Source organism: Rattus norvegicus, chromosome 2 (assembly GCF_021556685.1).
Source record: "Rattus norvegicus strain SHRSP/BbbUtx chromosome 2, alternate assembly SHRSP_T2T, whole genome shotgun sequence".
NCBI classification, from domain to species: domain Eukaryota; kingdom Metazoa; phylum Chordata; class Mammalia; order Rodentia; family Muridae; genus Rattus; species Rattus norvegicus.
Genome location: NC_141535.1, coordinates 60,251,583 through 60,539,940, shown reverse-complemented (window position 1 = coordinate 60,539,940; position 288,358 = coordinate 60,251,583). Strand labels below are relative to the sequence as shown.

Here is a 288,358-nt window from a genome sequence, read left to right as displayed (position 1 = left end):
ATGTATATCCATATATACTCACATACATAGCTTTTGAATGTATATAATGTGTAACATAAATTATATTCTTAAATTAATTTTGAATTTTTTTAAAAAATACATTTCTCTTTCTATCTCTGTCTCTGTTCTTGTCTGTCTCTTTGTCTCTGTCTGTTTGTCTGTCTGTATGTATGTATGTATGTACATTTTTTTGCATTTTGACTTACCATATACCATATGGTATTTCTTTTTGCACAAAGGGAACAGTTTGCTATTCTTATACTCCATTAAGAACAAAGTTAACCCTATAAATTTCCTGCCTTTATGTTCTTGCTGAGGACTATTATGTATGGCATTAGATTATACAATTCAACTAACTAACACATAGTCAGATATTTTAGGAAGAAATTGAGGAAACAAGGTACACAGACTATCCATTAGCACTTGGGGAAAGGAAGGAACTCATCAAGAAAGGAGACAAAATAAACTGTCCTCAATTTGTGGAGCTTCTTATCTTTAAAGACAAATATTTTAATCTGAGAGCAAAGGCTTATGGGACAGTATAGCTTGCCCTAAACCTTCCTAGTTGCTACTCAGAATGCTGCAAGTACAGAAATTTCATGCCCTGAGCAGTGGTAAAATGGGGAAAGTTATGACTATATAAAACCTGCTCAAAGGAATCAAATTTCTGCCATGCTTTTAAAGGATGTTTTGAAACCTGAATGCATTGAGGCATTGAATTATTTTATTATCATTCTGTCAGTTTTTTTATGACTTTGCTTACTTTTTGAGATTAAATTTATTATTACATAATCCTTTCCTGTCTACAAACCAACTCTTTTCTTTCTCCCAAATTCATAGCCTTCTTTTTCACTAATCGTTGATACATGCACACATGCGTGCACACACACACACACACACACACGCACACACACACGTTCCCAAGTACAACCTAACAGACAAAAGTCTGTTTAACTTTTCTTGTATATATGTTTTCAGGGATTTTTTTCTTTAACTTTCTATTGATTCTTTATGAATTTCACATCGTGTACTCCAATTCCACTCATCTCCCTGTCCCTTTATATATGCTCCTCATTCTTGCAACCTCCTCCCCAAATACACACATACATACACACATGCACCCATGCACACTCACATGCATTCATGGATCCATGCACGCAGGCATACATACCATACTCATGTATGTAATGCAAGGCAATGATAATGATGTGTAGGCTGTAAGCTGAGAGAGTGAACTTGAGCAGATGTCATCACTCAGTATTCTGCTTCAAATGAAAAGTGTGATGTTGCTTGAAGAAGAGACCAATGAATAAAATGACTGGAATTAATGGTCCTGAAAATGCTAGTGCATTCATGGGAACTTATAAAAACTCCGTTGAAAATCAGCAGGAGAGGATAAAAAATAGATCATAAATGTATGCATTGAAAATTGCTTTTTTATGAGGAAAAAAGTAAAATCGAACATAAATGACAGCACAGGGGAGAGATTCCCAGGGCTCATTTCTCCACAGAAATACAAATCTGCCAACACATAGTCACACTGTCATGAGAGCTGGATGCTAGCTGGAGCATGCAGTAGCCCAGTAAGCTGTGAGCAGGAAAGAACTCCAATGCTAAAAGGAAAGGAAGGTGGACATAAAAGGATGCTGTTCCACTTGTACCTCACCATTTCTTCCTCCAGGTCAGACTCAGTGAAATGAGTGTACTTAGTACATTCTTCCCCAGGAGGGCAGAAACTGAAACTTATATTGAATGTTGTGGCTTTTCAGAATGCAGCCTGAAGGACTGGTTTCTGTCTCACCTGACTCGGAATACCAATGGGAAGTGGCATATTTTAGATGCCCGCAGGTCCCAGAACAACCAGCCTCAGAGAAGTTGTAGGACCCTAAGGAGATACCAAATAGAGCAAGATGTCTCGAGTTCCTACAAAGAAATTGAGAAACCACAAAATAGAAAACTGTATGCACAAAAACATCCACACAAATGGTTTGTGATGTTTCCAGACTTCAAATGAGGTTAGCTGGAGGAAGTTACTGGAAGAAATAGATGCCTTATTTTTCAAATTCAAACTTTATACCAAAACTTGTAAGACATGCATACATGCAACGAAGAAAAATGGCCCACTATAAAAAACAAATGAACCCAGGTAAGCCATTGATAAATGAAAATTTGTTAATTGTTGACCAAACATTTAACTCGTCATTTCAATAAGGATATGAAGCAGTTTAATCTTAAGCTAAATGTGAATAGTCATGGTCGTGTAACAGGCATTCAGCCTGCTCCCAATGGCATATTCTAATGTGGAGTGGTTACAGGAGATTTTTTTGGTTATAAGACAAAGGAAGTCATAAATCAAGGCAGGTAGCAGGTTGCAGTGAAGCCAGAAAACTGCTGTAGATTTTTCAGATTCCATTCCTAGCTCTCAGGTGTGAGTAAAATAGTGATCCAATAAGAGTACAATAGGAAGATTAGGTCAGAGGAGGAGTGAGCAAAGGATAGCATTTGAAGCAGCTAAAACTAGCCCAAGGTAGTTGGTCTCAGTTCTGTAAAACTATGGTTCTCCATAATCATCAAATTCAGTCATTTGGCCTTGGAACTTAAAGCTCAGGTGCGGCCTTTTTGTTTCTTTATGAGGCCACTTTGGTTCACCAGATTAATTACATTGCAAATCATTCAGAATAAATACTCTAAAGAGGCTTAACACACCATGAGAAAACAAAGATACAACCAAATGGGTTAAAAAAATCTATACATAACCAAATACAGCATTAACAAAGAGAAATTATAACAAAAAAAGAGGTGAGCAGAAATTGTACAGCTGAAAGTATAATACAAGGGCTCAACAAATGTCCTCAGGCAGAAGAAGGGTTAAAATCCTGGGGCATGGAAGGTATTTATCAACAGAAGACATACAAAAGCACCAGGTATGTGTAACAATGCTCAATATCACTAGTTGTCAGTAAAAGCCAGAAAGTTACAATTTACAGCTTTGAGTTGATTGTTACCAAATGCAGAGTTCAGTGTGACAAGTTCTGAACAAATAAAAGATAAATCTCCAATATGCCCAGCCTTTAGGAGAGTACATAGCTGAAGAAAATGAGATTAGTACCTCCCAGAGACAAGTAAGCTCACTGTTCATGGAACCGTTATTCATAACCAAGTCATGGGGAAAACGAGTGGTTAAAGAAGCTACAGCTATATGCACAAATACAAATCATGTATGCATTTATAAGTACAATGTATCAAGACATTATGTTTTATGACTTTAAAAGAAAACAGGAAATGTAACTACATAACACTAAAAATGTGAAGAACCAATAACACATGAATAATAAAGGAATTATACATGTTTGCATATATATGTACATACATATATATGTATATATAAATACATCTATGTATATATACATGCATACATATATGAATAATTTGGCCCAAAATTATCATATCATATATGACAAGATACATGAATCTTAAGAATAATGTAACTTCATTTTAAATTCACATATAATATATATATATATATGAAGCTTCTACAGTAGTAGGTTTCCATATGCTTTTTCAAAAGCCCTTTAGTGTTAGCTGTCTCACCTCATACTCCCTCTTTTACCATCCTTCTTTTTCTCATCCTTCATCCTCTTTAATACTCCTATTCCAGTTTCTCTTTTATCTTTTCACAATATAATGATACATTTCTTCTTGCTTGAGAAATCCCATTCTTCATCACAGTACCTTACCAGGTCCATATCCTCCCCTTTTTACACTATTATAGCCACAGATCAGAGCATTGTCCAGCCCTCAGCAGAGAAGCTTCTTCTTGTAGTAGATGAGAATTAACACAGAGGTCCACGACTGGACAGTGTGGAGAGAGTGAAGACTTTGGAGCACCCAGTTCTAGATGGGATGTCTTCATCAACGCCCTCCCTACAAGGCTCAGGGATGTGTGGGAAAGAGAGCAGAAAGATTTGAAGAGCTAGAAGAGATGGATGAGTCCAAGAAAATAGTGCCTTTCCAACACAACAGGATCGATATCTATGTGAATTCACAGAGGTTGTGGTAGCATGCATAAGGCAAACTCAAATACAAGGCAGACAGCATCCCAGCAATAAAAAGGAAAGAGAGTGTGGTGGTTTGAATATGTTTGGCCCACAAGAACTGGCACAATTAGGAGGTGTGTACTTGTTGGAGTAGGTATGGCATTGTTAAAGGAAGTACGTCACTGTAGAGATGGGCTTTGAGGTCCTATGATGAAGTTCTACCCAGGGTGGAAGAGGTCCTCCTCCCACACTTAGATCAAGATATAGGACTCTTGGGTCTTTCAATACCGTGTCTGCTAGCATGATGCCATGCTTCCCACCATGATAATAACAGACTAAACCTCCAAAACTATGTCAGCCCCAATTAACTCTTGTCTTTTATAAGGTTGCCTTTATCATGGTGTCTTTTCACAGCAATAAAACCCTAAGACAGAGGGCACAAACTCCCACTATTAGCCAATAAGCTATTTGCAAGTGATACCTGCTGGGAAAGGGAAAATCATTTTTCAGCAAAGAGAGGATCACAGGTATAACAACCACATTCCAGGACAGGCTCCATCCACAGCAGCGGTTGCCAACACAAAATAAACTCCCTATTGCTTTGTCTTCCTTTGTTTTGTTTTGGTGTGTGTGTTATTTTTGTTTTGTTTAGGAGGGGTTTTTTTTGTCTTATGAAACCTTGTTTTAATTTTAATATTTTGTTCTTCGTTTTTGTTTTTCTTGACAGTAAGAACATAAATTGTATGGGTATCAACTTGGAAACAGTCTGAGAAGAGTTGGGGAAGGGAAAACAACACATCATTCAATATATCATATGAAAAACATTTTTAAATAAAAAATCATGTATTTCTACATAATGTGGAAGTAATAAAAAGATGGATTTGAATTTTTGTTACTTTAATTGTTCATTAATGATTTTAAAGAAGAACATTACAAGTGAGTAAGCCAGTTCCAAATCCCAAATATCACTGCAATCATGGACCCTCAAGAACCATTCCTGTATTGGGCCCACGCAAAACTGGACCTGTCCAGTAATAAGCCATAGAAGGGACAGAAGCTTGTGCCCCTCCCTCTCCCTGTACAATTATTGGTTTAAAGAATTCTTGAAGTGGGTATCTGATTGTCGTTGATTGCGTCACTTCTGCTGAGATATCCAACTCCAATGGCTGTGGTTAAACTCAGTGTGGTCATGGGTGAGAAGAGAATGAACAGGCTTAGCAGGGAGGTTAAAGACGGTGGGACAAGAATGGGTATTACGCATAGGTACATGTCTACAATTTTGGAAGGGAGCATTGTAATAATAAAAAGCCATGCTGTTCATCAAACCGCACAATTACATTTACATGAGATATTTGAGAATTAAAAATATTACAAAGTGGAATGTTGTTGCCTGATATGTTATAAGAAGACGGGGCAGGGAAAACTTTATGAGACATATAGAATTTCTGTTTTGTAAGATAGAAAGTTTCCAGAGACCATCAAAAGGTATTTAGTTGGCCCTACTATATAATATGTTTCAATCACTATGGTAATATTTTTCTATTGTTTGAATTTCTTGTATGCATATAATGTTTCCATATTCTTATCTGCATATAATTGATTCTATTCAATCACTCCCATACTCCCTCTCCTCCCATGCTTCCTATATTCTCATATCATCTTCCCTCCCAGTTCTATATGCGCTTTGTAAAACTCACTGGGTCTGTTTATTATGTCTTCCATATTCTTTCTCATTATGCATAAAGTGAAGTTTGTCTCATAAGTGGCATGAGTAAAAGTTCCTCATAATATAAATATTTATTTGAATAATGCAATGAGCCTATCACTAAATATACAGCAGGCATGTATATATATTCTTTGTCTCTGTCACTGTCATCCTCCATCCTCCCTCCTTGTGTGTATGCGCCTGCACCTTTCAGTATGCACACCTATGTGTATGAGTGAAGCAAAAATGATAATTTACCACAGGAACGGATATGTGAATTTTGAATACAGTGAGTCTGTCTGCTTCTCTGTGTCAGAGAAACCTGTTAACAGACTATTTTACCATTAGCAGGATTGGAGCACTTAGCCGTCAATAATTTAGCCATTTATGCTTTCAACATCGCTTGTTGAAAAATTGATTTGACCTTTGTCCAGGCCGCTGAGTCAGACCTGTGAATGATTTCTCAATTTGTGTGGTTCCCGTGTAACTCCTGACCATGTAACAACTTCAGCATCTTGAGAGAAGAATTAGTAAGCCAATAATTACTTCATATATATTTTTCCAAACCGCTACATGACAAAGATTCAAATTGGGTCACAGAACAGTAAGAGAAAGCTTTTGTACAGCATGAATAGTCCTCGCTATGATTTGATCCTAAATGGCCTCATGTCTGTTTGCACTAAGGACCACAAATTTTTAGCACTGTTCCCATTTCAAGATGGCATCCATGTTTTCCTTCCTTGGATTTTAATGGACATGTGTCTGTCTTATCTGACAAATGACGGTAAAGGAATACCAGGTGATTTCTGAGGCCAGGTAGCCAAACAGGCATTGGCAGGCCTAGAGACAACTGAAGATGAATCCCTCCCCCTCCACAATCAGCTTTTGCCCCTTTTAATACTTCAAGGGGATTCGGTTGGAATTAACCGGAATTTTATTTAAGATCTTTAAAGGACAGGTACATCCTCCTGACTAGAGGAAAGAACACCAGGTGGTAGATCTCAAAAGTTAAAGAAGCTATTGTCTCTACCCATAGACATAATCCAGGGTCTGGAGAGATGGTTCAGGGTTAGGAGGGGGTGACACTTTTACAGGAGCTGCATTCTGATCCCTGGATGCTATTCCTGTAGCTCACAACTGCCTGAGAACCCCACTCAATGCCCCTTTCTGGCCTTTGAGGACATGTTCACTTATTCCCACATATCCATACACTGGCACACACACACATAATTAAAAACAAAATAAATCTTACAAGATGGTAATCTAATTAAGCATGCCAATCTCCCTGTGGAATCATCTTCCAGGTAACCAGACTGAACTAAGAAACTGAGGACTAATCATTGAGACAACATACTCATACCACCCCCAACCAAAGTCGAGCTAAAGTGTAGTTCATTGTAGATCATGACTGTTAAGCTTGATCACTTTTCTGCATTCTAATGCAAATACATTATTTTTCATTTTCTGCTCCTATCTTTATTTTTTATTATTAAAAATTCAGAAACCAGTACATAATATTCTATTTAAGCTAGTGAAATGATGTTCTGAAGGTAACAATGTACTTAGAAATATGGTAGAAGGATGAAGAAAAAAAGCATTCATGCACAGAAACACACACAAAGATGCACACACAGAGATGCACACACAGAGAAACACCAACATACACCAGAGACACACATAGAGACATACATATAGGCACACACACAAATACACACAGAGATACCCAACAGAGGCACACAGATACACAGACACACATAGACAGACATACACACAGACACAGAACTCTTTGCCAGGGCTAGTGACAAATTACTAAATAAATAGACAAAACTGTTCAAGTGAAGTAAAACATTCTTATTATGACACATATGTAAATAATTGATAATTAATATTAACAATGTGCATTGCAATTATAAGTGAAAAATTCAAGATCTAACGCTACAGAAAATATAAATATAATTATAAAGCTAAATAATAATAATTTCACCACACATTCTCTAGAACTGCTAACAAGAAACTAAACAATAAATTTAAAACAATTTTGAAAGAATTTGATGTTTTACAGGCTTCTGATATATTTTATTGTTATTGATTTATTTTTTGAGGTGTCTCAGCACAATAAGTAGCATATCAGTCTCATAATTTATACTTAAACAAGTTCTTTTATAGCTTTATTTCAAGGAACTTGTAAAACAATGTTTACAAAAATATCTTGAGAAAATTTTTAAACATTTTTATTGGATATTATCTTTACCTACATTTTAAATGTTATCCCCTTTCCCAATTTCCTCTCTGGCGTCTCCCTACCCCTTCCCCCATCCCCTACCTCTAAGAGAGTGTTCCCCAAAACACCCACCCATTCCCTCCCATCTCCCCACCCTGGAATTCCCCTACACTGGGGCAATGAGCCTTCACAGGACCAAGGGCCTCTGCTTTCATTGATGCCCAATAAGGCCATCCTCTGTGACATATGTGGCTGGAGCCATGGGTCCCTCCACGTGTACTCTTCGGTTGGTGGTTTAGTTCCTGGGAGCTCTGGGGAATTTGGTTGGTTCTTCCTATGGGATTGAACTTTGTCATTGCCTCCTCTCTACCTTTCTCTCTACAACACTTCCCACGTCTTCCACTAATCCCTATCAAATCCATATCCTCTTCTGTAGTTATGATTGTTACAAACACACACACCGACATTATATACTCATATATTGTCACATATAAGGCTACACACATGCACATGAATGTATGTATTTACCACCTGCTGTGTTTAGAGTTGACCGTTTGGGACTGGATAACCTATCAGGGAGCTCATTCCTGGTGAAGTTCAATCCTCCGTCTTTCATCTTAGGGTGATTGCTTGTGAGATCCGGATGTCGGTTGGTGGTGTCATTATGCAGGTCTTGGTTAGGTGAGCTTATTGCTGAAATTACATACATGGAGCGTCCATTTAAAGTATAGAAGACACTGTCTTGCAGCAGATGGACTGGTCCTGAAGCTCTTAGTCTTGTTCTGCCCCCTCGTCAGTTGTGTCTTCTGATCCTTAGGTCTGAAGCTCGTGCTAGAGATGCACCGCTTTGGTTGTAAATCCCATCCATGATCAGTTCCTTGTATTTCAGTCAGTTGTGGATTTCTGTAATGGTCGCTTTTTCCTGCCATGCAACTGCATGCTAATGTCCACACCCAAACGTGCCTGCTAGCTTGTACCCTAACTCAAAAGACATGGCAATCTTTCTTGCTTTTACCTATTTCTTCCTCACAGTAGCTTCCAGGGTTTATATCTTGCCTTTCCCATGATTTCTCTCCTAAACTCTAATAAAATGGTCCCTGGGCTTCTTTTAGTATTCTATAAGGTCTGGAGGTCATCTACAATAGCCATGTTGGGATTCAAATTAATGAGTTTATTTTATTATAAATTATTGTATTTATTCACATTCCAAATGTTGATCCCCCTTCCTGGTTTCCACTCCATGAATTCTTCACCCCAACTCCCTTCCCCTTTGCTCCCCCACCCACACACCCACTCCCACGTCACCCCACTAACTTTACCCTGCCCTGGATCATCAATTATCTACAGGACTAAGTGATCCTTTCCTACTGAGGCCAGACAAGGAAGTCCTCTGCTACGTATCTACTGGGAGCCATGGACCAGCCCATGTATGCTCATTGGTTGGTGGCTTAGTCTCTAAGAGCTCTGAGGGGTCTTGATTAGTTGATACGGTTGTTCTTCCTGTGGGGTTGCCATTCTCTTCAGCTCCTTCAATACTTCCCCTAACTCTTCCAGAGGAGTCCCTGATTTCAGGCCAATGGTTGACTATAAGTATTTGCATTTGTCTCAGTCAGCTGCTGGTAGAGCCTCTCAGATGACAGCCAGGCTAGGCTCCTGTCTGCAAGCACAGAATGGCATCAGTAATAATGTCAGGGTTTGGTGCCTACCCATGAGATAGATCCCAAGTTGAGTCAGTCACTGGTTGGTCACTCCTTCAGTCTCTGCTCCATTTTTGTTCCTTCGTGTCTTTTAGACAGGAACAATTCTGGGTCAAGAAATTTGAAGATGAGTGGGTGAAGCATTGTCTGAAATGGGGGCCATGTCTATCTGCTGGAGGTGGTCTCTTTAGATTCCATCTCCCCACTGTTAAGCATTTAGGCTAATGTCATCCACACTGAGTCCTGGGAGCCTCTCACATCACTGGTGTCTGTGACTTTCTAGAGGTTCCCCATTCCTTACCTATACCTCTACATTTTTCTATTCATTCTCCTGGCCATCTGGGCTTCTCTCCCCTCCCCCCATACCTGATCCTGCCCCCTTTTTCCTTCCTCTTCCACTCCCAGGTAATATAATTTTCCTCAAGGACTTGGCACTGAATCTTGTGTCTTCAGTCAATGCCTCCTCTTAGCTGGATAGGTGTAGCACAAGCAGTTTAAGCTTATCCTCGATTAGCATATAAATAAATGAGACTCAGACTATGGTTATTTTATTTGGCTTTGCAATTACTGGGAGATAACCCCTAATCTTCATTTCTAACTGCTAACCTGGCTACCTCCCTAGTGGCGTACCCAGGATACTTGCTGTTTCTCCTGGCCATGTGCTCATGGTCCATCCCCCCTCCCTCTCTCCTTCTTCCTCTCTCTCCTCTTCCAACCAGATTACTCCAAAACCACCTACTTCTAATACCTCCAGTAATTGGCTGTATCTATTTTATATTATTTAACCAATAGTTTTAAATCAAGGAAAAAGGTTTGCACAACAAAAGCTTGTAAACATGAGAAGTCACTTGTAGGCCTAGAACTTCAGCTATAGAATTTAGCATTGCAATACATAATAATAGCTCAAACATAAACAGATAGGGATGTTAAAAAAGGGTCTGCTTGAGACCCTCCATGAGATGCACACTCAGAGAAGTGGGATGTATGGCATTATCCTAGAAGATTCAGTGACCCTCAGAAGAAGGAGATGTCCATAGTGGTCAAGGGTTTACACTTCTTATTATTAGTTGACAGTTTAGTGTGGGAAATCTATAAGGCACAAAAATAAACAAAAGCAAAGGGAAAAAAACTAAAACAATAAGATTTAAGGTAGGGTACTTTGTCTCTGGATAAACTGGGAGAGACAAACCAGGAGCTTGGATTCTGATCCCTAGACCTTATTCCTGTAACTCACAACTGCCTGTGATCCCACTTTAAGGCACCCAATGCCTTTGAAGACATGTTCACTCATTTCCACATATGTAAACACTGATACACATACACACATAATTAAAAACACAATAAATCTTACAAGATGGTAATCCAACTAAACATTCCAATTGCCCTGTGGAACCATCTTCCAGAAAAGCTGACTGAACTAAAAATATGAGGACTAATTATCCTGTTATTGAGAATACTAGTCAAGGCTCTGTAGAGGAGCATAATTGATAGAAAATTATTCATATACACATACATATATGTGTAATATATATTGAAATTATTTTATATACAAAAGTATACATATTTGTGTTATAAATATATAATAGATTTAACATGTGTATAGTATGTGAATATTAATAAATTAATTACAAATATGTAATTTGTGTGTATGTGTGTGTGTTTTATTAGACTGGCTTACAGAATGTGGTCTAGCTAGTCCAACAATGGCTGTCTCATACTGGAGAGTCTTGAGAATCTGGTAGTTTTCAGTACATGAGCCTGGATATTTTAAATACCTCATACTAGTTCAGAGTGCCTGGGAAGTTCTCAGAAAGTTGCTGGTTTCCAGTATATGTTGGCATCCCAGAGGTGCTGGTTCTAATGTCACAGCTGTATAACAGCAGCATAGATGGACTCTCTGGACACATATTATTAAACTATTATGGATTTTCATAGCCCATCTTTAGTCTTATCATGGCGTAGAGCTAGAGAAAGTTTGAATTCCAGCAAGATCTTGTTGAGTTAACAATGACCTTGTGCAGTGCACACTATTTGTAAGAAAGATAAAGCAGAAAATTCACAGACTAAAAATTTGTCTTTACATGTGAGCGCTGTACTTCCAGTTTTAAATACAGAGAAAATTGATCCCCTTCCCCTTGTTAACTGCAACCTGGGAAGCCAGGATTCTGTGGAATTTGACTTACTAACATCATTACTTCCTGTAACACAGGTCTTACCCCATTCCATACACCCTCTTTCATGTGCTATAACCATTGCTCCTCAAAACACAAACCACATCTGTCGGAACCTGCCTGCCTTACCAGCTGTGTTCTCCAGGGTCCTGACACTGACAGCTGTGTTCTCAGTTTCAAAGGAGTTGGTTTATTAGGTCCATGGCAAACAAAAGCAAAATCGAGTAGCAGATAGGGAGAAATAACATATAGATAATAAAAGATCATGAAATTAGATGCTCAAAACCTCAGGCAGAAAGCATCCTAGCTGAGAGGGCAAACAAAAGTAACATTGAATCAGAGACTGACAAGTACCAGCCAAAATCAGTTAGAAGACACCTTGGAGGTATACAGCTGCTCCTCAAGTGGGGAGTCTGAGGCAGAGCAGTGTCCTCTTAGGTGAGGTCTCCAAGTAAAAGGACAAAAGCAGCAGACAGATCACATCATCAACTCAGAAGCTTGTGATCCTCCGGCAACAAAGATCTGGAGTGCCTTCCTCGGTAGCCACACTAGAGGGCAGTCACACTGGAGTCCCAATGGAGAGTTCTCAAGATCTTGAGGGCGGCCCCCTGCAGCAGCCACACTAGAGTCCTCAAAAAGAGTCCTGGGAGGACCCAAGTAAAGACCAAGCTGCACGAAGGGGACAGGGAGGTTCTCCTACTCGGAGGTTAAGGGGAAGGGATTTGTAAGGGTGGGGATAGGAGGAGAGGAGGAAGGGGAGGGGTCACAATCTGGATATAAGGTAAATAAATAAACAAATAAAAAGTTGTGGGCAGAGCAGAACATTTTCCCTGTGGTTGTACTTTTCACATTTTCTTTTCCACTGTAGGAATGTTTTATATTATGAGAGAAATAATAGTAAGGACGAGTGTAAATACTTTATCTGTTAGCTGACCTCAAGGCTGTCCTGTTTTTAATATTTAGCTGTTTCCTGTTTTCCTTTCTTCCAGTTGCAGAGGGACCAGCCTGCCCTGGGACAAGGACTTTTGAAGGACATTTGGATAGACATGCTTAGATTAGAATTCTGAGCATGCAGGGAGGCAGCAACCCTGCTTCCAGAGCCTACTATCTAAGAGAGCTCTCACAGCATTTAACAACTTGACAGGGATATTTATTAGGAACCCACAAAAGGAACCCCAATTCCAATTAGCAATAGAAGACTTTGTGGTTTCTGCTTTGTTTTCTGGATGTTCATTCAAGAAAACTGAGCATTATGGGAGGGTGGACCTTCCCAGTACACAAGCATCAGAGGAGCCCACTGAATAAAGAGGCTCTGTTCTCCCCAAGAGAGTCATACTAGCCCAGTGCCCAGACAGGATCAGGGGTCAATTGGGTCAGTTGCCAGTCAGCACACAGCAGTCAGCAGTGTGTTTCTACAAACAAGTGGTCACATTTTTGTAACATTGGGAAAAATAAAATAGCTCAGATTGGTTGTGGGGAGAAACCCAAAGCTATTTTTTTATTACAGAAAGGCCTCTCAAGTGATCAAATTTTAATATCATTCAGATGCGATCTACCCTACATACAATACGTAAATATACCTGTGTGGCTGAGAACGTGTAATAAATATGATCAGGCATCAAAGGGTTCAAAGACAGGTGGGAAAGAATCACAATCTCTCATTACAAGACAAACAAACAAACAAAAAAAAAAACAAAATGAGGAAACAGATTCTTTGATCGTAGATCCTATAATCTCTCTGAACTGAGTTTATTCATTCACTTATCATTTATTTCTTCATGCATTACTTATTCTCACAAGGCTGCCACTCTCAATCTTGGCTGGTGTTTTAGCTTGAATTAGGCCCCCTCTTCCTCCTTCTAATTGGCTTCTTTTCTTGATTTGTAGGGCAGAGGAAGATGTTCATAGATAACAGAGCAGTTAACACTTCAGCAGTGCAGCATCTGAAAGGCAATGAGCTCTCCAATAAGGAAGCACTTAACCTTCTCCAGCCCCACTGTTAGGCCCACTCCAATCCACGGCATCCTGGTGATAGATGATCTCTAATTTTGAGGCCTGTTTGTTCCCCACTCATTTCTCACACATTTATTTTTCACAGTGTTTCTGTCTTCTACAATCTCTGCCCTAAAATAAGGCATGAAAAATGGAAATGTCTCAGAACTACTAGGACAACCATCAAGGGAAATGGAGGTCAAATCTAAGGTATTCCGTGTAGAGAAATGAATTTAAATTCAGACAGCAAGTTGCATGCCGTGGAGAAGACTCGCAAGAAGAATAAAATAGGGATGCTCATTTTTATCCACATGCCTCACTACACATGTTATCCAACGAAGCTCGCAGTATCTGAATGCATTTCTGTCAGTTGCACACACGAAAGCTACCAAAGCACTCCTGGGGTTCTTACTTCACCCTGCTCATTAGCTTTGAACTAATGAGTTGATCTAGATGGGAAACCTACAGTCAATTCGAGAAACAAAGGAATCATGCCCATTTTATTATGCTTGTCATATGCTGCCATAATTATTTTTGAATACTTGATTATTTGAATTTAAAGTAAGTGCTATGTCTGCCATCATTCAACCTTTCTCTTCTGTTCCTTCCAGTCAAAAACTGGAGAGAAAAATCAGGACCAATTTCCTTAAATTCTATTTATGCGTTGTTGTTATTGCTGGTAAACGGCAGTTAGGGCAACAATTGATTGCTGTAAGGAAAGCAACTGCAGGGCATCTGTGAGGAAGTACATCAATAACTCTTGCTTTTAGGTGCTTATTAGTTAATTTAGTGTACAAAGTAATGCATTTCCTGATGGCAGTCCCTGCACACAGTCCTTATTGATCTCCCTCCCTCACTCCCCTTCTCATGCTAACCTGTCTTTCTTTTATGAAAACTCTCTGTTTTCACATTGTATGTATTCCGTTACCCTGATTTTGATTTCTTTACCAACTCCACCATCTCCTCTTCCCCTCTCACGGTCTCCCTTCTAGTCTTATAACCTGCAACTTCCCACATATACCAATAGAAGTATAGACGGATTACCATACATTATCTACAAATAAAAGACCATGTGATATTTCTGAGTTTGATTTATTTTATTAAACATAATTATTTCCAGATCAAACTCTGTTCCTGCAAAAGTTATGGTTTCATTTTTATGACTTAATACAATTTCTATTGTGTATCTACACATATAAATATTTCTTTTATCCATTCCACTGTTAATCAGCTTCTGGCTGTTTTGAATAGTGTTAGCAATAAACACGGATGTGCTACTATCTCTGTGGTTGGAGTTAGAGTGTGCGAGGTGTATATGCAAAATTCGTAGACCTGGATCACATAGTAGTTCTACATACCTGGATGACACAGCAGTTCTACAATTGTATTGGCTGCACGATTTGTAATTTTACCAGAATTCCCTCTGTTCTATGCTGCAAGTATGATTTGCATCTCTCTGATAACTAAGAATAGTGATCAACTTTTAAAAGTCTTATTGATCATTTGTGTTCCTCCTTTAGAGAGCTCTCTGTTCAGTTTATGAGCCCATCATAGAAACCTTCGATCTGATATGTAGTGGGCAAAGAACTTTTTCCCGTTCTGCAAGCTGTCTCTTCCCTTTGTGATTCTCTCTGTTATTACACAGAAGCTTTATGATCTTATATAACTCCATTCACTGATTCCTACCATCATTTCCTAGGTGCTCTTTTTAATCTTATATAAAATAAGCAGAGCAAAATGATCTGGTGAGCTTCATCACATTTGAGAATTAAGTTTGGTTGTATCAACTTATAATAGATAGAGAAGATGATAATAGAAATTGCTTGGGCAATCAGGCATAATCATAGTCATTCATTACCTATTTATCCCATTTAGGAACTGATACCACCAACAAAAAAATTTATGAACAGAATAGAATTAATATTTATTGAGTACCTACTACATGACTGGTATGTTATAGCCCCTATTTTATTTGGTCCACAATTAAAATCTTTAAGGTAAGTATTACAACTTGATTTTTGCTCGAAGTTTACTGAGCAGAACTGAGTAGGGGGAAGAGTACAGAGCAAAATCAAGTTTTTGTTATATAAATCTTATCATCTTTACAGAATGAAGTTGTTTAAAAATAGAAAAAATATAGATGTAAAAGAGTATCCACGATATGTGTGTGTAAACACATATGATGCATGTTTTTTGTTGAGTTCCATTAAATAATTAGTGTCCTTGAGTATTAAATCCTCAGTTTCATTCTCTCTAATTCGGGACTTGTGGTAATCCAGTGAAAATTTCAAGGAACTGCATGAAGAATGGTAGTTGAAACTTGAGGTGGTTGGTGTGAAGTAGGAGCTGGACAGAGTAAATTTAAGGAGTAATTTCACATAACCTCATTTTGGCAGGGTTAACAATAGGAAGTGCATCACTAGAAAGCCAAGTGACATCTGCCTGAAGTAAAATGTGGAGGAAGGAAGAGCCGAAAATAACACAGAGTATTTATAAATCTTAGAGGCTGGGTCCACAGCAGCCTGCAGATCAGGTAATCAGAAAGGGAAGGCTGTGATCAAAGTGGTAGATCTCTCCCTTCCTGCCCGTCTCATGACTATTAACTACCTTTCTTAGGCCCCATCAGTGCCCAATGCCCTACTTCAGTGGAGAAAGTGGGAGTTTCAGGAACAGAATAGATGTGACAACAGGGCCAGTATCACGGGAGCATCTCAGGGCTTCTTAGTACAATTTCTGAGCCATGACACTCAAGTGTGAAGAGAGTTTCTGACATTGTACATGAAAATCAAAGAAGTACATGTTGGAACACCTATTTCCCCAAATCCACAATGTATTTAAAACAAATAGAAGACAAGACATGAAAGTGCTCATTTTCCCCCAACTGCTTGGTTTATAGAACTAAAATCTATTTTCTGAATCTTTATCTTAAAGATTTTCCTTGATTCAGGAATCCCCAGTAGAAATACATGCCCCCTAGTTGAGTGATGGGACCACCCATCTCAAAATTTTTAACCCAGAAATATTCCTGTCCAAAGGAAAGACAGGGACAAAAAAATTAGAACACAGGCTGAATGAAAGACCACCCAGAGACCCCTCCACCCCATCTACAGACATCAAACCCCCACCCTATTACTGACCAAGAAGCACTTGCTGACAGGAGACTGATATGGTGGTTCCCTGAGAGATTCTGTCAGCAACTGACCAGTACATATATGGATGTAACAGCCACCCACTGGACAGAGCCTGGGGACCTCAGAGTTAGGGAAAGGACTAAAGGAGTTGAAGAAAACTGCAACCCCATAGGAAGAAAAACAATATCAACCAGCCAGAATGCCCAAAGCACCCAGAGGCTAAACCACTAACCAAAGAGTACAAATGGGGGGTCCTTGACCCCAGATACATATGTAGCAGAGGATGGCCTTATCTGATATCAATGGGAGGGGAGGCCCTTGGTCCTGTGAAGGCTTGCTGTCCCAGCATAGGGGGATGATAGAGCAGTGAGTTAGGATTGGGTGAATGGGTGGAGAAGCACCCTCAGAGAGGCAAAGGGAGGGAGGAGAGCTAACCAGAGGGGATCGGATTGGGGTGGGGGTAACCAGGAAAGGAGATATCATTTGAAATGTAAAGGAATAAAGTGGCTAATTTAAAAAAAAAGTCATGGAAAAAAAAAGAGATATGAGGTGGTAAGGGTTAATGGTTTACGTCTAAATTTTCATAACTCTGAGTCATCTGCTGTTCTTAATGAGAAATCCACAAGGTTTCTGAGCTTTTGACTGTATCTTCCAGCTACATATTCCAGTGGACGTGAGCTCTGTGTTAGACTCTCCACAGACTAACTGCACGGAAGAGAAGCAGGCGGAAGCTACCTCTACCTGCAGGGTAGGTATGCATTATTTAGACCTTGGAGAATAAAGATTTTCTCTGAGACTCAATCATGGATGGCTGACAGAGTAAAATGAAAAATTTAAACTCCTACGGAGAGCTTAATAAAAATACATTCATTATTGATTTACCTTAAAGGAGAAATGTGTAACATACATTAAGTCTCTAGTGACAGCACAGAGGTCAAAAATAAAATTCAGTCCTACAGAAAACAAATTAACAGTACTGAAACAAGAAAGAATATTTCTAGATCTTTCCACGGTTTTACCATATTAAGTAACTAAAAGTCCTAGACTCTAGAATTGTCATAACTCCTGATGAGCTTAATTTGCTTGTGTAAAGCAAAATAGGCACAGATGGCTTTTATTTCAAAATACATTCCAACAGCCAATTAAAAGGACATGATCCCCATCTTTATAAAATAGTGGTCCAATTCAACTACACAAATAATCCACATAGTAGTTGTGTAGAAATTTTAAATTGTTGTCCCCTTAGGGTGCAAATGGCTCTAGCACTTATCTGGTGGCAGAGAATGAATGCTGTTCAGGGTACCACCACCTTCCCTCCCTTTCTCCTCAGAGAATAGGAAGCCCCTTAGGGAAAAATTTTGATCCCTCTGAAATAGTGAAGACCCATAAAACATTAAAGTAATAAAAATATATAGATTTACAAAAATAAAAATTCTCTTCACTCTTCCCCAAAATCCATTCCTTTCAGTAGTGGAAACTTTCAGTAAGAGGAAATCCATTTTTATTTTTTTTCGAAAAATTATACATATATAAATCTATATACACTTTAAATATCATTTATATAAACTTCACTTAAAATATGACATATACTTGATGGATACTACTAAAATATTGTGTGTTAAGTTTTAAGCTCCAATATTTTCATTTATTTCACCCAAATAGAAACTGTTGTTTCAGTAAAAAAAAATTGCTACCTAATAAATGCAAGATTTCAATGTTTTGTATAGACCCTTAAAACAAGACTATGGCCAATACTCTTGGTTACCCTCTAGAACTTGGTGATAAGACTCTATTGCAGAAGATACCACATACTTAATCTAGAGTGTATGAAGAAGAAATCAAGCTGATACTCACCTGGAAGTTTCATCCCTACTTGCTAGCTTTCATAGCACTAAAATGCACAATGCATGCTACCAGAAGAGAAAAACTAATCATCATTATCACCCAGCTGTGAATCTCTTGAGCTACAATAACAGCTGGATTGGCAGTAGAGGCACACATGTCAAGGGACTAAACAACCATTTTCTCATTGGACTTAAGTCTTGCTCCATAAAATGAAGCCCATATCTGGCATAGCTATGGGGACCAAGAACCTGTGGCTAGACTGGGCATTAGGTCCTAGGAGAGAATCTACCATCATTTTTCTACTAAATGGACATAGTATTTATTAAACAAACTCCTAATGACTTATTATATTTATAAGTCACTTTATAAGTAGAGACACTCAGTAACTCATGGTACTGCTCACAGTACTCATGAGTAGTGCTCAGCCACAAATAACACATTGACGTGACAATTCCCCTGTCAAGGCTCAGGGATCATGGGGTAAGAAGGGGTGGGATATGAGTCAGAGAAGGTGGACGATTATAAGGAAATAAAATTTCAAGCAGAGCAGAGCAGTTGTACATATAAGTGCATAGTACTTGTGATAGCACGTAAAAGAACTGTGTAAGCACAAGCCAGGCAGACACCAGTCCGGAGATGGGAGGTAGACATGAAGCTCCACCCCTTGCTGAAGAGCTATTGACTATGATAGCTGATGGAAATTTGAAGGTTGATTTTCTTGAAAAAAAATGTAGCTCCTGGTAAGTCAACTGTGATCCAGTGGATGACCACACCCAGGCATATGCATACAGCACAAATTGGATGAAATTCTTGGGTTTTTTTTTTTTGTTTTGCTTTGCTTTTTTTTTTTTAAAGAGACACAAAGTTGGATGGATGGTAAAGGGCAATTGGATCTGGTAAGAGATGAATATTAACCAGAATATAATGAATACAATCCTCAAAGAACTCATTAAAATTCTAAAAGAGTTTATGTCACAGGTCAGAAGATGCTATCAAGGTTCAGTCTACTTTTTTCCTCTTGGTCAGTCTTTGTTCCTGACAGAGGAGAGCAGGTTGGGTTCTTTCTTACTCCCCAGCATAAAGATAGCACCAGCAGGTGTAGCCGTTTGCATCCTTGACTCAGTGTTATAGGGGGAATGGGAACTCTGATTTATAGCATTTGTCAGTGTCTGAGACTGACTTCAAGTGACCAACCTGATCACTGAACCTAGAACAGAGGACAGATGAAAACATTTAGTTCCTTTCAATAGCTGCAATGTCTCAAACACGTCATCTTCTGGTGCCCTCACCTAAGAGGAGGTCACTCACCAATAAGAACACAAATCAAATGACAAGTGAAAGAGTGATAGCTTAAAATTTAATACAAGCAAATAAAAGAACAGTAAACATGGATATCTAAAAATATTTTTCAAGATAGAAAAAAATTAAGAAATCTTATGGGAAGTGTTTCAAGCAGAACGGTTGTGTCCCCAAATGCCTTTTTGTTAATCAAACACTTGACATAGCTTATGAGTTACTAAACTGTATGTTCAACTGGTAAATATATTTAAGCCTTCCATCCAGTTATGGTGGAAACATAGACACAATGAAACTATCCTCCTTCATGTCTTTCTTCATTGGTCAGTACTGAAAATAACTATCCACCTTCCCCACACAGAATAGCAGAAATTAAGGCAGAATAATTGGATAAAACGTCTCCCAAAACTAATTTCATTTGACATGTTTATTGACGTCTAGAGAAACTGGAAACCAGAAAGATTGATGGAAGAATACACTGGAAGCTCAGTGTGAACGTTTGTCTTAGGGATTTATACAAAGAAGCTTAAACAGACAAAAGAGCATCCTCCCACGTTGGTGAGGTAGTCTGAATTGAGTCCATCCAGCTGGTTTCTTTGTTCTACCTTTTGCAATGGTAAATTCATGCTATTTTATTGCCAGAATCTTGTTGAGAGGCACTGGTGAGATTGCATTTTCCCAGTCAAACAGGCTGCCACGGGACTGTTGTTCTCAGCTGCAGTTTTGTTTCCTTGATGGCTTTCAAATTAGGGGACACTCAGCTTCTGAAGAATTCTATTCCTTGTATGAGGGAGTCTACATCATGGCATCAACATTGTGTTTTTAAATATGCAATGTGAGCCCACATCTGAAAACCAGACAAGGCTTCCTCAGTTACATATGTAGGTTCCCTTGCACTCTCGTTACTTAAAAAGATGAGCATTTTGATGACTCAGTACACAGTTATCAGTGATGGCATCTATAGGAGCATCCAGAATTGTTCCATTATTAAACAATAATGGTAATAAACGATACTCATTGGGTTTAGTTTAGGAGAATCGTTCTCACATCATGACGTGATGTGCCGCTGACACTATTTCATGAGCATATGTGTTCTTCTGTATGTAGGCATATCTGATATCCTTCTAAATAGTTGTTTTTTTTACCTTTCCTATATGTATGCTGGACCTAGTAGTGTCACCTATAATCCCAGCACTCTGGAGGTGGGGTAGGAGGTCATGCTTTCAAGGACATCCTGGATTATGTAAGTGATGCCTTGCTCCAAAAGTATTACAAAAATTGAATACTTCTTGTTTTACATTTTTATAGTTATCAATGAACATTTAACATTATCTAATGCCTCTTGGAATCTATGATAATGCTTATTTCTTTGGTCTATCTATAAGCATGATGTATTTCTTTGTTGTTTATATTAATAGCTTTTATTCTTTAATTTTCCTTGCATCCTGAGGTTGTGTGTAAATCCACATAATTGAAAGTTTCTATACGTATACTTGTACAGATTCTTACTTCCTCATTTTAATTAAATTATCTAATTTGTTATGGTCTCATAAGGTTTGATATTCCTTTTTTATGTGCTATAGAATTATCTAAATATGACATTAGTAACTTTTCTTTAAGGGCTTAAAATAACACTTATGTAAAACCACTAGTTAGACCATTTGAAGAACAACTAAAAATAAATTTAATTTTTCATCTTTTAAAACATCCTTAAATGAATGCCATACTCAAAACTAGAAAAATCTGCATATGAGTATTGAAGTCTTTGGGTCTGTGGATTATAGGATTGTTATCTTGCAGTTTATAGCTAATGTAGACTTACAAGTGAGGACATACTATATATATCTTTCTGGCTGTGGGTTACCTCACTCAGGTGATATTCTCAAGCTCCATCCATTTGCCAAAATGTATGATGTCTTTGTTTTTAATAGCTGAGTACTATTCTATTGTGTAGATGTAACACATTTTCTTTATCCGTTCTTCAGTTGAGGGACATCTAGGTTGTTTCCAGTTTCTGGCTATTATGGATAAAGCAGCAGTGAACATAGTTGAGCAAGTGACCCTGTGGTATAATAGGGCATTTTTTGGTTATATGCCCAGGAATGGTTTAGCTGGGTCTTGAGGCAAAACTATACCCGATGTTCTGAAAAAAACCTAAATTGATTTCCAAAGTGGTTGGACAAGTTTGCACTCCCACCAGCAATGGAGGAGTGGTACCCTTGCTCCCCAGCCTCACCAGCATGTGATGTTGCTTGAGTTTCTGATCTTAGCCACTCTGACAGGCGTAAGGTGAAATCTCACAGAGTTGTTTTGATGTCCATTTCCAGATAACTAAGGATAATGAATATTTTTAAGTGCTTTCTGTCAATTCAAGTTTCCTCTGTTGAGAAATCTCTGTATAGCTCTGTAATCCCATTTCTTTTTTTTAAAGGCTTCAAATGTATTTTAATAAGGTGATGCTGTATTACTGCTCCATTTCTCAGAAAAATTTTTAAATTGAAAGTATCAGGAACAAATCATAGCACACCAATAAAAATGCACAGCACAACTACCTAAGATAGGCAAGACTAAGAGCTACTGTCAGACCTTCAACACACAGCAGCCCTGTTCCCAAGATTGTACTCGGCCATCAAGAAGAGCTGTGGACAGCAACAGCAGACAAACGAAAGTGTAGTCCTTACCCAAGAAGAAGATGGAGGCAAGTTAACACAAGATTTCTTTTAAGATATACTAAAATGAAAGCCTCTAAGAGAACACGTCTTCCTTAGGACATGAAGGGGTCATATCTGAGATATAACAGAACTGTATGTATGCTGTAACCTCTGTGGACATTGTCTGAATTCTCACCTGGGAGTGAGTGGAGGAACTGGGCTGGGTCACTGGAGGATGTTTAGGTTCTGTGGTTTACATGGCAGTGTCCCTGGGATTGAGGGGAATAAAGATGAAAAATTAAAGGATGAGAGAGGGGGAGAGGGGAGGGGTGGGGGAGGGGTGGGGGAGGGGAGGGGAGAGGAGAGGAGAGGAGAGGAGAGGAGAGGAGAGGAGAGGAGAGGAGAGGAGAGGAGAGGAGAGGAGAGGAATGATCAAGATTAATGGAACCGAGTCCATTTTCCTATGGTTCTCCAGGCCCTCAACAATCAATCAACTTCAGGAATGCACAAGACAGATTTGATAACGCCCTCTACCACAGACTTTGATTTGTTAAATACCACCCCTCCCTTGCCTCTCTGCCTTCAAGCATATTCCCTAGAGTAGTACAAGCAGGGAAGACCTGTCTATTGGGAAGAACCCCTAACAGTTTTTCTTCTGGTTAGTCCAAAAAGGGCCCTTCTTTTAAGGGCTGCAGGAAACGAGACAATGCAACTTTATCTAATATCGGCGGCGTTTGTTTGGAGCAAATTCAGCTCCAGGAGCTGGATGGTTGAATGCAGGAGGAGTTCCACCAATTGCTCCAATTCCTTCCATTGTAGCAGCTTGGCCAAAACGTTCAGTTGTTGTTGGGGTCAATCCCAGGGTTCCATCTGGCATCATGGTGGCAGGTCCAGGAGTTGGAGTACCTGGTGGCACAGGAGCAGGGGGCATGGCGCCTCTACTGTTTATGTCCACAGCACCTCCCATAGCCATTTGCTCATCCCCATCTCTTGTTCTCTCGCATCAGGGAAGGTTCCCTTGAGTCCTTCCCACTGCCCTCGCATCATTTCTTCCTGCTGTCGCCGCATCTCTTCCTCACGGCGCCTGCGTTCCTCTTCCTGCCTGAGTTCTAACCGCTATCGCTTCTGAACCTCTTGGTTATGCAGCTCCTCCGTTCTTCGAAGCTCTTCTTGACGTCTCATCAAATCCTGCCTCATTAGCATAACCTGGTGCTCACGCGTGCTGCCTCCATCTCCATCTTCTCACGAGCCTGCTCGATGTTTCGATCCACTTGATCCTGCTGTTGCTTCTCTATCTCAATGAGAGCCTTCCAGCGCATGGTATACTCCTTCTCAAAGGACCCAGGCTGTGCAAATCTGGGTGGCTGTTCTCTCTCCTCGTGAAATTGCTGGTTTTTTAGAACCAGCTCCTCCGGGAGTCCCTCTTCATCATCTAACTGGTCCATAGGCTCCACAGTCGCAGGCCGAGGAAACGTGGTTAGCAAGAAGGAGCCTTCACTGCATCTGTCCAGAGCTTTCCGAGCAGCTGGCTTCCCTGAGAACTCAGCAGTGCCTTTCCCTGAGGGCCTTTCTCTGAGGGCCTTTCTCTGAGGGCCTTTCTCTGAGGGCCTTTCTCTGAGGGCCTTTCTCTGTCATCCACAGTGACTACAGCCCTCTCCAACTGGCCAAACACAGAAAAGGCTTCTTCCAACAGTTCGTTGGACAAGCAAAGCACACTCGCAGCTGCTTTCCACAGAGTGGCATGTTGTCCAGCTCCACTTTGGCAATTTCTGCTAGGGTTCGTGTTTCCAAGCGAATAAAGCCAAAGCCTTTATCCTTATGAATGAAAACTTTGCCTGCTTTGCCATATTTCTCAAAAAGTTTCCTCATTTCCTCCTCAGTGATGTCAGGGGGAAGATTGCCCACCAAAAGTCGGCTATGTTGGGTAAAAGTCTTCTCTCCTGGTTTCCTAAAATTCTTCAGGTCAATAGTCAAGCCTTCATTCTGGCTGCTGGCCTGCTGTCCATTTGCAGGTATTGGTGGGGGTGGCTGCTGCTGCTGTTGCTGCTGTTGCTGCTGTTGCTGCTGCTGCTGCTGCTGTTGCTGATGGTGCTGCTGCTGCTGATGGTGCTGCTGGTGGTGATGCTTATGGTGCTTCCTTGGAGTATGATTCTGCTTCTTCAAGTTAAAGGTTTTATTGCTCTGCATTTTTGCACCCTTGACTTCGATTTGAACACAGCCAAGTGTCTGCCTCCCAGTCCTAACTCCGACTGCCTCTGCCCACAGTTCTTTGCTCAGACTAAGGGCGGCGCTGCTCGGCCTCCACCGTCCGGAGAAAAGAGCGCGCGACCACTGGAAACTGTAACCCCATTTCTTAAATGGATTGTTCGCTTTGTTGGTGTGTAACTTCTTTATATATTTTGGATATTAGCCTCCTGTCAGATGTAGGGTTGGTGAAGATCTTTTCCCAATCTCTAGACTGCCATGTCATCCTATAGACAATGTCCTTTGTCTTACAGAAGCTTTTCAGTTTCATGAGGTTCTGTTTGCCAATTGTGTGTGATTTCATTTCATGGTCTTCTACAGGATTCCATTGATGAATCAGACTTTTTCTATGCCATTATCTATCTATACCATTATCTATACCATTTTTACTCCTAGTGCTCCGTAGAACACCTTGAAATCAGGGATGATGATACCGCCAGAGGTTATCTTATTGTGCAGGATTGTTTTAGCTCTTCTGGTTTTTGTTGTTATTGTTGTTTGTGGTGGTGGTTTTGTTGTTGTTTTGGTTTGGTTTTCCATATGAGCTTGAGAATGTTCTTTCAAGGTCTGAAAAGAATTTTATTGGGATTTTGATGGGATTTGCATTGAATCTATCGATTACTACAAATGTCAAGGTAAAGTGTAGAGCAAAGGGAGCCATGTGAAGCTCAGGGAATTTCATGGACCTACACAACATGGATTTATAGCAGTAGATCTTTTCTTTGCTTAGGTGAATCTGTGTTTATTCCCCAGTTTCTCGCTTTGTGTGTGTGTGTGTGTGTGTGTGTGTGTGTGTGTGTGTGTGTGTGTGTGTTATTTTATAGGTTAAAGATACTTTAGGCTTTTCTAGAGACCTTATAAAATGTTGGGATTTTTGCAAACTAAGTGATTTTAAGTTAGATAGCATTTTATATAAATATATTGACAAAAGACGAATTGAGAACAAGTACAGAAAGGTGATGGTTAAAAGTCATGTGTTTGTGGGAGTGGGCAAGGACTTTCTAATTGGATTTAAGGCCCCGTCAATGAGATGGAACCAATGGCTGACGTTGTTAAAGTGGTCAAAAACCCAAGATGAAAAAGAAAGAAAAAAACCCCGAAAACCCAAAAGTATTATCCTGCTAAGGGAACATAGATAAGTAGCTCATAATAACATAAGAAATTGAATAAGGGTAGTGATTCTATAATAAATTGCTGTGTGATTTCCATATTCTACCACTTAGATCAGGAAATTAAGTCAACTGAGTCTTCATAGCAGAGATTCTTGAATGAGGTAGTATGCTAACATTCTAGAACAGATTTTTATTATGAATAACTATATATTACTATAACTATACAATGCTCATTCTATTTAATATCTAAATTATACAAGAAAGACTTTCACAGCCAAATCCTTTTATATCAAAGTCCACTTACAAAACCATTCTTTAAAGGTAAAAAAATTACCTTTGTAACTATACACAGTAGCACATCCAAAATAACAATGAATCAGACCTTAGTTTTAGTGCTATTGACACTGTAAGTGTGATTATTTGGGTTGTGGGTCAAGGAGAGCGCTGTCATGTGTCATAGACTATAGAGTGTCATCCATTCTTTGTAGCAACAAGAAATAGTCACACTGTCCACCCTATGTAAGACAGAAAAATAAATAGAAATTAATAATGAAGGGCAGGATGTCTCTGGAGGAATAGAATCTACTACAGTGCTACTTTGATATTAGTTTTGAATTGTTATATGAGAGGACTTTCTTGGAAACCAGTTAAGGATTGTAATTTTATCTATTAAATATCCATAGAGATAAAAGCCTACAAAAACTTAAAATTACTAGTCATTATTTCCAAGTAGAATCGTCTTAGAAATTTTTTCAAATGGTAATGTATCTTTTTAATGTTTTACTAGATTCATTTTTTTCTGAATGGATTATGTGAGATTTGTGTGTGTATATGCATGTGTTATGTATATGTACATGTTCAGGGGTGTACACCTGAGTATGCTTGTGTCTGGAGGTCCATGCCATCTGTCTTACTTTATTGATCTGATCCTAACTTTTTGAAGCAAGGTCTATGTTAAGACTGAGCTCATTGATTTGGTTAGGGCTGGCTAATTAATAATTTCCATGAATCTGCCTTTGTCCATCTTCCACACCGAGGGAGTTGCAGACGCATGCTACTACGCTGGGCTTTCTATAAGGGTGCTGGGGATCTGAGCTTTGTTCTTTGTGCTCTCGTATTAGACATTATTGACTAAACACTCTTTCCATCCATTGATGGAGCATATGTATATTTATAATATAATATTACTTTTTAAAATATTGCTAAACAAACATAATTTGCTGGATGATGCATAATCATAATTATGCTAAAAGTTAGATCATTAAATATTGAACAGCATGCATAAAATGTCAGTAACATAATTGTCTTTTAGTTATATTCTATTCTAATAACTGTGTTATGTAATTTTTTTACCTTTGAAGGATGATTTTGTAAATGGACTTTGATATAAAAGGATTTGGCTGTGAAAGTCTTTCTTGTATAAATTAGATATTAAATAGAATGAGTATTTTATGAAGCTTTGTACATTGAAAAAAAAACTCTGATTATGTCCTGAATTGCCTTGTGGTCAAGCTTAATAGAAACAACAGATAATGATTATCTATTTTGAATTCAGATTAGTACCAAGGCTAACTACAAAATTTTCAGAGCTTAAGATAAAGTGACAATTTCCAGCTATTTGTTCAAAGGTTACTAAAGACTTCAGCAGGACTGAAGCAAAACATTTTTAATGTAGATAAGTGGGGGCCTTGGAGCAAGTGCATAACCCATGAAGTTGTTCTTGCCCATATGGAATATGTGCTGATAAAGAATAGATGGGAGTCTTGGAGGATACATTAATCTCACAGTGAATGATAATGAATAAGAGGCTTAAAATCAATGTTAAAAGTCAGAGAGAAACTATTATTTCCCGAGATGAGCGTGAGGTGCAGAGAGACAATTTCAGACAGTTGGAAAGCTTTATGACTTAAATTCTATTCACAATTGCAAGCAAGAAAATGGAAGACCAGTGTTTTTTTTTTTTTACTGTGTTGATTGCACATGCGTCATCAAATGAGTTGGAATTTTAGAGTACTTTTCATTTGTACTAGATAAAACAGGACATAGTGCCCAAGGCAAGTGTCCAGACTGGGGTGTTCAAATATCAACTTGGATGGACAGTATCTTCATAAAAATACACATGGACATGCACAGAGGGAGAGATAGGTGGATAGATAGATAGATAGATAGATAGATAGATAGATAATATATGTGTGTGTATGTATATATATGCATATAGTTGCCAAAAGTTAATGAGTTAGTTGAATAAAGAGAACCTTTAACATGGTAACATAGTTGGGAACTTTAGCTGTTGACTGATTAGCAAATCTATGACATTGGATAGGTCTTGGCCCTAGGAAATAGTCTGATACACTTCTCAAAACTCTTTTGTAGTTGGTTCTTCTCCACACACTGATAATTAACATCAAAGTAGATCAACAAATTAGGAGAAACTAAAAGATTTTAATTACTGAAATTATATACTAAACTGTATAAAAAGAGCAAATTAACAGCAAATATATGAGAGATTTGGCATATCAACAAAAAATGTAAAGTTTTATGTAGGTACACTACTTTTTGATTAGATTATCCATAAGGATATATTATTTAATAGTAATTATGAATACAGGGCCCAGGTCAGATCACACATGCAGTGTCGGGTATAATCTTTAGTGCTGCTTTGGGGACTCTTATGGAAGAGGTGGAGGAAGAATTGAGGGCTCCGAAGGGGATAAGAACTCCACAAGAAGACGGAGAGAGAGTCCACTAACCTGGATACTTGGAGTTTCTCGGGAACTGAACCGCCAACCAAATTGTATGCACATGCTGGACCTTGGCCTCCAGCGCATAGGTAGCATATATGCAGCTTGGTCTTCATGTGGGTCTGGGACAACTGAAGCTGTTGTGTGTCTCTGGAAACACTCCCCTAATTCAGCTTTCTTGTCTGGCCTCAGCTGGAATAGCAGCACCTAGCTATGGAGTGATGTGCCAAGGTGGGAGGGATAGAGTGAGCTCTACTCTTTCAGCGGAAAGGGGGGGGAGGGAAGGATGGAGGGAGGGGGACCAGGGGGGTGACAGAGATCAGAGTGTAAAGTGAATAAAAAAATTTAAGTCAGTTGTATATAGAACAAATACAAAAAATTTAGGACATTTGTCATGGGAAAGGAAATTATGTGTATTAGAAATTTGAGGTCTTAGAGACTACTTTGTGCAAATCCTCCATTTTTAGTTCTCTCCTTACTTCATTTACATGGTTGACAGCAACATTTTCAACATCATATGAGTTCCATCCCATTTCATCCCATTTATCACCTTCTGCATAGTAGATTAACAGAGAATGTTAGACTCACATTGCAAGGACTCATTTTTCTAGAAATTTATATTTAGGACTCAGTAGGGCAACTGGAACTTACTGGTTAAAGTTCTGGGGTGAAATATTTTAATGAATAAAATAGCTTAATATTAAAATAAAAATAATATGTTATCAACCCAATTTCACACATGGTAAGTCTTATAGCCTGGAGTCTGGAGAAGTTAAACGTGTACTAAATGTTTAACTGAGGAAGAGAAATAATTGAAAACACAAAAGACTAAAATAAACACAAATCCTTGCAAAAATCTTCAAAATCAAAACGTAAACCCAGGGTTAGTTTCCCATGTAACCTGTTGTAAAGTTTGAAGATCTGTCTCAAAACTATTTTCTTTAAATATGAACCCTCCCATTCTAAGGAACACCACTAAATGCATTTTGCTCATATGTATACACGGAACTCCTATGGTGCTTTATTGGTTATCTTGTGTTCTCCTTTCGAATCCCCAAAATCTGTTTCTTTTCTTTTCTATTATTTATTTGTTTATTTATTTATCTACATCCCAAATGCTGCCCACCTCTTGGTCCTCCCTTGCTGAGTTCTTCTCCCCATTCTCTCCCCTTCATCTCTGAGAGGGCAGCGTCCCCCCCCAACCCCCAGATATCTCCACCTTGGCGAATCAAGTCTCTGCAGGATGAGGCATCTCCTCTCCCACTGAGACCAGACATGACAGCCCTCTGCTTCATACATGCCAGGGGCCTCGGACCAGCCTGTATATGCTCTTAAGTTGGTACCTCCATCTCTGCAAGCTCCCAGGGGTCCAGGTTAGTTGACATGCTAGTCAACTAACAGTTGGTCCCTGTGGGGTTGTTATCTCCTTGAGGACCTTCAGTTCTTACCCTAATGCTTCCATGGGGGTTCTCGCCCTCCATCTAATGTTTGTTTGTGGGTATCTGGATCTGTCTCAGTCAGCGCTGGATCAAGCCTCTCACAGGGCTGCTCTTGGTCTCAGAGGGTCCTGTGGTCTCTTCAGGTTCCATATTCCCACTGTTGGACATTTTGTCTAAGGTCACCTGCAATGACTCCTGTGAGCCTCCCTCATCCCACGTCTGTGGGACTTCCTAGAGAATGCCACAATCATGCCCACCCTAGGCAGCTGCATATTTCCATCCATCCTCCTGGCCCTCTGTGTTTGTCTTCTATCTTTCCCAACACCTTATCTTGCCCCCTATCCCCCTTCCACTTCCCTCTCTCACCCGGGTTCTTAACTCTGCCTCCCATGACTATTTTGTTCCCCTTTCTAAATGCAATTCGAGCTTCCTCACTTTGGGCTTTCTTCTTTGACTTCTTTCGGTCTGTGTGGTGCATCATGGGTATTCTTACATCCATTATGTTGTGGCAATCGGAATAAACATGCTTTCTAATGTACTGACCTTAAATGTTAAGACTGTATTTTGCAGGATGAGATAACAGGACTCCAGCTGAATAAATAGCACTAATTATGAGATTTTTGATGGTGCATGGGAACAGCAATTCTTAGATCCGGACTCTCAGTAGTTCATTGTGTAGAAGACTGCTCAAATTTAAAGTGTTGCTATAATGATAAAAATTATTCCCATAGTTGCTGGAGAAGGACCGGGAACGAATAATGAAATGGAAGAAATATGCATCAAATTCATTCATTATTCAAAAATAATTTAGCAGCTCATTCAACTGAAGGGCAGAAATTAGAGGAGACTTCTTTTTGTAGTTGTTTAGGGTGGAAGATTTCTTTTTCTTCCTATTTGATTTTTACTCATTCATTACATGAACATATCCTCCAGAGTATTTAGTGTGGAGTAGTACTTTTAAACCTAGCATTTTGTGCTTGTTCAAATTTTATTATCATATATAATTTTCACAAACTTTGCTAAAATGTACGATTATATTTGTTTTTTTACACATGATTTACATATGTGCAGCATTCTGGAGTTGTTATTTAATATTTGAAACTGGAAAGTTAAAAGTTAGAGGTAGAAAACTTTGTGCTCTTTGGATGTTAGAATGAAATTACGTTGGTGGAAAAGTCATAAGATAGTAAGTAAAAGAAATACAAGCTAACATGAAAAGAAAATCTTAATATTTAAATTTTTGTGCCCTCATCAATTTGAGCTACGTCACTAGAAGTGGAAAGAGAAAGGCATAAGAAAACAGACTATAAAAGGGGGGAAATTTTAAGATTACAGTTAAACATAACGAAGCAAAAGCATAATACAAAATTAATTCATGTTGCAAGAAATTAAGACTAGCTTGTAAGAAAATCTGTAAGGGGGAAATAGCTTCACCTTTGTAGCCACTCACACGAATGTCCCCGAGGACATTTGCATGTAAGAAAAGAAAGGCTATCCACTGAGGCCATGCTAATATGATGTGTATTTATCATGGTGCCTGGTGTGGGTAAAAGTCGTTACTACATTTAATTATTTTTATTAATTTTATTTTTCTTCAACATTTTATATATTTACTTTTCAACTGTTATCCCCTTTCCTCCTTCTCCCATACCCCTCCCCCTGCTTCTATGAGGATGTTCCTACTTCCACCCACCCACTCCAACCTCAACTCCCTGGCATTACCCTACACTGGGGAAATGAGCTTTCACAGGACCAAGGGCTTTCCTCCTATTGATGCTGGACAGTGCCATCCTCTGCCACATATGTGGCTAGAGTCATGGGACCCTCCGTGTGTACTCTTTGGTTGGTGGTCTAGTCCCTAGGCGCTCTGGGGGCTCTGGTTGGTTGATATTGCTGTTTTTCCTATAGTGTTGCAAACCCCTGGGGTGAGCATATATAAACCATCACATATGACTTTGCTTTAATCTCAGTGCTGGTGAAATACACACAATAATGAGGCCACCATTAGACTGTATTTCAGAGAAACCTTCAAAATGATGGCTAAGACTCAAGTTTCTAAATGTCTGAAGCCATGATTTTCAACGTGAGAACCTGCCCAAGAGCATCCCCAGGGACTTGTTAAAAATGCCAGAATTTGGGCTTGGCTTCTACTAGCCCCCATCAGGGCAAGATATTCTGTCTTAAATCAGAAATCCCTTCCAACTCTGCCATACTCATCCTCTAGAAAATGGTCTGTGTAGTCTCTCCCAAAGATGGATGTGAAACTCTCTCTTTAAATCATTTCCAAGGAAAAATTATGCAAGACTGATTTAGGGATGCCTAGTGTGAGAATTAAAATGACTTCTTTATATTTTTATTTTCTTTTTACATTTTCTACAATATCCTCAGTCTTTGCACAATCTCCTAGAAACCACAGAGTTCCTGACAAGGAGCAACTAGAAAGGCTGGAAAAATTTTCTAAGGAAGTGACATAAAACTCCTCTTCCTATCTTCAGCAAATGAGTGCTGATCTTCAGTGATGATCCTGTTCGTTAATTAGTTGTCACAGCTTTCTTTTGAATCCCATTGTCTTTTTTCACGTAGACCTTCTGAGGTCTAGCATAACAATACAACCTGGTTCCTCGGGCTCCATGGATGTTTCTCCAACTGCTGTCTGTTCGTGTTACTGATAGTTTGGGAAAATTTCACCAAGACAAGTCATATTGCCTTTGGCCAGCGTTGATAAAAACTTAATGTACTCTTTCCTTCTAAGACTTCTTAGTCTCGATGGTTTAAATTCTGTGCTTGAGGGATCACTCAGTGGCATTCTCTAGTATGTGTGAGTCTCTGGATATTATCTCCAGCATCACAGGGAAGAAAGAAGTTTGGTTTAATCAGAGTATAAGAATCAGGATCATTGAGCCTGTCTTATGATTGGCTATGTACCATCCTACACGCATTACATGTATATGCATAATTACATGCAAAAATGTACTAAGCTGTACATTTTCATAATTTCAGAATTATCAAAAATTCATGCAAGCAGAGCTGTTGATGGCATTTTGAGATGTGCAGATTCCAAGCACTCTGTGAAACCAGCGGCACTTGGGGATACCGACCTGGAAAGTTATTAAGTTTGCTCAGAAGCTAGCATCCTCCCTTATAGTGAATAATGCTGGCTGTAATAAAAGGGTAGATCGGTAGCTTCTACAGGAAGCTTTTCTACAATTCAATCACAGAGGCAGTAAGAAGAATCTCAATAGGATTTAGTACCAGAGAAGTGATTTGAGTAGACTCAAAATACCAAGGAAATTGATAAGAAGTGCTTGAGGTAAGACCTGAAAGGGAATAACATTCATTACTGAATGAGCAAGGGAAACATAAAGCTCCACATGAATATGTTGTTGTCTAATAAAATATCGCAACTCCCATTCACCTTTAAGGAAGACGAAATGGGGGTGCATATTTGAAAGTGACCATTTTGTATAGGAAAGCGTTCAAGAGAAACTTTAGCAGACTTCCTCATTTTGAGTATCGATTTTATGTCACTCTGGGCTGTTCTTCCTATAAAATGAATTTGTTTTATTCTCTCTCACCCTCTCACCCTTTGCCTGCATCCCCCTCCTCCTAAGTCAAGCTTCCAGTTGTTGCGGCGCAGATCGGAATTCATAAATATCTTCCCCTCAGGATTTTCTTCAACTCTCAATTAATAAGAAGAAGTGGATAAGAAATTGTCTTCAGGAAAACAAACCCCTGCATTGTGCCTGCCTGAGAGGATGCATTTGCTGCAAGTGGATTCAACTGCTTCCCTTAGGTGCAGCTGAATTCCTCAGGATCCTTTGCTTACCTTACAGCATTATCACAGAACAACCCAACTGTGGGCAATGAACAGGATTACTTAGATTAGCAATTACAGCCTTTGACTCTAAAATCAGACCTTTTCCTTTAGTCACTCTTTAAGCCATTAATTTCCATCAATTTAAAAGTACTTTTACTATTTGCTTTTGTGCTATTTCCTGGAAATCAATTCTATATTTTTATGGTTGCAAGAGAAACTATTTAGGTTGAAGTTCCCCTTGTTCCTATTCAGAATCTATGCCGCTGACACCTCCAGCCCTTCGTGTATTGATTCCAATAGTTTATGGGGGTTATTTTGGTGTCTTCGTCATAATACAAATTCTCTGTACTTGATGGTGTATTAATTTTGAGTATAACATAAAAGAGGATAATATCAGATGTGTCAGAGTTCTGCTCTGCCCCCAGTATCTATCTCTCTTTACAACTTTTATCAGCAGGTAATAAGAAGAAATAGCTAAGTACAAATTATTTGCTAAATGACTTTATGTTTTGACTCATTTATTCCCTAGCAGCTGTGTGTAGAGGTCTTGTTCAAGTGCACTTTGCTGATTAGGACATAAGGATGAAGCTATTAAATCATCTTCTCAAAATCATGTATGAGCCTACAATGACTTACTATTGACCACATTAAATAAGGTTGATGAGTAGTATCATTGTACAGTGGATTTTAATTTCGACAGTCTTATAATTAGAGTAGGCTGAAAGTTCCAAAGATATCAGGTACTAATTCTTGGCCTATAAAGAGTGTATGTCCTTACATAGGAAAAAAATAAAATAATAATATAGATGTGATTTTCAACATCATCAGTATGGGTCCTAAAAGTACCATGACAGCTAATCCTTAGGGAACAGACTTTCAACTCAATTCCAGTTGAATTTTTCCACATCCTCTGCCCAGAGTAGATCATGTCTTCAGTAATAGAATCTCACCAGTTCTGGGACACTAACAAGGGCAATAGTTATACCCATTTGGTACCTAACACATTCTGAAAACAACCTCTACCAACAATAGTAAGAAAGGTTTCCCTTACCTAATATTGGTTGCTTGCTAGATAATGTGTGATTATTAGGGGAGGCTTGTCATTCCATGTAGTATCACTCCATTTAAAGTGTGTGTGTGTGTGTGTGTGTGTGTGTGTGTGTGTGTGTGTGTGACATGTATATATTGGTAAGCTTCTAAAATAATGTTTTCCTATCACTTTTTCAAAAATTCTTCCTTTTTGTCTTCCTGTCTTTTCTCAGTCTTCTCCATTACTCATGTTTTTCCATCCCTAGGTGAGTATCACTTACTGAGATGGGGATGTTAGTCTAGATTATTCATGTGAGAAGAATGAAATTACTCAGGCACTATCAAAAGGTGATAGGAGAATCAGAGTCCAGGAAGAACCTCTAACAGCAAATGTGAGGAGGATGAGAGGAAGATGTTGAAGGAGGCTATATTGCTTGGTCTGAAAAAGACAGAATAGCAAACAATACAAGACATACAAGTGTCTTTAGATGTTCAGTAAAGCCAGGAAACAAATTCTCCCACAAAACCTGCATATCCTATGAGACTGCTTTTTAAAAATTGTTTCTTAACTTTGGAACTGTAAATTTTGTGTTGATTTAAGACACGAAACTTGAAGTATTTTGTTCCAGCAATGCCAGCTGGAATAGGAAATTGGTAATGACCGTGTAAGAGTAAAGAGTCTAGATTGTCCTGTCTTTCCAAAATTATGTGCTGGATACATATTGTGTCACATTACATGTTAATATGTAGATTTTTAGAAAAGAGAATGCTGGTAGAAGAAAGAAATGATTGTATATGCATTAGAGGGGCTGAAGTGAAGGTTATATAAGGAGTGCCTAGGGAGTCATAGGGACAGGAAAAGATGGAGGGAGGTATCTCGAAAGGTAAGAGACAGCAGTGGAGAATTCATCACCAAAATGATAAGTCTTGACAGAGTGCCTTAGATTGTCTCTGAGATTTATTCAATGATAGCACATTGAAGCCAGGAGTACCTTCTCAAGGCAGGCGATTAATCACAAGGCATCTTGGGAAAGTAGCTGCCCTTCTGGATTGAAACCTCTGATTTTCTAATTGCTCTATAGAGCTTCTCTTGATATGAGTCATGCTTTGCTCTTCCAGATTATCCATTTAGAGGGTCACACTTGGAAGAGCTTGTCATTTTAAACCGTGTACATAATTATAATTAATTACTATTATCTTAATAAGCTACAAAATGTTACTTTTTGTTGTTGATGTATGTTAGCTTTCCAACATGGGATGTAAAAAGTGCCTACGTATGAAATTTATTTCAATTAAAATATCTTAGTAGCTCCCAAAACAAAACAAAACAAAAGGTTTTAAAGGGAGAGTAGTTAGGGTTTCCAGAGGGGGATGAGAAAATAAATGGACAATGGAGCAATGTTAATAAGAAATGGGTAGTAAGAAAGAGTAGGAAGTGGGATAGTAATCAGAATGTGTTATATGTTCATATATTAAAATTTTCAAAGAAAAATTAAATAAAAATCATTTAAAAATTGTTTTTGAATACCTCATGGTGGTTTGAATAGAACAGCCCCTAATGTCTCATTGAGTTTGAACACTTGGTTCCTAATTGGTGGAATTCTTTAGGAAGAATTAGGATACATGATCTTATTGGAAGAAGTGGGCAACTGCTTGTGGGTGAGCTTTGAGGTTTCCAAAGAAGCCACTTCCAGTGAGCCTCTCTGCCTCCTGTTTGTATTTGGAGATGAGAGTTTTCAGTTGTTACTGCCACTGCTCCTTTTTATCACCATCATGGCCTTTCACTGTAAGAAATATAAACCTAATTAAACACTTCTTTAGAATCACAATAAAGAAAAGCAACTAAAACCTTTCTGGCATCAGGCACTTAATATTTTGCCATCATCTAGAAGTCAAAAGTCAGCATTTGACATGCTAATGTAAATGGGGGAATCTCAAGAGACCACACCTCTAAACAAAGAGCTACAGTGAATTAATATCTGTAAAGAAAGGGAGAATTAGTCTTCTACAGGGCGAGCCCCCTAAAAATTTCCCAATACCAACTGGTCAGTCCTAAAAGCTTATCAATACAAGCACACACACGCAAACACACACACACAAACACACACACACAAACACACACACACAAACACAAACACACACACACACTTGTCTTATAATAATAATTAAAGTAAAAGATGCCATTAATTTGACTGAGGATCATGAAAGCAGTTAGAGTAATGGTGAAGGTGAAATGATATTTTAATTAAATTTGATTAAATTAAAATGATATTTTAATGATATCTTATTATTTTAATAAGGTAATTTATTGCTAACAACAATATAATAATCATGTCATTATTTCATATATAATATTTCAATATTATAAATAATATTTTTAATCCTGGTAGTTTCAACAATTTACCTCAAAATATAAGTAGACTAGATTGGGTGGCAGAGCTCAAACTGTATTCTTATATAATTAGTTTGACTTTTTAGTTATGTCTGGACAATGTCCTTACATTTATGGAAAGCATACAGACAATCTCAGGGACGTATTTTACTATTGATGCTATTACTTGTTCCTTTCACTGGAACAAAATGCATGTTTCCAAGATGCTATAAGAATTCTGATTGTCCAAATTGGAGCCTTCTTGTGTGAAAGACAATACCCTTTGTTCTCTGGGTAAGGAAAGGAGAGATATCCAATGGTTAATGAATAACAAGGTTGCCAAACATCTGCCATTTGCCGCAGAATGGGAGCAACTCCAAGATATAGTTTTCCTATGGGACCAAGCAGAAGCCATTGGCTAACTGAAAGCACATTCCTCATTGTTTTTCTCCTCATGCCATTCTTCTCTTTCTTCTTTGCCAAAGAGTATACACTCTATAAACCCTTTCCACTAAAATCTATGTCTTGTTCTTCTTTAATAAACTCATCCTAGGATACTATACCTAAGTCTCATTCATCTCAGAACACCCTTTACTCATTCCTGCCTTGTTTGCTCGTACTGTATCACATACATAATTCTGCCTAGATTTCACACATTGCATCTAGAACAGAGCAGATTTGAAGGAAGCAATCAGTAACGGATGGCCTCTCCTCATCTGACCATTATTATTTCTATAATTTTGGCATGGAATACCAGTACATCTTGTATTAGTGCTATCACCATGAATCAGAAAGTATAGGGAAGTGGAATAAAGTCACATTGAATTATTTTAATAACTATATAAGGTTTTTATAACTCCAGAGAACTAGTGTTTTTCCCAGAGTTTCAAGTCTCAGGCAGTCCTAATACCCAAAGTCTCCAAAGTAATTTTTAAAACTTTAATGGGAAAGCACAACTTCTTTGAGAGAGATGACTACAAAAAATAATGCTACAATTCATGACTTTTACTGCACAATGGAACAGAGTTAAAGTTGACAGGCTGCTACATTTTTTTAAGTACAGGGCTAGGAAATTGTACTGAGACTTAAAATCTTGTCATGAAGCCAAAAGGTCACGACAAAACCTGAAAATCTATTATAAACACTCTTGGGTGAAATAAATTTTGCTGGGCATCTATGACATCACAAGGAGCAAAGAAATTATGAGCTGTTTTGATTTGTGAAACTGTTAAAAACATGAAGTAGTTTCTTCTCTAATTTTCTTTGAGTTATTCCACCACATATTCCAACTCTATTCCAGATCCTCACTTTTTGTTTCTCATTGTAAGAAAAGTAAAGTGAAAATTTAAGTGGACAGCCATGAAGATAAAACATAGTATTTGTTGAAGATAAAGCATAGAGTTTGGTGAGTAACAAAATAAGCATGTGTTACTTCTGCATTTAGTCTTCCTGACTTTAAACTGGGGTCCTCTGATCTTTGGTTAGCTTACCGCTTCTGTGGGAGACAACAGCATGGTGACTGCACAGTAGAGAAAGCTTTCTAACAGGGAAGGTTAACTAAAACCCACTCTTTTTCTTTCTTATTTTATGCAGAGTTATGAGATAGGGTGTTGTCACTGTAGGCTGCATACAAATCAGAAGAGGGATTCAGAAGTTTGGAGCTATGATTTGATTGAGAATATCTATCTCCCCCCTGTAGGGCCCCTTGGCCCCTGTTTAGGAAAATGCTGAACAGTTTAGGAAGGAGATATGGCCTTGTTGGAGGAGTCATTGATAAGGAATTTTGAGGTTTCAAAGCCCATGCTCAAATGACCCAGTCTCTCTCTGTGCCTCTGTCTCTATCTCTCTCTGTCTTCTTCTCTTTCTCTGTGTCTCTATGTCTCTGTCTCTCTGTCTCTCTTTCATAGCAATGGAACATTTGAATACAGGAGCTATATTCAAAATAGATTTCTCAAGAAACAAAAAGTATTATTATATCAAATAAGCAATTTAATTCCCAAAGCAGAATGGGTACTTTGGGTGATCCTAGTTGGTATATATATTTGTTTCAAAAAGAAGTAGAAATAAGATACATCTTTCCTATTTTTTAAAACATGGGTTATTAGATTCTTTCCCATCAATGACTTTTAGACTAGACCACTGTACCACACACTAAAATTTCAGTTGTAAATGCAGGGCTCATACCTAGGACATTGAAAGACTAGTTTTCTTTTAATTAGGAAGTAAAATACATACTTTGAAAAGATGTATCAGACATTTTTATTTTCTCCTTTCTATTTGGATCCCAAATCTTGGAAATGAAGAAAATATGGGGCATATTTGAGTTAATATTTTTTTTATCTTTTCCTCAGGCATTAGTGAGTATATTACATTTGTGCTATTTGGTTTTCTTCTGTATGGCTTAACTCCCAATAGCAAAACACTTTGCCCTAAGAGCTGAGCCTTCAGCATGCAGCTTAAATATTTATTCCTCAGGCTACTCATGGGAAGGAATGTAGCAGGAAGTGTTTCCTAGGCAACTGAGACACCTTTCAGGAGAAAATCAAGTACTGAGTAAGAGTAGTGATATACCAGACGGTGGGGTTGTCATCAGCTCTTTCGATTCCATATAAGCCTATTGTTGTGGGGAAAGTAAGACTTGGTGCTGGAGAGATGGCTTAGAAGTTGAGAGCACCAGCTGCTCTTCATAAGGACCTGGGTTTCATTCCCAACACACATGTGGTGGCTCATTTTCAACATTCATATCATAGTTCACAACAATCTGTAACTCCAGTTCCAGGGCATTTGATGCCCTCTTCCTGCTTCCCAACATACTGTATGCATGTGGTGCAGACTAGACCAGGCAGTCACACACATAAAATAAAGATGGCGGTGGTGATGGTTGATGATGATGGTATTAATGGTGGTGACAATGAAGAATAAGACTTACCCACAAATCAGAGATGCTTTAATCCTCTTAAATCATGATGAGAATGCACGAACACTCAAAACCACTACCTGTCTTCCTCAATAAAGAACTGTGCCAGGCTGGAGAGATGGCTCAGCCGTTAAAGGCTAGGCTCACAACCAAAGAACTGTGCCTTGTGGCTGATGATACAATATGTACACTGATTTGAAACTACAACCCTTCTAGAAATGACTTGCTTTCTTTTAAGGTTATATACACCAGATGGACTTCTTCACTAACAGGACCTATGATCGTGTTTCAGCTATTGAGTGTCTCAGCTAACACTGATAGGTGAACAAACAAAGCAGCAGTTTGTCATCCATGTCAGAGGTATACACAATGGCAGAGGGCTCAGAACTCCTGATCAGAATGTATAGCAAAGTGTGTGTCTTTTGCGTCAACGAGTTGGCTGCTCTTGAGCAATCTTGGTGGGATAAACCTTTATATGCTCATGTTAAACTTAAATATAAATATAATAATTTTATTAAAGTATGGTCGGATAAGCTACTAGACAATAAACTTTAGTATGGTCAGTTTTCAGTATGCTACTCTTAGGGAATCCACTTTCTGCTAGTTTGAAGTCACTTTGCATACAAATTTAGTTTATTCAATATCCAAATTTCTTTCAAGACTTGCTTTGCTGTGTGTATAGAAATTGCCACTTTCTTTCTCCCCAGGGTGTTATCTGCCTGAAAGCCTTAGTTGGACTTGAGAACTCAGGATAAGTGAATGCACTGAGTCATTAGCACAACCACTTTCCTTCCCAACTGTTTTGTCTTCCTGTGGTAGATTTCTTCTAGAACAAAAATGTGACGTCCTTTCTCTCCTCATGCCTTTCAAAGAAGAAAGAAGGAACTAGTCAGTAATGAAGTGTGGAGAGACCTGAGAGGGTGGGAACAGTAGCTCAGCTGCTGCCTCATCCCTGTGCATAAGTTGCCTTGCATAGTGCAGTCTACTGGACCGTTTACTTGTGGCAAAGGGGATGTTCTCCTGACAAAGTATGTGTGCCTCCTGTTGTATCTGTAGCTGGAGTCATCATCCCACCAGCAAGACTGCTGACTTGCTGTTTGCCTGCAAAATGCTTGCATGATATTGGGGATGTACATAAGGAAAATTGGCATATACATCAAACATTCGCTAGTGATAAATCATAAAGTTTCGGCATATGCGTAATTTAAGCATTTACTATGAAATAAATTTTAGTCATGGTGTTTCATCACAAAAAAAGAAACCCTAACTAAGATAGCATCTCAACCCTAATAGGAAAGTAGGCTTTGGTTACTAGTCAGCTCAGATCTCAACGTAGCATTCTGGGTGGCACTTTCAATAAATTTTGCTTTAACAGATAGAAAGTCAGTGAGCGGATTCAGAATGGGTTAGAAGGTCAAAACAACGATTTGTGTGCACACGCATGGTATGTGTAAGTGCATGTGTATGTGTATGTGCATGTGCATGTGCATGTGTATGTGTATGTGCATGTGCATGTGTATGTGTATGTGCTTGTGTATGTGCATGTGCATGTGCATGTGTATATGCATGTGTATGTGTATGTGCATGTGCATGTGTATATGCATGTGTATGTGTATGTGCATGTGCATGTGTATGTGTATGTGCATGTGTATGTGCATGTGCATGTGTATGTGTATGTGTATGTGCATGTGTATGTGTATGTGTATATGTATGTGCATGTGCATGTGTACTGCTTTCGCATTTTGCCTTTTAATGAAATGGTTGCAGCACATTTGTGGGATTAAAATAATCCAGTAATATGAGACGTACTCAAGCCACTAGATGAAAGTATTGCATAGAATTCTGGGCATAAATGGAATAATTGGCCTTAAATGACAAAGGCAAGGAGGAGTCAACCTCTGCAATTCAGAAGAAAACAGTGTATAGGTGGACACAATAACCATGAGGGAACAGGGGAAACTTTGATTCCATTAACTCAGTGAAATGAAAAATCAAGGTTATTTTTCACAAAAACCTGCACCAGAGTCTAAAAGTTTCCATTGAGATTAGTTGACTCTAATAAGTTGGTTACCTCAAGCATCCACGGTGACTTACCTGTGTCAACTCTGTTCCGTCTTTCTGACTTTTATCTTTAATGTCATTGTTAATCTTGTTTCCAAAATTAAAAACAGTCTAAAATTCTATCATCCAGTATACTTTCCTGATGGGAAAGATTAGAAAGATGCTTACTCCTGCTTGAATGTTGTTGATACCAAGGTAGAGTCAAAGATAACTCCTTACTCAACACTAGACCAGCCTCAGAGTGCCCACATAAAGCATCACAAAACTATTTGCTGATGGCTATCTTTTAATTTTCACTTTGATAAAAGATACAAGTTGGAAATTTCCGAGAAGCTCTCTCCAAATATATCATGCCTGAGACAGGAACAATAATTTTAAAGATCACCAATGATCTCTCTTAGAGTTAAACTAAAATTTAATTAATAAAATTTCTTTGTAGCTTACCCTTTCTTTGATCTTATATATAAGTATAAAGGATATAAAAGAAATTGATGAAAGATAAGAACAACTGTAGCTACAAAATTAAAGATGTTAGGCGAAGAACATGGCTGAAGCAGAGACACATGGTATGCCCTTGGGAACAGCAGCCATCTGATCAATATATATCAAAATGATTGTTCATCTCCAAGATTGCCTGTTTCCTTAAAAATATGCTTCTGTAAACTTTCTTTTTAAAGGTATAATACCCCATACTAATATTTTAATACCAAAATTTTTTCTCTGTAACTTATATAGTCACAGACACTCCCAACTGTAATAAAACCACCACTGGGTAGATACCCAAAGAGTTTAGTAGCTGAGGACACTTTGACTATTGCATCAAAATATGAATTATTTTATGATCCCAGAGAAAAACTCTTTTGCTCTGAAAGAAATTGTGGAGCAATGTCAAATTCAGAAATGACTTCTGCAGAAACAGCCAGCAGTGCTCTGACTCCCTCATTTCATCAATTTTGTTTGACTCCGATAATCCTTTCTGGTCAGCTTGTACCTAAGCTTCTCATGGGTTCAGGCACCTGAAGCCATTGTCTTCAATTCCACATGTGCGAGCCTGCCAACAGCAACAATCTTACCTAAATTCATCTTCACTGCCACTCACCTCAATTGTGCTATTCAACTTTGAAAACAAAGTACAATCAGGCAGAGGGCACTTTAGAAAGTCCAGATCATTATGTTATTCATGACTGGACAAGTGTGGTTTACAATATGAAATAAAAAGTCAGTACAATGGGAGGCACAGAGCAAGAGCTGGACAACCTGAATCCTATGAGCAAACACTACACTGAGTATTATAAAAACAACCACAAAATTAAGCTTCTTAAATCATCCAAAAATTTAATTTTACCTACCATGTTGTAGTCAGTAATTCAACAGAAATTCAGTTGGGAGTTCTCACTTGCCATCTCTAAAAGCCTTGTAAGCAGATGTTGGGTGGGGCTCTGGTCCACTGACGACTGACAAAGCTATGGCTGTCAGCCAGAGTTATAGCACCTAGTGTCTTTTTTGTGGCTAGAGGGTCACACTGTGCTGCTCAACTCTCAGAGGGCATTCCAATGAAGAATCCAAATACTGCAGGCTCCCACAAGCAAGGTGCCATCTGCTTGGTACTTCTTCCTTACTTCTGAAAGTTAAACAGCAGTAGTGAACTTGCATTCATTTGACTACAAAGACACCGGCCAGTTGTTTCAGTTGTAACAATTGTTGTACCTGCATCCACAGTTTAAGCAACATTCCAGTAATCACTGAAAAGAATGCTACATTGTATATTATCATCGCTCTGGATTCGAACACCATGGAGGGTAGGCAGATGCCCAGATATTGTGCTACCTACCCTTTCCTCCCCAATCTCTGTAATCACTTTGCCCCCTCAGAGGCCCATAGTATCACAAATAAATGGTTCCTCAAATCACTGAAACCCTAGAAACTGTGGGCCAAACCAATGTTCCCTATTTATAAGTTGTTATTCTTATGGTAGTGAGTTCAGATTTCATTCTTGCTGAGAGGTGATTGTGTTTTGTGTCATTAGCTACACAGAGGGTAAAGGGACAGAAAGAACTGTAGGAGTCTCTACTTGTCACCTGCAAGAAGAAAGAACTAGAGATGAACTTTTCGTAGCATCATCCTTGTACTGGCTGGTTTTATGTGTCAACTTGACACAAGCTGGAATTAATCACAGAGAAAGGAGCCTCAGTTGAGGAAATGCCTCCATGAAACCCAGCTGTAAGGCATTTTCCCAATTAGTGATCAAGGCGAGAGGGCTTAGCCTATTGTGGATGGTGCCATCCCTGGGTTGGTAGTCTTGGGTTCTATAAGAAAGCAGGCTGAGCAAGGTAGGGGAAGCAAGCCAGTAAGTAACATCCCTCCATGGCCTCTACATCAGCTCCTGCTTCCTGCCCTGCTTGAGTTCCAGTCCTGACTTCCTTTGGTGATGAACAGTAATGTGGAAATGTAAGCTGAATAAACCCTTTCCTCCCCAACTTGCTTCTTGGTCTTGGTCATGATGTTCTGTGCAGGAATAGAAACCCTGACTAAGACAATCCTGCAGTTATTGTAATTATTATGCTGCACATAATCTTTAATAAAGAAAAAAAACATTAGAGATAAAGAAAAGTATGCCAGCAAGCAACAACAGATTGAAGATCTACAGACAAAAGAGAAGACATAAAAGCAAGTTTGTTTGGTCTGTGAAGAGACCTTGCACGCCATTGCTGGTATTCCAGAGAAAAATTCAAAAGTACTTAGCAAAGGTCTCTTTGTGATAGAGAATGTGGGTTCTCTTTCTCCTGATATTAAATGATAGCATGTATTGCTTACAAGCAGGTTTTATGCGTGATGTCTACTAACTTTTCATTGATAGCATGTTTTTTTCTTTATAAGCTTTGAAGAAGTAAATTTCCATGTTATAAGCTGTGTAACAGAGAGTGCTGGACATGTGTATAACGGCATCCACCAGCAAGGAACTGAATGCTGACAACATGAGATTAGAAAGATTCCTTTGGAGCCAAGAGGTCAGATGAAAATTTAATGCCTTGTAGACAACCCACTTAAGCCGTGCCTGAATTCTAGTCCCGTGTGCTTTCTGAGATAATAAATAAACACTTCTTGAGCCACAAAGTTTGTGGGAGCTCTGCTCTTTGCTATTTAATAAACTATTCACAGTAGTGGAGTTGGGTCATTGGATGGCCATTCCCTCAGTCTCTGCTTTATTTTTATCCCTGCGCATCTTGTAGGCACAACACATTTTGGGTCAAAGGTTTTGTGGGTGGGTTGATGATTCCCCTTTCCTCCACTGTAAGTCCTGCCTAGCTACAGGAAGTGACCACTTCAGTCTCCATATCTTGTGCTGTTAGGAGTCGTAGCAAGGGTCATCTCAATAGCATCTCAGGAGCCTCCTCTATCCCAGGTGTCTGGCTAGCCCAACCTGAGTCCTATCTCATGGGAGAGCACCAACCCCTGACACTATTAGTGATACTCTGCTATGCTTCCAGATGAGAGTCTAGCATAACTGACTCTTGCCAGGCTTCATAGAAGCAGATGCAGAGCCCCACAGCCAAGCATCAGGTGCAGCTCAGGGAGAAGAGTGTCAGAGAGGATTGAGTGTGCCCATAGAGGTCAAGGTCACTACGGCCTTCTCATTTTTACATTACTTTAAATTTAAAAGATGCTATTATTAATATGCATCAGTCTTGGTACAACCACTCTGGAAATCAGTCTGGAGGTTCCTCAGAAAATTGGACATTCCACTACCTGAGGACCCAGCTATACCTCTCCTGGGCATATACCCAATAGATGCTCCAACATACAACAAAGACACATGCTCCACTATGTTCATAGCAGTCTTATTTATAAGAGCCAGTAGCTGGAAACAACTCAGATGCCCTTCAACAGAGGAATAGATACAGAAAATGTGGTACATCTACACAATGGAGTACTACTCAGCTATCAAAAACATACAACTTCATGAAATTCATAGGCAAATGGATTGAACTAGGAAATATCATCCTGAGTGAGGTTACACAATCATAGAAAAACACACATGATATGTACTCACTGATAAGTGGATATTAGCTCAAAATTCGAATTACCGAAGATACAATTCACAGACAACATGAAGCTCAAGAAGAAGGATGACCAAAGTGCAAATGCTTTACTCCTTGAAAGGGGGAACAAAAATATTCATAGGAGGTTATATGGAGGCAAAGTTTGGAGTAGAGCCTGAAGGAGGTCATTCAGAGCCTGCCTCACATGTGACCCATACATATATACAGTCACCAAAATTAACCACTACCCAAAGACTATACATGGACTGACCCATGGCTACAACTGCATATGTAACAAAGGATGGCCTTGTTGGGCACCAATGGAAGGAGAAGCCCTTTGGTCCTGCCAAGGTTGGAACCCCAGTGCAGGGGAATATCAGGGGGCAGGAAGGGGAGGTGGATGGGGAGGGGAACACCTTTAAAGAAGAAGGGGATGGGGAAGGAGCTTATGGATACAAAACCAGAAAAGGGAATAGCATCTGAATTGGAAATAAAAAATATAGCCAATAAATTTTTAAAAAAACGAAAAAATATGCATCAGTCATAATAAACTAATACAGTTCTTTCAGACAGGAACAGTTTGGCATCAGAGTTTTTGACTGTGGGATGGCGACCCCATCCCTCCTCTTGATGCCCTGTCTTTCTACTGGAGGTGGGCTCTACAAGTTCCCTCTCCCCACTGTAGAGATGTAGAGCATTTCATGTAGGGCCCCACCCTTTCAGTCCTGAGAGTATCTCACCTCCCTGGTCTCTAGGACAGTCTAAACGGTCCTCCTACCTTATGAGGTTGCCTATTTTCATTCTTTCTGCTGGTCCTCGGGGTTTCAATCCTGTTCCCCATACCCAATACCTGATTATGTTCCCCCTCTTCCCCTTCCTTTCCCCTTTCCCACCTAGGTCCTTCCCCCTCTTGCCATCCTGTGATTATTTTCTTCTCCCTCCCAAGTGGGATTCAACTTGTTAGACCTTTTGATTTCTGTGGAAAGTATCCTGGATATTCTGTAGGTTTTTGGCTAATAGCAACTTACTAGTGAGAACATACCATGCGTGTCATTTTGGGTCTGAGTTACCTCACTTAGGATGATATTTTCTAGTTCCATCCATTTACCTGCAAAACTCATAATGTCCTCATTCTTAATAGCTGAGTAGTGTCCCATTGTGTAAATGAACCACATTTTCTATACCCATTCTTCTGTTGTGGGACATTGTTGTCTCCCACTTCTGGCTATCACAATAAGGCCACTATGAACATAGTAGAACATAGAGGGCTAATATCCAAAGTATATAAAGAATTCAAGAAGCTAGCCACCAAGAAACTAAACAACCCAATAAAAATGGGGTATAGAACCAAATAGAGAATTCACAACAGAGGAATCTTGAATGGCTGAGAAGCACTTAAAGAAATGTTCAAAGTCCTTAGTGATCAGAGAAATGCAAATCAAAATGACCCTGAGATTCTACTTTACACCAATCAGAATGGCTAAGATCAAAGCCTCTGGTGACAGCACATATTGGCAAGCATGTGGAGAAAGAGGAACCGCCATTGCTGGTGAGATTGTAAATTGGTACGACCACTCTAGAATCAATTTGGAGATTCCTCAGAAAATTTGAAATAGATCTACATGAAGACCCAGCTTTACCACTCTTGGGAACCTACCCGAAAGATGCCCCTGCCATATTGATTTTTAAAAAAAGTTTCTGGATAAATAACTATGGAGCTCATTTCAGGGTTTTATTGTTTGTTCTTTTGAAATAATAAGTTTATATCATAATAATATAAATCATAATTTTATATATTATTCAAGTAATTTTACAGATAATGTAATAATAATTATTATATGAATGAAATGGAAGAATCTCATGATATGTAGTTTGGCATATTTCTTGTGATTCAAGAACCATAGAACTGAAATGACCGCCACTGAGCACTGCAGGAGCACTGGCTAATGTCCCTGAACATGTGCTGTAGACAATGTCATCAGATAAGAAAGAGAAACACAGAGTACAGACCAGATACAAACAAAACCTAGCCTACAACTCCTGTTCCTAAGAAACTCTAAAATTATTACAAACTGAAATAACAAATGGAAATATGACAAGGTAACATATGGAAGGAGGAGATAAAGACTACACTGTAATTCTGAAACAATAAGTAGCATAAATATAAGTGGCTAATGTGAGGAGATATGTGAGGACTGCCTGGAGTCATGAAAAAATATCGATAAATATGAATGCGAGATGTTTCCCCAGAAAGTAAGCGCCAACTCTGTAAAAATGTAAATGACTAAGTTTATTCAAAATTTGTTTTCATACAAATGAAAAACTGAAATATATACAAACATTTTTAAGAATAGCAACAAAGCAACACATGAATAAGATTAGTCAAATAATCAGATACAAAATAAAATCTGGTTGAAACATTTAATAAAGTAATTATTAAAAAATATAATATATAGTATAATATTAAGTACAGTAATATATTAATTTTTAAATATAGGAACATAACAAATGAAACAAAAATGCCTCCACAGGTAATGGGAATGTTTTGAAATATCTTTCTACACATTAAGAAAAAGTTGAAGATATAGTTTAATAATAATTTTTAAAATTTATTGATATCATAGTGTCTTTACTTAACATCATACTAATATTCATGCTAGAATCATTTTATGACTATTAGCAGTTTTGTAATAAGCATTAAGCTATTTCTCAGACATTCCTAGACGTCTAAGTTGTTTATAATTTTCACTGTTTGAAGATGATTGAAGCAAAGAAGTGCAGGCCGACAGGAGCCGGATGTAGATCTCTCCCGAGAGACACAGCCAGAATACAGCAAACACAGAGGCGAATGCCAGCAGCAAACCACTGAATTGAGAATAGGACCCCCGTTGAAGGAATCAGAGAAAGAACTGGAAGAGCTTGAAGGGGCTCGAGACCCCATATGTACAACAATGCCAAGCAACCAGAGCTTCCAGGTTTAAGCCACTACCTAAAGACTAAACATGGACTGACCCTGGACTCTGAACTCATAGGTAGCAATAAATATCCTAGTAAGAGCACCAGTGGAAGGGGAAGCCCTAGGTCCTGCTAAGACTGAACCCCCAGTGAACTAGATTGTTGGGGGGAGGGCGGCAAGGGGGGGAGGATGGGGAGAGGAACGCACATAAAGAAGGGGAGGGGGGAGGGGGATGTTTGCCCGGAAACCGGGAAAGGGAATAACACTCGAAATGTATATAAGAAATACTCAAGTTAATAAAAAAAATTTTTTTTCACTGTTTGTAGTATCAAAACTTTCTTCGATGCTCATTTTTTGCGCATGCAGTTCATTTATTACTGTGGACATTTTTAACTGAAATTTCAGCTCAAATATTGTGCACGTTTCTAGTGTTGCTACAGAAAGTCAAATGACAAATTGTTCCTTCTAAAATGTATAAAATGTCACTTCCTGTAGCTCGATCACTATCTTTGTCTCCTTCAATTTGCCATTTCATAAAAGAGGGTTCTCAATACTGGCAATACTGCAGGAAAAAAGCCACTCTTATGCAGCTAATGAGAATGTGAATCACAGCAATATTCTTGGAAAACAATTTTTAGCTGAGAATGAAGAGCCCCAAGAACGATCATACCCTTTGACCTGTTCCTGGGAACGTGTCCTACGGCAACAACTCCTCAACATGTGATGAAGTCATTATACTCGCAAATGTTCACCCCATTACATTTTTAATAACAAAACTGTGTAAACACACTGTCTGAAGCCACAGATAAAAGTTGCATAAATTATGCCTTATCAACTAAATTATCTAGTTCAAGATTAAAGAAACATTTATGAATATAAAACAAGTGTACAAAAATAATGGAAGGAGCTAAATGCAGATTGTTAAAGAGTGGATGCTTGTCAGAAGAGAATCTCACGTCACGCTGAAGAAAGCATCACTTGCAATGACTCTTACGAGACCATTATCACCTGAGGTTGTTCAGCATGACAGCCCTCAGGAAATGATTGATGCTTTGTTGATTTGGACTGAAGGATATATGGTCCCACTGTGTAATGGGAAAGAATGTCCAAGGGAGATTCTCACTAGGAAGTCAAGAATAGAAAACCAATTGCTTACTGAGCAGACAAAGTTACAAGGCCAAACACTAGGATTAAAGGGCTTCTCCCAGAAACGGAGAAACAAAATACAAAAAGAGACACAAACAGAACCACAGACTGGGCTTGCTTCACGACTTGACAACATAATTAGAATGAAATAGTAGAACATTAGGTCCTTCAGACCACATGCTCAGGAGGGAAATCTTGAAGCTGATACTTTACCTCTCAATAGAGAACAGATGGCAAACAGAATTTGTCTCATTTGTCTCTAGTGTGGACTCCGTGAATTAAGGATGTCTGCTGACCCTGTTGGCATTTCTCTCCAAGGACACCTTTACCTGTAGACGTGGAGGCCTTTGATGCATGGTCTCTGTCACCATCTCTGCTTTCTCTGTCCACTGACTCTCAATATGCATGTATATCTCTACCTTCTCGGCTCTTCACTCAAGCCTATCACTATCTACATCCTACTGAAGCCACCAGAGAAGACGCTCAAACTGTGGCCCACTCAGCTACCTCTCAGCTGCAGCTGCAGCTACTTCCTTATTCTGCTGTATTTCTAACTGTATATTATGTTACGGTGGCAAGTCACAGCCCTCTCTGAACGTATGATGCTATCATTTCTGTTTCACCTCAGGAGGAAAAGAAAAAAGATAGGGTTGGAACTGGCTTCAAATTCCCCCCAAAAAAGATGAAGATTTCATCAACACCATTCATTCAGAGATTCGGTCTAGGCAAGAAATAAAAGCAAAGGATACAACAGCTTTTTTGTGCTGCCTTTTCCTTTCTCCATTCATCCCTGAGCTGGAAAGACATGTATTTAGTCTACTATTTGTAGCTAACTCATTGTACCAGAGCCTTGCAAATGGAAGGCCACATCATTTGAAGTCTGCTAAAGCTTATATGAAGAATTTTACTACCCTGTTACTATTGAATTTAAAGATTAATTAATAAAAGATTCAATTAATTGTCTTCAGTAGAGACAAGGGAGACTATAGAATAACACTCTCTTCAAGTGGATGCTACTTAACAGGGTATTAAGAGGTGCCATTTGGCCTCAAGCGAAGCTCACTTTCCTGAAGGATCCCATGCCTCTATCCAAAGGAATCTATCAAGAGCCCCAGAAGCCTTCTTATTCTTGCCTGATTACCACCTCCATTATTCCTTCCTGAGTTCTGCAATGATCTTTCTCAGATGTCTGGTTCTTCATTTCCCTCACACTTCTCAAAAGCCACTTCCATAAGTCTTTGCCATACCAACTCTATGCTATGAATAGAGAAACTGCATAGACTTTCAACCACCCATGTGCTGTGATTTAATTGTATAAGTTCCAAAATTCATGTTAAAACTTTCTTCTTATTGTGGTCAAATTAAGAAGGGAAGAATCTAAGAAACTGAATTGGAAAGCAATACGTGCTTCTTTACAAATCAGTAAAACAGAACAAAATGAGTTTCCTATCTGCTTTCCAGCATGTTACTTTGTGTTTTCCTCTGCAGATAAGTCTACTTACAAGGCACCATGCTGGGCGCGGAGATGGCAGACCTCACCATACACTGGCCCTTCAAGCATGTTGATCTTAAAAGTCTTAATCTGTGAGAAATAGATTTCTTCTCTTTATAAATTATTGAATCTCAGTAGAAACATGCTAACACACTGTACATATCAAATAATTCCTATCTTTTATTATTTTTCTCCTAAGAAATTACCAAAGAATGAATGTGGTTTCAGGTTTTTTGTTTCCTTTTTTTTCCTAATCATCTGCTTAACTTTCCGTTGACTGTTAGGGTTAAAGAGGCAGGGATTTTTAAATTTTAAAATTTTACATTTTTCCCCATATTAGATAATGAGGGTAAGCGGTTCATACAGTTTGTTATCATCAGAAGGCAAACAACAGGATTTTGGAGGGTCTATTTCTGGCCTTTATGTAGGTAGACAGAAATGTCATCTTCAATATTTGTGCTAGGATAGTTCTTTGTAAAAATATCTCCCTGGAAATCATAAGGTATAATTATTTTATTTTATTTTCTCTTTTTTTTTCAGGATCATGGTCTCAAGTAAAATTCAATATTATTGTCTAGATCGTGGGACAGTGTGTGCAGAAGAAAGGGTTTACAACGAATATGTTTTGTATAATAAAATAATATTACATGAGCATAAAAAGAACGGTGAAAATACATTTGGCAAAGCAAGAAGCCCTGAGGCACACCTCCACTTCTTTGTGGTTACCGTGTGCAATGCACCTGTTCTGTATGTCCATACAGATTCTGTTTGCACTGCTGGAAGCTGTGACCACTGTTCTATATCCTTTCTGTCTTTACTTTTGTCTATTGACAGGCCGGAAACTTTCTAGAGTCTCGTCTGAAATTTTAACAAGTCAGAATAACTTTAACTTTCCACTCAAGTCGTATGAATCCATTATTATTTTCTCTGCAAAATGTTTTTCTTTAAAAGAGCCAAGGGGCACATCAATGCTTTCAGTAATTCTTATTTCCGAGATTCAGAATAGAGTCTGCCTAAACACATACATATATACAAGAGGGTTCACAAGCTCTCAGTAGAGGCACCACATTAAAAATGTAAGTGTTCAATTCAAGTCAGGCTCTCAACAAAAGCCAATATATGTAGTCTTTCCCATTGTTCTTAAATGGAAGGAAAGGAAGAAAAGCTACCCTGGATAGTGAACTTCAAAGCTCTCACTTATCTGGCCTCTTGAGGGAGAGAATTCATTTGATACATTTTAGCCTGCTTCACTTTCCTAACAAGAAAGGCTCCACGGTGGTCATTATCTGTGTATGTATTGAATTCTTAGTGTGTGAGCTTCACAATACTAAACAATTAACCTTTCTCCAATCATTCCTAAGTTGCATAATGAAATTCTAAAAATGACGATTCAGACTTCCATTTAGGCGGAACAAACAAGGAGGTGTTCTGCACCCAGGAAATAATTTTGCCCAGCTGAATAATCTAGAGCCACATAGAAACAAAGCTATTTCTATTGCAACTATGACGCTTAGCTATTGTGAGATAATTGTAACAAATTAGATTATCTCTTTAAAATGTTAAACCCATTATTTATTCCTGAATACATTATTGACAAAAATCCTTATTGTTTAAGAAAAGTATACAATAATATACTCTAAACTATGAGTATAAATTGAACATGTGTTAACAGGCCCTAGTTTTGAAAAAGATTGGTAAATAAATAGAACATTTAATTAGAATTTAAATATTATAAAGTACTTAGCATGGTGTTTTCAAAAGCATTTTTGAGTTGCTTAATGTGATTATAACAGATTAATATAAATGCCAAAGGAAATAAAATTCTTTTATTTAAATATTAATTGAATTTTCTCTAGGAAAATATGGCATCACATGTTTTAAATTTCTTCCCCTTTTCCCATTTCAAACTCTTTTTTTTTCAATGTGCATTATTAAGATGGCCTTTGGGAAGAACCTGGCTGTGTAAAATGGTTACGAGTTATTTGTTCTATTAGAACATCCTGCAGCCAAGAAGTTGCAGTCCTTTTTCAAAGCTGGATGTAGGAGCAGATGCTGGGTTCAGAGGGCTCTGTTTTTCAATCTGGTACAAGTTGGCTTTTCAGGAAAAACTTTCTATAAAGTTTGAAAGACAGAAACATGAAGTAGAAGTTTCTGGTTATATCATATGACACAGACTCACATGATGTTTTGCTGAGGTAAGGCTCATGGGAGAACTCCTGATATTTGGAGAGTATAAATAGGACTCAAAGAACAGTGATGTGGTTCTTGCATAGCTAGTCTTCACTGATCTTCACTTCATTGAGAGAGGCATGGCAGAGAACTTCTCCTGGAGTCCCTGCTGGTCCTGGCCATTGCTGTTGACTTGTATCAACTTGGCAGGGGCCTGGCTGTTTCTGCTGGATCATGCCACCACTGCTGATTTGAGTTTGGTAACATGACACTACTGAACTGTACTGCTGGTATCCTGACAAATGGAGATTGGAATTGTTCCAAAGAACTACTTCTAAACAGGTCCAGATTTCCTTGTCCTATTTACTATCCCTACCCCTCAACCCCCACCTTTGGACAGTGGGCTAGAAGGGGGTCGAAGTGTTTGAGAATCCTTGTTAAAAGTAGATTTTGAAATGTCTAAGCCTACAGAAGCATTTCTTTTGAGAGGTTGTTTGAAGTCTGTTTTCCTTAGTTCTGAGCTTCCCATTTGCTGACTCTTGAGGATAGTGTTCAGCTTCTTTGTGGACACAGTCTCAAGAGTCTTGAGTCCTGTATCTATTCTTATTTTGTCTACTCAGCAACTGACTCTGATATAATTTCAATAAAATGTATGTCTACCAGCTGAAATCTTTCTTGTTTTGGTGCATCTAAGCAGCTGGCTGCTCTGAGGATACATACTATCAATCTAGGCGTGGAGAGCCATGGAGTTGTAAGTTGCCCTTAAAATAAACCCCACTCTACTGATAGGAGTGTAAAAATGAAGGATCCATCCTATATACAGCCACTAAAACCAGTCACTATTGTTGATGCCAAGAAGTGCTTGCTGACAGGAGCCTGATAAAGATGTCTCCTGAGAGGCTCTGCCAGAGCCTTACTAATACAGATGAGGATGCTTGCAGCTAACAATTGGACTGAGCTTGGGGACCCCAATGAAGGAGTTAGAGAAAGGACTGAAGGAGCTGGAGGGGTTTGCAACCCAATCGGAAGAATAACAATATCAACCAACCAGACACCCCCTCCTCAAGCTCCCAGGGACTAAACCACCAACCAATGAGTACACATGGAGGGACATGTTGCTCCAGCTGTATATGTAGCAGAGGATGGCATTGTCTGACATCAATTGGAGGAGAAGCCCTTGGTCCTGTGAAGACTCAATTCCCCAGTATAGGGGAATGCCAGGGTGTTGAGTTGGTTGTGGATGGGTGGGAGTGGGAGCATCTTCATAGAGGCAGGGGGAGGAGGAGAAGGATGGGAAAGGGGGGAAAGGGGATAACATTTGAAAAATAAATTTATAAAATATCCAATAAAAATAAAATTAAAAAAAGAAAAGAAATGAAGAGACCAGGTCAATTGAGAAGCTGACGCTGAATTGGGCAACCTGACTCTGCCCAATTTATGTTGTAAACCATCCTATTCCACCCTGTCATCTCAGTGCAGAATGACAGGACATGGTTTGAATAATGAAACATGTGCCATAGTCAGAGACTCCATATGTCTGCCATGCGTGTTTAATGTTTAATTGATGTTTAATACCTATAAGCATTGAATTTTAAGTAAATGACAAGAGTACATTATAAAACACCTTCTTTGTGTTAATTAGCTTTTCGTCACTGTGGAAAAATACCCCAAATGAACAATTTATAAGGAGGAATGTTTTAGGTTGCCTCACAATTTCAAAGTTGTCAGGCTAGTGTGTGCTGGATCCCTTGCTTTGAGACTGTCAAGAGGCAGAATAGCACAGGTTCAGTAGCTAGAGTTTACTCAGCTCATGGTGTTCAGGAAGGAGAAAAGGAAAGCAGAGGGGACAGGCATCCAATAGACTCTGAAATGTCTCATCTCCATTGATCTGTTCCCTCCAATGGGCCTCACCTTCTAATTTCAATCATCCTCTAAGCAACGAGGCCAAAAATTATGAGTCAACCAGTGGATTAGCTATTGATGAAGTCAGAGGCTCGTTATCCAATCACATCATCAAATCTCCTTTTCAGAACATTGCTGCACTGGGGACTAAGCTTTCTATGCATGGATCTTTAGAGTGCTTCATATCCAAATGATAACCCTCCTTTGTCTTAATTCTTACACGTCTAACACATGATTTTCAGTTAAACTGTTATTTGCTACACAAGAGGCTAGCCCACAGAACTCAGATTTTCTAAGTGTGCTGTCTTCCTTTTGGCTAGGTGGGCATTTGGATTATCTACTGGTCTTCTCTGCATTTCAATCACTCCCATTTTCCTATTTTATCCTGTAACTGTAGGAAGGGCTACTGAAACGAATTGCTCTAAGGTGTCTGGTCCCACAGACGCATTAGATCCACAAACTTTACAAAGAACTTTTTAGAATTGCTATCTATATCAGTTAGCATATTAGAAGTTAAAATTGAAGGTTTGAAAATATCTCACTTGGTTTGAACATGTGCAGGTTTTGTGCTGCCACAGGGTGAGTGTAGCTGGGTGATACTGAAGAGGACTGTGAAGCTTTCTATTTGGCCATCATCAGAGAGGCTTCATTCCTGCATCAGTTGGGAACATATAAAATACAGAGACCCACAGCCAGATATTAGAGGGGTTGGGGGGAATCTCGGAGCACACTGCTATAAATGAGCTGTCGCCATCAAATCCCTCCCTTCAGAGCTTAGGAAACCCTGCAGAAGAGGAGGCAGAAAGAATGGAGGATACAGGACAGAGGACAGGAGGAGAACAAAGCCCAACCAACATGACCTGGAATGAGGCCTCCAGTACATATGTAGCAGGCATGCAGCTCCGTCTCCATGTGGATTCCCGAACCACTGAAGCAGAAGTTCTTCCTAAAGCCTGACTGTGGTATCCGTTCCTCAACTGGGATGCCTTGGCTGGCCTCAGTGGAGAGGATTCACCTAGTCCTGCAGAGTCTTGATGTGCCACGATAGGGGAATACCAAGGCAGGGGCACCCTCTCAGGGGAGAAAAGGAGGGGAAATGGGGGGATGGTCTCTGGAAGAAAGACTGGGAGGGGCAGCATTTGGAATGTCAAAATAAATAAATGAACAAATATAAATAATAAAACTGAGCAACGCTAATGAGAACTCACAAAGACTGAAGTATCATGAAGACTGAGGTATCAGTGGGTCTGCACAGGTCTGTACCAGCTCCCCTGCATACATACTGTAGCTGTCAGTTAGTACCTTTATGGGTCTCTTGAATGTATGAAGGCGTGTGTCTCTGATTCTTGTGCCTTTTCTTGGGCTCTTTTATTTTTCTGTTGGCTTCTCTTGTCTAACATCAATGTGACTTTTTTGTTCTATCTGATTATATTTTATTTTATCATGTTTGTTGTTATCTCTTAGAAGCTTGTTTTTTTCCAATGAGAGACAAAAGAGGATGGGTCTAGATGGGAGAGAAGGTGGGGAGGAATTTGAAGGAGGAGAAGAAGAGGAAACTGTATGTAGATTATATTACATGAGGAAAGAATCCATGGTTCATAGAGAAGGGAGGCATAAGCAAATTTAGCCAATCCAGGGTATAGGGGAAAATATTTTGTTTCCACATATAAATTAATTGATTTTACAAGTGATCATTTGCATACCTTAAAAATTTAACAAATATTCATGCCCATTAAGACAATTTTCTAATATACAAAATCTGTGGGGATAATGGATTTTTCATATTGTACTTTTTACCATAAAAAAGAACATGTAGATTTGTAGACAGGAAGGTAGAGAGAATATTGGAGGAATTTGGGGAAAGTAAAGAATATAATCAAAATATACTATATGAAAAAAAATAAAAATGTTAATTATGTATCATACATTAATTTCAAAAACAACTCATTACATATTAACCTAAAATGTATATTTTGTAAAAATGAATCTTCTTGAAGAAATGTATTTTGTAAGAAGATTGGCCTTTTCCTGATTCTCAAAGGCCTTTAAGATTTGGCTTAATAGAAAATAGCTAGGTTCTCCTCTTTGTTTACTGTGTGTGGTAATACTCCCTGCCTTGTAGAATCAGGGCAACGCCAGCACACACTCACGAAGAAAGGAGTGTAAAAAAAAAAACACCTTAGTTCTGTTAGAAAGACATTTTTTTATTATATCCATTCTTAGAAAAGGTGCCTGTGACTTTGAGAAGCACTGGTCTAAGATGAGCTAATGGAGAAAAGGCTGAAGGAGTGGCTGGTCCCTTTGTTCTGCTTCAACCACACTTCATCTTCCTCCCAACTTAATAAGGAGACACAAAAGATGGTTAAAGTAAAACTTTTCTAAGTAAAGATACACTTGGATCTTCTTAATCTGCCCATGAAACATAAAATGGGTTTTCTCTCCCAATCTCCTCCTTATAAGAGAAAGGAAGGTGTACTCTACTATTCTTGAGACTACAATAAGCTTGCAATGTTTCCTTTCTTCTCTCTAAACCCTGCCATGTACCCATCCCATCCTTGCCCTCTTTCAAATCCATGGCCTCTTTGTTTCATCAATTTTTATTGCATGCATACACACATGTATCCATATACCTATACACATATATATTATGTATATACAAACATAGCCTGCTCAGTCTGTGTAATGTTGCTTGCATGAAGGTGTTGGAAAGCCAATAGGTATACTCTTTCTCTAAGTTCAGAGTCTGCTTGAAGAAGATATTGATTTGACAAGTATCCCACTAACTACTTTGCTGTAAGACATTAAACAGCAAATTGGCACTTCTATAAAATACCTTGAAAGAGGGCTACAAAATTCCCAGAAGAACAACAAAAACATTAAACTTTTGGTTTTTAATGCTGAAAATTTATTAACAAATTAATTGTCATCACACTGAAAGTTATAGTAGTGAAAAAAGTCACTCTGTTATAAATTGAGCTTTTCTCAAAGTAGCAGAAACAATAACAACAATTTTATGCACTGTGTCATTGTAAATCATCAAGATTCATAGTTCGGAGGTTTCAAAGTGGTCAGTGGTGAGCAGGAATCCAAAGGTCACAGGCAAATAGTTGCCACGTGCAGAAAACTAAAAGAAAATAGCTCATAATAAAAGACTTGAGCACAACTTTTTATCCAAATTCTAAATGTTAACATAAGTAAATCAAGGTCTAGAAAAAGTGCAGCATGTCTGATTTGCTGTAGTGAAATTGCCCCCTTTCTTCCAGAGCAGCAATTCTCAACCTGTGGATCCTGACATTTTTTAGGAATCAAACAACCCTTTCACAGAGGTCATCTAAGAGCATCAGGAAATATAGATATCTACATTATAATTCCTAACAGAGGCAAAGTACAGCAATGATATTTTATGCTTTTCTATGAATATTGAGATGTGAGGCTTTTTTTCTTCCTTCGCCTCTTAATGTGATAGACTACATTAAATGATTTTTATTTATTTTTTTTTCAGATTTATTTTTTTAATATTTAGATAAACTTGAACATACATGATGATATATTGTAGGAGGGGAGCTGAATCTACGTACATTTTCTTTTTTTTTTAATATAAACTATTTTTTTTTATTAACTTGAGTATTTCTTATATACATTTCAAGTGTTATTCCCTTTCCCGGTTTCCGGGCAAAATCCCCCTCCCCCCTCCCCTTCCTTATGGGTGTTCCCCTCCCAACCCTCCCCCCATTGCCGCCCTCCCCCCATAGTCTAGTTCACTGGGGGTTCAGTCTTAGCAGGACCCAGGGCTTCCCCTTCCACTGGTGCTCTTACTAGGATATTCATTGCTACCTATGGGGTCAGAGTCCAGGGTCAGTCCATATATAGTCTTTAGGTAGTGGCTTAGTCCCTGGAAGCTCTGGTTGCTTGACATTGTTGTACTTTTGGGGTCTCGAGCCCCATCAAGCTCTTCCAGTTCTTTCTCTGATTCCTTCAACGGGGGACCTATTCTCAGCTCAGTGGTTTGCTGCTGGCATTCGCCTCTGTATTTGCTGTATTCTGGCTGTGTCTCTCAGGAGCGATCTACATCCGGCTCCTGTCGGTCTGCACTTCTTTGCTTCATCCATCTTGTCCAATTGGGTGGCTGTATATGTATGGGCCACCTGTGGGGCAGGCTCTGAATGGGTGTTCCTTCAGTCTCTGTTTTAATCTTTGCCTCTCCCTTCCCAGCCAAGGGTATTCTTTTTCCTCATTTAAAGAAGGAGTGAAGCATTCACATTTTGATCATCCGTCTTGAGTTTCGTTTGTTCTAGGGATCTAGGGTAATTCAAGCATTTGGGCTAATAGCCACTTATCAATGAGTGCATACCATGTATGTCGTTCTGTGATTGGGTTAGCTCACTCAGGATGATATTTTCCAGTTCCAACCATTTGCCTACGAATTTCATAGACTCGTTGTTTTTGATAGCTGAGTAATATTCCATTGTGTAGATGTACCACATTTTCTGTATCCATTCCTCTGTTGACGGGCATCTCGGTTCTTTCCATTTTCTGGCTATTATAAATAAGGCTGCCATGAACATAGTGGAGCACGTGTCTCTTTTATATGTTGAGGCATCTTTTGGGTATATGCCCAAGAGAGGTATAGCTGGATCCTCAGGCAGTTCAATGTCCAATTTTCTGAGGAACCTCCAGACTGATTTCCAGAATGGTTGTACCAGTCTGCAATCCCACCAACAATGGAGGAGTGTTCCTCTTTCTCCACATCCTCGCCAGCATCTGCTGTCACCTGAGTTTTTGATCTTAGAGATTCTCACTGGTGTGAGGTGAAATCTCAGAGTTGTTTTGATTTGCATTTCCCTTATGACTAAAGATGTTGAACATTTCTTTAGGTGTTTCTCAGCCATTCGGCATTCCTCAGCTGTGAATTCTTTGTTTAGCTCTGAACCCCATTTTTTAATAGGGTTATTTGTTTCCCTGCGGTCTAACTTCTTGAGTTCTTTGTATATTTTGGATATAAGGCCTCTATCTGTTGTAGGATTGGTAAAGATCTTTTCCCAATCTGTTGGTTGCCGTTTTGTCCTAACCACAGTGTCCTTTGCCTTACAGAAGCTTTGCAGTTTTATGAGATCCCATTTGTCGATTCTTGATCTTAGAGCATAAGCCATTGGTGTTTTGTTCAGGAAGTTTTTTCCAGTGCCCATGTGTTCCAGATGCTTCCCTAGTTTTTCTTCTATTAGTTTGAGTGTGTCTGGTTTGATGTGGAGGTCCTTGATCCACTTGGACTTAAGCTTTGTACAGGGTGATAAGCATGGATCGATCTGCATTCTTCTACATGTTGCCCTCCAGTTGAACCAGCACCATTTGCTGAAAATGCTATCTTTTTTCCATTGGATGGTTTTGGCTCCTTTGTCAAAAATCAAGTGACCATAGGTGTGTGGGTTCATTTCTGGGTCTTCAATTCTATTCCATTGGTCTATCTGTCTGTCTCTGTACCAATACCATGCAGTTTTTATCACTATTGCTCTGTAATACTGCTTGAGTTCAGGGATAGTGATTCCCCCTGAAGTCCTTTTATTGTTGAGGATAGCTTTAGCTATCCTGGGTTTTTTGTTATTCCAGATGAATTTGCAAATTGTTCTGTCTAACTCTTTGAAGAATTGGATTGGTATTTTGATGGGGATTGCATTGAATCTGTAGATTGCTTTTGGTAAAATGGCCATTTTTACTATATTAATCCTGCCAATCCATGAGCATGGGAGATCTTTCCATCTTCTGAGGTCTTCTTCAATTTCTTTCCTCAGTGTCTTGAAGTTCTTATTGTACAGATCTTTTACTTGCTTGGTTAAAGTCACACCGAGGTACTTTATATTATTTGGGTCTATTATGAAGGGTGTCGTTTCCCTAATTTCTTTCTCGGCTTGTTTCTCTTTTGTATAGAGGAAGGCAACTGATTTATTTGAGTTAATTTTATACCCAGCCACTTTGCTGAAGTTGTTTATCAGCTTTAGTAGTTCTCTGGTGGAACTTTTGGGATCACTTAAATATACTATCATGTCATCTGCAAATAGTGATATTTTGACTTCTTCTTTTCCGATCTGTATCCCGTTGATCTCCTTTTGTTGTCTGATTGCTCTGGCTAGAACTTCAAGAACTATATTGAATAAGTAGGGAGAGAGTGGGCAGCCTTGTCTAGTCCCTGATTTTAGTGGGATTGCTTCGAGTTTCTCTCCATTTAGTTTAATGTTAGCAACTGGTTTGCTGTATATGGCTTTTACTATGTTTAGGTATGGGCCTTGAATTCCTATTCTTTCCAGGACTTTTATCATGAAGGGGTGTTGAATTTTGTCAAATGCTTTCTCAGCATCTAATGAAATGATCATGTGGTTTTGTTCTTTCAGTTTGTTTATATAATGGATCACGTTGATGGTTTTCCGTATATTAAACCATCCCTGCATGCCTGGGATGAAGCCTACTTGATCATGGTGGATGATTGTTTTGATGTGCTCTTTAATTCGGTTTGCCAGAATTTTATTGAGTATTTTTGCGTCGATATTCATAAGGGAAATTGGTCTGAAGTTCTCTTTCTTTGTTGTGTCTTTGTGTGGTTTAGGTATAAGAGTAATTGTGGCTTCGTAGAAGGAATTCGGTAGTGCTCCATCTGTTTCAATTTTGTGGAATAGTTTGGATAATATTGGTATGAGGTCTTCTATGAAGGTTTGATAGAATTCTGCACTAAACCCATCTGGACCTGGGCTCTTTTTGGTTGGAAGACCTTTAATGACTGCTTCTATTTCCTTAGGAGTTATGGGGTTGTTTAACTGGTTTATCTGTTCCTGATTTAACTTCGATACCTGGTATCTGTCTAGGAAATTGTCCATTTCCTGAAGATTTTCAAATTTTGTTGAATATAGGTTTTTATAGTAAGATCTGATGATTTTTTGAATTTCCTCTGAATCTGTAGTTGTGTCTCCCTTTTCATTTCTAATTTTGTTAATTTGGACGCACTCTCTGTGTCCTCTCGTTAGTCTGGCTAAGGGTTTATCTATCTTGTTGATTTTCTCAAAGAACCAACTTTTGGTTCTGTTGATTCTTTCTATGGTCCTTTTTGTTTCTACTTGGTTGATTTCAGCTCTGAGTTTGATTATTTCCTGCCTTCTACTCCTCCTGGGTGTATTTGCTTCTTTTTGTTCTAGAGCTTTTAGGTGTGCTGTCAAGCTGCTGACATATGCTCTTTCCTGTTTCTTTCTGCAGGCACTCAGAGCTATGAGTTTTCCTCTTAGCACAGCTTTCATTGTGTCCCATAAGTTTGGGTATGTTGTATCTTCATTTTCATTAAATTCTAAAAAGTTTTTAATTTCTTTCTTTATTTCTTCCTTGACCAGGTTATCATTGAGTAGAGCATTGTTCAATTTCCACGTATATGTGGGCATTCTTCCCTTATTGTTATTGAAGACCAGTTTTAGGCCATGGTGGTCCGATAGCATGCATGGGATTATCTCTATCTTTCTGTACCTGTTGAGGCCCGTTTTTTGACCAATTATATGGTCAATTTTGGAGAAAGTACCATGAGGAGCTGAGAAGAAGGTATATCCTTTTGCTTTAGGATAGAATGTTCTATAAATATCCGTTAAGTCCATTTGCTCATGACTTCTCTTAGTCTGTCGACATCACTGTTTAATTTCTGTTTCCATGATCTGTCCATTGATGAGAGTGGGGTGTTGAAGTCTCCCACTATTATTGTGTGAGGTGCAATGTGTGTTTTGAGCTTTAGTAAGGTTTCTTTTACGTATGTAGGTGCCCTTGTATTTGGGGCATAGATATTTAGGATTGAGAGTTCATCTTGGTGGATTTTTCCTTTGATGAATATGAAGTGTCCTTCCTTATCTTTTTTGATGACTTTTAGTTGGAAATTGATTTTATTTGATATTAGAATGGCTACTCCAGCTTGCTTCTTCTGACCATTTGCTTGGAAAGTTGTTTTCCAGCCTTTCACTCTGAGGTAGTGTCTGTCTTTGTCTCTGAGGTGTGTTTCCTGTAGGCAGCAGAATGCAGGGTCTTCATTGCATATCCAGTTTGTTAATCTATGTCTTTTTATTGGGGAGTTGAGGCCATTGATATTGAGAGATATTAAGGAATAGTGATTATTGCTTCCCTTTATATTCATATTTGGATGTGAGGTTATGTTTGTGTGCTTTCATTCTCTTTGTTTTGTTGCCAAGACGATTAGTTTCTTGCTTCTTCTAGGGTATAGCTTGCCTCCTTATGTTGGGCTTTACCATTTATTATCCTTTGTAGTGCTGGATTTGTAGAAAGATATTGTGTAAATTTGGTTTTGTCATGGAATATCTTGGTTTCTCCATCAATGTTAATTGAGAGTTTTGCTGGATACAGTAACCTGGGCTGGCATTTGTGTTCTCTTAGGGTCTGTATGACATCAGTCCAGGATCTTCTGGCCTTCATAGTTTCTGGCGAGAAGTCTGGTGTGATTCTGATAGGTCTCCCTTTATATGTTACTTGACCTTTTTCCCTTACTGCTTTTAATATTCTTTCTTTATTTTGTGCGTTTGGTGTTTTGACAATTATGTGACGGGAGGTGTTTCTTTTCTGGTCCAATCTATTTGGAGTTCTGTAGGCTTATTGTATGTCTATGGGTATCTCTTTTTTTAGATTAGGGAAGTTTTCTTCTATGATTTTGTTGAAGATATTTACTGGTCCTTTGAGCTGGGAGTCTTCACTCTCTTCTATACCTATTATCCTTAGGTTTGATCTTCTCATTGAGTCCTGGATTTCCTGTATGTTTTGGACCAGTAGCTTTTTCCGCTTTACATTATCTTTGACAGTTGAGTCAATGATTTCTATGGAATCTTCTGCTCCTGAGATTCTCTCTTCCATCTCTTGAATTCTGTTGGTGAGGCTTGTATCTACAGCTCCTTGTCTCTTCTTTTGGTTTTCTATATCCAGGGTTGTTTCCATGTGTTCTTTCTTGATTGCTTCTATTTCCATTTTTAATTCCTTCAACTGTTTGATTGTGTTTTCCTGGAATTCTTTCAGGGATTTTTGCGATTCCTCTCTGTAGGCTTTTACTTGTTTATTAATGTTTTCCTGTGCTTCCCTAAGTGTGTTCATGTCTTTCTTGAAGTCCTCCAGCATCATGATCAAATATGATTTTGTAACTAGATCTTGCTTTTCTGGTGTGTTTGGATATTCCATGTTTGTTTTGGTGGGAGAATTGGGCTCCGATGATGGCATGTAGTCTTGGTTTCTGTTGCTTGGGTTCCTGCGCTTGCCTCTCGCCATCAGATTATCTCCAGTGTTACTTTGTTCTGCTATTTCTGACAGTGGCTAGACTGTCCTATAAGCCTGTGTGACAGGAGTGCTGTAGACCTGTTTTCCTCTCTTTCAGTCAGTTATGGGGACAGAGTGTTCTGCTTTCTGGCGTGTAGTTTTTCCTCTCTACAGGTCTTCAGCTGTTCCTGTGGGCCTGTGTCTTGAGTTCACCAGGCAGCTTTCTTGCAGCAGAAAATTTGGTCTTACCTGTGGTCCCGAGGCTCAGGTTCGCTCGTGGGGTGCTGCCCATGGGCTCTCTGCAGCGGCAGCAACCAGGAAGACCTGTGCCGCCCCTTCCGGGAGCTTCAGTGCACCAGGGTTCCAGATGGTCTTTGGCTTTTTCCTCTGGCGTCCGAGATGTGTGTGCAGGGAGCAGTATCTTCTGGTTTCCCAGGCTTGTCTGCCTCTCTGAAGGTTTAGCTCTCCCTCCCACGGGATTTGGGTGCAGAGAACTGTTTATCTGGTCTGTTTCTTTCAGGTTCCGGCGGTGTCTCAGGGACAGGGGTCCTGCCACTCCTGGGCCCTCCCCCACGGGAGCCCAGAGGCCTTATACAGTTTCCTCTTGGGCCAGGGATGTGGGCAGGGGTGAGCAGAGTTGGTGGTCTCTTCCGCTCTGCAGCCTCAGGAGTGCCCACCTGACCAGGCAGTTGGGTCTCTCTCTCACCGGGTCTGGGAGCAGAGAGCTGCTGTGGGCCGGGATCCGCGGGTGCGGGACTTCCGGTAAACACAGAACGTGCCCGGTCCTAGAGAAATTCTGCTTTCCTGTGTCCCAAGCTCCCCAGGCAGCTTTCTTGCAGCAGAAAATTTGGTCTTACCTGTGGTCCCGAGGCTCAGGTTCGCTCGTGGGGTGCTCCCCACGGGCTCTCTGCAGCGGCAGCAACCAGGAACCATTAAATGATTTTTAAATGTTAAATAAGACTTACAAACTTGTGACTAATTATGGGTGTGGGTGTAACTATTTTAACACATTGTAACATCCAATTTGCTATTATTCCATTGAGGATGTGCTGCTGTGTTCATGACTAATATCATTTGGCGTGCTTATGCTCTTTTGCTAATTTATTCTACTGCTAATGTGATTTCATTAATGGACAAAAATATCTACTTGAGTAGAAACGCTTTTGACCTACACAGTGACCTTCAATAGACTTGATTCAACTTGAAACTTTTCTTCAAAGTGTCTTTCAGAAGGAACAGTTACATGGCATTTTGTGATATGTTGCAGTATATTTTTTCAAGAATTCAGAATCCTGTGAGAAGGAGAACACATTGAATAAGAGGGGTAGGTTCATCTTTATCATCTTTTCCCTTTCTGAATTGTTTCCTTTTCGACACACTAATTGTGTGACTTTTATTTTTTTTTATTAACTTGAGTATTTCTTATTTACATTTCAAGTGTTATTCCCTTTCCCGGTTTCCGGGCAAACGTCCCCCTAATCCCTTCCCCTCCCCTTCTTGATGGGTGTTCCCCTCCCCATCCTCCCCCCATTGCCGCCCTCCCCCCAACCATCTAGTTCACTGGGGGTTGAGTCTTAGCAGGACCCAGGGCTTACCCTTCCACTGGTGCTCTTACAAGGATATTCATTGCTACCTATGAGGTCAGAGTCCAGGATCAGTCCATGTATAGTCTTTGGGTAGTGGCTTAGTCCCTGGAAGCTCTGGTTGCTTGGCATTGTTGTTCATAAGGGGTCTCGAGCCCCTTCGAGCTCTTCCAGTTCTTTCTCTGATTCCTTCAATGGGGTCCTATTCTCAGTACACTGGTTTGCTGCTGACATTCGCCTCTATATTTGCTGTATTCTGGCTGTGTCTCTCAGGAGAGATCTACATCCAGTTCCTGTCAGCCTGCCCTTCTTTGCTTCATCCATCTTGTCTAATTGGATGGCTGTATATGTATGGGCCACATGTGGGGCAGGCTCTGAATGGGTGTTCCTTCTGTGTCTGTTTTAATCTTTTCCTCTCCATTCCCTGCCAAGGGTATTCTTTTTCCCCTTTTAAAGAAGGAGTGAAGCATTCACATTTTGGTCATCCATCTTGAGTTTCATTTGTTCTAGGCATCTAGGGTAATTCAAGCATTTGGGCTAATAGCCACTTATCAATGCGTGCATACCATGTATGTTTTTCTGTGATTGGGTTACCTTACTCAGGATGATATTTTCCAGTTCCAACCATTTGCCTACGAATTTCATAAAGTCATTGTTTTTGATAGCTGAGTAATATTCCATTGTGTCCAATGTCCATTGTTTCTGTATCCATTCCTCTGTTGAAGGGCATCTGGGTTCTTTGCAGCTTCTGGCTATTATAAATAAGGCTGCTATGAACATAGTAGAGCACGTGTCTTTTTTATATGTTGGGGCATCTTTTGGGTATATGCCCAAGAGAGGTATAGCTGGATCCTCAGGCAGTTCAATGTCCAATTTTCTGAGGAACCTCCAGACTGATTTCCGGAATGGTTGTACCAGTCTGCAATCCCACCAACAATGGAGGACTGTTCCTCTTTCGCCGCATCCTCGCCAGCATTTGCTGTCACCCGAGTTTTTGATCTTAGCCATTCTCACTGGTGTGAGGTGAAATCTCAGGGTTGTTTTGATTTGCATTTCCCTTATGACTAAAGATATTGAACATTTCTTTAGGTGTTTCTCGGCTATTTGGCATTCCTCAGCTGTGAATTCTTTATTTAGCTCTGAACCTCATTTTTTAATAGGGTTATTTGTCTCCCTGCGGTCTAACTTCTTGAGTTCTTTGTATATTTTGGATATAAGGCCTCTATCTGTTGTAGGATTGGTAAAGATCTTTTCCCAATCTGTTGGTTGCCGTTTTGTCCTAACCACAGTGTCCTTTGCCTTACAGAAGCTTTGCAGTTTTATGAGATCCCATTTGTCGACTCTTGATCTTAGAGCATAAGCCATTGGTGTTTTGTTCAGGAAATTTTTTCCAGTGCCCATGTGTTCCAGATGCTTCCCTAGTTTTTCTTCTATTAGTTTGAGTGTATCTGGTTTGATGTGGAGGTCCTTGATCCACTTGGACTTAAGCTTTGTACCGGGTGATAAGCATGGATCGATCTGCATTCTTCTACATGTTGACCTCCAGTTGAACCAGCATCATTTGCTGAAAATGCTATCTTTTTTTCCATTTGATGGTTTTGGCTCCTTTGTCAAAAATCAAGTGCCCATAGGTGTGTGCGTTCATTTCTGGGTCTTCAATTCTGTTCCACTGGTCTATCTGTCTGTCTCTGTACCAATACCATGCAGTTTTTATCACTATTGCTCTGTAATACTGCTTGAGTTCAGGGATAGTAATTCCCCCTGAAGTCCTTTTATTGTTGAGGATAGTTTTAGCTATCCTGGGTTTTTTGTTATTCCAGATGAATTTGTAAATTGTTCTGTCTAACTCTTTGAAGAATTGGATTGGTATTTTGATGGGGATTGCATTGAATCTGTAGATTGCTTTTGGTAAAATGGCCATTTTTACTAAATTAATCCTGCCAATCCATGAGCATGGGAGATCTTTCCATCTTCTGAGGACTTCATCAATTTTTTTCTTCAGAGTCTTGAAGTTATTATTGTACAAATCTTTTACTTGCTTGGTTAAAGTCACACCTAGGTATTTTATATTATTTGGGTCTATTATGAAGGGTGTCGTTTCCCTAATTTCTTTCTCGGCTTGTTTCTCTTTTGTGTAGAGGAAGGCTACTGATTTATTTGAGTTAATTTTATACCCAGCCACTTTGCTGAAGTTGTTTATCAGCTTTAGTAGTTCTCTGGTGGAACTTTTGGAATCACTTAAATATACTATCATATCATCTGCAAATAGTGATATTTTGACTTCTTCTTTTCCAATCTGTATCCCCTTGACCTCCTTTTGTTGTCTGATTGCTCTGGCTAGAACTTCAAGAACTATATTGAATAAGTAGTGATAGAGTGGGCAGTCTTGTCTAGTCCCTGATTTTAGTGGGATTGCTTCAAGTTTCTCTCCATTTAGTTTAATGTTAGCAACTGGTTGGCTGTATATGGCTTTTACTATGTTTAGGTATGGGCCTTGAATTCCTATCCTTTCCAGGACTTTTATCATGAAGGGGTGTTGACTTTTGTCAAATGCTTTCTCAGCATCTAATGAAATGACCATGTGGTTTTGTTCTTTCAGTTTGTTTATATAATGGATCACGTTGATGGTTTTCCGTATATTAAACCATCCCTGCATGCCTGGGATGAAGCCTACTTGATCATGGTGGATGATTGTTTTCATGTGCTCTTGGATTCAGTTTGCCAGAATTTTATTGAGTATTTTTGTGTCAATATTCATAAGGGAAATTGGTCTGAAGTTCTCTTTCTTTGTTGGGTCTTTGTGTGGTTTACGTATAAGAGTAATTGTGGCTTCATAGAAGGAATCGGTAGTGCTCCATCTGTTTCAATTTTGTGGAATAGTTTGGATAATATTGGTATGAGGTCTTCTATGAAGGTCTGATAGAATTCTGCACTAAACCCGTCTGGACCTGGGCTCTTTTTGGTTGGGAGACCTTTAATGACTGCTTCTATTTCCTTAGGAGTTATGGGGTTGTTTAACTGGTTTATCTGTTCCTGATTTAACTTCGATACCTGGTATCTGTCTAGGAAATTGTCCATTTCCTGAAGATTTTCAAATTTTTTTGAATATAGGTTTTTATAGTAAGATCTGATGATTTTTTGAATTTCCTCTGAATCTGTAGTTGTGTCTCCCTTTTCATTTCTAATTTTGTTAATTTGGACGCACTCTCTGTGTCCTCTCGTTAGTCTGGCTAAGGGTTTATCTATCTTGTTGATTTTCTCAAAGAACCAACTTTTGGTTCTGTTGATTCTTTCTATGGTCCTTTTTGTTTCTACTTGGTTGATTTCAGCTCTGAGTTTGATTATTTCCTGCCTTCTACTCCTCCTGGGTGTATTTGCTTCTTTTTGTTCTAGAGCTTTTAGGTGTGCTGTCAAGCTGCTGACATATGCTCTTTCCTGTTTCTTTCTGCAGGCACTCAGAGCTATGAGTTTTCCTCTTAGCACAGCTTTCATTGTGTCCCATAAGTTTGGGTATGTTGTATCTTCATTTTCATTAAATTCTAAAAAGTTTTTAATTTCTTTCTTTATTTCTTCCTTGACCAGGTTATCATTGAGTAGAGCATTGTTCAATTTCCACGTATATGTGGGCATTCTTCCCTTATTGTTATTGAAGACCAGTTTTAGGCCGTGGTGGTCCGATAGCATGCATGGGATTATCTCTATCTTTCTGTACCTGTTGAGGCCCGTTTTTTGACCAATTATATGGTCAATTTTGGAGAAAGTACCATGAGGAGCTGAGAAGAAGGTATATCCTTTTGCTTTAGGATAGAATGTTCTATAAATATCCGTTAAGTCCATTTGCTCATGACTTCTCTTAGTCTGTCTACGTCTGTTTAATTTCTGTTTCCATGATCTGTCCATTGATGAGAGTGGGGTGTTGAAGTCTCCCACTATTATTGTGTGAGGTGCAATGTGTGTTTTGAGCTTTAGTAAGGTTTCTTTTACGTATGTAGGTGCCCTTGTATTTGGGGCATAGATATTTAGGATTGAGAGTTCATCTTGGTGGATTTTTCCTTTGATGAATATGAAGTGTCCTTCCTTCCTGAGTGAGGTATCATCCTGATTGAGGTAACCCAATCACAGAAAAACACACATGGTATGCACTCATTGATAAGTGGTTATTAACCCAAATGCTTGAATTACCCTAGATTTCTAGAACCAACGAAACTCAAGATGGATGATCAAAATGTGAATGCTTCACTTCTTCTTTAAAAGGGGAAAAAGAATACCCTTGGCAGGGAATAGCGAGGAAAAGATTAAAACAGACACAGAAGGAACACCCATTCAGAGCCTGCCCCACACATATACAGCCATCCAATTAGACAAGATGGATGAAGCAAAGAAGGGCAGGCTGACAGGAACTGCATGTAGATCTCTCCTGAGAGACACAGCCAGAATACAGCAAATACAGAGGCGAATGCCAGCAGCAAACCACTGAACTGAGAACGGGACCCCCATTGAAGGAATCAGAGAAAGAACTGGAAGAGCTCGAAGGGGCTCAAGACCCCTTATGAACAACAATGCCAAGCAACCAGAGCTTCCAGGGACTAAGCCACTACCCAAAGACTATACATGGACTGACCCTGGACTCTGGACTCTGACCTCATAGGTAGCAATGAATATTCTAGTAAGATCACCAGTGGAAGGGGAAGCCCTTGGTCCTGCTAAGACTGAACCCCCAGTGAAAGTGATTGTTGAGGGGAGGGCAGCAATGGGGGGAGGATGGGGAGGGGAACACCCATCAAGAAGGGGAGGGGGAGGGATTAGGGGGATGTTTGCCCGGGAAACCGGGAAAGGGAATAACACTCGAAATGTAAATAAGAAATACTCAAGTTAATAAAGATGAAAAAAATAAAAAATAAACTGTGGTCGATGTAAAACTTGTTTTATCCATTCAGGACTGTTCAATTAAGTATAGAAAATTTTAAAATATTATGCATTTAAAAACTATTGATATAAGTGGATATTAGGCCAAAAGCTCAGAATACCCAAGATACAATCCACAGACCACATGAAACTCAAGAAGGATGACCAAAGTGCAAATGTTTCAGTCTTTGTCAAAGGAGGAAACAAAAATATTCATAGGAGAAGATATGGAGACAAAGTTTGGAGCAGAGACTAAAGGAATGGCCATTCGGAGACTACCAAACCTGGGGAACCAGTCCATATACATGCAGCCACCAAACCGAGAAAATATTACTGAGGGCAAGAAGTGCATGCTGACAGGAGCCTGATATAGCTGTCTCCTGAGAGTCTCTGCCAGAGCCTGACAAATACAGAGGTGAATGCTTCCAACCAACCATTGTAAGCGGAAAGGATTCCCCATTAAAGGAGTTAGAGAAAGGATTGAAGGAGCTGAAGGTGTTTAAAAATCACATAAGAACAAAAATACCAACCAACCAGAGCTCCTAGGGACTAAACCACCATCCCAAGAGCACAATGGACAGACCCATGGATCCAGCTGCATATGTAGCAGAGGATGGCCTTGTTGGTCACCAGTGGGAGGACAAGCCCTTGGTCCTGCCAAGGCTGGACCCGCTAGTGTAAGGGAATATCAGGGCAGGGAGGCCAGAAGGTGTGGGGGGAACACCCTCATAGAAGAAGTGGGAGGGGGATGGGACAGGAAGTTTATGGAAACTGGGAAGGGGGATAACATTTGAAATGTAAATTTAAAAAATCCAACTAAAAAAAAAACAGTTAATGCAATTGAACAAAACTTTAAAAAATGATAGTTATGCTAATGATTTTTTCTGTGTCTCTTATCTCTCTAACCTACATCTTGGTTATAACTTAAGAACAATATTTAAATTAATTATTCATTGTATTTACAGGATCTTAGACTGTAATGACTTGAAATCTGCTTGTGTTTGTTCTGTGACTCTATTTACCCCTCCTCATTTTTCTATTTTGTTATGTGGTTAATAAAACTTTTCGAAAACTTTTTACGATGTTACTGAATCCTATTCAAGAATGTTATTATTATTTCTTTGAGAGTTTCAAAAAACGTATTTTGATCACATTCACCCACCATCCTCTCCTTAACTTTTCCCAGATTCCTCCTACTTCCCTACTCCAACTTCAAGTCCTCCCTTTAAAATAATTAAGTCATCATTGATTCCAACTTTTTTGTATGGGTGTGGCAACATCCACTCCAGCTTGATTAACCCACCAGGAGCCACAAGTTTAAGGAATACTGACTCTCTTTCCCTCAGAATCTCTTAGCTGTCCCTAGCTCTTCTATTAGGAGTTGGAGCTCATGAACTCATTGAAGAGCGTTGACTGGCTTGGTTTGTGTAGAACTGTTGTGTGCTCAAGGGTACAGCATCCTGTCACATACAGAAGACAGAATTTTCTCTAATCCTCCTCCAATCTCTACATTTTAGAAAATTTCCTCTTCTTTAATGGCCCCTGAGCCTTGGGAAGGAAGTCTGATACAGATGTCCTAATTATAGCAGGGTCGTCTGCAATCATGTCGTCTCTGCATTTTGACCAGTTTTGAATTTCTCTGTTAACCACCATCCACAGTGAAACTTCTCTGAAGGTGTCTGAGGGCTGCACCAATCTATTGGTAGAGAGATGTGGATTCAGAGAATCCACCGATATTGTTTTCATTTAGCAAAATAATAGTAGTAAATTCATCCCTGGAGGAAATGAGTTCCTCAACCCTGGGTTCTTAGATTTTAAGTGTCAGAGCCAACAAACCTGGGGTGACCTTGATCCACCAACCAAAGAGCATGAATGAACTGGACTTACACACCCTACACATATGTAGCAGATGTGCAGTTTGGTCTTCATGTGGGTCCCCCAATGATTAGAATGGGGGCTGTTTCTGACTCAGACTCTGTCTCCTGCTTCTGAGTCCCTTTTCCCTAGCTTGGCTGCCTTGTCTGGCCTCAGTGGGAAAGGATGTGGGTAGTCTTTATGAGATCTGATGTGCAAGGGTGGGTTGGTACTGGGGGAGTCTACTTCTTTAAGGAGAAGGGAAAGGGGGAATGGGAGTCCGGGTGTGGAAAGCTGGGGCTGGGAAGAGAGGAGGAAAGAGGGCTCAGATCAGGATGTAAAGTGAATGATGAATAAATACATAAATAAGTAAAAAAGTGAAAAATATGTTTTCTCCTGTGGAGTGAGCCTTAATTAAAGCCAATCAGGAAACAGCTTCTTTTTCTTTTCTTTTCTTTACATTTTTTTTTTTGTCTCGGAGCTGGGGACCAAACCCAGGGCCTTGCGCTCGCTAGGCAAGCGCTCTACCACTGAGCTAAATCCTCAACCTGGAAACAGCCTCTTACACGCACAGCTTTCATATCAGCACTCTGCCCATGTGCGATTCTTGCCATACCTGTTATGGCAGTTCATATGGTTCACAACCGTGTAAGATTGTGGACGACTTTTTCCTAACAGCCTTTCTGCTATGCTAGTCTCTGTTTTAACTCTAGCACTACTTAGACTGTACACATCCAAATATAATACTTAGTATCATCTAAAGCTTGAGCGTGCTTATGAATGAATTTGTCTTTTCTTCAGGGTCAAAATGCGTGAGGGTTCAGAGTATGCTCCTGAGATGGCATACAGACCTGTTTGGCAGATGAATGGGTTTTAGGCTTACAGCCGTATGCCATGTGAGCAGTTCTGGTCTACTTTTCCGAAACTTGTAAGACCATTCTCTGGGGACCTTTGTGTGTATGTGATCCAAATGGGCTGCAGCTGGACCACAGCCATTCTGGTTGATGTCTGTGACTTTACTTAGCTGTCTCTCTGTTCTATTGTAATTGTCTTTGTGTAATCTGGAAGTGTGTGTGTGTGTGTGTGTGTGTGTGTGTGTGTGTGTGTTTGTGTGTGCGCATGCATGTGCATGTGTGTGTGTCTGCACAAGTGACTAGGGGAGCCTGCAGGGAGAACAGAAGAGGTTTTCAATTCCTCAAAGCTAGAGTTAAATGAGGTTGTGAGTCATCTGGTATAGGTGCTACGAACTGAATTCTAGTCCTCTGTAAAGGGAACAGGCACTTCTAACTGCGAAGACATCTCTCCAGGCCTAGACCTATATTTATGTTAGTATTGGTGTCCATGTCCATGTCCGTGTCCATGTCTGTGTCTATGTCTGTGTATGTGTCTGTGCCTATGTCTATGTCTGCTGCCTCTGTATAGCTATACCTTCCTTATAATTTCAAATCTAAACCTAGATATTTTTGCCTAAAAAATAAGAACTACTCTATTGACAAATCCTGCATTTTAATTGAAAGTAAATTATATATTTCTTAAGGAATATAAAACAGAAAATAAATCCATTTATGAATCATCTGTATCAATCATCAATATATTTATGGGGCTTGTAATGAAACCTTTCATTGGACTGGAGGTTCAATGTGTGTCCCCATGTATACTAGACAAATGCTCGCCTGCCATGGAGTTCTATCTGCATCCTATCTACTTTATTGTGTGACAGAATCTCACAATTTTTTCCCATGCATGCCTTCGGCTTGCCATGATCCTGCCTCAGCCTCCCACGCAGCCAGACTTGCAGAGGTGTGATATAATGCCTGGTTTAAGTAATCCATAATAATAAGTCGCCATATGCTTTTGAAAGTCATAAACCACGTGTATAATCTTAAACTGTAGCATTGATAGATTTTCCAAGGCTACCACAAAAAAAAAGATAAATTAAGGGCCAAAGGACTTGAAAAATGATGAATTAGGAAAATGTTGTAAACAAGAAATTTGGAAGTAGATTAGAAGTTGAGAAAGTAAAAATTTACTGTGAACAAGTTGTTCAGTTCTCTGCTGCTGGATCATGAGTGGCTGCATCATCCCAAGGAAGTCGACAGCTGGAAGACACCAGGTCATCAGGGACAGACTCTGGGTCTCATCACATCATAAAACAATGTGGAGCACATTGCTCAATGGTGTCTACGCCCTACTCTTCTTAAATGTCACTTTAGTAGACATTTTTTCTGGATTTCTGTTTGTAACCTTCACTTGAGCTGACCATATCAGTGTATGGATATCAATCATCGGATAATCGATAAACAGGAACTGCTGGACACATCCGTTAGATACGATTCTGTACTCAGGTGGGTCAATAAAGCACTTCCATGAGTGATGACAACCCCTCCCACTGAGAGCACTCAGAAGACACATTGATTGCATCCTGTGTGGCTCTGACCCAAGTTGTAGAGGGTTGACCGTCCACCTTCCATGTTCATTCCACGGATGCCACTTGATATCTATTCTATTGGAAAACACACACATCTCACATAAGCAGCAGAATGGTGTCCAGGAGTGCCACAGACCTTCTCGTAAGCATGTGCCAATCGTAAATAACATTTAGTGGGGATCTAACCTATCACCCTGGTGCTTTTGGTTATGGTAGGGAGCTGCTAATAGAGTTTCTGGTGAACACAGAAACCTGCAGTACACACTTTTAGTCTTCCTGTTTTCACAAGTTTGAGCCTGTAATTAGTGTGCATGAATTACTGTTCAAATAGCATTTTATAAATCAGAATAGAAGGTGATGTTTCTTTCTCTCTTTTAAACTTAATATGCAGTTTTCTGGCTTATTTCCAAGAGCTTATCCTGGTAGCAGTAAACTGAGGGTGAGCTCAGTCACTTGCAAGCTGAGATGCTAATCTGGTGGTCTCGTAGAGGAGCTGGATTTGGCCAATAGCCCTATCAGTAAGCTTGAAAATGGACGTTTCCCCAGGCAGGTTCTGAAATGAGATCACAATCTGCTCATGCTTTCATTGTGGATTCATGAGAGACCCTGAGGCAGACAAGCCAATAACTCTTATTTGGCTCCTCATACAGGAGCTGTGAGATAATGAATGCTTAAAGCTATTAATCTTGGCGGTAATTTGTAATAAGCTTGTTTATATTACTGTCTTAAACTTTAACTGAAGTACACAATTTAAAACATTAGGAATTATATTATAGTTCAAAAGACCTCAGTTATTGCATGCTGTGTCTTCACACAAAACAAAACCATAAATTAAAAGCAACAACTTGTGGGGCTGGGGAGATGGCTCAGAGTTAAAAGCACGGACTGCTCTTCCAGAGGACCCAGGTTTACATCCCAGCACCTACATAGAAGCTTACAACCGTCTGTACCTCTAGTTCCATGGGATCTGACACCATCTTTTGGCCTCTACAAACACCAAGCATACACATGGTACATTAATATGCATGCATGTAAATACTTACTCACATAAAAGCAATAAAATAAAATTAAAAATTACCAACTTGAATGCTTTTTATACATCTTGTGAAACTTCAGTTTCACAATGGATGTGGGTATCGAGGAACATTTATAAATATCTGTTCCTCCTCTTCCAGCCAATGCCTTCTGCTGTGGCAAGACTGCCAGCTAGTCTGCTCCACTGAAGACGTCACAGCCTGAAGGCATCCCAGGAGGTCCCCTGCACAGGACAACTGGGAAGAACCCTCCTGAAGACCAACAGCTGCTGCTGGGAGCCCAGTGGACTTGGGACCCATCACCCCCTCCCGGCCCCTCTTCCCCAAATTCCACTCCCCTTCTGGCACCTTCTGCCAGGGCAGACTGCCAGCTAGTCTGTTCCCATGAAGATACCACAGCCTGAAAACATCCCAGGAGGTCTGCCCTGAGGGCCAGAATAAAGAATGGAAATAGGAGACATCAGGAGGTAAGAGGTAGGGGGAGTCCCTCCACAATGTAAGAGAGGCCTGGACGGTGAGAGTCTCTTGGGACTCAAAGGGAGAGACCTTAGGAAAAAATGCCCTACGGTGGGGAGAGGGAACTTGTTCACCTCCCGCAGAAAGACTAGGGAATCAAGCAAGGACTGGGGTTGCCATCCGACAGTCAAAAAACCCATACTGTTCCTAACTGCAGCAACAAAAATGGTCCAGTGGCAGTCCCTAATTGGGATCCAACTCAAGGGAAGGCCCCAAGGCCTGACACTATTACTGATAATATGGAGTGATCACAAAAAGGAGCCTTTTATAACTGCCCTCTGATATTCCCAACAAGCAGCTGATAGAGTCAGATGCAGATATTTGCACCCAACTAATAGACAGAAGCTGCTGATCCCTGTAGTTGAAATAGGGAAAAGCTGGAAGAAGCTGAGGAGGAGGGCAGCAACCCTCCAGCAGTCTCAATTAACCTGTACCCCCGAGACCAACCAGGCAGCATACACACCAGCTGATATGAGGCCCCCAACCCATATACAGCAGAGGACTGTCAGGTCTGGGATCAGTCAGAGAAGTTGCACCCGACCCTCAAGAGACTGGAGGCCCCAGGGAGTGGGGAGGTCTGGTGGTGTGGGAGATGGGGGGCTGGGGACATCCTCATGGAGACTGGGATGGGGTATGGGATGTAGAATAGTCAGAAGATATACCAAGAAAAGGATAAAAAATCTAGATTGTAAGAAGATTAAATAAATTTAAAAAAAAACAAAAAAATTAAATGAAGGTTAAAAAAATAATCTGTTCCTCAAAGAACTCAAAGAATTTATTTTTGCTTTACTTCTAGGAGTTATGTACAAAGCCCTTCTCAGCTGGATTTTTATGACTTTTATATTATTAGTAGCAATTAGCACTACTTGGCATATTTATTTTCGACCATAACTGAAGCACCTGATAAGTGCAAATCAAAAATGGAGGAAGCTGAAACAGTTGATTGAATAAGCAACTTGAAAGCACTCTGGAGTTAGAGAGAGAAGAGAGCAAGAAAAGCAAGCAGGAAACTGGGTGGAGACAAAGGCAATTCAGTGACTTTTTACAGTATTCTGTTCTTTCATACCTTAGATGATTCTCTGCTTTCCAGAGATAACTTATTTTCTTTTATTTCAGTAATTTGCATTCCTTTACATTGGAGGTGGAAACACATAACTTTAAGCCTTCAAGCACGTATATTACTAATCTTCTAGCATAATTAGCCTCCTCTTGACACTGAAAGCAGTAGCAGTTGTGTAATTCCCCCAAACAATATTGAATTAGTTGACCTGCCCATGCACAGTCATAAATAGAGAAAATGCCCTGCTTACTTTCTGTCTGTGACTTAACAGTCATTTGTAAGCAAAGTGCTCTTAGAACAACTTCACCTGAAAATACCAGGACAAAAGAAGGTCAGACATTGGTTTAAGGTCTGCTTTCAGACCACTCATATGTACCTCAGAATCTAAATAATATTTATTTTACTTCTTCTAAATACTCAGGTACTAGTTAATTGCTACAAATACAGTTGCATGCTTTAATATTAACAAGCCACATGTTTGATTTAAAAAAATTAACCTCGTTTCAAAAAAGTATGGTGGTGGTGGTGGTGGTGGTGGTGTGTGTGTGTGTGTGTGTGTGTGTGTGTGTGTGTGTGTTGGGAATAACTTATGCCTTGTAAGAGTATCTTGTTTACCAGTACCGTAGTTTACAAAGGGTAGTATTAGAATATATCATCTGACAAACCATGTTGACAATAAATTGACGAATCAATCATATCTCTGTAATAGAATCTCAGGACAACTGGGAACTTCAGGGTTCGGTGATCTTCACCATTGCCAGTACGTGGGACATATCCCACACATATACAAAGAAAACAACATTATCTTGAGTACAATGCAGAGAAGAAAGTAAAATCTCTCAGTCCTAGTTCTTCCCAAGACTCTGCTGTCCATGCAGATGACCTTGGCTGACTTTAATCTACATTTATTTCCTGCCATTAATCAGATCACCAGCAAAATAGCTCGCAGTGGGCTCTGTATTGCTAGTGAATTGTGAAAACTAAGGGTATTTGAAGCGACAGCTGCTGCCTTCTCTTATATAATGCTACGGTGCAATGATAAATTGAACTATGAGCCATTAGTTTGGGACTTGCTAAGCTAGTCTGAAACGAGTTTTCCAATTTCATACATTAGATTTAAGATTTAACATAGTAGCTAGCTGCTGGGTTTTAGCTTCTCTGACTATACTCCTTAATGCAGGTTAAATAGTGAGGATCAGGGAAACTAGGTAAATACTCATATTTACACATGCCAAATGCTGTGTCAGATTGGGGTTTATTTCCATGCTACCTCAGGCCCATGTTGGCAGGTAGCCTCATGAAACATTAAAGACGCTATACATTTGATTCTGGTGTCTTTTTTTATCTTGACCATTGACTTAGAGGGCTTTTCCACTGTATACATCTCATGGTTTCTGGATATATTGTTAACATTTTCCCCAATTAATTATATCAAAATGGTGATATGAGTTTGGAGGACTCATTTGATCTTTCATGCTTTCTGTTTTCTACTTGAAATGTTTTCTTCTAGAAATTTCATTAACTTTTGTTACTTTTTAAAGCTAGTCTCTTTAGCTTTGCTCTGTCAGTAGCTTTATGGATAAAGGAATTTTTGGTAGATGTCTGGAACATGGTTTTACTTTGCTACCCACTGTACCTATTGGCTTTATCCTATAGCGTTGATTCTACTCTTTTCGTTCTTATGTCTCATAATTACAGATAAGTCACCAATGACATTCTTACAGCTATCAAAGTTGCACTCTCTGGTTCTTTACCGTGGGCCTTACTCATCTTTTTACATTTGATGATGCCAAGTAGTCAGTCTTGATGTCTTGTTTTTTATCATGACTTCACCTTTTCCATTGTCCTCCCTCAGACACATGCACTGTAGCCCTCTTCTGGATGTCCTCCAGATGCTTTCCCTGGCCTCATTTTGGAGTCTTTCCACAGGTCATTTTGTCTCATGTATATCATGTATCTCGATCCTACCACTGCCTTAGCGCAGACTCCTCAGCTGTTCTTCAGACGTGCAGTGATGTTAACGAGTCTTGTTTATTACTTCTTCATTCCAGACTTGGAATGTTGTTACATTTTCTTGCTTCTTCATCCTCCTTTCCTTGTCCATGCAATATTTGCCTTACACAATGTATTTGATCTTTAATTGATCAGGAAATACATGATTCACAAAGAGTCTCATTGCAGATTCCAGGACATTAGGATGGTATTCCAGGTGGCACTTGTCACAGCCATAGCTACAGCCTCCTTAAAGGCAGAACCAGATTTGTGCAGTATAACAAAATATGCATCAGGTTTCACACACACACACACACACACACACACACACACACACACACGTCCCAAGGAGAATATGAAGATGTATGTAGACACTTTGAGGGAATCAGTTCTCTCCCGCTACAAAACCAGTCACTACAAATATAGTTTTGTCTTATAGTATCTGTTTTAAAAATGACAATAGCTTCAAGTGTGCATTAAATATAAATGAATATAAAAACTGCTCAAGCTATAATTTAGCATCCAATATGCAAAACAACTTTATGACATGTATGTTTAATCTTCACTTTATACATTATAAAATTGAGGCTTAGAGGGGGTGGAAGAAAAATAGAGGCTTAGAGAATTCAAGGGTATTGAAAACATTATAAATTCTGTCAATGGTATAGTCGGGATTTAAATTACTATGAACTGATATTAAAATGTTATTAAAATGCTTAACATTTTAATATCATGCTTAACTGCTGTAATATATTGTCTTAAGGACATTGCCATTGCTTTTTTTTTTCTTTTTTCTTTTTCTCGGAGCTGAGGACTGAACCCAGGGCTTTGCGCTCGCTAGGCAAGCGCTCTTCCGCTGAGCTAAATCCCCAACCCCCATTGCTTTTAAATGCTAACTATAGGAGAAATACAGTAGATTTCTTTCATGCACCAGTGCCTGCTAAGTAGTGTTAAAACAGGATTTATATAAGTTCCTATAGTCTTCTGTTTGCTTTGTGTTTTGTGTAAGATAGGATCTCATTATATAACCCTAGTTGATCTTTAACTCATGGCAAATCTCTTCCTCATTCCAGAATACTAAATTATAGGAGCCAAATACTTCTCACTTTTCCTATATTTTTATGACAAATGTTTAAATAATAGTCAGTGACTATTGATTATTGGGTATTTTATCACTTACAGAAAACCAAAGATAACAGAACACGCTGTACCATCTTAATGGATTTCCTATGTAATATCCTTATGGTGTAGACATATATACACGTTTGTCCAATCATGTTAGAGGCACCACAATAGAAATTTTTTTACTATAGTTACTATAGTGGAGCCAATTTAATACAATTTATAAAGAAGGACAACCTTAAAATGAATTTTGAAAAGTATTTTTGGAATTAGACAAGGAAAGGTCCCTGCAGATAGACAGTATGTCATGAGAGAACGACCAGGGGAAAGTCCAGATCAACCCATACTGTAGAGACAGAGAAGGAAAGATACTGAGGAAAGGGGCTGGTAACTGAGGAGCCAGACGCTTCCCACTGATGTCTTGCAGTATCTTGTACAGAAAAAATATGCATATCATCTTCTGGATGGCCAACAGTTATATAAGAACTTTGAACCATAAAGTAGCAATATTATTCTTATATTTTAAGAACATTGTCTCAATCCAGTTAAAAAATTACATCAGAACAAGAAGACAAATTGATGTTAGCTCATGTGAGAAGAATTAAAAAAATCTGTGGGTGGGGAGGAGAGAATTGCAGCAGTGCTTGGCCAGGAGTTGAATAAGAGAGATGAAGAAATGAAGGATTTTCTGAGTGTCTGTTTCTGGGTTAGTGGACCAGCCAGATAGGGAAGGCATTTGTCAAGTTAGAAAATAGAAAGGACTGAAGGAGCTGAAAGGGTTTTCAACCCCAAAGGAAAAACAACAATATCAACCAACCAGACCCCCAGAGCTCCCAGGGACTAAACCACCAACCAAATACACATGGAGGGACCCATGGCTCCAGCCATATATGTAGCAGAGGATGGCATTGTCTGGCATCAATAGGAGGAGAGGCCCTTGGTCCTGTGAAGGCTCATTTCCTCGGTGTAGGGGAATGCCAGGGATCGAGGTGGGAGTGGGAGGGTGGGAGTGAGAGCATCTTCAAAGAAGCAGGAGGAGGGGCCACGGGAGAGGAGGGAAGCAGATAACATTTGAGATGTAAATACATAAAATATCCAATCAAAAATACAATAGTGCCATTAGGAGAGAGGTCAAAGAAATCTGTCCAAAAGGTGCAGTGTCTTTCTTGTGAAAATCCTCATTAGGTCAAGCTCTACCAGGATAACTGGACAAACCTACAAACCCATCAAAAATAAACTGGGGATTCTCTAGAGACAATATTCAAATGTTTTAAAGGCATTTATATTTGTATTTGAAAGGCATAGCAGAAACTTTAAAACCACATAATAGCTACATTTTCTGTTCTTGATAAGTGGTTTTATCTTTACCATCCATGGCCTTTCTACCAGTTATTTCCGCATGTGTTGAAGACATTAGCTTTGTAGTCATTCTGACTTATGAGAGGTGAATGATGACTGGAATTCTTTCTAATGCATTGTAGATTTTATGGTAGTTGGTATGAATCAAACTTTAGTTCTAATGCAAAATATTAGGAATAGCTAGGAAAATGTCATGATTTTCTTTTATTTTTAATGCTTCATGAAAGAGTTGTCTGAACTGCTTGTTTCTTTTGTGAACTCTGCTGATAGTGCATGAAGTTCGAATTAAGAGCACTAGGGTCTTCTAGGGTTCCTTTCTGCCGTGTGCTCAGCATGCCACTAAGATCCGTGAGTTATTCTGACTTAGATTTTACTTAGTGGGCAAGTTCAAGTCAACATTAACAAAAAATGTTGCCTGCATATCCATCTGTACTGGGTGAAGGGGCGCCTAATTCAAATTACAGTGCAGTGTGATTTTCCTTCAGCTCCTGATGATGAGAGGTCTTCATGATGCTCTTGATTATAAATTAGACTCATCTGTTTGGGAGCATCTAGGAGAGCAAATGTGCAAATAGAGGATCCCAAAATCATTCTGTGACCAGATGCAATTACATTTATGGTAAACGTTTCTTTTTTTAATCTGAAAGTTTGTTTGTTTATTATTTATTTATTTATTTATTTATTTATTTATTTATTTTTATTGAATATTTTATTTATTTACATTTCAAATGTTATCCCCTTTCCCAGTTTCCTCTCCAGAAACCCCCTATTCCATACCCCCTCCCCCTGCTTCCATGAGGGTGCTCACAAACTCACCCATCCACTCTCTCCTCCCTGCCCTGGTATTCCCCTACACTGGGGCATTGAGCCTTCAAAGGACCAAGGGCTTCTCCTCCTATTAATGCCAGACAAGGTCATCCTCTGGTACATATGTAGCTGGAGCCATGGGTCGCTCCATGTGTACTCTTTGATTGGTGGTCTAATCCCTGGGAGCTCTGGGGGTATTTTGTATTAAAATAGGTTATTCTGTCATGATCACACTTTCCCCTCCCCTCCACTCCTCCCAGCTCTCCTCTACCTGGCTTCTCCCTCAGATAAACTCCCCTTTCATTTCCTCTTCAAAAAAGAGCAAGCTTCCAAGGGATGACAGCCAAACAGCACAAACCAAGACACGGTAGGACAAGGCAACACAATAGGAGAAATCCCAAGAGCGGATGAAAGAACAAGAAATACATGGACTCTCACTGTTAGGAGTCTCACAGAAATGAAGCTAACAGAAACAATCGATAGGCAGAGGACCTTGTATAGACCCATGGTCCCATGCAGGCACCAGGCTTGCTGCTTCAATCTCTGTGAGGCTGTGTGAGCCCTGCTTACCTGACTCAGTGTGCCATGTTCTCTTGGCATTTTTAATCCCCTCAGAATTATACAATCTTTCCTCCCCATATTCTGCTGAGTTTCCTGATCTCTGAGGAAGGTGACCTGACGGAGTTGTTCACAGTTTACAACCGAAAGAATGAGTTAGATTTGGACACTCTAGCACAAGCTGGCCTAAGAGGAACTCAAATACTCGTCTGGCGAAGCCTCCTAAGTGAATGCGGTAACTATGGACATAGCAACATCTGTATATTTGAAGATCTCCTACACACTTGCAGCCTGAGTGTGAACATCTGTGGTAGCTAATCATGCATGCTGATGGGAATAAATTAAGAAACATAAGGAACATTAAGAAGCTACAAGGTTGATGTTTCCATGAGGTCTTCATGGAGAATTAACTGAGGGGTCGGGCATGTTTTGAGAGTGGGTGGTACCATCTCTTTGCTGGGATTCCATCCTGAATAAAATGAGGAGAAAAAAATTCTCCGCTTTCTGATCTCCCAAGATTTGCACAATTATCCCTCTCCAACCACTCACAGTACCTGGTCACAGCCAGAATGACAGTGCTCCCCAAACCATGGACTAAAATCTGACCTTGTTTTACTAGGTATGAGATTATAGCAATAACAAATATAAATACTACACATTGTTGGCATAAAGTTTACCCTGCCTGGAACTACTTAACGTAAATCAAACAGCAGGTACACATGATTGTGATAGTGACTTCATTTTTAAATGCATGTGTGTGTGCACGTGCTTGTGTGTGCATGTGTGCATGCGTGTGTGCATGCGTGTGTGTGTGTGTGCATGTATGAACATATGCATAGTTCTATGTGCGTGTACACAGATGTCAAAAGAGGATGTTGAATGTTCTTCCCTATCACTCTCTTCCGTATTACTTTGAGATGAGATCTCTCGCTGAACTCCAGGTTTATGTTTTTTCAGTTCTGTTGCTGGCAGCAAATGCCCAGGATCGCCTTTTATCAGATTCATGGTCGCTGGGGTTGGAGAAATACATAGTCGAGCACTGATATTATGTGGGTACTGGAGGTCCAAACTTAGATTCTTATGCATTAGCACCAAATGTTCTTACCACTAGGAATTGCATTTTGAAACACTAATTTCACTAATGAACTTTGCTTCAAAGTGTACTCTTCCGTTTGAAATATAAAAATGGAGTTTCATTAAAAATATTACTGCTGAAGACAGGAAGTTAATTCTAGGCTTAGTTTAGTTATGTTGTTATGAAGATTATAAATGCAGAAAGTAACTTCAGTATCTTTTAGAATATTCTTTCCACCTACACCATTCAATTAATAAATAATTAAACTTATTGATATTTCTTCAGTTTTCTTATGTGACTATTGGCAGTCCTTGTGGGCATCACTAAGTCCTCACCTTTAAGTGTCTTATAGTATAACAAGAGTATCAAAACCACATACAAACACTCATATGTAATGGTCTACTTTAATAAACAAAGATACACAAATGAATGCTCTCAAAATATTGTGTTGAGAAAAGCTGCGTGGGGTGAAGGAATGGGTAGAAATACAGAGGTGTGGACATTTGATCCAGCATGGAAAGAGAACAAGTGCAATGCCAGTATCATGACCACGGAAGAAATAAATAAGGCACTCTAGAGAGCAAACAGTACCATGGTGGCTATGTGTCAGTGACGAACCAGATCCCCTTCCGTTTCTGATGCCATACTACAAAATATGTTTAATTTGTTTAATATGTTAATATGTGGTATGAAAACAACTGCCCTGGGCTTAAGTGTGAAAGTGACATAGACAGGTGTGTGTGTGTGTGTGTGTGTGTGTGTGTGTGTCCCTCCCTCCCTCCCTCCCTCCTCCCTCTTTCCCTTCCTCCCTCTCTCTCTGTATGTGTCTCTCTTTCTCTCTCAAACTTTATACCACCAACATTCAGAGGGCTTAGAAGGTGTCATCTTCATCAGAACATGAAACAAATGGAAAATTTTGACATGTATAGGTCATATCGGAAAACTGAGAGCAGGCTGCAATGCTAAAATGTAAAAAGTGGCAGATGTCAATAATCACAGCCTAGACCAGCTCATCTGAAACTGGAAATGCAAGTGCCAGTAAACATTAGAAATATTTAAATAGTACCTCTGATAACTTAATGAGTGAGAGAAAAATGCACAATAACTAGAGAGTTGAGATGAAGTGATACATAGTAAGGTATATTTTTGCACTGGTTTTACTTCCCGGAGCCGAAGTCCTCATTGTTAAGAGTCATTACTTCTCATATAATCCTGAAAAACCATCCTTTATAGCAAAGGCCTCCTCTTCAAAAAATGAAATATTTGATAAGAGCTTTTCTTCACATGGAGGAAGATTTTTCTGAACCTCTTGGGCCTTCAAACCTGCCAAAGGAAAAAGTCTAAGAAACCCTTCAGCAAGCTATCACCCAGGAACAATTTCACCAAGATAATGGGATTTCACCCAAATTATACTCTTTGCCTCCCTGATATTTTACTATCACGGTGACATAACTCCAATATAATAAGAAGAAATTAAAGTTGCAAGAGCTACAGGGAACAGACCGTGTAAAGAAGATGCACAATCAAGGACACCAGAGGACTTCAAAGGCCACCACCCGCAGCCAATACAAGTAGAACAAGTGTTAGCTATCCTGCCCACTGCTATGGACACTGACACGCAGCGCGGTCTTGCAGGGAGTCCACATTAGTTTAGCCATACTATCTTTAGGGTTTATTTTTTTTTTTGTTTGAAATTTCCATTCATGGGAGGCTAGAAAGATAGCTCGGTGTTCAGGACCACTTGGCACCAGTCCAGAGGTTCAGAGTTTGGTTCCCAGCACATGTATCAGACAGTTCACAGCTGCCTATAACAGAAGACCAGAGCGATCTGAAGCCTATTCCTGGCCTATGTACACACACGCATGCACACATACAGTCACAGCGGCGGCAGCAAAAACAAATTAAACCTTAAAGAGATAAAAAATAAAAATAAATTACATTTTTTCATTTCTGTCTTTCTGTCTCTCTGTCTCTGTCTCTCTGTCTCTGTCTCTGTCTCTGTGTGTGTGTGTGCATGTGAGAGAGAGAGAGAGATAGAGAGAGATAGAGAGAGAGAGAGAGAGAGAGAGAGAGAGAGAGAGAGAGAGAGAGGCGCAGAGGTTAACTTTCAGGAGCAAGGTTTTCTTTCTGCAATAATGGGCCCACAAATCAAATACACATGCTTAGCAGTAAGGAGCCCCTTAGGTTTGAGACAATTTGAAAATGGTGTATAATATGAGTCACTGGAAGACCAGAAGTTATTTCCCTGACTGACTAGAAAACTTTGTACATTTGCAGAATCGTCCTCATGAACCGTTTTTCTAGCTGTCTCAGCTGATGATGTTAAGGTTCTCTGGGATTAATAGAACAATTGTAATTATTTGGAATCACATCATGATTTTTTGCATATATAATAATCATTAATTTTTCTTGTTGTAATTAAACTGTCACTTTATCTTTGGCTAATGTCCTAAGTATCCTTAATAACAGTAAATTTTGAGCTTAGTAGGAATTTAAAGAGAGATCTAGCTGGAAGGTAGATTGAGTTAATAGCATTTGAACACTGAGTTCCACTGTCCAAACACTAATTAGGCATAAACAGTTCAATGTTTCTAAAAATACGCATTCTCATCATAATTTCCTCACACTTTGTCTTTCGAACGTCTGGGGTAGATCAGAATGAATTAAATTTCTGTATGGTTTTTATTACCTTGATGGGAAAGAGTAAAAGATAACTAAGCAAAAAAATGTAAGTTAACTTTACTGAAGTATGTGCATCTCTTTTTGGTAAAGTTTGATCCATTTTCTTGAGCCTTCAGATCAGTGGTTCTAAACCTGTGGATAGTGACTCCTTTGGGGGTTGAATGCCTCTTTCACAGGGTTCAATATCAGATATCCTTCATATCATGTATTTACATTAAGATTTGTAGCATTAGCAAAATTACAGTTATGAAGGAGCACTGGAAATAATTTTATGGTTGGTGGTCACCACCATGAGGAACTGAATCATAGGATTACAGCATTAAGAAGGCTGAGAAGCACTGCTTTGAATAATTTGATCATTAAATCACCATTTTGGATCAAATCCTATGGGGTTTGCAAAAGGGAAACAGAGAGGGGGATAATATTTGAAATGTAAATAAATAAAATAACCAATAAAAAAGAATATAGGTATCAAATTTTCTAGTAACCAGAAGCAAATATATGCCTCACTTGGGATTTCATTTTATGATGAAATTTAGAATATTGATTTAAATATCCAGGTTAAACATGCAAAAATTCAGGAGTCTCTCTAGGGAACACAATTGAAGGAAACATTTCCTCTTTCAAATTGAACACAAAATGTGCTCTTCTGTGACACTTTTCTTGTGAAGTTTGTAGATATGGATTTTATAGAGTAAAACGTTCAGATTCATTTAAAATTTGTAATATACAATGAAAATATTTCCTTCAACACCTATTTTTTTCTTTAAGCAAGAATGAACATATAATTGATAACTTAAAAACAATTGACATAACAATGATGGACATTTCGACACACACACACACACACACACACACACACACACACACACACTTGTTCAGCTTTCTCAAAAGGAAGCCTACAGACACCATGGAGATTTAGAATGTGGATGCAGTGCTGTCTTTTTATCAAGCTTTGAAATATTTGGGCAACGATGGACCCAATCTGTAAAGACACCGTCTTTACACTGTTTAATCATCAGACTTAGTGCTTCCTATTTCTTTGTGTACAGAATGTTACATATGAAAAACACAATAGAAAAGATGCTATTATTTACTTTTACATCATTTCTCCCAAAACACCTGAAGTTGACAACTTTAAAACACTTTCAAATCTGCATTCAGAATGTTACCAAATGGCAAAATCCAAGACTCTGAAAGCACTGATCGATATGGAACATACATTTTTTTCTTTCTGGTTTCATAAACCACTAAAATTTTATGACATTTTCCTACTGCTATAGAAAAGAGCTTCCTCTGCTATACCCACCTCACTAAAGCCTGAAGATTAAATGAGAAACTAAACTGTAGCATATGATAGCTTGCTTAACGGTGGGTATACATGAATGAAATGCTGCTAAAATAGCAGGCTTCTCTAGTTCTACTCCAAAATTCCTTGCAAAATTATTACTGTTATTTTCCTAGAAATAGAGGTAGGAGCCATGGTAACTACAGCATGCAAAGTGAGTATGAAGTCCCAAATGTTTTGATGGTCTATTTGAAAATGTAACAATAAAACAAAGTAGGAATAGAAGAACTACACACACACACATACACACACACACACACACACACACACACACACACACACAAACTGTAGTGACAACTTAACCTAGCCAATAAAATGACAATTTAACCAAGCCGATGTATCACAAAGGTTACTGATTTCCTGGTAGGCTACCCAGCAATGCAGGACCTGTAATTACATCAACCTGAGAAACGAGCAACTAGTTTTGGGTTAAGAGAAGAAACTCTGATGCACATTAGGAGTAACAACTTAAAAATCTAAAAAAATGAAATAATAATATACATTGGAGAATTACAGGGAGTCACAAAGGAATATAGTGTGTTTGCAAGTTGTGCTAACTTCAAAAAAGTAACTTTATAAATTTCATTATAAAACAAAACATGAAGGTAACATAGACCAATATTAACCAAACTCAAAGCCTATACTAAATTCATTTAGTCAATATTGATACTATATATATATATAATATATATTGTAAGTTTTTACATTCACTGAGATTTTATTTAATCAAGACTTGTACTCCATATCACTTTTCATTTTAGAGTACACATTTCAATAAGTACTGTATAAACTCATACAGGGATGAAAATAAACATAATTTTTACCCTATCACTTCCAAGACTATCAAAGAATAAACTTGGTGTTTTAAATATATCCTATATTCTAATGTCAGTTGTATTGTTATCAAAATAATCAGATGCCACAAGCTGTCACCTCTTAATGAGTGTCACAGAGGTTGAATCAACTATCTTAATATTCCTTGAGAGCTCGCAACCAACCAATCCCTTCCTTTCTGTGATGTGCAGTATGAGAAGGTATATGAAGTTGGCAGGGCTGCTCAGTGGGTAGGCCAAGCCCAGTGACCTGAGTTCCTCTGCTGGGAACAGCATGGTGAAACAAAATAACAAACTTCTTCAAATTGCCCTCTATCTTCTATGTGCTCACTGTGGCTCATGTACACACACCCTCCCTTATATGTAATAATAATAATAAAATAACAACAACAACAATAATAAAAATAATAATAATAAATTGTATTTTTTAAAAAGAAGTAAAGAAAAGGCCTCTGATATTGGGATCTTAGTTTTCCTGAGGTTATTTCTCAAGTACCTGGAAAGTTTATCAGTTAATCCTGATCTGGAATTAACTCCATAGTAAACTATTGTTAGGACCGTTCCATGAACGACACATGCTGGTTGTGTGAGAAATCACATACGCATTGTCAGCCTTGTTCTGAAAACAAAGATTCATAAATACTGAGGAGTTTCTAGGTACTTTTCACAGAACTAATTCTTTTTTTGTTGTTGTTGTGTTGTTTTGTTTTTTGAGATAAGGTTTCTCTGTGTAGCCCTGGCTATCCTGAAACTTGCTCTGTAGACCAGGCTGGCCTTTAAATCTTCTTGCCTCTATCTCCAGAGTGCTGGGATTAAAGGTGTATGTCACCAACACCCTGCTAGAACTAATGACCTTAAATGAAGAAAGATATATGGGATCAAGAGACATCAGGAGAATGTGAGAGGGTATAAAAAATATGAAAAGGGACTCTGTCATGACCATGTGTGGACTGAGCTCAGGTAGATTGTAATTTTTTTAACTATTTTAATATTTGTTTATGTGTGTATGTGTTTATGTGTCTGTGTGTGCATGTATATGTATGTGGGTGTGTATTGGTATACACATTCCACAGAGTGTATTTGGAGGCTTTTTTTATTCCCTAATGTGGGATTGAACTCAGATCATTAACCTCTGAATCATTGCTAACCTTGGTTTATAACATTAGGGGGTGGGGCTGAGATAGAAGATACAAAAGATATTTTAAATGTGCTGATTTACTGAAATTTTCATATGTGTCTACAAATTATTTTGATTTTATATATATATATATATATATATATATATAATATGGAATTTCTCCAACTTCTCTCAGATTCTCCCACGTTATCTCTTTCTAAACATTATGTTCACTCCAACTTTTATGACCCACTGAGAGGAACTAGTGCTGTCCCTCTGTGCATGGTGTGAAGTCATGAACTAGAGCCTGAGGAACACACCAGTAGCTCTCGATTGCCAACAGCTCCTCATGGATGGAGGCTTGTGGGTATTGCCCCCATCCATGCTGGGCACTTGACTAGGTTTGTCTTGTGCCAACAGCTCTTTTGCAGAACTCATACCTGTTCTGAGTTCCTAAGTACAACGACCCTATCATGTCCAGAAGACACAATGGTTTTGTGTAGAGTATTCTCTGATCTTCGAGTCTTATCTACACCCTCTCTTATAACATTCTCTGAGTCTTGAAGGGAGGGGATGTGATATAGATGTTGATTGCTGTTAGGCCTGCACACCCGACCATCATCGATTTCATGTCTATTGACCAGTAATGAACCTCTGTATGAAAAATAGTCAATTGCAAAATGAAGTTTCACTGCTAAGGGCTGAGAGCAGAATGGATCCATGGGTAAAAGATAAATATTCAGACAATATGTCTATTCAGGAAAATAGTCTACACTCTCCCCTTGTCCATGACCTCTTCAGCTATGGGTCCTTGTCCAGGTTTAGTCCATCCAGAATGTTCATTACCTGCATACCATCTATGGCACTGTTGCAATAGCAGTCATATATATCGAGACTGATCATCATTATAGCTCACAAAATTTACAGTGAGCTAACGCTGGTGATGACTTTCCTTTCCTAGAATCCAACAGAGTACTTTTATCACTATGAAAGCTATGCAAAAGGAAGCTTACAGGTTGGTACCAGCTTGCTTTTCCCCCTCCTCTTCCTCCTCCTCCTCCGCCTCCTCCTCCTTCTCTTCCTCCTCTTCTCCTTCTCCTTCTCCTTCTCTTTCTCTTTCTCCTTCTCCTTCTCTCTTCTTCTTCTTCTTCTTCTTCTTCTTCTTCTTCTTCTTCTCCTCCTCCTCCTCCTCCTCCTCCTCCTCCTCCTCCTCCTCCTCCTCCTCCTTCTTCTTCTTCTTCTTCTTCTTCTTCTTCTTCTTCTTCTTCTTCTTCTTCTTCTTCTTCTTCTGTCTTATGACCCAAATCTATGATGTCTTCAACTATCTGGTCTTACTATCAAGTTACAGTGAATAAAAAAGAGAAGTTTCAATACAGTGTATTATTTTGAGGGATTATAAGAGGCGCGCTCATGGCTAAGAACTGGAAGAGAGATATTCCACATCTGGCATTATGGAGGAACATTAATTTTTCAAGTTATATGTATTTACTTATAATAATTTCATTTTCTTTATAAGTCAGTGAAACACACGTGTATGTATAACTCCTTCTCACTATCTTTTCTTCAGCTAACACACATTAAAGCTATTTCCATGTGCTAGCTATTTTGAATACAGTGCCAGTGAGCATGGACAAGCAAGTGTCTATATAGTGGTACAAAGTGCTCCTTGGGAGTATCCTCAGGAGCGATATAGATAGGTCATACAGTAGACCATTCCAGTGTACAGAAACTTCCACACTGATTTCCATTCTGGTCATAACCAAAAGCAAAACATGGGAAGAGGCATTCCCCATGTTCACACATCCTTTTGTGATTACCATGTAACCTCAGAGGAGTTGCACCCAGCCCATAGCACAAAGGAACAATACATTGCACAACTCGATTCATACATTATAAAATAAGTGATGGGTGTTAAAAGGCCTCTTGCCACACACTGATTCATACCACAGAATTTCAACAGCTCTGGACTTGCAAAAAATAGAAAACAAATGTGTCCATTCAGATTCTACTGTGGCACTGAGCCTACTGGACCCAAGAGGAAAAGTCTGTCACTGACTGTTATAAGGAGTAACTTTGGAGAAGAATGATGATGTTAGTTAAAGAACAGGATTTGATACAAGTAGTCACTAAAAATTTAGGAATTTGCATGGCATGGTATTGCTTATGGAGGGGTAAAATGGGCTGTAATATGGAATTGAATATTCAATGAATCAGACAACCTTCATTATAGAGTTACTGGGAAAGCCTGTCATTTAGTTTCAATTGCAAAGCAGAAATGTTTGTGATGTATACGTATGTTTGAATTAGAACTAGAGCATAAGGAATTTTCAGTTGGTCTTTATCATCTAGCCTACTGCTTTTAAAAGTTTATTTTATTTGTTCATTGATGTGTGTGCATACACATTTGCACAGAATATTTATTACAAACATTCTTACTACACTTTCTTTGATTTCATTATTTCTCTCTGACCACCATATTCCGCTGAATTTGCCTGCTTTGTACTATAATTTTATAGCCCACAGATTTTTACCAAGGCTGTCTGTGTGACCATGAGTTTGTGACTCTCTATCGGAGAATGGTAAGAAACCTCTATCACTCTACATGCAAACGAACACGCACAAATACATATTCTTCATGCATGTGTACACATTTTTTCTTATTACATTCAATGCCTTGCTCTTTTCTACCCAAGCCAGTCTTGGAAGGTTCCCCTGAGGAGTCAGTGTCTAGTCACCAGTAAACAACAAGCTAGTGGAACTCACAGAAGTATCTAAGTAAAGAGGTGTAGTGGAGCTTTAGGAATTGTGCCTGTCATATAGGACAGAATAAAGGGACACTCAGCCCAGTGGTTATTGTAGTCATGAGGGCAGACAGTGTTTGCCTAAGTGGATGTCAACTGAGTGAGGTCACTCTAAAATAGGCAGAGGAGAGGAAACTAGAGGATGATCGAGAGGGAAAGTGAAGAAATGAAAGACATGAGGAAGGCCAACTGAGCTTTAAAAACTGCATGAGTCTCTATGTGGCAATAGAAATTCATGGTTAGATTCAAAACAGCTATATGAAATAATTGCTTAAAACTTATAAAATGCAAGAACTCCGCAAGCCCTCGCATTGCCTTATGAGAAAAGGCAACTTTGAAGCATGTGCTGAGCTCATTAGAGTACATGAGTTTTCATTTAATTTTCACAACTTGTAAAGCAAGCATTCCTGTCTGTGTCTATAGGAAAGAACGGTGAGGTCAAAGACGGTAAGTCATTATTTCCAGGCAAAGAACTTGTGAAATCAAAGCCAGACAGGACAGCTTGCCTAAACCTGATTGTGAAACTTGGGCTTTATTAGTAGTAAAAAATAAATTATAAAAAGTATTACAATGAAAAATTTAGAGAATTGATGCTTTTATAGAACACGTTGCATTTCACTGCACATTGCCCTTTTCCAAACAGCTTATGATTTCAAATAACTCTATAGTCTACTCTAGGTTGTTTACAGAAGAGAAATAAAGGTTTTTAATTCATCTGGCAGTGATGTTTTGTTTTGTTTTAAAGAAACCTCTTATTATTTCTGCTCAGACTCTTGAAGCCTTCTGCACAGACCCAGGTCTTACAAGCCAGTAGGGGGCAGAAAACAATTTCTAATAACTATGGCTACTCAGTGGTGTCTCCTCCTCTCTGAGCTGATGACCTAACTCCGCCTGGATGAGCTTCCTTAGCAACTGGTTGCCCTGGGCGACGGGAAGACGCAGTCCAGCTGACTGTTCCTGGAAAGTTCCTAGCACCTGCAAGCAGTCAAATGCGCCAGTGAGCTATGTCAGAGATCCTGTGCCAGTGGCTCAACCAGGAGTTGAAGGTGTCTCGGACCGTGAGTGAGTGAACACAGCCAAGGGCAAGCAGTTGAAGCGAGCACAGGGGGTGGGTTGCCTGCTCATAGAATAGCTCCAGAGGGGCTAGCAGCGCCCCGCTGTGTTGACAAGTGCTACCTTGGGGCCTTCTTATTTCATCCTGCCTCTGACATATGCCCTTATCACTTGGTCTCAGCCCTCAGATTTCCTGATCTAGCCTCTATTTCTAAGGGAAGCTTAAGAACGAGGTACTGGCCTGCTCCTACGGGGAGTAAAAATTGTCCCTGTCCTTGCTCTGACTGTTGCTTTACTTACATGACATCTGCATCGAAATGTGCAAGATAAGTCCGTAGAGCAGGAAGTGACTTCAGTAGTTACAACTTTTTCTGCATTTCCTCCAATATAAACTAGATCCAATCACACCCTTCCCTATTTAATAACAAATGGGTTGATGTAGAATGTGTTAAATTTGCCAGTTTTAGGAACTTTAACCTTACTTTACAAACTTTAGCCATTTGAGGTACCTTTTCTAAGGTAGCCTTGCTTGATTTTATCAGGCACAAAGCTGCACATGACGCTCCTACATCCTTATGGCCCAGGAAATTACAAATAAGTCCGCTTTGGTGGCAACCAGACACTTCCAGTGCCAGCACTTCACTATGTTCTTCTGCCCGCTGGGGGAGGAATTATTGTTTCTTTATTGGGAGCTCCTTTGCAATTGCTACAGATTTTCCTCCAGGCAAGATGTTTTCAGAACAAATCATTTCAACCTGACTTCCCAGAGGATCTCTTGCCTCCCTGCCAGTTGTTACCAATGGGAACAGCGATGCCAGCCAGTTCAGCCTTGGGTCAGACATAGAAGTGGCTAGGTCAGTAGTGTTTGTACGGGTGTGAGATATCTAAGGATCTTTATTTAATGTAGAGTAGCCCAAGTTACATTACTTAAGGCATAAACATTAGACTTACTATATTCCAAGCCATCTCCACCCTGCTCTGAGCAATATTAAAATCTTTTTCCCTGTCCTGTATCCGTGGTCCTCTGAGAGTATCTCTGTTCAAATAGGATGTTAAACTCAGGACAGTATTTATCCTTCATCATTTCCTCTCTCTCACAGTACTGTTCCCCCCAAGAATGTAGTATTACACCCAAAGTTACACTATTCCGAGACAAGAGTTACACGTTTTGTAGCTTAAGTGGGCTCATTTATTTGATAATAAGATCCACACCATTTCCTCAAGTCCATCGAAACCCTTGCAGAGTAGACACTTTTGGGAGAAGTAAATAAAAATAATCATAAACCTGGAAACATTAGATGCTGTTCTACTACTAATTAGTTTGAGAAATTTGGTTTGGAAAGAAAGTACAACTTCACTCTGTGAAGATTAAAAGATTGGAGTCGTGTTAAATAAAAATTATAACCCCACAAGCTATGAATGGAAAATTCCCAGATTGTCTTTTCCTGCAGCATAAATCTGGAACTTGTTAGCAGAGACACCCTGTGATGATTTGATTTTAAATGCTCTCAGTACAGCCATTTCTGAAAGCCAATTGCTACAAGATATACTAAGTACACAGTCTCTAACAAAGCCAGATTATGCATGTGAAGCGCTATCCAGAGTCCAGGGGATATATATACCTAATGGAATACACTGACCCTTGTATATATCTTCTCGTTGGACAAGTTGTTCTGTGGGTATGATGGAAAATTTGGAATAATCTGTAAAACTTACGATATGAAAAAAAAACCCTGTAAATTGAATAAAGTAATTTGGTGATTCCTTGATAAGAGCTGTGTAAGAGGAAGGGATTGGAGAGTGTGCTGCCTGGTGTTAAATTTATTTTTTTTCTTCCCTTTTTTCATTGGATTTTTTTATCTACATTTCAAATGTTATCCCCCTTCCCAGTTTCCCCTCTGGAAACCTCCTATCCCATTTCCCCACCCCTACATCTATGAGGGTGCTCCCCACCCATCTACCCACTCTTTCCTGCCCGCCCTGGCATTCCTCTACACTGGGACATTGAACCTTCATAGGACCAAGGGCTTCTCCTGTCACTGATGCCTGACAAGGTCATTCTCTGCTACATATGTGGCTGGAGCCATGGGTCTATCTATGTGTATGTACTCTTTGGTTGGTGGTTTAGTCCCTGGGAGCTCTGGGGGGTCTGGTTGGTTGTTATACTTGTTCTTCTTATGGGGATGGAAACCCCCACTTACTAACCAGTAGCCTGAAGTTCACTTTATTTAAAAACAGCATTTCCATTGACATTTATCAATTTGTGTCAAAGTGACATAATACATGTAAAATGTTGAATAGTGCTTAATGGGCACATAGTGAGTGCAAAATCTCACTTGTCATCTTAGAAAGAATGAACGTATTAAGGATATCTGCTATGATGATTCTGGAACAGAAATAATATGAACAGCTTTAAATATAGCAATAGTTTCACAAACTGTCTTTTACACTATGGAAAACTGTGCAACTGTTTTTGATGTAGCAAACTTTTGTGTGCTTTTGACTCAAAATATTGTAGCTTATTATAACTTATTACCAGTATTATTATAGTTTTGTCAAGTATAAAATTCATATAAAAATATTCACAGGCATTTGGGGATGGAAATGCATATACCATGGTGTACTGTATTGTTAATACAGTCTGTAAATCTTCATGGGAAGGATATATCTTTCATGCTTTTCCTTTATTTGGATTGAACTTATGTTGCTTTTAGAGTTTAAAAGAAAAATTCTATATAGTATTGAAATAAGAAATTCAAAAGTGGAAGTCAAACTTCATGAATAATAAGAGGAAAAAATCCTCATTAAAACATGTATGATTTGTAATAAAATATTTTGTGGGCTCTTTGAAGAGTTATTTTCTCAAATAAACATGTAATTTATAATATGTAATTATATATAATTATATAATACACAAAATATGTAATTAACATAATAAGAAAATTAATAGCTATATGCTATTAAAATTTATATACATATAATATATACTATTACACTTGTTTTCTTATTTGGTGTTAAAGACAAGCATAAAAATAACATCCCCAAATAAGAACGATGAGAATATTTGGAAATCAGTCAGGGATACGTATTTAATGGAATGTAGAACTAGGATGTGAGTCTAGATCTTTGACTTTTGCTTTTAGGCACTCTGTTCTATATTAGTGTTTACAATTAAGAATATCTATGTATTAATATCCATTAACCAATTCATCTTTCCCCTTGTAAGCATCCATTTAAAATACTTTTAAGGGTTATCATCAAGTTGAGTGTTTTCAGTGTTTGGGGGTTTTGGTTTTGGTTTGGCTTGGTTGTTGTTGGTTGGTTGATTTTTTTGTTTGTTTCTTTTTGTTTTTTGTTTTTGTTTTTGTATTGAATTTTAACCATTGATTATCCCAGCCAAGTTATGAGGTTTCAAAACATAAATCAATTCCTAGATGGTTAAACAGCAAAGGTGGGATTGACTATTCGTGTCTGATTAAGAGTCATTCAGCCCATTTGTTGTGGAACAATAAAACAAGATGAAGTGGCCATGTAAGCGCCTTGATAAGGCTAAATGATCTTTATTTGTTCAAGACAGCAAAAGTCAATTGACGTCTAGGTAAACTTGGAAGCGAGGTCCTTGCTTATCAACGGTAGAGACAAGGTATTCCAGTAACCTCAATCGATAATAGTCGTCTTCCGCGTGGGCCGGTGTGTGGACTTGGGAGTCCCTGGATGGCTAATTCATTTTAAAAGAGGAAGATTACAATCTAGCTAATGAAACCTAATAACCTTCAATAAGATATATCTAATTGAATCATTTTCCCTGGAAATGATGCTTAGTTGTGTATCTTGATGCGTTGTATTAAACTACAATGTAATGTACTATCCAAAATGATAATTGGGATTCAAGAATTGGTTTTGTTATAATGGATGGAAATGTTTTAGCATGTCCTTCAATTTAAATTTGTTTTTTTCATTATTTCATGAAAATTATTTTTATTATATTTTCTCCCCTTCCCCAACTTCTCCCATATTCTTTCTCAGTCATAATCCGTGTTATTTCTGAAAACAAAACAAACAACATGCACGCGTGTTTGAGGGCACACACATGTGCGTACACATAACATGGAATCTTTTCAGTGTTGGCCGGCTCTGACTTAACATGAGGCTTTGCCTAGCTTGTTATTGGTATAACCAGTGTCATTCCATTAAAAGTGACTTAGTTTCCCAGTGCCAGTAGCTATCAGTCACAAACAGCTTCTTGGTTAAGGGTGAAATCTGTGCCCACTTTTCCTTATCCGTGCTGAGAGTTTCGTCTGGCTTGACCTTGTGCAGTCTTGTGCATGCTGGCGCTGTTTCTGAACGTTCACATGCGCCTCAGTCCTCTTGTGTCTGGTAAATACAACTTCCCTAGAGTCTTCCTACCACTTCTGGCACTTCAGGATTTCCACCTTCACTTCAGCATTGATCCCTGAGCCCTCAGAAGAGGAATTTAATAAAGATACATACTTTAGGACTAAGGGCTCCAAAGGCTCTCATTCTGCATATTGCCTAGTTGTAGGTTTAGGTCTCTGTTAATTGCCATCCACTACAAGAATTAACTCTAAAATAAAATGAGTGGCATAGAAAGATCTTCTGAAAGTGCTCTGGGAGGTATTTATTTATTTGCTTATTTCTTACTATAATATATTATATTTATGTACTATATTTCTGTGTATGTATGTGCACTTATGTGTGCACTTGGAGGTGGAAGAGGTGGGTAGAAGGTATCCTCCTCTAGGCTCTTTACCCCAATTATTGAGATACATTCTCTCACTGAAGCTGGGTTGGTTTTTGATAAACGGATTGGCCAGTGTGCTCAAAGTACACACTGTCTATCCATAAGTGCTGAGGTAACAGGTAAATACCAACACGCCAAACTTTTTTCATGGATATTAAGGTTCTAATTTAGGTTCTCATGGTTGCACAGCAAGAATTTTATGCACCGAGCCGTTTCCCATCACCACATTCAGTTGCTCTACAGTAAAACATTGGCTCTCCTTTATAAGACATTTGTGTGTTTTCCTTAAGAGCAAATGATCATCAGAATGTTATAAAAGAACATTCTCTATAAATGATATATGCTATATTGGTTAATTTTATGTCAACTTTGCACAAACTAGAGAGGAGGAAGCCTCAGTTGAGATAATGTCTATAAGATCTGGCTATAGGCAAGCTTGTCAGATGTTTTCTTAAATTAGTGCTTGATGTGGGATGGACCAGTCACTGTGAGTGGGGCCATCTCTGGGCTCCTGATCCTGGGTTCTGTAAGAGAGCAGGCTGAGCAAGCCACCAGGATTCCAAGCCAGTAAGCAACACCACCCCATGGCCTTGCATCAGCTCCTGCCTCAGGATCTCACCCTGTTTGGGTTCCTCTCCCGACTTCCTTCTGTCAGGGACCATGGATGTGAAAACAGAAACCAAATGAATGCTTTCCTTCCCAACCTGCTTTTGTTCACGCTGTTCCCTCAGCAATAATAACACAAACTAAGCTATATGACTTCAAATCTTTGTACAGATCAGATTAGTCATAAAGAGGAAGATAGCAAATGCTGTGTTACTCTTGGATTCTGACCATGGATTAATTGAAAAATCTAAGCAAATTAATTATGCACATTTTATTTCTTTTGTAGTCATAACATTATTAATAACACTACCAAAGACACACTAAAAACACAGCTACGTTCAGGAACTAAATTCCTCTATGTCACAATAGCTGAAAAAGCAGTAATCATCTCTAGATTATTATTTATTTTTATTCTGAGTAAAGAGTAATAACTAATGTATATTTGAGAAGAAGGCAGGTTATTATTGATGATAACCAGTTGTAATATTAGCCAACCTCTACTAGATACTCACTAAGCATTATTTTAACATTTTTCCCAGTTCTCACTTTAGAACAGTGCCCAGCACAGCTCCTGTCACATAACATGTTCCATGACAATGTATGGGGCAGCAAAAGTAAATCATGACTTTTAATCTGTCTTAAGAAGGCAGCTTAAACCTTTAAAGCCCAGCTTTGTGGGTAAAGAAGCTCAGCTTTATTATGAAAGCCAGTTCTTAAGAATTCTATGATATCAATATGTATATTTTATGAGTGACAATTTCTTACAGGGAGAAGGCTATCAGACTATTATTATTTGAAAATTAACATGATTCATAACCTTGTTTGCCTCGCACACTCAGAGGAAGGCAAATTCATAGATCCAACTGCTGTCACCAATTAGAAATGATCTGGTATCAGGATAATTTCCAATCAACCTAATGCTTGATTTCTATTACACTTCTGGTGGAGCCACTTCATCAATATGTAGATGAAAATGGGATTAGATTACGTTTGCTCCCCACCCCATGATGCTTAAGAAAGACATGCTGTTCTCTCGTTCTCTTCTATAACCAAAAGCTCCTGAAATTCCCATCATTGTAAATTCTTCTGTTGTTGTAGTACATTGTTGCATTGGCAATCAATACATACAAAGAATATTGCTCACACATTTTTCAAATTAAATGGTTCAGTTTTGTGTTTTAAGAAATAAGCTTCTTGTTTATTTTTTATAGTTGGGTTTTCCCAAATGGCTAGTGTACTCTTTCCACGTTCAATATTAGTAGTTCTTGAGAATTGCTTTAAGTTTCATGGGCAGTCTTTAGTTGTCATCTTGGTGGCTTCTTGAGACACAGGCTTCTGTCACTGTCAGTAGTAGCCTAAAATGCATGGCGACGCATCGGACTCAGTCGTAAGCACCAGGATTACTGGCCTGCTCCACTAAGGCAATAAACTAAGGTTATAGTTTACTTAGATACTTAATAAGTTTATTTATTTTCAATCTCTAGTTTTGTTTTTTTGAAATGGAGCTCTATAAATAGTCCTACTGAATACATATTTCATGATGCATTAGGATTTTACTATAAAATAATATGATTTTAGATCTGAAAATGAGTCTGAGGCCTTGTCATGTTTTGACAGCTATGCCCCTAAAAACACTTGTGTTGCCTTCCTTATGGTCATCACAGTGATACCTTTTTAAAACAGTTTAGGTCTTGTGGGATCTGCCTTCATGCAGTTAGTCCATTATCGCAAGATTTATTCTTGTTGGACTGGGATCCTGATGAAGGGATATCTTTAGTCCCTAGCTTACATCCATCTTGAGTATACATCTGCGCTTGTACCTCATACCTTGTGATGCAGTCAGAAGGCCTTTGCCAAATTCTCTCACCTGGGCACTGAACTATTTTACTTTGAGAAATGAGAGAAAAATCTTTAAATAAGCAGCAGTTTTGTTCTGTTCTGCTACAGTAACATAAACTGAACAAAGGCAAGAAAGGTCTTTGGTGTGTTAATACATAAATTAAATCCTATATTAGAGCTTGGTTTGCAGTCGTGCAGCGAGGACATTAAGTTGATTGTCTCTAGGTCCCATTCTCTCTTACAAAGTGTCTTAAACCACACATTTTCTGGTATTTCAGCTCCAGGATCATTAAAAGCCATATCAATGCTGGTAGAAAACAATATTTGTTCTTTTCTTTATTAACATACAGATTCCTTCCACTAGAAATTCATCAGTAAGTGCAAAACCAGCAAGCATCCTGTGAACCAGGTCTAATATTTTGTTTTCTTTTGTTCTGTTTTTAAGTATGTGAGTACACTGCCGCTGTCTTCACACACACCAGAAGAGGGCACCGAATCTTATTACAGATGGTTGGGAGCCACCATGTGGTTGCTGGGAATTGAACTCAGGATCTTTAGAAGAGCAGTCAGTCCTCTTAACTGCTGAGCCATCTCTCCAGACCCATATCTAAGGTTTTAAGACTAGAGTTTCATGGAAACAATGACACCAAGTATTTTCTTAAGTGAAGATCAGTGATCTAGAGATTAAGATTTTACTTCAGATAAAAAAACACAGGTCACAGTTATAGTTGGATGAAGTTTTTTTGTTTTGTTTTGTTTTGGAGTGGTTGAGAGTGAGAAAATACGCAACCTCTTTCTGTTGGGAAGGGCTCAGGCTCCTAGTAGGTGTTGTTGAGGAGGGTTCTTGGAAACAGTGCTTTAGTGTGAGTTAGATCCTTCCAAAAAATAGAAAACTCTCGAATTGTATTTCTTAATGTCATACCTAGCAACAGGGAGAAGCAAGCAGAGCCGAGCTGTGATCAGTAAGGAAAGACCCTTCATTAATATGAGCCATATTAAGGGATGTTTGGTCCCATTAGTGTTTTGGAGTCTCTTGGGTTTTGTCTGAGCTGAGATAGAAGAGCAGGTTGTTGTTTGATCCACAAACCATCCTTCTCTACATTTAGCGAGCTGTGAAATTGGTTCTGCTCAAGGAAGAGAGAGAAGGTCTTCCTGTGAGTGCTGGCCAGTTTGAAGGAATGCCAAGGCCTCCTAGAGACAGGTTATTTCCCAGCTGCCAGAAGGGGCCTTTATCTCTCTCAAGTGAAAGTGAATTTGCTAGATTTTAAATAATGCATTTGAGATGTAAACAGGATCTTCGATCCTATCATAAAGATCTAAAGGCCACTGCATACGAAGTGGCATGGATTCCTGCCTTATATACAATCCGAAAGCCAAGTTTATTGAAAATTTCTCCTTTATTTATTGTATTGAAGTATCTGACAGGAGGTGTTAAGGAACTGCTTAATGTTTATATATCTCATTGAATGCAAACCATTCAATACCCTTCTGTATAAATCAACTGACTCTATAGGCATGACCAGAATGGTCAAGGTATTATATTCTACCTGTCTTTATTGGTGAGGTCATATCTGGGTTTCAGGGCAGTGTCCAGTGTTTGCTTTCTGAGCCCTGAAATCCTCTTTGAGGAAGTATGCATGAAACATCACCATGGAAGGTCTATTACTGAGTGTGTAGGCAGTGTAACTAATGTGATCCATCTTCTGAAAAGTGTAATATTGACAATAAAACCATCACTGAAGATGCTGTGGATCCGTCATGACTCCACGTGCTTTACAAACAATGTCTCATTTAATTCTCAAATAATTCCCTGTGGACTAGGGTTCAACCTTCCTATTTTATACATTAGAACTATTGCTGCTTAATTACGTAGGGTTAAGTGGCATATACACAGACCAGTAATAAAACAAAGCCCCTTCCTCCAATCTGTCACTACCTCTTGAGACTGTAGATAATAACTCTTAAGTGTTTTATTCAAGTAGCTCTGAGCCAAGTTGATAGAAAAGCTCATGGTCATTTCCCTGCTTCTAGAGCCCAACAGACATCTAGAGCACAGAGGACCCCATGAAAAATTTTCCCAAATGCCAGTTTCAGTGATGAGGACCAGGCCTGTGACTTGCAGGGTTGGAGGTGGGGGTTGTGCCACCACTGAACAATCCCCATCCCAGATGACAATGTGTGTTAAAGATGAAGAGCATCCCTGCCACAGTTCTTAGAGTGTTTAGTGTTCACTGTCCTGGAATAAGCTTGTCGCTTCTTCACACGGGAAATGCTGGCTGGTGATACACTGGTCTATGGAGGCGGTTTTTATAGAATTAGTCATACTACTTAGTGACACTGAGTGGGGAGAGAAAAACAACAAAACAAAGGGGAGAAATGTTTTTCCTGCGATTATGTATCTCTCTGAATTACCCTCTCCTGTTCCCTCCTTTCTTTTTGATTTGTTGCATCTTGTTAATGTGTGGACAATGTGTTCACTTGTAATCTTCACATGTCTACCGTCTCTGTTTTCCCTCCCTCTTCCTTTCTCTGCCTCATTTCTTGCATGCATTCTTTCCTGCTTGTTTCATTTTGTACAGTCTTCTTTGTAGCTTTTCTCATCTGCTGGATTTTTAAATCAGTGTAATCCTTCTTGCCCATCTATCTCACAAGAAATTTGAAGTCTTTCATGCATAAAAATCTGCTGAACAATGTGTCATATTACTCTTATTACAAACTATCCTGACGGTGAAACAAATAACTGATTATTCTTCCTTTGACTTTCACCCTATTAGAGATGCATAATTAGTATTTTGTGCCATAGCAAAGGAAATGCAGTTGAGTTTATTTTTAAGTAAATCCTTCTTGTACTACTAACCATTTATCTGCTGTATCCAGGGTGTTAGAACAGTATTAATCTGTATCCTAGTTATTTGTGGGATGAACCCCTGGCTTTTGATTGATACAAACAAATATAATGCAAACTACAGAGGGGAGCATCAAGGAAGGAGATGTAGCAACAGCTTCTGAAAAGAAAACAGTGTGCTTAAAAATTGAACTCAATCCCCAATGGTCTAGGACTTAGAAGGAAGATCTATCTACAGTCTGACAGCAGTGCTAGATCAAATGACTGGTTAGGACACTAAGAGAATAGGGATAGCTTAGAGAGGAGAGTAGGGAGGAAACGAAAACAAAGATGCGATTGACAGTAGAGATAGAATGACCTACTGAGGATAGTGCTGGCAGCCAGACCTGGGAACAGCGCTGAAGTTCCCTCCTAATGAGACCTCCATCAGGAGACCTTTAGGGGCATGGAAAGTGACAACAGTGTAGGAGAAGACAATGGCACAGTTCTGTCCTGTAGAGAACAGAGCCTTGGGGATTTTACTAGCTTTAGATCTGGAAGAATCATGCCAACAATCACAGAGTTCTTGACCTTTCAAGTGGTGCCATGTTAAGGACATTGGGTACCTTGACTGGGAAATATAAGCTTATTTCATGAAGGTGGTATGTACTGTGAATTATGAATTGTTCCTTGAGAGGTTTTCCTTAAAGATGGTGTCATAGGGACAGGTATGACTGATTAGGTTAATCCATCAAGTTTAAATGAGCATGTTCTGTGATAAACAGCTGTAAAAGAAGGATCAAGCTGGTCTCTCAAGGGAAAGCTTACTAAAGACCACTAATGAGTGCAAAACTTGTCACTTTTGATGAACTGGCCTTAAATAGCAAGTGTTACTGTGTTGAACATGTTGGATCACCCTAAAAATTCAGGATATTGAGCACTATGAGAAAAAATACCAGTCTATGTAAAATGGTGTGCTGGGGGCACATTTTATGGTGGTGTAGAGTTCGCTGAGTGAGGTCTTTGAGCCTCATTCCCTTATGACTATCCTCTTTGCACCCACACTTAAGGACATTTTTAAAGAAAGAGTAAGAGATAACAAGTAATATTTGCTCTCCGGGTCCAGCAAAAGATGAAATCTCAAAGTGCTTTTCATTTGCACTATGCTGTTACAAATGTTTAACACATTTAAGGTTATTTCTTCGCTGTCTTTATTTCCTTTGAGAACTCTCTGTTCTGAGATATTACCATCATTCCATTGCATATAAACAGGGCACTGGTGAAATAAGATCTCATTGTATTCAAGAAGGATTGTTTTTAAACATACAGATGATGCTAGTAAAAATCTCCATTATTTTAGATGTTGAAATTAAATCTGCGTATTCAAAAAAGTCAGACTGCATTTCTATTGGACAGAATGTGCTTACCTGTAGGTTGGAGACATAGCTAAATTATTTAAAGCATAGTTTTATGCAAGCTCTTGATAGTTGTTTTTACATGAGGTTTATTTATTTAAGGTATTGTGTTTTGTTTAATGTTAATTGGAAACAACTTTCTACTTTTAAAATTATGTTTATCAACTACTGATTTACCTTTGAGGATATTAATGTCTATTTTTAAACCTTTTACTTTAGTTATTAAAAGATGTTTCTGTAAATACATTCAAGACATTGCATGATCACATTTGTTTATGCTGGTTTGATTATATACATCACACAATAACATCGTATTTACTCTTCTTTTTCAATGTTTTAAAATTCAGGTCCCAAGTCATTTGCAAAGACATTTTCTAATGGCTATCTAATTGGAGAAGTTCTGTTCAAGTTTGAACTTCAGAGTGATTTTTCAGAGTTTTCAGAGAGCAGGTTAGTAAAGTTACTCTATCTTTCAAGAACATAGAGTCAATACTTTTGGCATTTAGACCTTTGTTGTCTGAAGAATCCGAAGGAGAGGAATGAATGTGTTTCCAATGAAATTGCTTCTGAAGAAAGTCACATTAATCCTGTCCATATACCTCTGAAGTCTTCAGCTAGATTTCTCCCTCTTTCTTAATTCAGTTTTCTTCTTCCTCTTTCTCTTTCTCCTCCTCCTCTCCTCCTCTTCCTCCTCTTCTACTTCTTCCTCTTCTTGTTTTCTTTTTATTGTTATTTTATTTACTTTTATTTTGTGAGTATCGGTATTTGCCTAAATTTCTGTTGACTACATCCATGCAGTGCTTACAGAGGCAGAAGAAGGTGTCAAACTCCCCGAGTTACAGATGATTGCAACCTGCCTCTGTGTGCTGGGAATCCAACCCAGGTCCTCGTAAGCGTATCACACACTCTTACCATTTCAGCCATTTCTCTCAACCTGATTCTTCCTTCATTAAAGAGAAGAAACATAATGTAATATAGTTCCCTTAGTGAGGAATTATTGTTGTTGTTGTTATTGTTGTTGTTGTTGTTGTTACTATTTAGTGTTTTAAAAATATACAATGGGACTTAACTATTAGTAAAGATATACAGTTTTGTCTTAGCAATAATATTGAAGTATAAGTTCAGGCTGTAATTCACGATTTGAAAGTTTGTGGCCCAATTTGCTTGGATTTAGTTAGTATTTATGACAGTGAGGCCATGGTGTCTGAAAGCTGTCTGTCTCCCAATTTACTTGCTATACATGCTGCTTACCATGTACTGAGTAAATACATTCTAGACTTGTGTGGCCACCATGTCAGAAAAATGGCACAGTTGTTTGGCTTTTCCTACTTCAAGTAAAGTTTTGACTTTCATTCATGAATCTTCTCTTCATTATTAATGCTGGAAAATTTTAAATTTATGGGTGTGACATGCCATAATTTGTTTATCAGTAATGAATATTTGAGTTTTTCCACTGGGGTCCTTATTTATTACAGAAACTGTATTGTGTGTGCTTATGTTATTTTGCCTCTTGAGTATTTATTTCTCTTGACTATATGCTTAGGAGTGGCATTGCTTGTGATACATACATATTATGACATGCTATATCTCACATATATATATATGTGTGTGTGTGTGTGTGTGTGTGTGTGTGTGTGTGTGTGTGAGAAAGCACACATAAGCTGTTTTCTAAAGTGATCACACTTTTCCAATCTACAGTAGCAGCATGAGGGTTTTAGTTTCACGATAGTCTTGTCAACATTTGTGATTATTGTTTTCATATTTTTATTGAAAACAGATTTTTTTCATAAGAAATATTCTGATTATAATTTCGATCTCCTTTCTCCTCCCAGTTCTTCTTTACCTTTCCTCCAATTGCAGCCATGTTAACAGGCTGAACTTGTATTGCATTGCTGGTTTAAATCATTTCTCTGATCTCTAATGATGTTAAATAGCTGCACATTGCTAATTATTCATTCGTCTTCATTGATGCAATGTCCACTGTGACATTGTATGTTTTTAAACCAGCTAGTATTGTATCATTCCATGTTATTTTCAGATTCTAAGGTTAGTTTCTTGTCAGATAAATGATTTGCAAACACTTTTCTTATTATGTAATTTAAATTATAACTTTGTTATGATGTCTCTGTTCTTGAGGCACATTTTTTTTCATTTTGTTTCATTCCAACTTAATTATTTTTTTGATTACTTGTGGGGTTTGGTTTTTTGAAATTGTTCTCATTTCTTTTCTTATAGCTTTATGGCTGAATAATTTCAGCTGATATACCTTTGAGGTTTTTATTCTTTCTTCTGTCCACCTAAACCTGTAGTCAAAATCTTACGACAAACATTTCATGCCAGCATAACTCCTGAGTCGTGATCTCCATTCACCACACCAGCTGAGCCAACTTCAAGTAGTAATTCTAAATTCTGATATTCTATTTTGTTCTTACTTTTTATAATTTTTATGTCTTTATGGTTGAGGCTTTCACCTCATTCTAATTAAAATTGTTTTTAACTTTAGAAAAAGTTTTACTTTTTATTTCTTTATGTTTTGATGTTGGACAGTTATTTTTATTGGGAAATATCTTAATATCCATTCTCCAGTTGTTTACAGGCCTCATCAGAGGGCTTTTACTGGGTTGTTTTCTTATTGTGTATGTTTTCTTGTTTGTATGCATGTGTGAGAATTACTAAGCATTGGGCATGGAAAATAATATACTGTGCTGTTTAGTTACTTATCTTTTGCTGCGGAGTTCACCATAGTTGAGGCAACTTTTTAAAAAAAATTTATTTTAGGATTATCATTCCAGTCAGATGAGGCCATCATTATCACAGTAGGGAGCGCATGCAGGCAGGCAGGCATGGTGCTAGAGTAGGAGCTGAGGGATCAGTCTTGGTCCACAAGCAAGCATCAGGAAGATCTAACTTGAAATAGTGTAAGTCTTTTGAAGCCTCAAAGCTGGTGGTCATATCTCTTAATCCTCTGCAAAGAACCACCAACTGGGGACCAGGTATTCAAATGCCCAATACTAAAGGGGAAGATCTCATCCAAAGATTACACATGGGGTGACCCCTGGCTCCAGGTACATAGGAAGCAGAGGATTGGCCTTGTCTGGCATCAATGGGAGGAGAGGCTCTTGGTTCTGTGAAGGCTCAATGCCCCAGTGTAGATGAATGCCAGATCAGGGGGTTGGGAATGGGTGGGTGGAAGGGGGAGCATCTTCATAGAAGCAGGGGGTAGGGGGATGGGAGAGGGGGGACCTGGGAAAGGGGATAACATTTGAAATGTAAATACATAAGCTATCCAATAACAAAAAAGAACCGCATCTGCTAACTCTAATTTCTGCATTTTGGGCTGTTGCTGCTATCTGCTGTGGATGCAATTTCAGCTGCTTTTGTTTCCTTGATGGCCTTTTGGGGTGAATTCTGTAAAGTCTCTATTCCTTGCCGGATAGATACAATATTTGGCAGCCTAGTGATCAGCTGGTGTACATTTTGACAAGTTGTCGATTGCTGCGTGATTCTGTGGGAGTGTTGAAGCACATTTTGCTTTGGAAATTTCTTTTTTTTTCTCCATCTTTATTAACTTGGGTATTTCTTATTTACATTTCAATTGTTATTTCCTTTCCCGGTTTCCAGGCAAACATCCCCCTATCCCCTGCCCCTCCCCTTCTATAGGGTGTTCCCCTCTCCATCCTCCCCCCATTACCACCACCCCCAACAATCATATTCACTGGGGGTCCAGCCTTGGCAGGACCAAGGGCTTCCCGTTCCACTGGTTCTCTTACTAGGCTATTTATTCATTGCTCCCTATGAGATTGGAGCCGAGGGTCAGTCCATGTATAGTCTTTGGGTAGTGGCTTAATCCCTGGAAGCTCTGGTTGGTTGGCATTGTTGTTCATATGGGGTCTCAAGCCCCTTCAAGCTCTTTCAGTTCTTTCTCTGATTCCTTCAACAGGGTTCCCATTCTCAGTTCAGTGGTTTGCTGCTGGCATTCGCCTATGTATTTGCCATATTCTGGCTGTGTCTCTCAGGAGAGATCTACATCCGGTTCCTGTCAGCCTGCACTTCTTTGCTTCATCAATCTTATCTAGTTTGGTAGCTGTATATGTATGGGCCACATGTGGGGCAGGCTCTAAATGGGTGTTCCTTCAGCCTCTGTTCTAAACTTTGCCTCCCTATTCCCTCCCAAGGGCATTCTTGTTCCCCTTTTAAAGAAGGAGTGAAGCTTTCGCATTTTGGTCATCCTTCTTGAGTTTCATGTGTTCTGTGCATCTAGGGTAATTCGAGCATTTGGGCTAATAGCCACTTATCAATGAGTGCATACCATGTGTGTTTTTCTGTGATTGGCTTACCTCACGCAGGATGATATTTGCTTTGGAAATTTCTTATTCTTCCTTCCTTACTCACTACTTCCTGTGGTAGTAATACCTTAACCTGGCTAGAGACATGATGTATTTGGAATCTTCCTGTCTTTTCCTGGAACCCATACTCTTGCACACATGTATTTTGCCTTATACATCGATGCTCAGAAACTATAAGAGCTTCAGACTCCTCAACACACATTTCGTCCTTAGATCTTTTGAGAAGGGTCTTGTTTGGAGCAGCGGATAGCACCAAGACAGGGAGGTGGGATCTTGAACATGAGCCACTTGTCACTTTATATTAATATCCTTGAAATACTGTTGGCTTAGTTCAACAAACGATCTTTAAGGCAGATCAAATAATGACAAGACCACAAAAAAAACAAACAACAAACAAAACAACAACAATAAAGAATTTTCCACAGCACTGTCAGGCAGGTCAAATAGTGGTAGACTTGGAACCCAGCATCTTTTCTGAGGGGCTTCAGACAATTGCCTTCCCTGTTGATTGCTGGATTTTATAGCTACTGCTGTTGTATTTGGAGCCTGCCTTTGAAGTAGAAAAAAAGGTATGGGAGTGATATGATGTAAAAGGCAACAAAAAGTCTATTCTTACACATGCAACGCAGTAAGTGCTCTTTATTAAAAAGCAACTTTAATATATTTTGATTGTATTCTTTCCTCACCCAACCTCCCCCAGATCCTGACACACCACCCTGACTTTGTGTTCTTTCTCCCTCTTAAAAATAAGAACAAAGGACTGGAGAAATAGCTCAGTGGTTAAGAGCACTGACTGCTCTTCCAGAGGTCCTGAACTCAAATCCCAGCAACCACATGGTGGCTCACAACCATCTCTAATGAGATCTGATGCTCTCTTCTGGTGTGTCTGAAGACAGCTACAGTGTACTTATATATAATAAATAAATACATCTTTTAAAAAAGAACAAAAAGAGCCCATTTTGTGTTAGCCAGTTACTGGTGAGCCCTAGGCCTGCCCTGGAGTGTTTCATCCAGTCCATTTCCCTCCACTGACACAAACTGATTCTACTGGCTCAGCACCCATCAGTAGCTTCTTGCTAAAGTGGGGCTTTGTGCCCACTCATCCCCTCTACCTCTCCGTGCCAGGATTTTCTCTTGCTTGACCCAGTGCAGGTCTTGTTTTTGTTGTCTATGTCTCTGTGAGTTCATACGTAAACTCCATCGGTGTCTTCGTTTCCTTGACATTGTCCACAGTCTCTGGCTCTCCCACTCTTTATGCACCCTCTTCAGTATGGATCCCTGAACAATGAAGGGGGGCGTGTGATACAATCAGTTTGAAGCTTAGTGCATCAAAGTCTCTCATGCTCTTCATATTGTCTGTCTGTAGATTCTGTGTATGAGTTACTCACTACAGGATGAAAAAAAAAACCTTCTCTGGTGAGGCTTAAGTAATGCATACACTGGTCAATGGGTATAGAAATATATCACTAGGAGTCATTTATGGATTTAACATAATACTATAATAATTCTTCCTATTTAACAGAATAGTTGTATTTCCCCTGGGGCTCGTGACCTAACTAGTCTCAAGTTCTTTTCCTCATTATTGGTGTCAGGTATGGACACTCTCTCACCAAATACATCAAAAATATAGTGGGGGTTAAGCCTATAATGTTTACATGACTATTTTCTCAGTAGCTATATCTGTGGGCACATTCTTAAATGTTATTTGAATTATTGAAAGTCCTTATCTGATTTCTGGACAATCTCAGGAACAGTCCACATTGGTTGACCTGTTTGTTTGTTTGTTTGAGGTGGAGTCTCTCTTTGGCTGGGAGTGCTTACTTTTTGAGCAGCAGGATTCTTCTGTCTCTGTTCTCCCATCCCTAGAGTTACAAGTGTGCTGTCCTTGCAGCCTTTTTACTTGAATTCTGAGAGTAGAACTCAGAGTCTCATGCTTGTCCAGCAGCCACTGCACCAACCAGCTGTCCTCCCATTCTTAGTAACCTAGCACAAATCACTTTTAACTTGACACTTCCCATGCAAACATTCCTGTGATGGAATTGTACTGGACCAAATAATGTGTATTACATCCTCTTCATAAGGAATTCATTTATTCATGAATATAAACTATACAAGCTGTACAGGAAAGACTCTATGCCATAATAGAAGCTACAGAGTGTAAATATATTTTTATCTATTAAAGTCTTTGGTAGTTTTCCTTCCCAGCTTGTTTTTTAAGCTTCTAGGACACAGGGATATTTTAATCCATACAAAACTTGGTGTGTTACAAACCTTCCATTCCTGAGTATTAGCAGGAGAACTTAGATTGTCCCCAGTCCTAACACATACACACACACACACACACACACACACACACACACACACAGACACACATAGACACACACACATACATAGAAACACACTCACATGCACACACTCACATATGCAGACACACATAGACCCAGACACACACTCACATGCACACACTCACATATGCAGACACACATAGACACAAACACACAGGCACACAGAGACACACATAAACACACACACTCACACATACAGATACACACACACTCACACAGACACACACACATACACACAGAGGCACACAGACTCTTTCTCACACACTCACACACACAAACAGACACACATACACACACACAGACACACATAGACACACACTCACATGCATACACACACATACACAAACTCACACACACAGACACACTGAGACAGACACACACATACAGACTCTCTCTCTCTCTCTCTCTCTCTCTCTCTCACACACACACACACACACACACACACAAACACACACACACACTCCCTCATGGCATGATGTACAACATTTTCATAGCTTTCCTCAGCTACCTTCTATGCCTGACCTGCTAGTCCTGAGTCTCTCTTGTTACCACCTTGATAATCACTAATATACGTGAGATTAGCCTTCCGTGGGTAAGGTTTCCAGGGTAGGTAACAAACACTCTCTGTCTTCTCTTTCACATGCTCAGATGCTCTCATACACCTACGTTGCTCTGAGATTACTTACAGGGAGCCAGATTTCCAACACTTCTGCTTATCATTTTGTGCACATTAGGAACATGTTTCACAGTTGCATGCTCTGCACATTTCTCCTTGTTGCCAGTTCCTTTTGTTTCCAACATTGTGTATTCAATGCATCCTTCAAGTTACAAATGCCCCTGTTATTTATTGTTGTTGTTGTTGTTGTTGTTATCATTGTTTTTAGATTCTTGAGGGTTGAATAGGTCCAACTGCAGATTTGGTGAAATTTAAGTGATTGGTTATTTTGGTTGGTAAATTAATGAATGTGTAAATGTCTAGGTAAATTCTAAGAGGGTACACATTTCAAACATCTTACCCACAAATTAAATTGCCTTAATTGATTTTCTATTACTGTAAAAGACACTATGACCAAGGCAACTTAGGAATTTACTGGGCTCACAGTTCTGGAGGGATCATTAAGGCGTGACTGAGAGCATGACGACAGGCAGGCAGGCATGACCCGGGAGCAGTAACTGAGATTTTACATTTCGATCTACAGGTATGAGGCACAGAGGTGGAAGGATGGAAGGAGAGAGAGAAGAGAGGGAATTGGAGAGAGAGAGAGGGGGGAGGGGAGAGAGAGAGAGGAAGAGAGAGAGAACTAAGTAGGAACAGTATGGGCTTTTGAAACCTCAAAGCCCATCCTCAGTGACTTCCTCCAACAAAGCCAAACCTCAAAAATCCATTCCAAACAGTTCTAACAACTGGTCACCAAGCATTCAAATATGTGAGCTTATGGAAGCCATCTTCATTCAAGCTGAGACATGAATCTTTGCCTATTATTACTCTTTCACTATTGCTTTGAAAAACTCTCCTCTTAATTTTTCAGCAGATTTAGCTCTTGTCTTCTCTCCATTCCAATGATAACATGGTGATACTTTTTGTAATTGTATTGTTAGGATTATTTGTGTCAGTTTTTATTAGAATAACGTTAAACCTGGGTGCCCAAAATTATTGGAAAATGGTTCATCAAAAGTTAGTTTCTTTTTAGTTTGTTTGTCAACTTGCACAAACTGGGAAGCGAGAACTTTACTTGAAGGATTACTTCCATCAGATTGGCCTGTGAACACGTCATGAAGCTATTATTGTTGTTATTGTTATTGCTATTATTAATGATTGATGTGCATGCAGGAGGACCAGGCCTGCTGTGCCTGGTTTCACCTATAGACACCTGGATAATATAAGCGAGCAAGCTGAGCACTTCATAGAGATCAAGCCAGTAATAAGAAACACTCCTCAGTTTTTACCTTCATGTTCCAATCTGGACTTCCTTGTGATATCCTATGATTAAAAAGTGTAAGACAATTAAACACTTTCCTCTGCAGGTTGCTTTGGTCATAATTTTTATCATAGCCACAAAAGTAACCTAGGACATTCTTCAAATGAATTTCAAATATCCTTAAAGTTGTCCTCAAAGCACAGTTCCTTCACCCATGGTAAATTCACAATATCATTTCTGTACTCAAGAAATCAATGTCAAAATCTACACCTGATTTTAGCCATAGAAATTTTAAAGAACTGTTCCGGTCTCATTTTTTTAATGCAATACCAATCTTTGAGGTGCACAATGATTTTTCCACATGGACATTCTTCACCTATGGATTTAAGCATGGGCTGAAAATATCCAAGGGACTTACAGTGTAATCCAAAGAAGACTTAAACTATAAAAGTGTATGCACTTAAATTGTATGAAAGTAGCACTGCCATTTTAGTAGATTTTTACATGTGCAGGGTTCTTGAAAGCAATGCTCTGTAGATGGTAAGGTACGTCAGCTCTAAACCAGCAAACCATGGAAAGCAAAGCAGGAAACAGTACTTGTGTGTGGGAACTACATTACTCCAGGTTCCTGACCAGCTGGGGTTCCTTCTCTAACTTTCTTCAGTGATAGACAGTTACTTGAGAGCTTAAAATGAAAATAAGCCCTTCCCTCCCCAAGTTGCTTTTGGTCATGGTGTTTTATCAGAGCAGTAGAAACCCTAAGATAAGGCATATGATTATCATCTCATACTTTTTAATATCTTTATTCTAATCTGAAGTTAAAATTGTGCTTTATACACTGCTAATGACACGAAGTGACATGTCTTAGAAATGACTTAATTTTAGGAATAACTTCTCTAACTCCGAGAGGATTATTAAGTAGATTAGTTAAAAGGAATAAAATAGTTAATAAGGAACTATCTTCCCGAGGGTAGCATTTCTTTTGTTGAGAAAACGTGTGTTCTGTGAGCTGGTGGCAAGCAGGAGAGGAGACCTAACTCCCTTGGCAAAGAAAGACGGTAAGCAGAGGGCAAGGGAACGTTTCCCAGGGCACCATCCTTACTCCCTCAGAGGTCATCGTTTGCATCATATGCTCTGTCTCCAGGGCCAAGATGTCCCAGCTGATTTTCTGTTTCCAAAAACAAGAGCTGATTATCCTCCTGTGAGGCTGTGCGCATGCCTTAACAATCTCAGATTTCCTGAGATTCTTCAAGTTGTGTTCTTCAAAGTCTGGATGGCTGGGAATTTAGAATATCCATTATATCTTTCAGAGCGATCTCTTGTGTTTACTTCTGATATTTGGTTTATTACTGGTATCTTCAAACCAAACTGGAAGTCATATATATTAACAAAAATGCTATATTCAGGAAGCCATGTAAGACAGTGAGAAGAGAGGAGCAACTCTTGACTGTAGGGCTAAGGGCTAAGCTTTGAAAACAGTGAGATTGTTTCATGATTTTCTTTGTATTATCTCTTCTGAATTATGATGTTCACAAACACTGCAGTTAACATAGGACCAAACCTAAGCTTGGATAGATAACTCTCAGTTACCATCGTTCTGAATACACACAGTGGGCGATGCACATGAGTCTCTCTGCACACTTATTTCACAATCACTCAAATACATGGCAAGTCTCAATTCTGAGGAAGGACTTTAGGTATGCACTTTGATCACATTCAAGGGTACTCAGAATGTTTTTTGTATTAAAGAATGGACTTCTCAGGAGACAGCTTTATCAGGCTCCTGTCAGCATGCACTTCTTGACATCAGCAATAGTGTCTGGGCTTGGTGGCTGTACGTATATGGGCTGGATCCCCAGGTGGGACAGTCTAAAGAGTTCACATGGACTGACCCGTGGCTCCAGCTGCACATGTAACAGAAGATGGCCTTGTTGGGCACCAATGGGAGGAGCAGCCCTTAGTCCTGCCAAGGCTCAACCCCCCAGTGTAGGGGAATGTCAGTGTGGGGAGGCAGGAAGGTGTGGGTGAATAGGTGGGGGAACACCCTCAGAGGAAGGCAGAGGGGCGATGGGAAAGGGGGTTTATGGACAGGAAACTGAGAAAGGAGATAACACTTGAAATGTAAATAAATAGATGACAGACAAGACAGACAGACAGACAGACAGACAGACAGACAGACAGAATAGATTTAAATGTTGGAAGGCCAGGGCTGGAGAGATGGCTCAGTGGTTAAGAGCACTGACTGCTCTTCCAGCAACCACATGGTGGCTCACAACCATCTGTAACAGGATCCAATGTCCTCTTCTAGTCTGTCTGAAGAGAGCAACAGTGTACTCACATATATAAAATAAACAAATCTTTTTTAAAAAGTTCAAAGAATTCAGGCCAAAGCCTAGTACTTGTTTATGTGTTGATGATAGTCACAACAGTTGCAAATGAATTGAATGTCTCTTTTAATCACTAACAGTTATAGACCACTTGAGATCCCTGAAGCAACGTCTAATTTTTATTGCCTGTTATGCAAATGAATTTCTCATTAACTACGAACACCTAAAAGTAATAACTACATCTTGTTCATTTTTAACCCTTCAATAATTTTTATTTAGTTACCTTTTGTGCATGAGGTTTTACCTGAATTATGTATGTGTATCTCATGAATGCCTAGTGTCTACAAAGGCCATATAATGCCATGCAGATCCCATGAAATTGGATTAGATGTAGTTCTGAGCTGACATGCATGTGTAGAGAACCAAACCCATGTTCTCTGGGAGCGTAGCAAGTGACTTTAAACTATCTCTCCTGCCATATGTATCAATAAATTATTTAAATTAATTGAATGAGGTATACCCTTAGTAATATGGTTATTTAGTAGAATACTAATTCATGGAGAAAGTTAATGTTCATTAGTTTCTTAAAGTCTGAGCCTATGTTGAAATCAAATAATTAAAGATAATAAAATTTCAAATTGTTGACTTTTTCACATCAAAGAATTACCATAAACTATATATTGAAGAGTAACAGAATGATTTCCATAGCTAATATCCTTCAGTTAAAGAGTATTAAGAGTTTCTGAGAAGACCATCGTTTGACTTGTTAATTCAAAATTTAGGACTAACTTAAGACATTAGCAATAATAAATGACAACTTGATACAATGGACATTTGTATTGCAATTTCACCTTTAGAATAAAATGTAGTTTTCAAAACTGTACTTTGTTTTATTTATCCACCGAGCAGCATATATTTTCTGTCTTAGTGCTTATTTCCTATACTAAATTTTATCATCAATTTACAGCATTAACTATAAAATTAATAAGTTTCGGTTTATTTCAAGAAAAATAAAGTTTAGATAAACATGACTGATGGGGAAAATTATCCCCATGCATTTTCATTACAGAGTCATTTAAGACAAAGGGGCAGTTGGAATAATTCACAGTACTGTATCATAACAGTGTCATAACAGTACTTCTGGAATTGGGTGTTTGCATCTCATTAGGCATTAATTTATAATTATGATCATGTCATCGCCTCTAGGGTCTCAACTGCCAAACTTAATAATTTCTCCCGCTTGCAACCAACGCTTCACCTGTTGGGTGTGCAGTTTGATCAGAATGTGGCTCAGAGCATCATCACAGAAAAGCCCGGGGCAGCAACCAAACTTCTGTATCAGTTGTACATTGCTCTTCAGAAAAAGAAGAAAACTGGGCTGACTGGATTAGAGATACAAACCATGCAACCCCAAACAAACCAGCGGCTTCAGGCCCTCAAGAGTGAGGCTTTTCGAGAGGTGGGTACCGAAAGAGACCTAATAGCATTCCCACGGGAAAAGCTGGTGTTGCTGCAGACCAGCTGTGAGGTTGTGGTCTTGGGGAGGCTCCGTTGAGGCTTTCTGTGTTACTAGCTATTTTATGCTACTGTCTTTAATCTGTTCATCTACCCTTGCTATCTCCCTGTCTCCTAGCCCCACGGTAAATACTTTAGTTGTCTATTCCTCTTTCCCAGCACTTTTTCTGTTTATCTCTGAGATTGAATGCAATTATATCATTCCTTTCTCCATTTTCCTCACTCTAAACTGTCCTGTGTACCCCCCCACACACTCTTCTAAATCCATACCTTCTTTATCTCATTGTTATTATGTGCAAATATGCGCATCCTAAGTTATCTATAAACATAACGTGTCTAGTCTTTATAAATAGCATTAATTTGTATGCCCGCTTTTTCCCTCTCCGTGTTTCCCTGCTACTGTTTTGACGAAGATTTCCTTAGGGGCCACTGCAGCAACCTGCTAGGGTATCTCACGAGCATCGGGTCTTCTGTTCATTTGTAGGGCTCTTCAGCACAGCGTTCTTCAGCTTTATAGGCATTGTATCTCCATCTGAGAGCGAACTCTACAGCCCTTCACTAAAGTCTCAACCTCACTTCCTTGTACTGCTCAGCACAAAGGCAATTTCTTTCATGTTTACTGACAGGGTGGCTTTGAATGTGTCTAGATTCTTGCCCTTTCTTCCACCCAAGCATTCCAATCTCATCTCTCCTCCTTCCCCAAAATCTCTTTCCCATCCCTGTTGTCTACACAGCTCACAGGTGCTTCCTTGTAAGAACTGGAGCCACTGTGCTAATCTCTTGTTTCTACCTTTACCTTCTTGTTTTGCCACCTGTTCTTAAGATTTGGGTGCTTCATATGCCTAGGAAAATATTTGAGCACCGTAAATATTAAGACAAAATGTGTTTTAATGAATTGTTAGCAGTTTTTTAGTTGGCTAGCTCCAATTTCAAACTGCTCTACTACAACTGGATACCAGTATTAGACATGTAGCAAAGTAAGCTGAGAAATCACAGGCAGGCAGATTACCTGTAAAGCTAAGCAACTCAGGGCTGAATTCTTCTTCTTCAGTGTCCAAGCTTGGTTGATTCAAGGCTGTCACGGAGAAACTTCTCCCTCATGTTTCCCAGCTGTACGGACAAGGATAATTTATTTCTGTCTGCCAGGACACTGGACTTTTATGTAGCTTCGTGAAGACAATAGGTAATGAGCTGGAAGGGCTTCCAGAGTCAATTATACACTGTGTAGACATTTATTGAGTTCTGATTTGATCCCAAGTACTTACATGAGGATGGCACAGAAAACCGCCATGAACTTCATGGTTGCATACTGGGAAGGAAAATGTTTCCATGATGTGGTACATGTCATAATGATTTAAAGATGAGGAGAAAGAGGAGAACGAGAGCAAAGAGCAGCTTCCCAAGAAACATGAAGATAAGACAGTCAAGCAATAGTTGTGGAATAGAAGTTCAAGGAAAATATAAAACACGTTTTATAGAAACAGAGACAACAGTTAATGGATGAAAAGATTTGGGGAGAGAACAGGATGTTGTATGAGGACCAAAAGTAAAGAGTTCATTGACTAAGGAAAAAAGAAGGAAATCAAGAGGAGGCAAAATGTAAACATATATGACACCATTTTGTAAGAAAGAATATAAATATTTTTTTGCTTACATACAATTAAAATTTAGTGATTAACATGAACGATGTAATTTTTAATTTAATTATCAACAGTGGCGATGTGTATAAATGTTATATTCAATACAAAAATGTGTATGATTGCTATGCCAGTGTACCTTTTATTCTCCAGTAACCAAAAGCTTTGAAATGCTTTCTTCATCTAGAGACTTAAAAACCTGATACCTCGCCAAACCGATTTCAATCTGATGCGGGTTACATGCAGGTTTCAAGAAAAGTGTAAACAAATGAAAGAAGATCTTGCCCGAATGCATTTTGAGAAGTTTGAAAAAATTCAAAAACTTGAGGAAGAGCAAAGACACTTTAATATCGAAAAGGTTCCACAGATCCTTTGTTTTTACTTCCTGAAAATTCATTAGTACCTAGTATACTTGGTGGTTCATTTCTACCTATAGTAAGCACACACTGCATAAGCAGCAGCATGGAGAGATTGCATAGTGTGATGCATGGCTTGGCTTTGCCTCCCTGGACTCTCCCTGCATAGATTGCATGTCTTGATGAATGGCTTGGCTTTGCCTCACCAGACTCTCCCTCTTTCCATTTTGGTTTGCACTTGCTCTCACGGCACCTCTGGCTAAGAGCTATCAACACCTTACTTTCACTGGATGAAATTTGTCCTCAGTTCCTTTGGGAAAGAATTCGCTACTAGCTACCCTACTGGCCTAAGGACCTCAATCCTTATATCCCTGTGGAAGACAGGAACGGCACTTCTCTCACACCCAGTTCTGTCCCATTCTCCACAATGTCCCGGTCTCTATGTCCTGCTCCATTTATTCTAAGGGGCAACTTCTTTGATTGCTTCCTTCTCCAACTATCTGAAGCATCTTAAGTTCACTTATCCTTAGCTATTGCTTTGTATAAGCCACTGCTGGATCTAAAACCTCTTTGGAAAAAAGTCTTTAATGATCTACACCTTTAAAGACATGGGAGGAAAAACATCATCAAATCATTAAAGACTTTTAAGAGAATTTCAAATGGCTGGATGCATAGTGTGCTAACTACAGGCAATGAAATCATTGCTCTCCCTATTATATGTGAAACTTGCCTTTTAAATTGATTAGTTTGTTAAGACGGTAATATATCCTGAATGGAGTGAGCTTCTTGTGGGGAAGGAGGAAAATATTCAAGAGGAAAAAGAATAGAAAGCCTTCTGTTAGTTTCCAGAGGACAGAATCATTCAATGTTTCTGCACGGCAGAGGCGGGGCACTCTAAGTGCAATGTCTAGGTTGAGGTCAAGAGCTGGGACTCAGGTGCATTGAACCAGCCAGGCCAGGTGTGAAAAGCCAGGTGTAATACAGGAAACCTCCAAAGAAGGAAGAGACAAAGAGTGTGGGATACTGTGAATTATGTGGAAGGGAGATTGTCAAACATGGCCGTGGGAAATGAACAAAACAAGTGACAAGACCCGTGGCTTCCCCATTTTCCTAAGAAAAAGAAACTAAACATATGGTGGTGAAATAATTATCCACATGAGATAAACATAGGGCAGTGAAGTAGAAAGTCACATTTAGAAAGTGATATAGAAATATTAAAATGATAGCTACTGCATTTTCGGCACAAATTTAATTTTCCTTGGATGTAGAAATTAAGAAATTTAGTTCTAACACAATGCATTAGTAGTAAAGATGTGTTGTTTTCATAAGATATTTAGTTTTAAAATATTTAATATTTTAGACATTTGTCTTTCAATCACATCATTCTATTAATATTGTCCTTAAAATAAATATTGCCTGTCTTAAGAGTTAAGCCGATAATGCTTTATATTTTGGTGTCAGGCCAGTAGTTGAGGTTGTCCCTGAACTCACGTTTAGATAGATTGGTTTGGGGAAGCTGACTTTCCAAGTGGCAGCTGTTGGCTCTATAGAGTCTTCGGGGACTTCCTGAAAAAGAGAATTTATTCTCATATTTGGGTCAGTCATGAATGTGGCATTGATAAAGAACCATAATATTTTTGCATTTAAAGCTTCTGACAATTCTTGTACCAATGCACATAATGCCAATAGATACATTATTTAGACATAATTTTTGTATTTCAATGTTGTGTTTAGCATCATAATTGTTAATGTAAATAATGCCAATACTGTCTTCCTAATACTGCACAATTGTGACACCTTGTGCATTTGTTAATCGCTAAGTTCTGAAATTTTCAACATATGATTTATATATTGGTGTATCTGTATATATGTTACATTCTTATTATTTTGACAAATTGAATGATTAAATTAATGTGTATGCCATACTTAGCAACGCTTAAACAGAAGACGACAAAATGAGATAATGGCCAAAATCCAGGCAGCCATTATACAGATTCCCAAGCCTGAACCCAACCGTACCTTGAAAGCTATTGAGGCTCAAAAACTGATGAAAAAGAAAAAGGAGGCAGAGGTAAGTGGTGGTCACTTGCTGTTGTCTTGTTTCTCTCAATAGAGAATGGCCTGCCCCTTTCTCTCTCCCTATCCCCCTCACTCTCTATTCTTTCTCTTCCTCTCTATTCTCTCTCTCTCTCTCTCTCTCTCTCTCTCTCTCTCTCTCTCTCTCTCTCCCTCTCCCTCTCCCTCTCCCTCTCCCTCTCCCTCTCTCTCATGCAAGAGAGATTTTCCAAAGGTTTTTATTTTTCAAAACTCTTGTTTGCTTAGTATCAGGGTGTAACATTAGGCCAGAGATATAAAATTCCCAATGTTGGGGTTTCTACTTGGACTCCTGTGTTTATAGGGAGTCTACTAAATTAGGTAAGTGTCGGGGACACGCTGTTCCTCTTTACCATACAATGTGAATCTGAGATTCTTATGAATCTCAGAAATGTTAATTGACTCATTGCTATTAAAACATTTTAAATTAAAATTCCTGCACTGAAGATATTTTCCTAGACCACACCAAGTGTCAACATTCCAATAGGATAAAATCTAATTATGTCATGGGAAAGTAATATTATGTTTTGATGATAATTCCTGATTGCTTCTCTTCTTTGTTGATCTAAGAAAGGTAACAATAATTACCATTAATTCAACATCAGTCAAGATGTGGACTGTCATTTCACTTTTTACTGACTTGTTTTCTCTCAGTTCTGTATTACCGTCTTCCCTTTATAAATGTAAAGAAAACTGAAATCTAGATGCTGACATATTTTACTTTAGTAGATGGGTGCTTGTTAAGAAGACATTGGCCTAGATCTCTCATTCCTAAACTCACAGTATTTTGTATTGATCTATGCATTATGTATGAAACTCTATTATCCAGGAATTTTTCTACCTCCATTTTTGTGTTAGGAACTAAATAAATCTCCCTGAGCATTTAAAGGCTTATTATTGAAGATTTGTAGTACATAAGCATGAGCTAAATTGTTTAGAGAAAAGCGGGTAGGGTAAGTTAGGCTGCATGGGAAATGTTCAAAAACATGCCACACAAACATTTATAAGAAATATCCATATTTAAAAAAACATGTACCTAAACTCCAATCATTGTCAATTACATTAGCATCCATTGGTGCACTCTTAAAATGAGACTTTTCTGCAGAGATGGTAGAATGGTTAGTTCACATAGCAACCATGTCTGTGACTGTAATCCAGTACCCTTCTTTTGAGATGGGACCAGAGACAACATAATTTTTAGCAGAAAGCAAGTAAACAAATAAAAAGCAGAAAGCAAATAAAACAAGATTGAAGTAAGGAGTGAAACTAGGTGTGCGCGCGCGCACACACACACACACACACACACACACACACACGCAAACACATTCTCTCTCTCTCTCTCTCTCTCTCTCTCTCACACACACACACACACACTTTTTTAAAAGATAGGAGAGAATAATGAGTGATTTAGGTGAGACAATCTCTATATTGTTTAGGGTAGCCTCATCAAAAAACAAATCAAAATTATAAAAGTATTTCAGCTTGCTTTATCTAAGTACTTAATTATTTTGAATCAGTACTAAGTACTTAATTATTTTGAATCAGTACTAAGTGTCACCTTTCAAAACTGAACATGATGAAGTTTGTCAATGGCTTTTAAAGGCAGAGAACTGATGGCGAATTTTCTTTAAAGGACGTGGCCAATGAGATTAAGAAATTTGAAGCACTAATTAAAAAGGATCTCCAAACTAGAGAAAGGTAGGATATGTTTTACTTCTCAAACATGTAGTCAGTGCTATAAAGAACCTTTGAATATTTACAAATAGTTTATTTAACATGACTTAAAACTTCAGACTATGTATCTATTAACATCTTTGCTCTACAAAGCGAATGTGGGTATCAAAATGACGTCAGTTTGTTTTTCTATGCTGTTTATTTTGTTGAGTTCACATACATTCTTTAACATTTATTAAAATTGTTACACTAATTTAAAAGTGCCCTAGGGAAGCCTTGATTGGACTTTGGTTTTTTTCATATCAGTTTCTCTGTGTTTATTGCAGATTATAGCAATAAAGTGTTATTGGATGAGGTTTTTCACCAAATGTTATGCAATTTTGTGAGTTTTCTGTAAATTGTGTCCCTGTAATAGCTTCATTTACCTAAATATAAACATATCTCATATCCTTTACTTCTTATTGTAGATCCTTGAAAATAGCATGTTAGATGCTATTCCTATAGATCCAGTGTACGGTTCTATACTTTAAAAATAGGAACTATCCAAGCCCTATGAATTTACATCTTCCAGAATGTGAAAGAATTCTTTATTAAGGGAAAATTCCCCCAAGGCAACAGCATACTTCAGTTCCAGTCTAATGGTTCTGAGTCAGGGAACTCAGAGTCGAAAGAGGAGTGAAAAGTCAGAAAACAAATAGTAAAAAGGTCAGATGCAGAACAAAATAAAAATGGAAAACATTCATAATTTCCTTTTTCCTACCCTCTGCACAAATTCCAGATGCCCTGCCTTGCTCTGCATGTCCTATCATCTTGTTCTGTCCTGTCAAAGCAGAATACTCCCAGGCCCACAGGTGGCAAGGAGGATCTGCAGTTATGTCCTTGTCTCCTCATGGTTTGTTGTCTCTCTAGCCATGTGGGAACATTTGAAGTTCATCCAATCCCATTTATCAGTTCTTACCACTCCTTCCTAGACTACTGATTCCTTTACAGTGAATTTTTACCTGTATCTATACCCCTGTAATTTCAAACTTTTGAGTCCTACATTACACTGTTTGTTCTATTTTTAATTGGCTTTTATGTTAGATAAGAAAGTGGGAATAGGTCTTACTCTTTTACAGGTGGGTATTTAGATTAGCCATCAATATTTGCAGAAGAGACCATCTTTCCTCCAATGCAAGCTTACTACCTTCATCAAAACCCAAGTGGCCGTAGCTGCATGCATCCATTTCTGGATACAGGATTCCATCCCACTGGCATGTGAGTGTGTGTTTACGTGCCTTATCGTGGTGGATCTGTTACCATTTGTCTGACTTGTAATTTGAGATAAGGTATTGAAACACTGTCAATTTCTCCATTTGCTCAGATTGCTTTGGTGTCTAGAGTCTTCCTGAACATTATCATTTTTTCCTAATTCTACCATGAATGCATGGAATGTTGGTGGTGAACCAACCAGAATCTGTGGCTGCTTTTGTAATGTAACCACTTCCATAGATCAATCCTGCTGATCCACGACTGTGGGAGGTCCTTTGGGGGGGGGGGGCTCTTCTTTTAATTCCTTTCTGTTTTGTTTTGGTTTTGCTTTTTGTGTTGTTGTTCTTTCCCACAAGGTTCAATCTGATCCTGCCAGAGATTTCCAAGGGAGCTTGGAAGTGCCATAGAGTAGAGTCCAATTCCTCAGAGGGCCAGTGTAGGGTGTGAGGTAACTGGAGGCTTAAAGCCTTTTTATCACTACCTACTTTTAAAATTCATTTTGAGAATTTTTAGCTGAGGATGTTCTGGAATCATTAAGAAGCTCCATACTAGCATGTTGTATACAGTGTTAAATTTTTAAATTATTGTTGAAATTACACCACTTTCCCGAAATTACACCACTTTCTCCTTTCCTCTTTTTCCCTTCAGCCTTTCTTAGGTACCCTGCCTCTTGCCTCTACTTCCTCCCATCTCTCCCACTTTCAAATTAATAGCCTCTTTTTTCAAATATATATATATATATGTATATATATACATATACATATATATGGTGTGTGGCATATGTGTATGCATGTGGCATGTATGTGGTGTGTTGTATGTATGTGTGAGAGAGAAAGAGACAGAGACAAGAGTATGTCTATATACAAACAGCATAAACAAGAAAAACGGTTCAGTAGATGCTTTTTGCACTGCCCACACCGGAAAAGTCCTTCAGAGACAAGTGATGTCACCTCAAAGCCCAACCTTTTCCTTTTGGAAAAATTTAAAATCTTACTTCTAGCAATGCGGTCCCTGTGACTGCTCCCTTAGATGTATGCTGTCTGTTAGGTGTTTAAAAAACCAAATTTAAAAAAAAATTCATCTGCTTGCTTAGCTGAGGTTTATTGAATGTTCTACTTTTAGCATTTGGTGCAATACATTTACCATGTAATTCTCAAAACACATATTTGACAACATTTCTACACTGATAATTACTGCATACAATTCATTAATCCTTACTAGCGTTTGGTAAACCATCAGATATCAATAAAATATAACCACTGTTTTCAAGACACCCACAAGTAATAAAATAAACATATCTTGAATTAAACTACTATAAAAATTTTAAGAATTTACTTTTTAATCTTTTAGTTTTACAAATTAATATGGTATGATACCTTGATACACTAGCCATTAATCTAACAATCTAATTAGCATACCCTGCATTTTATGTCATCCAATATGGTTTTAATTTTTGATTAATAAATATGTATTTATGTTATAGTATAATGATGGAATTGGGGCATGCAACATTTCCATCTCATTATTACCTTGCATTGGGAGTCTTTGATAGCAATTAAGCCGGCGGATAAATAGATGGGTGGACGGAGGAGTGAATGGGTTGACTCATTAATAACAGAGAATTCATGAACTAGAGTTTTGGCAGCATAAACACAGTGTTTAGGAAGCTGCTAGCCCATATTTAATCTAGGATAGAACCTTTGTAAGCACATCTAGGTAAAAGAAGAGTAAGGATTTTACTGAATGATCACATGAATTTCCACAGACATGTAATTATCCTAATCTGTTAAAAACGTTTTTGAAACAGTCCCAAATGATTTGCTTTTTTACTTTTGGAGATGAGGGTCTACTATGTAGTCCTGGATGGCATGAAACTTACTAATGTTAACTGGGGAGGGGGGGGGCGTTGTTCTCGTAGAAACTGATCAACCTTTACCTCCCAATTGCTGAGATTGCAGTTCTGAGCCACCGTGATAGGCTGTAATTGTACTAAGTCTTAATAAGCAAAAATTAGCTATGCTTTTGACCCTCTGTGTACTGAACTGTAACATAGTTTATCCTCTGCAACCATGCCTAGGGCGCCTGCGCACATAACAATCGGATTCTTAGTGCTTTATACTCGCATTTGAAAGTGTTCTTATGCTTGAAATTTACTGTTATAAATATAGTATTTTCGTATTTAATAACTATTTGGTATTAAATAACTATTTGGTATTTGATAAATATTAATTCTTATGAGTTAAAATTAATTAAAATTAAAATTGAATAAATATAGTCCTAATACATATACTATTGATATATATATAATGATATTCTTATTATTGAAATATTATTGAAATTTAGCCCTGAAACCATTTGTACGGAGGACAAGAAAAGAATGTCTCATGAGTCTAAAATTTATCTGGGAGCAACAAACCTTCAAATTGTGATCTAGAATCTGATCTATGTAACAACTATGTATTAATCTCACACAAAACATGCTTTTGCAGGAGGACTTCAGCCTACATAAATATTGATGACTGTTTAGTCATGACACACGTTAATAACATACCGACACGTGCTAATAACATACCTTTGTTTTTATAAATACATTTTCTTATGTTCTAAATTAAATGTATTAGTGATAACATAAAAATGACAATTCGCAATATAAATTCATTATTCCTTGGCAAGTAGCATTATTATTTTATGCAGCTCTACTGTGGCATTCTCATGGCTTTTTAAAGACATACACAGATGAGAATTGGTGATTCAATTGCTACACATAAAATGTTTCTTTCATTTTTAATGATAACTTTCAAAGAGCTGTGAATTGAATGCTAAGGGATCATTTATTTTACTGAACATTGGTACTCATCTTTTGGGAAGACCTATGCTAGTGCCAGGTCAGACCTCTGCTGAATCATGGGAGGTGGGGCCAACTTTCAACCACCAAGTTCATAACAAAGGCTGGGCCACTGTCCTAGGAAGGCATATGCCCGAGAGAAGCAAGAGACTCTAGTTAGATAGCAGAGCATAAGATCTGAGAAAAAGAAGAAATAAGCTTAAGAAAAAAGTCATGCTAAGGATCTCGGAGGGACAGATCTAAAAGCGGAATCAGCAGTAATCTACAGGCTTCAACATTTATCCAATACCTGAATTCATAAATTAAAGAATTCAAAGCAGCCTTCCCCCCGGGGAGTCTTCCGTTATTTTTCTAAAGCAGGGACTTGTGATCACTGTGCTAAATTCTAACAAGAATCCGTTACCTTTAGTATATCCAAGACTTCTTTAGATACAATAGACCAGACAGCTGCGGAACTGCTCAACACTTACTCAGATGACGACTACATTAAAAAGATCCAGAAACGCCTAGAAGAAGATGCTTTTGCACGTGAACAAAGGGAAAAAAGACGACGGAGGTTGTTGATGGACCAGCTGATAGCCCATGAAGCACAGGAGGTGAGATACTTGATGTGAGTTCTACATTAACGTTGCCTAGAACTTCAGAATATGTGGCCTTGTGTTTATACAAACAAGTACTTCATACACATGTTGTCTGTCACTCTGAGTTGGATCTCATATACAAATACACACATCACAAAAGCAAGATTCCTACCCAAACAGTTTCAAGGCACCCTCACTAGTGACTGCAGACCCTGGGTATTTAGTTATTCCTAAGTCATACTGTGGCCCATCCCTCCAGTTACGAAACTGGTCAAACGTTCCCTGAGTAAACACCTAGCTTTTACCTCACAGGAGAAGTGGGGAAGCCTTCAAAAAGAATGGAGACTACTCTAGGTTACATATTCTTTGAGACCTTTCCCAAATAGTCTAAAGACAATTTAGATGTGAATCCTTCATTATTTTCGTGCATTCACTCACAATACAGGATTAGTTCATCTAGATTGTAAGTTTGTACCCTTCCATAGTAGAACCCATCACATGTTATAGTTTATTTGAGAAACCACTATGGCAATCTTAGTGAACAATGCATTTCTGAAGCATTTGCTACCTTTGCAGTACAACAGCATCAGCAACAAAATCTTTCCCGCTTAGCTTTTATGTGAAGGTCCTTAGAGTTCTTCAGACTGAAGCTTAACACACAAAGCCTTGACACAGACATCCCACTGTTCCCACGTAGGTTTTGATTGTTGCCCAAGAAACAACTCTGAAAAAGCTCTGTATCTACCTGAATCGTCCCTTCCAAAAGTAGTTAGAATGCCATGCATATACCTAATTTTCACACTCCCAAAAGCATAATTAGAAACTAAGAATTGCATCATTTGTTTTGAAAACTCAATTTTTAAAGTAAGTAACAACTTATTTGAAGCAATGGCAAGTTTATATACCATAAAGTTTCTAGAAAGATCTATTATTAAATCTCAATGATTTAATTTCTTGGGGTGGCACGCACGTGTGTGTGTGTGTGTGTGTGTGTGTGTCCACACAGGACTTAAATGACTATCATGCCTTTCACATGTTATTTGCAAACTGCCTTCTGAGTCACTGGGTGATAAGGACTTGGCTTCAGCATGTCATTGGCTCTTGCGCTGGTGTTCACAGGAGGCCTATCGGGAAGAGCAGCTCATTCACCGGCTCATGCGCCAGTCCCAGCAGGAGCGCAGGATTGCTGTGCAGCTCATGCACGTTCGCCACGAGAAGGAAGTTTTGTGGCAAAATAGAATTTTCAGAGAGAAACAATTTGAAGAAAGACGACTTAAGGATTTCCAGGATGCTCTAGATAGAGAAGCGGTAAATAAAATCTTCGTTAAAAATCGTATTTGGTCGTCAGTGTCTAACTGACAGGGGAGGAGACCGCCCCCACATGGTGCGCCCTCCACGAGCTGTCTTGATGCTAAGTGTGGCATGCTTACAATCAGTCCTGCGTTCTCTTGTCGCTCACCATTTTTGCTTGCCTTTTAAGTTTCAATTCCAAGTGATTCCTCAGGAAGCACTCATGAAAACAGTATTAATGGTCTTTGAGTGCTTGGATACTGATAATTGTGCGCCTCTGTACGTACTTGTCAGTTTGAAATACTCGGTTCATCTTTATTTCCCTTGAATACCTAAAATACATCTCTTTGCTCTTCTCACATACAGTTATGCTGACAGAAGGCTGATGATGCATCATCATCTAATATTCATGTCCTTGAATTATTGTGTTTTTTACCTCAGATACCGTATGGACTTTCCTATCTCTGCATTTCACTAAAGTTACTAGTGTGAGCACTGCCAGAAACCATTTTGGGAAATTCTTCTGGAGGCAGAATGAGAGCTTTAAAGAAGCTTTCTTTCACTAACAAAGAATTAGTTTTAAATAAACAATTCATTACTCTTTTTCTTTCCATTACACAATTTCTTAGGCTTATATTGAACTGCTCCTTCCTCCAAACTGTAATAATCCATGGGAGGTAGGGACACTGTAATCTAATCAGTGCCTAGAAGCCAAGATCTTTCTTCTGGGTATGGATGGAAAAGAGGAAGAGATATGCAGAAGAAGCCAAGATGAGAGAAGGAAGACAAGAAGGGATGGAGGGAGGGTGGTAAGGAGGGAGGGAGGGAGGAAGAGAGGAAGGAAGGAAAGAAAGAAAGAAGGAAGGAGAGCAGGCAGCTAGGCAGGTAAACATGCAGGAGTAAGAGGGCATCAGGAGCCAGCACCAGCAGCAGTCCAGGGTGGAAACTATGCTGTTACTGCTAGGAAACTTACCTTGCTTACTTCAGAGTTCTGGTTCCTGTGGGAAACCAGCTTCAGCTCTTCTGGTGACATTTTCGCCATAAATTCTCCTCTGTCAAGTTTCTTCCATGTTTGAGCTCTTCTTGATACCATGAACCATGACATAATGTTTCCTGTCCTACGTCTACTCACTCGGCAGGGCTACAAGGGAAACAAGGCAGCAGTGAAAGAAACTAGTGTCATTCCTGAAGCAACCAAATACAGTGGATTGATCTTAGAGGTCATCCACCCCAAGAAATTAAAAGCAAGCATGCTAAATAAGACAGCCACAGTAAAATAAATGATGGACTTTAAATTGCAGTCTATTTTCACCAATCTTAGCATTTATTAGCAGTATTGTGAGACGAACTACTTATTCAGATGAAATTGTTCAGTTAATTTTTCTGGGTATAATAAAAGTGTTAATCTCCCTTTGTTGAAGAAATTGAAACTGGGCGGGGAATGATTCGTTGGGGTTCTTAAATACTTGAACTTTAATTCTGCACACAAGTTTGGTCTTGAATTTGATGACAGTTCCTGAGAAACATACACTCATTTCTATTTTCTAATGGCTGAATTGTGTCACAGGAGTTAGATGGCATTTGTGAGGCAGCTTAGCACATGACATGGTTTCTAAAGCAGCTGGTAGAGTTTCCTGAAAGGAATCCCTTCTACTAAGGATCGTGTTACTTTCAGCTTGGCTAGCCCATGTTTTGTGTGAAGAATGAGTTAAGCAAAAGGAATGCAATCCAGTAGACTGTGGTGATAAGATGTTTGCATATTTAACTACTTTCTGTAGGAATAGATGTTTCTACAAATGAATGTTATACATTTATAAAGGCGGTAAGGGCTTGAGCACACTTAGAATGTGTTACATGTGTTATCTCAAAGCTCTATACCCAAGTAACTATCACATATATAGTCAGTCCATAAGTTCAAACAGAAACGGGAAGTCCAGTGGTCATAGCACATGTTCCTAGTGGAGGGGTCCTGGTCACGGAGTGTTTAAGCATCAGCCGGCTGTGCTTGCCATCTGACCTAGACTAACCTAGCTCTCTGTGACCTTTGACTCTTTGCAAATGCTAAAGTTGGGAAGCCTTCAGAGAAGCCTGCGATCCAATTTATTTTTGTGATACTAATCTTTTACCATCCATACCGCTCTCCACTGTGGTGTTTTGCTGGTGAGCTGAGTATGGAGTGTCTCTAGCACTGCCTTTGCCGTCATACCTAATACTTAGTGTATTAAGGAGTGAGAACTGATTCTTGATCAATTAAGTCCTGATATGAAGGGGAATTTCATTCTACTTAAGGATTATGACGATGGCATTATGATACTACCTTCATATCAATAATGGCATGGAAATAGCAACTTAAAGTTTGTTCTTGCCTTCGTAGGCTCTCACCAAACAAGCCAAGATTGATTTTGCAGAGCAAACCTTGAGGGCGAAGGAAATTCATGAAAAGATCGCCATGGAAAGAGCCCAACAGCGTTACGAGAAGCATTATGGGATATGTGCAGAGATTTTGGATCAAATACTTGATTTGTGCACGAAGGTAGCAGACTATAGGTTGCTGACAAATAAGTAAGTATCGCATTGCATAATTAACCCAACAACATCGCTGCAGAAGTGAGAGTGGTGAGGCTGCAAAGCAGACACACACAATCGATAGGCAAAGCAGACAGGATCCACAGTCAAGGCAGACATAATCGATAGGCAAAGCAGGCACAATCGATAGGCAAGGCAGACAAAAACAATCGATAAGCAAGGCAGACACAATCAATAGGCAAAGCAGGCACAATAGATAGGCAAAGCAGACACAATCAATAGGCAAAGCAGACAAACACAATCGATAGACAAAGCAGGCGCAATCGATAGGCAAGGCAGACACAATTGATAGGCAAATTAGACACAATAGCTAGGCAAAGCAGACACAATCAATAGGCAAAGCAGACAAACACAATCGATAAGCAAGGCAGACACAGTAGATAGACAAAGCAGATTTTATTAGTAGAAAAGCAGAAGCAGAGGGTTGAAAAGAATTACTTTCTGGCATTATTTGGGTTACAGACATGTCTTCATCTATGCATCAGTTGTGTCTAAATTGTCAATTGGCAAGGTAATGACGATTATATCATTTCGTGGTTAAATCATTTTGAAGTTAAAAATGTTGCAGCTTAATAAACTGAAAATAAATTATACTTACTCAAAAATGAAGGAATTAAAAGGTAATGTTTTCATATAATACTCTTGTAAGTTATATTACATTATAAATTTTATTATATGTAATAAAACTATATTTGCTATGTAATTATCTAAGATATAAATTCAAGTGTTCTGAAATTTCAAGCACAAAATTATGCAGAAGTGAACAATAGAATAAAGAGGAAAAAGTAACATAAATCATTACAATAGTTAAAAATAAATTTTAAGAACCAAAAAAATATAAAATTAAAAAAGTGAGAGTGAAATCAATATACATACAAAATATACATAATTAGACATGGATATCCCTAAGAAAATAAAGGTCCATTATTTTGTGACGGAAATGCAAATTGAGTTCTATTTGGCAATAGCTGACTAAATACATTTATCCCTATTCTTCCCACTAAATACATTTAAACCGCCTACTATTAAATCACACATGATAAGGGTAGGAAGAGATGGAGAAAAGTGAGATGGTTGATTACACAAGGTCTAACAGATTGCATAGTAATGACCCCCATGGATTCTATTTTGGCTTCAAATTTCCTAAGCAAAACCTGAACCTTTTGGTTTCAGACACATTAATGGTACTGATTCTCCAGTAAAAAAATAAAAAAAAAAAAAACTAGTAGAGAGAAAATTTTTAGATAATAATGACTATTTTCAACCCAAATTCCATAGGCAAAAGTATAACCTCACCTCTCCTCATGCTAACAAGGGTAGGAATCCTTATCTACTCTTGCAATGTAACAAGGGACTTTACCTGTTCATCAGGATGATGGCAGAGAGGTCCATTAGGAGGCATGGATTTCTGTTCCCACCTGAGCATGGCATTAAACTTCTGCAGTCTCAGTGACCTGCACTGGAGGAGGCCTAGTCGAAACATTTCCCAGACGTACAAATGTCTCTACAGCAGATCAGACGGAGACTCTATGAAAGCAAAATTCCTACCTCCTCCCAAAATGGCAACGTGGTCCGTTCCTTATGTCTCATGAGAGGCACTTAGTGGGACTTGTTACTTGCCAGTAACAGGACGATATTTCCACTTTCCTTTGTCAGAGCATTATTAGAGAAATCAAACAAAATTGAGGTGCACAATATTCTAAACTATGACAAAAATGTCATCGCTGGCCATTGTGTCAAGAAGCAGAAAGAGCACAAACTGGAAGTGAAAAGACAATGGATGACGCTGTCATATGCTGAGCTGCGTTTTCCATAAATGTGACCTTGTTTGGAAGCAGAGATATTACAGATATGATAGATTATGGTGAGATGTTGCTAAAGTAAACATAACTGGTATCATTGTAAGAAAGAGTAGAGATAGACAGCAAGGCACCATATTATCACAAAGGCAGCACGATACCAAGCTGCAAATCAAATAAAATCAAATATTTCCAGAATTTCATCAAAAAATAGGAAAGGCAACAGAGGTTTTGCCATGGTTTTCAGAAGATACTTGGGCTAACTCACATCTCAAATTAAAAGTTCTAGCTTTCGACCCTGTGTGGGACAACCAATTACTATTCTTTTTCCCCATCCGGCTTGTGGTAGATTGTTGTAACAACCATCGAAAATGAGTGCAGATGTCAACACTTAGATGACAGAGGTCTTGAAATTACCTAATTAAGGTTTTTAAGCAGCCATGGCAAAGAGCTTCAGCAAACAATTATAAGCTGCTTGAAACAAATGCAAAAAATCTAGTCCGAGAACAGAGAAGCAATAAAAATTAGTATTAAATAGAAATTTTATAATTGAAAAGTACAGTACCCAAAAATAAGAGCTCAGTGGTTGGGCACAGCAGCAGGATAACATGGACAGAGAGAAGACTCAGCGAATAGGAGACAGACTAACAGAAGCTGCTGAAGGTGAATAACAGAATAGGTTTCAAAGTAAACAGAGTCCCATCATAGTTACCAGTGTCATATCTGTCTTCTCTCATTGCTGAAAATACGGAGATGGAACATCTTCATAAGGATGAAATATTTATTTTGACCCACAGTTTCAAAAGTTTAAGTTCATGATCGTTTGACCTTGTTCCTTTTGGGGCTGTGCAAGGTAGAAAATCATGGAAAGAGAACTATGTGGTAGAGAAGCCCATTGTCTACTGGCAGCAAGAAACTGAAAGATACAAACTAGAGTCCCAATGTCCCCTCCAAGTTGTGCCCTCATGACCTAACTTCTTACTGGACGCCTACCACCTAAGAGTTCCACTCCATGCGAATAGTGCTACAGTTTGATAACCAAGCTCTCAAGCCGTAAGCTATGGAAGTAACTCAGGATACAAACTATTACATATATTATTTCAGTCCCAGAAGTGGAAATAAATGGAGCAGAATAGTGCTCAAAACAATAGTATTTGATCATTTATTTAACGTGCCAAGAGTTACCAATCTACAGGTTCAAGTATTAAACTCCCAGTAAGTTCATATAAATTCATATCACAACTAGATTTCTGAAAACATGGGAAAAAGCACCATGAAAGCCTCCCAGGGAAATACCTCAAGAGCAAAGTATTTCAAAAGATTGTGTATTTCTTCCCATAAACCAGAGAATCCAGAAGTGACACAGTAGTTAGTGTTCAAGTGTCGGGGCAAAGAACTCTCAACCCAGCATCATATACCCAGCTAAAATACCCATCAAGGGAGCCTGGAGACAAGGCTCAGAGTGTAAAAACATCTGTTGCTCTTACAGAGGACACAGGTTCAATTCCCAGCATTCACAGAGTGAGTCACATTATCCATCACCCCAGATCCATGAAATTCGATGTCCTTTTCTGACCTCTATAATATCCAGCCACACATGTGGTGAACAAACACACATGCACATAAACTGCTCCAAAATAAAATAAAAAATAAATGTATGGAAGCTTGAAAGAAAACTCTCATAAACAAAGGAGAGAATTGGCATTGTTAGACATAGTTACCAAGAACATTTGCGGGCAGCATGCCTACCCTCCAGTGGGTGGCTACAAAAATGTTTTCTTACTAGGAAGAAAATTCTTCTGTAAAAGAAAATTATAACTAGGCAAAGCAAAGAAAGAACTCAATAAACAGGGTAAGTGAGAAGAGGATTCCTTTATCTTCTTTAAAAGGCCTGTTACCTGGGGACGTGGAGGTCATTGTGCCACTGTGAAGTGTACTTCTCAATGTACAGACAGGAAGCCTGTTGTCACAATCTGATGAACATACAGAGACATAAAAAATAGGTCATGCTTCTTTGCTTTCTTTGTCAGGAGTAAAATGATGCTAGTATATGTATAAATTGTATACATACAATATGATGTGTTACACATACTGAGTAACCTGTACAGGATATGTTACAGATAGATTAACACAATTTGCAGAAATAATCATTTAATCCAGAGTAAACTGGGAAAAGAAACAAGCAAAGAATTAGAACTCCATGAAATACAAATTAATACACTTCACATTCATATAACAGTTTCATCTCTAAAGATAGTAATTAAAAACAGTGATGGGGAAATCAAAAATATAGCCAAACTTTTCATCTACAAGAAATTAATTTCAAATACAATGACATAGGCAGATTAGGGGTAAAAAATAAAATTATGTAAGCTTTACATATTAATCAAGATAAAGCAGGAAATTTTATATTGGTATCAGACTTTAGAGCAAAGGAAATCCCCAGCAACAGGGAAGAATATTGGTTATGTTCTCTACAGAACCCTGACCATGAACAAATCTCAACAAATTTAAAACACTTTTAGAGTGTGGTTCTTGACTAGTGCAATCGAAAAAGAAATCAATGTAGATCACCCATGCTTCATCAGATGGAGATATATATATATATATATATATATATATATATATATATATATATATGTGTGTGTGTGTGTGTGTGTGTGTGTGTGTGTGTATGTGTGCAACATAAACTGCACCATAAATAGTAAAAATCAAATACTGTTGGGTAGGCTGAGAGGTGTTAGGGATGGGGGTGAATGTGGTCAAAACTCTTTGTATGAAATTATCAAAGACTAAAAAATGAGAGGTGAAACTCCAAATACTTGGAAATTAAAAACACACTTCTAAATAAATAATCCGCAGATCTAATAGGAAGACTCAAGGGAAATACAAAAATATATTGAACAAAATGAAATGAAAATACAACACAGGAAATCTTGTGGGATACCGAAAGAACAATGCTGGCAGCAATTGACAGTATAAACTCCATTCTTTAAAAAGAATAATAAGTTTCACGTCATTTACACTGCCACCTCAGGAATCTAAAATAAGAAGGGATAAATAAACCCAAGTGGGAAGGGAGGTAGTAATAAATAAAGAGCAGGAAGAAAGAGATGACAACCTATGAATATCAGGACTAAAGCAAAGGACATTACCTCTGAGCCATTAAGGACCAGAAGGATAAGAGAGAATGGTGTGTATTACTGAGCTCGCTTGACTTGCCAACTGAAGACATCAGCTAATTTCACAGAAACAGAAGTGCCACAGAGCACCTATATTAAATGTGGCAGGTTCAGTAACTATTTGAATCTGTATAAGCCTTTAACTCTTATGGAAATTGAATTTGTAATTTTACAAAAATCTTCAAAAAGGCTTTTCACCTCCAGATATTATTATTGAAGATTTCTCCCAAGCATCTGAAGAGCAGTTAAACTTCATTTCCAAAACAATTATCCACACCCCTTCCAGAGAAGGAATGATCACAATTCCAACTCGCTTTATGTAGCCACTATTATCCCGTTTTTGTAAATATAGCCAAGACTGTTATGGACCATTCATATGGAAATAAAGTTACTAGAAAAAAAGAATGAATTGGATGGAGTTATGAAGTAATGAAGAGTATGACTTGTTGCTAGAAGGACCCACACACAAATCAATTGATCAGAATAGAGAAGCCCCAGTACAGATTACAAGAAAACCACTCACCTGAATTTGACTAAATTTCTAAAGTAATTTGATGAAAGAAAGACAGACATAGTGGTAAATAATACTGGTGCAATTGGATAATCACAGGCAGGAGAATAAAAAAAAATCTTGACCTTTGAACTACCTAGCATATAACAGATACAAATTTAGTGAAAATAAGTCCTGGGTGGAAATGTAAATATATATATATATATATATATATATATATATATATATAATTTTTCATGTGAAAGAATTATTCTGTTGCCCTATGAACAGGCAAAAAGGCCTTAGACTTGATACTTAAACCATGATTTGTAAGACAAAAGCATGACAATCTTTACTTCATTACAATAAAAAAAGTATTGCCTTATAAAAGATAGAAGTCAATAACTGGACTCATAAAATTAGACACCTGCTTTGAGAAAGGCTATAAGAGGTAGAGTTGGATAGAGTGCTTACAGTGCAGCTCGAGCAGAAGAATGGTAGCTTGCATGTGCCTTCCCTAAATTGACCAGAAGAGAAACTACTGACCTCTCAGCCCACAGCAGCCACCATCTTGGCAGAAGTACGTCACTTAGTGATGAGGCCTCAGGCAGGGTGCTTCAGCAGCAGTGCCTGTGAGTGGGTTGTCCATGGTCCAGCAGCCGAAGCCTTATCCACATGCATAGGGACAGGATTAATTGTACTCACAGTGGGCTATGAAGAAGAAAAGGAAACAGGAGGGAGAGAAAAGGAGGGGGGGGAGAGGGGGAAGAAATGAACTTGGTAGAAGGATAATATAAAGATTCACGGTGAGTTGCAGAGTGGGGACGAGTGGGGTATAAGCTAACACACTATTCATTTAAGAAATCACAAAAGAATGCATAGTTTTAAGAAACAGAAAGAAATACACAAAAATAAAACAAAACCAATCCAAACTAGAAAATACATCAAAGAAAGAAAAAAACATACTATTATTGAACAATACATACAAAATGTTCAACCTCATTAGACATTAGAGAAATTTCAACTGAGCTCATAGTGAGGAATCATTATCAGAATGTCTGAAATGAGGGAAAATGACAGCAAATGCCTCTGGCATGATGTGTAGAAATCACCCATTCGCTCTAGGTAAGGGTAAAAAATTGATGGAGCACATGTGGACAAGAGCATAGCAGTTTCTTAAACAACATAATGTACAACTTCCACACAGACATTTTTCCTAAAACATTTCAGATGTATATTGACACAGAAGCCTATGCATATATGCTTGTAAGAATCCATACCATAATAGTTTAAAATTAATACCTACCCATATGTCATTCAGGAAATGTGGTTACATCCATACGATGAAAGATATTGAGCAATTAAAAGAATAAGCTATTGGTACATGACACACCCCGATTGAATATCTGGATAACTATGCTAAATGAAAAACCAATTCCTAAATCTATGTACCGTATGATTCCATCTATAACTGTGTCACCTGAGGCTTAGCTAAACCCCCTGCCTCAACCTATTGATTGTGGAGATTATAAACACATATCACCATGGTCAGATGTATTAGATCTTGTGTGTGTGTGTGTGTGTGTATGTGTGTGAATGCATGTGTATTCAGGTTCATGCGTGTAAGCGCATCAGAAGGGGTTGGGTAAAAGCCAGAGGACAACTTGCAGGAGTTAATTCTCCCGTTCTGCAACAGTTGCTGTAGTTTGAGCTCAAGTTATCAGGCTTTGGGAGATCTCTGACTCCCAACACTTTTGGAGCTTACCATTAAGTTAGCCTGGCTGCCCATCAAGTCAGGGATCTACTGTAGGTTTAGCTTTGTCAAAACCCACTTTATTAAAGGTTCTCAAATGCTTAGATCCCTGCTTCTAGCCCATCATCCAAAAGTAGGAGAGAAAAAAATGGTAGCTAGCACAAGGGGTTGTGGACCTATTTAGAAGGAGTTCTTGTGAGGTGATTCCAATCGCCATTGTCAGCATACCAGCAATCCAATTCAGTAGTGTCAGAATACCAATAGTCCAGTTCAAAAGTGTCACCAAATACAAATCAGCAGCAGAAGCATAATCCAGCAAAACGCCCTCAAAAAATCCAGCAGAAGGCCCTCATCGAATAGGCATGAGCTGGCAGGAGTGACCAGGATCAGCTGGAATGCCCTGAGAAGTTCTCTGCTGTTTCTCTCTCAACAAAGTGAAGATCGGCAAAGCCTAGAGACCAGTGAAATGTTGCCCAGCTAACAAAGCAGGCACAAATGCTCCATCACTTCTGTTGGTTCCTACTATACTCGCTCCAAACCTCACCTGTGCTCACGGGTCTGTGTCAGCGAAATATCACATGAATCTGCTTCAGCAAAACATCACATGACACAGCCAGAACTCTCCTCTTGAACCTGTTTCTGCCTTCTCAGTACTATGCAGACAACAGTATACTATTACACCAGGCTTTGTATGTGTCCGAGTGGAGAACAGGGCGGTTGGTTGGTCCTGATATCTGAACTTAGCAATTATCAAGGGACTAAAGAATAGATTGTGGGAAGAGAAGAGAATATGGCTATAGAAATGTTACATTAGTAATTTTATGGTCATACGTGGGCTGTGTTTATACTACATTAATATTATATCATGACTAATAGCAATATAGTTTTACTTTTATGAGGTAAGATGATAGATTTCAAACACTTGCAAATGGACACATTCATTTTTAACAAATAATTTTAACATTTTTAATGTATGTATGTATGTATGTATGTATGTATGTATGTATGTATGTATGTGCTAGTGCCCTCAGAACCTGTAAGAGGGTATCAAATCCTTTGGAGCTACAGTTGCAGTTGTAAGAGGTCTGATGTGGGTTCTAGGAACTGAACTCAGACCCTCTAGAAGAGGAACATGTTCTCATAACCTCTGAGCCAGCTCTGAAGCCACGTGTAGCTCTGTGTCTAGGAATGGGATCTCACAAAAATTTCTCCCTTCCATGTCAGTATATCCATTGATTGATAATGATTTATTATTATTATTATTATTATTATTATTATTATTCAGGTCTTGTTCATGCAGCCACTTGTAGGAGAGACTGTTTCATAGCAGATTTCCTGATATCCTGGCTCTTATACTTCTGCCCCATCTTCTGTGACATTCCCCAAGGTGTAGACGCAAGAGCTGTGATGAAGATATATCTGTTGGACTTGGGTGCCCTCACAATCTTTTTAATCTTGGTATCACATTTACTATGGTTTTCTGTGATGGTTTCCATCTGCTATAAAGAGGAGCTTCCTTGATGATGAATGGTAACTGAGATAAGATGTGAAGTGTTAGCAAAGTGGTGATAGCAGAAATGTAATAAAAAGTCATGGGAGGGAGGGGATATGGGAGTGATTTGAGGGAAGGTACCTGACGTAGCAGAAAAGGGATAGGGAAAAGTGATGTCATTCATTTTCACTTTAACACATTAAGCATTTTTAAGAGGGTATGAAGTAGAGAGGAGAAGGGGCGGATATGAGAGATTATGGGGTGTAACAATGATCAGTATATTGTATGAAAATCTCTAAGATTACTAAAATATATTTTGAGAGAGAGAGAGAGAGAGAGAGGGAGGGAGGGAGAGAGAGAGAGAGGAATTACAGTTTAAAAGAAAGGAGAACATTCAGGCCAGAAGCCACTGCAAAGGGTTTTCTTCCTCTTTAACCTCAGCAGATCCGGTGGGGAAAAGTGTGAGGTTGGAGTCCTGAGGAATGTTATCAATATTCTTGGAGACTAGAGAGCAGCATTGGAAAGCATCTCTGCTTTGGCCACCATTACGTCCTTGTGTGTGAGAACAGTTACAGTAAGGACAGATAGCTGTGGGGTTTTTTTTTCTTTTTTTCTTTTTTTTCTTTTTGTGAGTGAAATACGTGGAGTAATTTAATGGATTGCAAGTACAAAGCCAGAGAACATCCACAAATGTCATACTGAAGTTACTAAAAGGAATATTAAAATTCTGCAAGAAGAAACACGGGCCATTTTAGCTTTTCACTCTGGTAAGTGAGGGAGTAAGAAGAGAGAATCAACGCCCGCATAGAATGAGAGCTGATTTCTCAAGACCCTTGGCCACATGCCTTTTAAATGAGAAAGGTTTTTACACCTGTTCCCAATGATCAACAGATCCTTTCACCCCTTCTACCAGCCCCTGAGTGTCTCTGTTTTAACCTACATCTTCAAATACACCATTTCTAGGCACACTGTACTCATGAAAGGATAAAGTGTCTGTGCTCTTGTAGCAGGGCTATTCACTTAGCGTTTCTTCAAGTTCCATCCATGTTGTAAATACATTTTTTTTCTGAATTGTGATTTCAAACTCTAGATGAACCATTTTTTCATTTTCCTTTTAGTGACATGGTCAGAGTCATACCAGCCCACATTTTGTTCCCTCAAAGGTGTTTTCTGGTCACTCTGTCCTGATTGCCTTCTCTAGGCCTCAGCTTAGCAGACATTTCTTCAACAAGGCTTCTCTCCAACCAACAAATTGGACCAAGTCAATCTGTTACTTTCTCCCATTGTATTATTCTCAGCTGCACCTCTTGTTTATGTAATTCCCTCATCACAGAGCTGGCTATCAGAGGCTAGGAACTGCATTCGCTCTTGTACCTCGAAAAATATCTGCAATTAAATGTTGCTTAGTATCACTGGCTCTCCAAACATCATTCTTATCGCCTGCACCGTAAGAGAACAGTTTATCTAAAACAATGAGCATGAGCCAAAAACTGAAGCTTAATTCCCAGCTTTGGTATCAAATGACTGCAACCTTAAGACATGGTTTAAATGATGAAACATTTCACTCCTGTGAGCAATGACTGAAGTAAGTGGGTACCAAGGCTCCTTTAAGATAACAGTTTACTTGTGTGCATATCATTGTAACAGGAAAGTTTAATGAATATTGGTAATGTTGACATTGTACATGTGATTATCCTTAAAATTGTTCAAAATAGTCATTTATGTTTAAGTCAAATTAAGGGCAGTCATTTATATAAATATAGCATAAGACCAATGATCAAGGTAAGGTATGCATTTCGCTAAACTCTTCATTGATCACTTCCTTTATTCTTTTTGTCTCAATAGTCTTATTCCACACAAGATGATGCGTGATTGGAAAGAACTGTTTTTTAGTGGAAATCCCATATATGAACAGACTTCTCATACACATGGACAAACAGAATCCACTGAGGATCACCATGTAGAGTTGAACAAAAGGAACTTACTCGATAGCAAAGATTATGAAGACTATAAGGTACAAACTAATATGGAATAATTTGAGTGAATGAATCATAATAAATTTTTCTTAATGCTAATCTGTGGCATTTTGTTTAATTCCTATTAATGAAAATAGACATTTTACATTTACATTTTCTCTTGTGTTAATTCATGTATATGACTAAGTATTACCTGCTTTGAGTATTCACTACTATTATCTGTTGCTCACGGTAATATTAGAACAATCTAAAAGTAATTAAGTGCGCTACATTGAGCAAGCAGGTGTCAGAAGAATGCTTCACTAGAATTTTTCTTTCATGAGTTGTCTACCTTTGTTTCAAAAACAATTGTTAAAGTATCATTTTCAAAGTAACTTACCTCAATTGTATATTGTTTCATAGGTTAACATAGGTTATGGTTTAGAGTGGCATAAATTCATATAATAATTTATTAAGATAATAAGAATATTGGGTGCAAATTGCATATTCTATATACCTTTTCAGTTTAAAGTTATTTTATATTTAAATTATACATGTTTATTAAATCAGTGTGATAATTTGATATAAGTATATGATACATATGGCTTGTAACAATTTATGATATATTTCGTATTAAGAGTTCAGAGGTTCCCAGAACAAAGAAATCATTAATGTTTCAAGGAAATAGAAATGCCATTTACCTGTCCAGAAACCTTTGGGATTAAACAGTGGATATTATTCACTACTAACTGTAGACCTCTGGTCTCTAATCCCTAAGCACTGGAGACATTTGGTACCTCAATTTATGAAGTAAAGATGATGATGATGATGATGATGATGATGATGATGATGATGGTGATGGTGATGACAACGACAATGATACTTATCTTATTTCATCTTTTATTAAGCTCACTTAAGATGGTAAATTTTAAACATGCATTCCAATGGAGTGTGCATTAGATTTAAGTAACACATACCCTTCTTACCCCGTTGCCTCCATTTCACCCTTAGAAATGAAGATACAAAAGCAACAGGTCTTGAATGCAAATTCCAGGTAAAAAGGTACAGCCATGGAATGAAGAATAAGAATGTTTATGGTTACAAGTATCGCTGGCCTCTAGGTTAGCATATACAAGACAAAACCAGGAATGAATGAAGGGGGATTAGCGGATCACTGACAATCATTGAATAGTTGATAGACAGGTATTATGAGGATGGACACATAAAATGAATTCATGACAATGACCAGGGCAGTGGACGAAACAGCACTGTTGTGTAGATATTAAAGGAACTTATGACTGCAGTAAAAGGTTAAGAAAACAGTATACAACTATGAGGACTAAATGTACACCTTATTCTAATTGAATGGCAATGTATTTATATCCTCCATAGGATTATTAGTTATTTTTGGCCTGACTAAAAACTTAAGAACTACATATAGATTTTATTTACTGTTGCTGTGGAATATTGCCTGCAATATGTGTGTGTGTTTATATATATATATGTATATATATATATATATTTACCATATATATATATATATTGTAATGTCTCATGAGAAAAGATGTTTTTGATAAATATCAAACTACATTAAGGTATTTCTTCCATCATCAATGAAGAAATCATTGATATCCAATTAATGCCAAACCATCTGACAGCGTTAGCTGATTCTTAATTCAGTATTTGTTCCCCGGTTGTTCCTTGAAACCGTTTAGTTTACTCTTCTTTTTCTCATAAATCAGGAGAGGAGGCAGGCCACAACTGAGCATACCTCTGTGTGTCTAACTATTTTTTTTGTTTGGGAAATGATTACCACAGGAACACATTTGTCTTGCCCACATCCTGAGGCCCATGGCATACATACTTCTTTTGCAGGAAATTGTCGACTCTTGTTAGAGGTTTGTTACTGTCTGTCAGCCCAGTGCAGTTCATTTTGTGCAGCATCTTGGCTGGTTTTGTTTTGTTGGTTTTGTTTTGTTTTGTTTTGTTGTTGTTTGTTTATTTTTGTTTTGTTGTTGTTGTTTTTAGAAATAAAAGTTTCCCTACAATTTCCTTATGAATATGCTTTGTTCTTTTTTTCCTTTGTTCTTTTTTATTACTTATTTAATTTAATAACATTTAAATGTTGTCCCCCTTCCCAGTCTTCCCTTTGCAAACCCCCTACCCACCCCTCTTCCCCTTTGCTTCTAAGAATGTGCTCACCCACCCACTCCAACCTCAGCCCTTTAGCATCCCCCTTCCTTGGGGCAACAAGCCTCCACAGGACTAAGTGCCTCCCCTCCCACTCCCACTGATGACAGATAAGGCAAGCCTCTGCTATATATGTAGGAGGAGTTATGGACCCATCCACATGTACTCTTGGGTTGGTGGTTTAGTCCCTGGGAGCTCTGAGGTCTGTTTAGTTAATATGGTTGTTCTTCATATGGGGTTGCAATCCCCTTCTGAACCTTCCATTCTTCCCTTAATTCTTCCATTGTGGTCCTGGGCTCAGTGCAATGGTTGGCACTGTTGCTGGCAGAGCCTCTCAGAGGACAACTATACCAGGCTCCTATCTGGAAGCACTTCATGGCATCAGCAGTAGTATTGGGGTTTGGTGTCTGCAGATAGGATGGGTCTCAAGGTGGGTCAGTCTCTGGATGGCCTTTCCTTCAGTCACTGCTCCACTTTTTGTCCTTGTGTTTCCCTTAGACAGTAACAATTCTAGGTTATAGATTCTGAGATGGGTAGATGGCCCCATCCCTCAACTGGGAGCCATGTCTCTCTACTGGAGGTGGTCTCTTAAGGTTCTATCTCCATGCCATTGTGTATTTAGGCTAATGTCATTCCCCATTAGGTCCTGGGAGCATCTCCCATCCATGGCATCTGGGATTTTCTACTGGGTTCCCCTCCCCCCACTACATAATTCTATTCATTTTCCTGGCCCTCTGGACTTTTCTCCAGTTTTTTCACATACCCGATATGCTCTTCCCTTTCCCCCTCCCCTCCACCAGCCATGCCCCTCCTTCACTCTGCCTCCTGTGGTTATTTTGTTCCCCCTTCAAATTGGGATTGAAGCATCCACACTTTGGCCTTTCTTCTTGTTAAGCTTCATATGGTCTGTGAGTTGTATAGTGGGATATGCTGAGCTTTGGGGCTAATATCCACTTATCAGTGAGGACATACCATGTATGTCTTTTTGGGTTTGGGTTACCTCACTCAGGATGATATTTTCTAGTTCTATCCATTTGTCTGCAGAATTCACAGTCATCTTTTTTAATAGCTGAGTAGTATTCCATTGTGTAAAAGTACCACATTTTCGGTATCCATTCTTCTGTTGAGGGTCATCTGGGTTGTTTCCAGCTTCTGGCTATTATAAATAAGGCTGTTATGAACGTAGTGGAGCTCATATCTTTGTGATATGTTGGAGTATCTTTTGAGTATATGCCCAGTAGTGGTATAGCTGGGTCTTCAGACAGAGCTATTCCAAATTTTCTGAGGAACCACCAGATTGATTTCCAAAGTAGTTGTACCAGCTTGAAATTCCACCAGCAATGGAGTGTTTCTCTTTCTCCACATTTTCATCAGCATGTGCTATTGCCTGAGTTTTTGATCTTAGCCATTCTGATTGATGTAAGATGAAATCTCAGGATTGTTTTGATTTTCATTTCTCTGATGTCTAAGGATGTTGAACATTTTTAGGTGCTTCTCAGCCATTCAAGATTCCTCAGTTGAGAATTCTGTTGAGCTTTGTACCCCGTTTGGTAATTAGTTATTTGGTTCTCTATACTCTAACTTCTTGAGTTCTTTATATATATTGGACATTAGCCCTCTATCGGATGTAGGGTTGGTAAAGATCTTTTCCCTATCTGATGGTTGCCATTTTGTCTTATTGACAGTGTCCTTTGCCTTACAGAAGCTTTGCAATTTCATGAGCTCTCATTTGACAATTGTTGTTCTTAGAGTCTGAGCTATCAATGTTCTATTCAGAAAATTTTCACTCATGCCAATGTGTTCAAGGCTCTTTCCCAATTTTCTTCTATTAGATTCATCATATTTTGTTTTATATATAGGTCCTTGATCCAGATCAACTTGATCCTTTTACAGAAAGATAAATATGGACCGATTTGCATTCTTCTACATGATTACCTCGAATTAAAGCAGCACCATTTGTTGAAAATGCTTTCTTCCCCCCACTGTATGGTTTTGACTTCTTTGTCAAAGATCAAATGACCATAGTTGCATGGGTTTATTTCTGGTTCTTCAATTCTTTTTCATTGATCTACATGCCTACCTCTGTACCAAATACCATGTGGGTTTTTTAATCACTATTGCTCTATAGTACAGCTTGAGGTTGTAGATCATCTCCCCCAGAGATCCTATGCTACCAACTTAACAGCACACCTGAAAGCTCTAGTACAGAAAGAAGCAAACAAATCTAAGAGCAATAGAGGGCAGGAAATAGTCAAACTCAGGGTTGAAATTAGCCAGTTAGAACCAAAGGGAACAGTACAAAGAATCAACCAAACCAAATGCTGGTTCTTTGAGTAAATCAACAAGATAGATAAACCCTCAGCCAAACTAACTAAAGGGCACAGAGATAGTATCCAAATTAATAAAATCAGAAATTAAAAGGAAGATATAACAGAAGCTAAAGAAATTCAAAAACTTTTCAGATCCTACTATAAAAGTCTATACTCAACAAAACTGGAAAATCTATATGAACTGGATGACTTTCTAGACAGATACCACATACCAAAGTTAAATCAGGATCAGATAAACCATCTAAACAGTCCATAACCCCTAAGGAAATAGAAGCAGTCATTAAAAGTCTCACAACCAAAAAGCCAGGGCCAGGTGGTTTTAGTGCAGAATTCTATAAAATCTTCCAAAAAACCTAATACCAATACTTCATAAACTATTCCACAAAATGAAAATAGAAAGAACACTAACTGATTCATTCAATGAATCCACAGTTATGCGGATACCTAAACCACACAAAAAACCAACAAGGATTTTTTTCAGATTAATTTTCTTTATGAATATTGACGCTGAAAAAGCCCATATTTGTTATTGCTAAATTTACTCAAGATTTCTTTTTCTAGAAGTAAATGCAGATCTTCAAAAGTATTTGCATTCTTGACATACTTGACCGATGTCTGTGCCTTCTTTCTCTAAAAAACTGACAACATCCACATTTGAGCTCAGGTCTGTAAGAATGTATACTGTCCTAGGTATCTTCCCATCCTTCATGCTCTATTTCCAAAATGGCTACATGTAAAGTAGTGCTGGCAATGAATGTTTCTAGAAATCTTCATCTCCAAAGAAGGAACATCATCATGGACTAGTCATCCCTAGTGGGTTCCCAGGAAGTTTTCATTGGGTAGTGATAATGACTTATTTAACTAAGAGTGTGGAAGAGGTACTTAAGAGCTACTAATAGACACAGGGAGCTGCTCAGCCAGGTTCTTCCAACCTTTCCAGCATTTGTACTGATATACAAAAACAGATAACAGGTCTGTGATTCCTCACGGTGACTTTGTGACCTTCCCAAATCTCAAATCATGCCCAGACTCTGGTTCCTATTGGGAAAGTTCTCTTCCTTATGCTCTTCCTTTATTTCTTCCCCAGCAGTCTATTTTTACATACACATCCTACCACAGTGGCTTACTGAGTGAATTTAGTACAGTTTCTACATCCTTGGATTCTGCATCCACAGAGTCAGCCAGTCACTTTCTGTGAACCAACAAATGATGATTCACATAAAGACCATTTCATCCTGTCTTTATTCCCTAAACAATATACTTTAATAACACATTTCAATAGGATTTACATGATAATAGAAATTCTAAATACAGTGATAATATAAAAGATACAGTGTGATGTTCATGAATGATATGCAAAACTTAATATTTTCCATAAGAAACTTCAGCTTCCCTTATTATGATTTATAGTCAGTCCCCATACGAAAGAGTGATAGGCTAAAATTTGGTGTTTGTATTAATTTAATGAGTTACTAGCTGTAATTTTCTTGAGTCACGCTTTTCTAAGCCTCTGTATAACATTTTTTTTCTGTCCCTGCAGTAGTTGGATTTTGTATCATTTGAAAGAAAGCTATTTCCTCTTTAGCACATCATCTTACTTCAACTTTTTAGTAATGGCTTTTCAGTCACAGTTATTTTTACTTTTAATGACAAAATGTTTTGATTTATGATCATTTGAGCTTATGGTAGTTGCTTATGACTACTCATGGACTAGGCTTCGTAATGTGCTTAATCTTCAAATATATTCATATAGTAATAGTTCTCTTTACCAGGAGTTTTTCACAGATAATGGGAATGAGGAACAAAGTGAGAAATGGAATTATTGTCCTAAACAGCCTGAGTGTTTTTACTTGTAGATTCCAGCCATCATTCTGTTTGTCCTCCACATCCCACTGTGTGGTATTGATTAGATACTCAATAGACTGAACTGATGAGAGTGAATGAGCTTTTCCAGCATGGATTTTTACCTTCCTCCCTGACTTCCCAGCACATCTGAACCAACCTTCATACTTTCTACAATCCATTTCTTTTTAGGCAAGATATCACTTAGGCTTATACCCTTCATGTGGCCTGACTCACAGGGTACCAAGCCCAGGGAGTTTAGTCAATGGATGCTAGGGTCATGTAGATTCATCATTTCTTTCATTCGATGCAGGTTTCATAGTGGAAGTCCATACACTAGGTGGATTAAATGACAGATGTTTATTTTTAAAAGTTCCAGAGCCCTGAAGTCTACATTAAAGTTACTGAGCAATTTAGGTCTGTAGTGAAAGTTCCATTTCTGGACTCCAGATGGCCACCATTTTTTAATGCATTGTTAAGTTAGAAAGCAAAAGAAATCTGGCCTCATTCTTCTCATATAGATAGGGCCCTCCTTTATGACTATTCTATATAGTTATATACACCTAATATTCCTTGTATGTATATGAATTTAGGGATGACCACTTACTATTGGATAATCAACTGGGGAGTTCATCTCTCGGGAAGACTATTTCTCCTGCTCTCGGTATTCTTTATGGTCGATTTATTTCAAAAGAAAGAAGTCTCAGTGGACTTTTAAATGATGGCGGTGGTTTTTAATTAATCTTAAATATTAATGTAGAGAATTTGCTGCATAATTTTAGAAGGCTCTGAAAATATGCCTCCATGTTATCAGATAGGAGATGGTAAGGGTTGCTTTAGAGTAGACAGAGTAAGTAGTTGCTACCACAAAAAAGAGTTCAGATGTCACCTAAGGACACTCTTCTATAAATATTCTGCCTGCCCCGAATCATTATAGCCTTGAAGAAGCACGTCGGCACCTGATAAAATTAAATGTTTCCTTGGGTTATTAACAAGAGTCACAATCAGCTGTCAGAATACTGAAGTGCTAGGAAAAGTTTGGTGTTGAAAGAAATATGCCTGCTCGCCAAAGCTTTTCTTTTTATTGTGTTTATGGACAATTTCATACATGTTTATAATGCATGTCAACTACTATATCTCTCAAGCTTCATTCTTAAATGCCATTCAAGTGCCATTCTTCAATGCATGTTGTTTGATTTAGTTTGCTTTGCTCTGCTTTGCTTTTGTGACCCACCACGTTTCTCAAGGGCCTTCTGTATGACAATGAGTTTGGAACTGTCCATTGGAGCCTGGTGATCTGACCAGCAGGTGAACATCTGAAGACAGTGACTACTGTCCCCCAGAATCTCCACTACCATATAGTTCATTAGGTAGAGACAGAGCTCCTTGAGTCTCTCTCCAACCCATGACTAAATGACAGACCTTGTCTTCTGTAAGCCTACTGGACACAATAGCAGCTGCTATGGAATCATAACTACAGCAGCTCTTAGCTGAACTGTCACCTCCCTGTTGACTTTAAGTTTTCTTTTGTTGTTTTGAATTAGGGTGGTCATAACCACTAAAATTGTTTTGGGAGAAATGATATGAAGTCCAACATGATCCTCTTCCAAGGACGCATAGGTGTCAGGAGAAATTCAGGAACATCAAAGTCTTTTGTCATTTTTTTCAGGATGTTATGCTTCCTGAAAGCACTGGGCTGCTATAATTCTCAGGGTTCCAAATTAAGGTCTTGGAAGGGGCAGAGTAGCTTACAAAGCAAAGGAAAGAAACACGATAGGAATCTGAAGTTTTGTGGTGACTAAGCTACTCCTTCAGTGTAGAATCTGGATAGGGCAAGCCCTTACCCACAGCCTGCACAGTGTTTTTACTGAATTTCACTCAGCAGTATTGAGTATTCAAGAGAAAGGGTCTCTTACAGACTGTTTAGCCACCCCTTGTAATCAGACCTGTAGTCCACTGATAGTAACTGTCGAATCTAAAAAGGTCTCTGTCTTAGATTTCAGAAGTAAAAATCTCATACAGCTTACAGCTGCTGAACTTCTTTTAGCTTCAGGTGCTGTAAGATAAAGTGACTAGTTTGCTCAGTAAGTTACTAGGTTCCCTCAAGGGTGAACCTACGGTCTTCACAGTGATCTGTGTTAAATACTGGGAAATTGGCCATGCTAAACTAAGATTCCTTAAAGAAATAAGTACATCATAGATAGAACTGGATTTTGTGTAGGCTAGTGTCAAACATGACTGTTTCAATGAAAGATTGACAGAAGCAATGGTTAGGACACAAATCATTGGATGACTGAGAAATAGCAGTCTTCAATCAGAACTTCATTACATTTTCTGATCAATCAGAATAATGGAATAGGTCGAATGACAAGGCACTAGGTACCTAGAATCCTGCTTCTATCAAAATCACCATTCAACTCACCCTGAGATTGCATATAGCAAGTGAAATGGAGTCAACTTGTGCTTTTCTGTGATGGCTATTGGGCTCAGACAGTGTTTCCTGGAAGTAGGTACAACCTTTACCCTGCAGGCACACCTATCCTGCCAGAGCAAGTAAAATATAGACACTCTCATCCCATGGCTTCTCTGAAATCTGAAGGCTAGACTGTCTGGGAGATACCTAAACCATACCCAGACTTGATTGGAAGTCTAATGACTTATCAAAACTGCCAGACTCCTTTCCCTGAGTAAATTTACTGTTTAGAACTGTTCTAAAACCTCCAATCCAGAGCTTTTCTCAAACACAGGACCCACATCACCAGTCTTTTCCATTGAAACCTGGCTATCAAACCATTCCCATACAGAGTTCCAGGAGCCTTGGGGAGACGTCAGCTCACATGAACTGAATGAGCAGTTAGGCATGACACATAACCACCATTTTTGCTTTTCCTAAGAATCCTGTGGTATTAGCATGAACTTGAGTTATAAAACACAAATCAAGGAAGCGCCCCTCAGAACTTTGGAAAAGTTGAAGTAGAGAAAGAATGGAGAGAGATTATAAAACCAAAGAGGAACTAAATGCTGAATTCCTGCCTTACTTTTCCTGGGCAACACAGCTTTTCCCCCTGAAAGCCAAATTTCCCACATGTAATAGCTAGAATACTGGCTAGAATATTCTAGTTAGTCTAGAATAACTATAATAATTATTATTCTAGAATGTCACAATAACTAGAACTTCCAAGTCACAGCAGCAAGAAACAAGAGATGTACTTCTATTCTATTTAACGTCCTCGAAAGGCCAGACCTTGCCAGAGGATGAGCCAGGAGGTCTGTGACCAAGATCAATTGTGTGTTCACATGAGTTGTGCATTCACAATGGTGAAAAAGACCCAAAACAGGAAGAAGAGAGGTAAGATGGAGACAGGGCCTTTGCAGTTTGCCAGTGGTCAAAGCAAGTAGGGTAGAACTACACAAAAGAGAAACAAGCCGAGAAAGAAATTAGGGAAACGACACCCTTCATAATAGACCCAAATAATATAAAGTACCTCGGTGTGACTTTAACCAAGCAAGTAAAAGATCTGTACAATAAGAACTTCAAGACACTGAGGAAAGAAATTGAAGAAGACCTCAGAAGATGGAAAGATCTCCCATGCTCATGGATTGGCAGGATTAATATAGTAAAAATGGCCATTTTACCAAAAGCAATCTACAGATTCAATGCAATCCCCATCAAAATACCAATCCAATTCTTCAAAGAGTTAGACAGAACAATTTGCAAATTCATCTGGAATAACAAAAAACCCAGGATAGCTAAAACTATCCTCAACAATAAAAGGACTTCAGGGGGAATCACTATCCCTGAACTCAAGCAGTATTACAGAGCAATAGTGATAAAAACTGCATGGTATTGGTACAGAGACAGACAGATAGACCAATAGAACAGAATTGAAGACCCAGAAATGAACCCACACACCTATGGTCACTTGATTTTTGACAAAGGAGCCAAAACCATTAAATGGAAAAAAGATAGCATTTTCAGCAAATGGTGCTGGTTCAACTGGAGGTCAACATGTAGAAGAATGCAGATCGATCCATGCTTATCACCCTGTACAAAGCTTAAGTCCAAGTGGATCAAGGACCTCCACATCAAACCAGATACACTCAAACTAATAGAAGAAAAACTAGGGAAGCATCTGGAACACATGGGCACTGGAAAAAATTTCCTGAACAAAACACCATCAAGAATCGACAAATGGGATCTCATAAAACTGCAAAGCTTCTGTAAGGCAAAGGACACTGTGGTTAGGACAAAACGGCAACCAACAGATTTGGAAAAGATCTTTACCAATCCTACAACAGATAGAGGCCTTATATCCAAAATATACAAAGAACTCAAGAAGTTAGACCTCAGGGAGACAAATAACCCTATTAAAAATGGGGTTCAGAGCTAAACAAAGAATTCACAGCTGAGGAATGCCAAATGGCTGAGAAACACCTAAAGAAGTGTTCAACATCTTTAGTCATAAGGGAAATGCAAATCAAAACAACCCTGAGATTTCACCTCACACCAGTGAGAAGGGCTAAGATCAAAAACTCAGGTGACAGCAGATGCTGGCAAGGATGTGGAGAAAGAGGAACACTCCTCCATTGTTGATGGGATTGCAGACTGGTACAACCATTCTGGAAATCAGTCTGGAGGTTCGTCAGAAAATTGGACATTGAACTGCCTGAGGATCCAGCTATACCTCTCTTGGGCATATACCCAAAAGATGCCCCAACATATAAAAAAGACACGTGCTCCACTATGTTCATCGCAGCCTTATTTATAATAGCCAGAAGCTGGATAGAACCCAGATGCCCTTCAACAGAGGAATGGATACAGAAAATGTGGTACATCTACACAATGGAATATTACTCAGCTATCAAAAACAATAACTTTATGAAATTCGTAGGCAAATGGTTGGAACTGGAAAATACCATCCTGAGTGAGGTAACCCAATCACAGAAAAACACACATGGTATGCACTCATTGATAAGTGGCTATTAGCCCAAATGCTTGAATTACCCTAGATGCCTAGAACACATGAAACTCAAGACAGATGATCAAAGTGTGAATGCTTCACTCCTTCTTTAAAAGCGGAACAAGAATACCCTTGGCAGGGAATAGAGAGGCAAAGATTAAAACAGACACAGAAGGAACACCCATTCAGAGCCTGCCCCACATGTGGCCCATACATATACAGCCATCCAATTAGACAAGCTGGATGAAGCAAAGAAGTGCAGGCCGACAGGAGCCGCATGTAGATCGCTCCTGAGAGACACAGCCAGAATTCAGCAAATACAGAGGCGAATACCAGCAGCAAATCACTGAACTGAGAATAGGACCCCCGTTGAAGGAATCAGAGAAAGAACTGGAAGAGCTTGAAGGGGCTCGAGACCCCATATGTACAACAATGCCAAGCAACCAGAGCTTCCAGGGACTAAGCCACTACCTAAAGACTATACATGGACTGACCCTGGACTCTGACCTCATAGGTAGCAATGCATATCCTAGTAAGAGCACCAGTGGAAGGGGAAGCCCTGGGTCCTGCCAAGACTGAACCCCCAGTGAACTAGACTGTTGGGGGGAGGGTGGCAATGGGGGTGGATGGGGAGGGGAACACCCATAAAGAAGGTGAGGGGGAGGGATTAGGGGGATGTTTGCCCAGAAACCGGGAAAGGGAATAACACTCGAAATGTATATAAGAAATACTCAAGTTAATAAAAAATAAAAATAAAAATAAATAAATAAATAAGAAAAAAGTTAAAGAACATAAAAAAATTGAAATTTCGTTGTATGAGACAATAATAATTTTGTTATAAAAATAAATCAGAGTGTAATAAAAGAAAAAAAAAAGAAAGTGAAAATCGCAGTCATTGGTACATTCTTTAAACCAGTTCAGGAGGCCTAAGGGAAATTCCAGGATAGGAGTCCAATTAACCTGGCCACATAGAAATTCTTCCATTTATACATTATTTCTCATTCATTACCATTTTAAAAGAAATGTGTTATTTGTCTGTTTGTTTGTTTGCTGCCATTACAATCCAATTCTTTAGTTTAATGGAGATGATTTCTTAAAACCACATTCTATATCTTTTGTTTTTTTAATTTACAAAAAGTGAATCTTTATTGTAGTTGAGGAAGTGAGAAATTCCAAGACCCAGGTGCTCTAGCCTGACAGCACATGGCAGAGATCGGATTCTTAAGCACTTTACTGAAGCATGTGCCTCATGAGTGTGAATTAGCTTGTTCACCTCCTAGAACATCCCTAGAATGGTCATAATAATATTGCACTGGTAATTAAATTCCAACCTGGAGCTTACAAACATTCAAATCACTCACGACAGACAATTTTCTGTGAAAGTGTTGCAATATTCATTTGCAATCACTTAGTGCTACTCAACAACCAGTCACGTAAACAATACCCATACTTTCCTGGGATTCCTTTTCTGTCTCTGGAGCTAATCATTGGCATTCTATGGTAACAGCTTTGAACTGCTTTTACACCACTTAGTGCCTCCTTTTACTTAGTACTTCCTTTTATTTAGTACTTCCTTTTACTTAGTATCTCTTTTGCTTAGTACCTGTGTTTATTTACTTAGTACCTCCGTTTATTTAGTACTTCCTTTTACCTTGTACCTCCTTTTACTTAGTACCTCCGTTTTTAGTGCCTCCTTTTCCTTTGTACCTCTGTTTACTTAGTACTTCCTTTGGGTGGACTCCTTTTGTAACATTCACTTCTTTAGGGTGCCTAAATGCCCTTTAAGTGCAACTTTTTAAATTTTTCGAGATTACAATTGAATTGCAACATTCCCGACTCTTCAAATTCTCTTTCTCTATCTCTCTCTCCCCTCTCTCATTATTTCATTCATACATGTGTATTTGTCTATATTGATAAGTATACATTTTACAGTCCACGAAATGAATGCTCCCTGTCTGTTTCCTAAGCTGACCATTTGGAACACAACAGCCAATTGATGTACTCTTCCCTGGGAAAGGCCACTTTTCCCATTCCCAGACTTCCCCTTGGTTGCCTACACATCTTGGTATGGAGTTGTGGCCCCATTGGATTTTCTTCTTTGGGTTTGGCATGTTCATTCGTGTCGTTTTTGTTTGGGGCACATTTAGGCAGTCAGGTGAGACTCTATACATGTAGTTTCTGACCTTCCTAGGAGTCCCAATTTCAGAGCAAACTCTGTGATCCTCTGTCTCTTACAATCTTTCATACCTCTCTTGTGCAGTGTTTTCTGAGCCTTACGTGTGGGAGTCTTTTGTGAATATATCCATTTGAATGGGGCTCCACAGCTGCGTTTTGATTAGTTGTAGTTTTCTGTAATGGTTTCCATCTAATATAAAGAGAAATTACCTTCATGAGACATGAAGACTCTACTTGTCTGTGAGTATAAGGACAAATATTTTAGGTTGTGGTTGGGTATTGTACTGGTTGAGTAAACTAGTGGTTGGAGGTTCTCCTCCAATATCCATGACATTACTAACACTGAGTAGTTAGCTAGGTTTCCAATACCAGGCTTGGTCCCCCTCGTGTTGAGTAGGTTGTAGGTTCAATTAGAGAGCTGTTGGGTATCACCAAGGTATGAGTGCCATGACTGTACCCTTAGGGTTATCCTAACTTGCTGGTCATTGACGTTGCTTGTAGTTATCATAGTTGGGAAAACATTTGATAGTTTTGGAAGCTTGCATAACTTCTAGTAGCATGATTCCCCAGGGAGGGGAATTTTGGATTAATTCTAGCTCAGCGGTCTTTGGACCCTGTTTATGAATTACATGGTGCCTTTGGCAATACACCTAAGGTGGATAACAAAGAGCAACAGAAATAGGCTAGACGTTTGGGAAGTCTCTTGGACAGTCCTGACGAATAATTCAAAAGAAGGCTTCTCATCTATTGGGGGTTTTATTAGATAGTCTTTATCTCTTTGAGAGAGGACTGTCAGCCCAGATGAGAAAGATTCACTAAAAGTATTTATAGTTATATATGGAGTTATGTGGATGGTATAATTTTTTATTTTGTTTTTTTTTGGTAAATAGCTATAATATGATTATTTGCAGCTTTTTTAGATGCCCTTGATGTTATTTTACCACCTTCTCCCATATTTATGTTTCCTAAGAGCCATTTTTTATTTCCCCATTAGATTACTTGTACTCTGCTGTTCTGTGATATCCTCATCCCCTTTTCTGTATCCACCTTCCTTCCTAAGGATTCCCCTTTTCCACATGTCCCTGATCAGATCACTTGTACCCTGCTAATCCCCCATTTATTGCTCTCTAACTCGCCCATCCTGGCAATTGTCCCACTTTGCTGTTCTGCTTTCTGTTTTTCCTGCAGGTTCCACACTCACATCTGAAGCTTGGTTCTAGGACCTGCAGTAAAAGAGAGCATACAACATTTGTCATTCTGGGTCTGAATTACTTCAGTTAATATGATCTTTTCTACTTCCATCCACTTATCTGAAACAGTCACGATTTCTTTACAGCTGAGCAGTATTCCATAGTGTATATTACCACGTTTCTCTTACCCATTTGTCAACTGTAGGGCTTTTATTCTTTCCATCTCCTAGCTACTGTGTCTAGAGCAGCAATGAAGAGGGCCAAGGGAGTATCTGTGGAGCAGGGTGCTAAGTCCTTTGAGCATATCTCCTGAGGACTGGTGTAGCTGCATCATATACTAGGTTTACTTTTAACTTTTTGAGAATTCTCCATACCAGTTTCCACAATGGTTGTATCAGTTTGCAATCACCAATAGTCAAGGAGCCCTTCTCTATCCCGTTCCAGCATTTGGTGCTAATTGTTCCCTTAATCTTTCCTAGTCTGACAGGGGTAAGATAAAATCTCCAAGTTGATTTGATTTGCATTCCCCTAATTGCAAGGAATGATGAATCCTTTAGAGGTATTTCTTGTCTTCCCTCTCCCAAACACTTTTTTCTTCTTTTGAGTACTCTACATTCCAGTGTCAGGCCAAATTTTGGAAGGATTTTTTTTTTAAGTTTTGGTTTTTTTGAGTTTTTCATACATTCTGGATATTAGTCCTCTGTCAGATATATAACTGGAAAAGACTCTTTCCCATTCTATGTGCTCCCTCTTACCCCGGCTGATTTTTTTTTCCCTTAGCTGCAGTGAAGTGTGTTCATTTCATGCAGTACCATTTGTCAATTGTTGGTCTCGATTCTTGAGCTAATGGAGCTGTATTTAGGGAGTTTTCTCCTACACCTTTTGTTTTAGCATTGCTGGTGTTTCAGGTTAAGGTCTCTTTAATCCATCTGGAGTTAGTTTTTGTGCAAGGCAATAGATATGAGTCAAATTTCATTCTTCTCCATGTGGCAATTTAATTTTCCCTACAGCATTTTGTTGACTATGCTTTCTGCTTTCCATTATACATTTTGACATCTTTGTCAAATATTAAGTGCCTGAAGCCACATGTGTTCATGTATGACTCTTTTTTTATCCCATTGTTCTTCATGTCCACTTTTGTGTGAATGTCATATTGGTTTATTACCATGACTCAATACCTCCAGCATTGTTCTTTTTGCTCAGGATTGTTTTTGCTATCTAGACTCTTTTGTAGTTCTATAATAATTTTAGGATACATTTTTGGTTTCCTGTGAATAAAATAAGTATTTTGATTGGGATTTCAGTAGGGTATTTTGGTTTTGGTAGGATATTTCCACGGTGTTAATTCTATTGACCTGTGATTATATCTTTCATTTTCTGGAGTCCTTAGCTTTTTTCTTCAGAGGTTTAAATTTTTATTGTAGATGTCCTTTATTAGCTTGGTTAGATTTATGTCTAGGTATTTTATTCTCTTTCAGGCTATTGTGAATGAAATTATGTCCATGATTCTCTTTCTCTGTATGTTTGTTGGTGTCATATAAAAAAGCTATTGGATTGTTCAAGTTGATTTTTTTTATCTGTCACATTGCTGAATTTGTTTATCATTTCGAGAAGTTTTCCAGTAATCTGTTTCTTTAAGAGGTTGTTATTACATTAACTATTTTTATTAATATTGTTGAGATCCTTGCTAGTTTATGCTTATAAAAACCCCAACACTTTCTGAGCTTGCTCATAGGTTGGGTGCTCTATTACATCTGTCTGTCTTATTTTAAGATTTAAACCATCTTGTCACATCATCAAATTACTAAAATTTAATGTTAACTCATTTAACTCAGGTTACATATGAGCAATATTACTAATTGGTTAACACTCAATATCTAGAGAGTATACTATATTCATCTACTCTCAATTATTTATTGTCCAAATATGTAGAAACAGAACAAAATTAGATAAATATAAAAAATCAATACAATACTGTAGGAAATAATAATATATAACAAGTAGTACATATGAGCATCTCATTAACTAGGGTTTTGTTTCTCTGCCTTATCTATACTAAATGTATACCGAGTCACAAAATAGAATGCCCTTTCAAGAAGGGTTCTGATGAAAATTTGTGAAAGCTACAATCTCATAAGATGTGTAGTAACACTGTTTATATTGCAAATGGAGCTAAGCAACCCCAGGAGTTTTTGGAGAGTTCAAAAAACTAAAATCAAGAGATGTAAGGGCAAAGGCTCAAAAACCCTTTAACTGCCTTAGAAATCTAATTTCCATGTATGCTTTTCTTTCCCTTTTTGTTTGTTGTTTGTTTGTTTGTTTTTAAGAAGCTGCTATTATGTATCCCAGATTGTACACAAATTGGAAATAGTCATCTTGCCTCAGCCTCCCATGTACTGGGATCACAGCTGCAGCACTCTTGCCAGGTCTCTTGATTTTGTATCTGTGTACACATACAGATCATAAAGATACAACACTGTAAATATGCACTGTTCTTGCCCAAAGTCACAGTTTTTCACTGTAACTGCCCAACACTAGCCTTTCTAGAACTTGGATTCTGAATTCATGATTTCTAGCATTCTTCCCATCTTTATTCATGCCTTGAGCTTACTACTCTGCTGTCCGTCATGGAACATGATAGCTTTAATATGAGTCATCATGCTCAACATAAAAACAAGCTCTCCTGAAATTTGAGGACCACTATGTTTCCATTCACCTCTTAAACTACTCATACAAGCTTAAGCTGTATTTCAGAAATCACAGACTCAACTTTTCCTCACTTCTTCATATTAGTTTGTTAAGAAGTCGTCTGATGTAACTGCAGAATGAGAGCAGTGTAACAGTTTTCCTGCAGTGGAGTTGCCATGCATTGGCTATGTTCTGAATGGAACATAATACTGTTTTTTTACAACATTAATATTTATGAGACTTCTTGAATTATATCTATTGGAAGATTCTGTTTTATGTCTTTGGCCACTATAGAAGATAATATAAATGTTATTAAATAATTTTAAAACACTACATTCCAATAATATCTAAGGAAACTGACTGACATATGTGGAAAACAGGACATATGTTGTATCCACTGGGGGAAAAAAAGCTGATTCTTTTTTTGGAGGAAAGAGATTTTTTCCATGTCTTTTATTGTTTCCTCTGTAACCTGAATTCTAAATTACCAAGAACATTCTAGACTGGGTCTACCTGAGCTACCTCAGGCCATACAATGCTGATAAGTCTTAGTTATCTGTGAAGACAAAAACTGGATACTGTGGAACTTTGACTCTGACTAACCCACAGAAAGCACATTGGCCACTAATAAGTATGTCCGTGTAACTCAACATTGCTGATTTATGGAATGGTACACTACAATCAATTCAAGATGGTAGGGACTCATACTGAACATCTCCCAAGACCTAGATTCTGTTTATCCAACTATATATAAGCCATGTGTCCATGAAAAGGTGTTAATAGGGACCATCTATCTCGGTTGCAATTTTACAGAGTTTCAAAGAATAATAATAATAAATTTAAGAATAAAAATATCATCATTTTAGGTTATGATTATTATAAAAGAAGATAAATAATCTGCTGAGAAAGCATGCTACCTCAGAAGCAGCATCCAGGAATCATGGGCACATTACAGTCAAGGAGGAAATCTACAGGAAATAGATCAATTTCTGGTTCTTGAAGTATGAACCTCAGCTCAGGAAATCAATGCCATTTGCTTACAGTGACTCATAAAAGTCCAAGAATTTAAAAGCACCAGCCAACAGGAAGTCTAAAGATTCTAGCTGACTGAAAATGGCTAGGAAGAGAAGTCTGGGTAAATCATTTTAATTCTACAATAAACTGAAAGAGGCACATGAGGACTTTGAACTCAGGAGGAGCAGCTAAGTGGTAGATCTACGTAATCAGAACAGAATAGGCACAGTCTGGGCCCAGAGACTCAGTCTGGAAAGTTAGTATAGGCCACTAAATTGTTTAATGTCTTTTCACCAAGAGAAGCCGTTGTTCACTCTGTTACAGTTTTATGATCTCTGTTTTTGAGTAGAGGTGAATTGACAGGAAGAGATGGCTCCCGATTCTGCACATACAATTCAGAACTACTTATTCTGTTTACACAGACACTACAAAAATACCGACCATTAAGTAAAGACATTGTAAGTAATCACCATATGTGTTTGGTAGCTTACATAATTCAAATATAATAACGTAGAACACACCCTCTTAAGACAATGGTTTGTAGCAAGTGATACTTACCTAGTCTGCCCCACTGCAAGCATTAGCATCTTGAGACCTATAGCCCAATGTGTACATTTATAGTGATGTCTGAAGGCGTGAATTATATATCTAATGGCATAATTATTTTAGTCATGTCTACATAAATAACAAACATGTAAACATCTGCTATAAGATCCTGGCCCTTCCTTAGCTCTTTAAGTCACTTGCAGCTAAAGTTTTCAGCTTTAGTCACAATTTCCCCCTTTCAGTTTTTCTGATCTCCTTTTCACTCATGCCCTTGTTCCTCTTTCCTTGGTGTTTGTAAGAAGCTGTCCTTCTGTGGTCCTGTCCAGAGTGCTCCTCCCAGTTGCTGCCTGTTTATCTCCATAGGCCAGAGTTCTGTTCTTTTCCCAGCCAGAACATTCTGTTCTCTTTACAGCAATGTTCTGTTCCATTGTGTTTGGCCATAATCTGTAACTAACTCTATGATGTAGAAGGGCTTTGTCCTGACCCCAGTGTGAAGAAGCATACTTTCCTACTGAGGCAAAGCTGATGGCGGTTTGTCTTTGGAGATGTGTGGTGCTGTTAAATGCTTAGAGCAGTACCTGGTAGCTCCTTAAATGTTTGTCATTAGTGGTCACGTTGGCTTGTACTCAGTATTACTACTTTACTTGATTCTCACAATTTTTTGTAGGCAACTAGTAGTCTTTTTTATCATTTTTATTAATTAATTATTTTATATATTTAGTCCCAAGTGTTGCCTCCCCTCCATGTCACCCTTCACAGAGTTCTTACTCCATCCCACTTCCTATTCACCCATAAGATAGACCAGCTGCCACCGGGCACCCCCCCCCCAACCTGCAACATCAAGTCTCTACAGAATTCCATGCATCCTCTTCCTCTGAGGCCAGATAAGGCAGTCCTCTACTACACATGACACAACAACTTTACAAAGACTAAATTGTGCTTCAAGGTAGAGGTTATCAAAGATATAAAAAAAAATCATTATGGGAACCCGAGATATCATGGGATACTGTTCCCTTTAGTGAAGATTGAAAGACCGCACAGCTCAAAAATGATCAGAACCTTGGCACCTGTCACATTCAAGACTTTGTTCTTGTTGGGTTTTTTTTGTTTGTTTGTTTGTTTTTAATTTGGGTACTTGCTGATTGGCTACTTTATGCAAAATCATTATCATTTCTCTACTTGTGAGAAATAGCAAGTCCAGTGACTGAAAGCAGAAGCAAGTAATCATTCAGGATGCAAAATATGAACAGTCATGAATCACTTAACTTCTAGCAGGGTAGACAATTATGCACTGGACTAGCAAAGCCAAAGCTATTAAATTAAGACAAAATTATTCTTTTTAATAAATTTTTGTCTATGTTGCTTGGAATTGAACTTAGGACCTCACACATACTAGGCAAATGCTGTATTTTTGAGCTACATCCCCAGTCCTAAAAGAAAAATACTTTTAAAAGTATAATAAGGTTTATAGAGAAATGAATAAAAGAAAATTTTAATTTTAATTATAGACTTATTTCTTTGAATTTTTAAAGAAAATCCCAAGTAATACTTTGCTTCAAAAATAAAAATTGTTCATTATCTCCAGTATTGTTATATGAGGAATTTTTGCACCAGACTCTGATATGAACCTGTCCCATAGCACTTACCAAACATAACAACTTGTTTTCTTGTCAGACACAGTCTACTAAAAGTACTTTTAAAAGGAGAGTCAAGAATATTGAAAATGTTTGATTATTCATGGCATAATGTTTTAGAAGTATTGCCAAATGATCTAAGTAAGATAAAGCAATAAATGGTCAATATACTTTTTCTTATTTAAAAATGCTAAGAAATGGTTTAGAGGGATGGCGAAATTGGAAATAATTCTACCTGGTTATGCCACTTTTTGGTCTATACCCAAAAGATACTCCACCATACCACAAGGACACATGCTCCACTATGTTCATAGCAGTTTTATTTGTAATAGCCAGAAGCTGGAAACAACCCACATGTTCCTCAGCTGAATGGATACAGAAGTACTATTCAGAATATTATTCAGCTATTAAAAACTAGAACATCATGAATTTTGCAGGCAATGGATGGAACTAGAAAATATTATCTTGGGTGAGTTAACCCAGACCCAAAAGGACATCCATGGTGTGTGCTCACTGATAAGTCGATATTAGCCCAAAACTACAGAATACCCATGATGCAACTCACAGACTCTATGAAGCTTAACAAGAAAGAAATTCCAAGTGTGGGGAAGAAAATAATCATGGGAGGCAGAAGGAGGGAAGAACCTGGGTGAGAGATAGGAGGGGGAGGGGAGGGGCAAAATCAGGTATGGGTGGGGGACAACAGGAGAGAAGCACAGAGGGTCAGGAGAATGAATGAAAATATGGGGGATGGGGCTGGGGAAGACTTTTAGGAAGTCCCAGAGATGTGTGATATGAGAGGCTTCCAGGGTTCAATGGGGAGAACATTAGCCAAAATGGCCAACAGTGGGGAGATGGGATATGAAGAGACCACCTCCTGTAGATAGACATGGCTCCCAGTTGAGCCATGGGGACCCCACCCATCTTCAAAATTCTTGATCCAGAATTGTTCCTGTCTAAAGGAAATGCAGGGACAAAAATGGAGCAGAGACTGAAGGAAAGGCCACCCAGTAACTGGCCCAACTTAGTGTCCTTCCCATGCACAGGCACCAAACCCTGACACTATTCCCGACGCCATACTGTGTTTGCAGACAGGAGCCTAGCATGTCTGTCCTCTGAGAGGCTCTACCAGCAGCTGACTGAGACAAATGCAGATACTTATAGCCAACCATTGGACTAAGGACAGGGACACCTATGGAAGAATTGGGGAAAAAATTGAAGGAGCAGAGGGAATTACAACCCCATAGGGAGAACAACAATATCAACTAACCCAGACTCCTCAGACCTCTCAGAGACTAAGCCACCAACCACAGAGCATACAGAGTCTGGTCAGTGGCTCCCGTCACATAAGTAGCAGAGGACTGCCTTGTCTGGCCTCAGTGGGAGAGGATGCCCCTAATCCTGTAGAAACTTGATTCCTCAGGGGAGTGCTGGGAGGTGTGGGTGGGTGGGTGAGTGAAGGAGCACCCTCTCAAAAGCAAGGGAAACAGGAAAGGGGTGAAGCACTCAGAGCAGGGAGGATGGAGAAGTGGGGGTAATATTTGGAATGTAAATAAATAAAATAATTTAATTAAATAAAAAAGAAAATATATCTACTGAACCATTACTGGCTCTAATGTCAAGTTTTATTGTACATAGTAATTAATAATATTCAAGGCAGCTTCAAGCATGATGCTACTGTCCTTCCATTGATTTATGACATGGACAAATCTTCATCCGCACCTTTGTCCAAAGTCATTAGCAAGTAGACTTCCATAATTCATGGTTCAGAGATTTATTAATAAATGTTACCTCATAGATTTACTTTCTAATTTAATTTCTACTTTTCATCTATAATTTACTCCCGTTTATTTTCTTGCAATTGTTTTAAAATTACATTTATTCTCATTTTAATATTAAACTTATGTGCCTCCTGTGTTAATTTCAATAAAGGTGTTTTAAGTTAACTAAAATGCCATAATATAAATTAGATTAATTTTTCAGTTATTTCAAAGTACCTATTTCTAAAACTAATGTTTTATGTAAGAATTCCATTTAATATTCTATAATATGAAAGTAGAATTGTTATTGATTTTCTGTAATATAATTAATTACAATACTAGTTACATTCTGTTTGCTACACACTGGATTTACCTCTTTTGTACTTTTATTGAAAATAAATAAAATACATGCCAATCACAGTTTTCCCTCCCTCTCCTCCTCACAGCTCCTCTGACCACCTCTCTTTTAGTATTTAATTGCCATTTATACTTCAATTCTGCTTTTCGAAGACATTCTTGCGTGTTTTGTTTGGCTGTTATCTCTTGCAGAACATGACTGGAGAGTGGGCCTTACCAGAGGACATGGCAAACAGTTCACCACCCTCCAACAATAACATACTGGGTCATGTGCTTCTGAGATTAATTGAAAACTCGTATCCGTCTGAGAAAGAAGTTGCAGACACTGAATTACCTTCATTTGCTGTGAAGGGTTGTTTACTGGGGAAGACACTCAGTGGAAAAACTACAATCCTCAAGGCTCTTCAAAATGGTAAGTTGCCTTTACTTCTCTTTTCCTTATTAGTTTATATTCATTCTGGCTACAAATGTCTATCTCTATAAAAGTCAAACCGGAGGCTTTATTTAGAGAGTGGTTTTCATCAAACTTTTAGGTGGTAGAATCATGTGACTGATCTTCCAAATACAGGAAACGGGAGTCGGGGGGGAATTGGGATATGTTCAATCTTGTCAAAATTATGTTAGGTAATGCAAACAAGACGCAGAAGGCGGTATAGTACATCATCTAGCTTAGGTGGAGTATCTCAAAATAGACAAACTATGCAGATAGAAAATGATTCATGTTTTCTGGCAGCACGAATAGGGGATAGGAGTGCCTGTGTCATAGGTGGGGATTTACTTTTAAAGAGGTAAGATAACTTTCCTGGAGGATGGAATCATGATGGTCCCTTGGCTTAGTGTCACTGTGTTGTACCCTATAATCTAGCTAAAATGATTTATTTCATGTAATGGAACTTTTATTACGAGAAAAAGTAGCTTAACCGAAGAGGCACTGCTCTGTGGAGAGCAGTGATACCATGTTGAAGGGGAACTTTAGAGACAATGGTATCCGTTCCTGGGGGGCCAGATATTTACAAGTTGTCTTTTGTACTTTAGACATCCCTATTCAAGTACTTTCTATTGATACTCTTGTCCAAGAGGCTATTCAGGCATTTAATGATGGAGAAAAAAGTAGTAAGGCACCATCGATGCATGAAGATGTTAAAGGAGATCCTGAAGTGGACCAGAAAGAAATGATCATACCTCAGGCAAGTGTGACTCCAGTTTTCCGCAGCTGGTACACCACAGCTATGGATCAGGATAGAATGCCAACGTTCATCTGGTAAAGATCCAAAGAGTGAATAGTTCAGGTTCTGTAAACCAAGAGACAAAAGAGGGGGTATGCTCCTCCTAAGCCTACTATTGGTGTGCGTACATATGTACGTGCGTGTGTGCATGCGTGCGTGCATGCGTGCACGCATGCGTATGTGTGTTGACATTTTACCACTAAGTATCCGGAAGTGGAGAACAGTGGCCTTCCAAATATGTGGATAAAGGGTACAGTTGGCCCTTGGCAGTGGACTAGACAGGTGCTGAACCCAAACAGATTTAAAGGTAGAAGAGGACACATTGCTTGGTCTCCAGGCTCACAGTATGAAGCTGCTTGAAAGATATCCAGAAATCATATGAAAACAACTAGTTCAATCCATTTAGTCCACAGCCAGAGTATACCAATTGCTATATCTTAGTTGTGCTAGGGGTCAGGAGGAGTATTCCAAGTGGGCTTAAATTGATCACATTTTCATTCTTTAAGATCCACATTGCAATTTATTTGATGATTTCATAAAGATATAATACTACATGTTGGGGTGGGAAAAGAATATTATATGACTTTAAGAGCCCTCATGTAGTTTACCTCTCTTGTTTTCTAGCAACAATAGTAGAGACCCTACATATGGACCAGTTTTCTCAAGGCCAGAAGAAGGCTTGTAGAAGTCTACTCATTATTAAATCTCAGATTTGAAGCCCACTTCTCTTTCTCTTACCTCACATTGTCTCTGTAATTGAACCAATTAACAGAGGCTTTACTCTCAGTGATTTCCATTCTCAGGACAAATACTAGTAACTCATGAGTTATGGAAATTTGTTTCATAACATGGTTCTTTCTCTTTCACATTGTAGCAAGCTTTCATTTTGATCAAGAGGGTAACAGATAATGCACGTTTTCCTCTTATTTACCTGTGGACACGACTGACAACTTTAGGGCTATTCTTTTAAGATATTTTCTGTAAACTGCCCATTTTCCCTTGTTTTTTTAATTTCTAAAATAGAAGTTTTAATATTTACATAAATTGAAAGCCATTTGAAATTCACCAAATTGTACTTGTTTCTGGAAGTCATTTATGACAGAAATTTCTATCCAGTTTAATATTGTCAATGTAGATAAAGTAGTTTGCTCTCAAACACCAACTTAGGGAAACGTACTGGAAGAATTCCAATATTAAACCTGTTTGTTTGTCTGTTTTGCCATAGGATAAAAATGAGCTAACAGATACTCAAGTTCCAGGGGAAGCAACACCCCAAAAAGAAGGTAAAACTATATAGCCAGTAAATAATGTATCAAAATAAGTCATCCATCATTTATGTTACAACATGCTTACAATATAGAAACAGTAAGAGTATATATAGGTTCATCAAGCATGATTTCTTGGGATGCAATGGTGAATGGTGGAGAATTAAATACTTTTTTGTGTGGTTATCGACACAGTGCAAGGTAGTCATTGCCTACACTTGAGAATAAAGATGAAATTATAGTATTTTCGCCCTTTTCCTTAAAGTCATCGTTTAAAGTTTATCTTTATGAAAGCAGACAGGACACAGTATATTCACTCGTTTCTTTCTCGTTTTTTTTGTTTTTTTTTTGTTGTGTTTTGTTTTGTTTTTTTTTCTGTTTGCTTGCTTTTGGTATTTTGCTTTTCCCTTTCACTTATATAAGTGTGTATGTGTGAGAGATCACATAGAGGAAAGCATCAGCGTCTGGAGGAACTCCACTCAGGAGGACAGTGGTTCCCTATTCATTAAACTGTTCTAGCTCTTAATCACTGACAACAGCAACAAAGCTTAGCTTCCTAACACCCACTATAAGATCTTTGCTTGGAATTCAGGCCAACTCTTTTGTGGAATCACGGAAGAGAAACATTTTTATTATTAAATAGCATTTCTATTAAATGTGTGTTAATGAAGCTTTTTGCATATTTCGATTTGCTCTCAGTCTGCTCTAAAGCTCAGACTCTTCTGTAAGGTCCCTGCTATCCTCTGTCATCATAGAATCATTCACAGATTTGCAATAACTGCATAACTCTTCCATGGTGGCTCTTCTCTCTCTTTTGAAAGTCACGTTCTGCCTGTTTTTCCAGTTATTTTGTATCTTAATGCATGATTTTAGTTATTTAAATATTGGTATTATATTTTTTCATTATAAACATATTCTGAACTTTTTTGCACAGAATTTAACTAAGATCCCATTCTGATTTCTAAATATTTCCAAAATGTTTATCATCTCTTAACTTCTTAATCTTGGAAAAATATAAATGTAGCGAATTAACATTTTGATGTCTTTAGAGAAAGGTGGTTTGTTTACACGGAGGGAACTGAAATGCTGTGGATGGGAAGTGGAAGTCATGCTGCAGCCTTGCTTTGTGCTCTTGCTGAGTGTGTCAGACATGGCCGAGTGTGTCAGACATGGCCGAGTGTAATGCCCACATTCCCCAGCTAGAGGTGGGCAAGCCGGGCAATGTAGAACAAACAATTCCCATGTAGATGTGAATGCTAGGACTCTGATCTTACTACTTTCCCTGTTACTAGGTACGAAGAGTAGTGACTTTGAACAATTCAGACCAAGTAATAGCTTTCTGTCAGTAAGTATTATAATCTGATTTTGTCCACCCATATATTAAAATGTGTCCTAATTTGCATTCTTTTGATATGTATTCAGATGTTATGAATTAAACAACATTCTTCTATTTGATTTTAAATTATGCTTGATAAAAGAGTGACTAGTAAAGTTTCCATCATATTGTTTATATTCTTAGTATTTTTCTCTCTAAAGCAGTAGAAATTATTATGCCATTTTACTCGTTTAGATACATATGATTTTTTTAATTCACTTGATATTATTTCCGAAGGAAACTAGTACTTTCAAAAAGAGTATTGGTTAACTATAGAGGGAAGTAATGACAGAATTAATCATGTGTGTTTTATTTACTTTTTTATTATAATTGATTATGTTATAATGAGTGTCATCATTCCAAACAAATTTATCATTCAGCTTTTAGAACTGATTAAATATAAAAAAAAAAACCATGTTGGGTTTGAAACCAAACAATGTGTATGGTGTTTGATTTTTTGAGAGAGAAGTGAGTTTAGAAAAGTAATGAGTAGAGAGTTAGAACTTTTTACTCTATTGATTTGAAATACGAATTAACAGAAAGATTAGGTTTGCTTCTGCAGTTACATTTACAGTTGGATAAAAACCCCCTTATCCATATTCAGTTCAGTTCAGACACACATGCTTTTTCCTACACACCATCTTCTATGGACATGTCAACAACCAAACCTATGGACTTCTCTGCTCTTCGGGAGTCTGAATTCTTATAAACATGGGCAGGTAATTGACTATAAACACTAACAGATGGATTGAACAGCATGGTAAAAGATAATCAGGTGTAGGAAAAATTGAAAAGTACAGTAAGAGCAGTATTGTGGGTAGGGGAGGGAATATTCTAATATTAAATTAAGGGAGACCTTCTGGAGAAAGCAAGTCTTAAACAAACTCAAAGAAGGAAGAGAATTAGGTAACAGGATCCGGGAAGCCTTTGTGGCAACATGAACAGTTACCTAGTCATAGGGTGAGACTATTATACCCAAAGTGTTTAACAAAGGCTGAGAACAGAGAGATGATGAAAGAAGGAAGTTTGTTCTGTCAGAGCCTGAGAAGCAATTATTATAACCTATATCGTAAGAGTATGCTGTGGTACCCCGCCTGGGTTGAATAGTTTTGAGTAGAGATAGTCTCATTTGACATCAAGCACTCCAGTGACCGAGTGAAGATCGGCCCTAGGGAAGCACACATTGAGTAACATTATACAACTTGTACAGAATTAACCCTCCTAGAAGTCATAATTATTAATTCTGAACAAAACACAAAAACTAATTACTAGAGTGAACTTGTGATAGAAAAAGAAAGGCTAAGAATCAAGGAAGAAGAACAGAGCTGAAAGTTTAGAATCTGATCACCAAACAATATTCAAGAGCTAGATAGGTATGTGTGTTTCCAGAGGACAATTTCTCATAGATATGAGTGATTGGAGTCAGGCCATTCTCTTTGCAAGTGTTAGAGTATGAAATTTGGGGGATTTGGGGTGTCGAGGCTACTGAAAATTGGTACAGATCCTCCTTGAATGTTTCCTCTACTCCAGAAATGTGATTAAGTCTTCAGTATCTTCATTAGCTAGCATGGCCACTGTATTGCTTTAACTCTCAACACCTTGAATGGACTATTACTTTCAATCAACTCTCTCCTACCATTCTTCATTTCTTTTCACAGCTTAGCATGCGAGCTCAACTTGGTGCAAAATCAGAACTGATGCTCAGAAGAGGCAAGAGCGTTCCAGATGTACTGCTGGTTAACATCCTGGTAAATGCTATTAAGTATGTATTGTAGTTTCTTTTCTCAGACCTATTTAATATCGTCCTTTTTCCTGCATATATAGGTGTATGTACTTACGTATGACCACATGTATGTGAGAGTGTGAACATAATTGTGAGAGTGGGTAAAGAGGCCTAAGTTTGACATCTGGAATTGTCTCATCCTTTTTCCTTATCACTTGAGTCAGAGTCTCACAGTAAAACCATGAACTGAATATACAAAACTAGTCTTCCTAGCCAACTCACTTGGGGATCTCGTCTCCAACTTCTTAGGATAGAATTACAGTTGGGTCCCACACCCAGCATTTACATGAGTTCTGGGAATGGGAACTTCATTTCTCATGCTTGTATAGCAAGCACTTTAATTACTGAGCCAACTCCCTAGCCCATTTCATGTATTATTTACAAAAAATATGTTAAGAATAACATAGAAATGAAATGTTCAAATGTATGTACTGACTCCTAAGACAGAGGGAGAATAGATGGACTTGTGTGCCTATACTTCACCTCTCTGGTTAGCTTTGTCCTCCATCTGATGTAAATGACGGCACCATCTACTGCCTTTGGGATAGTGGGTGGTTAGTTAAGCCCAAGGGCAAGGTGTGAGAAAAGAGATCCCAACTCACTGAACACAGGTCTGCACTTACTTGTGTTATGGTTCAAGATGAGGGCAGGAGTGGAGTCTAGGAATCCTAGGACAACAGGTGGTGGTGCACAGCACAGACAAAGCACATATGTGTAACACAGAGAGGGTGTGTGGCAGGGGACAGAGAGGAAAAGTTCTTAGAACCTGTCATTTTTTTTTTTGCTTTCTCTATCCTCCTTTTACTGAGAAAGGATTCTCTTCAACCTTGCTTTCTTATACATGTATATTAGAAGAGGGCCAGTTGTTCTGTATAATAAAGGAAATAATTTGTACCGGATAAGAAAAAAGAGTAAAAGGCTCTGTTGAAAGAATTGGAGAGGAAATGGGATTGCTTAGCTGTGGTATGTGAGGAACATTAAGACCCAAGAAGAGGGAGAGCTTTATAGAAATTTTTTACTATCCATCTGGGATAAACTCCTCCTTAATGTTGTCTTAAAGACTGCTTTAAAGATTTAGGCTGCCTCCCACTTATGTATCTAGTAATTGGAACTCGAGGCTGCTACCCTCAGAGCTGGAAGGGTTTTTAGCCTCACATTTCTCAGAAATGACATAAAGTATACTTCACCACAGTGCTCTTTGTGCATTGAGCAAATGGATAGGCAAAGTGTCAAGCAGTCCTTCACTTCAGTTTTAGTAGATCTGGAGGGTCCACAAAAATCACCCTCCTTACACCAAACACCATTTCTATTTCCTCTAGGACGCCTCCAGAGGGCTGTCACTGGTTTACAATCTGTCGGTCTAGTCTAATGAGAAATGGAACATTAGATGTTGTAGTTACACAACTGTGTCTAGATAGTGATATAACAAAAACCAGAGTCAGGCTCCTTGGCTCCCTACTGTCTGCTGTCTCACTCTAGCAGCACTGAAGGAGAGCAGCTCTAACCTCTGCCTCTGTCTGCTGTGGCTTCTGAGGCAGCAGGTCCCAGATGAGGTCAAGCACTTAAGGGAGTTCTCTCCTGTGACTTGGGCAAAGGAATTAGTAAGTCCAATCTGTGCAGAAGGTTGATCTCCCTTTGGAGAGGTTGGAAAAGTGAAATGCAGTCTCTTCCTGCTTGTGATAACCTAGTGGAAGAGATAAAAACAGATACCAGAAGGAAGCTGGGAGCCATGCTGAGAATCATCAGCCAGGGGGCCATTTGAAGTTCTATGCATTTGATCAAGTACTGAAATCTTTCTGAAATTTGTTCACCCCATTCTTCCTGCCACATGATCTGAAAGATTTCAGGCAGTCACCAAAAGGCTTAGAAGCTTCTGGAAAGGTGAACCTACTCTTTAATATGAGAAGTAACAAGGCAATAAGTAAATTAGTAACTTTAAAATATAAGGAAGATTTTTCAGTTTTGTATCACTTGAAGGTAGAATGAAGATACTTAAACCCTTTTTTCGTGGTGGTCCATGCCTTTGACCCCAGAACTTAGGAGGTAAAGGCAGGTAGATGTCTGTGATTTTGAGATCAGCCTGATTTATGGAGTAAGTTCCAGGACAGCCAGGCCTGTTACACAGAAAAACCCCTATCTTGAAAAACCAAACAGAAAAGAGAACAAAACCAAAAGAATAACCTGAAAGTTTTAAGTCAAGACGATTTTACTGATATGGTGAAATAAGTAAGAGCCTAAGGCGTGGGCGGGGTAAGGATACCCTTCAAATTGGCGACAAGGGTGTTCAGTATGGACTAAGACCTGTGTCCAGTTTACTAAGTGTGTCATTTCTGTTCATCTTCACAAACCCCAATGAGGTACTTTACAGTACTCCATTGTACAGATGTGGACTTTGAGGAAGCACATTCTGTGAGCATAAGGTAGTCAGTGCCACATATATGCACATCACAGTGAGGACATCGGCCTGTGAGCATTCAAAATCATGAAAGGCTAGAAGTTTATGAGTCAAGAGGGTAGATTTGGAGGACAGCAGGAAGCCACAGAAGGATTTTAAGCAAGGAAGCAATCAGAATACATAAGAAAACCCTATGCGTTAGCTATAAAATAAAGAAGTTTTTGCATTAGGATAAATTTACAATAAAGTAGAGGCATTCATTGTATCACTAACCTTAGCAGAGCCCCAGTGTCTGGCGCCATGCTGATGAACTGTGCTGTTTGAATCTAGGAAGATACCTGTGAACCAAAGCTGGGTTCTAGATGGATTTCCAATGACAGTAAATCAAGCCAAGCTCCTGGAGGAAGCTCTTACAGGATACAAAAGAAAATCCCTGCAGTTAAAGAAGAAAAAAGCACAAATGCCCACATTGGCCTTGAGCCCCACAACTTCCAAAGAGGTCCCTCTTCTCCCATCTGCGTTCGATTTTGCCATATTGCTTGATATTTCAGATAACTCATCACTGGCTCGCATTAACGATATCATAGGTAAGTAGAATGTGTTGATTTTTAACCATTACACTCTTTTCCATAATCAAATGTGATTTTAAAATTTGTGGGGTTTTATTTTTAACTCCATGTTTTTCTTTCTGTTCTTGTTTTTTGAAGAGCAAGAGAACATGAAGCTGGGTGTGTAAGGAGATAGAATCTGGGAGGATTGGGAGGAGGGATGGTCAAATATATCATATTGAAAATGTTCTTTGACTATGTGAATAGCTTCATTTAACCTATTTTTTCAAAGCGTTACCCAGCTGAGTTCATTCTCAAAAGCATGGGCATTTGACTGCTTAAGCTCACACTATTCCTGTGAGAATATATCGAATTGCTAATGAGTCTGACCTCTCACCTCATTTTTTACTTAAATAAAATGGCAGAGGCTGGAAGTGGCTGAGAATATTGCCAGTCTATCTCCATCTGACAGAAAACACAGATCCTATGCATCCCAATCAATATGATTAAAAAGCAGATGTAGTAAATTGCTATAAAGTACACACAGAGACCTCTGAGTATAAGCTTATGACCATACAAACCTAATAAGGCTTGCCCATTTCCATGGGAGCTCTATGGGTAGCATATTGTTCTGTGTTTCAGAAATATATAAGAATCAGTAGCCAAGATCTTTTAAAGAAATCCAATTTGAGTTCTTATAATTTTTCATCAAAAAATTGATGATGAACAACACTTATACATTTGTTAAGCCTGATGTTAACTAACTAGTTGAATTCTCTAGATCCTTGATTTAAAGTCAGGGTTAAAAGTATTTTTCATTACTCCAGAAATAATTTCTAATTTGTCAAATTATATGCACATAGATATATTCTTATTTCTCCATTGTCCTAAGTGCCCTTAAATATGACTTTTATTTATACCAGGTATGAACAGTACATTTCTGAGCTAGAAGTTAATTTTTAAAAATGCTATATAATACTTTCTAAACCATGAAATATATTATGAAATTGTTAATCTTACAGTAAAACTCGACCATACAAAGAATGGTCAAAACTTTTTTCATATTCTAGCATTTAAAGTCCATTTTTCATATCTCTGTTTTGGTCTTTAGAATATAAATTTGAGTAACATTAGATTATATTACCAATTTATTCCTTTATTAAAAGCTAAGACCTGCCTATTTTAGATAAATGGAAGACTATTTTTTCTATATCTTCATATAATATACATAAGTGCCAGATACTATTCTGAAAACTGATATAAAAAAATGGATTCTTGCTTCCAGAGACTTTAGGACAAATATTTAGGACTAAGGTGCTGTTCACTTTTCCTCCCAGAATAGTAGTAGCCTTAGCCAGGATGTAGGAACACGGGATGTAGTTCCTGTTTCTAAAAACATTAGTGGAAAATGTAGATGAGGAATCAAAGAATGATGTTATAGAGTTGTGCTGCCCAACATGGTAGACTCTAGCATCGTGGAATTACTTACAGTAATTGAAATAGATAAAGATTTTGGTTCTTCAAGGACATTGGTACTGGTTCATATACAGATGTGGCTAAGTGGCTGTCATTTTGACAGAATTGGCAGTAGAATTCTGAGAGTACTATAGTGCTATAGTGACAAGTCAATGTAGAGACATTCACACAGCTTGAAAGTGAGCTGAAACCATTCACCTAGAAAACAGGAGGGAACACAGTGTGGTGGAAAGGCAGTCTGTAGAAATGAGAAACAGGCCTTGAAAGAATTTATGTACCAGTTGGGATGGAACAAATAATGAGGAGAATGGGATGACTTTATGCTTCTGACTTATCTAATTCTTTGAATGGTGATACCTTTGACTCAAATTATATGAAAATAAATAAGTAGTATTTTCTTTCAGATGTTGCTTTTAGAATGCCTCTTAGACAATTAGGTGAAGTAAACTTAGACATTCCAAAAGCTATTACATATATGGGACTTAGGTTTGAGAACTGAGTACTAAAGGTAAGGATTTTACACTAGAAATTCACTTGAAAAGACTATATGAAAATACAAATATCCATGTTCGCTCCCCAGAATATCATAAAGTAAAAGAGAAAGGAGAAATGTTCCGAAGCAGTTAAGGAAGAGAAGAAACTTCACAGACTGATTGCTGCATTTCATAAGTAAAGAACAGATATTTAGGACTAAAGTACAGTCCAATCTCCCTCCAAAAAATAGTAAGAGTCTAACCAGTATGTTAGAGCACAGTCACTAGGAATGTATTCAACATACTGTCTTATGACTGTGATCCATAGAGAAGCCTGATGAACCACATCACGGGTAGGCATACAACATCTAAAGGCATGTTGGCAGCAAGGGCTGAACATCAATCCATCCAGTGCTCAAAGATAATAGGGAGGAGGTCAAGGAGACTTAGGGAAATGGAATAGTCATTGCAGGAGACCAGCATCATTGTGGAAGAGTCAGTGCCATCTTAGCTGTTCAGAGGGCATGGCTTAGCTTGTGTGAGAGCAGTGGCTTGCAGAAGGTGAGAAGCACTTTAAGGTTTCCAGTTCAGGCTATGGCTATCGCCCTCTAAGGTTAATAGCAACTGCAACTGGACATTAGAGACTTCTAAGGCTGATATTTGTTGATATGGATCCTGCATATTTTCGGTTTATTAACTCATCAAGTTATATACTTGTGTATAGTTTCCCTTTTGGAGATCTAATTAAATAAAGAGCATATCATTTAAAGAGAGCTCAATGACTAAAATAAAGTAACATTGATGAAACCAAACCCCCATTCTCAGGCATTAATATATTGGGTAATCTGGTTGCTTCTAGAATTCCAATCCTACTTCATTTGATAGGTTGTGAATATAAAAGCAGCCTAATAAGTAATGGGCACCCTGTAAGCTGAATTCTTCCTATACATGGTGCAGAAAAATACACTGAGATAAGGATGGAAGCATGGCCATTGGCTTTGACATTTTTGTTGACTTTATTGCATGGGAGAGGAAAAAGACAGATTGCTGAGGGATGAGGCCTGAAAGAGAGGCTAGGAAGCAGGGAGGTGGGGAATGAAGATTACGTCCTACAACCATTTTTCTGAAAGGGGGGAAAGCATAGGTTCAGAATACTTTAAATTTCCTTTTAGGACCTCTTCTCTTTTTCCTTTCTCCTCCTTCTATTTTATAGAAAAAGGCATGGTATTAATCTGATTTTTTTTTCCCGGTAATCAGTTTTGAAGACAAGGTTGTGTTTTTTGGTGGGGTAGTTGTTTGTTTTTTAATTTAAGGATACCCACTTTAACACTGGGGAAAGAAATGATAAGATGACTACATTCTTATCTTGCTATAATCTAAACTCACATGGGAAGAGAATCTCAATGAAGAACTGTCTTAAGATTGGCCTCTGGATATGTCTGTGGGGTATTTCCTTAATTTCATTAAATGATGTTAAAAACAAAAAGAAGAGACAGCCCATTGTGAGGAACACATTTCCCTAAGTATCGTCCTTGGGTTATTTAAGAACAGCGAAAACCCAGCATTACACATGTGTGCACTCATTTGTCTGGGCTCTCAATTACAGCACAACGGGCTACATTGAGTTTCTGCCCTGACCCACCCACAGTAATGGACTATATAACCAGGAATTATGAACAAAGACATTTCTCCTCTAAGTTGCTTTTTGTCAGAGTATTTTGTCAAACCTAAGAAGTGAAATCAGGACAGATGAAAAACAACCTTGGCTAACACAGTAAGTCAGGGAAAGTTGTCAGTCAGAAAAAGAAGCCGAAGTGTCCACATTTTATTCAACCATCTATTCTGTAGCAAGGGATGATTTCTGCACCCTGCCAGCATTCAAGGTACCTTTATTGACTTGAATGCTATTAATGTACGTCTCAGTGTTTCTGTTCTCTGAACAATTCTCATTCCTTTTGATCTAATCCAAGGCATTCTTTCTTGACTTTGGATATTGTAAACGTGATAACCAAAAACAAAACGAAACAGTCAAAAACCACTATGCTTTTCTATTTCAAATCCATTTCATCTTGTTTTATCATTAGTGTAGACGGAGAGTAGCCAATTACTACACTTCTGAGGCCCTTCATTTTCTTGACTGCTGTTATATCACACCCTAATGCTGTTTTGCTTTAATTCTAATCCCTTCTAGTCTAGCTCAAGGCTTTCTTCTTTCCTTGTGATTTTCTGTTTATTCCCAGTTTATGAGTACTTTGTGTTTTGGATGAAACTCAGTGAGAGCTGTTGAAAATTGTTTTCCTATTAATTATTTTTCATTTCTCACAGTCAGTTTCTTTGTGTTTATTCTAAAGGGAGTTCATAATTCCAGAAAGCGGCATAAATATTTCACAAGATTATGGTATGGTATTAGTAAATAGTCTCTAGTCTCATGTGTGTTTGACTTCAGGGTCACCTTACTTTACTCTCAATTATTCCCAGTGCTGATTTTCTCTTTCCAAGCTTGTTATTCATGACAATATATTCTTTATTTTTTATTTTTTTCTTCCGTTTTTATTAAATTGGGTATTTCTTATTTACATTTCAAATGTTATTCCTGTCCATCAGCCCTCTAACCCCTCCAACTTCCCTTCTATATGGATGTTCCCCTCCCCATCCGCCCCCCATTGCTGCTCCCCCACATTCCCCTACACTGGGGGTCCAACCTTGGCAAGACAAAGAGCTTTCCCTTCCACCGATGCCCCAACAAGGTAATTCTCTGCTACATATGCAGTCAGAGTCCAGGGTCAGTTCATGTATAGTCTTTGGGTAACGGTTTAGTCCCTGGAAGCTCAGGTTGTTTGGCATTGTTGTTCTTCTGGGGTCACAAACCACTTCAGCTCCTCCAGACCTTTTCTAATTCCTCCAGTGGTCTTCTGTTCTCAGTTCAGTGGTTTGCTGCTGCCATTCGCCTCTGTATTTGACATGTTCTAGCTATGTTTCTCAGGAGAGATCTATATCCGGTTCCTGTCGGCCTGCACTTCTTAGCTTAATCCATCTTATCTAGTTTTGGTGGCTGTATATGTATGGGCCAAATGTGGGGCAGGCTCTGAATGGGTGTTCCTTCAGTCTCTGCTCCAAACTTTGCCTCCACATACCCTCCTATGGATATTTTTGTTCCCCTTTTAAAGAAGGAGTGAAGCATCTGCATTTTGGTCATCCTCCTTGAGTTTCATGTGGTCTGTGCATCTTGGTAATTCGAGCCTTTGGGCTAATATTAACTTATCAATGAGTGCATGCCATGTGTGCTTTCTGTGATTGGGTTACCTTACTCAGGGTGATATTTTCTAGTTCCATCCATTTGCCTAGGCATTTCATGAAATCATTGTTTTTGATAGCTGAGTAATACTCCATTGTGTAGATGTACCACATCCTCTGTTGAAGGGCATCTGGGTTCTTTCCAGCGTCTGGCTGTTATAAATAAGGCTACTATGGACATAGTGGAGCATGTGTCTTTGTTTTATGTTGGAGCATCTTCTGGGAGAGGTATAAATGGGTCCTCAGATAGTACAATGTGCAGTTTTCTGAGGAAACTCCAGATTGATTTCCAGAGAGGTTGTACCAGTTTGCAATCCCACCAACAATGGAGGAGTGTTTCTTGTTCTCCACATTCTCGCCACCATCTGCTCTTGTCTGTGTTTTTGATCTTAGCCATTCTGACTGGTGTGAGGTGGAATTTTAGGGTTGTTTTGATTTGCATTTCCCTGATGACTAAGTATGTTGAACATTTCTTTAGAGGTTTCTTAGTCATTCGGCATTCCTAGGCTGAGAATGTTTTGTTTAGCTCTGTATCCCATTTTGAATAAGGTTATTTGGCTCTCTGGAGTTTAACTTCATGAGTTCTTTGTATATTTTGGATGTTAGCCCTCTATCAAATGTAGGATTGGTAAAGATCTGTTCCTAATCTGTTGGTTGCTGTTTTGTCCTAATGACAGTGTCCTTTGCCATACAGAAGCTTGCAGCTTCATGAGATCCCATTTTTCAATTCATGATCTTAGATTCATAAGCCATTGTTTTTCTGTTCAGGAAATTTTCTCCAGTGCCCATGTGATCCAGACTCTTCCCCACTTTTTCTTCTATTAGTTTGAGTGTATCTGGTTTGATGTGGAGGTCCTTGATCCCCTTGGACTTAAGCTTTGTACAAGGTGATAAGCATGGATCGATCTGCATTCTTCAACCCCCTGACCTCCAGTTGACCAGCACCATTTGTTGAAAATGCTATTTTTTTCCATTGGATGGTTTTGGTTCCTTTGTCAAAAATCAAGTGACCATAGGTGTGTGGGTTCATTTCTGGGTCTTCAATTCTATTCCACTGGTCTATTTGCCTGTCTCTGTACCAAAACTCTGTGTAGTTTTTATCACTATTGCTCTGTAATACTGTATGAGTTCAGGGAGGGTGATTCCCCCAGAAGTCCCTTTACTGTTGAGAAAAGTTTTAGATATCCTGAGTTTTTTGTTATTCCAAATGAATTTGCAAACTGTTCTGTCTAACTCTATGAGGAATTTGATTGGAATTTTGATGGGGATTGCATTGAATCTCTAGATTACTTTTGGTAAAATGGCCATTTTTGCTAAATTAATCCTGCAAATCCATGAGCATCAGAGATCTTTCCATCTTCTGAGATCTTCAATTTCTTTCTTCAGAGGCTTGAAGTTCTTATCATACAGATCTTTCACTTGCTTGGTTAAAGTCCCACCAAGGTATTTTATATTCTTTGGGACTATTATGAAGGGTGTCATTTCCCTAATTTCTTTCTCGGTCTGTTTATCTTTTGTGTAGAGGAAGGCTAGTGATTTGTTTGAGTTAATTTTATACCCAGCCACTTTGCTGAAGTTGTTTATCAGGCTTAGTAGTTCTCTGGTGGAACGTTTGGGGTCACTTAAGTATACTATCATATCATCTGCAAATAGTGATATTTTGGCTTCTCCCTTTCCAATTTATATCCACTTGGCCTCCTTTTGTTGTCTGATTGCTTTGGCTGGGACTTTGAGAACTCTATAGAATGAGTAGGGAGAGAGTGGGCAGCCTTGTCTAGACCCTGATTTTAGTGGGATTGCTTTAAGGTTCTCTCCATTTAGTTTAATGTTAGCTACTGGTTTGCTGTCTATGGCTTTTACTATGTTTAGGTATGGGCCTTGAATTCCTGTTCTTTCCAAGACTTTTAACATAAAAGGGTGTTTAATTTTGTCAAATGCTTCCTCAGCATCTAATGAAATGATCATGTGGTTTTTATCTTTGAGTTTGTTTATATAGTGGATTATGTTGATGGTTTTCCATATATTGACCTATCTCACTATACCTAGGTTGAAGCCTACTTGACCATGATGGATGATCGTTTTGATGTGTTCTTGGATTCAGTTTGCAAGAATTTTATTGAGTATTTTTGCGTTGATATTTATAAAGGAACTTGGTCTGAAGTTCTCTTTCTTTGTTGGGTCTTTGTGTGGTTTAGGTATAAGAGTAATTGTGGCTTCGTAGAAGGAATTCGGTAGTGCTCCATCTGTTTCAATTTTGTGGAATAGTTTGGATAGTATTGGTATGAGGTCTTCTATGGAGGTCTGATAGAATTCTGCACTGAACCCGTCTGGACCTGGGCTCTTTTTGGTTGGGAGATTTTAATAACTGCTTCTATTTCTTTAGGAGTTATGGGGTTGTTTAAATGGTTTATCTGTTCCTGATTTAACTTTGGTACCTGGAATTTTTCTAGAAAATTGTCCATTTCCTCCAGATTTTCCAATTTTGTTGAATATAGGCTTTTGTAGTAGGATCTGATGGCTTTTTGAATTTCCTCAGATTCTGTGCTTATGTCTCCCTTTTCATTTCTGATTTTGTTGATTTGGATACATCTTTGTGTCTTCTGGTTAGTCTGGCTAAGGGTTTATCTATCGTGTTGATTTTCTCAAAGAACCAGCTTTTGGTTCTGTTCATTCTTTCTATAGTACTGTTGTTTCTACTTGGTTGATTTCAGCTCTGAGTTTGATTATTTCCTGCCTTCTACTCTTCCTGGGTGTATTTGCTTCTTTTTGTTCTAGGTGTGCTGTCAAGCTGCTGATGTATGCTTTCTCCTATTTCTTTTTGCAGGCACTCTGAACTATGAGTTTCCCTCCTAGCACACCTTTCATTGTGTCCCATAAGTTTGAGTATGTTGTACCTTCATTTTCATTAAATACAAAGAAGTCTTTTAATTTCTTTCTTTATTTCTTCCTTGACCAAGTTATCACTGATTAGAGCATTGTTCAAATTCCATGTATATGTGGGCATTCTTTCCCTATTGTTGTTGAAGACCAGCCTTAGTCCGTGGTGGTCTGATTAGAATGCATGGGATTATTTCTATTTTTCTGTATCTGTTGAGGCCTGTTTCATGACCGATTGTTTGTTCAGTTCTGGAGAAGGTACCATGAGGTGGTGAGAAGAAGGTATATCCCTTTGTTTTAGGATGGAATGTTCTATGAATGTCTGTTAATTCCATTTGGTTCATAGCTTCTGTAAGTCTCTCTGTGTCTCTTTTAATTTCTGTTTAATTTCTCTTGAATTATGAATATGAAGTATCCTTCCTTATCTTTTTTGATGACTTTTGGTTGAAAGTCGATTTTATTTGACATTAGAACGGCTACTCCAGCTTGCTTCTTCCGACCATTTGATTGGAAAGTGGTTTTCCAGTCTTTTACTCTGAAGTAGTGTCTGTCTTTGTCTCTGAGGTGTGTTTCCTGGAGGCAGCAAAATGCTGGGTCCTCTTTACATATACAGTCTGTTAATCTGTGTCTTTTTATTGGGGACTTGATTCCATTGATGTTGAGAGATATTATCCTTAGGTTTTGGTCTTCTCATTGTGTCCTGGATTTCCTATATGTTTTGGGCTAATAGCTTTTTCTGTTTTACATTATCTTTGATAGTTATGTCGATGTTTTCTATGGAATCTTCTGCTCTTGAGATTCTCTCTTCTATCGCTTGTATTCTGTTGGTGATGCTCGCATCTATTATTCCTAATATCTTCCCTAGGTTTTCTATCTTCAGGGTTGTCTCCCTTTGTGCTCTCTTTATTGTTTCTATTTCTATTTTTAACTCCTGGATGGTTTTGTTCATTTCCTTCTTCTATTTGGTTGTCTTTTCCAATAGTTTTTAAGGGATTTTTGTGTTTCCTCTTTAAGGGCTTCTAGTTGTTTACTTGTGTTGTCCTGTATTTCCTTAAGGGAGTTATTTATGACCTTCTTAAAGTCCTCCATCATCATGATAAAATGTAATTTTAAATCTAGATCTTGCTTTTCTGGTGTGTTTGGATATCCAGTATTTGCTTTTGTGGGAGAACTGGCCTCTGATGGTGCCAAATATTCCTGGTTTCTATTGCTTGGGTTCCTGTGCTTACCTCTGGCTATCAGGTTGTCTCTGGTGTTAGCCATTCTTGCTGTTTCTAATGGTGGCTTGACCTTTCTGTGGGCCTGTGTGCCAGCACTCCTGTATACCTGTTTTCCTGTTTTCTTTCAGCCAGTTATGGGAACAGAGTGTTCTGTTCTCAGGTGTGCAGTTGCTCCTGGTGGCTGGCTTTCAGCTCTCCATGAGAGCAGCAACCAGAGGAAGTGTTCTGCTCCTACTGCACAGGGGACACAGGTTGTGCTAGGCATTTTTCTCTTGATTCGGGAATGTTAGCAGAGAATAGTCTCCTCTGGGTTCTCAGGGGTGTCCGAACCTCTGAGGGTATAGCTCTCCCCCTCCACAGGATTTGGGTGCAGGAGCTGTTTGACTGGTTCAGTTCAGATCCAGGCGCAGATCTGGACTGCAGGGCTCCTGCAGCTGACTTCTCCTATATTCCTGTGTCCAGAGGTACTATGCAGTTTCCTCTTAGGCCAGGGTTTTGGGCAAAGGATTGCCCGCACTTCTGGGTGATTGGATCTCTTTCCCATGGGATTTAGGAGCAGGGAGCTGTGGGCTGGGATTAGAGACATTTGGGCCACAGTCAGAAACCAGAAGTGCCTGGGCCCAGAGGACTTCTGCCTTTGTATGTCCTGAGTCTACCAGGCAGATCACTTGGAGCAGAAATGTTGACCTTACCTCTGCTCTCAGGTGTGTAGTTGCTCTTGGCTGCTGGCTTTCAGCTCTCCGTGAAGGCAGCAACCAGAAGGAAGGGAATCTGTATCTTTTCATCAACCTATTCAGGGAGGACTCTGAAACAAAGGGTTTACTAGCAGTGTGTACATAATCCATCCTGAAATTAAAAAACTAATCAATCCTAAAACAAATTTTATGAAGTATTGGTGTAATGGGCTGACATCTGAAAAAACATTCCACTGGATCTAGGGAGCCAAAATATTCTATAATGAAGCACAAAAAGAAGAATTCATACACTATTTCACACTGAAATTTAGTGACAGCTAAGAGGACCAAGACAGTACAATATAGGCAGAGTCCCAAGACACAAGGGAATGTTTGATTCTTTGTGGTTTGAGTCAAGAATCAGAATATGGTGTCATCTTGGTGACCAGACTTCAACAGAGAAGGGAATATAGCATGCTTTGTCTGTTTTTTTCTTTTCTTTCCTTTCCTTTTCTTTCTTTCTTTCTTTTTTTTGCTTAAGTGTTTTTTAATTCACTTATTATTCAGTATGTATCTCTCTCTCTTCCTCTCATTCTCACTCTTACTCTCCCTCTCTCTGTGTGTATGTGTGTGCGTATGTCTGTGTGTGTACTTTTGTGTGGTAAATGCTCCATGTATGTGCACATACTCAGAGTGATCAGACAAAAGCATTGGAGCCTCTGGAAACAGAGCTACAAGCCCTTGAAAGCTACCACGTGGCTGTTGTGAACTGGACCCAGGTTGTTTATAAGAACAGAAAGTGCTCTCCCACCCCAGAAGTGCTCTCCTGCCCCAGAAGTGCTCACCCACCCAGCATTAGTTAAAAGAAACTCTTGTTATCATCCCTTCCCTGAACCTAACTTACAGTATCTTAGAATTGTCTCACCAACCATCTATCCTGAGGTATTTCATATTGACAATCAAGCTTCTCTTCAGTGTGTTTTACCTAGTCTCTTGCCCATTTCAAAGAGAAATATGAATTCTTATTCTAAACTACTCAAATTTTGGGGGTGGTTTGGGTGTCTCTTTAATAATGGTAAGTTAATTTGTTTTTAAATTATCTGAGCATTTATCCTTTGATAATTTCGTGTGTGTGTGTGTGTGTGTGTGTGTGTGTGTGTGTGTGTGTGTGTGTTAGTATGCATCAATAAAATATAATTTTATTCACCCTACTCTCTCCAGGTTCCACCCAAACAGATTTGGCTCCCAACTTCTTGTCTGTTTCTTTTGTTTCATTAAGTCAGAAATCTGGGTAGTGCTGGTCACATATGCATGACTATGTGAGTATCCAGTGGTCTGTGGACCACTAAGCAGTGGCTACAGCCCCAAAGAAGAGTGATTCTCATTCTGTTAGAAGCTATCAGCTCCCAATAGCCAGCACTGGGGGCTGGCCAGCTTCTTCTCCTTCCACACTAGAATTTTGGTTGGCATGATCTTGAGAAGCTCTTTTATAGGTAACTACAGCTGCTGTAAGCTCAAGAGTGCAGTACTCATACTATATTCTAAAGACAAGATTTCACAACATTCCTCCCCATCCCCTATCACTTTCATTCTTTCTACTAACTCTTTGTTCCTGTAGCCTTGGTTTATATGTAGGGGTAACTAGTAATGTCTCACTCAGGACAAATAACTTACAGTTGCAGTTGCTTGTTCTTGTAATTTGCAACAAATCTTTGTATTGACTGGTGATCATTACAAAAGGAACTTCTGTGACCATGTGTGAGGGCATCCTAGAGCAATGGTTATAAACATAAATATTTAGAAAGCAGTTTAACAACGTGACCATTTAGTTAAAGAACAGTAGTAACTATCACCATAGTGCCTGTGAACTCCCTAGAGATGGGTGGTGGTGGTGGTGGTGGTGGTGGTGGTGGTGGTGGTGGTGGTGGACTGTGTGTGTGTGTGTGTGTGTGTGTGTGTGTGTGTGTGTGTGTACTTTTGTTCATGCATTCTTTTCAATTTTTTGGTAGTTTTTGTCTTACTGCATGTTTGTTTGTGTTGACCTATGTCAGTTTATTTTATTTATTTATTTATTTATTTATTTATTTATTTATTTATTTATTTTTAGAAAAAACAAGAAGTTGGGTATGTAGAGAGATACTAAAGGAGTTGGGGAACAAAAAGAGCAGTATATATACCAAAGATATTTATGGACCAAAATATGGCTATTTCTACCTGAAATCTTGCATAAGTATGTTTTGGCAGTAAGTAGAAGTTTTTATTGGTTTGGTTGTTTGTCTAATTAAGTAATTTTTGTACCATAGCTAAAGAAATCTCACATGAAATTTCTCATGAAAATGTTAGCGGTCCTACAATTACTTCAAGTGAAGAAAAGAGTGAGGACCGGAACTTAAGAGACCACATACAGCACAGGTCGGTTTTCAACTTTGTGCCCTTGTTATTGCTTGCCCTTCAAAGAGGTAACAATTGGTGACTTTGGAATGATAAGATCTGCAAAAAGAAAAGAGATTCATTCCCTACCACAATATCTTTTACAGGTAAATCAAAAATATGTTTTCACGGTGAGTGAAATATTATGTGAAAACTTTTATATTTAGAGCCACAGTTGTCAGACTCTGGGGATATACGTTACTTCCTTAGAATTCAGCAAACACTTAGAAAATACCAGTTAAGATCATAGAATTTCAGAGAGCTGAAAGTCGGACTGAAAAGGTTTGTAGTAGCTCTTCTCGTTTACTGAACTGAAGTTACCTGGCTTTCTCTGAATTCTGTGTAACTTTCCTTTGGAAAAGAAAATTTAGGCAAAATTAGGCAGTTTCATGAAAGCCCGAGAGATCTGAAAATAAGAAATGAGGAGGAAGTGTAATTTGAGCTACATGAAGTTGTCTATTCTAGGAGGAAAGAAGCAATGATTCAAGAATAACTTTTCATAAAGCTAACTAGCCCATGCCATCTCTCCTTACACAAAGTCCTCTTCACTTTGTATCTCTAAGAGAAAAAGAAGTATGACCTGAGTGTTGGGGTGATGGCACCATTAGGAGAGCCATCAGACTGAGTCTACCATTACTGTGGATGATATTATTTTTGGTCCTCAAACAGAGATTTGAGCATAATCAATACACTTACCAAATGCTTAGCACTTTCAAACCTTTTCACTCATACTTCTAAAATTCTAAAACTTAGCCCTTGATGCCATCAGACAAATTCTTTCAATTTAATATTGTTCCATCACATACAAATTTCATAAAAGTTACTTTTGGGGGCTGAATTCAATTGCTGACCTACTTCTTCATCATGAATAATTAAATAAATCTACTAAATATTATATTTAATGTCTCTTTACTCAAACATTTAAATGAATATCACATTCATATAATGTTTTTACTTTGCAGAATTGTTGGCTTCTTGGACAACTGGCCATTGTTGGAAGAGTGGTTTACAGAGCCAAGAAACATTTTGAAAAAAGTCAATGCTGAAATAGATGAAGCGCTCTTATGCCAAAAAATAAAAGAAATTTTTGCTACTGAAGTATCAAATAAAAAAATCAAAGGTATTTATATATATATATATATATATATATATATGTTTCCAAATATATTACATCGTTAAGAGTAACATGCACATGCATTCAGCCTTTCCTCTCTCTTCTCACAGATCCACCCCATATTTCATACCAACCCAACTTTACATCATCACGTAGTTTTCTCTTTTACTTTCTCTCTTTCCTTCCTTCCTTTCTTTCTTCCTTCCTTCCTTTCTTTCTTTCTTTCTTTCTTTCTTTCTTTCCTTCTTTTTTTCTTTCCTCCTTCCTCTCTCTCTCTCTCTCTCTCTCTCTCTCTCTCTCTCTCTCTCTCTCTCTCTCTCGTGATTTAAGGCAAGGTTTCTCTGTGTAGGCCTGCCTGTTTTGGAACTCACTCTATAAATCAGGCTGGCTTTGAACTCAGAGATCCACCTCCCTTTGCTTCCCAAGTTGAGATTAAAAAATCCAATTAATGACTGTCTATACATTCTTAGGTGTGTGGTCATCCATTCCAGTATGTAAGTAGCTTTCCTATTTACTCCCAGCATCCCATATCTCATATCACATTGCTTGAGCCTTTAATTTGTTTATATATTTCCATTTTGTAAGATACCAGGTTGATGTCAAAGACACTATGTAGGACAGAGTGGCTTTCAACTTCCTGTGATCCTCCTGAATCAGCCTCCTAAGAACTGAGATTATGAGCATTCACTGTCATGTGTGACTTTTCTCTCTTCTTTATGTACTTTATGTACTAAATTTGATGTTCTAGATCATTTTCATTAGTCTTTTATTTTTCAATTCTTATATTTTCTTTGACATTTGAACCTAGTCCCCAGCCTTTTATTTATCTAATAACATATACATACATGCATACATACATACATACACATACATACATGCAACATACATGCATACACATACATCATCATCAGCATCATCACCCTCATCTCATACTATTATCATAACCATAACTGTAAGGCAAAAGAATGAAGAAGAACCCAAAATATGAATGAATGTTGGGAATAGTAAATATATTTGCTGTAATTTTACAGAAAATAGAGTACATGAAGTAATTTTACTAAGAAGTATAATTTCATAATACTTTTGATATTTGTTAGATGAAATGAAATAGTGGGCACCTGGAGTCCCTAATAAGGGTTTGTTTTATCATCCTTTTAAAGTTGAAAAGAAACTAGAAGAAAAGGAAACTGAGAAAAAGTCAGCAGTTTCTCCAACTGAGCCTCCTACGCCGACCCCTCCCCTTGCTTCTGAAGCAGAAAAAGAAAAGGAGGTTCATCAGGCGAAACCTTCTGGGAAAGGAAAGACACAATCAGGTGACTGACAGAGTGATTTGTAATTCTGTTTGTCGGTTTCTTGTTCTCATCTACAAAAGAATGATAAGTTATAACAACAGGCTACCGGTCTAGATTCACACTGTGGAGACTTCAATCATGTGAAACAAATATCTACATCCAGAAGTGGAAATGCTACTTTTACTTTTTTTTTTTTTATGGTATTGCAGATTCTGTCAGGGTCCCTCACAGGCAGAATGTGATACCACTGAGCTACATTCCTTCTGAACTGAAGGAAAAGCCCTCCAACTCTCTTGCTTGTTTAAAAGGCTCAGTGTCACGCCTATTCCACAGAAGATAGAGTCACCAGAGTTAGGCCAGCTGCTTAGACGTTCCTATAGGAAGAGGGAGGTTGTAGAATGACAAGAAATATTTTAGGGCCTATGGAGGGAACAGCTCTTTAACAACATTAATTAGACACTCGAGTTGCATATAGCCAGAAACATTCAGTTAAAGACGATCATAGAATAGATACAGAAGAGGACAGCAATGTAGCTTAGTGGGTAAAGGTGCTTAGTCAAAACTTAAGATATATCCTCAAGGCTCATGCAGTGAAAAGAAAGACCCATGACTCAAAAGTTACTCTCTAACTCCACAGGCTTAACATGTCATGTATGTGCACATGAACACAGGCAGGCGTACACACACACACACACACACACACACACACACACACACCATCACCTCAGTAAACTTTAATGTTTACAGAAACACAGCCTTGTAGGAAATACATTTTGGATTCAATTTGTTCTAGATCCTTAGCCACTGGGGACTGTGAATTTAACATTAAGTGACAGAAAAAGATGCTGACAAAATGTACGTGTGTAAGCATTATGCTAGTGATACTTGTAAGGTGTGTGGCATGGCTTCTCACAAGTGGTTATCTGTGTAGCTATCTATCTCATTGCCTATCCTTTGTACATCATAACTGTCTCTAACCATAGTTTTCCTGCATGGAGACTTGACATAAATCTGTAATTCTTTACAAAATTAAATGTAATCATAGTAAGCAAAAGGTTTGAGACAAAGCACTTTGTTTCACATAATTGAAGTAATTTTAGGTGACATTGATAATAATATATTAAAGACCTTTGTGCTTCAACAAAATTGGGTTTAACTAAATGTAGGGTATGAAAATATTAAAAATGCTTTTAGCATAAGACAGCTCACTAGAACATATAATCTTGAATTAGAAAAAGTCAAATCTTTAAAATGTGATTTAGACTTGGAAGGCATTTTTCACATGCTGGAGAATTACCCACCATGGTCTTTTGAGATTGATTATAATCAGAATATCAGTGTAACTCTGACTTTCCAACACTAACCTCTAGTCTTTCTCATTCTGACAGAAATTAAATATTTAAGTTCCTAGAGTATTTTCTATTTTAAAGCTGTAACCTTGAATAGTGTACGCTAAAGAAATAATAAATCTGCTTTGGCTTCACCGACTGTCTGTACCTGTCTCTTTCTTTTCCAATAGTGGCAGAGATAGCCCCTGGTCTTACAAGCATATACCATAGGTCTTTTCTACTTGCTTACTTACATCCAAGCACATAACAGTACTGGTGGGAAATCTCAGTGCTCACAGGCATCGAGAGGCAGGGGGGGTAGAGAGAGCCATCCATCTGCTCAGATGAAAAAAAAAGTTTGCCAGACCAAGTTAGAGCTTTTTCTTTAATATTTCAAAGAGAAAGTCAACATAAAAAGTTAATCATTCTTTAAAAGAAGAACCAAAACACTAGCTTCAAAATTGGTTGGATGAGATACAGTGCACTTAATCTTAGCAGATTTTGTCCAATTCTAGAGTACAGGTCTCCATTTTATATGTGTCAACCCTTTTTAGGATTCAACTGGAAAACCTTAACATTTGTCCTCCATCGAAAGGTCTACTTGATTTTAAACTAAAATTCTCAGTATAAAATTAATAATAATAATAATAATAATAATACCACCCTACTACTTAAGTGGTTCTTGCTTTGTTTGTTTGTTTATAGGGTAAGCATGGTACTGCAAACCTGTAAGCCCAGCATTTGCTAGACATAAAAGGCAAATGAGGAGTTTAAGGCCAACCTTGTCTATATAGTGAGTTTAAGGTCACCTTAGGTTACAATTCACAATTTGCAATTCTTCCTCTGTCTCTGTCTCTGTCTGTCTGTCTGTCTCTCTCTCTCTCTCTCTGTGTCTCTCTCTCTCTTTCTCTCTCTCTCTCTCTCTCTCTCTCTCACACACACACACACACACACACACACACACACACACACTCTCGGATTTCAGAACATATTTTTTGGAGCTAATCTTTAAAATGGGTCTGAGTACGTGTTACTTCCAACAGATGTAGTTTTCTACAAAACGTTTAAATCCAGTGTCTTACTTTGTTTGTGTCTGACCTCCTGCTCTAATGGACAAAACTGCTTACATATCTTGCTACCTAGGATATCTTTATCATAAAGTTTTCTAACTATTAAACTTATTTCTGTAAAAGAATTAACGGATTCCAGGATACAGAACTTTATGAAATTCATTGTCACATATGTGTATGTTTAAAAGTCCTCTTAGGTAAAAATGCTTGTGAGGAAGATACTCTGTGACATTTATTTGTTTATTTCTAAGGAATCCTGGCAGTCAGACAAGAAATATTCAAATGCAAGTAACATACATTTATGTAATTTTAAACTATCGCTCCTAATCATACACACACAGAGAGTGGAGAAGATTAGATCTCCACATAATACTAACTTAAACTGTCATACTTGTTCATATCCTAAGATCAAGACAAGTAAATAATTGAGCATCTAGGCAACTAATTCAGCATGTAGTAGTGAGGATGTTTTCCTTCAAGGACCTATTCCTTATTCTATTTAATACTATTTAAGAAGCATATTATTAACCTACAGATTATCCATTTTCTAGTTTCCCTCTTTCTGCAGTTTACTTTTAACTAGCTCCTAAGAAATGTAAGATAAATATGCGCAAATTATCCTTTGTATTGTAAACTAGAATCAGTGCTAATGGAAATACACGAGTCACTAGGCAACACAGTGCATGGCCAAAAAAAAAAAAAAGAATTTATCATATCTATAATGTTATTTATATTTTTCTCAAGGGACTTCCTTTTTATTTGTGATCCGATTGTATTATTATCATTATCATTATTGTTATTTATTATAATGTGTATGCATGGTGTATAAGATGGGGAAATTGGAGTCAGTTCTATCCCCCCCAAATCTATGTAGAGTCTCAGTGTTGAACTTGGGCTATCAAACTTGCTTCGCCCAGGCCCAAGCACCTTTACATGCTTAGTGATCTTACTGAGTCATCTTTCTTCGGGAGGTCTATAAAAAGTCATTTTGTCACCGTAAATTTAAATAAACTGTGTGCTTCAAATGGACTAGTGATTTAACTTTAAAAACCCCACCATCCCATCAAAGATTATGAACAAATCCATTACTAAATATCACTCTAAAAGTAATATTAAATTTCATAGCCTGGAGCTATAGAATAGACCTGTGAGCACCATCATTCATTAAGAGTAAATGTAGAGACTGCCTTCAGATTGACTTCAACCCACAGGGGAAAAGGGGATTCATTTGATGCAGTTCACAAATATATTTGATTGCATAGAGATTGTATAGCTTGGGCCATTGAAATAAGTCATCAATGATATTTGTATGTTGAATTTTGTTTAGAAACCCAGCATGGTAAGCAAGAATCTCAACCTGAAGGAAAAGGAAAGAAAGGTGAGACTGTATTCAAAGGAAAGGTACCACAGATAAAGTTAGCTGTTGTTACATGTATTCCTGTGTTTTATAACCATCTCAGTGAAACAGAAAAGATAGCCATAAAGCCATAAAGATAGCAAGTAATATATACCGTGACTATTGGGAAGGGGCGTTTGTAAATCATTAGTTCATTCTAAAGAAAAAGCATCAGACTCCAAGGCAATGGCAAAAAATAAATAAATAAATAACTGATACTTGCAAGGGAAGTGATTGCCTAATAGGCAGATAGGCAGAGCATATATCTATTGTTCATCGTAGATATTGTAGGTGTTATCTGGAGTTAAGCTTTGCTTACATAAAGCCTCTGATGTACCTTCTTTGGCCTCTTATTAAATTGTATTCACTAACAAGCATTGGGCATAACATCCCCGTCTTTCCTTAAAACACAACACAGAAGCGGAACTAAAACTTGACATTGTACCAGTAATGACCAGCTATTACATTTTCTGAAATGCAAGTATGTAATTTTCTCACTCAATAGCTCATATATGTGATTCCAAGTGAGAAATTTCACTTGACATCAAGGGGCGTGCAAAGTTGCCGCTCCTGTGTGACTGGTTATATAGAGTGCGGATTCCCTCTCACCATCTTACCTTGGCTGTCTACAGTTCAGACACAGCAGCAGCTGAGTCTCAGAACTTAGGCAAAGTCAGGGACAACCATGACTGCCTTCTTATTCTTCTGGGTTTGTCCTTGCGTTTTAAGTTGCATTACTGTCTGACTCGACTTTTACTTATATTGTCTATTTTATTTTATCTATTTATTTGTAATAAAGTAAATATTATTTTTGAAGTACCTAATGGAAAACATGCAGGCTCTCAAACATGTTAGTTAGATTGATGTTGTTGCTATAGCAAAAACAAAAAATGATTAAAGATTGAAATACAATGAATACATGTACTTGACTTGTTTCCAGATAGGTTCCGAGAGGTACTGTCTTGTGGTGTGTGCTTTTACTTAAATATCCATCATCAATTGTCAATTCAGTCTTAGTCTAAAAGTGGGTAGTAATAGTCACAAAATAGTCTAAATGTTACATACACACACACACACACACAAACACATCTCCACACACACACCTACACACACACACACCTACACACACACACAAACACATCTCCACACACACACCTACACACACACACACAAACACACACACACATACACCTACACACGCACATCTACACACACACACCTACACACACACACACCTACACACGCACACCTACACACACACACAGACATAAATCAATACAACACATATACAGTTTTTAACAGTCATGATTATTTGTGCATGTGTGTATATATTTCTTAATATTTAAAATTAATACCATTGACACTGAAACAATTATTTATCTCACAGCCCATTTTATTACAATAATATTTAAATCATCTCTTAAATGTTGTGATACACACTCACTATATATATTTGTATATATATAATTAAGCTAAAATGCACATCATTTCTAAAGCATTGCTATCAAAGGCAATCTTGCCATGATGATGTGACACTGTAGACTTACATAAGTAGGTGTAGTTTGTGAATCAGTGCTGAGATACCATTTTAATTGAAATTCTAACTGCCGTAATTTATATTCAGCTCTTGATTGTTTACCACCAGAGAAATTTCCCATTTCGTATTAGTTATCCCTTACATTTTAATTGTTCCCAGACTAGACTCAAACGAAAGATTATTATATGCACACGAGAAAGGCGTATTAAGTACACATGGACAGACTTGCTACCAAATCATAAATTAGATGTAATCGAGTGCAGATTCTGAAAGCTCCCTTAATTAGATACACGGGCACATAAAAAGCCAGAAGCAACCATGCAAGGAGAACAGCTGAAATATACGCATTCACTAGCTCAATTTTATTAACCCAGAGGATTTCCTTTTTTCCTTTAGCTTTTAGTTTTCTAGTTTATGATGTTAAATGAAATCTTAAAAGGTACATTTTAGGAGCTAGTGAGATTGCATTTCTTTCTGAGGACCCTGCTGACATTCCCAGCAACGTAGAGACTCAGGGCCATACATAACACTGATTTCAAAGAATCTCCTGTCATATTCTGTCCTCTACAGGAATATAGTACATTATATACATGCAGACAAATTAACCATATACATGAAATTACTTAAATGAACAAACTAACAAATAAATAATAAGTGAAATCTTTTTAAACATAGACTTATTTTTATTGGATATTCTTTTAATTTACATTTCAAATGTTATTCCCTTTCCTGGTTTCCCAGACATAAGCCCCCTATCCCATGCCTCTCCTCTTCTTCTATAAGGGTGTGCCCCTCCCCAACCACTCCCCTTCCAGACCCCACCCACCCACATTCCCCTACACAGTGGGTCCAATCTTGGCAGGACCAAGGACTTCTCCTTCCTTCAGTGCCCAACAAAGCCATCCTCTGCTACATATGCAGTTGGAGCCATGGTCAGTCCATGTATAGTCTTTCAGTAGTGGTTTAGTCCGTGGGAGCTCTGGTTGGTAGGCATTGTTGTTCTTATGGGGTTGCAAGCCTATTCAGTTCTTTCTATCCTTTCTCTAATTCCTCCAATGGGGATCCCATTCTCAGTTCAGTGGTTTGCTGCTAGCATTCGCCTCTGTATTTGACATGTTCTGACTGTGTCTCTCAGGAGAGATCTATTATCTGGTTCCTGTCAGAATGCACTTCTTAGCTTCATCAATCTTACCTAGTTTTGGTGGAGATATATATATATATATATATATATATATATATATATATATATATATATATATATATAGGCCACATGTGGGGTGGCTCTGATTGGCCATTCCTTCAGTCTCTGCTCCAAACCTTGTCTCCATATCTGCTCCTATGAATATTTTTGTTACCTCTTTAAGAAGGACTGAAGCATCAGCATTTTGCTCATCCTTCTTCTTGAGCTTCCTTTGGCCTGTGGATTGCATCTTGGGTAATTCCAGCTTGTGGGCTAATATCCACTTATCAATGAGTGTGTTTTTCTGTGGTTGGGTTACCTCACTCAGGATATTTTCTAGTTCAACCCATTTGCCTATTGATTTCATAAAGTCATTGTTTTTGATAGCTGAGTAATATTCCATTGTGTATATGTACCACATTTTTTTAATCCATTCCTCTGTTGAAGGGCATAGGGTTCTTTCCAGCTTCTGGCTATTATAAATAAGGATGCTATGAACATAGTGGAACATGTGTCTTTGTTGTATGTTGGAGCATCTTTTGGGTATATGCCCAAGAGAGGTATAGCTGGGTCCTCAGGTAGTGGAATGTCCAATTTTCTGAAGAATCACCAGACTGATTTCCAGAGTGGTTGTAAACATAAACTTTAAATTAGATTTAGAAGTCTTTTTACTTACAATAGGGTAAACATGCTATTATTTGGACATTTGTAACAGTTTTTCTTTCATATAGAAGTTATACTATTTTGTTTCTTAGTATTTGAAATTAGTACCATCGATATTATCTCACAGTTATATTTGAAGTCTCTCTTATAAGTTGCTATACCTCTTGTTTTCTATTCAAATTTATTATTTCTTGATAGTAGTATCGTTGACCCATTCCTAGTGTCTGGGTATTAGAAAAATTCTTTTAATTTCCTTTTGAAATCTTAAACATTCAAGCTTACATTAGTATTAAAATATTTATTTTAAACAGTATTTTCATATTTCACACATATTTTATATTTCATACATATGTGTAGTATTCTTAATAGAATATTTCTTCCACCCCCAAAACTCCTCTCCCCCAAATTTATGCCCTTTAAATTTTTTCAATAATATTTTACTAATTCTTTGAGAATTTTATATTTTCTTCCTATTCAACCTTAACTCTCATTAAATCTACCCCTGCTTCTCAATCTCCCAGTTTCATGTTCCCTCCCTTTTTCTAGTTAAAACATAACTGCTATCACTTTTATTTATCTTTTACTTTAAATTTTTACTTCTACTAAAACTCATATGTATTTACTGTATTGACATCATTTCCATCCTTCCCTCTGACCTCCCCCAAATTCCTCCTATTTACATTTGTTAACTTTTCTGTTTAAAGTATTACTGAAACATATATATATATATATTCTCACTTTTGATAGGTTTTGCTTTTCTTTAATTATAACTTTTACAAGTATACATTCATATAAATATATAAATACGACCTCTTAATTCCATTTTCCATTTCTCTTACATACACGTTTTAGGGCTGGCCACTTGGAACTGGTTGACCAGTTAGGAGGCTCATCCCTTGAGAAACTGATTCTCCCTCTCACGGTAGCCATTCTTCATCTATGGCTCTTCATCTGGGTGGAGCCTTGTAGGATTTCTCTATACACATTAACCTGGTGTCATCATCATGCAGGTCTAGTCCAGGCCACCATTTCACTGTGGTCCCGTGGGCACAACTTCCCAGAGATATGTATAACATAGCCTCACGGCTTGCATCTTTTTCTTCTAGGTCTTCACTTACAATCTTCCTTCCCCTCCTCCCATGATGTCCCCCAAGCCTTGGGTATAGGGATTTCTCTTTAGATGCAGAATTGACACACAGAGATTTTTTCAGTCTAAGCATATTTGCAAGAGAGGTGGGTTCCATTTATGATCTCAGATTATCAGTCTTGCCACTTTACAGTTACATCTCTCTGACTCCATGATGAACGGTACAAATCCTAAAATCCTGACCAGTGAAAACATTCCTTTATGAGCTTTACCAATGTTCCTTCTCCACACAGAGTTTGTGTGTATTTAGTCTCTGACTCTTCACCTAACACTAGGACTCTCCCTGGTTGTGTGCCTTCGCTCTGTTCTAATCTAAAATGTTCATTCATCTATTAGCAAAAAGTTGCTTTTGCTGAACACAGCTAAAATGAAGAAATATGGAAGTAACCATTGTTAACCAATATTTTTACTTCAACCAGTAAAATTACTAATTAAATCAGGTACCCACAGAATATCTTAAAAATCAAAAGTGATAAGTAATAATAATAGTGATAATAATAACAATAATAATAACCTCTTGCTTCAATACATGTACATCAAAATCTATGTTTGCCTCTACCCAACAAATGGCAGCTCCTAACCTCCCCCATGCCTTGGAAATGCTAATTTAATTAGAACATGCTCTGATTTCTTAAAGGTACCCTTCCCATCAGTCAACTCTGTTCCCTTTTTTCCTACAATTACTTATTTGCATTCTGCTTTTAAATTTTGCTTTAAATGTCCGACTTTTAACTGCTCAGCTCTTCACTAAATCACCACTATTTGCATTTTTCTGTCATTATTGTTAACTTATTCAGTTAGTTGTTTATTGTTTGCAAGCATATTAGTCTGTCATCCTAAACCTGTCTTTACTTCTAACATTGATCTGCTACTTTGCCTGAAAATTGAAGTTTTCTCTATAACTAATTTTAATTTGTAATGATCTTGGCTTACTGGGTATGTTTTAGGGCTGAACACTTGGGGCTGGATAACCAGTTAAGGGGCTATCGGGTTATCATTACTAAACAAAAATTTCCTAAAACCAATGTGTAAGAATGTAGGAAACATGAACTATTCTTCAAACCCTTTACCCATGAAGAATGGCTATAGCAAGGACCCGATGATCTCACAATAGACTCCAAGGACCTCCAAAGATTTTCTTCATTACACTTAATAAAGATTTTGTTTCAAAGTAATTCTTTCACTACTTGAGCTATAGACATGCTTATTTCCCATTAAATGCTCCTTCTCTAAGTATTTTCTTTGCTAAATATTATATACATTTAATATGGCCTCAAACCATGGAGATCCAAAAACTATTCCATCTCTTGTAATTTTCAGTAAATGAAGAAAATATTTTTTAAAAGAAGGGGAAAAGGCTTATTGGAGTCCTCAATCTATCATTACAGTTTTTTGTTTTGGAAATTCTGCTTAGAAAACCCTCACAGATCAGAATGAACAGTGAAGAATTATACAGAAAAAAAGGATATCCAATTCTGAACAGTTTTTACTAGATTGCAGGTGTATTAAAGGCTAAAAGATATTGGTTTAATTATATATGGAGAAATCACCTGAGCTACCCAAAAGTCATAGTTGATAATGTCTTATCTACTTAAAAATCATGTATCTTAATTAGCATAAAATTAAATATATCAAAAGAGCATCACTAAATTTTATCCACTAGAATAATATATTAGTGAAAAAGAAAGTTCTCCTTTAGTTATCTTCAAACTACATGTATAATTTTCCAATTAATCTGAAGGAAGGTGCAATTTAGCCTGAGTAATTTTTAAAGAATAAACATAATTGATCTTTCATAGTATGCCTGTGCTCATGATATAAGGAGAGCATTCAACAGGTCTGGGTAACCCTCTTCATTGGGAAACAAGTATATTTCCTATTCAGATTCTAAATTAGGACACAGAGAACATCCCCCTCCTCCTCACCCTCTTACCTTCTTACTTACCATCTCTTCCCTCCCCTTATTACCAGAGTTTTGCTTCCATTTCTACCTCCCTCGATGCCTTTGTCCCTCCCTTCTTGATTTTCTAGGCTTAAATTTAATACCTGACCTGAGCAAGAAATAACATCATTTGAGAAATCCTTTTCAACCTAGAGGGAATATGAGAGGTTCCCAGCTTCAGTGTTCTCTTCTTTCATGTGTCATATCTATAACTTACCTCCTCTTGTTAACCCTTAGAGATGATTCTTGTCTAAATTCTGATGTTGGCCCCATGAGGCACAAACAAGACCCATTCATGTTCTCTCTCTCTCTCTCGCTCGCTCATGTTACATAAGGAATTTAATTTGCCAGTTTCTACAATAGGACATTAGACACACTTTATGGTAAATTCAAAATTTTATAAGAGCCACACATAATTAGAGAAGCAAGCCATAAGTAAAGTTCCAAAATTGTAACAATAGCCAGACAAAACAACTCATAAGTCATAGTAGTAGTAGTAGTAGTAGTAGTAGTAGTAGTAGTTGTAGTAACAGTAGTAGTAGTAGTCATAATAGTATTGGTTAATGCAGGGGCTAGAGCAAATGAGGCATTTTTTTCCTTATGTTTGAGTTAGTAAAACTGCCTGAAGAAGTTAAAAGAGTAATAGGTAAGGTAACCTGAATCCCAAAACAATTATGAACTTTGTCTTCCTCAGAAACCTATCCTTTTCACCTTCTGGTACTAGTATGATTTAATATGCTTGTTTAAGTTTCTCCTAAAGGAAAAGCACAAGGAGGCAAAATTTCCGTAAAGAAATCACCCATTGACTCAACAGAAGTATCACCCACACTAATAGCAATGCCGACAACTAAGCCAGGATCAGAAGAATGGGTCTATGTGACTGAGCCTATACCTGAGGTATGACACCGTAGAATCAAGCTAGTAGAATCATTTATCCTGTTTATATCAAGTTTTACCATACTTGAAACATCTAGAAATCTTTCTGGAGCCAGGATTATGTAACTATTCACAAACACACACACACGTGTGTGTGTGTGTGTGTGTGTGTGTGTGTGTGTGTGTGTGTGTGTATACATACATGCATGCTCAGGTAAGTCTGGAATTGCAGCTCACTGGTAGAAGGAAGAAGATTGAGAATTCAGTCCACAATATTGACGTAAGGGAAACTGAAAAAAAAATCTAGAGACTTATCAGTGAACCACATTTCAATTTTCCCCTTGGATTTGAATTTCTGAGTCATACTTTGAAACTGCTCTTGAGTACTGAAACCAGGGGAGCAAATAGCTCCTGTGAGTATCAGTTTTCTGCCTAAAGATACAGAAGATTCAGTTTCCAAGAAGAATGACTTCTGTTGGATGCAAAGCCAGCAAACTTAGAGTTAGCCATCATGCCTAATGCCTTATCATAATATTACAAACTTTAACCTCTGGTCTTTTAGAACTGGAAAAAATGTATAGAGTGAACTTAAGCCATAAGACAGCTATGTGACCCAAAAGCTTGTGATAAATATGCTGAATAAGGAGTTACATAAGGGGCCATTTTCCTATGACAAAGGCAAGACAGTTGCTACCTGGGCCTGGGGCTTCAAAATATAAATCAGTCTTCTTTGGGAAATCAGACAATTTTTTAAATAAAGATAAAAAGATGTTTATGCAAATCAGCACTATCATTTTATTCCAGTCCACAATGGTTTCTTACACTGATAAACTCAGCAAGGTCCATCTGAGAGCCAAGATTTGACTAGATGGGTTGTGTTGCAGCTGTAGTTAAACTCTTCCAGGGTTGCTGTAGCTCCAAATTAGGCTGGGGTAGAAGTACATAGCATAGCTCACTGTATTAAAGGAATCAGATGCAGTCAACAGTATATGACAGATTCTTGATAGCTTCCGGATGAACTAATTAACTAGTATCAACATAAAATTAGAAAATACTTTAATATGGAACACTTAGATGGTCCAATCACATATGTGTGTGTATATATTGTGTTTGTACGTATATATGTATTATGTATGTATATAATTATGTATGTATGTATGCATATTTGTGGCTGTCATACTACTTTAAATGTATATGCACGCAGAGAGACACACCCATTGAACATTTTCAAAATGTTCCAATTTGTGACCGAAACAGAATAGAAGAAGTCTAGGGGAATAATATATAATCATTATTTGGTATTGGACGAGGAGCCATGAATCTTTCAAACCACCACATTCTATTCCCTGGCTTCCACAGACATGTAGCCTCATCTCAGTGCACAACGCCTTCAGCCAACTTCAAAAGTTGCTGTAGACTTTCAGTCTTAGCAATATTGAAAAGTCCAAAGTGCAAAGTTTCTTCTGAGACTCAAGGCAATCTCTTTAACTATAGCCCCTCTGGAAGATCCAAAAGCAAATTACATACTTCCAACATCAAATTGCATATAACATTCCATTACCATTCCAAAATGGAGGAATGTGGGGATAGTGAGAACATACTGTAGCGAGGCTGTTCCAAACCCTGGCAGACAAACTTTAAATACTGAAGTTCCATATCTGACGTTAGAAGATTTAGATAGTCCCATCATTGTTTATTGCCTTTGATATACCAGTCTCTTATGGGCTTGTTCCACTCCCTGTATTCTTCTCTTCTTGGCAGATATCCCATAACTCTGCCACCTCTGATACCTTGTGGTCACCAACACAGCTCAAGCTTCACTTTTGCAGCCTTGGACAATGACCTCTCAGGGCTACTTGCCCTCTCAAGACCCACACTCATGGAGTGCCATCCTGCACATTGCCTAGTATCAGTCATTGTCCTTAACCAGGGCTTCACTCTTTGTGTACCCTCCATTACTCTAAAACCAAAACCATATGAGTGTTAATGACACTTCTAGGTTTGGCTGCCCTTTGAGGTAGAGCCCCGCCCTCCATGAATCACATTTGCATATGTTTTTCTTTTTGGTTACATTTTAAAAGCAGAAAATCACTTAGACATTTTTTCCCAGTAGCTTAGAGGCTTTCTTGGGTGGATCAGTCCTGACGGCACCTTTCCCATGATCCCAGGGAAGTTCAAGCCTTGCCCTGATCTCAAGCACAAAGTTTGGCTATGGTATTCTTTTTCTCTTCAAACTGTACATTTTGTAGTTCTTTTTGGCTTGCTTGCCTCTTCTCATTGTACACCTGTATAAGAGTGATTCTTCTTAATGTCCATGCAGCAAAGTGAGCTCTAGGCTGTCTTGAAATCTTCTCCAACAAAAAGTTTCGTCCATACTTTTTTAATTGGGCCTCAGATAAATTCTTAAGGCAAGGACAGAAACCATCACCTTTTCCAAAACACCACAGCAGTGGCCGCTAATCCACATACAAATAGTGTTCACTTTAGTAACCTCTTTATCTGGGCTTAATAATCTACATTTCTCTCACAACTACTGTATTCTAAGATCTTAGTGTTTTCATATTTACAATGTTTCTACTACTTAGCAGAAACCATTGGTAATTCTTCAGCCAGTTTCCTGTTGTAATCTGTTTTCAAAAGACAATTCAGACAGATAGGATGGAAAAAGATCTACTTCTCAGATCTGAGGATTGTTTTAAACACATGGGACACAATTATCAATAAGGCTGGAATACACACACACACACACACACACACACGTGTATCTTTCCTCAGAGTCATCACCACCTTGAATTCTGTTTCTGTTCTGGAAAGTTCTTTATACTCTACAACTAGCACTACCTTTCAATAGACAGATATAAACCTAACCACAGGGCCCTTGCGCCTGATCCTCTTTCTGCTCACCATGGGCTTTGTGCAAATTTCCCTTCCTCTCATTGACAATCCTTCCCAAGCTGCTAAAACAAAGGTCTTCCAGAACTAATCGAAACAAAACATTCGCTGCATAGCAGTTAGCAACTGAATTAGTATTTTATACACATAAGCTTTTTATGATGCTTCTGTTTTTTCCTACTTACTTACTAGTTAATTATTTAAGGCCTGATAACTATTTCCCCACTAGGATGTAAGGTCCGCAGCCAGGGACTCTGATTCTTCACTGTAAACCGCCTTTTCCCTAAAGTACTGGTATGTAGAGTGACCATCCCCTCAGTGGTTCACTTGGGTGAACACACAGGGATACATGGTTAGGTTTGCAGGTAACGATAGAACAGCTTACAAGAGTTCTCGTTGCAGTGTGGCTGTCTTAATACTGGGCCCTAGGATGTTTATCAAATGGTCACAGGGAAGACAGTAGAAGCATGGTCTTTTCTTCTCCAAAGGTCACATGGAAGTCCAAGATGTAGAAAATACATGAAAGCAATTTCCACTCACAAGGGAAAGAATTTATCCAATGATATAGTTTGTGTGACAGCAGAGGGGTCTGTGTGAAATGTTATATTCAATGTATCCATGAGATTGGTGGAGTTATTAAAAAGTCTCTAGTATTTAGAGTTTCATAATTAAGAATAAATTAGCTCAATTTATAAGTGCCTCATGTGTGACTCCTTGGTAAACAAGTGTTTAGTAAAAAAAATGATTATATAGCAAGTTTATATTAAATATTATATATACTTTCAATTTTATTTCATTTGCATTGATTTCATATTTGATTGCTTGTTTGCATAATTGAAGGTAACATAAGTTAAACTTTCTGAGTGACACACTATATCCACAGCAAATAAAGATTGTCTTGGTGGAAAGCAACTGAAGCAACTTGTTCCCACCCTGACAGGAGGAACCCGTGGAGTTCTCCAAACATGGTCATTTTCCAACTGAGGCAAAATGTAATAAATCAATCCATTCATTCAATAGTCTGAGAACTCACTGGGTCCCACACCTCATGCGATTACAAGGAAAAACCAATCAAATTTTCTCTATCAAAGTACTGATCAAGACAATGATAGCCCCTGACTAAACGGGGCTGATATTCTAGAGTAAAGTACAGACAAATAGAATTACTGTTATCCATATTATAACAACTGGAATACAGGGTGCTAAGACAACACTTCAGAGGATCTGAGGGTAACCTTGCAAACTGGTTGGGCCAGGAAATGGTATCTGGAAGAATAATGTCTGTTCTGAAACATACTGATTATCTGGAACAGAAATTACCATCTGAGACAGATGAGGACTAAGACCTCTTAAAAGCTGTGCTCCAGGGAGTGGCAGTTGGGACATGATCTTGATAACTAGTGTTCTTTTGACTCAACTACTCACAAGAATTTCCATTTTCGAACCCTGATCTCTGTGATTTGCTGTTTAACAGGAGCTACCTTCGTTTTTAGTACCTTACTGGGAACTGATAGAGAAAACCTACATAAGCCACATCAAAACAGTGCTTCGACAGCTCAGAGAAAGCCAACACACCGTGCTCTCTTATTTATATGAGACTAGGTAAGTAAAATCCCCAAAGGCAGAATTTAGTTATGTTTAGGTAGGCCAAAGATCCATCTTCTTCTCTCCACTCCTTACAGGACAAGTTTTCAGGAGTTTCTAAGGCGTCCAGATCACAAGCAAGATTTTGTATCTCAGTGGCAGGCTGATTTCAACTCTGTTCCTGAAGACCTGTGGGAAGATGAGGAAACAAAGGCTGAACTACACCAAAGAGTAAATGTAAGGACTCCCATCCTCCCGGGACAGGGCCACCACAGTTTCATTGCTCCATCTGTACCCTTCATCCCCTTTCCATTTTTAGGAATGGAAGCATGGATTAGAAATACAATTATTTGAACTCTGGCCCAGTTATTAATAATGTAACAAATTAGAAACTTCACTGACTGCTCTGCACTTTGGGTTCAGAATACATATATGGCACACTTCTTAGAAGAAGTGTGGGCTGACACCATCCATGCAGGAGAATTCTTGACATCTGCTTTGTAGACTCTTCACATCAGTTGGTCTGCCTAGCTTTGGCCATACCTGGTGGTAATTACATACCCCTCCTGACTCTACTTACACACCCTAACAGCAATAAGAAGGAAATGAAGACAACCCAGCCTTCTTTCTAGTGACCAGGTCTTCTGAGGTCTACTGACATAGTCTCCATATCTCCCTCTCTCTATCAAACATATCCTTAGAAGTTGGAATGCAGGGTTGGGGATTTAGCTCAGTGGTAGAGCGCTTGCCTAGGAAGCGCAAGGCCCTGGGTTTGGTCCCCAGCTCCGGAAAAAAAAAAAAAAAGAAGTTGGAATGCAGGTAGATTCTTGTGAGTTCATAAATCAAGTTTATTACCTTGATGTTTGAGGTAAGGGCTTCTAGTGCACAAGAAGCCCTATTCATTTCCACAGACTTCATCTCCCCTGTGTCAACTGATAAACCTCGCTCGTACCAGCACAGGGATATCTTGAAACTGTTTTATGTGTTGGTTAATGAGAGTCAAATATTATGATCTTGTTGTATGGCACTATTCCTAGGGAAATGTAACTAAATTTCTATTCATTCTAGACAGGGGATTTACAAGAGAAGTGAAGAAACACAGCCCAGCTTGGTAATGAGTTTAGCATAGTTGCTTAAAGGAGTGCGGGAGAGAGAGGTTACTTACAGAAGCTTAAATGACTCAAAGTTTATCAAGCATGGGTCATGGCTCAAAAAAATCTGAAAACCTAGAGCTCACTGCACAACTTGGAAATAGCTTGACAGATTAAAGAGAACCTCTTCCAGGTGGCTCAAGCACTCTCTGCCTCTTCTAGGTACCAGCTTGTCGGAATCCCTTCTGGGAAGCATGGCTACTCCACCAGTTCTATGTTGGGAGTGTCTAGCCTTTACTGCTTTTATAAACTTGGAGATCTAGTGGTCCGATGTATCTGGTCAGTTTGGGGAACTTCTTTGAACAAATATCAATTATTCTTTGAGAATTTCATACAACATATTTTGATCATATTCACCTTAACTCCTCTCATTAACTCTTTCAGGATCAACCTCCCACTGTCCTAACTCCCACAACTTCATCTCTTCTTTTATTAAATTCAATATGTTTTGTCTATATGCTTCTGTGTGTGGCCCATCGCTGGAGCATGTTCAAAGTACCAGAAATCACATCCCTTAAGAAAACTGGCTTTCCCTCCTCCTGAAGCCATTGACTGTCCATAGAAATTTACTTTAGAGTGGGAGCTCTTTAGCACCTATTTCATACTAGAATTTTGATTAGCTTGATCATGCACAGGTCTTGTAAAGTCTACAACAACTGCTATCTGTTTCTGAGTGCAGAAGCAGTCATTTATTCTCTGTGTTTTGACCATTTATGAGTTTCTTTTCTAGCCAATATCTACTACAAAAAGAAATTTTTCTGATCTGATTTGAGAGTTAGACAGATCTATGGGTAGAAAGGCATGAATTTAGAGAGTGGTTTGATATTATGTTCATTAAGTAACATAATAGTAGTTGGTTTGGCCTTGTCACCTCTGACTCCCTAACTATGGTGGTTTTGTTCAAATTTGTAGTTCCAAGCAGGTATTTTCTACTGCAAAGTGGGCTCTAATTCTAGTCAGACAGTAGTTGGTTACCTCATAACATTTGTTCCACTATTATATCCATGTACTTTTCTTCCCATACCAAGCATTAATGTAGCTTACGTAGTTGACAACTGGATAAATTTATTGATGACAGTTTACCTCCAGAAATCTGCATAGGGTCTTTTAGTATGATGAGGGCTAGCTTGAAGGGAAGAAGCTTCCTGGTGAATACTGACTTGATTTCTCTAGGTCTTGTTACTAGGATAGGTGGCATTTTCAGCAGTAGGTTCTTACTGTCAAGTTCTGGTGATCATCTAAGAGCAGAGGCAATAGCCTGTATTGTTTGGGGGAGGGGATGTATCAACTGTATCAACTCAGAGGAATTGTCTATAAAAGATATCATTATAGTCATTTGTGTAACAAATATATTGCCAACTCTAACCCAGAGTCCATCATGTGGTCTGAAAGACACATTAGTGTGAGAAACTTCTTAAATCTTTTGGGTTGTTTACTTCTAGCATTAAATAAGCCTCCTTTTAGAATTTCTTGAGTCTTAGGAGCTTAAGATAAGACTTCTTTCTCATAGTAGATGGCTGTTGGCAGAGAATAAGATGAAATATTCCCCATCTTTCATAACATCTTGATTAGGTTTGTTTGTTTGAGGCAAGATCTCACTACATAGCCTTGGAAGATCTAAAGCTCACTATGTCAACCAGGCTGCCTTCAAACATTCATAGGTCCACCTGCCTCTACTTCCCAAGCCCTGGCACTAATTGTATGTGCCACCACACCCACCCTAGATTATCCTGACTACTAGCCAGCTGCCTTCCAAGATCAAATGTATCAACTCAAAGGAATTGTCTATAAAAGGTATCATTATAGTCATTTGTGTAACAAATATATTGCCAACTCTACCCCAGAGTCCATTATGTGGTGTGAAAATAGTAAAGCATTTGTTATGTCCACAGGACTAGGGTTTAACAGGTGAACACAAATATATTTCCATGATGGTAGCCAGTGGATAGAATAATTAAAAACCAATAAATGTAAGATGAGTGTGGTATTATGTTTGTTTGTTTGTTTGTTTTTAAAATCTATGATGACATCAAGAAAACAAACAAGAGGTTGAAGCATTTCTATAACTATTTTGCTTGTTGTGGATGTGGAAATCCTACACATAGGATAATTGAATGGACTGAGAGCCAGAATGCTGGAGTGAACTCCATGCATATACAGAGGAAGGTTAATCAGTCAGAGAGAACAAAGCCATAGCGATCCCAAGTCTTGATGTGCATGGAGACTCTCGAGGACTGGAGAGCAAAGTGAATATAGGTGAGAGGTTACTGATGAGGTCAGAAGGATTGTAGGAGACCATATGACCCAAGGTCTTGGGTCACTTTATAGTAAAGACAGGAAACCCAGATGTATGGTTTTAAATGCTCCCGTAGGGAAATAAAGATCAAGAAGACCAGTCGGGAAACCAGCCATGATCTCTCACAAAAATAGCAAGACAGCCTCATGGCCTGGATGACAGGGACATGCCAATAGCTTTCACCTAAGCGATGTTCACCTATTACTTGTCCTTAAGCATTTCTCAAAATAATTCATCTAAGTAAATCCTACAACTGCCTTTTGTTTCTGTTTCTTTCCCACTGTTCATAGAACCAGCCTCAGAGTCTCTCTCCTCTACATTTCTTTCTCATAGTAGATGGCTGCTGGCAGAGAAAGGGGAAATTTAGTAGTCTGGATATGTCATTTATCCCTTTTTCGAAATCCAAATGCACCACGTGTCTACTGTAGATTAATTAAATAATGAGTAGAAATCAGACTTAAAATGACAAGTCTATAATCCCAGCCAATAGTAGCTACAGTTATATGTACAAATATATTTACCATTTCTAATAATTTTCAAAAAATTTATATGCAGTACATATATACCTTTTCAACATTTTATTCATCAATACAAAATGTTTTCTTTGTGAATAAGAATTCATCTATAGCAACATTTTTATGACTAAAGGGTTTGTCTAGTGAACATTATAATGATTTTTGAGGAGGTTTCCATTATTAATCATATTTCACTAACAAACTTGTATGTACCAATTTTAATATAAAATTATATCATAACATTTAAACTAGTTATATACATATTGACATCATTAATAATTAACAGTTTTCTTGAGCTAATTTATAAGACTATAAATAAAAAGTTAAAATAATTGAGTAAAAGATTGTGCTTATGTCTAAGTTCTTTTAGACATTGAAAACTTACAAATTTTTATTTTCAATTTAATTTAAAAATTAGCAATAGAGATTTGAATTTTACTTAAAGCAATAGGTTATAGGAATGCATCCAATATTAATTCTATCATATATTTAAATTTTTGCCAACTTAGTGGATAAAAATATAGATGTTTTCTTAAAATTTGCATTGTATTTCTTCCTTTTGTATTTGAAGTTAGCTATTTTTTCCCATTTAATAATCTTTTATTTTATGTCCTCTGAATCCTAATTGTGATTCCTACCTATTCTTCTGCTGAAATGCACTCTTTTTCTTAGTAACTGGTATATCTTTTTTATATACTATGGTTAAATACCATTCTTTCATAATATATTATAAATATATTCCAAGTTTGATGTTGACTTATTTGAGGCTTTTAAATGTTCATGTAAGTAATTTAGAAATTTTTATTATATTGCTTTTAATGGACAATTTAAAAATAATCCAACCTAGGATTAAATGTAACTTCACCATATTTTTACTATTTTTTTTTACAACTTCACATTTTACTTTTAAATATTTAAAATATGAAATCAGATAGGGATCTCATTTTAGCATTTATAGGATGCTAGGCAGATATTTTAAGAAGATCCTGAAAGATGTCAGCATTAGATTAAATAGATACACATGTTTGTATTAGTGAGTTTATTTATTTTGTTTGTTTGATTGTTTTTCTGTATACATGAAAGAATATAAATAAACATAGTTTCAAAAAGAAGGTAGAAATTAAATTTGAGAAAAGGAGGATAGAATTAATGAGAATAAAAAACGTTCCTTGACTACTTCACAAATAAGAAAATTAAACATTAGAATTAAAATATCAATCATATACAGACAAAGACATTGCTGACAAGAAGAGCAAAGAGGGAACAAGTCAACACATATTCTTCTGAGTAAACTTTTGTTATTAAGATACTGACCCTGGGCTCCAACCTCATAGGTAGCAAGGAATAGCCTAGTAAGAGCACCAGTGGAAGGGGAAGCCCTTGGTCCTGCCAAGACTGAACCCCCAGTGAACGTGATTGTTGGTGGGGGGGGTGGTAATAGGGGGAGGATGGGGAGGGGAACACCATAGAGAAGGGGAGGGGGAGGGATTAGGGGGATGTTGGCCTGGAAACTAGGAAAGGGAATAACAATCGAGATGTAAATAAAAAATACCCAATTTAATAAAGATGAAAAAAAAAAAAGATATGTATGTGGAACTCCTCATCCAATTGCTTCTCCGAGGAAGCTCGGAACCAAGTATGATTCTACTTGAGAAAGGCTCAATTTGAACATAATAAGCCTCATCAAAAATACAGTAAGACTTTGAAGCAGCAGATTCTCACTAGTGCACAGTGGAGAAAATTGTGCAGCCTAAGTAAAACTTGCCATCCTTTCATGCCTGTGAATAATTCAAGTTTGGTTTGGGATGAGGCTAATATACATCCATTTATTTATTTGTTCATTTGTTTTTGAGACAGGATTTCTCTGTGCAGCACTGGCTTTCCTGGAACTCTGTAGACTAGGCTAGCCTCCAACTCAATTCCACCTGCCTCTGCCTCCCAATTGCTGGGATTAAAGACATGTTAACACACACCACATACCGGGCTTCACACCCATTTTTTAAAGTGATACAAGTAATGTTAGTTGAAAAACCAGCTCTATCCTTCTATATTTTTTGTATTTTATAGCTACATGATCTTTGGAAATGAAACTTTAAATTACTGTAGCTCAGACACCTCTGTTCCCTTTCCTTGCAACAGATTTTAACAAGCTCATTATATAATGCAGCAACCATCGTTTCTAAATGCTCAGTACTCGCTAGTTGCTGTCTTTCTTATTTTGTCCACACAGCAGTGATCCTAGGAAGGTACTACCAGTAACAACCCCATTGTATAGCTGAAGAAATATGGCCAGTAGTTTAGCATGTTAAGCGGCAGCATAGGAATCTATGTCCAAGCACCTAAACTCCTCATCAAACTGCTTCTCCAAGGAAGCATTATGGGATAAAGACAGAATGACAAAGTGTATCTGCAGGGCTGTCTATTCCTAGAAACAGTATTATAGCCACGTGAGCCCCTAAAGTACTTTCTGTCTTAAATTCTACTCTCTAGAGTTCTTTTTTTCCCCCCATCTTTATTAACTTGAGTATTTCTTATTTACATTTCGATTGTTATTCCCCTTCCCCGTTTCCAGGCCAACATCCCCCTAGCCCCTCCCCCTCTCCTTCTATATGGGTGTTCCCCTCCCCATCCTCCTCCTATTACCACCCCCCTACCAACAATCACGTTCACTGGTGGTTCAGTCTTGGCAGGACCAAGGGTTTCCCCTTCCACTGGTGCTCTTACTAGGCTATTCATTGCTACCTATGAAGTCAGAGTCCAGGGTCAGTCCAGGAATAGTCTTTAGTTAGTGGCTTAGTCCCTGGAAGCTCTGGTTGCTTGGCATTGTTGTTGATATGGGGTCTCGAGGCCCTTCAAGCTCTTCCAGTCCTTTCTCTGATTCCTTCAACGGGGGTCCTGTTCTCAGTTCAGTGGTTTGCTGCTGGCATTCGCCTATGTATTAAATTCTACTCTTATATCATTTCTGGAGCTTAAAACTGAGTGCTACATGTTACTCAAACCCAAAGATTCACATCCGAGCTTTACCATTTACTCACCTGAGGAAAATGCCTTCCCTATGACCCAGTACCCTCTTATAAAAATAAAGATAATGAATGAGCTGCCTAATGGTGCTTGCAGGCATCTAATGGGTGATCAGATAAGTCAGCAGCACATTTAAGAAGAACTCATACTCAGAACCATTCTGAAACAAATGAAAAATTCCCAAGTGCCCATACTTAGGCCTAATCACTATACCATGTTAGACATTATCCTGTTCACACTCTTCCTCACTGGCCACAGCCCGGTATGCTGCTGAGCTGATGTTGATCATCCCGTTACAAACATTTTTTTATCAAAGTACGCTGCATCTGTGGTAAGTAATAAACCTGTGGCCTTGGTTCAAATGCAAAAGTGTGTTTTTCCCTACCAACAATATTTGCTTTTGTTTTGTTTTTCAATTCACATAAAGTGGCATTCAACAAAACACGTTGATTAACAAAGAAACTACTAGCACACAGATAGAACTATCCATGGAAAGTACGATAGACTTGTGGGCACCTGATCTGAGAGAACAAGAGGTCACAGTCCTAATTAAAAAAAAAAATATCTAACACGGAAACTTGTTAGTCCTGTCTTTGTAAGGGGCATCTCCAGGCGCAAAGGCTCTTGGGTGCTTGATACTGAAGGAGTACAAGGCACGATTCTTAAGCAGAGCCACGCTATTTCTTTTCACTCAGGATCTGCGAGACCGCCTGTGGGACATCTGTGAAGCGAGGAAGGAAGAGGCAGAGCAGGAGAGACTTGATATCATTAACGAGAGCTGGCTGCAGGACTATATCGGAATAACAATGAATCACTTCTTTTCCCTGATGCAGGTATGAGCAGCCAGACACAGTGACACAGACTCCCTGTGCAACCTTATTCCTCCAGGAACAAGTCCTTCGCAGTGTTAGGGGTCTGCTCAGGGATTGGTTTGCTCAGACCATCCTGCGTGGTATGCATTCCCTACCTGGTATGCACTCCGGCTTGCCAAGAAAAATGAGCTAACAAAAATTGTTTTATTTCGTTTCGTTTCGTTTCGTTTCGTTTCGTTTCCTTTCCTTTCCTTTCCTTTCGTTTCGTTTCGTTTCCTTTCGTTTCGTTTTGTTCTGTTCTGTTTGGTTTTATCCCAGCCACACAACCACTTAGACATTGCATCTGAAGCAAATACTCACTACTTCGGTATCCCTGTAAAGGTTCTGAGAGACTGCAGAGATACTTCTGAAAAGGGATTATTTACCTGATCAGACTCTCAAATACTAAAGGTGGCCACAATAGCCAAGGAAATCTGCCCTACCAAAGTTTCTGGGCTACATTACAACCATGGTTACTATTGTGTGACTGGGAGTGAAAGAACAGACCAGCTTTTAGCTGTTAGATCTCTTAAGACAAAAATGACTATAGATGCAGATTTTGAAAACTCAAGGGTGGATACAGGATGAAGGAATGAGGTCAATTGTGTTTGCTTGTAATTTTTTTAACTTTTTTTTATTACCTTTTTATTAACTTAAGTATTTCTTATTTACATTTCGAGTGTTATTCCATTTCCCGGTTTCCGGGCCAACATCCCCCTAACCCCTCCCCCTCCCCTTCTTTATGGATGTTCCCCTCGCCATCCTCCCCCCATTGCCGCCCTCCCCGCAACGTTCACGTTCACTGGGGGTTCAGTCTTAGCAAGACCCAGGGCTTCCCCTACCACTGGTGCTCTTACTAGGATATTCATTGGTACCTATGAGGTCAGAGTCCAGGGTCAGTCCATGTATAGTCTTTAGGTAGTGGCTTAGTCCCTGGAAGCTCTGGTTGCTTGGCATTGTTGTTCATATGGGGTCTCGAGCCCCTTCAAGCTCTTCCAGTTCTTTCTCTGATTCATTCAACGGGGGTCCTGTTCTCAGTTCAGTGGTTTGCTGCTGGCATTCGCCTCTGTATTTGCTGTATTCTGGCTGTGTCTCTCAGGACAGATCTACATCCAGCTCCTGTCGGCCTGCACTTCTTTGCTTCATCCATCTTGTCTAATTGGGTGGCTGTATATGTATGGGCCACATGTGGGGCAGGCTCTGAATGGGTGTTCCTTCTGTCTCTGTTTTAATCTTTGCCTCTCTATTCCCTGCCAAGGGTATTCTTGTTCCCCTTTTAAAGAAGGAGTGAAACATTCACATTTTGATCATCCATCTTGATTTCATGTGTTCTAGGCATCTAGGGTAATTCAAGCATTTGGGCTAATAGCCACTAATCAATGAGTGCATACCATGTGTGTTTTTCTGTGATTGGGTTACCTCACTCAGGATGATATTTTCCAGTTCCAACCATTTGCCTATGAATTTCATAAAGGCATTGTTTTTGATAGCTGAGTAATATCCCATTGTGTAGATGTACCACATTTTCTGTATCCATTCCTCTGTTGAAGGGCATCTGGGTTCTTTCCAGCTTCTGGCTATTATAAATAAGGCTGCTATGAACATAGTAGAACACATGTCTTTTTTATATGTTGGGGCATCTTTTGGATATATGCCCAAGAGAAGTATAGCTGGATCCTCAGGCAGTTCAATGTCCAATTTTCTGAGGAACCTCCAGACTGATTTCCAGAATGGTTGTACCAGTCTGCAATCCCACCAATAATGGAGGAGTGTTCCTCTTTCTCCACAACCTCCCCAGCATTTGTTGTCACCTAAGTTTTTGATCTTAGCCATTCTCACTGGTGTGAGGTGAAATATCAGGGTTGTTTTGATTTGCATTTCCCTTATGACTAAAGATGTTGAACATTTCTTTAGGTGTTTCTAAGCCATTCGGCATTCCTCAGCTGTGAATTCTTTGTTTAGCTCTGAACCCCATTTTTAATAGGGTTATTTGTATCCCTGCGGTCTACCTTCTTAAGTTCTTTGTATATTTTGGATATAAGGCCTCTGTCTGTTGTAGGATTGGTAAAGATCTTTTCCCAATCTGTTGGTTGCCGTTTTGTCCTAAAAACAGTGTCCTTTGCCTTACAGAAGCTTTGCAGTTTCATGAGATCCCATTTGTCGATTCTTGATCTTAGAGCATAAGCCATTGGTGTATTGTTCAGGAAATTTTTTCCAGTGCCCATGTGTTTGAGATGCTGCCCTAGTTTTTCTTCTATTAGTTTGATGTGGAGGTCCTTGATCCACTTGGACTTAAGCATTGTACAGGGTGATAAGCATGGATCGATTTGCATTCTTCTACATGTTGACCTCCAGTTGAACCAGCACCATTTGCTGAAAATGCTATCTTTTTTCCATTGGATGGTTTTGCCTCCTTTGTGAAAAATCAAGTGCCCATAGGTGTGTGGGTTCATTTCTGGGTCTTCAATTCTGTTCCATTGGTCTATCTGTCTGTCTCTGTACCAATACCATGCAGTTTTTATCACTATTGCTCTGTAATACTGCTTGAGTTCAGGGATAGTGATTCCCCCTGAAGTCCTTTTATTGTTGAGAATAGGTTTAGCTATCCTGGGTTTTTTGTTATTCCAGATGAATTTGCAAATTGTTCTGTCTAACTCTTTGAAGAAATGGATTGGTATTTTGATGGGGATTGCATTGAATTTGTAGATCGCTTTTGGTAAAATGGCCATTTTTACTATATTAATCCTGCCAATCCATGAGCATGGGAGATCTTTCCATATTCTGAGGTCTTCTTCAATTTCTTTCCTCAGTGTCTTGAAGTTCTTATTGTACAGATCTTTTACTTGCTTGGGTAAAGTCACACCGAGGTACTTTATATTATTTGGGTCTATCATGAAGGGTGTCATTTCCCCAATTTCTTTCTCAGCTTGGTTTTCTTTTGTGTAGAGGAAGGCTACTGATTTATTTTAGTTAATTTTATACCAAGCCACTTTGCTGAAGTTGTTTATCCGCTTTAGTAGTTCTCTGGTGGAACTTTTGGCATCACTTAAATATACTGTCATATCATCTGCAAATAGTGATATTTTGACTTCTTCTTTTCCAATCTGTATCCCCTTGATCTCCTTTTGTTGTCTGATTGCTCTGGCTAGAACTTCAAGAACTATATTGAATAAGTAGGGAGACAGTGGGCAGCCTTGTCTAGTCCCTGATTTTAGTGGGATAGCTTCAAGTTTCTCTCCATTTAGTTTAATGTTAGCAACTGGTTTGCTGTATATGGCTTTTACTATGTTTAGGTATGGGTCTTGAATCCCTGTTCTTTCCAGGACATTTATCATGAAGGGGTGTTGAATTTTGTCAAATGCTTTCTCAGCATCTAATGAAATGATCATGTGGTTTTGTTCTTTCAGTTTGTTTATATAATGGATCACGTTGATGGTTTTCCGTATATTAAACCATCCCTGCATGCCTGGGATGAAGCCTACTTGATCATGGTGGATGATTGTTTTCATGTGCTCTTGGATTCGCTTTGCCAGAATTTTATTATTTTTGCGTCGATATTCATGAGAGAAATTGGTCTGAAGTTCTCTTTCTTTGTTGGGTCTTTGTGTGGTTTAGGTATAAGAGTAATTGTGGCTTCGTAGAAGGTATTCGGTAGTGATCCATCTGTTTCAATTTTGTGGAATAGTTTGGATAATATTGGTATGAGGTCTTCTATGAAGGTCTGATAGAATTCTGCACTAAACCCGTCTGGACCTGGGCTCTTTTTGGTTGGAGACCTTTAATGACTGCTTCTATTTCCTTAGGAGTTATGGGGTTGTTTAACTGGTTTATCTGTTCCTGATTTAACTTCGGTACCTGGTATCTGTCTAGGAAATTGTCCATTTCCTGTAGATTTTCAAGTTTTGTTGAATATAGGCTTTTATAGTAAGATCTGATGATTTTTTGAATTTTCTCTGAATCTGTAGTTATGTCTCCCTTTTCATTTCTGATTTTGTTAATTTGGACACACTCTCTGTGTCCTCTCGTTAGTCTGGCTAAGGGTTTATCTATCTTGTTGATTTTCTCAAAGAACCAACTTTTGGTTCTGTTGATTCTTTCTATGGTCCTTTTTGTTTCTACTTGGTTGATTTCAGCTCTGAGTTTGATTATTTCCTGCCTTCTACTCCTCCTGGGTGTATTTGCTTCTTTTTGTTCTAGAGATTTTAGGTGTGCTGTCAAGCTGCTGACATATGCTCTTTCCTGTTTCTTTCTGCAGGCACTCAGCACTATGAGTTTTCCTCTTAGCACAGCTTTCATTGTGTCCCGTAAGTTTGGATATGTTGTACCTGCATTTTCATTAAATTCTAAAAAGTCTTTAATTTCTTTCTTTATTTCTTCCTTGACCAGGTTATCATTGAGTAGAGCATTGTTCAATTTCCACGTATGTGTGGGCATTCTTCCCTTATTGTTATTGAAGACCAGTTTTAGGCCGTGGTGGTCTGATAGCACGCATGGGATTATTTCTATCTTTCTGTACCTGTTGAGGCCCGTTTTTTGATGAATTATATGGTCAATTTTGGAGAAAGTACCATGAGGAGCTGAAAAGAAGGTATATCCTTTGCTTTAGGATAGAATGTTCTATAAATATCTGTTAAGTCCATTTGGCTCATGACTTCTCTTAGTCTGTCTACATCTCTGTTTAATTTCTGTTTCCATGATCTGTCCATTGATGAGACTGGGGTGTTGAAATCTCCTACTATTATTGTGTGAGGTGCAATGTGTGTTTTGAGCTTTAGTAAGGTTTCTTTTACGTATGTAGGTGCCCTTGTATTTGGGGCATAGATATTTAGGATTGAGAGTTCATCTTGGTGGATTTTTCCTTTGATGACTATGAAGTATCCTTCCTTATCTTTTTTGATGACTTTTAGTTGAAAATTGATTTTATTTGATATTAGAATGGCTACTCCAGCTTGCTCCTTCCGATCATTTGCTTGGAAAGTTGTTTTCCAGCCTTTCACTCTGAGGTAGTGTCTGTCTTTGTCTCTGAGGTGTGTTTCCTGAAGCAGCAGAATGCAGGGTCCTCGTTGCGTATCCAGTTTGTTAATCTATGTCTTTTTATTGGGGAGTTGAGACCATTGATGTTGAGAGATATTAAGGAATAGTGATTATTGCTTCCTGTTATATTCATATTTGGATGTGAGGTTATGTTTGTGTGCTTTTCTTCTCTTTGTTTTGTTGCCAAGACAATTAGTTTCTTGCTTTCTCTAGGGTTTAGCATGCCTCTTTATGCTGGGCTTTACCATTTATTATCTTTTGTAGCACTGATTTATAGAAAGAAATTGTGTAAATTTGGTTTTGTCATGGAATATCTTGGTTTCTTCATCTATGTTAATTGAGAGTTTTGCAGGATACAGTAACCTGGGCTGGCATTTGTGTTCTCTGTATGACATCTGTCCAGGATCTTCTGGCTTTCATAGTCTCTGGTGAGAAGTCTGGTGTGATTCAGATAGGTCTGCCTTTATATGTTACTTGACCTTTTTCCCTTACTGCTTTTAATATTCTTTCTTTGTTTTGTGCATTTGGTGTTTTGACTATTATGTGACGGGAGGTGTTTCTTTTCTGGTCCAATCTATTTTTAGTTCTGTAGGCTTCTTGTATGCTTATGGGTATCTTTTTCTTTAGGTTAGGGAAGTTTTCTTCTATGATTTTGTTGAAGATATTTACTGGTCCTTTGAGCTGGGAGTCTTCACTCTCTTCTATACCTATTATCCTTAGGTTTGTTCTTCTCACTGAGTCCTGGATTTCCTGTATGTTTTGGACCAGTAGCTTTTTCTGCTTTACATTATCTTTGACAATTGAGTGGATGATTTCTATGGAATATTCTGCTCCTGAGATTCTCTCTTCTATCTCTTGTATTCTGTTGGTGATGCTTGTATCTATGGCTCCTTGTCTCTTCCTTTGGTTTTCTATATCCAGGGTTGTTTCCCTGTGTTCTCTCTTGATTGCTTCTATTTCCATTTTTAATTCCTTCAATTGTTTGATTGTGTTTTCCTGGAATTCTTTCAGGGATTTTTGTGATTCCTCTCTGTAGGCTTCTATTTGTTTATTTTTGTTTTCCTGCATTTCTCTAAGGGAGTTCTTCATGTCTTTCTTTTTTTTTTGTTATTTCTTTTATTAACTTGAGTATTTCTTATATACATTTCGAGTGTTATTCCCTTTCCCGGTTTCCGGGCAAACATCCCCTCCCCCCTCCCCTTCCTTATGGGTGTTCCCCTCCCAACCCTCCCCCCATTGCCGCCCTCCCCCCATAGACTAGTTCACTGGGGGTTCAGTCTTAGCAGGACCCAGGGCTTCCCCTTCCACTGGTGCTCTTACTAGGATATTCATTGCTACCTATGGGGTCAGAGTCCAGGGTCAGTCCATGTATAGTCTTTAGGTAGTGGCTTAGTCTCTGGAAGCTCTGGTTGCTTGGCATTGTTGTACTTTTGGGGTCTCGAGCCCCTTCAAGCTCTTCCAGTTCTTTCTCTGATTCCTTCAATAGGGGACCTATTCTCAGTTCAGTGGTTTGCTGCTGGCATTCGCCTCTGTATTTGCTGTATTCTGGCTGTGTCTCTCAGGAGCGATCTACATCGGGCTCCTGTCGGTCTGCACTTCTTTGCTTCATCCATCTTGTCTAATTGGGTGGCTGTATATGTATGGGCCACATGTGGGGCAGGTTCTGAATGGGTGTTCCTTCAGTCTCTGTTTTAATCTTTGCCTCTCCCTTCCCTGCCAAGGGTATTCTTTTTCCTCATTTAAAGAAGGAGTGAAGCATTCACATTTTGATCATCCGTCTTGAGTTTCGTTTGTTCTAGGGATCTAGGGTAATTCAAGCATTTGGGCTAATAGCCACTTATCAATGAGTGCATACCATGTATGTCTTTCTGTGATTGGGTTAGCTCACTCAGGATGATGTTTTCCAGTTCCAACCATTTGCCTACGAATTTCATAAACTCGTTGTTTTTGATAGCTGAGTAATATTCCATTGTGTAGATGTACCACATTTTCTGTATCCATTCCTCTGTTGAAGGGCATCTGGGTTCTTTCCATTTTCTGGCTATTATAAATAAGGCTGCGATGAACATAGTGGAGCACGTGTCTCTTTTATATGTTGAGGCATCTTTTGGGTATATGCCCAAGAGAGGTATAGCTGGATCCTCAGGCAGTTCAATGTCCAATTTTCTGAGGAACCTCCAGATTGATTTCCAGAATGGTTTTACCAGTCTGCAACCCCACCAACAATGGAGGAGTGTTCCTCTTTCTCCACATCCTCGCCAGCATCTGCTGTCACCTGAGTTTTTGATCTTAGCCAATCGCACATGTGTGAGGTGAAATATCAGGGTTGTTTTGATTTGCATTTCCCTTATGACTAAAGATGTTGAACATTTCTTTAGGTGTTTCTCAGCCATTCGACTTTCCTCAGCTGTGAATTCTTTGTTTAGCTCTGAACCCCATTTTTTAATAGGGTTATTTGTTTCCCTGCGGTCTAACTTCTTGAGTTCTTTCTATATTTTGGATATAAGGCCTCTATCTGTTGTAGGATTGCTAAAGATCTTTTCCCAATCTGTTGGTTGCCGTTTTGTCCTAACCACAGTGTCCTTTGCCTTACAGAAGCTTTGCAGTTTTATGAGATCCCATTTGTCGATTCTTGATCTTAGAGCATAAGCCATTGGTGTTTTGTTCAGGAAATTTTTTCCAGTGCCCATGTGTTCCAGATGCTTCCCTAGTTTTTCTTCTATTCGTTTGAGTGTAGCAGGTTTGATGTGGAGGTCCTTGATCCACTTGGACTTAAGCTTTGTACAGGGTGATACGCATGGATCGATCTGCATTCTTCTACATGTTGACCTCCAGTTGAACCAGCACCATTTGCTGAAAATGCTATCTTTTTTCCATTGGATGGTTTTGGCTCCTTTGTCAAAAATCAAGTGACCATAGGTATGTGGGTTCATTTCTGGGTCTTCAATTCTGTTCCATTGGTCTATCTGTCTGTCTCTGTACCAATACCATGCAGTTTTTATCACTATTGCTCTGTAATACTGCTTGAGTTCAGGGATAGTGATTCCCCCTGAAGTCCTTTTATTGTTGAGGATAGCTTTAGCTATCCTGGATTTTTTGTTATTCCAGATGAATTTGCAAATTGTTCTGTCTAACTCTTTGAAGAATTGGATTGGTATTTTGATGGGGATTGCATTGAATCTGTAGATTGCTTTTGGTAAAATGGCCATTTTTACTATATTAATCCTGCCAATCCATGAGCATGGGAGATCTTTCCATCTTCTGAGGTCTTCTTCAATTTCTTTCCTCAGTGTCTCGAAGTTCTTATTGTACAGATCTTTTACTTGCTTGGGTAAAGTCACACCGAGGTACTTTATATTATTTGGGTCTATTATGAAGGGTGTCGTTTCCCTAATTTCTTTCTTGGCTTGTTTCTCTTTTGTATAGAGGAAGGCAACTGATTTATTTGAGTTAATTTTATACCCAGCCACTTTGCTGAAGTTGTTTATCAGCTTTAGTAGTTCTCTGGTGGAACTTTTGGGATCACTTAAATATACTATCATGTCATCTGAAAATAGTGATATTTTGACCTCTTCTTTTCCGATCTGTATCCCATTGATCTCCTTTTGTTGTCTGATTGCTCTGGCTAGAACTTCAAGAACTATATTGAATAAGTAGGGAGAGAGTGGGCAGCCTTGTCTACTCTCTGATTTTAGTGGGATTGCTTCAAGTTTCTCTCCATTTAGTTTAATGTTAGCAACTGGTTTGCTGTATATGGCTTTTACTATGTTTAGGTATGGGCCTTGAATTCCTATTCTTTCCAGGACTTTTATCATGAAGGGGTGTTGAATTTTGTCAAATGCTTTCTCGGCATCTAATGAAATGATCATGTGGTTCTGTTCTTTCAGTTTGTTTATATAATGGATCACGTTGATGGTTTTCCGTATATTAAACCATCCCTGCATGCCTGGGATGAAGCCTACTTGATCATGGTGGATGATTGTTTTGATGTGCTCTTGAATTCGGTTTGCCAGAATTTTATTGAGTATTTTTGCGTCGACATTCATAAGGGAAATTGGTCTGAAGTTCTCTTTCTTTGTTGTGTCTTTGTGTGGTTTAGGTATAAGAGTAATTGTGGCTTCGTAGAAGGAATTCGGTAGGGCTCCATCTGTTTCAATTTTGTGGAATAGTTTGGATAATATTGGTATGAGGTCTTCTATGAAGGTTTGATAGAATTCTGCACTAAACCCGTCTGGACCTGGGCTCTTTTTGGTTGGGAGACCTTTAATGACTGCTTTATTTCCTTAGGAGTTGTGGGGTTGTTTAACTGGTTTATCTGTTCCTGATTTAACTTCGATACCTGGTATCTGTCTAGGAAATTGTCCATTTCCTGCAGATTTTCAAATTTTGTTGAATATAGGTTTTTATAGTAAGATCTGATGATTTTTTGAATTTCCTCCGAATCTGTAGTTATGTCTCCCTTTTCATTTCTGATTTTGTTAATTTGGACGCACTCTCTGTGTCCTCTCGTTAGTCTGGCTAAGGGTTTATCTATCTTGTTGATTTTCTCAAAGAACCAACTTTTGGTTCTGTTGATTCTTTCTATGGTCCTTTTTGTTTCTACTTGGTTGATTTCAGCTCTGAGTTTGATTATTTCCTGCCTTCTACTCCTCCTGGGTGTATTTGCTTCTTTTTGTTCTAGAGCTTTTAGGTGTGCTGTCAAGCTGCTGACATATTCTCTTTCCTGTTTCTTTCTGCAGGCACTCAGCGCTATGAGTTTTCCTCTTAGCACAGCTTTCATTGTGTCCCATAAGTTTGAGTATGTTGTATCTTCATTTTCATTAAATTCTAAAAAGTTTTTAATTTCTTTCTTTATTTCTTCCTTGACCAGGTTATCATTGAGTAGAGCATTGTTCAATTTCCACGTATATGTGGGCATTCTTCCCTTATTGTTATTGAAGACCAGTTTTAGGCCGTGGTGGTCCGATAGCACGCATGGGATTATTTCTATCTTTCTGTACCTGTTGAGGCCCGTTTTTTGACCAATTATATGGTCAATTTTGGAGAAAGTACCATGAGGAGCTGAGAAGAAGGTATATCCTTTTGCTTTAGGATAGAATGTTCTATAAATATCCATTAAGTCCATTTGGCTCATGACTTCTCTTAGTCTGTCTACATCTCTGTTTAATTTCTGTTTCCATGATCTGTCCATTGATGAGACTGGGGTGTTGAAATCTCCCACTATTATTGTGTGAGGTGCAATGTGTGTTTTGAGCTTTAGTAAGGTTTCTTTTACGTATGTAGGTGCCCTTGTATTTGGGGCATAGATATTTAGGATTGAGAGTTCATCTTGGTTGATTTTTCCTTTGATGAATATGAAGTGTCCTTCCTTATCTTTTTTGATGACTTTTAATTGAAAATTGATTTTATTTGATATTAGAATGGCTACTCCAGCTTGCTTCTTCTGACCATTTGCTTGGAAAGTTGTTTTCCAGCCTTTCACTCTGAGGTAGTGTCTGTCTTTGTCTCTGAGGTGTGTTTCCTGTAGGCAGCAGAATGCAGGGTCCTCGTTGCGTATCCAGTTTGTTAATCTATGTCTTTTTATTGGGGAGTTGAGGCCATTGATATTGAGAGATATTAAGGAATAGTGATTGGTGCTTCCCATTATATTCATATTTGGATGTGGGGTTATGTTTGTGTGCTTTCATTCTCTTTGTTTTGTTGCCAAGACGATTAGTTTCTTGCTTCTTCTAGGGTATAGCTTGCCTCCTTATGTTGGGCTTTACCATTTATTATCCGTTGTAGTGCTGGATTTGTAGAAACATATTGTGTAAATTTGGTTTTGTCATGGAATATCTTGGTTTCTCCATCAATGTTAATTGAGAGTTTTGCAGGATACAGTAACCTGGGCTGGCATTTGTGTTCTCTTAGGCTCTGTATGACATCAGTCCAGGATCTTCTGGCCTTCATAGTTTCTGGCGAGAAGTCTGTTGTGATTCTGATAGGTCTCCCTTTATATGTTACTTGACCTTTTTCCCTTACTGCTTTTAATATTCTTTCTTTATTTTGTGCATTTGGTGTTTTGACAATTATGTGACGGGAGGTGTTTCTTTTCTGGTCCAATCTATTTGGAGTTCTGTAGGCTTCTTGTATGTCTATGGGTATCTCTTTTTTTAGGTTAGGGAAGTTTTCTTCTATGATTTTGTTGAAGATATTTACTGGTCCTTTGAGCTGGGAGTCTTCACTCTCTTCTATACCTATTATCCTTAGGTTTGATCTTCTCATTGAGTCCTGGATTTCCTGTATGTTTTGGACCAGTAGCTTTTTCCGCTTTACATTATCTTTGACAGTTGAGTCAATCATTTCTATGGAATCTTCTGCTCCTGAGATTCTCTCTTCCATCTCTTGTATTCTGTTTGTGAAGCTTGTATCTACAGCTACTTGTCTCTTCTTTTGGGTTTCTATATCCAGGGTTGTTTCCATGTGTTCTTTCTTGATTGCTTCTATTTCCATTTTTAATTCCTTCAACTGTTTGATTGTGTTTTCCTGGAATTCTTTCAGGGATTTTTGCGATTCCTCTCTGTAGGCTTCTACTTGTTTATTAATGTTTTCCTGTGTTTCCCTAAGTGTGTTCATGTCTTTCTTGAAGTCCTCCAGCATCATGATCAAATATGAATTTGAAACTAGATCTTGCTTTTCTGGTGTGTTTGGATATTCCATGTTTGTTTTGGTGGGAGAATTGGGCTCCGATGATGGCATGTAGTCTTGGTTTCTGTTGCTTGGGTTCCTGCGCTTGCCTCTCGCCATCAGATTATCTCTAGTGTTACTTTGTTCTGCTATTTCTCACAGTGGCTAGACTGTCCTATAAGCCTGTGTGTCAGGAGTGCTGTAGACCTGTTTTCCTCTCTTTCAGTCAGTTCTGGGGACAGAGTGTTCTGCTTTCGGGCGTGTAGTTTTTCCTCTCTACAGGTCTTCAGCTGTTCCTGTGGGCCTGTGTCTTGAGTTCACCAGGCAGCTTTCTTGCAGCAGAAAATTTGGTCTTACCTGTGGTCCCGAGGCTCAGGTTCGCTCGTGGGGTGCTGCCCAGGGGCTCTCTGCAGCGGCAGCAACCAGGAAGACCTGTGCCCCCCCTTCCGGGAGCTTCAGTGCACCAGGGTTCCAGATGGTCTTTGGCTTTTTCCTCTGGCGTCCGAGATGTGTGTGCAGGGAGCAGTCTCTTCTGGTTTCCCAGGCGTGTCTGCCTCTCTGAAGGTTTAGCTCTCCCTCCCATGGGATTTGGGTGCAGAGAACTGTTTATCTGGTCTGTTTCCTTCAGGGTCCGGCGGTGTCTCTGGCAGGGGTCCTGCCGCTCCTGGGCCCTCCCCCACGGGAGCCCAGAGGCCTTATACAGTTTCCTCTTGGGCCAGGGATGTGGGCAGGGGTGAGCAGTGTTGGTGGTCTCTTCAGCTCTGCAGCCTCAGGAGTGCCCACCTGACCAGGCGGTTGGGTCTCTCTCTCACCGGGTCTGGGAGCAGAGAGTTGCTGCGGGCCGGGATCCGCGGGTGTGGGACTTCCGGTAAACACAGAACGTGCCTGGTCCTAGAGAAATTCTGCTTCCGTGTGTCCCAAACTCACCAGGCAGCTTTCTTGCAGCAGAAAATTTGGTCTTACCTGTGGACCCGAGGCTCAGGTTCGCTTGTGGGGTGCTGCCCAGGGGCTCTCTGCAGCGGCAGCAACCAGGAAGCCTTCATGTCTTTCTTGAAGTCTTCCAGCATCATGATCAAATATGATTTTGAAACTAGATCTTGCTTTTCTGGTGTGTTTGGATATTCCGTGTTTGCTTTGGTGGGAGAATTGGGCTCTGATGATGACATGTAGTCTTGATTTCTGTTGCTTGGGTTCCTGCGCTTGCCTCTCACCATCAGATTATCTCTAGTGTTACTCTGTTCTTCTATTTCTGACAGTCTCTAGACTGTACAAAGAAATAACTATGGCTCTTTCTAGACAATTACTTTCAACCAACATATCTAAAAAATTCTATCTATTGTACACACACAGACTAGTCTGTTCTTATTTGGATATCGTATCTACCTTCTGTATTAAAGGCAGAAGTGAACCGTTTCCAAGATACCAAAAGACTCCTTCAAGATTATTACAGAGCAATGGAATCCAAAATCCCACTGGAAGACAATAAGAAATTTACTCGAATCCCATTGGTTCAACTCGATGGTAAAGAAATTTCAGAACACCAGCTCAGGTAATGCAGATGACTGTGTTACACTGGAATTGTTTTGAACATACAGCACTGGGGTTTTAAATTATAAATCATGCTCCTGGTAATGAAAATCCCAAACATGTTCTAAAACATTGAACTGTTTTTTAATTACTTTGATGTGACTTTAACTTGACATAATATGATTGTTTATCTTGTTAATAGTTAATATTTACTCCTTTGATTATAAAGGCATAGTTTGTTTTATGTCATTTTTCCACAAGTTTCTGCTCTGGCTATCAGTATATCAGTTCTGTATTGAGAAATGTATTACCTGATTCCCCTCCCCCGTCTCTCTCCCTCTCTCTCACTGTGTGTGTGTGTGTGTGTGTGTGTGTGTGTGTGTGTGTGTGTGTGTGTGTGTGAAAGAGAGAGGGGGAGGGGGAGGGAGAGACAGAGACAGACAGAGAGACAGAGACAGAGACAGAGAAGAGAGAATTATGTTAACAAAATTGGAGGGGATTGCCATTCTTCTTTTACAGGCAAGGAAACTGAGAAATAGTAAAGCTCAGCAGTATGTGATCATGACCTCAGCAGTATATGATCATGTCCTCAGCAGTATATGATCATGACCTCAGCAGTATATGATCATGTCCTCCGGAAACTGAAACCTATTAACAACCTAACATCAGATTGCTGTCAACAGAAATGGAAACTTAGTTTCAGTATGAAGACAAATTATGGTTTTAGCCAAATAAATCATCTACAATAAAAACATAGTAATTTTTTATAAATTCTAATAGATGAGGTCAGGGGAGGGAGGACAATAACTCAGACTCTTAGAGATTATAGAAGATAGAAAAGATGTCATCACAAAGGGTGGTGCAAGGGGAGTGGTTGATATCCCCATGGTGTGGTTTCCAGCCTTTAAACACCAAGATCTGCTTTTACTTTATTTATGTGACTTAAGACAAAGCACTTGAAAACAGAGTTCAAAATTACTTAGGAGTAAATGTGTTATGTGGAAAATAATTTTAAAATATAAGAAAATTAAAATAGCATTTCCTATGATCATTAAGCAGGGCATGAGAAAAGAGAAAACTCTCAGGATAAAGATGAATATACTAGCAGAAGTTAGATTTCCAGAATAATATGCAGCCACTGAGTGCTATGTTTGAATCTCCAAGAATATGAGCTATGTATTTTATATTTAATGAAAAGATATTTGCCTAGAACCTTGCTCAATCAACATAAGTGTAAGAGTTGTATAAACACAAAATGGTATAATGAATTTATTTTGAAACCAGATAGGTCTAGTTTAAATCCTGAATCTGTCACTTACTAACTCTTACTAACTATATGTAAGTGGAATAAGGTAACTTGCTTCTCTGTCAAGCCACTGCAACTCAATGTAAGCCTCAATTTCCATTCTAGTAAAAATAAGGTCACTGTGAGAATCACAGAAAATAGAATCAACAAGGTATGTGCGTCCATGTTTGGAAATTGGAACCCTTAAAAATCTAGTCCCCAAACTCTCAATAAAGGATGGCTTCTTTTGTTATTGGATAATATATAATGGCCCACTCCTGCATATATACAATATTTTAATTGTGAATGTCACATGTTCTCCCTTAATTTAGTTATCCCTCCCTTGTTCCAAAAATAACGTAAGAAGCCATACATTAGGTTATGCAAAGGTCCATTTGTTTATGTTTATATCCTTCTTTCTAATATTATATTTGTCAGACCCATGTATAATGGTATAAATACACAATAGGGTGAGCATGCACCCTCCTCCTGTCCCAAGTAATAGCACTGAACAAGCTGCTACAAAAATTTTGAAATTAAAAACATTAATTTAGTGGCAGTACAAACCATTAGAATCACCAAAAGTGACCAAGTTTCAGTGTCTGGAGTGACAGTGCATTCTGTTCTTAGCACATAAAAGCAAACCAGGCATAATGTGGCAGCTATTAATGCTGGCTCATACAATAAGCCCATAGAAGAACAGACAGTTCTTATTTTTTTTTCCAGAGCAACTTTGTACCAATCTCAACCTCCAATCACTGCTGTAGCAAAACTTATGGGACAGTCAGTCAGTATATCAACCAGCCCCACCACAATCCATAACATGCAGAAAGGAACAAGGAAAGTGTTAAGCAGTTGTACATAGTTATACATACTTTTTCTACTTCATTCCTTGCAACAACCCTAAAATAACAATAATGGGAACAATATAAGAATTTCATAATAACAGTTGATAAAGAATTAGACATCATGACAACCACAATAATAGCATTTTTGTATTATTCTAACAAGTGAGCTTGGAAGTTCAAATACCCTACCTAACTTCATAACTGAAGACAGTGACAGAACTACCAGTACTACAGCGATTTTTTCCCCAATAAATGAATTCTAAGCCCATCTTCATCAACAACTACCTATAAGTTTAATATAGAGCTATGATGTATGCACATTTCTTCTCATTCCCTTTTCTATTTTATTGACTAAATTTGTTTTTAGTCAGTGTCACATGTTCATAGTTCTGATTACTATCCCCATCAGTCTCTCAGCTCCCTCACACTGTAGCCATCTCTCCCTTCTACCAGTGATGCAGAGACTCACTAGTGCTCAAGGTGCTTCCGGGAAATAAGCATTCAACTCTAAACATGACATTTTTACCACACCATCCAAGACCCAGGGAATATTAAAGAAGGACTGAGAGGAAAGAATGTAAGACGTAGGGGATAGAGAGGCTACAAAATGCTACCATCAGGACATGATATGCCATTCAAACACAAGCCCACAGGAGCTGCAGTTGCCTGTACTGGGTCTGAACAAGACCAGACCTGTTGACAGCCAATCGTGGATAGGTAGGAGCTCATAATGCCTTACCTTTTTGCTGATCTATTGGCAATTGATAAATTCTAGAGGATGGACAGTCATTCTCTTCAATTCTGTGACAAACAGTAAGCCTCCAAGCTCCAGTGGATAATTCGAAATCCATGGCCATATAGATGATTCTGGTTAAAAATGAGTGGAAGGATGGCATTGTCCAGCATCTATAGGAGGAAAAGCCCTTAGTCCTATGAAGGCTCATATCCCCAATGTAGGGGAATGTCAGGGTGTTGAGGTGGGAGTAGGTGGGTGGGAGTGGGAGCATCCTCATAGAAGCAGGTACAGGGGGAAGGGGTTTAGGGAGAGGGGGCAAAGGGGATAACATTTGAAATGTAAATACATTGGACATGACCATAAAGAAAAATTCCCATTAGGTTTTCCATATGCTACTTGAGTAGCACTTAACCTGTTGGGAACATTTTTTGAGCAAATCTTTATCCAGTTGTTACTTTATATGTAGATGGTTCTAGAATACTGACTACTCATCCCATTACTCCCATGTTCTTATTATGCAGGGCTAAAAATAAAAAGCACAACTGGATGCCCTTGAGGAAAGGGCTATTTTCAGAGTGCCTGGATGGACAGCAAAGAAATCAAACCAACCACTTAAATAAAAATTTATTGACAATAAATAATTTTATACATTAAAAAAAAAGAAATGTAAATACATAAAATATCCAAGAAAAATAAAATTAAAATTAGTGGGTCATAAACCCAAAATCTTTTTCTAAATGATATGCCATGACTACTGCCTCCTAAAAAATGTTATGCTATGTAAAATGTCTAGAGATGATCACATGTATGATCTTATTGGGACTTGAATGGCTTTGATTTAGCAGTAATTTGTTATTAAAATATAATTTAATGTGTGAATGTAATTTCAATGCATTTTGTTTATAGTTATGTAGCTCATAAGAGTTCCAAGTCCTGGATCATATTACTATGCTATTGCTCTGAGAATATAACACAAATGACCAAAACATGAAAGGAAAGCATTAAGTCAGGCTTTCATTACAGTTTTAGAGGGTTACTCCATGACTATCCTGGTAGGAAGCCGAGAGGCATGGTGATGAAGCAGTGGTTGCGAGGTTTATACCCAGATCTGGAGAAACCAAGCAGAGAAACAGTAAGCCTTGTGTTTTTGAAACCTCAAAGCCCACCTCCCGTGACACAACTCCTATAACAAAGCCATGCATACTCCAACAACCACATCCCAAACTCCTAATCCTTCTTAAACAGTTCACCAACCAAAGATTGAGCATTTCATTGAGTGAACCTACAGGGGGACATTATCATTCACAATACTACACACTGTGAAAAAACATGTGTCAATCAAGGAATCTTATTTGATGCTTCCATAGAAGAACAGGCTTGTTGTTTTCTGGAGCTCCCAATTGAAATTCTAAATCACTGTTCCAGACTCCTGCTTCCTAACTCTGTAAAAACAAATGCTATCTTTGCTGTTGATACTTGCTCTCATGTTGAAATACCAATCAAGTCATCTTTGGGGTTACTCTTTCTTTTTCTTAATTCCTTCTCCAAGCTTAAGGCCATTTGTATATTTTTGTCACCAGAGGATGACCCCAATGACATCATCACCTCTGCTTAGCCCCAGTCAGATTTGTATTAGTTCCATTTTTTGTGTCAGGATGCCACGTGATATTGGGCATCTTGAATAAGTTTCATTAGGTTTACTTTACCCACACTGACTTACCCTAATGAGAAGAGTTTGCCCTGGAAATATGACAAGAATAGTTTCTCTTCATAATCGCTGTTACCTAATTCTCCTATTTTAATCATTGAGGACTAAAACTGCAAAAAAAAAAAAAACAAAAAAAACAAAAAAACAAAAAAAAAACTTGTTTCTTGTTTCTTGCTGTGAGCTTCCTTTTATTAGCAATCTTCTATAGACCATATGAATGTGAATGTAGCATTTGCCAATCATATCCTCTTCAATTAATTATTCTAGGAAACCTTGGAAATGTGAATTAAAGCAACAGAACAGAAATAGAACAAACTAACACAGCCACAAAATGGACTCTTTTAAATGAAACCCTTGTGCTTATTTGTTTTCTCCACTAAAGAATTCCTCTAGTTCCTCGAATATCCAGTTCTCCAGAAAATGTTAGCATGAGACCAAAGGTGAAAGCATTACTGAAGGGCAGATTCGATCCACCACTGGAAAGTCTGGAAGCCAACTTTGAAGGAGATGAGAAGATAGTATTAGACACCTGGCAGCAGGCTTCCTTAGCCATCTCCCAAATGGTAAGCTGTGCCTATGCGTTTCCTGTCCACAACCCTACTATTTATGTGGTATGATTGGTAACACGGTACAAGTGTAACATTTATATGAGAGTCACAGTCATGGTGTAAAAAAATGCATGCCTTTCAGAAATTATTGTTATTAAAGGAGTTATTAAGGGATTGTTTTTCCTGAAAGAAGTAGGAAGTTAAGAGATATATTCACCAAGTCTTTTACATCGTGTAAGAAGGGAGGCAATATTGAGATCCATTTTAGTGCTAGGCTGAGTAGCAAGTGCAATGGATTACAGTCAAGAGAATATTAAGGTGGTACAATGGTGGCCTTGTTGACTGCGACATGTGCTACCCTGTGCTTGCCAACTTGGTCATTTAATAATGAAGTCCAGCATGGCCAGATTTTCTATTTCCTAGGAAAACCAGAAATGGAATCCTGTTGTTTTGTTTGTTTGTTTGTTTGTTTGTTTGTTTAATGTGGTATTACTGCTTTTGTTTTTTTGTTTTGTTTTGTTTTGTTTTTTGGTTCTTTTTTTTTTCGGAGCTGGGGACCGAACCCAGGGCCTTGCGCTTCCTAGGTAAGCGCTCTACCACTGAGCTAAATCCCCAGCCCCACTGCTTTTGGTTTTAATGAGTGAAATATAATTCTTAGAAATACTTTACAAAGTCAAGAAAGAAAACACAAATCCCAATTAGCTAATTTGACTTCCCGACTTCAACCTGCCTGCATGTTATTTTTTCTAAATCATAGAGAGTAAGCGTTGTAATTCTTTTTCACTGGAAAACTAAGGTCCACTTAGAAAGGTAGATAGACTTTTGCTTAGTTTCTGCTCTGCCCACTTTTTTATTTTCCTTTTGCATCCAGCATTCTTTGATTTTATTGACGTACTCTATTTAATCATAAAACAGTATTGACCTTACCAAAGTCTTTTGAAAGATGTGAAAGAGAAGCCTGCTTCATAATCTTAGAGTAGGAGGAGGTCCTCCTTAACTTTGTTTGGGGTCTGTTTTGTGGGCCTTTTCCCCAAACAAAACAGGAAGGTCTCCTTTCTCCCCCAATTTTATTTTGGTCTACTCATCTTTTCCTTTTGTTCCTCACAGAGTAATATCAAAACCCTCTCTTGGGATACTTGTTCTAAAGAACCTTATGTATGGATGTTGCTTACATCAAGAAAATGCATCAGTGTTATTTGCCTGGCCTCACACACTCAGTGACACCAGTACACACTCACTCACTCATGACACCAGTACACAGTGATTAGTAAAAGCAGTCGTGCTAGATTTCCTCAGGTGCCATCCAAATCTTAGCTCTCTTAAGTGAACCACCATCTTGCTTTTTCAGTCAATTCTTATAGGACCCAAGTCTGTAATATATTGTAGTTCTGCCTGCCTTTGAGTTTTAAGGAAATGGACACTTTGGTGTGTGTGTGTGTGTGTGTGTGTGTGTGTGTGTGTGTGTGTGTGTGTGTTCATTCTTAGAACATTATCCATTGGAGTCATCTCATATTGTTAAAGGGTAGCTGTATTATGTTCATTTTCTTTGGTATGCAGTGTTTGGTTACATGACCCCATCAAAATTTGTTTAACAAAGCTACTGCTGACCCACACTTGGGTTTGCTGTATGATGCCATTGGACATAGCTGCTGTGAACATTCTCACAGGCATCTCTTAGTGTCCATGAGTATACAAAGCTGCCTCAACCTGGGACTAATGCTGTCATCTATATACCACTTGCTTACGTGTGTGTGTGTGTGTGTGTGTGTGTGTGTGTGTGTGTGTGTGATTAATACATATCTAATGTATTGTTCGTATATAAGAGCTATATAACTTACCATATGTAAACAATCTCAAAGTAAAATTTCTAAAAAGTCCATTATGGGTAAAGATTATCCCCAAACAAGATGTTCAATTCCCTAGACAAGTTTGTCATCTTAAAGTTTCCATGAGCCTGGTTTAACAGTTTTAAAAGCATATACTATAAGAATCTACCAAATGCAGATAGAAAGGAACATGGTTTGTTTTGAGTTTTGAAAAATCTGGTAACTTCTCTGTCTTCAATTTCTTCTCTAAAACATGAGAAAAATTCTCAAATGATCCACTGAAATTCAGTTAAGTAGTGTATATGAAAATGTTTTAGAAAGGATATAGTTTATTTGCTAGAAATATACTTTTTTCTTCCATTTTTATTAAATTGGGTATTTCTAATTTACATTTCAAATGTTACTCCCTTTACCAGTTTCCTGTCTATCAGCCCCCTAACCCCACCCCCTCCCATTCTATATGTGTGTTCCCCTCCCCATCCACCCCCAACCCCCCCAACAATACCCTACACTGGGGGTCCAGCCTTGGCAGGACCAAGGGCTTTCCCTTCCCCAACAAGGCTATTCATTGCTACCTATGCAGTTGGAGCACAGGGTCAGTCCATGTATAGTCTTTGGGTAGTGGCTTAGTCCCTGGAAGCTCTGGTTAATTGGCATTGTTGTTCATATGGGGTCTCGAATCCCTTCAGCTCTTTCAGTCCTTTCTCTGATTCCTCCAACAGGGGTCCCGTTCTCAGTTCAGTGGTTTGCTGCTGGCATTCACTTCTGTATTTGACATATTCTGGCTGTGTCTCTCAGGAGAGATCTATATCCGGTTCCTGTCGGCCTGCACTTCTTAGCTTCATCCATCTTGTCTAAATTAGGTTCCTGTATATGTATGAGCCACATGTGGGGCAGGCTCTGAATGGCTGTTCCTTTAGTCCCTGCTCTAAACTTTCCCTCTGTATCACTTCCTTTGGATATTTTTGTTCCCATTTTAGAGAAGGAGTGAAGCATCCACATTTTGGTCATCCTTTTTAAGATTCATGTGTTCTGTGCATCTAGGGTAATTTGAGCATTTGGGCTAATATCCACTTATCAATGAGTGCATACCATGTGTGTTTTCTGTGATTGGGTTACCTCACTCAGGATGATATTTTCCAGTTCCATCCATTTGTCTATGAATTTCATGAAGTCATTGTTTTTGATAGCTGAATAGTACTCCATTGTGTAGATGTACCACATTTTCTGTATCCATTCCTCTGTGAAGGGCATCTGGGATCTTTCCAGCTTCTGGCTATTATAAATAAGACTCCTATAAACACAGTGGAGCATGTGTCTATGTTGTATGTTGGAGCATCTTTTGGGTATATCCAAGGAGAGGTATAGTTGGGTCCTGTTGATTCTTTGTATAGTCCTTTTTGTTTCTACTTGGTTGATTTCAGCCCTAAGTTTGATTATTTCCTGCCTTCTACTCCTCCTACATGTATTTGCTTCTTTTTGTTCTAGAGCTTTTAGGTGTGCTGTCAACCTGCGGATGTATGCTTTCTCCTATTTCTTTCTGCAGGCACTCAGAGCTATGAGTTTTCCTCTTAGCACAGCTTTCATTGTGTCCCATTAAGTTTGGATATGTTGTACCTTCATTTTCATTAAATTCTAAGAATTCTTTAATTTCTTTCTTTATTTCCTTCTTGACCAGGTTAGCATTGAGTAGAGCACTGTTCAACTTCTGTGTATATGTGGACATTCATTACTTATTGTTATTAATGAAGACCAGACTTAGTCCGTGGTGGTCTGATAGAATGCATGGGACTATTTTATCTTTCTGTATCTGTTGAGGTCTGTTTTGTGACTGATTATATGGTCAATTTTGGAGAAGTTACCATGAAGTGGTGAGAAGAAAGTATATCCTTTTGTTTTAAGATAGAATGTTCTATAAACATCTGTTAAGTCCATTTGGTACATAATTTCTGTTAGTCTGTCTATGTTTCTGTTTAATTTCCCATGACCTGTCCATTGATGAGAGTGCGGTGTTGAAATCTCCTACTATTATTGTGTGAAGTGCAATGTGTGCCTTGAGCTTTAGTAAGGTTTCTTTTATGGATGTAGATGCCCTTGTATTTGGAGCATAGATATTTAGGATTGAGAGTTCATCTTGGTGGATTTTTCCTTTGATGAATATGAAGTGTCCTTCCTTATCTTTTTTGATGACTTTTGGTTGAAAGTCTATTTCATTCAATATTAGAATGGCTACTCCAGCTTGCTTCTTCAGACCATTTGATTGGAAAGTGGTTTTCCAGCCTTTTACTCTGAGGTAGTGCCTGTCTTTGTCTTTAAGGTGTGTTTCCTGTGGGCAGCAAAATGGTGGGTCCTCTTTATGTATCCAGTCTGTTAATCTGTGTCTTTTTATTAGGGAATTGGGTCCGTCGCTGTTGAGAGATATTAAAGAATGGTAATTCCTTCCTGTTATTTTAATATTTGGAGGTGGGATTATGTTTGTGTGCTTCTCTTCTTTTGGTTTTGTTGCAAAAAGATTATTTTCTTGCTTCTTTCTAGGGTGTATCTTACCTCCTTGTGTTGGGTTTTGCCATTTATTATCTTTTGTAAGGCAGGATTTATAGAAAGATACTGTAAAAATTTGGTTTTGTCACAGAATATCTTGGTTTCTCCCTCAATGTTAATTGATAGTTTTGCTGGATACAGTAGCCTGGGCTGGCATTTATGTTCTCTTAGGGTCTCTATGACATCTGTCCAGGATCTTCTGGCTTTCATAGTCTTTGGTATGAAGTCTGGTGTAATTCTGATAGGTCTGCCTTTATATGTTACTTGATCTTTTTCCCTTACTGCTTTTAATATTCTTTCTTTGTTTTGTGCATTTGGTGTTTTAACTATTATGTGACAGGAAAAGTTTCTTTTCTGGTCCAATCTATTTGGAGTTTTGTAGGCTTCTTGTTTATGGGCATCTCTTTCTTTAAGTTAGAGAAGTTTTTTTCTATGATTTTGTTGAAGATATTTGCTGGTCCTTTAATTTGGGAGTCTTCACTTTCTTCTATACCTATATCCTTAGGTTTGATCTTCTCATTGTGTCATGGATTTCCTGTATGTTTTGGGTTAGGAGATTTTTCCGTTTTACATTATCTTTGGCAGTTGTGTCAATATTTTCTCTGGTATCTTCTGCTCTTGAGATTCTCTCTTCTATCTCTTGTATTTTGTTAATGATGCTCACATCTATGACTCCTGATATCTTCCCTAGGTTTTCTATCTCCAGGATTGTCTCTCTTTGTGCTTTCTTTATTGTTTCTATTTCTATTTTTAACTCCTGGATGGTTTTGTTCATTTCCTTCCCCTGTTGGTTGTTTTTTCCAGTCGTTCTATAAGGGATTTTTGTGTTTCCTCATTAAGGGCTTCTAGTTGTTTACTTGTATTGTCCTGTATTTCCTTAAGGGAGTTATTTATGACCTTCTTAAAGTACTCCATCATCAGGATAAAGTGTGATTTTAAATCTAGATCTTGGTTTTCTGATGTGTTTGGATATTCAGTGTTTTCTTTGGTGGGAGAACTGGGCTCTGATAATGTCAAGTAATCTTGGTTTCTGTTGCTTTATTTCCTGCGCTTGCCTCTCGCCATTAGGTTGTCTCTGGTGTTAGCTTGTCTTGCTGTTTCTGATGATAGCTTGACCTTCCTGTGGGCCTGGCTGTCAGCCCTCCTGGAGACCTGTTTTCCTGCTTTCTTTCAGCCAGTTATGGGAACAAAGTGTTCTGCTCTCAGGCGTGTAGTTGCTCCTGGTGACTGGCTTTTAGCTCTTCTCCTAGGTCCCTGTGCACAGAGGGCACAGATAGCACAAGGCGTTTTCCTCTTTGGTCGGGAATGTTGGCAGAGAGTATTATCCTCTGGTTTCACAGGAATGTCTGCACCTCTGATAGTCTAGCTCTCCCCCCTCCCACCCACCCATGGGATTTGGGTACAGGGAGCTATTTGACAGGCTCAGTTCAGATCTTGGAGCAGATCTAGACCAAGGGGCTCCTGTGGCTGACTGCTCCTATATCCCAGTGTCCAGAAGCACTATGCAGGTTCCTCTTGGGCCAGGGATGTGGGCTTAGGTGGGCAGAAGTGGCAGTCTGTCCAGCCCTACAGTCTCAGGATTGCCCTCACTTCTTGGTGTTCAGCTCTCTCTCCCACAGGATTTGGCAGCAGGGAGCTAGAAATATACTTTAAAGTGCACATTTTTCTTTTGTATTTTGGAATGTCTCATAGCAAGTAGATGAAAATGATTATTTAATATCATTTTCAATCTAGGTATGAATTGTATATGAATATGTTGTAGTATAATTATATTATATTATATATGTTGTAATATAATTCTATAAATCTAACATCATACATTTAAAAGCAGACAAAAAATTAAAAGTTATTCATGAGTTTAGCACCTAGACCCTTGAATGATTAAACTGTGACTTGTTAGAAAACAAACATTTAAAGGAACTTTTAGTTCCAAATGAGAGAGGTGTGATTCAGAAAACGGACGTAGGCAAACAGTTCCAAATGAGATTGGTGCAATTGGAATGAACTGCATTTTGATTCAGGCTTTTCCTAAGGAGCAATTTCACTAAAAGCTACTCATTTTGTATGCTATGTTAATTTTTAGCAAAACTTTCTAATTGATAGGTAGGTAATGATTTCAGGGAAGTCATATTTAACACCACAATGTCAAATCATTATGTTTTAAAGCCCTTACAAATCTTAGAACCTACTTTAAAAGCCGTATTCTAAATTCTGCTGATTTTTGAAAGAGATCTTGAGATCTTTGAGAAAAGTGGACAAGAAAACTGCTAAGGATAATCATTGCCTTCATCATCATCACAAGGTCGTTTGCCAAGGAGATAAGTCAATTTTAGAGGAAATTGCTAACATAGACTACTTTGCAAGAGCAAATTTAAAAGAATGAATTGCTTGCAATTTAAAGGGAGGGGGTTGTTTAACAATCAAGCTTTCAACTTTACCAAGAACTTGAAAGTACAGTAGATAGCATGAAATCCATTTTTAGCTAAAGGTCATCTGTCGGGGGGGGGGGGGAGGGATTCAAAAATAAGCCAACCAAACTGGCTTTTTCTATGAAGCTTTACTGGATCTTTGTTGGAAGATTGTTCTGTGACATATCACAATTTTAAAAGAAAAAATTTATCAGTTGACATTGTCCTCCACAAGGCCTACTGTAGCATATCACAATTTTAAAGGAAAAAATTTATCAGTTGACAAACATCATCTTCCGTAAGACATACAAATAAGCAAGAATATGAAAGCCCATTATCAGGTGATGAGGCTTAAAGTCCATGGAGAAATTGGAGACTGTTACATGGCAGGCAATGAGGCATGAAGTATATGTCAAAAGTCTGGAAAAGACAGCAACTTGCTGGACTTCTGCAAACAAAATTACCTTTGAGGGAGCTAAGCCTTATCTATATTTCTATATATGTATCTCCCTTATTCTTTTTCATTCTCATTCTACTAGTCTCATAAATGAGATCAGATCTGGACCTCCCAAGTGCTTATATAAATACATGTAATCTTATTGACTCTAATTTTCTGACTTCCAAAATGCATGTGTGTTTTATATCCTTCTTTGAGCTCCTTTCTCAGTTCTCATAAATAGTCTTCACTGTCCCAGAGTCCAGTGGACTTAGTATTTAGTTCTAGTATTTCTAGAAACAGAAAGGACTTGCGTGGCATAGCCCTTAGAGATTTTCTATAGATGGATAGATAGATAGATAGATAGATAGATAGATAGATAGATAGATAGATCGATCTTAAATTTTAAATTTACAAACAGTAATTATATTTCGTTTTTGCTTATCATTTGATATTGGTAGACATTTTTAAAGTGATTAACCAAACTAATAATGCAATTATCATTTCACCTTCTTATCAATTTTTTTGGAATAAGCATTTAAAATCTATTTCTCTGGCAATTTTCAAATATAAAATACGTTATTAACTTCTGTAACCATGCTATGTAATAGGCCATTAGAATTTGTTTCTTTCATCTGACTAAGACCTTTTACCCTGTAATTAGGTTTTCTTTATACCTTATCCATCTCAACCCCTGATAGTCACCATTCAACTCTATACTTTAATAAGTTCAATATATTTACATATGTGTATGTGTATGAGAGATTTAGTATCTTAAGTCTTTCACTTGTATATAATGTCTTCTGAGTTTATCTATGTAGCCCTGAGACAAGACTTTCTATAACCTGAAGTAAATAGAACACTTTAAAGGAGACAGATGGTGAAAGTTTCTTCTCCCTCAGGGTGAGGGAAGAATTTCCCCATCTGTGACTAGCATGGACTGATAATACAACTATAATCCAAACATTTCTGGGAGTTAAGAGAGGTGCTAACTACAATAGAGAGACACACAGAAAGTCAGAAGAAGAAACTAGGGACTATGACATTAGCTAGTGGCAGATATTATCTCCATAAGCAGTGAATCTTCTGAGAGGGTGTCAAGAGTTAGAATGGAAAACCCAGGATTAAAGTGTTCATGATTCAACTGACGTAGAACCTACACTCTCCTGAGCTGACTACAGGGGCATGAAAATTGTATTTCATGTCATCTATAGTGCACAGACACAATATATAAACAGACATGCTTTGGTAATAGTGCAGTTTCATAGGATAACATTTAATTAGGATTAAAATGTAAAAAAAAATCCATAGAGCGTTGATGAAATAAAAGTTTAAGAAAAATATGCTGGTTGTTTTTCTGTCAACTTGATATAAACTAGAGGCATCTCAAAAGCGGCAATATCATTTGGGAAATTGTCCTGTAGGCAACTCTGTTGGAAGTGTCCTTGGGTAATAATGAGTATGAGAGGACACAAACCTGGGCAGATGGCCCTGGCTTGATTAAGAAAGCAAAATGAGCAAGCCATGAGAAGCAAAGGAATGAGCCATGTCCCTCTGTCCCTTTGTAGTTTTTGACTGTGTTTGATTAAGAATCTAACTTGACTTCTATTAATGATAGACTGTCATTGAGAAGTATAAACCAAATAAACCCTTTCTTCTCCATGTTGCTTTTGGTCATGGTGTTTTTAACACAGCAATGGAGAGGAAACTATAAGAGAAACTGATGTAGGAAAAAAAAAGCCTGTCCTAAAGGCAACAGATAACAGAAATTTAGAAGAAAATTCAATGCTATATTTACAGAAGTAGTTAATCTGACAGATATGAGGAGAAAGACCACCAACTCAAATCATAGCCAACTTAATTAAAGCAAGCTTTTTTATTTGTGCACATGAACTGTCTCTCCATAAGGCAAGGTTCAGAAGATCAGCTTTAGACATGTGGAACATAAGTGTTTTTATAGTGTAGGAAGGAGTACAGGTTTTCCAAATAGGGGATTTGGCAGGCAAATAGCCAGAATTACAGGAGCAGAACATAAGCACAACAGATTGGTCATAGCATCCTTAAACAAAAATTTGGTCTTAAAGTGGTGATAACGAGGTCATCATAACAAGGTGATCATAACAAAGGAGTAACAAGATAGTGGCAAAGTAGTCATAACAAGGTAGTAACAAGGTGGTTGTAACAAGGTGGTCATAGCAAAGTAGTAACAATGCCCTTTTAAAACAAAGACATAGTTCCTGTTTCCTGTGATGGGCAGTACAGAGGTGTTCGTAGTTAAGGTTACAGGTTGGGCATAGCTCAATCCTTGAGAAACAGATTTAATCATAAACAGGATTGAGTCAAGTTTGGTTTTACTCTATGATGGCTTTCAAGCCTAAAATGGAGAGAGCCTAGTTTAGAGCCTAGTTAGAGATACAACTAAATGAACCTGTGCAATGATGGATTGAGGAGATAAAAGCCTCGTTTCAGACAGCTGCAGGGGGATAGCACTTGAACTGTGTGCACCTTGAAGGGTGAGAAGATGGGTATCATTGCCTGCAGTGGAATGAGGCTGTAGTGGAATCTAAGCGACTAAATCCAAGTGACCTTCATATTTGCCGGCTGCCGTCCTAACTGAAATACTGATACCATACAGGTGGCTGCTGAAGTTCATCAAAGGCTCGCAGAGGAAGAAAAGGAACAACCCCAACTAGATCCCAAAGAAAAGTCTCCTCAGTCGGGTGCAAACAAAAAGGCCAAGAAGGAGAAAGAACAGGCCAAGAAGGAGAAAGAACAGGCCAAAAAGGAGAAAGAACAGGCCAAGAAGGAGAAAGAACCGCCCAAGAAGAAAATGGCAGAAAAGAAAGGAAAAGGTATTCATGGCACTAGGACCTGGTCCCTAGGTCACTTCAAACCTCTTCTTACCAAGAGGAAACAAACCATTAACCAAGCATGTTAGCCTCTAAGCCACTTGAATGCTAGTCATCGTTTTAAACTATAGACCCAAGTGTCTATGGGCTGTGGTTGTAGTTGGCAGACCACCTCGCATATCGGCATGACCTAGTTTGTTTTAGCAAATAGTAGATGGAACCAGCAATTGTATTCAAGGTAGCTTTAACCGTATTATGACTCATAACCTGGGATGTCCCTGCAGAGGGGCTAATACCTGATGCAGAAGTCAAAAGCTGTGTGTTTACAGGGCTTGGGGGTACTTGAATCTAAGCAAATTGTTCCCTACTGGCACATGCTTACCTAAATCTTTGCCTCAGAGTCATGAAGAGAAAACAACAAAAACAGGCAGAGAGATAACACCTCCCACTGAGGTTAAGCAACAGCACAGAATGTTACCTTTTCCTCTCAACATTTCTATGTGTACAGTTTTTTTTTAATATAATTTGAGGCAAGAAAAGGAAAGGTAGAAAGCACATGAGGAGAATCTCCCCAGTGACAGATTGCCACGGCGTGTTTACTATGTACCACCTATGGGGAAGGACTCTGTGATGGATGCCAAAGCATACGGTAAGAGAGGGAGAGGCACCGAGGGTTAGGATCACCACTGAGGGTGGTGATGACTCTGGAAGCAAAGGGATTTAGAGATACGTTTCTAAAGAACATGCCACTAACGAGTAAACATTTCATGTTCTAACGAGTAAACATTTCAGCACTTAAAGGGAAGATTTATTTACTAGAGTAAGTAGCCAGGTCTAATCTTTTAATTATAATTTAATGATAAAACAGATGCAGAGGCTAAACCTCTCCTTTATTTGCAATCTATACATCCATCTCTTAGTGCGACAAATCTACTGATCCCCTCACAGTTCCTTACTCTGCTTCCTTTCCATGATTTCAGCTCCTTGTGACCATACCCTCAAGAATAATTACTGAACTGTGCAGAAATTCACAAACTGGGCCTGAAATAGGATCCCATTGCCTTCGGTAGATTATCAACAAATGTTCACAGACTCTTAATTTCCAACCAGCTTATATAGTCATCAAAATACTTGTAGGTGGGCCCAAATTAAAGGATAATTAATTCAGGTGCATATTCTTGAGCATTACTACATTTAATCCATAACTTTATGAAATTATTTGTTGGTCTTTTCTTGCAAAGAAAAAACAAAAAACAAAACAAATAAAGAAGATAAGAACCACTTTCAAATATAAGGAATTTCTTAGGAAGTGGTAATTTTGCAAGGGACTAATATCAACTGTCAACTACATATTATGAACTTTGACAAATTTTGTCATCAAACCCTGATTTTATCATTTTTTTAAATTCCGTAATTATTTCTGCAGTCTACACTTCGTTCTCTTCTTAGGGTGTAACACAACATGCTTTGTTTATGAATGCTGCCCCGAAGCTCATAAAATTCTCAATGAAACATTATAAATTTTTCACTGCCCACCTCAAGGAGCCCAAAGTTCCTTGTTTCAAAATCTCCAGCAGTTTCTGGTTGTACGAATTTTGCTGTGTAGTCATGTGGACCAAGAGCCACGTCCACAAACTCGTATGTTGGTAATTTACTCACCACACCTCAGTTATGTTTCAGGTAAATCATCCCCTGTGGTAGAAGTCAGTCCCGTCACAATAACGCCCGAGGAAATGGCTGAAATGGAAAGGAAGAATGAGCTGAAGCTCAAGATAAAGGAAGAACATCTTGCCGCCCTGCAGACAGAAGGTAGGAGGAGGAAGAGAGTAAGATCTTGCTTTTAGTGGAGCCGAAAAACCCACACAGGACTCTTCAGTAGCCTCAGGCTAAGTCCTAGAACTCAAGCAGAAGGATTAAACACACACCATTCAGATAGTTTTTCTTTGTCCATAAAACCAGCTTTGGCTACTATGCTGTTGTATTAGCTAGATGGCTCTGGACTTAATTAAACTTAATTAAGCTGATTGATTGATTGATTGATTGATTGATTGATTGATTGATGGAGACAAGGTCTAACTTTGTAGCCCAGTCTGGCTTCAAATTTATTATGTAGTCGTCTCTGTCCTTAAATTAACAATTCTCCCATGTCTGTCTCCTTAGTGCACAGATTATAGGTGTGCAGTACTGTGCCTGGTGCCCTAAGTAATGTCATTTAAAGTATCTGCAGGCTGCCAGGAAGCTTTAGGAAGAGAAGAAAAAGAAATCAAAGGCTGTAATTTAAATTTCAAAGACTAGAAAGAAAAATAAATTGCAAATTGGTATGGTTGTACAGGTTACGTAGAAGCTGCCTAATACAAATGATTTAATATCACAAAAAGGTAAGTTATTCCTCTTGTTAAGAAAAATAAGTCCTGGGGCTGGAGAGATGGTTCAGTGGTTAAGAGCACTGACTGTTCTTCCAGAGGATTCAAGTTCAATTCCTAACACCTTACATGGTGGTCCACAACCACCTATAACTCCAGTTTATACTGGATCCAATGCCTTTGTCTGACCTCTGCTGGCACCAGGCACACATGTGATATACAAATATATTATGCAGGCAAAAAATCATATTCAAAAGACAAACAAAGAAAGTCCTGTCCAAAGCCCATAAGTTCTAAGAGTGAATTTATGGGAACAAAAACCAGTTAGTCTTCTCATCTCTTTCTCCCTCCAAAATTTAAGGACTTTCTTCCCAATACTCAAATGACTGCAAGACCTGTTCTCCCACATTCTCCCAAAGAGATTGATTAGTACAAATCAATATAGAATTTAGAATATTAGGAATAGACCAAAGATAGTCTATGGAAAGGAACCATTGCCAGTATCCTCATTGACAGAACCATAATGTAACCAAAGGCATGGAAAAGCCACCAAAACAAAGAATCCATGGATGAGAAGACGGTTTTTGTTAGAGATATGAGAGAGAGAGAGTAGCCAGAGATCTTGGGGGATGTCCAAAGCATTCATGAGAAAAGGAGGTCAGATTGTCAAGAGCCAAGGCAGGGGCAGGGCTATACATAAAATGCCATATACTAGGGTCAGGAGTGGGGGCCCTGCTTCCATTTGTCTGTCTCTGAACTGGACTACCTTGGAAGTTCAGGGTGGTGGGGGAGGGAGGTTGCCATCTGTGCCTTTGGTATGTGGTAAATATCAATTAGGAAGTGGCTCTTCTTTGCAGACAGTAGGTTCCTGAAGAATAAAACGAACAAGTTTCTGTCCCTCCATCAGCAATCCTCCAGTAGTCCAGCTTGAGATGAGCCAAGATTGTATTTTGGCTCAAGTCAGTGAACCTGTCCGTGGTGAGGTGGAGGGTGCTCTTGTTCCTCTCCTACTCTCTCCCTTCACCCCTCTACTGGCTACCAACCATTCAGTTAATTTAGGAAAACAAATCAGAAGCCAGGGAGTTGTGATTCCTCATGCTACAAAAGCTATCAAGTTTTCCACCACAGGATTCATCCTATGATGGTGGCTAGAGACTCACGTGCATATGCATGAGCTCTAAAAAAGCAAACTGAAACAGTAATAAAGCTAGAAGAAGAGAGATAAAAGCAGTCACTTAAAATACTCTGTGATGGTGGAAATGCACTTATGGGATAAGGTGGGGAGGCATTAAGAAAGACTTCCCAGAACTAATGTGGACTGGAACAGAAGAGTAGGGGAAAATGGGCTCAGGAGACAAGCCAGGGGCAGGGATAGAGAGCAAAGATGTGTTCCAAAGCAGATAGAAAAACTATTCAATGAGAAGCCATGAAATACAGGGGCTACGTCAGGATGGAGGAGACCTGGAAAGGTAGAAGCCAGATTGTGGATTGTCCAATAGACCCTGACTCCACAAAGATGAGGTCACTTCCCTGTAGAAGCTGAAGGGTAATGAATCCTCAGCGGAACTGTCATTGCCCTGGCAACTGTAGGAAGGGAGTTGACTCGGGAGACTCTGAGTGCTACAGGGGTGGGTTTGGAATTGAAATGGGGAAAAGAAGGGAGAGAGAGCATGGTTTAAGCTATAGTGTAGGTAAGGAAGAACCAATACCTCATCTTCCAGGTATCGAACTTATTTTTTTTTCTTTCCTTCTTCTTTTTTTTTTTTTTTTTTTTTTTTTTTTGGAGCTGGGGACTGAACCCAGGGCCTTGCACTTGCTAGGCAAGCGCTCTACCACTGAGCTAAATCCCTAACCCCGGTATCGAACTTATTAAAGCTCATGAATAACTTTAGTTTAAATTCTCAGAATACAGCGCACCTCATTTTGCATCTCTGTGAGATGGTTACCACCTTACCCATATTCATGAATTAAATCAAATTTCATAAACCAAAGTATGATTGGTATAGGAAGTGGGCTTGGTTTCTGTAAGAATAATGTAGATATAGTGTACTAAAGACCCCCTCTCCCTTTATTTATATTGTATATTAATTTTACACATTAGGTTTCATTATGATCATTTTATACACGTGTATGACATACTATGACCGTGTCTACCCCTCATCCCTCTGCCTTCCTTCCACTGACCTTCCTCGTGTACTTCCCTTTTCTAAATAACTCCACTCTGTGTTCATGTGTCTGCAAAATACAAATTCAACATGAATAAGACGCATAATATTTCTCCTTCTAAGTTCAGTTTACTTAGCTAACATCCAGTTTCTCTCTTTAAATAGAACAAGCCACACAATTTCGACTTGAACTAATAAAGTCAAAAGCTTTGTCCATCCTGGAAGATTTAGTAACAAAGGTGATTGAGGTTTACAGGTTCATGGAAAAATGGCTTGGTAAGAGATATTTGAATGAAATGGCCAGGTAAGATTCTCTTCAATGAAAACAAAAATCATACTAAATGCCAGAAATGCAAAATTTGACAGGGGTGTTTAAGATGTCCAAAGATTTAAATTATAACACACACACACACACACACACACACACACACACACACACACATGCAGAGAGAGAGAGAGAGAGAGAGAGAGAGACTTACACTTATACACTCATGTATAAACACACGTACACTCATACACTCATGTATAAACACACGTACACTCATACACTCATGTATACAAGTGTCTCACATATGTGTCTCTGTGTATTTCTCTTTGTATCTATATGTCTGCTCCCTACCCCGCGTGCTAACCTGTTATAAACACTCAAAATGAACACCACCATCACATTTGTGTATTTCTCTGCAGTAACTTGTATGTCAGAGGGCTCTGTTGCCATATCATTTTCACTGTGGGAGTTCAGTCTACATGGTAATAGTACATATAATTTTAATCCAGGAAACTGAGGTTCCAAATTATCCACCAACGAATACTGGGTCTAATTGCTCAGGCCTCATCAGCTTTATCTACAGAAAGGACTCCAGCTAGGCTACTCCACCAGTTTCAGCTTGAGCTCAGTTCTGTAATATGTATATTATAGGGTAGATTGCAAACATTTGCCAAGAGTTTAGTAGCTGTGTGAGAGTGGGCATCAAATTCTAAATGTTCTCAGAAGCAGTAATTACTATCTGTTACCGTCTTTTTGTCTGGCTTTCTCTGGTCTCGTCATAAAAGTTTTACTGTTAAAAATCTTTAGCCCAATTGTTCAGTGCTGTTGTTCCATAATAGAAAGTAGTCAAGAAGTCAAACATTAACAAAAAAATCCAAATACTCATTCCCATCCCGTAACCTTGCTACTAAATGCTTGCTATGTAGAAACAAATGTTATTGCTGGATGGCCAGGTCAATAGCAATTAGTTTGTGGCCCTAGTCTGTGTCTGCCACTTATAAGTGTAAGAGTTTCATCTGAGTTCTTAGGATTTATGGCTTCCTTCCATGTGTCTGTCCATTAAGCACAAATGGATGCTAATTCTGTGTGATATACATGTAGTTTTCACAGTTATGTTGTATCCATCTCTGCTTTCTGAATCTATAATGTGAAATCTACAAGAAATCACAAAATGTGAAGTTAAAAAGTAACTTCTAGTGAGGGGGAGAGGTTACTATCAAGTCCCTTTGAATTCCAAATCTATGTTCCTGGCCTTTTCATTCTTCTGTATTGAAATTCCTCACAGTAACCTTCCACTAGGTGGTGCACAGTCATTTGATATCCTGGTTCTTTTCAAGTGTCAGTCTGTGTGGAGACACTGTTCATTCACATAGACTCAGGCACAAGAACACTCCAAACCACAAACTAATTAGCAAATACTGTGTGGAAATTCACAAAGAGCACTGAGGAGTTAAATTCAAGGCACCTATTCAAGAACAGGAGCTAATAATGCTCTTTAAAGCGTCAACATACAAACACCTGTTGCTTATCATGTAAAGAGAATAGGTATGAGTTTTCTCATGGTGTTCTGTCTTCACCATCAAATCAAGACAAGAGTTTTTCTTCATTCCATTAGTGGTACACTTAATTATGTCTAGGATCTAAAACAGCTTTAAATTGCCTTCAGTTAGGCCATTAACTCTTACATGTATATATTGTGTATGTGTGTATGCTGTCCTGTAAGTCATCATAGAAGAGGGAGTAAATGTCAGTGGTTTACTTTCAAGGATAAACCACTCACAGCCACCTGTCTTACCATGGGCCATGTCAAGCACATGATCTAGATGAGCCCTTCAAACCATTGCTACTTCCTCTAGACCATGGTAGCCCTTAAATGTTGATGTTCACAGGCACCTGATCCAGCTCTGGCTGTTGTACACTAGAACCTCCCACTCTGCCAAGTGTGTCTTAAGTAAAGTAAAATTCCTTGACATAAAGCTAGAGAAAAGCTATGTTTGCTTTTCTGGAAGTAAATAACCAAATTTGATTTACTTTGTACTTTATCCTGCCTCCAAATAAACTGAGCTCTTCTAACAGTTATCAAGCTGTGATCTGCCGTATTAACTTACTCTGAAAAATAATCTAATCTTTGATATAATCTTTCTTATATAGGAATGTATACGTCAATACTAATAAAACAAAATTTAATAGGCTTTCTTCTTGTTCAGCTTCGCATAAAACTGAACTACATTACTTTCTTAATAAGAGAATATTTTGGTTTCTATCTTTACAACTTTGTAGCCTGCCTTAAAACGTTTTAAATGCCTATAGAATCATCTAATTTACCCTATAATGTGTGAGCTTTATTTAGTGTGCTATTAGTTAACTATTAATCTAATGAATCTGCAGTGGAGATTGCCTCGTTCGTTTTTCTATTTGTAGTATACAGAAATTGACCGAAGTAGCTCGCTACCACATTGAGACAGCTACGAAAATTCAAAATGAGATTTATTTAAGCCAAGAAGACTTCTACATCAATGGAGACATAAAAGTCTTCCCTGACCCTCCTCCACCAACCCGCCCACCACCGGTAGAAAAGGAAGAAAATGGCACCCTAACAATCGAACAGCTTGATAACCTTCGAGATCAGTTCTTAGATATGGCGCCTAAAGGTAAGAAAGGAATTGCTACTGATGGGTTAGAAAGATGATCAGAAGTGCTCACAGTGGTCATCACTTGGCCAGAAGACAACTGAGTTCTGTTGGAATGCAGGGCAGTACAAGGAGACTTTGTTCTAGTTTTTCATGTATTTGCTTGGTACAATATTATCTGAGATAAGCAAGGAGAGACACAGTGACTCACAATCAAGCAGTGTAGCAAGCAGTATGGTAGTGTGGCAATGGCCAGTCCTGGTGACTCTTTTTTCTGTCTTCCTCCTCTCTTGGAGGCATATTGGTAAATTAGACTCTATCTGACAGTTGGGAGATAATCTTTATGCTTTTAAGTAGAGATGAATTAAGAATCCCAAGTTTGTGTTTCTGTCTAACCAGCGGGAGGATACTAAGCAGTGAAGGAATCCCTCTTAGAATTTCCTGTTCTTTCAATGCTTCATAGATCTTGAGTAGAACCAAATGAGTTACTGGTAGACACTACCTAATTAATTTGCTCACATGAGTGCATAATTTATTTTTCATACAAATTATTGAATCCCTTCACATTTTGTCGTTACAGTTCTGTGCCTTCCGCTATCCCACCAATTGCTATCCTGTGTAGTTCAAACTGATGTGTGTGTAGAATCCTCATCTATAATCATCAGAACTGTACACTCAGTCAAAAAGCAATTAAGCAATGTGTCTGTGGCCATGTATATTTTGCACTCTGCTAATTTAAAGTTTGTCAATGATATGTCTGAACTAAGTTGTTTCTTATAAATAGGTTTATTTTACTTCTCCAAATGTCCTAATTATTGGAAAATCATCTCTTTTCCCTAGAGATAATCAATGGGCTGTAATATAAATACAGTATCACTTTTTGAAAATTAGTCACAATATTTTCAGAAATCCATAGAAAAATCATTGATAACAAGTGATAATTCACGCTATAGTCTATAAAACTTCCTTGCTGAGGCCAAAGGGTGGCAAGGTGCACGTGCGTTTCTTTGGGTGAAGATATGCACTGACATGCATGAGCCCATCAAATAGCTTGAGAAGTCACTATCCCTTTAATGTGTAAAAACACAATGTGTCTATGGATAGATTTACTTTGGCAGTATTTGAACAGGATTAATGTGGGTGCCAACAGGAACCAAAATTTCAACTTTGTCAAAAGACAACTCACAAATCCTGTTACATTTTAGCAAAGAAGGCTTCATCCTCTTTCCCCTTAATGGATTTTACAATATTCTTTAAATTTTTATTGTACTTTGTGTATGTATGAGTGACTTCATGTAATGTGTACATATATCATGCACATGACTAGTGCTTGTGGGGGCTAGAGACAGGCATCAGATGCCATGGAACTAGGGTCAGAGGCAGTTGTGAGCCACCTTATAGACACTGGGGACTGAGTCCAGATCCTTAGGCTAAGTGCCATCTTCCCAGTCTCTACTGTTCCCTTTAACACATCATTTCATTTTTGAACTTATATAAATGTTTATTTTGTCGATGTTCTATTTTATATAAAATATGGGTGTAAAATTCTAAAATAATACATGATTTAAAACCTTCAGGATGATGACTGAGAGGAAACTGTCCAATTAGCAGCCTAACAAAAAGCATTTGGAGGCATTTAAGTAGGTGGAAGGAGACTTAAAAATTATAAGGCTTTCATAATTCCTTTCAAAAGAGATCCCAGTATTCATGGTGAATATTTTAATACATTCTTCAATATATACTCAAATTCGGAGATTACATTCCAGCTTAGAGTCTAAAATTAAATAGCACATGGCTTTAGTTAATCAACATTTGAACTAGAAATATTGGAATAGAAGTATGTCCAGATATAATTTTTCCTGAATATAAGAAAGTTGTATCATTGTCAGACAATTATGAAACTTGAGAGAGATGTCTTGGTTACTGTTCCATTGCTGTGAGCAGACACCATAGCAACACTAAAAACAGAAAGCATTAAATTGGGGCTGGCTTACAGTTTCAGAGATTTAGTTCATTATCATCCTGTTAGGGAACATGGCAGCATGCAGTTAGACATGATGCTAGAGAAGTATCTAAGAGTTTTATATCTGGATCCACAGGCATTAGGAACAGAGGGACACTGGGCTTGACTTGGGCTCAAAGCACATCCCCAATGGCGTACTTCCTTTAATAAGGCTACACCTCCTAATCCTTCTCAAGTAGGGTCATTCCCTGATGACTAAGCATTCACATATATGATATTACAGTGCCATTTTTATTCAAACAACTACAAGAAAATCAGCAGGTAAGGAAGAATGTAAGTAATAGCTAAAACATTTTAAAATCATAATTGAAAGAAAATAATTTGCTGTGGGAAAGCTTAGAATGTGACTTGAAAAGTATAATACTAAGCGGTGGGTTAATTTTGAGACAGAATATGAAATTTAGGAAAGGGCCCATGAGTGAAAAATAAAGATTGGTTGTGCAGTGATCAAGGCTGGTCCAGAAAAGAAAATATTAGCAAATCTACAGAAGCCTGGAGTGATTTGGTGACAAGGATACTGGGGGTACTTACATGAAAAAGAACATGCTTTAGAAAATGTACAGCAAAGCATAGAGGAGGGCAGAGGTTGAGGGAATGGTGAGGAGACTGGCCTGCATTTCCTTCTTCAGTTGTACGAACTGCAGGAAAATAGATGACAGGTATTTATCAGAGGAGTACCCCCAGCCCCAGCATACTCAGCTAACCCATACATGGATAACTGCTGTCATTTAGATAGAAGGTTCAGAGGTGTATATGAGATGTAAGGTTTTTGATGATTCAAAGTTAGTTCTGGTCTGACTTTGACCATAGTGTGGACAAACAACACTCCACTGAAAAAGGATATGTATTCTGTATGTTTACTCTTAGATGTATGCTAAACACATTGTTGTCTCATTGGCTGAGGTAAAGTTTGTTGTCATTGCTTTTGCTTTTGCTTCAAAGAGAAGGAAAATGTATTATCCATTCCATTTTCTGCATTTCAGCGGTAACAGCACAGCATTTTTTACTATCACCAGGAGTCAGGCTACAAATGCTGACAGTGCTCACTCTGAGCTACACCAAGAACTTGGCTTGACTTCTGTTCATCTCGGCTAAACCCATAAATTGCCAAGGATTTATAATCTTAGGTGTCCTGACCCACCGTTGTTTTACACTACTTTAAATATTACTTACATAATCATATTTATTTTTGCTATTTGTGGAGCATTGGCTTTCCTTATTTTTTTTGTATTTTTTCATTTTTTCTATGACAAACACCTGCCTTTTAAAAACTAATTGCAGCATTATGTCCATTCATAAGTGTTTACCCATTTTAAAAGTACAAGTTGTTGATGCGGACTGGCCACACCAATGTAGGAAGCTCAGATCACTCAGGTTTTGTGCTCACAAGTAACTGCTTCCACCTTCTCCCTCCAGGATAACTCCAGGTGATAGCTATCCTAATAGCAGTTAATGACTTTATGAAGTCTCACATGCAGAATGTTCTCATCTGGTTCCTTCATTACATAAATACATGAAATAATTTGACATGAAAAAGAATCAATTTTTGATATGCCCCCATTTGCTCACTACTATTATTGAGACTGATTCATATTTTATACAGATTGGTGTTTAAGTTATAGGTTTATTCCATTGTGGAAAGTGGTTTACTACAACGTATATACATGTTCCATCGTTAATGGCATGGTTTCGGTCTCATTTTTTTAACTGATGCATAACTGTTCATATTTCTGGGGAAGTGTGACATTTGATATATGTCCAAACTGTATAGTGAACAAATCAAGACAATTTAGCATCATGTCACTTTAAACATTATTTCCTAGTCATCTATTCATCTTTTAAATGAAGATTTGTATTCACTTAAATTTTTTAAAATATTTTACTAACTTTAATCTTCATAATAATTTTTAAAGTACCATTAATTTAATGTTACAAAGGAAGGGATGAGGCAGAGAGAGATTAAACAAGTTGCCCAAGAGTGTGGGACCATCATTTGACAAGAAATAGACTTGGAAAATAACTGTCTGACTCCAATTATCCAATCAAAGTTGAAGTAGATAAGTCAATCAACATGCAAAAACAAATTCCAATATAGGACATAACAAATGAAGACTACACAAAATTAGCAATTGTTATAATTTAGAAAACACTCCTTCTTCTGTTGTAGGAAAAAAATTCATTAGTAATTCCTGTTACATCACTGGTAAGAGGGGCTTTCTAATTCTCTGGATGTTTACTCACGCTGCTTCTACGATTCCAACATAAAAATGGATTGTTGCTGAGTGTGGGAGAAAGGCAAGCATATTGGAAGAGTCAGAGGACTGGGAGAACTGCTGTGAAATAGTGTTTTCTGGATAGGACAGGGAGGCTGCACCCATGAACTATCAATGGTATGATTATCTAAACATGGCCTGTAGAAGACCATGCCAGTCAATACCATAGCATAGATGAGAGAAAGGCTCACAAGTCTCCCCTAACCCAGCTGAGATCTACAACCAGACTGGGGCTACTGAAAATTAAAGCCTGTTTTCTTTAGAACAAGCTCCCTGCTAGGTAAGCAGCCCATACAAAAATGATTAGCCCTATACTCATTACACTTATCATATTTATATATGACATATGTCTTCTTATGTATATTATATGAGATTACATGTAATTAAGAGGTGGATGTAGATGGGCAGAGACATGACGAGAGGAGTTCTTAAATAACCCTATGGAGTTTTCTTTAAAGGCAAAGACTTTCCAGATGCTGTGATTTCAGTCACCAAAAAGCAGAAAAAGTCACGAAAAGTTGACTCCTACCTACCGGAAAGAAATCATCAGTTTTTGAAAATTTGGCTTAAAAAATACCCGTGGCTTGTGTATGATGAACTATTAAACCTTATGTTCTGTGTCCTGTGTCGTAAGCATGGGGTAATGTCAGGGGGGAGTACAGTAAGTTTTTTCTATGGCACGGACAACTTTAGAGCTGAATTTCTCAGTGCTCATCACTTCAGTGAAGCCCACGCCAAGGCATCACTCATGGAAGCAACTAGTGATTCTCCAGTGAACCGAGCTGCCACTGAACTGATGGTAAGAACCATGAGCAAAGTGACTCTGGGAAGAGTGGAGAACTTATTTAGATCATGCCATGCCCTAGTAAAGACCGGACATTCCCTCAGAGATTTTATTTGGATGTGTAAGTTGGATGATATGAAGGGTGTTGATATTGGCCCAGTCTTCAGAACTAACAAATCAGCAAGAACATTTACATATTTCATTGCTGAAGTAGAGAGGAAAAACCTAAGAGAAAAACTAGAAAAAAGTAACTTTTTCTCTGTCATCACTGATGGGACTGTAGACAGTCTAGGCAAGGAAGCCAAAATGGTTTATGTTCAATTTGCACATGCAGGAAAAGTGCAATGCCAGATTGTTGGGATACAGCCAGTAGAACGAAAGGACCCTTTGACGATAAAAAATGCTATTGAGAAAACTCTAGAGACAAATCTTCATCTTAAGCTGTCAAGCCAAGACTTGGTGAAGAAGCTGGTTGGTTTTGGAAGCGATGATTACCCTGGAATAGAGGGAGAGAACAGAGTATCTCTGCTTTTGAGAGAAATGCAGCCATGTGTGCAAAGTATGTATTGCTTTGCACATCATCTAGAACTGTCTTACAGAGAGATGTTCCAGACTGTCCCTCTCTACAACAACCTTGAGGCACTCCTCACCGATATTTACCATTTCTATCACAACTCTCCTCTCCTCAAGAGTTCTCTGATAACTGCCTTCAGGGGCCTCCACCTCCAACCTGTGATGCCTTCTCAAATAAGAGGGAGGCGGTGGTTTCATGGAATGCAAGCAGCCCTCCAGAACTTTCTCAAAGGATACCCAGCAATTGCCCAGCAACTGCATTCAGTAAGTAATTTTGAAGTGTTGTTTCCAAAACATCGGGAAAAAAATTTACTGAATTCTTTTTGAAGTAAGATTCTTGACATACAGAAGTGCCCACCATATCATCCCCAACTTGTGTTACAGGTAGGCAAAGGCAAAGACGATACCAGTCAACAGAAAGCCAACAGACTTCTAGAACTCATTCTCCGAGCAGACATCATCAAGTTTGCTCACTTCCTGACAGACATCCTTAGTATCCTTAGCCTTCTGTCCCATGCCAGTAGGAACAGAAATTCTTCCATTGCCGATGTATCTGCTTCCTTGGAGTCAACACTGGAAATGCTCCAGATATATCAATCAAGGTGACAGGTTGAGGACTTCTAAGGGTCCGTCAAGGTAGATGATTTGACTTGGGGAATTGCTTTCCAGGTTTGCCTTCATGTAATTCTTTACTCGGGTGATCTTCTCCCAGACCAGGGCCAAAAGAACGCAGGGTGGAATCAACCACACACTTTCACGGTAACAGCCTCAGAGGGAAAGAAAACATTTCGACCGTGAGAAAGGCGGTTTTAACACATCTTATTGAGAGATTGCAAGGCTGTTTTAGAGATGCCAGCCTTGATGTGGTGAGAGCAACTGTGATTGGAAGCTTTAGACTGTGGCCTACAAAGATGAATCAAGGTAACCCATAGGCACCAAATAAGCCAGTGCCTTTTGATTGCGTGAATTTATTTTAGCTATGTGACATTTTTGTTTATGTGTATGGGTTACAGAATTTGGAGTAAAAGAGATATCCATCCTGATTTCACATTACCAACCAGTTCTAGAAGCTGCCAGTGTGAAAACTGATGAGGTACATACCGAATGGAGCACGTTAAAATTAGAAATATATGCCAGGTCAGTAAGAAAGCAAACTGAATGGACTGGCGTGTATCAGCACATGTATCATACAAGATCGGTCTCTCAATCTTTCGTGTCCTTCATCTTCCCTCCTAGGTTTCAGAACATTCGAAAGCTGACCTGGGATTTTGTAAACTCCACTTATTCACATAAGTATCCGAATGTTCTGATGCTTGTTGACTTGGTGCTGGCCCTCCCTGCCAGCTCGGCAGAACCAGAACGCGGGTGGAGTCAGATGAAATGCACCCACTCACGCATGGAGGAGAAAATCAAGACTGAAACCATGACAGACATCCTAACCATTCAGCTGAACTCTCCAAACATTAGCAGTTTTGACCCTAGGAAAGCTATTCATTTATGGAATTCGCAGACACAATCTCGGAGCGCTCACAGGGGACCGAATCTTGACAGCCCATCGACATCAGAGAGCGAAGACGAAAGCGACGAGCAGTGCGACTTAGGTTGACTTTGTTACACATGGCAGCAAAAATAAATTAACTCAAGAACAATCGAAGTCGCAGCCAGTCTTTGCCTCAAACACAAAAGACACTTGGCATTTTCCAAACATGCAAAGAGACACAAAGCAAAAAGAAAAAAAAAAGAAAAAAGAAAAGAAAAAGAAAACAAATCCAGGGTCATTTCCTGTGCTTATGTGTTTAATGCTTTTGCTTCAGGACGTCGGTGAGGCTGGTGCTTCTAGGCAGTATTTCAAAGGCATCTTTCCGTGTGTTTTCTCTAAGGGCGAGCACACTGCTGATCGTGGTTATCTAGACTTGCCATAAAGCCAACTCCTGTTCCCAGACCATTCTTAACTCTAGTTGCAGTGGGTAGCTAACAGGGCTAAACTGATAGAAAGTCTTTTAATTAATCTTTGGAAAACTTTATCTTTGAAACTGTCATCCTGTGGAATCTGAAAGTCATATGCCTAAATGCCTATGACATCGAATGACAAGGTCAAACATTAAAATGTTTTCCACATTTCACACTATGGTCTCCATATAAACAATTCCTAGGGTACACTGAAGATGCTGTTTTGCAGCATTTTGCTTCCTAATGTAGCCATTAGAGAGCAGGAGAACATATCTTACAATCACCAGAATTTGCAAGTGCTTTGTTACTCTTTGCAGTTTTAGTAGATTTTGTTTGTGGTCCTATCTTGAATAACATGGCTGATTTACGTCTTATATCTGAAACCCAGTGTGGTCTCACTTAAACCTTTATTTAAAGGGGCATTTTTTACCCCTGGAATTGTTCTCCTGACTAATACCAAATACTTCAGGAAAATTAAAATGACACAAAATTCATCATGGAATTACCTGTCGGTGGTTCATTATATCAAGAGAATAAGAGTGAACTACTACTACTCAAACCGCTACCTTACAAACATGGGATTGTACATGTGCTTTTAACCACTGACATTTTAAAGTGATAGCTGCATTTCTCTAAAGATTAGAATAAACCATAAGGTTCATGTGGACTCTCAGGTACAGTGAAAACTCAGATGCAAATGGAAACTTTAGGAATCTATGTCGAATAAAAAAGAACAACTAAAAGAAAGAACAGCTCTCTGCCGTGCACCTCCCAGATACAAGGATATATAGAACTGGTCTCCCGTAACTCTAAAAGGTACCGCTGCTGGTTTTTTGGTTTTGTTTTAAGTTTTTTTTTTCTCTATTTCTAGTGCATGTGCATGCAATCTGGATTAAGAATCTAAGTAGGTGTGTCTCTTTGATATGCTAAAATATATTATCGTACAAGAGCAAGGCAGTTGGAAATACAGTACTAGTTTATGGTTAACTGTCACCATCAATGTCGTTGACTCAGCCATCCCATTCTCCCTGCAGTCACAAAAGCAAGCCATCACTAACTGGAGGACAAACAGAGGCAGGCCCTACCTTTGTTATGGCTGTCATCTCCCATGCCTGGAACTAAAATATGAAGTGTTTTACTTATGTGTCTAATTGGGTAAAATAAAATTTAGTGGTGCTTTTAAAATTTTAGCCTTTTTGAAACAGAATCTCAAAGAAGGCTTTTGTTGTTGTCCTTTTGGCTTTTGTTTTTTTGGTTTTCAAGACAAGGTTTCTCAGTTTAACAGTCCTCGCTGTCCTGGAACTGACTCTATAGACCAGGCTGGCCTCACACCCGGAGATGCCAGTGACTCTGCCTGCCTGGTGCTAAGATGAAAGGCATGCGCCACCACCACCCTGTGGCCAGAAGACTTTAACCTAAGAATTATGCAGTTTCAACATTTGCTCAATCAGAAGTGACTACTTTTTTTTTCCAGACCAAAGAGGACATTTGGCAGAAATAATGAATAACATCAGGAATTTTTATTTTATTTTTTTGTTTTTGAAGTAGCTTGTTGTTCTCTAGAGAACATGGTGCTAAATAATTAAGAAAGTTACTATCCATTATTTCCATTTTAGCAGAATAAACTGCAGTGCTAGCACAAATGGCACTAAATCTATCAATCGATAAATAAACACGTGTTTCTCTGCATTGCAGGCATAATAGGAAATAAAGCTTTCACTGACATTCTGCTTGATCTGGTTACCCTGAACCTGGGAACAAACAACTTGCCTAGCAGCTGGATGCACCTCACCCAACTGGATGTAAGTTTCTGCTGTGTTTGGGATCTAAACGGCTTTAACGCACGCCTTCCTTGGTGAGTCAGTACTTCTGAGGTAACCAGTACTTACACAGTTTGTGGCATTAGCCAGAAATCTACGAAATCTAAATGAGAGAAAGAAGTTGGCAGTAAGCCATGCTGTTGATGATTAACATTTAAACATTTCAGACACTGGGAGACGCAACTCAATTATGACCATTTTGCAAATACCTTAACAAGGAACAGTGGAGGATTTTGAGAGGACTTGGTTTTTATAATTTCATTTTGAACACCTAGGAAATTAAATGGGTCTAGTACACTACCCTGATAGTATGTTACTCCCCCAGACTTTAACTTTTCACTGGTGAAAAGACACCAGGTTAATGGACATGAGTAAGTTGGATGAGCGTAGTACACAAAAATATCACAAAAACCTAAAATCCTTTCAAGTTATTGGCTGGTATGGCTCAGCTGTTAGAAGAGAAAATGAAAGTAAACGCAAGTCAGAACCCGCTCTGGCTGTCAATGTGAAATCCCTCTTCCCTTGCAACCAAGCTCTGATAGCCTTAGTGGGAAGAGCTTCAAGTTCGTTCCACAAACTTCCCGGTGAGATCCCCTTTGTTCTTCCAGTTGCAGGAGATAACATCTTTATTAACAGTCAACACAGAGTTCGTGGACTGGAGGAAGTTCTTGATGGTAGCAGCCATGCCATGGCCCATCCCCCTGGAGGAGGAGCTCCTGGAGACCCTGCAGAGGTTTAAGGCCACCGATGAAGCTCAGACAGGCACCATCACCTTTGAACAATATAAGCAGGTAGACCAGTAGTAATACCAGAATATTTTTTCCTAACAAGTACCCAGCTCACTGATGATGCATCACATTTCTGGTCACTCTCATGTTCCTTAGAAGCTCATACATAGGCAACAAAGACAGAATCAAAGCCCAGGACAGAAGTTTGGCTTCTATACCCAGGAAAAGCATTAGGAAAAAGATTAATGAAGTGAAATTTTTCCTGGAGAACTAAGGATCCTTAATAAAGTCACAGAATCATCATTATTTTTCTCCTAGGTTCTCAGCTAGTAATTATTCCCATAGCTATATATTAAAACCACATGCAGGGCTTTAACTGCTCTCCTGTCAGGTAGCCTATACCACCAAGGGAATAGCAAGGGCAGTAATGAAGAACATGACGTGGCCAGATGGTATTGTTTTGCTCCTTTGGAATTGGGTTAGTGGATGGCAGACTTGTTTTTAACTGAATGAGCTTAAAATGTCCACCAATATTCAAGGCAGAAATATCCTATCTGCTCTCGTACATCCACAGGCAGTTCTAAGTCACTGTCATAGACATGGATGTTGAAACATAAATGGACGAGTTCATCTAAGAAAAGTGCTGGGTAACCCAGAACACAATACCTGCTCAGTGGAGTTGGTGGGTGGAGTATAACTGGGAGCCTGTTGTAGAGCGGGATTGTGGAGTTTTGAATGCAGAAGCTAGATAACAAATAAAGAAATTAATTGTTCATTTAGAGTGACAAATGGACATAGTTAGATAGATAGATAGATAGATAGATAGATAGATAGATAGATAGATAGATAGATGGATAGATATTCTAATCATCAAGTCAGATATATGAACATTCATTTTTCAGAAATTGAATGTTAGGATTAGTGATATAATTCTCTAACTGACAAGAGTGCCTAAATACTTGTCTCATTTCTACTAACTGAATGTGCCTTCTTCATCCTTCCATGTCGCTACAAGAACAAAGAAAGGAGTCACTTATAATAGGTCTTGGACTTTGAAGCAGGATGATGGTCTGTAGGGATTTATCTCCCTAGTGTTTCATCACTGAAAACTCACAGAGCTTCCTGTCCTATCTTGTTTATAATTAGTAGCTGGCATCCTTTGATTAGTTAGCCTACAGCTTCCTGTGCTCACACAAAATGAAGAAACACTTGGATCCTAATGAGTTTCTCTATGGCTGATCAGGAGGCTAGTTTGGCTAATTGAGCTCTGATGTATGCACTTCTCAAACAGCAGATTAGGAATATTGACACTGCTTATAATTTGCTATGACAATTTCATTTGAATATGACAGCAGGAAAGCAGAACATATACCGTGTTCTGCTCTGTGTGGCTTAAGATGTTTAAAGGGATATTTGAAGACCTTAGAGTAAAGCTTTTGATTGGCACATGGTATCACACTGAACTTCTTTTTCAAACCAGAGAAGAAATGCTGCTGGTAACATTGCCAAAAATGCTAATCCCAAACTAGAACCATTTACCAGAAGTGGGAGTTTCTTGTAGAATGGTAGACCAAAGTGTTTAGGAGAACCCAAGCACTTACATTGTGTCCTGGGAATTGCCGGTCGTCTCCCTTTACTTCTTACTCCCAGATGTACACTTGACTCTACTGTATGCCTTTTTCAGATTTCCAACCCTTGATGGTTCATGAAAATAAAAATAAAAGATGGGAGAAAATTAAAACCATTTCTAGGGAAGATTTTATATGACCTATCAAATATGTCACATTAGAGAAGTAATGAAGCATGACTGTGGTGCTGAAATAGAGATTTCTGGGAAGAAGGAGCTGTCCACTGTGTCTTCTGTTGCTCTGCCCCTCCCCTTTGACCAACTGCAACTTCACCACAAGAGCCATTTAGAAGTATGCTGATCATTGCCACTCCTAAAACTGAAGATGTTCAGAATCTGTCCTGTGGCTAAGTAATAACCATAAAGTCTTATTTGCCTTTGGCTTCTGGCCCTGATGTCCCTCTCACAAACTTCTCTGTAGATGTACTCAGACTATGGGATTGTATAATGTAGAGATGTCCGACATGTTTTGAAATATCAACTAACTCATTGTTTGCCTGTGAGAACACATGGTCACCATGGGTGCAAGCATTCAAATGTTCAAGGACAAAAATAAGCATAATACAAGTTCTCTAAGGAAATATGAATAGTTTAAAATTTTTTGGTCACATTTTGGTTTAAGAATGTAAAGAACATTTTCATGTTTTAAAGAGAAGTAATCTATAAGTCCAGTGAGGTGGTACACAGTTAACTGAATGCTGCTTCTAACTTAAGCACATTACTACATAGCTGCAGACTTAACATTTCACATGGCTAAAATTTTATGGATGAGATTCTTGAATTGTTTTGTATAATTTTGGTTGCTGTGTCTTCGAGGCCATTTGGTACTTCCTCCACAGAGTAGCTTGCAAATATTATCATCAAGTATGTTTTTCTGTCAGATACAGTCTTTTTATTTCTGTTATCTCTGGAGTCTCTCCTTTTCACTGTAGAAAAATCTCTTGCTTCACTTCTGCCAGAAACCTACCATTACCATTGCTGAAAGTGCTACAATCCTTGGAAGGAAGAAAAGAAGGCAGGAACATAGGCCTGAGTCAATGTAGGCAACGTAGTGGATCTTGGTAGTAAATACTATTAGGCGCGCGCACACACACACACACACACACACACACACACACACACACACACACAAGTTCATGAAGTACTTACCAGTGCATCTAAAATGGAAGATGTGCTATAATTCAGTCAGGATTGTACTTAAAGGAAACAGAGATTAAAAGAGCCTCTCTGTGGTGGTGTAATCTAAGCCTGGTGTAGAAATAAATAATGACTTTTATGAGTGATAAAGAGTGTAGAAGTCACCTTAGACACAAAGGATAATATCATCTAAAGACAAGATCAGACACTGGATCTGAATAGAGAGTGGCAGATAGAGCAACCTTGAAGGCTGGAGAAATTTAGGAGGGTCACACAAAAAAATGCTGAAGCAAGTAGGAGGGAGACTGGAAAAAGAAAAAGGAAACAATTTTGAATTTGCTGAGTGGCTGGTGCATGGCAGAGGTCATGTGGCTGTACAAGCAGGTGGTAGCAGTGGAGATGAAAAGAAAACATAGCAGAGGCATTGCCAAATGAGAATAGTAAGAAGTGACCAGGATATGAAACTGGCAACTCTATCAGCATCGAACACAGAGAACCCCACCAAACACACGCACACACACACACACACACACACACACACACACACACACACACACACACACACACAAAGTGTAGCCAGCGGGAGCTTAGGCTGCAGTCATAACTTTGAAGTGTCTTTTACACTCCAAAAACTAAAACAGAGCTAACACCCCCATTTTGGGGCTTTTTATCTGTGTAATACATACTGATTTGATGGCACTAACACATATGAAAATCACCATAATTAAATGGTGGTATTAAAATAATTGCAAAATGCAAATCTAGTATTTCCTTCAGTCTCTCCGATGTACCCTGTATTTTCAAGATCACTAGGGAGTGAGTAGAGCAATGTTTTAATCTTTGGACTTAAGAGAAACTGTTATATCTCTGCACAGAATGTTATGAATATTCATTATATGTCTCGTATGTTTGTTTGTGTAGGCTGGTCTATGGTTTTCAGGAGATGAAGATATAAAAATTCCAGAAAATCCCCTTGAACCCTTGCCATTCAATAGACAGGAGCATCTCATAGAGGTAATTATTCTTTCTTTTTATTCTTGTCATTGACTTTTGAGATGGTTATCAGTCTGTAACTCAGGGAGGTGCCCAGCAAGTGCAGCATCCTGACCAAGCTTAAACCTTGCAAGAACTGAGATTATATGTGGGAACCGTCACACCAGTGCTAACCGTGGATAATATGTTATGTGGTATGTGGAAATGGTGATTGTCTTTCTGTTCTTCCACTTGAGTTAAACAGGTCCCTCTGATTCTATGCTTGCTTCTTAGAACTTTGCTGTTTTCCCAAAGTCCAAGCTTGAATACTCATTCAGGGACCATTCCTTATAGAGAAATTCTAGAGGAGGAGAAATGACAAAATTGTCTGCTACCTATGTGATTATTGGAAGCTTTCATGGACTCTATTGGCTTACAGGGTTTTGTTAGTTTTTGGTTTTGTTTTTTGTTTTTTGTTTTTTTCATCTATCTAGTACGCCATTCGCCCAATTCTAAAATTGTGAGAATTCTAAAATTGTGAGTTAGGATTCTGCCATTTTACAAATTATTTACTTTATACACTTCCTTTGATTTTGTTAAACACAGCAAGATTTACATGCAATATTACCCAGGCCCATAAGTAGCTTGCTGTCCTCAGCATGACATCAGTAACAGCATTATAATCCACTGCTGTCACTGAGACCACAGTAGATGAAAAGTCTTAAATCTGAAGTCACTCTGGCTTCTGTATAGATGACTGAATACATTTACTCTAACATAGCCACATTCAGTAATACAGTAGAAAATCTGAATTGTGGATTTAGATATTACAGCAAATTCTGGATATACTGTTGGTTTGGTTACTAGTCAATCATTAGCTCAAAACTGCAATACAAAATTGGGCCTGACTCCTTTATAGCATTTAAGTAAGCAATTCCCTCAGTCGGACTCAATTTTTTAAAGCATGTTTTATTTCATCTTTGATATCATAATTACACCATTGTCCCCTTACATGCCTCTCTCCAAACCCTCCCGTATACCCCTCTTTGATCTCTTTCAAACTCATGCCCTCATCTTTCAATAACTGTTGTTGCATGCATATATGCAAATACAAACATATTTCTAAATATAACCTATTCATTCTGCATAATATTACTTGTATAAACGTTTTAAGGATTGACATAGCAATTGCATAATCAATTGTTGTGCTCTTTCCTGGGTTAGGCTATTTCTCCCACTCTCTGCATTCCTTAATTGCCTAAAGTTCTTTGTGTGACATTGAAGCTTCATGGTCTTTCCTCCTAAACCTTTCTGCAACATGCGAACTGGAGAGAGGTCAAAGGAGGAGCCATGTAGTACCAACAAAGTCTGAGATACATGGTTAGCATCTCGGGGTGAATAGTGGTTTGTTAACCTTTGTAATGTGAAACACAAGGATTGAGATAAATCATACCATAAAGCGTTTCTTTCTTTGAAACAAAGGTATCAATATGTAGCCCTGGCTGGCCTGGAATTCAATATGTAGAAGAGGGTGACCTTGAAGTCACACACAAGTGCCTCCCTCTTTACCCTGAGTAGTAAGATTCAAGGCATGTGTCACCACATTTAGCTTTCATATATAGCTCTTGCAAGGTGGTTTCCATGTGACGTCATGAACACACTGTCCAGCCTCCTCAGTATGTGGGAAGAAAAGTGCTGCCTGGCAACCATGTCCCATGAAAGGTATATCAATCCAGAGCAGGCTTTGTACTTGTTGATTCAGCGGTGGAACAAGAAAATGACCCTAAGTACATAGAAAGGTCTGCCCCTAACCTACTGGTAGAAAATTATATGGAGGAGAAGAAACAGACTCTGGATTCCAAGAATGAGGCATTCACATGGGCAAAGACGGCTAACAGGATAGGTGAGTGCACGCATGTACATATGCTACGGGCTGTCAAAGGACAGAAAAGATGAGCAGAGTGAGGTTTTCACACACACACACACACACACACACACACACACACACACACACCATCAGGGAGTCCCAGCATCACTCTGAACATCTCAGTGTGTATAAAATGCAACTATCCACTTCATGCTGCTCCCAAATGGTGAGGTTCCAGAACATTCCTCATGTACTCTGTCCTATGGGGTTTTGTTGTTTGTTTTCCTTGTCATGTTTTACTCATTGACAGTCATTAATATATATATATATATATGTAATGAATATTAGTCCTGTCAGCCTCTATTTATTAACCTAACTCGTGCTTCTCCCTTCTCCCTACTGAAACCCTTTTTCTTCTCAACAAGTCACCCTCTTACCTCTAATTTGCATGCCCTCTTCCAATAAATGACCCACCGAATTTACACAGGGTTGCCTGCATGAGTGTGGGTGGAAGGACATGTCCTAGAGCACGGGCAAGTTACATGATTATACCACCAAAGAGAGTGCCACACATCCCCTGTCACCGTTCAGTGATTAACTGTTAATAATCCTCTAAGAGAGGAGGAAGGACTCATCAGCCCTTCCTCCTTCCTTCTACATTGAAAAGGTGACGGCCCAATCATGTGCCGGTCTTGTGCAGGCCACCACAGCTGCAATGAGCTCAGGAGTGTGTGAGCATCCTGTGCAGCAGCTGCTGCTCCATAGCAAAATTATGTCCTCAAGAGCTGGCAGCTTCCTATTAATTGTATTTTAAATACTTAAAAAAATTCAAGCTTGTCCATTATGGCACTCAATAAGCATTTGGTTGAATGGCCGAAGTGATGGGTTTGTCTTCATTTTTGTGTCACGTAGCAATGACAACAGAATTAGTGACCTGGTACGCTGTCCAGTGAGCATCTCACACATCTGGAACTCCAGATATGGCTTATCTGAAGTCTCTGTTCATTATCACCCTGTCTGCCTACTCACTGCCGCAGTGAACCCACCTTAGCTGCAGTGACAAATTGTGTGCGTGTGTGACAGTTCTTTTTCAGGCTGTTTGCTGACTCTGAGAAGGATCCACCTCAGCTTGACTACACTCAGATGTTGCTGTATTTTGCCTGCCACCCAGACACTTTGGAAGGAGTCTACAGGGCCCTCAGTGTGGCTGTGGGGACTCACATATTCCGGCAGGTTGAAACTCCAATGCTAACTGCAGAAAAGGTAACTACGTGGTACAAATGTGACAACTCTGAATTCTGAAGGAAAGTAAGGGCACCAGAGAAATTGAAACCCATAACAGTAGGGACTTACCTCTTTTCTTTATCATATTTTTCTGGGTCTTCAACGTCATACTTTACATGTAATAGGTCTTCCAGTAAACTTTCTTTAACTGCATAAAGTCAGAGAGCTCAAACACTTCTGTAGTAAAATGAACATCTGTTCAAAGTCTCTGGGTAGGATTGAAGTTTGCTCTTAAAGCAGCAGATGAGACGGGGTTTTGCAAAAAGTACTGATCATGAGAAACAAGCAGGAAGTGGATTAGTAACCTGATGCACATTTTGGAGTATGTAAGAAATGTACCTGAAGCAAGCTCAGACCTCAGACACTACCCACACAAATATGACTTTTGACCTTATTTCAGCCTTGAAACCACAGGCTGAAACCTCAAAGAGCATAGAAACTTTCTAGCTAATTCAGAAGCCAGGATACATTCCCCCTCGTGATTTCCAGGAGATGGATAAGCCCTTGCATTTTCAGGTTGAAAGGCTTCCTATTGGGTACAAAATGACCAGTTTCCCTGGTGTCCACTGACACTTTCTCTGACCTTTGATTCCCAATATGTTCTCCCAAGAGCAGATTCCTGATGGTGATTCTGTGATCTTTGTGGGCATGGGAGGAGGGACTGATGTCCATACCCTTAGGACCCCAGCCACTTTTATTTCCTCTTGGCCTGTATTTGTAAAAGAAGAGATAATCTGAAAGAAATGGTAGAGTCCCCTGACAGCATTCACCTGTGGGAAGAGATAGGCTCTTTTAGATTTGAGCGTGAAGTTTGACCATAAGCACCAGGCCAGGGTGAGGGAAGATTGGTGCCCAATAAGCTGGCATGGGGCTTCTCAAATACATATGCTGTTGGTAATGACACAAGACTTACACCACAGCAAAGAGGCAAGCAAGGAGTGTTGGTATTCTCCACACTAGAAAACTACTTTAAAATTTTCCCACATAAGTAACTTAGGTACAGCCAACTGTCCTGAGGTAGCATTTGTCACGTCCACAGTGATGTCTCTATATCCTCACATAGATTGTATGTCCTTTAAACTAATATTGGATTTATGACTAATCCAAAATTACGGCCTGCCCTGAGGACTCAGTGTGATGGCTTCCCAGGCACAGAGAGTCTCCCTGATCTCAGATGATGGCTGCCCACTTCTCCTTTAGCTGTCCCCTCTGAGACCGCATTGTTCACATGGGAAAGATGCAGCTGCTCTAAAATCACCTCCCATTCTGTACTCAGCAGACTGAGTTCAGGGTGTTGGTGAACAGTAGGTACATTCCTTGCTTGGCACCCTCAAATGTAGGGCACAATCTGAGAAGGAATCGACAACAATGCACTGAAATTCTTCAGTTTTGTAAATTAAGCCTTCACTTAACATCAGGTCTGTGACAGATAGAAAGATAATTTTTCCCTTCAGAAGGGATGCCATCTAATTGCTCAATCCATGCCTTAGAAAATAAGATAATGATGTACCAAACAGGGAACTAACACAAACTAAAGATATATTTTTTAATTGATATATTTTATATAATATATTCTGATTATGTTCTCCCCCAACTCCTCTGAGATCCTCTTCACTGCCCCACCCATACAAATCACACCCTGTCTTTCTCACTCTCATCAGAATACAGTCATTTAAAGACATACTTATAAAAGGTAAAATGAAATTAAAAAGTAGAATAGGAAAAAATAAACTGACAAACGTGAGAAAAAGAACCAAAGAGAAGGCTCTAGAAGCATATCCAATGCAGAGACACATTCTCACACACAGAAATCCCATAAAACCACACGACTGGAACTCAAAATACATGTGCAAAGGACCTATAAGTGTTTTTAAAAAAATTCCTGGCAACATATCATGTGACCAAAAAACCCTCCAAAGATACCATTGAGTTTATTTTGTGTTGGCCATCTACTACTGGGGCATGGGGCTTCCAGCCGTATGAGAGATTTTTATACACAGTGAGACTCTGTTGGAGAAAATTTTTCATTTATGAGCAGTTATTAATTGAAGGTAGCTTCTAGATTAAGAATGAGGGCTTGTATCCACCCTTAGCTCTGGGACCCCCATTAAGCTGGACCTTGTCCATCAATTGACTCCTATGGCCAGATTATCCCTATCTGGAATCTAGGTCAAGTTGTCTCATGTCCTCCAGAGTAGCTACACATAGAAAATGCCCGATGTTTGTGAATAGAATGAAAACATGAAGAGGGGTTGCTGTGCAAGAGATGGAGTCTCAGCTTTAGGAGCAAGGAGATGGGGAGAGGAACAAATGATTCTGCCCAGGAAGACCAAGGATGGAGAGGTTGCACCAAAACCATTACTATAGCAACCACTATGGTGGGTAGCACCAAGCCACCTAGAATAGGTGACCTGTATCCCTGATGTCCCTGACTTACTACCTCATCTTAGTGTTCCCACTTAGGAAATAGCTCCATTTGAGAGCTGCTCTCCAGAGCTCTTTTAAAGCACAAGGATATTGTTCAGAAACCAGGGGTGTCTGCAGAGATTGGAGCGTGTCTCCCTTTGGCCTTCAGGGACTGTTCAGACTTGAAATAAACTCGAAGCACTTCAGAAACACAAGAGTTGCCCGCCTCACTCATTCACACTTGAATGGCATTTTAGCCGCAATTATACCCTTCCATTTCTGAGTTTTTTCCAACTGTGTACTAGTTTCCTGGGTAACCTCATCTCAGGAGTGTGCAAAGACCTCACTCAGAAATAACATCTCCAATTAATCTCTATGCACTTCCAAGGCTTTCCATCGAATCTTTGCTTTCTGCCTGTGTTATTATGATAACTGGAACCTGTGTCTTATTTTTTTATTCCTCCTTCTGTATCTTTGCTGTCATGCTGCTTTCATTCAATGTGGCTCAGACCTTCTGTGGAAAGCCGTTGTTTCTCAGGAAATTTTTTAAAAGCCCGAGAGCAAAGCATTTATCAAGAATGTACAAGTTTTAGTGAATGCAATACTTGAGTAAGTGAAATTTGGTGTAATAGCTAATTTTGAAACCCTTGTAGGGTTTCAGGACTATGATGTTAGATTTTAGTAAATTGTTAGTTTGCAGCTCCCACATAGTTGAATTTTTATTAAAGCCCTCTTGGCAGCATGTTTGAGACCCTGAAGTTCCGTGTATGTACACATGTTGTGTGACACTTTTGTTCTCAGAACCAACATTATTTTCTGTGTTAGGCCTGAGCTGAGTCAAGAACAGAAATAAACGCTCAGGAAGATACACAAGTATCATTTCAGAGACACATGTGTGGACAGGCTTTGGGATCAGTCTTATCAGCCACAGCAGTATAAATTAGTGCTCAAAGGTGCCACCATCCCTGTTTGAAGGGCATGGATCTCTCTACTTTGGTGCCACAGATAACTATTCCAAAGAATTGCCTTTTCTTCTGGCTGCCATCACTGGTTTCTCTCTCCAGTGTCTGTTAGAGTGAACCCTTCTCTTGCATATACCTTTTATCCCTCCCAGAACACTGAACGGTCCTTTCATTCTTTCCTCTCTTACCTAATAGCTATAATGTGTATTCCAAGTCCCAAAGGGCAAAGGCAACAGGAATCAAAAACAAAACAAAAACAACCACAAAAAACTTCTGACATTAGGAAGTTAGGGACTCTTAATCCTAAAACGCTACATATTTAAATTGTTATTTTTTCATTAAAAATTATTTATTCCATGATGTATGTATCAGGTCTTTAAAAAGGAAGTGCTGCCCTAACTATGCAAAGAGCAACAAGGGACCCAGACTTTCCTAACCCTAAACCTGTGTCTGCTCATTGAAGCAACTAGTGATTTGCTCACCTACGGGTTCTCTCTTGGCACTGTTACTGCAGTGCTGTGCACTGCTCCCCATACACATCCATTCACTCCGCACCTACTCTGCAGGACACGTTAGGTCCAATCTCCATGTAGCATGTTTTACGGACCCTGAAACCTACTGATGAGTAACTGTAGAAGTAATCACCAGGAATCACAGTGAGGACACTAACACCTGCTTCCCACTTCCACCATGTAGCATTTAATTGTTGCAAGTTGAAAGGAGGTAAAAATGTATGTTTTAATAAATGTGTAAATATATATTTAATCACTATTTAACTGTTATAACCCCCTTTCAAAATTGAATTAAATTCCCTGTTTAGCAAAAGATAAAAACTCTCAGCAAAAGCAAGGTGACCTCCCAAGCTGAAACAATTGCACCTCATCTTTTCAACACAGGTAACAGTCCCTCCACAGGGACACAGATCTACCATAGGCTTAGTTTATGATCCCATTCTGTCACATATCACAACTAACAATTAATAAACTGAATTGGATATTTAATGACATCAGCATTCTCCTGAATTATCAGTTCTCCTTTCCTAGTGGCAAAGGGAAATCAGAATCCCTGTCTTCTCAGATTTCTGGCCAAACAACATTCAAAACTATTTCTCTATGTTGAATATGCAAATATTGATTATTTTATCATTAGAAAATACACGTGTGTTTGCATATACATACAAAATTTACTTCAGGAATTTTGAAGACGATGGAAATCATTTGTCTGACCCCCACTAGTAACCAGTGTTGACACTTTAAATGTGTTCTTTATCTGATTGATAAATGATACATCACCACATGACATCATATGACATGATAATAACACTGTATCTATTCCTGTGTTTGATGGGACTTTTATGAACTTACTCTATGGGTGCATTTTTGTTAGTTTGGATATACCTCTAGGCCATAATTTTCATAAAGGAATTGTGTCCATTACAAAACTATAATTTGTGTCACTGTACCCATACTTTTGGAATTACAAGTCATCTATTTTTATTATAACACCGAATTACCTTCTATATTTGAAACTTTCTGTGTCTGTAAACATTTATTCTGGATCATTCCTAATCTATAACTATGGAATCAAGAGGCAAAATTAGTCTTATGGATTTTAAATATCCTCAACTGAAGTCAGTTTTAGGGCAATCCCGCCATGCGTTGGTGTTGGGAGTCGCTTACACTAACTTACTTCTGTGTGCCACTGTGGAGGAATTTTATGTACCTGGTAGTGTAGGGAGCATGTGTGTGGGTTGAGATGAATGAGACTCACCCCACACTGACACTTCTGCACCATAAGCTAAACTGCTCTAGGACTTTGACACTGATTTTGAGTGCAGCCAATGCATTTTCTTCCATAATGTGTTTAATGGGGTTTGCGGTAGGCACCAGCCTTCACTTGCCTGGTCCTTGCGTTCTGAACAAGTTGATAAAGAATCTGTGTGCTGGAAACATGTCTGTCTGACTCCTGTCGTCCTCTCATTTGATAGACCTCCATCTCCTCTGTGAGTCCCAATGAGGAATTCCCTGAAGCTGAAGAAAACAGTACAAGAGAGGAGCTGAAGGAGGAGAAAGATGAGAGGGACCAAAAGGAAGAAGAAATCCCAGAAAATGCAAACACTGAAAAGATTTCCATGGAAACACTGCTCAAAGTGTTTGGAGGAGGAAATGAAGTGCTGGATGCTAACAGATTTGCCAGCTACCTAAAGACAGAGAATATTTACGCAGAGGTTGGTTAGACCGCTCACCTGGCATTGCTGTAAAGGTGTTGTGTATTGTAGAGAAGTCATGGTGAATTACTTCATTGTATGAGTCTACTTTAAAATAACTTCAAGATTGCAAAGGAAATTAACTTTGCCTGTGTTTTTCTTTAAAGAACCTCATCAAGACGTTCCAGGACCTGGGTGCCAAGAACCTAGAGCCAATCGAAGTTAATATTCTCTTGAAGCATCCTTACATTCAGGACCTGATTACGAATTATGTAGACTATAAAATCCCTGTGAGTATTAGCCAAAATCATCCTAATTTGCTTGGTTTCAGCTAAGGGTACACTTGAAATTCCTACTGTGAGCTATTAAAGAAGAGCAAGCTGGACTTGCCCAGACCTGCCAGCCAGCAATGGCCAAGGATAGCACACTAATGTACACTTGAGACAATTCTCAGTGTTAAGGATTTACATCCTTAGTACATGCTGCTATCCTGGGCCGAGAGGAGAGGGCTGTGGGTAGGTTATACATAAAGCTTGTTATATGGCCTATTATCGATGTGAATTGTTCTGGAAAAATAACGATGCTTGTCTACAATAGACAAGTGTAGACACTAGGACTCATTCTGCTATAAAGAACTAACCAAGACTATAGCCTCCATCCAAGTGCTGGTATAGTCACCATTTTCAAATCGTGGGATATACGCTCTCTGTAGCACATATGGGAGTGTACTTCTTTTCTTTCAATTGCTGATAAAGCATCCTGATGAAAAGCAACTTGGAAAGGAGAGGGTTCGTAGGGTTTAGAGATTACAGAGCATCATCAGTGAAACCCACGTCAGAAGCTCAAGGTAGGAACCTAGCGGCAGGAAGTGAACAGAAGCAAATGAGGAAATTACTTACCAATTCATTCCTTGTGGCTTATCTAACTTGTCCTGTTGTATAACCCAGGACCTCATGCCCCAAGGTGGTACCTAGTTGTCCTGTGTATTGAGTGGTGATAACAATTATCTCTGTGCATACTAATGTTTCCAATATAATTTGTACATGTGAAAATGGCAGAATGTACATAAACCAAGTAAAAAACTACAGATATTCAAGCTGTTACTTGTGTGTACTAGAAACATAGAGGGAACAAGCCTGTTGGAAGGTAGAAATGATTGCGGTTCGGGAAGGGAGAGGGAGAAAAGTCTGTATAGATTTTCTTATTGGGATAGGGCAATGAAGACATCCTGGATGACAAGCAGGTCCAGACCAATGTATAGAAGCAGGACCCCGTGGAAGAGCAGGATCCACGCCCTTGAAAGACTGTCTGTAAAGGGGCTAGGGTGATTCCATTGGATTAGTGAGATTAATTAAAACAGAAAAGAATGAAAGCTGAATTTCACACTGAACTTGAAAAGGCAATCAAGGAACCAATAGGCTTTGAGTATGGGAATGTGCTATTCTATTAATTTTTCATCTCTAAACATTTCCATATCACCTAACCATATCATGTTCCCGTGTCATTTTTTTAATATAGCAAGTTCAATACCTGACTGTTTCGGCGCCATCTTTCACCCTATGTTCCACATATAAAGGCAGAGGCCCCGCTTAAACTAGTAAAACAATCACTAAATCTCTCAGAATCATATGTAACAGGATTCATTTCCTACTGCCAGGAATAAGTAAGAGCATAAAGTGATAGGCCAGGCCAGTTATCAATTATCTCCACCCTTAAAGGAAGGAAAACCTCCTACAAAGCCCGCACAGCTCAATAGCCCTTTACATTGGCCAGAGAAGATTCTGTTCAAGTTCCTGCCTGATGGCAGAAGCCTTGAGACTAGCAGCTTGGAGAGTCAGCCTCTGGAGAACTGCAAGATCCCCAGGGAAATCCAGAGGCCCCAGAAATCTCCTAAGTTTGCTTCTTGGCTTCATCAATATTGTCTAGTTTTGTTGGCTGCGTGTGTGTGTGTGTGTGTGTGTGTGTGTGTGTGTGTGTGTGTGTGTGTGTGTGTGTGTGTGTGTGGAGAAAGAGAGAGAGAGAGAGAGAGAGAGAGAGAGAGAGAGACCCATGGCTCCAGCTGCATATGTAGCAGGGGACGGCCTTGTTGGGCACCAATGGGAGGAGAAGCCCTTGGTCCTGCCAAGTCTGGAACCCCCCATTGTAGGGGAATGTTGGAGGGGCAGGAGGGGAGTGGTTGGGTAGAAGAAGAAAAGGGGGATGGGATAGCGGGCTTATGTCTGGGAAACCGAGAAAGGAAATAACATTTGAAATCTAAAGAAAAAATATCCAATAAAAAAGGGTAATAAAAAGACAGAGAGAGAGAGAGAGAGAGAGAGAGAGAGAGAGAGAGAGAGAGACAGAGAGAGAGAGAGAGAGAGAGAGAGAGAGAGAGAGAAATGTTCTAAATGCAGTTTCCAGTTTCTCCCATTTTGGAAAGTGTTTACTTCCCACGGAGTAGTGTGTAGTGATGGTGACACCAGGAGAGAATTTTTTAATAGAAACTCAGTGGCTCAAAGATAGATAGGGCTGCTGAGCAGAGAAGAAGTTATACTCAAGGTCCAGACACCAAAGCTCGACTCACAGCGCCTCCTTTTGCAGGAGTGTAGCCAGATGCCAAAGGTTCCAAGTACAACCACAGTATGCCAGGAGAATTTTGATGCCTTGATCATCAGCACCTCTTCTGTACATTCCCACCATCCTCTTCTGTATTCCATTCACATTCTTTCTGGGGACCCCTCCTCCCAACCATCCTGCAGTTAACCAGACTCCTAGAGTCAGTATCACTTAACACACTAGAATCCTAGCTCATTTCTCCATTAGCGAATCTAAGCAATTAGTGAGTTAACTCCGTCGCTGAACACTTCTTTATGGTAAGTGTGATTCAGATTCTTAAACCCTTATTTTCCTTGCCCTTCATATCTCCTGCCTGTTGCTGACCTCAGTAATCAAAAGGCAGGGTGGGGAGCTATTTGATTCTGATCAGTAAGACTGTATCAACAAGAGTTGTACCAAAGACCTGGAAAAACCTAAAAATAGAGATTTGAGATCTAAAGAGGGGTCTCTTTCCACTAAGACATTTCATTCCTGTTCTTGCTAACCAAAAAAGAAGGAGGAAAGAGAAGGAGGGAAGAGAAGAAGGGAGTGAGGGAGGGAAGAGAAAAGGAAGGATGAGAGGGAGGAAGGAGGGGGAAAGTAGAAAGATAATAAACATTTCAGACTTGGGGGCTGGCTCTCATACTCGTACCGTTAGTTTTTACTCCAGGTATCCATGCATAAGTAAATAGATCACATTTTTAAATGAACCTTAACCACAGTGATGTTATTTGAAGATCGTTCAAGATAAGTAGAGCCAAAGCTAGAGTGTGGTTTTTCAAGGTTAAGAAGTTGTTTGCTATTATAAACAGTGGGAAAATGAAGGTTGCTGCTTAAGACTTCTGTGTTTACAGGGTCTGTGTGTACAAGTCACAGCATTTAAAAACACAAACTTGAAACGAAAACTGGATTACATGTAATGGTAATAACACACTTTAGTTCTGCTCCTGTTTCAAGGTGGTCTGGCTCTGTGCTTATGAGAGTAAGTCCTAGATTCTTGGAAATGGGTAGTGCTGGGAAGTACGTGGTACATACGATTTCAGTGTCCTGTGCTCCAAAACTGTGACATGGGGTTAACCTCCTCATGGGGCTTTTGTATGGATGAAATGAGTGAACGAGCACAGAACACTGAGCTCAGTTTCCAGCAGAAGAGCAGACACCAGTGCTGATGCTAAGACTGAGACTGAGATGGATGCAGAAGTCTCAGAACCAAAGACACACCAGCAAGTGAGATGAAACATACGGAGGGGCAGCCGGATGGACAGACAGACCGCTCCGTTTTCATCTCTGAATAGAGACAAAGTTTTCTCTGGCAGACAGCCACAGTGACCAAGTGTTAAACCGAAGTCCCAGGAACAGTCAGAGGTGAATAGCACTGCAAACTCCAGGTTTGGTGCTGGAATATTTTTCACAGATCTGCAGTCAAATTATGTACATAATTTCTACTTCCCTAGACCTTGTACAGAGAAAATATGTCCAAAAATATTTTTAAATCATTAAGAAAATGATTTGGGTAAATCTTAAAAAAATTAGTGAGATCATAACCAGGCAACAGAGTCAATTTCCTGTGACAACTATGTGACTGTGCCAAGATTCTGGTGCCTCTCAGTCCTCTCCCCAATCTGCTGACTACAGACAGCCTCCTATTTCTTCTTGAATTTAACCAATGCTGGTTGGCATGTATATAGAGCATGGCCTGTCATGTTGCCCATGCTTTGAAGTGCCAGACAATCCCAGAATGAAGGCCTCAGTTCCCAGATTAACTAAGGTCTACCAACATAAGTGCCCACCCTCAAGGGTTGCAGTAAGCAGAAACTAGAAATCAGTGGAAGCCACCATTTTATTTCCATGTGGCTCACTCAGAGGTTAACCCCTGCCTTTAAGGAGGTCAATGGTTTGAAGAAATGGGGTCAGTGTCGTTCCTGGCAGGGGCCGACAGAGTGACAAATATATAAACCAACAAGTTAGAAAGTGAAATAGCCCATGTCTTCACGTGTAAGGTGACCGCAAGCTGGAAGCTCTGTAGCTCAGCTCTAGAGCAGAGAAATCTACATTTGTAAAGCATTTTCTTAAAGTTTTGTGGGGGAAATAAATTAACATTACTAACCACTATGCAATTTTCATGTTTTATGTATATTATAATATTCATTCTATAAGTGTAAGTTTACATTTATGTTGAAAAAATAATGATTTAAGAAATTAAATTTTTATAACATTACTATCTCTGATAGTAAGAAAAAACATGGAGAAATGGGAAAAATCCCAGGGGGGAAAAATCTACTGCTCAAAATTTCTACATTTAAATTTCTATGTAGATGTGATTAACTTGGCATTATATTTTTCTTTAATAGAATGTGAATACTGTTTTATTCATTTACAGAAAAATAATCTTTTGGTTTACACACTATATGACAGAGTTGAATAATTGTTTTTATAGACATTACTTAACCTGACAAGTCCATTACAGGATTAGAAAGGAGAATTTCTAAAAACCCTTTGCTATCGTTACAAGGATAGAATTGGTGGTTCCAGAATAGAACTCATACTAAATGGGAAATGTTTTTCTCAGGGGGAAACAAAAGAAAAGACTAAAGGAAAATGCAGCTAACTGTTTAATAACAGCCACATCTGAGATGTCCCTCAGTCATAAATCCTCCATTTTCATTTGTAACTTCCCTTTGATTTTTCTCTCTTAGGACATTAAAATGATCCTTCAAAGGAGTGAGCATGCACAAGGCAGTGATGGAGAAAGGTCACCCTCAAGACTTACAGACGAAAAGAAGTGAAGACTGTGGTTTATTTTTTTATTTTATTGAATAAATATTCATAATCGAATGACCATGGAGTTTGTTGTGTGCATCATTGTGATGGGTGTGTGACTCCTTCTCAGTTGATAAGAAGCTCTGAAAAGGAAACTTGAAGTGAGCCATAAAACCCTGAGAGAGAGAGAGAGAGAGAGAGAGAGAGAGAGAGAGAGAGAGATCTCAAAAACATAAAGATGAATTTTTAAGTGATCCTGGAATTACCAGAAACAATACATTCAAAGTAAGCTCACTCATAAGCCATGAAGTCTCCCTATGGAGGTGTCCATATTAGGGGAATAGGTTGAAAATCCCACTGAAACTCAGAGGAAAACATTCCGTCTTATACTTCTTGCTTCATAGATTGCAAACCTTGAACGATCATCCTAGTAGATAAGAAAAAAATGCATCATTGAATTTCTAGACCAGTCACACTTTTAACTATTTGTACTTGTGTCTAATAGAATGCAGAATTGCCCTCATAGACAGCTGCGCTGTTTACATGATTACGCAGAAACTAAATTCAATGAACATCATCTAAAGGAAATATCATACAAAATGAGCAGTGACATTCGAGCTTCAGTGACAGCCTCCCTGATTCCCTCCTGTGGCTGTTCTCTCTGACCCTCCTCACACTGTGTGTTTGCAAACGTCCTAGGATAAGTCATCTGTGCACAGCCAATTTCTGGACGTGTCTTCCACTCTCGTAAAATTTACAGGGTTTGCGAAAGCTTACGGATCCTCATATCTAACTGTGTCCACTTCCTTCAAGGAGCAATCTCTTCCTCTTCAATAAAGAATCACACCTTGGAACAGCTATCCCAGCACCTGTCCTTAAGAGGCCATTACCATAGGTTAAAAGGAGGTGTTATCTCCACTGGGTTGCAATAGTTTTTGCGAGGTCATTTCCTCTAACACAGCGTTGGCCACATTAGAACACTCTGTCATCTCTCCTTGTGTCTCCATTCTTTCTGTCCTCAAACTCTGAGGTCCTCCCTCTCCTCAGCAGCACCCAAGTTTTTCACCTTTATTCTACATTGGCACCTGATAATCACAGGATCATGTATCATGTATCTCAGCCATATAGCCTCCGTCTCATTTTTTTCTTACTGCCGCTCAACTCTTATTCACATTCCTTCAGTAAAGTTCTCACTGAAGTCACTACATAATTTGAATATTTTTAATCTTAGGAGCACCACCTCTTCTTTCTATGTATGTATGTATGTATGTATGTATGTATGTATGTATGTATGTATGTATGTTTGTATGTATGTATTGACTTTACAGGCAGCTGCCCCTCTTCGTAGTACCCCCTCTGTAGCCCTTCCCCAAAAACTCCCCTTCCATTTTCCTCAGAGAAAGGGGAGGTGCTCCCTGGGGTACCAACTCACCCTGGAACATCAAATCATTACAACACTAGGCACATCATCTCCCACTGAAGCCAGACAAGGCAGCCAAATTAGGGGAATAGGATCCTTAGGCAGCAGACTCTGGAACAGCCCCCTCTCCAGTTGTTGGGGGACCCACAGGAAGACTACCTGTACATCTGCTACATATGTTTGAGGGACCTAGATCCAGCCCATGTATGATCTTTAGTTGGAGGTTCAATCTCTGAGAGACCCCAAGGGTCCAGGTTTGTTGACTCTGTTGGTCTTCTTGTGGGGTCCCTGTCTTCTTCAGCTCCCTCAATTCTTTCCCCAACTCTTCGACAAGACTCCCCGAGCGCCATCCTATGTTTGCCTGTAGGTCTCTGCATCTGTTTAAGTCAGCAGCTGAACCACTCAGAGGACAAGATGTCTCTGAGCAATGTCTGCAAGCATAACAGAGTATCAGTAATTGTGTCAGGGATTGATTCTTGCCCATGGATGGGTCTCAAGTTGGGCCAGTCATTGGTTGGACATTCCCTCAGACCCTGTTCCAACTTTGTCCCTGTTTTTCTTGTAGGCAGGACAAATTTTGCGTCAAAGATTTTATGGGTGGTTTGGTGTGTTTAACCTGGAGTCCTGCCTGGCTACAGGAGACTGCTTCTTCACATTTTCCACTACAAGGAGTCTCATCCAGAATCATTCTCATACAACCTCTGGAACCTCCCCCATTCCAGGTTTCTGGCACTTCTGAGAGATCTCCCCCACCCCGGCCTCCATCCACTGATTTCCATTCTCTCTTCCTTCCCTCTCTCTCCAGTTCTCCCTACACCTTCCCCTTTTCCCCTCCTTATCTGCTCTCCCAAACAGGTCCCTTCCTCCACTGCATAGCTGATAAATGTTTTACTTCTGCTGTGTGAGATTCAAGCATCCTTCCTTGGGCCCTCCTTGCTATTTAGCTTTTTGGGTCTATGGATTATAGCATGGGTATCCTGTACTATATGGCTAATACCCACTTATAAGTGAGTTCATACCCTGCATGTCCTTTTGGATCTGAGTTACCTCACTCATGAAGATATTTTCTAGTTCCATTCATTTGCCTCCAAATTTCATTATAACCTTGTTTTTAATAGCTGAGTAGTATTCCATTGTGTAAGTGAACCACATTTTCTTTACCCATTCTTTAGTTAGGGGACATTTGAGATGTGTTATATGTTTGTGTAGCATTAGATCTATGTCACTATCATTTTATTGAATATTTTTAAAATCTGCATTCAAGATAGGTCTGCAGTCTCATTTTTCCTAAAATATATAGTTATATCAGATTAATTATAGCTTGTGACATAAGTTGATACATAGTTCCCCTTTTATGAGAAAGCTTTATAGAATTATATTTTCCTCCTTAAATACTTGCTGTAATTTCTAATAAAGTCACCTGACCTAATGTTTTAAACATTTAAATAAAATTAGTGGTGAACTAATTTAGAAGCTATGAGATCATTACATTTAGCTTGTTTTACTTGAGTGGGTTTCGGTGACTTTCAAGGAATGTTTTAATTACATCTTAATTTTCAGGTTTAATTTTAAAATATTTTACGCTATTCCTTGATATTTGTTTGTGTTCCTGTGAACATGCTTATATATGGAGCAAATAACTTTTGGTGCTATTTCTCAGGAACTGTCTATCTTGATCATCTAGACATAGGCTCTCACTGCCTGGGAACTTGTCAAGCAGGATAAACTATCTTTGTGTCTGTCCACAGAACCCAGACATCTGCCCCTTTCCAATCTACAGTGCTAGATTTACAAATATGCACCAGAGGAGGGGGACACAGAGACAGAGAGAGAGAGAGAGACAGACAGACAGACAGACAGACAGACAGACAGACAGACAGACATTTTTTTTACATGGTGGTTCTGGTGCTCCTAATTGCAATAGCTGAACCAATGGAGCTATCTCTCCAGCCCCTCTTGTCTGTTTGTTATTGACAGCTTCTGGAGTGGTGATTGTATTTTTGCTGCTTATGTTTGTCAACTATGTTTACTTTTTCTGGCTAAATATTTATTTATCAATTCCACTCATTGTTTAAAAGAAACAACTCTTTATTACTTAGATTTACAATTATGTCTTTGGTCAGTACCTGGAATTTAGCCATTATGGCATGCAGCTTTCTCACTACCTCAACTATGTCCTGTAGATACTTTTGTACATTCAAACTCTTATTCACTCCCTTGTTCTTAAAACTATCTTCCTTTGAGTTTCTTCACTTCTCTCATTTAACTAACTATATCAGCTTGTTTCTTTTCTTTCTCCTTACATCACATACAACTCTGTGTTATTATAACTACATATTTATCTTTAACTTGATCTATGGGTAAATGAAGCAGATAGTTCTTCCTCCATCACTGACTTCCATAACCTTCAGTAGTTTATACTCCAATGCCTGTGAACTTTAAGGACCCACATTCCTTAACTATATGGATCTCCAAACCTGAAGTTGTGTTACTGCCCAAGTCTTCCTTAGATATTGAGTAGTTGGACATCAGTGAGGCATTTCACAAAATTATTCATGATATCCTGTTCCAAAAGATGCACTGAATATAGGTAAGCAAGTACAGATATAAGACAATGAGAAATGAATTTGCAAATACTATAGTAAGTTTAGCAAAGATGTAATGTTCTTCTCATGAGTTAAGCATTAATTACCATTATTTGTGGGCCTTAATTTGTGTGACATATCTTCCGTTTGTGTCTTACACACCGTTATGATCCAACATCAATGCAGACATTCAGAGAGATATCATGTCCTTGTTAATTATAATTATGCTTTTCCACTGTATTGGAAAATATTTTGAAGCAAATGATGCTCAATAACAGAAACAGACCCGTGGTTCCTGAAAAATATGAGTTGTACCCAACAAGCAAGAGATTGTAATAACATGCAACAATGCCAATATTAGATAATACTGTTGATGTCTCACTATGAGCCAAGAATGTGTTAATAGCTCTTTATCTCTTTGCCTTTGGTCCCAGCAGTCAGGAGGTAGACGCAGGCATATCTCTGAGTTTAAGGCCAGCTTGGTCTGCAGAGTGAGTTCTAGGACAGCCAGCTAGAAACCCTGTCTTAAAAATATCCCAACAAATAAAAACAGAGCTCTTTATCTCATTTAATTCTCACTAATCTGTAAGATTGCCAGTGACAATAATGCAAAGGAAGGTTATGTACCTGCCCATAGCTACAAAGCTATAATTATAGATAGAAACTAGAAGCCAGTTTTTTCAACACAAAGCCACACACTTACCTCATTTTCTGTGTCTGTGTATAAAACACCAACTGCACAAGCACAGGGTAGAGGAAGGCTAGCTTAGTTGCGCTTTAACCCAAAAGTTGTTCTTTATTCAAAACTAAAGCTAACCTAACATGATGTGTTATGTGATCCTTAAGAAGTCAATATCCTTGGAATAATAATGTAAATGTAACACTTAAAATAAGGGATAAGCTAATTATTCTGTGATCTGCTGTGGCAAGATCTCAACAGCCACTGTCTACACAGCTCATGGCCACACAATTTTACATATTCATGTACTATAAACACAGATAAATGGAATATATTACATATAATTATAGTTTATTAGCTGTATGTCACGTGTTGCATGTTTGCATTTTGTATATATACTATATTTGCATATTTTATATCATGTATACTTAAATAGAGACACTGTATTATAACTATGTATCATTATACTTACATGTTATCTATTAAAAAAGAACCACAGTATATTTGTAAGGAAAATCAGAAGTCCTTAGCTTTGAGAAGAGAAACTTCAGATTTAGAAAGAATATAAACCATAATCAAGCAGAAATAAGATTTGATGAGAAGAAGGACATGTGGGTCATGCTGAGATTACCAATTGATTGATTAACAAGAAATAAAGATATAAACCACACAAGCTGTTCAGATGAAGTGACTTTTCTGTGTCCCCTAAGGATAAGCCGCGCTCACTGATGTGAGTGCTAACAGCCTCTCTTGACAGAAGTACAGATGTTTCCTGATTGGGCAGGGTTGAGGGATGAGCTATGAGGGATGTGTGAGAGGACAGGTATCCAGCAGTTCACCATTGCCTTGACTCTTCTAAAATTCCATCTCTAGTGAGCCATTGTCTCAACTCTCCTTTTAACTGCTCTCTACCTAATGGGCCATTTTGACATGGTCTTCACCAAGGATGGATCTGTTCTTCCTCTAGTACTCTTTGACCAGTGCTTGAAGAACCCTTTCTTGAGAACTAAAATAGCACCATTAAGCTGTTTCTCTGTCCAGGCCTGATGTTCTCTCTGAGAAGATAACAGTGAAAGTAAAGTGGTTGCAGGTGTTGAGCACGTGCCTGGATGACTGTGGCCACAATCATCTCTAAAGTTCTTCTGACGTCCTGTCCTGTAGCAAAGGAAATGTCCTAGATTCTCCTAGTCTCCCTTATTCAAATTTCAATGCTAACTCTGCCTCTTCCTTCACACCCAAATCTTACTCACTATTGCTATAGTTAATACTCACAATGGTTACTCCTGTCTCAAAGGCATTCAGAATCTTTCAGACTCTGGAAATAACCCTCCCTAAGTTGACCCTGTTCTTTTGATCATCTTCTCATGGATCCTTTATTCTCCCCCAGTTCATCCTCAGAGTACAGACAGCACCATTTTCCTGAAATTATCTCAAAGTGTCATGTCATATTTTGCTAAAAAAAAAAAAAGTCTTTGCCATCCAATTTAATTTCCAAAGCTCCAGGAACATTACTCAGAATCTGATTTCAATTTTAGTCATGGTTTTCTTACACTCAATACCTAAGCAGCTTTGTCCAGGATAGCGTCTAGTTTCTGCACTTAATAAACTTGAAATAACTTAATGAACAAAAGACATCTCCCATCAACACAATTCTAGAAAATGGAAACTAACTTGCCAGGAAGGAGATTTCCCCCTGACCTTATCCTCTGTTTATTCTAAATCTATACAGAGAACCACATTAGAGTATATGTTACTAGAAAGCAAGGATTTACGAAGGCTAGTGAGAGCCATAGTCTAATCCAGTAAACTCTTTTTAGAATCTTGAGCCTGGGGTTACCCTAATCAGGCCAGCTATGAAGCCACCATCAACCTTATTTTCTCCTGCTTCTCTCCTTTCTAAGTAAAGCTGCCATGACTTTTTCTTGATACCCTTTGCAATTCATTCCGCCTCTTCTCACTAGATTTGGCCTAATAAAAAGAACATGTTGCCTAGAAGATGCAACTCCATCCACTCCCCAAAGTTGTCATGTGGATTCCACGACAAAGCCTTGATCCACAGAGGCGTCTCTGGGCATCCTGTTGAGCCAGCCATAAGCAAGGCTACAAGCAGGTTTGCTCTCAGACTCTAAGCATAAGTACAAAGTGAATTCTGTTTTCAAGCTTGCTTCAAAACAAATCTGGAAAGAGATGCCAGCCCAGACTTGTGGCTGCAGTTCAAAGCCCCAAAGGGGACCAAGGGGCTCAAAGACGCGCCTTGAGCATTTCAGCTCAAACGCTTGCTGTGTCTTTGCTAACTTAGGGCTAACCACAGGGAGACAGCTACACTGTTCGCCATCTCTTAAACATCCTCACCGTGCTGTGCCCCCACAAACCAGGCAGAAACCACAACATCCTTCTAGTGTACGGCAGACTTCACCGTGTACTCTGGAGGCAGAGAACTTACTCTTCTTCCCCTCCACTTTCACTGTCTGAACCCATTTTGTACCAAAGTCCGTGCAAATTAAAGTCTTTGCTGGCATGTTCCCTCTGTACATTGGAAGGCATCACTTAGCTTCCTGATGCTACAAGAACCCCTTAACATTTTCCTTCTGAATTTCTGCCTCTGAGAGTTTGATCCATTCTGCTGGGGGCACGGCTTAGAAACTTCCCTTAAAATGGAATATAAGGCTATGCCACTGTTGAAATTTAAGCAGGCAACTTCCTCCAAGCTGATGTGCACGGTTGTAATAAATAACACTTTCTTAAAGAGGCAGGAGAAGTAGCTATCATGTGATATTTTTGCATATTTTTCATACAGATTCACTCTTATTGTTGGTGTTGGCCCATAGCCACTTACAAGGTATGTATTTTACTATCCTCAGGATATAAGAAAAGGAGGCAAGGCATGAATAATTAGTAAGAATCTGGGATTGTTATCCAGGAAGGAATTTGTCCTCAGTCTCCACTGCGCTCCACTATTTGCCTGTTCTAGTCTTGTGGCTTCGAACTCTTAACCTTTAGAACTGTGAATCAAGCAAACTTTTCTTTTTCTTAAGTAATTAATTAATTAACTATCATCTAAGAGTTCCTCCCCCACCCCTCACCCCATGCCAAGTCTCTGCAATATTAAACACACATCCACAACGTGATTTATAGAGAAAAGTTGGTGACCCAGAGACTGAGCCCCCAACTTCTTTTCTTTATCAATCACTTTGGGTATTTATTCCTACAGAACCGAAATCAACTACCATAGAGTCTAACTCCTTTGCCTTGATAAATGTTTTAGATGATAAACCTCCGAAGGGCTGAGTTCTGAGACTACGCTTCCCAAGCAAAGCCTCCCTAACACAGCCGTGAGAAGTAAGGCTTCCTTTACACATCTAAGTTTGAGCTAGTGGTCAAATGAAGGTGCACGCAGTAGAAAACAATTTCTCTGATTTCTCCTATTACTTGACTATTAAGACTATTTGGAGCATGGGCTGAAAGTACAGGTCTCTGTGTAGCCTTCTTCAAAATATGCAACAGGACAGAAATGTTAAAAATGATTGCTTATACCCATAAACTCTTGGCAACATGACCTCTCAAAAGTGAGCTGAGCAAGGAGGACAGGAATGGACATGCAGAGCGGGCAGGTAAAAGCTCAACACTTCATAGACAGCTATAGGCACCTAAGGAAAGGTGGAGGCAGGAGAGTTGTGCTTCCCCAGAGATGAACAATTGATTGTACAATGACCAAATGATCAGCCCTGGAATATGCACATGAGTAACATTATTTAGACTGAGCAAATACATATGCAAATACATACACATACATGTATACATGTACATGTACACATATATGTCTACATATGTGCATGGAAGAACAATGAAAAAGGAGGCCATGAATTTGAAGGAGAGCAAGAGGGATATAGAGGAAAGTTTGGAGGAAGAAAGAAAAGGGAGAAATATTGTTAATTAAAACTCCCCAAAAAATAATTTTTAAAGTTTCTGTCTTTTCTTTTTTAAGGAATGCAGAATAGTGTTCACTCCCCTCTTCAGTTCTTTTAAATAAAAATGGAGAGCAAGCCTTATGATAAACAGCAATTAACTTCATGCTCAAGGTTAGCTAGGGAGGCCACAGGGCATGACAATGGCTGGGGCACATGTTACCTGGCAACTACCAATGATAGCTGTAAATAAATTCGGAATATTTTGCAAAGTCCCTTGAGTTTTAAATGTTAACAATTAATTCAAATGTTTTATAATACTATGTGGTCCAACGTTGTATAAAATAAATAAATACAGTGTATGAGACTGTTATTATGACTTGTGGATTGTCACTTTCCCATGGTCAGACTTTTCCGGAGGATATCATTTTAACTAAGTTGAGAAGCACTGGTCTCCATGTTGAGAATCCCAATCCTCCATCCCTGCTAACCCCTCCAGTGTCCTGTGCCCCTTTACAAGTCATTCCCTGAGAGTCTGAGTTTAAAAGATGGTCTCTTCAGCAGTGAACTGCAGCACCATGGCAGAGACAGAGCTTGGCAGATTCATTAGGACACTCCAGCTCCTATTTTCCTCTCAACTGGTTGCATATATGCTTGATTATCAGACTTGATGTACACTTATATAGCATATATAAAGAAAGAACATAAAAAGCTTGTGTCTTCTCCAAATGATGCCTAACTAGTCTGCAGCTGCCAGGCATTTGAACCCAGGAAGTCTAGGGATGTACAACTAGATCAATGATAGAGCTAAAAACCCTTCCTACAGTCTACTTCCTCATTGCCTGCACCCGCCGCCCATGCTAGACACGGAAAGGTAGAAGAGAGATGCTGAGCCTCTTGCGTGGGATGAGGTTGAACCTTGAAGAAACCTGGACGTGGTAAAATAGGACAGGTTACGAGAATAAGCACATAAGCAAACTTCACAATCTCTTGATGCATCACACAATTGCCTGCAAGGTGGGTAGCAAAAGGATGTTTGGTGATGCACTTTTACCTACCCATCAATTTTAACCACAAGAATAAATTGAAATGAAAAAGCCAGCTCAGATTTTTGCAGCTAGTCCTCTTTCTATGATGAAGGATATTGTAAAGGAATTGAAATGGCAATAAATAACTATTTAGATATTAATTATGAGCAGACTGTTCATCTGGAAACCATAGCTGAAAAACATTTCCAAATAGGCTACAGCACCACACCATAAGAATTCCCTTTCTCTTGCAGAAATTCTTAGAGGCTAGAAAGCATGGTCAAAAATGTGACACACACACACACACACACACACACACACACACACATACACACACACACACACACACACACACACACACACACACACACACCCATTCCCAACAATCACCTTGTTTTCAGACACCATTACCACACCCTTTGATCTTTGCTAGGTAAAATAAGACTTGCAAAATTAAAATGCTTTTTCTGAAAGCCTTCATTACTGTGCTTTGTGGAACTCAGGTGAGCAGACTCCCCTTTGTTCTTCTGTCTGCTTGTTCTCAATCTGTCTCCCAACTCAGCCTCCCACTCTCAGAGTTGAGCTTCACATGGAAATTACTGAAACTGAAAATGAAGATGGTTCTTCTTCCTCCATCCGCCTAGGACATGCTAACTATTGCTTCTTCTCACTCAAGAAGGCTCTGAGTTATTTTAACTCCCAAGACAGCAGGAGGAAGTGGCCAAAGCAAAGACAAGGATGGTTTTGTCCCTAGCTTTCTGTTCCTAGAATGACCTTAAGAAATGAGAAGATGATATTTAGTCATGAAGCCCACAGATGTTCCATGGTTCGGCGTAGTCTAGACAACAAGCTATTGTTTGTTACTAACCTGAATTTTTCGCCATGGATGGAAAAATAATCTCAGCACTACACTGGAA

At 38.7% G+C, this 288,358-nt stretch overlaps 2 protein-coding genes, 1 long non-coding RNA gene and 2 pseudogenes across 11 annotated transcripts; 3 read left to right on the top strand and 2 right to left on the bottom strand.

Annotated features, from left to right (window-relative positions):
- Nucleotides 1-23,464: 23,464 nt before the first annotated feature.
- On the bottom strand, nt 23,465-24,990 carry Nono-ps5 (non-POU domain containing, octamer-binding, pseudogene 5; annotated as a pseudogene).
- Nucleotides 24,991-95,428: 70,438 nt separating this feature from the next.
- Spef2 (sperm flagellar and cilia associated 2) lies at nt 95,429-277,899 on the top strand. 5 transcript variants are annotated; one of them, NM_001415008.1, is given in 37 exon segments: nt 95,434-95,588; nt 107,373-107,475; nt 119,169-119,421; nt 121,302-121,472; nt 123,401-123,541; nt 125,198-125,262; nt 129,744-129,930; nt 131,035-131,223; nt 133,580-133,767; nt 144,353-144,521; nt 167,342-167,561; nt 168,185-168,336; nt 169,601-169,658; nt 170,933-170,985; nt 172,674-172,777; nt 175,524-175,780; nt 188,059-188,167; nt 189,148-189,305; nt 190,460-190,612; nt 194,317-194,367; nt 201,603-201,751; nt 206,097-206,224; nt 206,305-206,443; nt 213,885-214,022; nt 227,138-227,289; nt 232,227-232,407; nt 242,239-242,455; nt 244,133-244,261; nt 247,146-247,284; nt 249,670-249,899; nt 259,177-259,283; nt 259,910-260,092; nt 263,715-263,807; nt 266,716-266,895; nt 272,272-272,511; nt 272,658-272,780; nt 277,761-277,899. In NM_001415008.1, coding segments are annotated over 37 exon segments (5,457 nt in total). In that variant the 5' UTR covers nt 95,434-95,530; the 3' UTR covers nt 277,851-277,899.
- LOC120100738 (uncharacterized) lies at nt 122,701-163,782 on the bottom strand. Of its 4 annotated transcripts, none has more exons than XR_015671173.1 (5): nt 163,411-163,770; nt 139,809-139,973; nt 137,489-137,563; nt 132,179-132,346; nt 122,701-123,036 (listed from the first exon to the last, which is right to left on the bottom strand). It is a non-coding gene; the product is annotated as an uncharacterized LOC120100738 (long non-coding RNA). The 4 variants fall into 4 exon arrangements; XR_015671174.1 differs by lacking the exon at nt 122,701-123,036 and adding an exon at nt 130,828-131,208 and having other exon boundaries at nt 163,411-163,782; XR_015671175.1 differs by lacking the exon at nt 139,809-139,973 and having other exon boundaries at nt 163,411-163,782.
- On the top strand, nt 230,473-230,563 carry LOC148006657 (small nucleolar RNA SNORA32; annotated as a pseudogene).
- On the top strand, nt 253,152-258,284 carry LOC120100737 (E3 SUMO-protein ligase KIAA1586-like). Of its 2 annotated transcripts, XR_015671172.1 has the most exons (5): nt 254,785-255,795; nt 255,916-256,167; nt 256,244-256,452; nt 256,545-256,668; nt 256,768-258,284. XR_015671172.1 is itself a non-coding variant. In XM_087636256.1 (2 exons), exons 1-2 carry the CDS (start codon nt 254,785-254,787, stop codon nt 256,135-256,137), a joined length of 1,233 nt encoding a protein of 410 aa, XP_087492382.1. In that variant the 5' UTR covers nt 253,152-254,784; the 3' UTR covers nt 256,138-256,190. The 2 variants fall into 2 exon arrangements, 1 of the variants encoding a protein (XP_087492382.1); XM_087636256.1 differs by lacking the exons at nt 256,244-256,452; nt 256,545-256,668; nt 256,768-258,284 and having other exon boundaries at nt 253,152-255,795; nt 255,916-256,190.
- Nucleotides 277,900-288,358: the final 10,459 nt, after the last annotated feature.

Excerpts from the sequence above, each read along its gene's own strand:
- Spef2 (XM_087632806.1), top strand. The coding sequence starts at position 95,531 with ATGTCAGAGATCCTGTGCCAGTGGCTCAACCAGGAGTTGAAGGTGTCT. Across the intron at positions 123,542-125,197 it reads AAAAGAAAAAGGAGGCAGAG|GACGTGGCCAATGAGATTAA; the intron begins GTAAGTGGTGGT and ends TTTTCTTTAAAG. Across the intron at positions 232,408-242,238 it reads CCTTAGCCATCTCCCAAATG|GTGGCTGCTGAAGTTCATCA; the intron begins GTAAGCTGTGCC and ends GATACCATACAG.
- LOC120100737 (XM_087636256.1), top strand. The coding sequence starts at position 254,785 with ATGTTCTGTGTCCTGTGTCGTAAGCATGGGGTAATGTCAGGGGGGAGT. Across the intron at positions 255,796-255,915 it reads TTGCCCAGCAACTGCATTCA|GTAGGCAAAGGCAAAGACGA; the intron begins GTAAGTAATTTT and ends CTTGTGTTACAG.